Here is a 229140-nt window from a genome sequence, read left to right on the forward strand (position 1 = left end):
TGGTCTGCAGGACACCGGGATAAAACCCGATGAGCCCAGGCCTTTATGGACTTTGTCTGAACCATCACCTCTCCTCTCCCTCGGCAGGACCTGATCATAGTGCAATGGACTAGAGGAGTGCACTAAGGCCCAGACGGAAAAGGATGACCACAACAGATAAGGTTCTCAGATACAAAAATTACCATTTTTGGGAAGGATGGGATACTATAACATCATCAAGCCCCAAATAAACAATAAACAAGGGGTTCGTTTTACTATAAAACACCTTATTTGCCAGTTTTAATTGAATAATATTGTCCTTCCTGTTATCTTTGTTATCTTTCTTCCCTATTGACAGTGTAAAAATGGTGTCCAGTGGCAACCCAAGGCACAGCAGCTTATTGCCATAAGGTTCATCTAAAAAGACTAACGATAAACGTAGTTGACTTACTTGCCGTTTAATATTATTATTTTATTATTAATTATATTATTAATAATATATATTTTTTTACCTAAAACTGATACAATGGCGCTATAGGCCACTAAAAAATGGAATATCTCTCTTATCCTTTGATCATCCTTAACTACCACAGAGCAATATTACATTATATTTCTTTCATGGTTGGTCTTTTATATTTATGTCGCACTCGCAAACCTAGAATAAAAAACTGATATCCCTACAGAACTCCCATGATGTACAGTATATAGGCCTAACATATTCCAAGCCACAGCGATCAAAGAAAATCAGAACTGGACTACCTTAAATATTCACTCTGCTTGGCTCCTCTTAATGACACGCCAGTTGTGCAATGGCTTCCAGCTCATTGCTGTTCCCTGCTGGCATGTACTTCTTTGCCAAGTGCTGTCAATATGACAATCCTTTCTAGGAAACAGACTTGTGATCTGCTTAAAGAGTGTTGCTGACACTTGGATGGGGGGTTGTTAAATGGGGCATGTATACTTCTGCTGTGCCTATGATCATTTAAACTGCCAGTAAAAGCAATGGTTTATTGAACATGGAGTTTTTTAAGAATATTTATATTAAACAAAGAATGAGGATTGCATAATGGTATTATTTCTGAATAACACAGCATGGTGTGATAGTTTTAGCATATAAATGTCAAGTGGAGAAGCAGGCTTGCAGTGAGCATTCAATGACAATGAGTATCCTGGTGTGGTCCTGTCCCAAAATATACAGAACCTTTAATATGTGTGTAAATGTTGCACTTACAGTGGCTTTGTTTTATCTTTTTCATCTGTATAGTCAATCACAGAGAAACAAGGTCAAGCCAAAGTATCACCTATTAAAAAGGGAAATGTTGGGCACAAGGGTGGATGAGTGGAAGCATCTGTTTGGGGTCTCTATGATTACTTTACCCATTTATAAATTTGCATCTGGGCAGTAACCCATAGTCAGTGACTGACTTTTTCAGCCAGCTGCAGGTTGAACAATAAAAGCAAACATTTGATTGGCTGCTATGGAATATTGCCCAGAGTTTTGTAAACGTGCCCCCCTTGTATGATTTTTATTGCCTGCTGCAGTTCTTATTCCAATTCCAACCATGGTAATATCTACATATCTGTTCTTCCCCTGTCTGCAAGGGGTTTTCGTCCCCTCTAAAATAATATCAGTAGATTTATTGGCTACTTATTAAATTGATCATTGTGTGCGTGTGCATGATTGGTACCTTATAGTGTAGGTTCAAGCTATGGAATGAAGAATATCTTTAAAGGCACCATGTAAATGTCTCAGTGCTATATTAATACAGGCTAAAAAAAATAAATATATATGACAGCCACACTGAGTAGATGAGAATAAAATCTGTATTCCCACAGAAGGGAGGGCTTATTCTTATCCCAGTTGAAATCTGCATGTTTCGGAAAGGAGATGTGCAGATTTTTTTTTACATAGCTTTCTCTCTTTCTGGTTGTACTGTTGCCTGTTGGGAGTCAAACAGAAATAGCACCTCCACAAATAATGATAAAGGCGCAAAAAAGCCTTCTTTATTAATACGCCCTACTTGGCATAGTTTTCATATGTATATTATAGATATCAGTCACACACAGTAAGCATGAATTGCAGTTCTTGTCTTTTTTATTATTAGTGGTAGCTTGACATTTTGCAAAGTAGGTTGGCCTGCAGTGTTTCATAGTAGTTGAGTAGCTACATTATGTTGTGGCTAATGCAACTAGAAAAGATTAGGGTATACCCAGAAGGTCATCTGAAGGGGTAAGAGTGCTGAGGCATCATACTTACATTTAGCTGGTCATGTGATACGTGGGATAAGGGTTCCATATGGCGACTGCCTGGACATAGCTGTGGTTTAGAGGCACTTATGTGCTTAGGTAAATCAATTAGCTTTGTCAATAACATGATGCTTTTTCCGCTAAACAGAGTTTGTACATGTATGATCTCAGTTGAGCATGGGATCATGGGACAATCAAGGAAGGAGATCTTGCCATATATTCCACATTTAAAACTGATTTATTCTCTTTTTTAGCACTCCTGAAAATTTAGCAATACTGGTTTCTGGTTATATTATTATAGACTGCACCAGTTCGCCATAGGCCATTCCCTACCTCCTATATCAAATCTAATTGCTGCTCAAAGTGCATTTAGGGATTCAAACCTATCATAATCTGGTTAGAGGGATGGAAGACTTAAATTATGAGGGTAGACTGTTGAGGTTGGGGTTGTTTTCTCTGGAAAAAAGGTGCTTGCGAGGGGACATGATTACACTTTACAAGTACATTAGAGGACATTATAGACAAATAGCAGGGAACCTTTTTAATCCATAAAGTGGATCACTGTACCAGAGGCCACCCCTTTAGACTAGAAGAAAAGAACTTTCATTTGAAGCAACGTAGGGGGTTCTTCACATTGAGGACAGTGAGGTTGTGGAATGCACTGCCGGGTGATGTTGTGATGGCTGATTCAGTTAATGCCTTTAAGAATGGCTTGGATGATTTATTGGACAGACATAATATCAAAGGCTATTGTGATACTAAACTCTATAGTTAGTATAGATAGGTGTATATAGAATTTATGTGAAAGTATGGAGGAGTGTGTGTATGGATGCTGGGTTTTCATTTGGAGGAGTTGAACTTTATGGACTTTCGGAGGGATGTAATTAAAGTCGCAAAGCGCAAAACAATTTGCGCTGATAAGACTAAAAAGCCACATCTCGCAATGTAATATTGTTCTTTAAACTGTTATTGCATTGCGAATTGTAATTGTGCACTCTTAAGAAGTGCTTGAAGGTGTTGTAATCTTTAGGAGCAAACCTAGCGAACTATAAAATTCGCAAACAGTCTTCCACTGTCGGAAGTGGTCGCTAAACAGTTTCCGTGTTTGCAAAAGCTATATTAAATCCACGCAAAGCAAAATTTGTTCGCGCAAAGGCATAACTTTTCGCATTGCGAATAGTTTTTCCGTTAGCGACTTATATTACATTCCCCCTTTGTCTTTTTTCAACCCGATTTAACTATGTAACTATGTAACTAACTATGTAACTATAACGTCAAACACAATTTTTTAGCAGATCATTTGAAATTATGAATCCAGCTGAATCTCAAAATATAAGATGAACACATAAAGGAGCTGTGCATATAATAGGAAATGTGCTCAAAAGCATCTACCTGTTTCCTACAATATAAGTGTTTTCATTTCAGCCTGCTTGAAGGTATGTGCGATTTTGCTGTGCTCGTGTATATATACAGCAAATAGTAACCCCCAGCACCAATCAGCGGAAATTATTTACTGCACAGCTGATTGGCTGCTATGGGTTACTAGACCAGGGCAAATTGTGATCATTCGATCTAAACAATAAAGTCTGTGCCTTTGATGATGATAATATCAATGCAGGTATAGTATTAATAGAAACGAGACAGAGACATTATACGAAATATATCTTTTTTAATACACATGCCTTGGCTCTTTCTGTAACAAATCAGATAGTCTGGCTCACGAGTGAAGGCGACAAAACAAATAACGACATTATACAGATACTATTAGACGTTGCATAATAATGTATTGATGTCTATAAAACAGCATCTCTGAGATTTACTCCAGTGCATATCATTAAGGTATGTCTTTAACAAGAAGTGGTAAAAACATTTTCTACAGAAGGACATACAAACACAAACTTTTGATCTACAGTAAATGAGTTGAATTATTTCCATGAACCTGCCTTCCATACATGGCAACAAATGTCCCTGTCTTTGTATATTGCTCATTAACTCCAACAGGACTGGCACTCCCACATCTCCGTCCCCAACATCAAAGGGATTATTTATGAATTCAGCTACAAGTGCTCCTATTGACATTGTGGAACCCTGGAGCTATTGACAAGCTGAACATGGCAGTAATTCCAGGGTTCAACAGCAGTGCAGTCAGTAGGCACCAAGCTATGTCATTTTAACTCCTGGTACTGGAAGTGCTACTACATGCACATGCAATTGGGTTCATTTTCCTGCACTGGACATTGCCCCAGGTGTCACTCCCTATGTGGAATTTTGGTGAAAATGCTGAATTATGGGTAAAAAACATGATGATTTCTGTTTTCACACTGCACGTGCAGCTGTAAATGACCCTTCAGTTCTTCTATCTATGCTTAGAGCTTATTGACGTAAAAAACTATTGCTACACAATGAAATGGTTATAAATATTAAATATTGTAGTTATTTTTAAGCATATAAAAAAGTACTTAATTACTGTAAGATAGCTCTTAAACCTATCTTTTGTGAACCCAAAAGCCTCAGCAGAATAATATGTAGCGGCAAATGAACTATTCTGTAACTGTATACCCATCTGCTAAAGAATGCCTATAAGCAGGTTGCCCACTCGCATAGTATCTCAAGACTCTGGTGAACACACCTATATCAACTATGACTTTAAGCATCCTCCTTACACCAAGCGATCTGGCTCTGGATCTCCAGAGAGATATTTAGGTGTTTTGTATTCATCTCAAGCAACGGCTGAGCCTATGCTGAATGGCAATGGCCACGTATTCAGTGCATATGTAGGAGGAGGCGTTTATAACTGTGATAGATTATTGTTCTTTCCATCGTCATCCTCTTCTTTGGTCTGGACCACAGTCAGGCTTTCTCGGTTATCATTAAGATCCTGTCTACTCCTGAAAAATAACCCAAATATAATTTATTTTCTTGAATCAAGACAATCCATTGATAATTCTTTACAGGTGTATACATAAAAAAATAAAGGGATCACATAAAGAAGCTGGACAACTTATTTAACTTCATGATATTACAATGAAATATTCAATACATTATTTTCAGTAATAATGACTAATATGTTTCTGGTATGAAACAAATCTGAAAACAAAGCACTTTAATTATAGGAAAAAAGGGCCAGAATAATTTATTCAGGGGTGAATTTCAATGTTCTCTCACTGTAGGCACACTCAGTGATGGCACTCCTTTATTATGGGGTTGGTGCTTGCAGTTAAGAGAAATTGTATTGCTCATACGTCAAGCCAATACCTATGTTCCCTCTAAACTGTGCGCTTCTGTGTAACAAATTGTGGTGTGCACAATGAATTTTATGTGAAAACACAAAAGTTTGCATTTATTCTAACCTGAGCCCACAGTTTTTAAAAATGTGCATACAAGTTCAAAATGTGCGCACAAAATAATATTTTTGTGCAGATAGCCGATAAGGAATTAGAGGGAATATTGGCCAATAGCAGATGTTTTCTCCATGGTGCACCACTGATTTTGTTGTAAATTTCTAACAGTGGTTAGGATTAGCAGTTAAGCAATTAGTGGAGTCGTATGGAAGTGGCAACCCAAAGTGGTTTCAAGTCAAAATTCAGCGACAGAGATAAACCGCCACTTAAGGTGGTACATGGGGAGATTTAGTCACCTGAGATAAATCTTTGCTACTGCTGGTGACTAATCTCCCTAAATGCCTTCCCGCTGGCAAGAATGTGAATTGCTGGTGGGATGGCATAAGCATCACTTTGGTTTTCTGAAGTCGCCCGAAGTTGCCTCATAACGAATCTTGGGCAACTTCGGAAAACCGAAGCAATGCTTATACCATCCCGTCGGTAATTCACATTCTTGCCAGAGGGAAGGCATTTAATGGATATTAGTCACCCGCAGTAGCAAAGATTTATCGCAGGTGACTAAATCTCCCTGTGTGCCACCACCCTTCACAGTATATAAGATAATTACAACCACAAAATGACTAAAGAACTGCCTATTTTATCCTGTGTCCTAACCCTGAACAAATCCTTTATTTATAGGAGGATCTAAAAGATAATAAGGCTTGTTTACAAGCAGAAAAATGCAAACCACCATTCTTTTGCACTTTGCACACTGCCTCCCTGCCCAACTGAATAGTTGCAGGTATTTAGAGGCCTGCATTCAGCAGTAATATATTCATAAGGGGGAGGCAAAAAGGTAGTAAGGACAGGACTGGCATGCACCCACCAACGCTGCAATCTGCCTCTTGCACCATTTTTCTTACTGTTTCCCTCTTAGTACTCTTGCACTTCTGCCCTGGGTCTTGATAAATGACCCCAAATGTGTACTGAGAGTTTCCTATTGCATTTCTTAAAGAACTGCAGACCATTATCGGGCTAGAAACAGTACACAATGTGTTTAGCATGGAAACAGAGAAATAACTATAGATATATTTAAACAAGGTCACCAATTTACTAACAAAAGTCCTAAATTGCACCAGTACAGTTACCAATAGCAACCGTTTTGAACGGTCTTCTACAAATTATTAAAGAAAAGCACACGTCTGATTGCAGCAATTATTTTGGTAAATCAGATACCACAATTTTTAATGCCTATCATTATCTCAGACTAAGAGAAATAAGGGTACATAAAAACTGGCAGACAGACAGGTTAACTTGCACTGCAATCCTGTTTTGAATATGACTTGAAAGTACAACATTGAAAATTCCATTGACACATCATATATGCAGGGATGCTTCTGCCACGAGGTAACCATCCATACCATATATTTATCCCTGTCTGTTTAAGTATTATGGATAGCACTTCATGAATAATGCCTGGTATGCAGGCAGAGACACAGGCTCACTTACTTAAATGGGAAAAATTTGTTCTAAAGCAACAGACAACCAATCAGCAGATAGCTTTTCAGCTACTGCAGGTTGAGTAAATAATGCAAATATATGATTGGTTCCCAAGGGTTACCCAGGGGGATGCATGTCATCCCTATATGTATTTGCCCTGTAGCTGTGAAAAGAGGAACAGTCAGAGATGTAGCAATTCACCTGTACATGTAGGGTATAGATTCATTTAATTTCTTTTATTTATTAGTTCTTTGAGATATAAAGAGACTTACTGGATTTATCTTCAAACAATAAAATCACATTGTTTAACCGTTGGGAATTTCAAATCACTGAGAAGAGTTTAAATCACGTTGTTGGACAGGGAAGATCATTAATACCTGCTTCTCCACCTACCAATTTTCTCCTAGCACAATCACTTGCTCCTGCAATCAGTCTGGGACTGAGAGATTCACAGCAGGGGAATAATGGTAAGGTTGAAGGACACCGCAAATAAGTTATAGCATATCAGATGTATCAAAAACGATAAGAAAATAATGATAATAATAAAGAATTTTTTGTAGAACAGATTAATAAGATTGCACACGGTGCATTTTTTTTTTATTTTGCAAGAAGTTCCTCTTTCATATTATAGAGTGTGGTCGAGTTCACCAAACTTACTTTTCTCTATTAAAAACAATGAAGTCTCTCTCCACGGAGTCCAAGTGTTTCTGCAAATTGCCATTCTTCAGCAATGGATATCATGTAACAGGGAGGCAAAAGGAATGAACAAAGGGTAAACGTTAGAAAGGACAGAACAAAAATACTTTAAAAGCTCAAAAAAATCAATAACGTCAGCGTTACTCTCAATGTGCCCTTTATATATTTGATTTATTTAGGTAATATAGCTTGCACATATTGTCTTTAAGATTTGTGCATACAGTGGATACAGTTTTTACATTCACATATATTTCTTTAAATAGGGCAACTATTCTGAACAACTAACTCACTTTGCATGACTTATATCTAATATCATCATTGCCAGGCCATATTGTCAGCAAAAATGATTTATGAGCCTTTGTAAACATAGATGGATAGACACGTGGATATATACGAGTAGCATGCACCACAACTTGTGTGCAATTTACCAATACAGATGATGAACATTTGATCTCAGTTGCATTTTGCTGGCATCAGTGCGTGTGCGGATTGGCTCGTGTCCATCACAGCATTAGTGTTTGATTGATTAGGTGCAAACTGTATGCACGTGACGCATCTGAAAGATATTGTATGCAACCTATGTTACCTTGATAAATCAAATATATAAAGGGTACAATGAGCGTAACACTGACGTTAACACAAAGGGATCCCTTGAAGCAGCACTTGATAGACTGGATAAAGACATACTATTTAATAAATATGATACAAAATATGCAGCCAGAAATAGGAACCCAAATAAAAGTCTATAGATCATATCATATTTCTGGCAACAAAAGGTATACAACTTAGACGTGCTACTTGTTCCAGCAAGGATAGGGGTTAACTGCATGTTGTGTCTCTGCACCAATCCAGTGCCATCACAGATACATTTAGGGGCCGATTCATCAAGAGTCGAATATCGAGGGTTAATTAACCCTCGATATTCGACTAGGAACTAAAATCCTTCGACTTCGAATATCGAAGTCGAAGGATTTAGCGCAGATAGTACGATCGTACGATCGAAGGATTATTCCTTCGATCGAACGATTAAATCCTTCTAATCGAACGATTCGAAGGATTTAAATCCAACGATCGAAGGAATATCCTTCGATCAAAAAAACTTAGGAAAGCCTATGGGGACCTTCACCATAGGCTAACATTGACTTCGGTAGCTTTTAGCTGCCGAACTAGGGGGTCGAATTTTTTTTTAAAGAGACAGTACTTCGACTATCGAATGGTCGAATAGTCGAACGATTTTTAGTTCGAATCCTTCGATAGTCGTAGTCGAAGGTCGAAGTAGCCCATTCGATGGTCGAAGTAGCCCAAAAAAACTTCGAAATTCGAAGCTTTTTACCTTCGAATCCTTCACTCGAAGTTAATGAATCGGCCCCTTGGTGTTGGTGGTTTTGGGTGTCTGAAGATCATCTGCAAATTTTAGTTGGAGCTTTACCGAAATAGTGTTTCGATTGTTGGCTTGTCTGATCCTGTGTTTTGGATATCAGTGGCGGTTTTTCCACGGAAAGCAGTGGTGGTCAAAACTCCCTTTCGTGTGGCTGCCCTTTAAATGAATGGCAGGCAGCAAGGGCAGTTTTCTCCTCTTTATCAGTTCAGTGGAATTCTGCCGGAGAGCTGTTATCTTGTTACCTGTCCAGGCTGAACTGACAAAGCTCTGGCCACATCCGCTGCTGGGGAGTGGGGGTACTGATATCAATTTACAAGGCAGCGGCAAAGAAAGAGTGCAGCATGTTCAAAGCACAATTCAGAGACTTTGAAAACCCTGGGAACATGCTGAAATGGCCTAACCGATGTCTAGATTTTAAAGTTCAACATAAAGAAATTCATTTGCCGTTTAAAAAAAAATTGATTTCAGGATCCCTTATCTGGAAACCCGTTATCCAGAAAACTCCAAATTACAGAATTGCCATGTCCCATAGACTCCATGTTATCCAAATAGTCAAAATTTTTAAAAATGATTTCCTTTTTCTCTGTAATAATAAAACAGTACCTTCTTCTTAATCCCAACATGGGGGCAAATTCACTAACCGGCGAAAATTCACCAGCACTGGCTTCGCACACATCGCAACACTTCGCCATGCGTAAATTCGCCTGGACAACGAAAATTCACGAAGATCCGAAGTTGCACACAGGGTACCGAACGCAGCGAAATGACGCTCAGCAATTCGAAGTTACGCTAGCGTTGGCTAATTAGCATACGGCGTGCAGTTAAAGTACAATGGCCGTATATGCTGCAGCAAATACATTACACTACACAAGGCCAGGGAACCTTAATAAAATTATATAGAGTTGTTATAATGCCCTACACATGTGCCCATTGTATAGTTTAGGTGCCATATGTTAGCAAATGTAGGGGGGAAGGAGGGTACCTCAAAAAAATCTTTACAATCTTTACAATCTTTTTCAGTCTATCACCCTTTAAATAGGAAAAAACGCCAGCGTTTTTTGGGACTTAGAAAAATGTTCAACTTGTTTTTGAGGAACTCCTATCTACTCTATTGCACTTCGCCTGGTCTGAGGTGGCGAAGGCAAGTCTGGCGATAGAGGTGACAGTCAGTAAATTGAAAAACATAGTGAATTTGCGTAGTAAATCTCTTTTCGCCAGAACGAAAATTCGCCTGGCGTTAGAGTGCGAAGTTGCGCCAGAGCCTATCTCATTGGCGAAAATACACCAGCGAATTTACACCAGCTACAGTTAGCCACTTCGCCCTTTAGTAAATTTCCCCCTAAGAGATAATTAATCCTTAATGGAAGCAAAACCAGCCTATTGGGTTTATTTAATGTTTACATGACTTAATGTATGAAGATCCACATTACTAAAACATCTTTAAACATGTAGGCTGGAGGAGACATACAACCCCAGATCATTTAAAAAATTGGGGAAACACGTGTAACCTTAAAATAGAGGTAATTCTATAGCCAGATAAGTCGTATTCTCCAGGCAGTGAAATCATGAAAAGAAACTAAGACCCACCCATGGTTAAAGCTAGGGTAAAATGAGCTGTTTTTTTAGTAACCTGCTAACCAAAGTAAATTACCTGTGTAGCGACTATAACCAATTAAAAAATAAAAACCCCAAGATGAATGTTGTTTGAAAGGATTGTGTGTAAATTTTCCAGGTTGGAATTGCTGGCATCTACCAATAAAGTATAGCTGCCCTTGCATCTGCTGGAGAAATAACTGCGCTCAGGCTTTGTTCAGCAATACTAACCTGAGAAACTGCAATGGATCAATTCATGCTGAATGCTTATAATGTAATTAATGCTTAGTTACAGCACAACCTAAAAAAAACACTTATGTTAAGTGAGCTAGAAATCTATCGCTTGGGATTTTACATTTTGTCAGCCGTTTGTAGTTTTCATTAATCAAAATGAAATGCCTTACAAGCTAGCGAGGAACTCGGCATGTGCCATTTACAGTTTCTTAAAGCTTTCATGGCAAACTATAATAACAAACTGGGTATAATTCAAATGACTGGCAAACTATTACTGCTTCAGTAATTATGAATTTCAGAACTTAAGCGAACATTATAATGGGCAGATTTATCAAGGGTTGAATTGAAAATTTGAATTTTTAAATTTAATTTTGAGTTTATTGTAGTGTAATTCGACTAGGAAATAGTCCAAATTCGAAATTTAAAAAAAAATGAAATTCGAATTTTGAAATTTAAGAATTCCCTTTAAGAATTCAAATTCGACTAATCGCCATCCAAAACCTGCCGAATTTGTGTTTTAGGCTATGGGGGACATCCTACATTAAATTTGGAGTAGTTTGGTGGATTTTTGAAAAAACTTGATCCTATTCACCCGTTTTTTTTTTAAAAATAGATTTTTTTAAATAAATTTCAATTGGTCATTTTTTTTACGAATTTCGAGTTTATGGAAGTTCCCGGGAGCTTTAGAAACTCGCATATACTCAAAATTTGACCCTTGATAATCTGCCCCTAAATGTGTACTGATCAATAACCTGTTGCTAGTTGTCTTTCAGTATTTTCTCACGCATAAGCACTATATTCTATCTGAATGGGATGCAGAATCATGGATCAGTAGATAGTGATAGTATCACTTAAATCAGCAATTAAATATAGTTATCACTTCTTCATCAATGCCTTTGATTTAAAATAAAAAGTTATATTTCTGAAATTTTTTTATTTACAACACAGAGAACGGCCTCATGTTTCAATGCATCAAAGGATTAGCTTTACCTACAAAACTTCCGTAATAAGGGAGAGTCAGCTTCAGGCCAATAATATAGACACTGGGAGGCACATTCACATTAAAGGTCTAAATTCAAGTTCATATGAGTTTTTAAAAACTCCCATAAACTCCCATGAACTCGAAATTCTACCAATCGCAATTTAACAAAAAAAACCTAAACTTTCAATAGAAATTTGAAGGCTGTAAACAACTCCAAATTGATCCCAGGACGCCTTCCATTGACTAAACCAGCCATTCGGCAGGTTTTAAGTGGTGAATTTTCGAATTCGAGTTCTTAAGGGCCAGTGTATGATAAATCTCAAATCGAATTTGAATTTTTAAAAAAACTTGATTGAATTTTAACAACTCCCTAGTTGAATTTGACAGTTTTGCCCATAAAAAAAACGTAAAAATTCTAATTCGAAAAGTCAAATTCAAATTCAAAATTCGAATTTTCACTTCGACCCTTGATAAATCTGCCCCTAAGGGTCAGATTTCTCAAAATGTGAATTTAAAGCATAATAATTTAATACTTAACCATGTTCTATTCATTCCTATAGTATTTTTAGAACCGTATTGATCAAATAAGTTTCTAATTTTCACCCATTGATAAAAACAATCCCATTGGAATGAATAGAATGTGAGCGAGTTTTTATTTATTAAGGTCTAAACTCACATTTTGAGAAATCTGCCTGTTACGTTCTATCACATCCCAAAATCTGCAAGCAAAGGAGCGTAAATGGCCAGAAGGAGAATATAAACATTTAACATTTAACATATACAAAAACCTGCTTAGAAACAAGGGGAAACAGGGTGCTCGTTTGGATAAATGAAACCTCAGTTTATCATAGTCCTGCATCCTTACTTCTTATATCCTGTACTCAGGACTGTGCTAGTCAGCAACCTAACTGGCCAAGTAATCAATTATCAGTTAACTCAGTTAATCAGCTTGATATGGCAGTGACTTTATACTGAATGTTCCCGATCATCCCCAGCTCTTTACTGTGCACTGCACAGGGGTAAACATTGTCCTGGTTTGGCGGAGGACTCATGAGTGGTCAGTACTTGGTCAGCGGTTATGGGGAATTTTGGGTAACTCAAGTGTCGGGCAAAGATTTAAAGAGACATTTTGAGACGTTCACATTGACAACTTTGTAATCCATCTGATGTTTGTCAATGGAAAGTTTTTATATGAATTAACAAAATATAAAATAATAGTGCATTTAATTATTTTATCCTTATGTATAAAAACAAACTCTAGAGAAAACTAGAATGTCTTTGTTCAATTTCCTACCAGAGTTGCGTTAGACTTCCCAGTGTCCTTGACTCTCTTTGCCAGCCTCTTCTTTTTCTTGTGAAGAGGTTTCGATTCCAGTATCATTTCTTCAAGTTCAAATGTTGGATCACAGTTTAGTCGGCCTTTCTGTTTGGAGAAGCACAGAAAACAGACGTCGCTGGACTCAAGAAGGTGGACAGTGGAGAGCGGGGTAAAAGCAAAGGTTGTTTCAGGTTCCTTTTTAAATAGGCAGCCATATTATTAACATGTATTTATATAGCGCCAACATATTGCGTAGCACTGCATCCATTTTACATGTACAAAGTGCAGTGGAAGAAGGTGACATTTTAACTTCTGATATGTAACTAACCATTTTGGCAAGATTATATATTTTTTTTTCATTTGGTTCCTCAGAAAACCGGCATCTGGTTACAGATGCTAGGGTGGGTAAGGATTTGTGCATGGTTCTCTTTTCAAAGGAGGAGGATTATCAAGTTCATGCATCGAATTTAAAGGAAATATATTATTCTGTATTGCTATTAGTCTTCTGTATTGGTATGAGTGCCCTTGGCTTCTTTTTGGATATAATATTTAGTGGTTCTGACTTTGGGCAGCAAATGACTTCAATGAGATTTGTTGCATCGCTTACCGTTGGTATAAATTCTGGCAAGAGCTTTTTCTGCAGCACAGCATCCCAGTTTACATCTGATAAATAAGGGAAGTCTTGGATATGTTTTAGGTTGGAAAACCGATCCTCTGGGTTTCTATCTAACAGCTGTAACACAAAAGCAAAACTGAAAATGTCTGTTTTGCCAATAACCAATATAATTGTCATAGAAGAACAGATGAATGTAAATAGTTTATATGATATTAATAAGAGCATATTTAAACTACTAGTAAGTAAATATTGTACTTCTACCTCAATATAAAGGTGAGCGTACACTCAATAAGGAGAGGCAAGAGTGGAAAACACACAAAAACAGGGGTTTGTTCCCAGCTCAAATAAACTACATACAAAAAAAGGGGAAAAAATAGATACATGAGCTACACCATCCTCCCTTAGTTGAATATAAACAAGAAGGGACCAACAAAAGTCAACTACAAATATACTATGATCAATATAAGAAATGAATAATCCATATGTGCTAATTTGGTAGTTTAATATTGAAGCTGCAAGAAATCAGAACACAAAATTAACGTAAAATCCCTCTTGTTTACATGGAAAGCAGTGATGAAGAACTCCTATCCCCCTGCATTTACTGTGTTAGACATAGTAATTAAGAAGGAATGTATTATGTAGCGAGACTGACTTGGAAATTGGGCTTGAAAGATTGGAGCCCATCCCCCAATGGCTAGAGCATACCCCCTCTTCCAGATGCAGAACAATGTACTTAATCCTCACTGACTGGCCTGGACAGGAATTCCATAGGAAAAAATGGTATAAGAAAATAAACCTGCTTTTAACATAATTGTCTGTTTTGTTATTTGCATTGCCATTTAGCAATGCACCCTAGTGTAGTCAAAGGCATTGATGCGACCACCACTACCTCATTGCGAATTATGACACAAATGTAGATGGGAGCTGTAAACATCTAATGCTCCCCAGGTAATTGTACTAAATGATCTGTTTTATGACCATGTGAATTACACCATCTATTGTCAATCTGAGAAGAAAATAACTGGAGAATGGAAAGCAGGGAATAATGACTAAAGGTCTGAAGAAAAGCATAATGTGATGAAAAATACTACATGTTTTATTAACAGCCGTTGTTATGGGGTAACAACGGAATCACTATTCATGTAAGAAAATGTGACTTGTATTTCAGCAAAGGTTTCACTATTCCTATATAGTCACTTTGGGTGTCTGTTCATGGCAAGTCTGAATTCAGGGCTCTGAACTAGCTATATACAGTGAAACCAGTACAGGGGCCCTTGAGGATTAGGTTAATGACATACACAGTTTATTCTCTACGGGTTTAGATCCACCTGCCACCACAGTGTACATTGAAGTATATGACAGGCAGAATAGCTGGGTATCGGAGCTTCTCCTCTACACGTGCCAGACCTTCCTATATCTTCAGGGTAGTCCTCTTCCCATGCATGCAGGGCAACAGGATCCAGATGAAATTTACCCTAATCAAATCCAATCATGTGATTTCATTATAAGTTTAAACTGCATGCTCCTTTGAGGCAGGGACTGTCAATGAAGAACAATGTCTATTGCTACCTAATTGAAGGATGATGATGATAATAATAATAATAATAATAGTTATTATTATTAGAGATGCACCTAATCCAGGATTTGGCCTTTTTCAGCAGGATTCGGCCGAATCCTTCTGCCCAGCCGAACAGAATCTGAATCCTAATCTGTATATGCAAATTAGGGACGGGGAGGGAAATTGCATGACTTTTTGTCACAAAATCTTTCGAGTAGGATTTGGGGGTTTGGCCGCATCCAAAATTGTGGATTCGGTGCATCCCTAATTATTATTATCTTTCTTTCTTATTAACAATATTGGCATCAAGTAGGTAAAACACTGGCCTGGTGCTGACCCTCACTTCATACTGTGGTTGGTTACTGTGGAATGCAATAGTATTCTGTAAAATAATGACCTACTTTGTGTAGTAAGGAAACAATTTCTTCAGACCAGGCAGGGGGATATGTCACAGTGGCTGTATGAAACACGTGGACAATGTCTGTTGGAGCCGTGCTTGAATGAATATGAAAAGGTCTCTGGAAATGCAAGAACAATACATTTTAGTAGTTTTCTTCAATCATTTTTCTCATCATACATTTTTCCAACATTCCTGGAATGTCAAGGAACTCCAAGTATGTGTGTGTGAGTCCCTCATCTGGGAAACTTCTGCTATTGTTATGCTACGGGGGAGCTGACATACTGAATTGTAAGACTTGGCTGTGAAACATCAATTAGATCATAGTAGCTAGAGAAGTTGCAAAATTAAAGATAATATAGAATGGTGAAATCAGAACAGGGAGTGTTGGAGATACTGTACACCCTATAAACACATATTTATAAGCCACTTGACATGTAGTCCATCTGTAATGGTGCATATAATTTAGATTTTGAACCACAGTCTGTAGCTTAAGAATAGTAATATGTGCGTCTCTGGTACCTTTATGCACAATCTGGTAATAGAAAATCAGTATCAGTGCAATGGATTCTGTAACTTACTCTGCCACGAAGAAGTTCATAGGCAGTGACACCTAATGACCACCAGTCTACAGCAAAAGAATAGCAAATTTGTCCTCTGGGGTAGAACATCTCTGGAGCTGCAACAAGAAAATATATGTCAAGGTAAGTATATGTCTTAGTGTCTTCTCACCTCAGATGCTGGAGCAATGAAAACTTTCTTCCATGTGGCAGGGACCTTTACCCCATTTTTAAACATGAGTTCAATGAATATGGTTTGTGCTGAACATCCTTTTTGCCTATTGTTTTAATTACAAAATATCTGGGCAGCAAATTGGCAAATGAGGTTCAATGTTGATAAATGCAAGGTTATGCACTTGGGTAATAACATAATAACATTTTGGAAATGAGAGTTATACACTAAATGGCAGTGTGTTGGGTGAATCAATTGAGAAGCATTTGGGTATTTTTGTGGATAACAAGCTGTTTAACTCTAGGCAGAGTCACTCAATGGCTACTAAAGAAAATAAATGTCTTGCTTAAAACAGGACATAAATTTGAGGGATGAAAACATAATTTTTCCTCTTTATAGGTCCCTGTTAAGGCCACACCGTAAATATGCCGTGCAGTTTTGGGCTCCAGTACTATTAGTGAGATAAGAGTGTGCAGAGACCTGCAACTAAACTAGTAAAGGGGATGGAAGATTTAAAGTATGTGGGTAAAAACTGTCAAGGTTTGGTTTGTGAGGGGTCATGATTACACTTTACAAGTACATTACAGTACATTGCAAGTATATTAGAGGACATTATGGAAAGATAGTGGAGGATCTTTTTTCCCATAGAAAAGATCAATGAACCAGAGGCCACCCCTTTAGACTAGAGGAACAGAACTTCCATTTGAAACAGTGTAGGGGGTTCTTCACAGTGAGGACAGTGAGGTTGTGCAATGGTCTGCTGGGTGATGTTATGATAGCAGATTCTATTAATTTTTGTAAGAGTAATGTGGAAGATCAACAACATTTCATGAAATTACCCAGAAAAGGAGAGAGAGTTTTAGTGTCAAATTGCTGGGAATCAACTGACTATGTTTTACATCTTCGATGACCCACTCCTTTGATATTTCCAACATCCAGATTTCATTTGTTAACAAGGTAGAGCTCATAGATTATGGTAATCTCTTTGTTTACCCAGCCATAGATCACAATTCAGGTGGAACAATTGATTCCCAAACTGCACCAACCATATTAAAACATGCAAAAATACTATTGTTTAACCTCTGGTCCCTGACACCCTCCAGGCTTAAAAGGAATTATACTGAATACAAGCAAAGCTGGAGAACGTGATCTGACGAAGGCACCCCACTACTCATATGGTGGGATTCCCTCAAATATAAAATGTTCCCTTTAAACTCCTTGATCACTCTACCTCCTTCTGCTCTCCCTGTGTTTCCTCCAACAACTATTCTAGCCCACCTCAAAAGTGTTAAAAAGATGGATAAAACACAAACGCATTTATCCCTGTAACAAGTTTTGCAGTGTGTACAAGTTGTTCCATTTTAGAACTCCATTAAAAATAAAAGTTCTACAATAGGGATAACTTACTGACCATTCCTTGTCTTCATTTTCATGGTCCAAGGAATTAAACATACTTTTTTTTATTGCAGTTTAACTGAATTTATTTTAACAATAAGTCAATGTGTCACAAAGCCTGGGATGCTTCAAGAGCAAATAACAGCTTAAGAACACAGTGCTCCTATGCTCTGTGTTCTTAAGATGACTATTTATGAGTATTTATGATTTATATAAAATTTCATCCTGTGCTGTAAGATATTTGAAATCCATGTTTTACTGGATGCAGTTACAGAATTCCCTGTGGCCAGCAGTAACTCCATAAATCCTAATGCATAGTGACTGATATATATATATATATATATATATATATATATATATATATACGTATATATATATACGTATATAATATATATATAGATAATTATAGATTTTTGTCAATTCAGATGAAGGATTCTGTGTGAGACCAAAACACTGTGTAATTCTCTCTTTTTTCCTGCATGTACATTTTTGTTTGGCATCCTAGGAGGGCTGTCCATATATGCAGAAAACACTGAATTATACAAAGTTCTAAAATATAGAAAAGTACATCTACTGTCGAAATACAAGTAGGATTTATAAAAACAAGGCCTGTTAAGGATTATTTTAATTTTTCTATTATATTATAAAATACATACTATTGTAATATAATAATATGATATATAATTTTATTATATTATTAGTTTTTGTGTAATTATTGGCAGCCCACCCCCCTTTTCCCGTAAATTCTTTATTTTCAATTTAAGGAATTGCTGTTAATAAAGAAATCGGGAAAAACTTAACACAAATAAGAACATGCAGCTGTAAACTTCTGAGTGGGTATGGTATTTCTTCCAATATAGCATAATGAGATAAAATAAAAGCTATGTTTCCCCCCAAGAGTGATTATATGAGCACGATCATGAACAAAAACAAGAAGAACAAGAGATGAAGGTGGTAGGAATCAGAGATATGTCATTTACAAGAATGATGTACTGAAATGGTCCACTACAATAAAATGAGATGGCTGAAATGAAGAGGTCTCAGAATATCCATTGGCATGCAAGGTTTAACTAAATTAAGTAACTTCACATTAGAAATTAAGTTAGCAGTATGTCTCTATATTGCCTGGGCCCAATAAAACTTGTTGACCAATCAGTATTTGACAAAGATCGGTTCAGGTCCTTTTACCATTTTCCAGTAAAACTGGAAAGTCATTTATGTTTAAGGTCTTGCAAATTAAGATAAATCTGGGAGATTATATGATCTGGTGATAGAAATTTTTATTTGCCAGGATGGATTGGAAACAGTGCAATTACAGTCACCCAGTTGTATTTCTCTTCCTGTAGTTTTTACAGAAGTAGATTTCCCTGATGCCAGGCCACATGACCTGAAACGTGTAGGATTAGAAGTTGCTACAGGAATTCACCCAGGGAGCAGGAATAAACTGGCCATGCAACCCCCTGATTGCTTGCTGATAATATCAGTGATTACCGTGATTCCCCTACCCAACAGACCCAAAGGAATGTAGGAGCTGAAAAGTACGGGTTCACAGAGGAGGAGAAAAACCTTACATATTGGCTATATTACTAGGACTCAGGATGAATGCTGATAAGTATGCTAATTACGGGGGTTATTTATGAAAGGTTGAGTTGTTTTTTCCACTAAATATGTTTTATTGTGAGTAGTATTTTAATGAATAAAAAAATGTTAAATGTCTTTATAATCTGCACTATTGGCGCTCGCCATTTGTTTTTTTTGTCTACTATCGATTTAATATCTGGGGGCCTAGTGCCTCAGAAGGGCTGAGCTGCCAGATGCCTTTAAAGGAACGCCAGGTTTTTAATACAGAGATGGCGCTGGAAACGTGTGTATCTTTCACCACAGTATAAATCTGAGATGTTGGTTATATGCAGCTGGTCCGCAATCTGAATTATTAATTAATAAGACATCATGTTATATCCTATTTTCTAGCCAATCTATCAGTGTAATTGATAATGTAATCCATCACTGCCTGTCCTATATCTGTTATATTATATGCTTTGGTGGTATCACATTAAGTACTTCTTCACTGTACATGCAGATACATTTCTAAATAATTTCTGTAACACGATAACTGAAGCGTATTATTTGGTGAACAAGGATCCTCCTGTCCCCTGTGTTTACTTCCTCTTCCTCTTTTTGTAAAACAAATGCACAATAAAAAAAAATATACGGGGGGATGTCATTAAAGTCGCAAAGAGCAAAATAATTTGCACCAATAAGAATAAAAATCCACATCTCTCAATGAAATATTGTTCCTTAAACGGTTATTGCATTGCGAATTGTAATTGCGCATTGTGAATGTTAATTGCACATTCTTAAGAAGTGCTTGAAGGTGTCGTAATCTTTTGGAGCAAACATAACGAGTACGACCTTTTTTAGTAGGAACTTTTATTACATTTACTGCGCAAACCATAAAATTCGCAAACAATCTTCCACTGTCGGAAGTGGTTGGACAGTTTCCGGGTTCGCAAAAGCTATATTGAATTCGCGCAAAGCAGAATTTTTTCACGCAAAGGCATAACTTTTTGCATTGCGAATAGTTTTTCCGTTACCGATTTTTATTACATTCCCCCGATAGAATTCAAATGGATCCCTAAACAAAGTTTTTTCCTCCTTTTAAAGGGGAACTATTGTGAAAATGAATATTTATATCAGCATCAGTATACTGAAATAAGAAACTTTCTAAATACATTCACTGAAAAATTCAGTACTATTTCTGAAATAATCAAGTTTATCCTCACTATCCCTAAACCAGCATCTATTTCTCTTCATTCTCTCATCATGCAGGAGCTGGGTGTCAGTTAATCATTGACAGTTAGGGGGTTATTTATCAAGGTCCGAATTTATCTCAATATCGGCTGCTACAAACTCTGATCTAACCAACTCAGGTTTTTAACGCTTATTTATTATTACATTTTCCCGAAAATTACCTTGCGGGAAAAGCTCAGATTTTCACGATTTTCTCATGAATTTTGCCTGAAATCTCGAATTTTTCGGAGTTTTCATCCGAAAGCTCCAAAAACATTGTGAAATTTCCCGAAACCCCCAACACAACCAATCAACGGGACTGTTTTCATTGACTTTTATGCAACCTCGACAGGTTTGAGATGCCGTGTTTTTATATTCGGGCTTTTTAGCCCTCCGGGTTTGATAAATTCCGAAAAATTCGAGATTTTTTTAAAAGCCTATTATAACACAAAAAATCACGAATTTTTCGGATTTCTGAGAATTTCAGGTATTCGGAGCTTAATAAATAACCCCTTTAGATCCAATATATCTAAAGGGGGGCTCCTTTTGCCTAGAAGATGTATTAGAGCTCACTCTATTAAAATCACCAGAAATCCTGTCTCTCTACATGCAGAATTTGTGCATACGGCAGTTGTTTCGTTAGATTTTGTTTGTACTGGAATCAGTTATTTGAGTGAGCTCTAATACATCTGCTAGGAAAGGAAGCCCCCCCTATAAGATATATTTGGATCTAATTCTCAATGAATATCTGACATCCAACTGCTGAATGAAGACAGAATGAAGAGAAACAGATGCTGAGAGAGGGATAGCGAAGATAAACTTGATTATTTCAGATACAATGCAGACTATTTTTGTATTTAGAAAGTTTCTTATTTCAGAATGATAGAACTTATATTACATTTTGATTTTCGTGATAGTTCCCCTTTACTGTAAGTTTTAGTTATAAGGCTGAACAACACATTTTACTCAGAGAGGCAAGAGAGCAATTACACTTGCTTGATCTGTGCTTATTTACCATGCATGTTAGTGAAGGGAATGTAACAACACCTGCTGGAAACATACGTCAGACTAATTACATGGTAAACATGCTTACTGCTAATTGTTTTGACACTAAATTAAACTTGCTAAATACTAGCTAAAAATGACTGGGTCCCAAATTCCATTCACGCTCTAATAAATATGCATGTTTTGTTCCTCGCATAAATGTTGGAATCCTATTTAACATCAATAACAATTACTGGAAGGCACGTTATATTTGAGCTATTTAATAGACCTGAAAAATTGTCTCATCAGCAGATTATGGTAGAGCAGTATGTGAAGCAAAATGCAAGACGGCAGTAAAGTAGTACTTAGTGATTTTTATGTTAGACTTGGTAGTTCACCTCCACTGACATTGACTTTACACAGGCATTTCTAACTTCCAACCTCCCCATATATCTAACTTTCAAAATATGACTCTACGGGTCTACAAAGTCTAAAAGTCTGATTTTATACTAAAAAACAAAGCCTGAAAACTTTGCATTTCACAATATTATGTTTGTGATCTTACTAGACAAATGTAATTGTCTTTTATGAGGAGGTGAGCAGAAACCTAGACATTATGTGGCAGTGGATGCGATCTACTTTTTCAAAAGCATTATATATAGTGATATAGTATCACAAAGAAGGCTAATTATTCAATTAAGGATTATCATACATCAACATCATAATAGCTGTACTTAGAAAATTAATTGGCTGAACGTAGATTAGAAAAAGTAGTGGTAAAAACATTTTTAATGGGACCAGCATTATTAGTGGAGTACCACAGGGGTCTGTCCTTGTCCCTTTGCTTATATATATTTATTTATTTATGCATGTGAGTGTATAGATAGGTGTCACACACACACACACACACACTCTCTCTCTCTCTCTCTCTCCAGTGGCGTAACTACCGAGGGAGGGAGCAGGGGGTGCGATTGGGCCAGGGCCCGCACCCCCTCAGGGCCCCCCCGGCAGCTCATGCGCCACGATTCCCGGGCGGTTCCGGGTGTACGGAGGGGGGCGGGCGCGTCCTGCACCAGGGCCCGCCCCCCTCTAGTTACGTCTCTCTCTCTCTCTCTCTCTCTCTCTCTCTCTCTCTCTCTCTCTCTCTCTGGGGGTCATTTATAGATGCTGAACATAGATTTTTTTTCTTTTTTATACCCAAATTAAATCAATATAATAACTGCCAAATTAAATTATACAGCTTATCCTTTCTATAAAATAAATCAGGTAGATTGTATGGATTGAGTTTCACAACCAGATCTTGTATGGTCTGTATTGAACCACACCAATCACGCCACGCTGGTTAAACAGCATAAGAAATTTTACCTGAAATAGGAGGGAGTAACTCTATGTATAAAAAATTGTTTATGTATAATTAGTGTTTGCTACTTCCAGGAAAACTTAGTAGATGTAAAGTGGTTAAAGCTATTATCTAATGAAAGAAAGTCACCCATGTCTGTACATTAATTACATTAGCCTTAATGTGCAATTGTTTCCAGTTTCCAGATTACAGAAAGTGAATTATATGCCACATTGATATCCACTTGCAGCAAATCTATTGTTTGAATTTGGTTAAAAAGTACTTTTACAGCAATCTTAATGTACAGTATAAGCAACAAAAAATTATATCCAATTAAAATGGAAGCTATTTTAATCTAGTATTAAAATTAGATAGTAAATATAATTACTGTTATTATGTACTCCCAGTAAGGTTGTCAATTCAAGGCCCAAGGCCACAATGGGTTATAACAAGGAATGAAACAAGGAATCTTGCCTTGTAAACCCAGAATTTAGTCACTTAGCCAGAAACTTAATTCCTAAAGGTGAAGTCACACAAGTTACTAGTAGCAGCTACTTGTCATGGCTACTAAACACCAGAAAATACCCTGCCATGGATAATACTGAGACTTGTCTCTGCTAAAACACACATAGGGACAAATTTACTAAAGGGCGAAGTGGCTAACGCTAGCGAAAATTCGCCAGTGTGATGTAATTTAGTTACTTCGCCGATTTACTAACGGGTGCTGGTGTAAATTCACTAGCGGTGGACCTACTCTAGTGCTACTTCGCACCCTTATGCCAGTCGATGTTGCACTATAGCGAAGGGACATAACTACGCTAATTCACCAACTTTAAGGTTTTACTGAATGTTACCTCTTTCTCCAGAATTGCCTTCAGCACCTCAAACCAGGCGAAGTGCAATAGAGTAGATATTTTTTCTATATCACAAAAAACGCTGGTGTCTTTTACTTTTTCAAGGGTGATAGGCTGAAAAAGATCGTACATTTTTTTGGGGGTACCCCCTTCCCCCTTACATTTCCTAACATATGGCACCTAAACTATACAGTAGGCACATGTATAGGGCAAAATAACAACTCTATTTTATTTAATGAAGCTTTCCCAGGCTTGTGTAGTGTAATGTATTTGCTGCTACATATATGTCCATTGTACTTTAACTTGGCGCCGTATGCAAATTAGGTATCGCTAGCATAACTTTGCTTTGCTTGACGAATTAACGGTAGCGCAACTTCGCTACCTTTCACTTCCCTGTGCGCAACTTCGGATTTTAGTGAACTAGCGGCTAGTGATGGGCGAATTTGCGCCATTTAGATTAAAAATTAGCAAAATTAACGAAACGTCGCTGGCGTCTCGTTTTTGATGCCGGCGACAATTTTTTTTTACGCCTGCGAACTTTCACCAGCGAATTTTCACGCCCATTTCGCAAATGTATTCGTCTGCAGCGAATCGCTCAAATTTGCCGCAAATTCACGCCTGACGAATTCGCCCATCACTATTAGCGACGCCCTAGCGAAACATCGCCTGACAAAGTAGGGCAAAGCCAACGCTGGCACAACTTCGAAGGTAAGTAAATTTGCCCCATAGAGACAATAATCAGTAAATTTTCATCATTGTCTATATTTGTAGCTGCTACTAGTAGCTTTGTGTGTCTTCACCTTTAACCACTGACCCACTCCTCCACCGGGATGCTGGACCAGTACTTTTGCTAAACCTGCCTAACCATAAACTGCTTTTTACTCTTCTTTAACCTCAGCACCTTTACTTTTCTAAAATGCCTGTGTTATTTCTACTCTGTAACCCTGAGCCATTTGTTCTCTCGAAAGAATCCATTTTATATACTTCACTGAACTTTTAGTTTTAGCCTCTGAGGCACTTCTTCACCTAAACTACTGAGCCTTTTGTTCTCTATTCTCACTACTTAGCACTACTTCTTTCCTTCCCATTAATCCCTGAGCCATTCCTTTTTCACAGCGACTCAGACATTTGTTCTCCTTAATCAATAAGCCACTCAAGTCTCACTCAAGCTTCGCTACGAGATGCGTGCTACCCATTATCTGTTATAATGACTATTTCAGATGCTTTCTATTATGATTCTATTCTTTTGCATATTAACTATCCTAGCTGCTTTTAAGACTGCAGCACTGTTCCAGCTAACTGATGCCTCCCATGAGAGCTTGCCAAGTACAGACACCACACAAATTGTTTAAGGTACTGAGCTGGCAACAGCATATTTGATTTGTAGGTACTGCTTTGGCTCTGTAATGAGGATGATGCCATAAATGAAGTTCCGATGCATTTTGGAAATGACTTCATGATTAAAAAGCCTTCAACATCAATAAGGAGTTTGACAATGTTACGACTGTTTAAAATTAGTTGAGGCTTTTAGATCTAATTAAGATGAGAAACAAAAGCCAAAAGTTCAACTGTAAAATTGGTCCTACCTTTGTAAATGATACATTATTTGTCCTCTATTCATTTTACAATTACAAGGTAGCTAAGAGCATATTTAAAGAAATCCAAGATCCAGTACCTACCCATGTAAGGCTTTGTTCCAGCCACCGTGGTTATTATTGTTCCTTTACTGACCAAAGAAGCGATATTGAAATCTGTGATATGTACATGTCCTACATAAAAAGAGAAAACATGAGATAAATGCCAATCCCAGGTTTCTTCAGACCTTTAAACAAATATATAACAATAAGATTAAAATAATAGTATATTTTTATTTAAAAAAAAAGATCAAAAAAGTCAAATATAAAAACATCATATATATGACCGCTATGGATTTTTCCTGCTGCTTGGTGATGTTGTTAAATCACGAGTAAAGAGAATAACAGCTTGACAAACATTTTTGGGTTTAAAACATTTTACAAAGGTTTTCAATGTCAAGGAAAATGTGATACACTGGGTAGTGCTAATATGTTGGGCATTAGCCACTGTATAACATTTCTAACTTTTCCCCTGGACCTGGTGCTCCTGTTTGGAAAAAATTACACCAACAAAGGAAACATTCTTACTTAGTGCCGTGTCACCATCTTTTCAGTATTTCGCATTGCTCCCTGATGGCTTCCTTTCTATTTCTTTTTATATGACAGGGGTCTGTTCCTTTTTATACATTTCTGTATAAGGCAGACAAGGTATATTTTTGTTGCAGACTCAGCCTGTGTATTAAGGTGGAAATATTTTTCTTGGGTAATGGAGGTTCCAAAGGCATAAGAACTCGGTCAGTGATTGCAACAGCGTGATTAGAGTAATAAAAGTACCCGAGCCCCATGGCAACATTTTTAAGGGCCTTTAAACCTTCCAGAAGATGACTTAATTTGAACTCTTGAAATTGTACATAATTTAAGGCTCCACAGGGTCCCCTAGCAGCCTCAGAGTTTGCTTTACTATTGTTAGGCTCAAAGTATGGCATCAATGAGCCAGGCAACACATATAATATGGGGTCTTGTTAAGTCCCGACTGTACTAACTGAACCTAGAATTACGATTGACATGCTACACTTTAAGGGCGATTTGTTAATTGCAGTCCAGGGTACAAAGTGCAAAAAACAGCAATATTTTGTATTACTTTTTTTAATTCCTGCATTCAGCATTGCTCTATTATGTTCCCATACATATGTGCCCACTCCTGCCTTCTACTAGTCACCTAACTTGTCTGTCATTGAGATTTGCTCATTAGGGAGCACAGAAACGCACCACCAAACGCAAGAGTTATTTGACTGAGCGCTAAGGGGTCCAATTTGACATTTAGGGGCACATTTACTAAGCTCGAGTGAAGGATTTGAATATAAAAAACTTTGAATTCCGAAGTTTTATTGGGGGGTTCTTCGACCATCGAATAGGCTACTTCGATCTTCGACTTTGAATCGAACGATTCGAACTAAAAATCGTTTGACTATTCGATAGTCGAAGTACTGTCTCTTTTAAAAAAACTTCTACTACATACTTTGCCACTTTAAACCTACCGAGCACCAATGTTAGCTTATGAGGACCTTCCCCATAAGTTTTGCAAGCTATTTCTGATCGAAGGAAAATCGTTCGATCGATGGATTAAAATCCTTCGATTCGAAGGATTTAATCATTCGATTCGAAGGATTTTTCCTTTGATTGATCGAAGTATTTGCGGTAAATCCTTCGATATTCGAAGTCTAAGGATTTTACTTCGATGGTCAAATATCGAGGGTTAATTAACCCTCGATATTCGACCCTTAGTAACTGTGCCCCTTAAAATATGAACTAATAAGATCAGAAGATGAGGAGCTGCTTTCAACAACTTCGAAGGCCCGGATCATTACTGTTACGGGACTATTGAACCTTTGGGCTGCTACAGGAGGTTCAGTACATATAATAAAGCAATTCTAGCCATAGATGTTTTAAAACTTTAGTTCTCATTTAACTGGTTATTACATAATGACAATGCTTGCTTTGTGTTTTGGAGACCAGATAATTTTTTAGAAGACCAAAACAACTTTCTGTGTACTTTGCAAGGTTTTTAGTCAATATTAGCCCATTCCACAAACCATTCCTTGGTGTAACATTGTCTCTGATGTCTTTGTTTTTCGTTTTGACTTCAACACTATTTTGCTTTCCATCTTTTCTTGCATCGTTGTATTGAGAACAGAATTGAAAACCATTCTTTGCCACTAAAGCACGATGAATGCTATCCTCATCCCTGCTGTGCTATTTCAAAAAAAAATGTTGTGCCTTTTCTTCTTCTGCATTATATAAGATGCCAATTGTGTGCAAACCAGAAAAAAAAAAAGACTAAAGTGGCAAGATTCTTTGTATACAGTAAGGCTCTTTATATAAATAAGTCATAATAATGATTATGGCCTCCATGTATATTTCAAATCGACTGCTTTTCATAATCTCACACAGCATTTACATACAGCAATAAAACAGATTCCTTCTGTGAGTTGCCCCAGGGTCCATATAAATAGACAATAATATGAAAAGAGTATGCCAATAAAAAAAAGAATTCATATTTTAGCATGGTGTAGCAGGAAATGGATGTCAGTTAATGTTTCATGTTTTTAGGCCTGAATAAAGCTCCAGACTACTTTTGTTCTGACATCCCCCTAAACTTTTGTAGTGACCCTGCCTCCCACTTTCATAAAATAAATCAACACAAATCATTTGTAACCACAGCATCACCACCCTCCCCAAAAAAGTTTAAAAGAATACATTAAACATAAGGAGATAACAGCAACAGAGCTCATTTACATAAATCATTATTACACCTACTCCCAAAATACTAATGCTGTGTGACATCAACAAAAATGTTTGCTCCATCTGTACATATTATAAATTGACTGGTCTATCAGTTTCTCTTATTTGCATACATTTGAATGGGTTTATGTTTTATGGTGTCTCATGGATAGTCTATTTGTTTCCACTTGGGTGTTGTCATCAGGTATATTATACTGCCAGGAACTGACATGAACCCCTTTTATACAGAAGCATGGTGCATTAAGGATGGACAGAACAAAAATCCCTCTCTGTTAGAGCCAATTTATTTTGCTAAGGAAATTTCGAGAAACAGATGCTTCATCACGTGCATCAAACAGCCAACGAGTGAAATTAATACTCACTAAAACTATAATTGAATGGCTTACCATAGCCAAGAAATGTGATATCAAATACTATAAATAGGACAGGCTGACCACGTCATTTTATGCATAATTGCAAAAATCTTAATTTTCTAAGAAAATTACATTTGCAACACATTCTTTCCAAAGAAATATTTTCTGTCCATGGTCCAGTGTGACAAGGTTACATTTACCACTGAGCAGTCCATCTTCTTCTTACCGGAACTTACATAGTAATACAAAGTTATTACAGTTTGATATATTGAATAAAGAAGGGAAAATATATCTAGTCATTACTATAAGAAACCAGGTAAAATAAATGGTGATTACATATACTAGGGCCCCTTTACATGACTGCTGGAACCCAACGGCTCAATCACAATTGAAAACCTTGCATACGTTTTCTAACTCACTCTGGGGTTTGGGCATGATTATTTTGCTAACATTAGTTTTTTCCAGAAGTGGCTTTTGTAAAAAGAAAAAACGCTTTGGCACATAAAAGCTGTAATTTGGAGATTTATTGTACTTTGAATAAACTCACAATTTAAAAAACTCGAATGAATAAAATTGTGCAAATATTTGAATTTATAAGTGTACAAGTTAAAAAAAAACACACCCAAAAAAATTTAATTGCATAGTATACAGTTTTTCTAGGACAGCTCCATGACCTTATAAACTTTTAGATGCCAAAGTTTTACATTCAAGTTGCTTTAGCTTAATAAAGTTATAATTCAAGCATTAGCACTAAAAACCTTAAATTGTGGTAAAAACCCAAATTCTAATGTTCATAAATCAGCCCCTTGGAGTAAATGGTGCACTAAAGATAAAACAGTTATTGCTCTTATTTCTAATGCCATTGCTTACTTCCCAAATAGGTTAACTTCTTAGCATTCTGCCTTGCATTGAGAGGGTTCTGGGTTTGATTCTGAGCACAATCTTCATGGAGACACATATTTCATTGTTTGTCATAGGTTTCTACCCAGGTGGAAATATGCCCAGCGTTGATAAATGAGTCCCATATTCTTGCTGTACTTGCATTTACTCTGGCTTTCTTCAAACTTTACTGGTTAAATAACTGTTTACTGCATGTGTGTTTCTGTGGTAAGAAATTAGATAGCTAGATACAGTGGGGTGCGCTCTTATGTAAATTAATTCACACTTCCCATAGAAAATGTTGATTTTTTTTTATAAATAACATACTAAATTAGATAAAGAGTCTATACTTCTCTAGAAGCGACCTACAATTAAAAATAACTCTACATTTAATGATTTACCATAAGCAAATATCAGATACTAAGATAGACCTTTACAAATGCTGTAAATTCTACTTGTGCAGAACATTTATTATTAGTTATTATCAGTTGGTAGATTCGGTTTAGAATGTACAACAAGAACATAGGAAAAGTCATTGTATTTATGGCACTCATCTGTTGAGCACATAATTTTACAGGGAACCTAAACCTAAAAAAGGCTAAGACATTTAGGGGTCTCTTTATCATGCTGTGTAAAAAAGTGGAGTGAAGCATTACCGGTGATGTTGCCCAGAGCAACCAATCAGCAAATAGATTTCAACAGTTACAAAACAAAAGCAAAGATCTGATTGGTTACTAAAGAGCAACATCACTGGTAATGTTTCACTCCACTTTTTAAACAGCATGATAAAGAGACCCTTTAGATGGATGACCTTAGAATAGCAGTTGGTTTAAAATCACTGTAAAATAAGACACTTCATCTCTGCTAAGTTATTGCACCTCTAAAATGTTACTGCCGTGGACTCTTAACTGTTTTTTTTTTTTGCATTTAATGTATAACATGACAAAACAAGTCAATATGTTGCTATATAAACTTATATATAAACCATACCTTATATTTTAGATCACAATAGAGCTCATTTAACAGTGCTGGCCAAATCTGTCCCATAGTACCCAATCAGCAATTAGCTTTCATCTGTCTACAGCAGGGGTCCCCAACCTTTTTTACTCGTGAGCCACATTTAAATGTAAAAAAGAGTTGGGGAGCAACATAAGCATAAAAAAAGTCCACGGGGATGTCAAATAAGGGCTGTTATTGTCTGTTTGATAGACCCTAAATGGACTGGTAGCCCACAGGAGACTCTCTTTGGCAGGACACCTGCTTTTTATGCAACCAAACAAGCCTGGAATTCAAAAATAAGCACCTGCTTTGAGGCCACTGGGAGCAACATCCAAGGGGTTGGAGAGCAACATGTTGCTCGCGAGCTACTGGTTGGGGACCACTGGTCTACAGCATGTAGAATAATGAAGGAAAATCACTGACTGTTGCTATGGCTTCCTGCACCAGACCAAATTTTTTTCTGTATTGTTCAACTGGGAACCTCCCAGGACAGAAGTTCCATGGTGGGAGAAGCACTGAGCAGCTGGAAAGCTCATGAAATATGGGGCACTTAGGATAACAAACTATGGTTTCCCTTAGGATAACAAACTATCTTTGGTTGCTGGAGGTTGCCCCAGAACCAGCACAGCATACCTCCCAACCATCCCATTTTGAGCAGACAGTCCTGCTTTTGATAGCTAAACCTGCAGTCCTGGATATGTACTGATATATCCCGAGTTTCTCTTTGACCTGCTGCACTGAACAGCCAGAAAAAGATACAATGTTTCTAACTTAATTGCTTGGCAGAGAGCCCAGAATAGATATTTAACATACTTTTGTAACAGTTTTAGATAAGATAAGAACTTACACAATTTAAAGGGCAAGTCACCTTCATTAGCAAAACTGTAATAACACATAAAAACCACAGAAATGTGTTCAAACTTTTATAACCTGCCAAATGTTGTAAAATGGACATGGTAATTAGGGAGTGTGGTTATAAAAATGGGCGTGGAAACAAAAAAAATTTCACTGCGCGGGAAATCTTTCTGTCCCTTTTTCTGTTTCCAACATGTTGGGAGTTATGGCACAGGATTTGTAGGACTGATGGAATACCATTATTTGACTTATATATTTACTAAATGTGAGATAATAAAATGTCATAATTCATAGGTTCCCAAGAGGAATACCCTTACTGAAGATACAACTGCAGCAATATCTGGTAACCTGCAGATTCCTTACTGCTGGATAGGTCAACTAGAACCTTTTAGCACTGGCATTAGTGTCAGGATAATATCAATGAGGATTCCTTGTAATACATGATGGATAAAAGCGAATTCTTTTTTGCATTACAAGCTGTACTAACTAGGTGCAAAATCACAAAGCCACCATTACTCCCTTATGAGAAGGTAGACTGGAATAACTTTCCTTCAGTTCATCTGTCAGGATCAGGCATAGGAATGGTGATAGCCAGGCCAGATCTTGTCTATTGTGGTTAAGTGACACATGCAAAGAGAACATCCTACCTTTATATTATATGCTAATTTTGATGATAACATTTCTAAGCATTGTCTTGCGGTGAACTGGTGTTCTTTCACAAAATGACTTATACTGCTGAAAATCCCATCTGATTCTGAGCATCTCCATTTATAAATATTTAATACTATGGAACTGACAAGCAGAAGAAAGCGCAAGAGGAAGCAACTGGTTCTTGAAAAACATAGTTGCTGTCACAATCTATCTATCACAACCCTGAAGGTTACACATTTGTTTGTTCCCTTCCTTGCTCTGACACTAGACTGCTAGCAAGATTTACTTGTTCAAATCCCAACTGACAGAACCTGTCTCTGACTATAAGCATGGTGGTTTTCTTGACATGCACAAAGGGTGCAGGGGACCATCAAGCTTTTGTAGTCAGTCTGACCCACTGGAATAGAAACATATTGTGCAGCTTCTGAAAAATGAGCAAGAGGAGGTTGTGTTCCAGGGTGGCCTCCTTTAAAAAAAACTATCCTGATAATAGAGATAGATGATAGATGGATGGATGGATGGATGGATGGATGGATGGAAAGATAGATGATAGATAGATAGAGAGAGAGAGATATAAAGAGAGAGAGAGAGAGAGAGAGAGAGATAGATAGATAGATAGATAGATAGATGATAGATAGATAGATAGATAGATAGATAGATAGATAGATAGATAGATAGATAGATAGACAGACAGCTGTACCAAAAAGAGATCTGCAAAGCTCATGTTTATGTGATCGAAACCTGTATGCTTACCAAATTGGCCTACAGAGGGATGATTATTCCCTACATCTTCCCTTATCTCTGAATATTTGCCCTTTGTATTTGCTGCCTTATGTTCCATATATACTGTAAATACCAGAATTTTGGGATTTGGTTTAATTGCGGTAATTAGGTTGGGCAGTAATTGGGCTTATTGTGACAGTTCTGGGCCCAGCTCCATTGTTTACATCACTGCTCTGGCCTCTGGTATCATCATTAGGCTGGATGCAGGTAAAAAAAAAAAAAGGCCCCAGGACCCTGGAGTCAGATGGGTGAGGATTGCGAACATGTTTGAAATGTTATGACCCACAATATGATTAATATTAACAAGTGTTAACTATCTCTACCCCTTCTCTTTCTTTCTTGCATTATCCTTCTTTCAGACACCTTTCATTCTATTTCTCTTCTTCACTATCTTTTCCCATTCACATTTGTTTTGCCTCTTCTTTTACTGTCCCTAAATTGCTATTCATCCTGGATTAATCTCTTTGCCTTCCCACAAGTGGTAGCTTGACAAAAGCTGCAGGGAGGAGTCCAAAAGTCAGATCTTTCTTGACCCACTTGGCTCTCAATGTATTCAGTCAATCATAGTCCTTTTGGTTCTCGCTCCAATAGTAGCAAGTAATCAGCAGTGAGAAGGAGGCCAAAAGAGAGTTTGTGATTGGATGAGTGTTACCTCCTCTGTATAATGTTCACTTTTAGATGGTCAGATTAGGCAGATACCTTCAATACTTAGATACGTAACATATATTATATACACTGCATACAGAAAATGAATCATCTTACCTTGCTCGTCAAGTAAAACATTGTCCGGTTTGATGTCCCTATAAGACAAAATTGAGTAAAGCATTAATCCTTTTCTAATGATGTACTAAGATAAATGTATTGCTCAGGAATAGGGATGTAGCGAACCGCCGTTTTGGTGTTCGCGAACGCCGTTCGCGAACACCGGCAAAAAATGCGAACGGTTCGCGAACCGTTCGCGAGCTTCGAACACCCGCAAAATCGTTCGATTCGAACGTTCGAAGGATTTTTCGTTCGATTCGAACGTTTGAAGGATTTTCATCGTTCGATCGAAGGATTTTCATTCGAATCGAACGGTCGAGGGATTTTAATCGTTCGAACGAATGGAAATCGTTCGAACGAATGGAAATCGTTCGATTTTAGCGGTCGAATGGTCGCAAACTCAAATTGCGAACGTTCCCAAACGTTCGCGAACATTAGGCGGACGCGAACGGTCGAAGTTCGCGCGAACAAGTTCGCAGGCGAACTGTTCGCTACATCCCTACTCAGGAAAACAACACATGGTTATATTTAAAAAAATATATATTTAGTGTATCTCAGAGATACACAAGAGCTGCTCATTTGAGAAACTGATGGCACAGTTAAGCAAGCCACTGAATTATAACCAATGGCATTACATGTTTCCATACATTTAAAAAATAGCTCAAATGTAAAAGCTCCAATTCCTCTTGGATACCAGCTAAAGAATTCATTGGCAAGTGATGTAATTGAATGCATCATTCTGTTGAAAACTATTAAAAGCAAACAGGTTGATATTGTTTATCAAACAGAAAAGACACTGAACAATTTCATATTTTTGTTTCACATTTTACAACGATCATTCCCTCTAAGAGAATAGGCCACATTGTTTGCTCATCAGACTGGAGCAACATGATCTGCTTTCTAGGCTCTGTTTCACCTGAATAGCCTCACAAAACATTAGCTGGTATAAATAGGCCAATTACACTACTTTGCTACTAATGACTTGATCCTTTGGAACCTTAGCTGTAACAAAATACTAGTCACAGGGAGGCACAGAGAGAATGAGATGCTAACCTGTAGAGCAGTAACACCTTCACAGCCAGGACGGCTGATTTCGGTGGACACATTGAATGAGTTTCTTTAGTGAAATTCTAAAGTAGAAACATTTGCTCAAGGTCTATTAACCCACGCTAACCAATCAGATGCTTGCTTTCAGACTAGATCAGTAATTGCTACATGCTGATTGATGGCTGATTGATTAGCTACAATGTAAGTATATATGACTATGACCCAGTCTGCATTGGCTTAGGCTAGGGCCAGACGGGGCAGAAATCAGCCTGCAGTTAGCATTTCATTTTTTTTAAAGTACAAATATCTTTTTTTTCTCATGTGTGGAAAAAATATTACTATCTTATTGATTTATTGATGGTGTCATTACTGGAAGTTTGACGCAAGGCACACTATATCCGTGAGAAATGGCTGCTTGTACTTCAGATGGGTGTAATGTTAGTAAATGCACATAATAATGAAAACATCTGATTGGTTCTCTGGGTAATGCAGGGTATAGACCTATCTATTTGACCAATAACAATGTGGTATTCCTTATTACTGAAGAGCTCAAATGTTTGGCAATGCAGAGTGTGTTTTTAAAAAGAACTGCACATATTACAGGGTGTATACATCAAACCTATAGATTACATTCAACACACAAATGATAGTCCCATACAATTGCATGTTTTATAATATCTCATTTGCCTCCAAATTCCGCAGCTAACCAACAGGTCAGGTAGTTTGTCATGCCTCAGATATGTTTGGTAACATTTGAGTTTTCAGAAAACATAATTCTAATTCGAACGTTGATAAATCACCACTTCTCAACCATGAGGATCAGTGTGGTTGGATCTGAAAGCCTAAATATTCTTTTTGTTTTATACATATTTCATAGCTAGATTAATTACTACATACACTGAGTGAGCTTTTCATATCTAAAAATGAGACCCCTGCCCACATGACTTTGGATTTATTTTAACAATCCTATTGAAATTTTGCAAATTCATTAAAATTAAACAGCAAACAGTATGACATCAGCAACATGTAGATATATAGGCAAATATCTATATATGCAGATATATTGCACATAAAAATATACATATATATTCTGAACTTGATTATATATCAAAGTTCGAATGTTAGACTTTTTATACCTCGAATGAACTTGTTTCTACGAGTTCAAGTTGCAAAACCCGAAAACTCTAATTAAAAAATGGGAAAAAAACAAAGGGCTCTTACTCACTTGCGTTCTGACCTGCGCTCCCCTGCGTTCCGTTTTTTGGCGTTCAGCCGCAGGGGAGCGCAGGAATAGACGCATGTCATTATTTCAAATGGGGCTGTACTCACTCATTCGCGTGTAGGTGCTGAACGCAGGTTGAGACGCAACATGCTGCATTTTTCCTGCGTTCGGCGCCTACACGCGCCTGAGTGAGTACAGCCCCATTTGAAATAATGACATGCGTCTATTCCTGCGCTCCCTGCGGCTGAACGCCAAAAAACGGAACGCAGGGGAGCGTAGGTCAGAACGCAAGTGAGTAAGAGCCCTAAATCGCACAAATTTTCAAGTATTTTGGCAAAACCCTCCGTAAAAAATTCATACATCATAAAGGCTATTAACATCTTCAAATGGTTCAAGGGACCTCTGCCATTGACTCCTACATGACCTTGACAGGTTTTAGATGGTGTATTTTTGGATTCAAGCTATTTCCAGGGTCAGGGTATAATAAATCTTGAAAAACTCGAGTTTTTTTTAATCCAAAAATGAGATTTGACCAAAAAAAAAAAAACACAACTTGAACCTTACTAAATAACCTCCTTAGTGTCTCAACCCCTAACAGTGATTATTTTACCCAGTCCAGCTTTTCTAAGACTATACATATAAAAAAAATACAAAAATTTAAAAACACACTGCTAATCAAATGCCTAGAAATCATCTTTAGAATAGCAACATTACCATTTGCAACTGAGTAAAACATATTTTAAAAAAATCTCTTCAAGTTCGTAACTTAAAAAATAATGGCAGCTGAAATTTCTCAGGCTTTACAAGCTCACTTTGATTCTGTTATTTACCCAAGATACAAAATGTAGTGTAGTAATGAAGGGATCAAGTTAACCACCTCCTCGGTTTTACAGCTGTTCCCAGGCAACAAATAATGGATGAGTGTGTGTTACACACAGATTGCACAGCGGAGAACTGCTGGGGGTTTGGCTGGCAGTATTATATATCAAAGGGGTAGAACTGGAATTTCTTATGTGAGAATTGAAAGTTTAGATGTAATGAAGAAGAACTATATTAAACATTTCAAGACCTACAACCATCTCTGCATATAATTACTGATGCACTCATAGGACCTTTGTTCACCTCACCAGCTCAGTCTTTTTTTTTTTAATCTGGATGTTTTATAGTAAGCACAGAATTCATGGAGTGATGGGACAAAAGTAAAAACAACTTAGTAGAATCTGTTATTGGGGGGGGGGGGCTCAAACAGGAGAAAGGCTCACAGAATAACTTGTAGCCTGAGATAAGTCAACATGATGAAATATCTTTGGCAAGTGAACATCTTTAATGGTCTATAATTATGTCTTTGCCCAGGGGGTATGAAACAAGCACAAAGAGTGACTAGGCTGATGGGGAATCAAATATCCTTTCAGAACAGCTGTACTTTTCTCCGAAGCCACAAGAGGAATCCAGGCAGCATGTTTACATAAATGTAAATTGCACATTATAGCAGAGATAAAGAACCACGGGAACACACTCCATCAGCCTCTGCAATATGTATCATGTACTGAATATAGCCATGCACGTTCTATTATCCATGGTATACATTAAATACTTGCTTTAAAGGGTTTTTCTTAAATCAGAAACCAGATAATTGTGTTATTTATTTATATACAGGTGTGGGATCTGTTATCCGGAAACCCGTTATCCAGAAAGCTCCAAATTACGGAAAGGCCGTCTCCCATTGACTCTATTTTATCCAAATAATTAATTTTTCCCATTTTCTCTGTAAGGATAAAACAGTACCATGTACTTGATCCAAACTAATCATTAAAACCAGCCTATTGGGTTTATTTAATGTTTACATGATTTTCAGACTTAAGGTATGAAAATCAAAATTACGAAAAGATCTGTTCCCCGGAAAACCCCAGGTCCCGAGCATTCTGGAAAACAGATTCCTTATCTGTATTTTTTTCTATTAACTAAATTATTCAGCTGACAAGTTATTTTTGCACTTAATGGCTTGTGACATACTTTGGGAAAAGTAATTCCAGCCAGAACTTCATAATTTAAAACATTTGTACAAATTGCAATCAAAATGAATAGACGCAGTGACATCTGAGACAGTTTTGTAGTTAAATCAGAGTGCATATGTCCAGGCATTTCACAACAGGAGATAAAATATTTAATGATCCTGACAGAGCTTTGCAGACACGTAAATTAGTCCCTGGTAGAATTGGACATCTTTTTGCTCTACGGAGAAGCGCAAGGGTAGAGTGGTGGAATCACCTTACTTTGAAGAATAATTGTCTGTTTGAGAGTAATATATGCTAATATGTCATTATTTCACAAAGACAGAGCTTACATGCTGTATATACTGAAGAATTCAGGTCCCTCTTCAAACAGGTTTTTTTTAACCTGGATTCATTTTAATGCAGTGCACGTTTCAAGGCAACTTTTGTGCACCGCCTTTATATAAAAAAATATGGATCTATTTCTTACACCTTCCTCATTTGTGTTCCTTTTGTGTAGTCAGCTGTCAGAGCGAACCTAGATCGTGTAAGAACTAGGAGCACTCTTGTGCATTTAACTGCGTTACACAATGCCCTCCCAGTGGTGTAATTAGATGTTACTGGGCCCAACAGAAAAATAATTTTAGGGCCCCCAACATCTCAAGAGGTTCACCTGTCTTACCAATATATGCTGAAATTGCTCATTAGGGCTTCATGGGGCCCCTTATACCTCCTGACCCCCTGCAGCCACAGGGTCTGCTTCTTCTGTAGTTACGCCCCTGTGCCCTCCCTTTTATACAAAACAGGGATTGTTTGTCCATATATTTAAACTGGCCAACTAAGCCAAAATCATCCCTGGTGTGGCCAGTCCTACACTCCCTTTGATCTAATTCATTAGGAATTCCACTATTATTTTACCTGCAACTTCCTTTCCAAGGTTAAAAATCCAAAATGGTTTTCCTTTTTATTGGCCACTGCTGGGATTTTTTGTACTAGTTAAAAGAAAACTGAGGGTCAGTACAATATGAGGTGTGCTTATTCTCATTTTTTAAGATTGAATAGTTGGTTAACAACAGTTTGTACAGGTAAATAATACGCAACACATTTGATATAAGAAAACGGTTATTTATAGATGTAAAAAATTATTTTTTTAATGATTGGATGTGAAATGTAGTAAATAATGCTAATTTACACAAACAGGAGTCAGGGTTAGCCTGAGGGACACCGTGAAAAAACCCAGTGTGCCCCGGCCCTCATGGGCCCCTGCCGGTCCAGACTTGCTGCGCATTCGTGCATGCGAGCGCCGGAGAGAGAGAGTCTGGAGGTTTGAAGGGGCCCCTGGGGACTGCCAGGAGGGCCCTTCATTTTGCAGCCCCCGTGTGCCCCCAAGGCTTCAGTCCAACCCTGACAGGAGTTATCACATGGCTCTTAATTTTTGTAGATTGATACTTATAAGATTATGTATTATAACGCTTGTCCTCCTTGTGAGTACTTTGTACAACACTGTATATAGTTGTATTGCAATGCAAATTTTTTCTTGGAATTATTTGCTTTCTTCTTCTTCTTCTGACTCTTTCCATCTTACAAATGGAGGCCAACGACCCCATCTAAAAAAGCAAATGCTCTGTAATGCTACAAATGTAACATAGTAATTTACAATGTTACTATGTTACATTTGTAGCAATACAGAGCATTTGCTTTTTTAGATGGGGTCGCTGGCCTCCATTTGTAAGCTGGAAAGAGTCAGAAGAAGAAAGCAAATAATTCAAAAACTATTACGAAGAAGAAAACGAAGTCCAATTAAAAAGTTGTTTAGAATTAGCCATTCTATAACATAATAAAAGTTAACTTAAAGGTGAACCACCTCTTTAAGTGAACATAATCTTAGGTGGCCTAAACAGTAGATTTAATATTTTCAAACGGCGTAAACAAAACTTCCCTCTTCAGCCCTGCAAACCATGATGTTACAGGTATGGAATCCGTTATCCGGAAACCCAGTATCCAGAAAACTGTGAATTACGGGAAAGCCATTGCCCATATACTTAATTTTATCCAAATTTTGAAAGATTATTTTCTTTTTCTCCGTAGTAATAGAACAGTACCTTGTACTTAATTCAATCTAAGATATAATTACTCCTTACTGGAAAAATCACCTGCCTGTTGGGTTTATTTAATGTTTAAATGATTTTCTATTAGCAAAATAAAATTAAGGAAAGATCCATTATCCAGAAAACCCCAAGTCCCGGGCATTTTGGATAACCGGTCCCATAAAAGTATAAACTTGATGCCCTGTATAGACGGTACGCATTTTTCTATAAAACCAATAAACACAATAATATGCGTTTGCTTATAATTCAGTTTTACATGGCTATAACATAGCAATCAAGCAGATGCAATTATAACAGAATCTCCATCATCTCCACAGCCTGAGACTGACATGAAGTTTTTTCTACAGAGCAACAATTAAAATCACTCAAATTAGCCGCCTAATGGCTACCACAAGCCAATCAAGTCAATGAGAGCGACACAACAATTATCTATTAATACACTGAAGAGTTAAGTACATTGTGAGTGGGAAATTATATACCCTGAAAGTATTACGCTCTTCTGCTTAAATAAGCACTTCTGTTTGATAACGGCAATTATTTCTCAGTGATATGAATGCCTACACGACTGATCTACTGAAGTGAAATGTTTGATTTGCAATATTACATCGTATTGCTTGTAATGCACAGGGTGTTGTCAATATGTATTGACATTCCCTTATATAAAGTAAATGCTGCCAATTAATTAAAGTAAATATTTTAGCTCTGCGTCATTGTCTAGTCTTTCCCACTGGCAGCACTTGGGGATGAAGCAGGGCACAAACCTTTGCAGGATTATACACATAAATATTCACATTTCATTGCTCTGTCTGTACTGCCGGCTGTGGGGTTACTAGTGAATGAATCATGCAAGACAGATGAGGAAATATCCAAATAATTTCATGAACTGAACAAATAAAACTTTGATGAATGGGACTTTTGTGTTTAGCTATCAAACTATGAATGGTGGACACAAAACCACTCCAAGCACTGATACTAATACATTATCCATGACTATGCTTACCATTAACGTTCCCTTATTATATTATATGCACATGATTCCACCATATCATTGGACTCTCATCATATTTTAATAGAAAAACAGTCATTCATTACTCAGAAAACTTTATAAAATATTGTAAACTGGATACTTTTTCTTTAGATTCTTTCTGAAATTGTATGTATCAAGAGGAATATTGATAGCCGCTGCCAAATGCTACTGTGATTAAACCAGACAATAAATATTATCAAGAGATTTCTATTAAGCATGTATACAGATCTGGGATTGGTTCAGCCTTTACCATGCCCATGATGTATTACAAACGAAGCATGACCCCTGATTAAAGTATTTTACAAGTTATACTTTAGTAAGTATCCCCTTTTAAAGGGTAATATTTGACAAACAAATCACTCACCTGTGAATGATACTTTTGCTCTGAAGGTAGTCAAGGGCTAAAGCCAGTTCGCAGATGTAAAGCTTTACAGAGGCTTCAGTAAATCGTATATTTTGCTGTAGATGATATCGTAAGTCCCCACCAAGTAGGAGGTCCACAACCATAAACATATCCTCTTCATCTTGAAATGAATACCTGAATGTGAGTTATAAATAATGAATACATTTGAAATATAATTGAAAAACCTAACTAACCAGCAGCTACTCCAGATAGCCATGATCATAACAAATGATTGTTTAAGGTTGGTGATCCAAATGACAGAAAGACCTTTTACTAAGAAACCCCAAGGTTCCAAGCATTCTGGATAATAGATCCCATACCTGTATCATTTTGTTATATGTTACAATTGTTCATGCCACAGCGGGTAAACAATTTTAGGTGGAATAAAGCCAAAGGGAATTTAAAAATGTAAAAAAAAGATTCACATGCTTGGGAAAATATGAAATTGTTACTCAAACCTACGAGGAAAGAGGAAATTTCAATGTAATTTACTCTTATTTGCTCTGAACAGATGTGGAGTAATTCATTCTACTTATTTTAGTAGTACACTTATGAGATCTGTAATCCAGAGAGCTCTCAATGGAAAGCCATCTCCTATAGACTCCATTTTAAGAAAATTATTCTAATTTTTTGTTATGATTTGCCTTTTCTCTGTAATAATAAAACAGTACCTTGTTCTTGATCCAAACTAGGGATGCACAGAATCCAGGATTCGGTTCGGTATTCTGCCTTTTTCAGCAGGATTCGGATTCGGCCGAATCCTTCTGCCCGGCCGAACCCTATTCTTAATTTGCATATGCAAATTACAGACGGGGAGGGAAATTGAGTGACTTTTTGACACAAAACAAGGAAGTTTTTTTCCCCTTCCCACCCCTAATTTGCAATGCAAATTAGGATTCTGATTCGGTTCGGTATCCGGCCGAATCTTTCGGGAAGGATTCGGGGGTTTGGCCGAATCTAAAATAGTGGATTCGGTGCATCCCTAATCCAAACTAAGATATAATTAATCCTTATTGGAAGCAAAACCAGCATATTGGGTTTATTTAATGTTTACATGATTTTTTAGTAGACATTGGGGCCCATTTAATAAACCTCGATTTTTCTGGTCAAGGTTTTTAGAGGGAAAACTCAGATTTTTCATGGGAAAAAAGTTTGATTTTTAGAGATTTATCATACCTCAAAAATTGCTAAAAATCTGAAAATACGCCATCTCAAACCTGTTGAGGTCATGTAAAAGTCAATGTGTTCCTGAAGTTGTTTCTTGACATTGTGATCTGTGCTGGATAATCCAGAAAATACAGGGTTTAGTGTAAAAATCAGAAAAAGCCGTGTTTTTGCTGTGAAAACTTGATGAAATCGAGTTTTCAGTGCGTCAGTCGTACAATATGAATTGACTTTTGTCATGATGTTTTGTTGCTCTGAGTTTTTTGAGAAAAATTTTGATAAACGAATGCAATTCATGGAAGGGAGTTTGGTCGTCTTTGTTTTCATAAAAAAATGTAATTAATTTGAGTTTTAGTAAATAAGCCTATGGTGATTCAGATTTTGAATGATATAGAGCTTTCATGGAGTTCCTTTCATAGTTATATAGTTGTTATATAGTTAAGTCTATCGAGTTCAATTTATCCAAACAAATCCCAGTGCATATACTGTATATATATATAACATACTGTATATAAATATATATATAACATATACAGTATAAACTATATTTACGAATATCTATACTAATATAGATACAGTATATCTATACTATACTATACTATTGTCCGAGTCATCAGTCCATACAATAGGTAGCAATAAATGGGTACTGAGAGTTCTCAATAATTCACATCCGTTTGGAAACTGCAAGTAAAAGACTTTGATGGCGTCAAGAAAACATGGAACTGAGAATGTGAAACGATTTAAAATTTTGAAGTATGCATATAAACCCCCACCCCTCATTGTCTCCAACATATACTAGCCCACTATAATTTGTCCCATGTCTGTAAGCAATACATTAATTTTTAACATTGTTGTAGCTATCATTTCTTTGGACATGTAAAACAAGTGCCAACAATACTGTGTATGGGAACAACTCTCTAAACATGGTCACTCACTGCTCACCATACATCATCCTAATGAGGAGTAGGGATGCACCAAATCCAGGATTCGGTTCAGGATTCAGCCTTTTTCAGCAGGATTCGGATTCGGGCGAATCCTTCTGCCCAGCCGAACCGAATCCTAATTTGCATATGCCTATTAGCGGCAAGGTTGGAAATTGCGTGACTTTCTGTCAGAAAACAAGGAAGTAAATAATGTTTTCCCCTTCCTACCCCTAATTTGCATATGCAAATTAGGGTTCGGTTCGGTATTCGGCCGAATCTTTCGCAAATGAGGAGTTCTGCTTAGTGATGGGAGAATTTGCAAAATAGCGCCTCGTTTTTGACAACGGCGTCCGTTTTTTTGCCAAAAATGCGCCGGCGTCTGTTTTTTAGTCCATTTTTTTTTGAAGTCGGCAAATTTTGCCAGCGAATTTTCGCGCCCGTTTCACAAATTTATTCACGAATTCACGCCTGGCGAATAAATTCACCCATCACTAGTTCTGCTTATAAAATGTAAAAAACGTAAAAAAGTACTCACAGATAAACTACTGTATGTAACTATGTTACTATGTTAGTTCAGCCTTTACGAAATTCATTCTGAAAATTCTGATGAGCCCTGATGGTGCCTGGGAACAGTCAAAATATATTGACTACTAGTCTATACATTTCTATTATCCTCTGCATGACTGCAAGACAACCCTTCTTCTAGCGTTCAACAAGTGTCTTATATCCAGAACACTCTGTAACTATTTGTGATGTAAAAGGAATATTGTCAATAGTTATTGCTTATCTCCCAGCCCCACTTAACTTCTAAACGCTTTCATTACAGGTTCTTAGAAAGGGGGATTCATACGACAGTACAGTGAGTAGCAAAGAAAAAGTTCAGATCATGAGAAATGATTAAATACACATTTCCTGTTAATGATGCACTTTCCTCCAGAAAACTGAAGAGATTCTGTTTTGGAAAACACATCACAGCAAAATGATCCAAGCACATAAGAATCAGTTCATCAAACTTCTTGGCGCAAACCTTATCAACAAATGTTCCTTCTAAAATGTGGCTAATGTTTTGGATGGGGGCTGGTACAATGCATCCTTAGAACACTAAGGGGCAGATTTATGAAGTGTCGAAGTGAAGATTCGAAGTAAAAAAATTTGAATTTCAAGCTATTTTTGTGTACTTTGACTAGGGAATAGTCCAAATTAGATTCAAATTTGAAAAAAAAAAATTTGAATATCGTGTGCTGTCTCTTTAAAACTTAGACTTCAACAATTTGCCATCTAAAACCCGCCGAATTGCTGTTCTGGCCTATGGGGGGGGACCTCCTAGAACCTATATGGAGTCAATTGGTAGACTTTAAAAATTAAAGGTTTTTTTTGAAAATACGTTGAATCAAATTGAATCAAATTCGATCTTACTTCGATTCGAACGATCGAATACAGCCACAAAAAAAAACACTTTTTAAATACATTTCGGTTGGTCTTTTTTTATTCGAAGTTCGAAGTTATGCAAACTCAAAATTGCTCCCATTACTTCGAAATTCGACCCTTGATAAATCTGTCCCCTAAAAGTTGTCGTTATTTAATATTTCTTTTTTTAAGAGTCTTATTCACAAAAAACTAATATATATATAAAATAAGTAGGGATGTAGCGAACTGCCGATTTGGTGTTCGCGAACGCCGTTCGCGAACACCGGCAAAAATGCGAACGTTCGCGGACAGTTTGCGAACTTCGAACACCCGCTAAAATCGTTCGATTCGAACGATCGAAGGATTTTAAGCGTTCGATCGAAGGATTTTCATTCGAATCGAACGATCGAAGCCATTCGATCAAATGCTTTTCATTCGATCGAATGCTTACAATCGTTCGAACGAATGGAAATCGTTCGATTTTTAGCGGTCGAAGGAATTCGAATGGTCGAATGGTCGAATGGTCGAACGACTTGTATTCGAATCGAACGCGAACTCAAAATGCGAACGTTCCCAAACGTTCGCGAACATTCGGCGGACGCGAACGGTCGAAGTTCGTGCGAACTAGTTCGCGGGCGAACAGTTCGCTACATCCCTAAAAATAAGTTTATGTTGAAATGTGTACATTGTCATTTAGATGTCACTTGTGTCTGGGATCTATGTGAAAATGTTCTATGCAAATGGTTTCTGAAAATCTATATTACATCTTTTATTGTTAGTACTGCACAAGAGGAAGCAACATTCCAGACATGAATCCTAATCTTAAAGGTACAGCACTGCCCAATGACCTTTCTCAAGGGAAAACCCTGAACCCTTCCTCTGCCAAAGACCAGAACACTTGTCAAGGCAACGTATAGTCAAGCATAAACAAACTTTGTGTAGTTACATAAACTTCATATAAGTAAAATCACAACTATGTGCATAAACCTAATGTGTAACCTCAGCTCAGCACAAGTTTAGTAAGAACTAAAACCATTGTATTCTACGGAGCTTACATCTTATCCACAATGTAATCGTGTGCCCTTTTTCCCTATTTAAACTTGAATGGCTGCAATATGTGATTTTCTGTCTGAATATGAGCATAATAGGCAAATAATCCCTTTTGCTTAGCATTTGTATAAGGCATATGGATATATAAAGCACCCATTCTCTACATAAAAGTTATACAATTTCCCTTATTTTATTTTTCTTATTTTCCTTTCACACATTTAACAAACAGGTTCTGCTGGAATGATGAATGAAAGTGATTCATTATCTACTGTTACAGATAGACTAAGTCATGTTAATGTAGAAATGCTCTGCTGGGAATGCTAGGTGTGAAATTCAGTGGGTTATTAAGAGAAATGAATAAAATCAGCATCACTGAGGGACAGAAGGAACAATAGTACATCTCTCTGCTGTGTTTTGAAAATCCTAATTTAACTCAGCTCAACCCAGGCCCTAATATGAAAAAAATGCATAGGAATTTTTATAGTTAAAGGACAAGGAAACCCCTCCATTACAAAATGTAACAAAATCTTTTGCCACAACGATCCCCCCTGTGAAGCTAGGATAACCCCAGGAACGTTATTCATGCTTGTGTTGATCCCAGATTCTTTTTACTTTTGAATGTGGCTCATGGATAAAAAAGCCAGTTGGGTCTCTGCAAACTGTTTGTGTATATATAACGTACACCAATTGCTCAGATCCAGATAGCTTTTGTCTGAGCTGCTGGAGAAAGCATGGACACAAGACATTATATATCAGTGCATAAAGTGTCTTTGTAATGCACCCTTTCAGTACAATATAATTCATTCAGTGGGGGGGGGAGTTCCTTGCCCTTCTTCGGCTGCTGCAAAATTAGCATGCATGGATTTTATGTGCCAAAAGAGCTCCCAAGAGTATGCAGAAAAACAGATCTTCTATCCCAACCTACCAAACTGCAACGCTTCGCTAAACTTGGCGGTTTTTATGAAATTTCTTAAGTTTTAAAAATGTTCTAACATCTTATCTACCACATATCCTTATGTACCAAGATCAAACATCCTCAAAATGAATACCACAGGTCTAAGGAGCAGTTTAATTTCCAATGTACGTATGGTTTCCCAAGTACATGGCATATAAAGGCTCCACAATTAAATTGCAAACTGGAGAACTGCTAAATAAAATGCTAAAAAACACAAAAGAACGAAAACCAATTAACTTGTCTCAGAATAACACTCTCTACGTCATACTAAAAGTAAATTTGAAGGTGAACAACCCCCTTTAAAGACATTTCTCTAAATGCATGTTATAAATTGGCTCTTCTATTAAAACCTACACAAAAATAAGCTTCATAAAACTTGGGATATCTGCCAGAACATATGTAAAGTATACATAATAATATCCTTATATGACCATCATAATTTTTAACCCTATTCAACTACCCAACACTATAAAGTACTTTAGATGGAAACATTCCCGTGTTTTTGTAAAGGAGCTACCCTATTAATTAAGAAGCATGCTAATTTTTTTATTGCACTTAAAAAATCTATAAAAAAGGGAAAAACAAAAAGAAAAAAAAAAGCAAAACATCAGGTACTAAATCTAACAGATGGCATTTTGCATTTAAAATGTAGATTATCATAGATTAGATTATTCGCATTATTGATTTCATTATGAGCTACTGTTTCTTAGAATAAAGCAGAAGGTCATTTCCCCAGAAAGGAACATAAAGTGAGTCCATTAGGATCTACATGCTACCTTGCATCCCAGCATTATGAATGGGGCTTCCAGAGCATTAATCCTGCATCCCTAATTGACGATTGCAAGATACTGGCACCCTCTGAGAAAGAAGCTGTCAGTTTGGTTGAATAAAACATTGGATCAGTACGAGGGAAATCTTAAACTTTTAATCAATTTGCAGCTCCATTTAATTTCAGCTGTTTGCCAGTTCTTCCATATCTTTATTAAATGGCACGAGAATGCTGAAGATCCATGGGCAGACTTTACGGTGGCACTTTGCCACAGTTGGCATTTAGAACACTGTTCAAATATACTTTTCTTAGATTTCTTGTGTGCTTTGCTACATAATTAGTGTTTAAAATGTGGTGTCAAGATGCCTGGTGTTATTTGATTCAAGTAGTTGGGCTTTGCAAACACTTATTGTCTAAAAACAAACAGTATGTTGCAACAGATTCCCACTGAACACACAGGGAGGCAGCAGAGGCAATAGGACAAAATTATATTTTTTGCATGATAAATGCAGCAGGCAAATTATGGCAAGGTTAGAACGCCGGGTTAAAAATAAGCAGACATCCACAGTTGCGCCAGCATTCAATTATATATCAGTGCAAGGGGGGAGGGGTGTCCACCACATTTAAAGCAATTATCCTATATACAAAAGAGGACTTATCCCCCTATCCCGTTGCACTGTAGAAAATTAGACACAATGTGTTACAGTAAAAAGCAATATTTAATTTAAATATTGCTTTTTACTGTAACACATTGTGTCTAATTTTCTACAGTGCAACGGGATAGGGGGATAAGTCCTCTTTTGTATATAGGAAAATTATGGCAAGGCCTAAAGATTGAAACCAAAACACACCATTCATTGGAGTTGCCTATACAGATTGTAATTCAACGCAATTTTGTTTAAGCCATATATTTTTATTGTTGTTTATACAAACTGTCAAACTTTTTAAAGAGGAAGTAAAGTCTAAAATAGAATAAGGCTAGAAATGCTGTATTTTGTATACTAATCATAAACAGGAACTTACTGCACCACAAGCCTAATCAAACAAATGATTTATGCTTTCAAAGTTGGCCACAGGGGGTCACCATCTTGTAACTTTGTTCTACATCTTTGTAAGACCAAGACTGTGCACATGCTCAGTGTGGTCTGGGCTGCTTAGGGATCATCATAAATGATCAAAACAGCACAAGTCAAATAATATCTGTCAGAAGCCGATACAGCAAGATTGATTAATAATCAGAATATAGAGACTGTATTGGGTCCTGTGTTGTCATGTAATCTAATGTGGATTTTATAGTTTTTGTATTGTTTAATACAAACTTTCTCCAACTCTGCAGAACCAGTGGCTGCAGCAAAATAATCCTCCAAATAGAATCCCAGTTTATCTGTTTAAATCTGGCTCCATGATTTTTGTCCCTGCAGCTGGAGTTGGAAAGAGTAAAGGGGATGTAAAGGCAAAAATAAAATCCAATACAAATCTATGCACAGTCGCCGACTTCTCTACAGGGAAACAAACAAAGCTGCTTGAGTTCTGTATGGCTGGGAAGTAAGGTGAGGGCTCCCCCTGCTGTTCATAAGTATGATTGTTTCCCTGCAGAGCAGTTAGCGACCGTCTGACAAATCCTATCCACAGCAGTAAATGAAGGGGGTATTTCACTGTATACAGTCAGTTTTCTTATAAAAACGGTACACATTTTTTAATTTAAGTATATTATAGATAGTTTCTTTTTCATTAAAGAAAGTAAAAATGGGATTTTATTTTTGACTTTAGAATCCCCTTTAAGGGCTTTTCCAGAATTTTTATTTTAGAGGGCTTTTCATAATATTAGTATCTGGTTCTGGAAACACTTTACTAATACATATAACATTTTATTTTCAAAATCTGCAGCTGCCAAGTATTTTTATGGTAAATCATATAATTTTATGACAATGTCAGAGACCAAGGAACATAAAAAAAGTTCCAGATTTAAAGGCAGTTTTACATTCACTTCCTGGCATCATAATAAATCATGGGATCTATTGGGATCCATGGTTTTCCAGATAAGGGTTATTTCTGTTATTTGCAGCAGCACATCTCAAGACTTCTAAAAAACCACAGACACTTGAAAAAACTTGGATTGTTTTGCTATATGTATTGATTTATGTTAGTTTAGCTAACATCATGTACAAGATACTGATTTCGAATGAACCATTTCAGGTGCACCTGGTACAAGAGGAGACATCATGGACAGTTTTTGCCTATCAAAGGCCCAGTTTAGGACTATAATATTTTAGTAGAGAAGACACCCCATGTGCCTGTGTCTTACAGCTTAATTAGGAAATGACTACCTATTTTAGGTGATTCTAATAACATTTAAGAGAAGCAGTGACACATTTTGGAGCCTGCTGTGCGCCTTCAAAATGAAAGTTTGGTGTAGGATTTACTTATATTTCATTTACGTTGCATGCACTATTCAACTGCAATTTATTTTTTGCTGATACTGAAAAAAACATTTCATAAATATCCCTCACAGCCCTTTTCCCCTTGTTTTTACAGGTTCAGCAATCGTCGGTTTCAGAACCACAGCTTGTGCTGTGAACATACCATGAGCTTGCTGGCTTTCATATTTTTCTGTTGAGCAACTCTAAAACCATAGCGCGTGAAATAATTATTCCCTCCTTGCACACTGACTCACCATAGGTTCACTAGGAATGGATGTTCCAGACCTTGCATGATCTGCAGTTCTTTAAAGACATTTCGAACCTCGTTGCGTTCCACACATTTCTGTTTGTTCATATATTTCATGGCATACATCTTCTTTGTATCATTTTTCTGAACAATGCAGACCTGAAAGTAGAACAGACTTATTGAAAATAAAGCCATTTAGCTTTTTAGCTTTCTTTGCTGCCTACCTACAAAAGGAAAGCATGAAAAAATAAAGAATTAAGTGCTTAAATAGAATTCTATAGAAAATGGCATTCCAATATATTGGGGCTTTCTGGATAATGGACTTTCATTTAATAGATAGTATGATTAATGAATTGACATTATTAATGGTACTACAACTGTAAGAGCTCAAACAGGATCATTTTGCCACAAGCAGACACAAATAAGCTTCTATTTGTACCTTTAACATCCATCACTTAAGAGGGTGTTGCAAAATGACTGGTTGCGCCAGCCAGAAAGGTGAGTAGATTTGTCCCTAATTTTTAAAATGATGAAGTAAAGTACTGTTCATAACCTTCATAACCATACCCTTCCAAAAGGAATGTCACCTGATGCCTGGAGAAGTTATCAGCATTCTATAGATCACAATGAACTTGTAAATTGCTATACTTAGGGACAGATTTACTAAGGTTCGAGTGAATTTTCGAAGTACAAAAAATTTGAATTTTGAAGTAAATTTTAATACTTCGACCATCGAATAGGATACTACGACTTCGGATTTACTTCGACTTCAATTCGAAGTAAAAATCGTTTGAATATTTGACCATTCGATAATCGAAGTACTGTCTCTTTAAAAAAAACTTCGACTTCAATATTTCGCCAACTTAAACCTGCCGAAGTGTTATGTTAGCCTATGTTTTTATATTCAAAGGAAAATCGTTCGAATCGTACGATTTGAAGTACGATCGGAGTACGATCTTCGAATTCGAATGTCTGAGGATTCTATTCGATGGTCGAATGTTGAAGTATTTTGCACTTCGCAATTCGACCCTTGATAAATCTGCCCCTTAGTGGTATTAATATGAGAATAGCACCCAAGTAGGAGAAATAGAGTCAATTGCGAGTAGAAAATAAGCATTAAATACGTGCCTTAAAGGACTTCCATTGAATAATGGATTTAGAAGGCTGCATACACAATATTATTAGTGCATACACACTATTATTTAAACTAAAAAAATTGTATTGGTTGAAAAAGAACATCTTGAATGTGAGAATTAAATCCCTTTAATTGATGCATATGTGGCCAGTCACTATCCCTTCAAAACAAAAGTAATTCCCCACATCTGAAACCTACAATGCAAGCAATAACACATGGGATAAATACACATTTTACACTATAGATTCCTCGCTAGCAGCGCCGGCCATTCAACGGAAGGAATACCATTGTTTAATATCATTCGGCTTTATTAGTACACACAGTGCGGAGTTACAATTTCAGTGGGTGTGCTGTGCAAACCTACGCGTTTCGTGTCTAGGTAAACGACACTTCCTCAGGGTTACAATTACATCACGTGTCTCAGTGTTTAAATGGGATCAAATAAGGTCAAAGTGCATATCATTTCGAGACTAAAAGTGCAATAGTGCAATTAATTAATAATAATGTGTACATTCATGAAAATACATCAAGATGCGTAAAATCTATTGTTAAAGTGCAAGTGCTTATATTGTATATAGTAAATAAAATGATTTGATTTGTGTTCACAATTTATGAATTATATAAAAAAGTTAAAAAAAATTTTTTGTTAATTTTACATGAATTCCCATATAATTGTTCATAATCAAAGTTATATATACATACAGTGAATTTAATATCAATAAACATGTCTATCTGTCTTATCTATTTAATTTGTTTACATTATTATTTTTCCGCATCTTAAAGATAATCAATTTGATAAAATAAAGATGTTGAAATGAAAACACCCATCATGCAAATTTTGTGTTGTTATTTCTTAACACGTTCAAGTAGTGATGTTGTAAAATAAATATAATTTATATAATATAATATTATTGAGGTGAGCTCCGCCATAACCGCTTCTCTAATTGTTTTTATTTTAAATACACATTTTACCCCAACAATTTACAAAGACACAATACTGTGAGTCTTATGTTTGAGAGCAGCCTATATACATATTTTTAGTTCTTCCCCAAAAACTTACAACCACTGGTTCCTGAAATTCTGCCTTGCTGAGCATAATGGCATCTTGATGGGATATTTATGGGATTATATTGGTTACATCAGGTATTGTATATGGTACACTATATTCTGGGCAGTTATATATAAAGGTACGTGATCCGTTATATGGAAACCCATTATCCAGACAGCTCTGGATTACAGGAAGGCCATCTCCCATTTTAATCAAAGAATTCCTTAATTTCTCTGTAATAATAAAACAGTACCTTGTACTTGATTCTAAGAGATCCTAAAATATAATTAAAGAATTCCTTAATTTCCTTTATTCTCTGTAATAATAAAACAGTACCCTGATCTTAAGATATAATTAATCCTTAATGGAAGCAAAACCAGCCTATTGGGTTTGATTAAAGTTTTAAATTATATTTTAGTAGACATAAGATATGGAAATCCAAATTACGGAAAGACACCCAGAACCCCAGGTCTCAAGCCTTCTGAATAACATGTTCCATGTTGAAGTTCTAAAGTTTTTTGATCACACTGAACACATATATTTCTATCTATAGCCAAATCAAACGGGCACTCACCTTTCCAAAGCTGCCTTTTCCAATTGCTCGCAGAATTTCAAAATGATTAAAATTGACTGTAAGAAAATCACAAGGAAAATATTAGTGACATGTATATACAGTAATCGAAAATGGTTTATTAAAAAGTTACTTTTAAATAAAATCTCATGTCTGAACCTATTTACCATCCCCGCATCACTCAGTGATTTAATAATATTGATGCAGTAGTACAGCAGCAAATTACAAGCAAAGGGAGTAAAACCAGTGATAGAAAATGAAATGGACATTTTAAACTAGGTTTCTCATACATTACGAAAATCTGTGTTTTAAGGCTTATTTACTAAAATCTGGTGCTGCCTAAAAAGTAGTGAATGGGAGAGGGCAATTCCAACGTGCCCTCCCTCCCGAAAAAGTGTTTATTAACCCTGAAACATTGACTCTTTCGTTGAAACACATACAACTAACATTTTTTTCTGCTTATGACAACAGACTATTAATAACGTGTTGATTTCCCGTCTCGCACTGCCTGTGTTTTTGATTTACATAGAAACAAATGGATTTTATTTACTTGCTGAAGACCAGTGTCATACACTGCAGTCTGCTGGTAAAATACAGATGCACAAAGCGTAAATAGCAGCTTAATAAAATAGCCATTGAATATCTGCCAGCATTTGGGAAGTGAGAAAGAAGATTGTACCGGAGCCATGATATTCAATTTTTTCGCCCATGACATTCAATTTTTTCGCCTATGACACCCTATCTAAATTATTGTGATGGAACTCACCGATGGTAATTTAGAGTAATGGGGAATTAAAGCATTAAAATACAGACAGATGAATATCAATTCTAATGCTACCCCTACTCACTTCAGTTCAATGACAATTCATTTCTACACACTGCATTTTGGGTGCCCTGAATTACAGTTTAAACTTTTTTAAAACATTGACAAAAGAAAATAGCTGAGGCCGCAAATAACAGCGCTATTCTGTGCTTATTTCTGAGGTCACACTGCCTTGTTAGAGCAGAAAGATACATTAATTTGTGTTGGAAAATAAAAGGAAAGAATCCTAGGCATAGATCTATGCACCAATCTGTGCCTATCCGGCTAATTTTCAATACATATATTCATAATGCTTATTGGTCTTATGGGGATTTCTTTTTCTTGCTTCTCAGTTTATAAATTAGTTTTACTAAAATAAAGGCAGTATTGATCTTAGCAGTCAGCTATCAATAGGCGCAACTATGGTATTTGACTTAGAGGCAATAGTTGTTGGTCAGGGGAAGATTTACATAGGAATTATGATTGCTCCTGATGGACATGCTCTGATCTGATGAATCTCTTGTGCCTCCTAAAGATTCTTCCCAAGGGAGTTTGCTACATAGAGAGTTAACCATATGCTGTCCTTCTGTCTGTTCTGCATGACAAGTTTGACGACTAATCTAAAAAAAGGATCTAAAATGATAAAACTGACAAGCATTTTTTCAGTTGCATATACAATGTAGCACAACTATACATCATACTTTCCCCTATGAAATTTATTTTTTGCAGGAGTCATTGTGCTCTTTTGTATCTGAAAAGGTTTGTGTACAGAAACAAGTCACCTTTATAGGGCACAAGAAATGTAAAAAGCAAATACAGGTATGGGATCTGTTTTCAGGAATCCCATTATTCAAATTATGGGATGGCCATTTCCCATAGACTCCATTTTATCCAAATAATCCACATTTTTTAAGAATGATTTCCTTTCTCTGTAACTATAAAACAGTACATTGTACTTGATCCATACCTGTAATAACTAGTGAAACATGACAGAAGAGGGTATAAGTAAAATGTTTTGCTACAGCTGCTTTACCCACAGAACAAATGTTAGATATAACCCTTTTAGTCAGCAGAGCCCTTGCCAAAGTATTACTGGAAAGGGTGATGCAGCTAAATTGTGACTCTGTACTGTGCCAGGGGAAACTCCTGGATTAACTGGACACCAGTGGTTCTTAACCATGAGCAATCATTTCATTGAACATTTAAATAGAGAATACAAGGTACATCCTTTGTACAATAATAAGTGAATCAGTGAGATTTATCCACTCTAGTGGAAACCTCTTAGGGATATATAATAGCCTAAGTTTCAATACAGCTGTGGTCCCTACACTAGTTGGTGGTTGCTCCTTGGTGGAGCACCAAACTGCACTTCCTAGCTAATGCAACTCTCCCAGGGTGTTATTACAAGTGCTATCCTATTACTTACTTCACCTCATTCATGGGGTCCCCATCCCATAAGGTGTTGATTACCTTAAGTACAAATAGTTCTGCTGTACTGAAGCCTTCCTCCACCCCAGGCCCTCTAGCACATCCAACCTCTGACTAAAGATTGTATTGAAATAGGCAGAAGCATGTGTTCCCCGCCCTGTATACACTTAGGAAAAAGAGCCACACTACATCTGGGCAGATGGGAAGTATTTCTCTCCCCCCGACCAGAGGTTACTTTTGACATATCCTACACAAGTAATGCCCAAACAAAGCAACTGCCATAGAACTTTCAACCTGCTATTGAGTCACTAATCATTCAGGTTTTGTTTTAATATAAAAGATGAGCTACACACAAACATGCTGCGTGTCCATTATTCCCCTGATAATTCATCTACTGATGGATGCCTGCAAAAGCCAATCCACTTGTCCATTTTATTTTATAAACATAATCCCACTATAAGGTTTACAGTTCCCTATATATATATATATATATATAATTAATAGTGTTCTGTTCTATATTGTGTTGTGCTTCCGAAACAATTATGGTGAAGGCAGTGTCACCAAGTTAAGGTTCTTCAGCAATTAAATCACTTAGGAAAATTACTCCCTGGGGGCACAGCAGAAAAGCAAGGCACTTATGTAGCACAGTTGATTGGCTGACTGCTTTTCACATACTGATTATTTGTATCCCAGGAGCTTATCTCCCAGAATACCAACTGCCTACTTCCAAAAATGACCATCTTCTTTCTCCCATTGCCTGATTCAAAAGATACAAAGCTCCCCAACTGGTTCCTGGTAGAAGAAAAGAGGAGGGGAATCTGCCAATTGTTTCTGTAAGCCTATTGCATCTGGAGTAGGAGAAACTCCAATCAATCAAATCAACACCTATAATTCATCAAACCCCAAGCCAATCAATAATTCGATATTAAAAGGTAATTTAGTAATGGAAGACCATATGAGGCCCTTGTTTCCGAGAGACCCCAAGTTATAGGAACTTCCTGATTAAGCAGAAACCCAGGGGAGGGAGTCCTGATCATTTATTTCTTCATTGCTCCACTCTTCTACTCTACTCTGGTGACAACAAGAGAGCTCTCTTCTGTTTCATTTGGCTCTTTAAAAAAAGCATGGATGTACATATGCAGTGCACAGACATATTAGCTATAGGCATTGCCAATTAATTAATAAGCACTCTTACATCGTGATATGTGCTACAATGAAAAAATCCTGGGCCAGCAGCAAATATTAATTACTTGCATAAATAAAGTTTATTAGAACTGGATGTTTCCGTTGCAAAGAGAAAGAAAGCAGAGCATTAAATAACATATCACCACTAATTAATGTGACCCTAACTCTGGCAGACATCAGTCTGACAGTTGCAGATATTACTTAGCTAATTCTCCTTTCACTGGGGCTTTACTTCCAATCAATTAAACAGAGGAATGGGACAGCATCTCACCACACAGTCCATAGCTGCACGTAGAGTAGAGAAATAACAGATCCAAAGTGACAAGTAGTGACATGTTTTTATTTTACACTTCTTCCAGGTCATTGCTAACTTATTTTAACAGAAAAGGATTGCTGTGTTTGGCAGCAAACATATGCTTGCTTTTTTAGGGTTATGTCTATTGTGTTCAGTAGTTCTCTCAAAAATATCTTGTTATGGCAATCAGGGGGCAATCACACAACAGAATAACAATTTAACAATGCATCATTATGCAGAATAATAAATTTACCCAGCAGGAAACTAATAAGGAACTTTCTAATAATAGAAATATAAAAGCTCAACCACATCATTCTTAAGTGCAAATAAAAGTCAATTATAAGGTTATTTGCCCATTTGAAGTTTTTGTTTTTTTAAATACGTAATAGCCAGAAACCCCAGATCCCAAGATAATGGATCGTATACCTGTAAGACATTGGCCATGAAGTATGTTCAACACATGTCCTATTCATTGAACTCATGTTGAAAAAAAGGGGATGACTGCTCTGATCCATTTATCGGTGTCCCTAAAATGCTCTGAGCACACCCCATTTCTAACAAACTATACCCATTTGCTTTGTTAAATCCAGACCCAATCATAAAGACAATGAAGTGACATGATGGACTTTATTCAAGATAAATAAGCTCCTAGAGAAAAAGCATCACAACATTATATTGAAGTTTGATAGAGAGTTAATTACCATGCACTAGAATAAATAATGAACTGCAGCAATGCTTATATTATTATACAAGTGCCATATTAGCACTGGAAAGATCACTGCCAAGAGCTGAAGTTATAGTAAGAGACTTGTTTCACATGATCAAGGTCAAGGACAAAATACTAAAAAAAAAATGTAATTTCTCCTTACTGCAAAATCAAGGCATGACGGAAATTAATCAGTGCCAATGAGGAAGAGGCCTGCATGGGATGTAATTAAAGGGAAAAATTCCATTTCAAGTCACTGCAATTTTCTGTCTCTATTCATAAGGCGACCTGTCTCTGCTTTGCATAAGGAAAACCTGCTGCCCAAAAGCATTGTATTTGTTGCTATGCTAGGCTCTATTTATTCATCTGCAATCTGTGTTGCAGCCTGGCATTACACAATTCATTAAGGGTGCTATTCACTAAAATCCCAATGTATCTCATTTCATTTTTTTTTATTAAACAAAGCAGTAACTTTTTTGTTCAGCAGCTCTCCAGAATGGTATTTCAGCAGCTATCTGGTTACTAGGGTCTTGTTTTTCCCAGCAACCAGGCAGTGGGTCATACCACTGGAATACATATACAGTAAGCGGGGGGCTGAGTAGGAAGATAATTAATAAAAAGTAACAATAACAATATAATTGTAGCCTCACAGAGAAATAGTTTTTTGCCTGCTGGGGACCCCTACTGGAAAAAGGTAGAAGAGGAATGCAAGTGACTCAAAGAATAAAATCTATAAAGACCAATTGCAAAGCAGATAGGAATAGGACATTCTATAACATACTAAAATCACAGCACATTCACATTGTACAGCCCTCCCAGGCACACAGCTGCAAATGATCAGGAGAATACAGTTCTGAAAGCATTTTTGGAAAGTCATAAAGGTCGAAACCCCTACATTAAAAACACTTTAGACTTTAAAAAAGATAAGCACACTGACTAGTCAATGGCATGAAAATATATGTCAGGATCATCCATGGAGGAATACGTATATATTAGCAGCAAACTGCTTACCATGGCAATAAAACATAATGCTGAATGATTGGTTCCCTAAAAGACTGCTGTTGCCCTCCTCAACTCTAATGATCAGAAGCCTCACTAACAACTCTGATTAAACACATCAGATTTCAAGAACCACAAAATGCTCCTTGTGCTTCCATCAGAATGTGCTTATTAGAAATATACAATGCACTCAGAAAGCACTGCAGAGGGTACCCATTCCGATTAGAAGAAAGGAGGTTCCGTTGAACTGTTCGGAAGGGGTTTTCTACAGTGAGAGCTGTGAATATGTGGAATTCTCTCCCTTGAATCAGTTGTACAGGCTGATACATTAGATAGCTTTAAGAAGGGGTTGAATGGCTTTTTGAGAAAGACAAATACAAGAGTTCCTCTGCACTCAACCCATTATCAATATATTTAAGACATTGAGACATTTTGTGCATACAGCTACTTCCCGGGTAGAGCCAGTTGATCCCACTGGTGGCTAATAAAAGGGCAACCATGTTTGGGAGTTTTTCTTTGAAAGAAACAAGTAAGTTGCAGGTAAAACTTAGTCCCTGTGTAAAATGTATAATGATGCAATAGAATTCTTAATGAATCAGATGAAAATTAAGCGTAGGACTGGCCAGATATGGGATGACTTTGATGTAGTTGGCCATCTTAAATATATTGCAATATATGGACAAACAATCCCTGTTTTGTTTAAAGGGTAAGGCATTTTTCAGTAGCAGTATGCACAAAATGTCTCTGTCTTAAATATATTGATAATGGGTTAAGTGCAGAGGACTCCTGTATTTGTCTATATGTATTTTGTGGTCACAGCCTCATTGCACCCCCGCCTAATGGTTTTAAAAATTAGTGGTGAGCACAACTTTCCCTTGTGTATATATATATATATAATACACAAAAGCCGTGAATATCCTGTAAATTATATCCTTATAAATGGTGAGTTCTGATGTCATCAGTTATAAACGGTGAGTTCCGATGTCATTTCTGTCACATGACTCACTGAAATTTGTGTATTATAATAAATAAAGTACCCCCAGTTGCAAAATATGAGGATATTAGAAGTTACCTCGGAGTTCCATGACCTGTATAAAAACACATGTTTTTATATGGTCATGAAACTCCTCGGTAACTTATAATATCCTTATATTTTACAAAAGGGGGTACTTAATTCACTATATATATATATATATATATATATATATATATATATACCAATTATTGTACAAAAACCGCACTCTCAAAGGTGTAGAAAAAGCAAATATTTATTTCGACGTTTCGGCTTCTGTACTGAAGCCTTTCTCAATATATATATATATATGTCTTTTTTCAACCTAATTTACTATGATACTATGTTACAGAGGCTGACGCTAGGTCACAAGTATTAACCAATATAACCCAGTCTAGTAGTATAAAAAGCCCATAACTAAGCCCAAACTAAGCAAAAACAACTATTAAAGTACTAAAAATATTTTAAAGAAATGAATGCAAATGTTCACATAATTTTGATTTAGGTTCTTGATGATGTTTGATGCAAATCTGACTCAACTGCCACTGAGACTATTGATTCAACTGGGTTCTGTTATCAAGAAAACCCTTATCCAAGAATTATGGGAAGGCCACATTTTTAAAAATATTTTCCTTTTTCTTTCTACATTGTACTTAATGGTAACTAAGCTGCATTAATCCACATTGGTGGCAAAACAGTCCTATTGGGTTTATTTAATTTTCTAGTATAATTAAGGCATGGAGATTCGAATTACAGAAAGACCCCTTTTCTGGAAAAAAGAATTCTGGATAACAGGTCTCATACCTGTACAATGACTGTAGTAAGGACTGTACTATCGATAGATACTAAATAGCAATAGTAACAAACCTCCATATGTAACTACGAAGCTTGAACCGATCATTTATTTACTTAGATGATTTCCTGGATTCTTATTAATTAGGGATGCTAACAAAGCAATTTAATGTAAGTCTGCATACAACTACAGTTGACCAAAACTCCATATATTTTTTTTTTCTTTGCATGAATGTTAAATATTGCATACAGAAATGCTTTCTTATGACTGAATCTTTTTTGTGATAAGAGCCACAGGCAAAGATGCCAGTCTAGCATTTTATAAGGTATTATGAAAGTCTGGGCTTGTCCATACTAGTAGTGCAATCACAACTGTGAAGGTTACCGTCCTTCATTAATGCTTCCCCGGGTTTGCAGTTCACCATATCATTGTGTTTGTACAGTATGTAGGGTATCAAAAAAAGCGTGAACACAGCTTGTAGCTGAATATGTGTAATTTCAATAGGTGTAAGTCAAATTTATACATTGTGTAATGCTAAGAGAACAGCAAGCCTTTACTGTCTCAATGAAAAGCAAGAATGGGAAATAGAAGAGGAAAAGGGCAGCACTGGACTGAACAATGCGGCTGCTGTCCCACAACAACCAAAAAATTAAAACTTTGACATCTGTAGTTATTGTGTCTATATCAATCTCAATGCTGAATGATGCCCAATCTGCACACGAAGGTGCCAAGATCTGTAAGCCTTAACTGACTGATCATTTTGATAACAGGAAATCCATTGTTGTTAAGATTAAAATAAACGTCCATTATTAGACTGGATGAGTATATTTATAAAGGGAGAGACATTAAAGGGTGGTTCACCTTTGGATTAACTTTTAATATGTTATAGAATGGGTTATTCTAAGCAGCTTTTCAATTGGTCTTCATTTTTTTTTTAATTATTTGCCGCCTTCTGCCTTTTTCCAGCTTTAAAATTTACTAATTTAAACTAATGCTATGTATTTTTATTGCTACTTGTAATTACTAATCTTTCTAGTCATATTCCAGTCTCTTATTCAAATCAGTGCATAATTACTAGGGTACTTTGGACCTTAGCAATCAGATTGACGAAATTGCAAACTGCAGAGCTGCTAAATAAAAGGCTAAATAACTCAAAAATAAAAAGAAATAAGAAACAAAAATAAATAAAAAAATTATAATTTTTTTTTTTTTTTTTTTAAATTATAAAAAATAAAAAACATTTGCAAATTGTCTCAGAATATCACTACATCATACTAAAAGTTAACTTAAAGTTGAACAACCCATTTAAGGTATATTGTGAGCAGATTGGATAAAAGGAATGCTCGCAGGGTACATACATTATATTGCAATTTAATTTTTGTCTACATAAACTTTGGGTGGTATAACACAGCCTTTGCCTATCATTTTATTTTATTAAGGAGTGAATATTGTATTTGTTTAACCAGATTATCAACATTTCCTTTATCTAAGTAGAGAGTTCTTTCCATCTCTTCAAGTTATATTTCAGGAGGAGGAGGTACTCTGATTTCATACAACTGTTTTTAACTGCAACACAGGAAGAGAAGGTAGAGAAATAACAACTGTGACAGAACAGAAATAGGGACTTAAACAGAATAATAACAAGGAACAAGTGCTTTCCCAAGGGTGTCAGGCCCAGCCTAACCTATAATGAAACTGAAATTAAATGCTCCTGCTGCGGTGCAGAATTGTACTGATTAAGCTGCAAACGCAATGCCGTTTTTTTTCTCTCCTTTTATTTAGGAAAGGATTGTGATTTTATTTTTTGGTCGCCAGAAACTGAAGAAGCACACTATAAAACCAAGGAAGGAAATCATTAAGGGGCACATTTACTTAGCTCGAGTGAAGGATTAGAATAAAAAATACTTCGAATTTCGAAGTATTTTTTTGGCTCCTTCGACCATCAAATTGGCTACTTCGACCTTCGACTACGGCTTTGACTACGAATCGAACGTTTCGAACTAAAAATCTTTAGACTATTCGATAATCCAAGTACTGTCTCTTTAAAAAAAACTTCGACCACCTACTTCACCACCTAAAACCTACCGAGCACCAATGTTAGCCTATGGCTAAGGTCCCCATAGGCTTTCCTATCAATTTGGGATCGAAGGAAAATCGTTCGATCGATGGATTAAAATCCTTTTTCCTTCGATCGTACGAACAAAGGAAAAGCGGTAAATCATTCGACTTCGATATTCGAAGTCGAAGGATTTTACTTCGACGCTCGAATATCGAGGTTTAATTAACCCTCGATATTCGACCAATAGTAAATGTGCCCCTAAATGTCAGATGGTTTTTAGCATAGTGTTGCCACCTTCTATTATAATAAAGTGGATTTTGAGCGATCTGTTTGCTTTTTCTTGGGGACCAAAAGATGATATTTCACAATGCTGAGATGTTCCGGTGGAGTCCATGTCACATGCATATTTTTGCTATAATTGTAACTTGGCAAATGAAAGGAAGTCTGTGCAGTCACCAGTATTAATGAACCCGGTGGAACGGTCTCACTGCTAGGAGTTTTATTATTGATTAATGTAATGGGTGCAGGTTTGGACAGAGCTGTGTGTTACTTGGGTGGCTTTTATTTCAGTTAGCTTGTCACTGGAAGGTTTGGGGATACACTTTTTATAGCTCATCTTTCACACTTTCATGGCAGATCACACTTGTTACATTATAATTCACAGTGTCAGTTCTGAGTTTCTTTATATTTCAGGTTTTGAATGTTTAGCTTTATTGGCATCCGGGGATCCAAAATCTGTAGAGTTTAGCCGCAAAAACTGGTAGCCTACAATGTTGGTCAGCCTCTCAATGCTCTGGTGCATCACCAATGAGTGGTGTGTCTAGTTATTGGTGGTGGGAAGAGGGGCAACTCCAGCTCCCAAGTTGGTCCTTTACAGCAATGAAGGATAAGTAGAGTTACTATTACCTATGGATATGACATGCTCATGTATGATCAGTTTAGTGTTTGAAGCATGCTTTGACAACTTTGTAGGATATTGCAATTTTCCTCTGTTTAATACAATTTCCTCCAGCACTCCATAAACATTAAAGCTGGTTAATTGCCTCCTTGACCCTAGTGGCTATGTGAGTTGTTAAATGTGATAGGATTCTTAGTGGGAATGTAATTAAAAGCGGCACAGGTTATTTAAAATGGCTGCTTTGCAAATGTTTAGCACTGATCGCAATGATATATCAGTGGCTGGCAAATATCACACTGTGCAGTCTCACTAAGCAAAGGTTTAGGGGCACATTTACGAAGGGTCGAATATCGAGGGTTAATAAACCCTCGAATTCAACCCTCGAAGTAAAATCCTTCAAATTCGAATATTGAATTCGAAGGATTTTAGCGCAAATCCTACGATCGAATAAAAATCGTTCGATCAAACGATAAAATCCTTCGAATCGAACGATTCGAACAATTTTAAGCGATCGATCGAAGGATTTTTCTTCGATCAAAAAAAGCTTAGAAAACTGAGGGGAAAGGTCCCCATAGGCTAACATTGTACCTCGGTAGGTTTAAACTGCTGAAGTATGTAGTCAAAGTTTTTTTTAAAGAGACAGTACTTCGACTATCGAATGGTTGAATAGTCGAACGATTTTTAGTTTGAATCGTTTGAATCGAAGTCGAAGGTCATAGTAGTCTATTCGATGGCCGAAGTACCCAAAAAAATACTTTGAAATTCGAAGTTTTTTTCATTCAAATCCTTCACTCGAGCTTAGTAAATGTGCCCCTTAGTGTAAACACCTGCTCTGGAGTTTTGTTAAATATCTTGTGGCAAAAAAAGTTTTGCAATTGTGAAATTTTATTACATCTGCTGCGAAAAACTATTTGTTCTCAAACTTTGTGATGAAGTCGTTGAGGTCTTTAATCAGTCAAAAAGGAACGCAAACATGGTCCTTAATGTTCTCAGTCGTCTTTGTGCAGGTTTTTTGCACTAGTGAAACATATTACATCCCCCCTTTAGACTGTAAGCTCCACTTGGGCAGGGACTAACATGAATTAAATTAATTAATAATAAATAAAGAGTTGCGTACCATGCCAGCAGTACTAAAGAATAAACATAATAAACAAACAGAGTATTTCTGCAGGTATGGGATCTCTTATCTGTACACCTGTTAACCAGAAAGCTTTGGATTATGGGAAGACTATCTCCCATGGGGGCAGATTCACTAAAGGGCGAATCATGTTTTGATGATTTACGATTATCAGAACAGCAAAAGAAAAATTGCAGTTCTTGAATTATCCTTCATGGCTGATAATCATTGATCCATCAGGGATTGGTTAAAATGCCCTCTGACTGGTCATATATATTCGTCTCCTGCCCCAGAAACAATAGTTTTACTTTACATTTACAAATAAGATAATTGCCTATCCTTGTTTTTACTTAGACTTTGCATTATTTTTTTTCTACATATAGTGGCAGTTTTATTAACATCTGAATACACGTTTTTACTTTGGTTTGAGGGTTTTTTTTGTAGTGACAAAAAAAGGCAGAATTCATATATATTCCACCAGAAATGGTGCTGTAAAATTCATATGTAAAGCTGGCCGCACCGTTCTATTTTACTCAGAATACCTGCATTTCTTCCATGTGTTGTGTCACTATACTTCCATTGTTGCACTCCCATGAATGGTTCCGGACAAGAATATGCACAGTGGTATAATCCCAAATACGGGATACATAACAAATTCCCTCTAGATGTATATATCTTTGTTCTATCCTTGTATTCATTAAGCAATACCTGTATTCATTGAAAAAATTGTTCAGAGTAGGAAATGATTGTGTTCAGAATGGAAGCACCATGCAAGTGTGAGACAGATATTTCTGACTTGGCTTTCTTGGGTAAAATTAGCAACAGCCTCTGAAACTACAGATTAGCATTAGTTATGTTGATTAGTGCTTAGGCAGATTTTGTAATCAATCTGTCATGCAATCAGTACATTAATATAGATGCTGATTTGCTACAATGAAACTGACAATTTAATGGGACGCAAAGCTCCCTGACAGGTTTCAAATTTAAAGGTACAATAACCTTTCAGTTATCTTCTCTTTTTTTAAAAAAAAACAAAAAACCAAGGATAAATTACTTTATAGCAATCAACAACAAATTGCAGTCAGGGGCGTTTCTGTCTCCTTCAATGCCGCCCCCCAGCGCTTATCTTTCCTTTGGTGAAAGGGGGTCAGAGGAGCACATAACTAGTGGAGAGAGCGCAATTGCACACTAGAAGAGACGAGTTTCAAATTTGAAAATCAAGAAATTTGTCTCTTTAAGCAGAGGCTTTTTGCTGCCCCTGCTAACCTGCGGGGTGCTGCCATCTGAGGCAAGTATGTATCTTTCACAAAAAGACATAAGTAAAAGAGGAGCAGTAATAGAAGGTACAGGTATGGGACCTGTTATCCAGGATGCTCAGGACCTGGGGCTTTCCGGATAACAGATCTTTCCTTAATTTGGATCTTCATACCTTAAGTCTACTAGAAAATCATGTACACATTAAATAAACCCAATAGGCTGGTTTTGCTTCCAATAAGGATTTTTTTTATATCTTAGTTTGGATCAAGTAGAAAGTACTGGTTTATTAATACAGAGAATAAGGAATTTAAAAAAAAAATGGATTAGTTGGATTAAATGGAGTCTATGCGAGACAGATTTACCATAATTCTGAGTTTTATGGATAACAGGTTTCCAGATATCGGACCCCATACCCGTACTCCTAGTTTAGTGTTAAAAGGACTACTATAAACACAACAATAGAAGGTAGAGCTAGGTAAAAGTGCCTATTGACTCATTGGGACCCTGGAGCTACTGAACATGACAGTAATTCCAGGGTTCCCAGAGTGGGTTGTGTCAATAGGAGCAGCAGACCTGTGCCAAAGGAATCACACGCAAACATCATTTTAATCAGGCCCGGATTTGTGGAGAGGTCACCAAGACCTGGGCCTAGGGAGGCAGGATTTTAGGGGGTGGCATGCTGCCCAACCACATCCACATTGGTTCATAAAAACTGGTGATGCGCAGGAGATAAGATAGTTTTTAAAATTTCCTACACGACAATTCCCATTGCTCTGGTCTCGATGATGAAAATTAGATATAAAATAAAAAGGGAGGGGACAGGGCGATGAACAATAGTGGGCCTAGGGGCAACTGCTATGTAAATCTGCTCCCTGATTTGCCATAGTAAATCAGTTTTAACTGACAACGACCCTTCAGCCAGTAGGATGCTGTGTTGCTCCCAGTGGCAAAACACAGATGGGCTCACATACATGTGATGGTGTGCAGTGCAGATGCCAGTAACAGCCAATCAGATATTTGCTTTCATTTTCTAAGTTGTAGTAAACAATTCAAAAACTAATTGTTAGTTAATAGGAGAGCAGTAACATCACTACTAGTGGGTTCTGGTGAAAGAGTTTCAGCTACTTTTATCTCTTCTAACCATGGCCAGGGCTGGATTTACACAGCGGGCACCCCTATGCTAGAGGTCGTTCATTGCCCCCATCCACTCTCTTTTATTTGCTTAAATTTTCACCATCGGGACCGGAGCAATGGGGATTGGCGCACGGGAGATTTAAAAAACTATTGTATCACCTGCTCATTCCCAATATTTCTGAACCAATGTGGGCATGGTTGGGCTGCATGCCACCCCCTAAAATCCTGCCGCCCTAGGCCCAGGCCTTGGTGGCCTTTCTACAAATCCGGGCCTAACCATGGCTGAGAAATACCTTGGGCCATGCACCTACAGACATGGCATTGTGCTGTGTTGAAAAGTCCAGGTTAATTAGGATGGAAAGGCATCATTTCTGAGTTGAAGATATTTTATACACTCATATATATTATAAGGCGGTGTATAAAGATTTCTCATGCACCGTCCGTGACCACTGCAAGTCTTCAATTCTGCCTGTCTTTCACCCTTAAAATATATATATCTTATATCTATTAGAGCTATTCGTGCAAAAATACCATCCAAACAAATGTGCCTTTCTCAGAAGTTCAGCAAGATGTCTAGGTGCATAAAGCAGTCAAATGTATATAATTACAGCCCCTAATGATTACGATTGAGTCAACAGCCACTGTCCATCAGCACCGAGCAGAAACAAGATATTCTACGTTATACAATGCTCCAGCACAAATGCCACTGTTTCAATCAGCAGAAAGCCACTGAGAGCAGTAATAAAATGAATTGTATTATCTTTTGTGTACTTGTTAATAATACTGCATGTTTTGTTTAGAGGCTTGTTGTGAAATGCATAAACCAACATACACCTAAAGTCGTTATAAGCCCCACAAGAAATGGTTCTTTAGAAACTGGCAATGATTACTGTTCTTATTTAATTAAATTCAGATTTTTTTTATTTTAGTAGTTGCAGTGCAAGGATCATTAACTTTCTCTGCACTAATTCCAGCCCAGTGCAATGTCAAGAGTTATGATCAGGATGTCCTAGCCTTTGCAGGAAGGATCTTATAGATCTGTCGCAGTATTACCTTGTAGCCCCTTTTAGTAAAGAGCTCGGCGGCACTCCATTCTCCTACACAAAGCCTCCAGTTTCATGCACCCCCCCAGTTTCATGCATCCCTGGCACCATGGAGGGCGGCTCACACTGTGCCAGTAGAAGTGAGGTGTTCTTCGTGCCTTGTGGCAGAATTTCCATCAAGTATGGGGATTGACCTCATTAGTGTAGGACTATTGCTTGCCTTAGGTGCTAGCTCAACACACACAGAAACAAAACATAAACTGCACACCTTACATCTAAAAATTACATAAATTAAGGGTTAAAGAAAATAGACCATAACCCTGATATGTCCTACATCAAAGCTTTTTGTGCTTAGATACAGCATTAAACACCTGAAACCCAGACCATTTCTGTAAAAATAATTTTAGATTCTGCAATTTGTGACTGCCCTAAACTGGAACAGCTGGGAGTATGACTTTCTGCTTTGCCTTTTGTTTGGTCTGGCTGAGTTGGCAGCCATTGAGAGCCTCCGAAGTAATCACATGTAACAATTCATACTCATTAACCTGTCACAGGGAATGGTTATTTATATATAATACACAAAAGCCATGAATATCCAGTAAAAATATTTAAATGAAAAAAAAAAAATATCCTGTAAATTTTATCCTTATAAACGATGCTTAGTGATGTCATCGGTTATAATTGCAGCTTAGTGATGTCATTTCAGTCACATGACTTACTGAAACTTGTGTATTATAATAAATAAAGTACCCCCTGTTGCAAAATATGAGGATATTAGAAGTCACCTCCATGACCTGTATAAAAACACTCCTTGGTAACTTGGTAATATGCTTATATTTTACAAGAGGGGGTACTTTATACATTATATTAATGAACTTGTGAGTCCCTCATGATTAAACGTTTCATGTCAAAATAGTATAAACTTAGATATGAAATACCCACTATCTAATCTCTTGTTTAATTTTCTATATGTATGCCCCTATGGGGTAATACAGGTATGGGAGCCGTTATCCGGAAACCCGATATCCAGAATGCGCCGAATTATGGGCCATCTCCCACAGACTCCATTTTATCATAATAATCCACATTTTTTGAAAATGATTTCCCTTTTCTCTGTAATAATAAAACAGTTCAAGTAAAGATCAAGTACAACCTTGTACTTGATCCAAATTAAGTTATTATTAATCCTTATTGGAGACAAAACAAGCCTATTGGGTTTGTTTAATGTTTAGATGATTTTCTAGTAGACTTAAGGTATGAAGATCCAAAAAATTACGGAAATATCCATTATCCGGAAAAGCCCAGGTCCCAAGCATTCTGGATAACAGGTCACATACCTGTATAACAACAGGTGCAAAGTTTCTGCTATTTACTGGTTTGCGTCTGACTGCGTGCTAAGGGTCACCAGATAGGTAAAACTATGGAATGCCAATACTAATGTTAATTGCAAAAGTGCCAGAACTCTTCTAAATTATATGGGTGGGTATATGTTCCCATTATAACACTGGCATGCCTAGGATAATGACTTCCATAGTTCAGTAGCCCAGCTCCCAAGAAATGCAGAAAACTTTTGACCTCACCCTAATTAAGGATACATAACATTTTATATTTGGTTAGTATACTAAAACTTGCAGCTCATTCAGAACTTCTAGCTCACAGTGGGGCTCATTTATCAACACTGGGCAAATTTGCCCCTGGGCAGTTACCTATAGCAACCAATCAGTGATTAGCTTTTTGAAACCAGCTGCAAGCAGAACAATGAATGCAGCAATTTGATTGGTTACCATGGGTTACTGCCCATGGCCAAATTAGCCCAGTGTTGAGAAATGACCCCCAGTGAGTTCTGTGCTGTGCCTACACCACATTACAATGGACTACATAGCAGAGATATTTTGTGTATAAGCTTATTGAACTCAATAAAATGAGGGCTCTGCCACTGCTGGGAAATGATTAGCTTTGGTAGGTCCCTCTGTCCTGTTGGACATTGTGAAACTGCCCCTTTTTCCGAAGTATTAAATGTATTTATTTATATAACAGAGATTACAGTATACTACCTAAAATGCCAGTCATCCACAGTATCTTACTATGGTGTAGAATCCGAGCATATTTCTTTCTCTAGCAAAAACAGGACATACTTTCAGTAACATTCAGCCTGATGGCAATCATAAGACACCAGTTTTTCTAAATGAAGTTTAATGTGCCAACTATGAATCAGCAAAAATGCAAAGGCATTTAATCACATTAAGTGGTAATTGGGGGAAGTCAAGCTGAGGATGCAGCAGTCAAATGATTTATAATAAATGGAACAAATTTGGGAAATAAATGGCAGTGATTTCTAGGCTGGCATTTATATTACTGGCGTTGTGTTTGCTATAAAAATGTAAAGGAATGGATGAAACAGAGATCTGTATAAACTTTTAAAGAGTATGGGTCACACAACATTTCCAGTCCATAGTAACAATTGCATATTGAAGGACATGCTGATAAAAGTCTGCTTATTAACTTTTACCAAGAAGCAATGCCCATAAAATGTAAGGTTTTGACCCCATGGGCGCTCTAATGGGGGATATTCTTTACCATTGCTTTCTACTTTTGCTACTTAATTATAGTTTGAAAGACCATAGGAGCCCACTTACAAAATTATTTCCCAAGATTTTTGGCCACACACCTGATCTTCAATTAGAACATACTAATTTGCACTGATATGCTCTTGTACATATGTCCCAATCCTTCATGCAGGGTAGCATGGCATTGCTGATAATATATAGTAATAAGAATTGATTCATATAAAATTTATTAACAGGTATGGTATCTGTAATGGAGAATGTTCGGGACCTGGGTTTTTCCAGATAAGGGATCTTTCTGTAATTTGGATACCTTTAGTCTACTAGAAAATCATGTAAACATTACATAAACCCAATAGGCTGGTTTTGCTTCCAATAAGGATTAATTATACCTTAGTTTGGATCAAGTACAAGGTACTGTTTTATTATCATAGAGAAAAAGGAAATCATTTTTAAAAGTTTGGATTATTTGGATAAAATGCAGAGATGGGATAATGGGTTTCCGGATAACGGATACCATACCTGTATCTGTCTACTTTTAAGAAATAGTGATTTATTACAAATTTGTAAATGCCATTGTAAGCGAAAACAGTGTCTGTCTGTTTGTATTCTCTGCACTCTTGCAGGGGAATGTAATAAAAGTCGCAAAGAGCAAAACAATTCGCACCAATAAGACTAAAAATCCACATCTCGCAATGTAATATTGTTCCTTAAACTGTTACTGCATTGCGAATTTTAATTGCGCATTGCGAATTTTAATTGAGCATTGCGAATTTTAATTGCGCACTCATAAGAAGTGCTTGAATGTGTCATAATCTTTTGGAGCAAACATAACGACTTTTTCAGTAAGAAGTTTTATTACATTGACTGCGCATTGGCGCAAACTATGAAATTCGCAAACGGTCTTTCACTGTCGGAAGTGGTCGCTAAACAGTTTCCGGGCTCGCAAAAGCTATATTAAATTCGCACAAAGCAAAATTTGTTCGCGCAAAGGCATAACTTTTCGCATTGCGAATAGTTTTTCCATTAGCGACTTTTATTACATTCCCCCGTTAGTCTCTTGGTTATGACTCCTGCAGCTGATTATAAAACCTGGAGGAGATCCCACTGTTACATTGTTTTAATACTCAAACCTAGAGACGAACAAGGGATAAATATATACTGCATTTACAAAAACATTACTACTGGACATTTTCAATTAAAGTATATTGGAAAGTTGCTTAGAACGGGTCAGAAAATAAGAAAAGGAGCCTTGACTGGGTAAAGAAGGAAAAGGCTGTAATGGATCAGGTGGTGGTACAGCTTAGAAATGTGGAGGCAGAATAAAGTTGTAGGGAGTTTAGACCAGAAGCTGCAGGCAATAATGAGTTCTAAAAATAGGAAGTTTCCTTTTGTTCTTCCAGATTTTTGTGTTTGAAGGGCTGCTTACAAGGGGGTCAGGTGTAAATCCTCTGGGCAAAAACCAGAAGGGTGCTGATGGTGTTTAGTGGTTTCCTTGGGCTCTTGTTAAAGGGATTCTGTCATGATTTTATGGTATCGTTTTTATGCCTAAATGACACTGTTTACACTGCAGTCTGCAAATAATTCACTCTACCATATAAAATGTAATTGCTAATCTAACAAGTGTATTTTTTAGTTGTAATATTGGTGTGTAGGCAGTCATCTCAGCACCCCATACCCCCCTTAAACTAATGGGGCCCTATACTTTTAAAAATGGGCGTTGGTTGGACAATTCCTCTCCCTTAAAAGCCGCATACTGGCGGGGGAGGATAGATCCCTTTCACTGAAACCAAGGTTCAACAGACACTGATTACACTGAATGCTACTATGCAGTAAGACTTTTTATACTATGGCCGAAAGGCAAACAAGTTAGGGACCGCCATGTGGGGTTTACCATGACGTGGTATGGTGGCTTTTCAACTTTATGATCATAACTTTGTAACTAAAAACCCCTGTTTTGTAAACTTACTTTTGAGACAGGGGACCAGGGAATGTGCATTAAAACTAGCACTTCCATTATACTTAAATATACTATTACTTAGCCTTTAGCGTGCTTCCACACCCCTATTTTGTACATTTTGCCTGGTCATGTGCTTTCAGAAAGAGCCAGCACTTTAGTATGGGACTGCTTTCCGGCAGGCTGTTGTTCCTCCTACTGATGTAGCTGATGTAACTAATGTAACGGAATGGGGTCACAGTGGGACATGGGTTTTTACTACTGAGTGCTGTTCTTATATGTACCAAGGAGCTGTTATCTGGTTACCATCACATTGTTGTGATTTTGGGCTGCTGGGGGGGAGGAAGAAGGTTGATATCACTCCAAATTGTCACATGACTGGGGGCACCTGCGAAACTGACAATATGTATAGCCCCATGTCAGATTTTAAAAATAAATATATAAAAATCACTTTTGAGAAACAGATTTCAGTACAGAAGTCTGCTGGAGCAGCACTATTAACCAATGCATTTTGAAAAAAAAAACATGTTTTCCCTTTAAGTTGCTGTATTAGGTGACTTGCATGGTATTTGTGTTGACTGGCAGACATTCTTAGTAAAATCCCAGTCTTGTACAAAATCCTGTTTTTTTAATATCGATTTTACTAAAGAACCTGATTTTTATCTTGGTAACAATCTTGCTAAATACATACCATCCCAACAGTGTGGTGCATCAGCACTCGTCATTTTTATTTTTGGCAGTAAAATTCTAAGACCAACATACATTTGGCTTCCCAGCATTGAGATACTAAATTCTGTTAATGCGTAATGTGCTACTGTTCCAAACGAACATTGCTTTAGATCACCCAGAATCTATGGCTTTTGTGCAGCTAAAATTGAATAAAAAGTACGGAATGAGGTTTCAGTGGAACATTCTGTACTGCTATTTCGTTCATTAAAGTATGCAATTAAATCTAAGTTCATTGGAATATAATTATATTTGTAGTGCTTTAAATGTCCCGAGGTCTTGTTTGAACCAAGTAATAAACATGTTGATGTAGGAAACTTGAGCTCATCGAGTTCCTGCATACGTAATTGGAATAAATGCCTGTTTTTAACAACAGCATTTGTTTGTTGTTTGTAGGGTGCAGATCAAAGCACTGATACATTCTATATTTGTCTAAAGATCACACAATGCTGATGATCACCGAGAACTTTGTATAGCAACAGTTGCTTTCTTCATTAATTGGAACCTTTATTTAGCTATGTTATTAGCAGTTACAGTCAACTTTATAGACTTAAGGCCCCCATACATGGGCAGATATAAGATATAAATGGCAGCTTATTGGGCAGTGTATGGGGTCTTCTGAAGGGTTTCCCCAATCGATAGCTGGTCAAAAGTCAGCCAGATGTCGAAAGGGCAGGGTTAAAAATCCTGTTGGATAGAGGACCACATTGGTTTGTTGATGCTCTCCTTATTTGTACGGCCTGTATGCTCATCGTTGTAATCTGATTGTTGGGTTCTAGGGCCCATGATCAGATCAGTCTGATATCGCCCACCTCGGGGAGAGATCCACTTGTTTGTTGATGTCCCCAAACGAGCGGATCTCTACATGTATGGCCACCTTTACCCATCAACAAATACCAATATGTATACATATGCCTCCAATATATAAACCATAATTTCTATACAATATTCACTAATGTGCAAGGCCTATACTTGAAATGACAAAATTCATGACAAATTCAAAACCATGGTGGAATGAAAAATTATAATGTGACAAATTTCTCACCCACACAAAAAAGAACTTTGAGAAAATGATGTTAATATTTCAACACCACTATCTTAAAGATGGCTGACCTGCTTATTTGTTCCAGTATTAATGGACAGTATGAGGGATGTAATAAGTTATGAAAAGGAAAAAAATGCAAGAGTAAAATACATTTTGCAATGTATGCCCGGAGGCTTCTGCCACAAGGATTCTTGGCCCCACCCAAGCCAAGATCCCCTTATGGGACCTGTGCAGTAGCTGAGGCCGCAATTTGGGCTGGGGGCACGATTGGGTGGCAGCATAGGTGGGTGCAGGTCTGGGCCGCGGGGGCTGACCCTGCTGCCTGCTTCAAAGGGAAGCTATAACATTTGCAATCTTTCTTTGAATGTGGATGAGGTTGCTACATAGTTTTCATTTTCACAAAAGCTGTGTTAAATGTGTGCAAAGGTATAACTGTTCATCAGTTTTCACATGGAGAATATTTTTCCGATAATGACTTTTATTAAATTTTCATCATTTATAGATATTGTTAAAAAAAACACATTGTGCTACAAAATTAAACACAGCAAAGGTAAATTCCTGGAAAATGACATTGCTAAAAATGTTCACAACATCATTCATATTGGTTCCTTCTGAATCCTTATTACCCCCTTCTACATTAAAGGGATACTGTCATGGGAAAAAATTTTTTTTTCAAAATGAATCAGTTAATAGTGCTGCTCCAGCAGAATTCTGCACTGAAATCCATTTCTCAAAAGAGCAAACAGATTTTTTTATATTCAATTTTGAAATCTGACATGGGACTAGACATTTTGTCAATTTCCCAGCTGCCCCAAGTCATATGACTTGTGCTCTGATAAACTTCAACCACACTTTACTGCTGTACTGCAAGTTGGAGTGATATCTAGGGATGTAGCGAACTGTTCTGCGGCGAACTTGTTCGCGCGAACATCGGCTGTTCGCGTCCGCCGCAAGTTCGCGAACATCGCGCGACGTTCGCCAATAGGCGTTCGCGTCAAAATCGTTCGACCATTCGATCGCTAAAATCGACCGATTTTCGTTCGATTCGAACGAAAATCGTTCGATCGAACGAGTAAAAATCCTACGATCGTTCGAATCGAACGATTTTCGGATGTTCGAAGTTCGCGAACAGTTCGCGAACTGTTCGCATTTTTTGCCGGTGTTCGCGAACGGCGTTCGCGAACACATACTCGGCGGTTCGCTACATCCCTAGTGATATCACCCCCTCCCTTTCCCCCCCAGCAGCCAAACAAAAGAACAATGGGAAGGTAACCAGATAACAGCTCCCTAACACAAGATAACAGCTGCCTGGTAGATCTAAGAACAACACTCAATAGTAAAAACCCATGTCCCACTGAGACACATTCAGTTACATTGAGAAGGAAAAACAGCAGCCTGCCAGAAAGCAGTTCTCTCCTAAAGTGCAGGCACAAGTCACATGACCATGATAAGTTATGAAAAGAAAAAGTAGCACTATTAACTGATGCGTTTTGAAAAAAATATGTTTTCCGATGACAGTATCCCTTTAACTACAATACCTTGGTGTATATTATCCCAACAGACTTCTTAAAATCAGAATCAGATCTGATTTTCAAGTGTTTTTTTTATGGTAAACTAAAAAATACAGTTTTTTTTAACATTCTCTAACCAGTGCAAAATATTCAAGTTCACTTTTTTTTTTTTTACATGATGCCCTGATTCATTAAACATTGCCGAAAAAAATCCCTTCTGATCACCAGTGATCAAATTGTCAGGAAATTACATTACATCATTCTTTCCTAGTATTTGTTCTGGATAAAAGATGGGAAAGAGAATTTGCAGGACGTTTGTGTAGCTTTGATTTGTGATAGATATGAAAAGGAAATGAGAAAAGAAATAATTTTTTAGCCAAATCTCATGAATCTGTTCCTTAGTGTTACTTTAATTGAACACCTTTCTGCAGATACACCAATAACAACACCTGGATTTATGGAAACATGGTAGTTAATCCCATTGTTCCGACCTTGTACCTCAACACATTAATTTGGGCTCCAGTCTAGAAGAAAGAATAAGGACAGTGCAAATATTGCTCAGTAAGCCAACAGATGAGATTGCTGTCAATGAATGTCATCTTATCCTCATCAATTTAAGGTTTAGAGGAGAATTATGGAAAATAAACAAGCAAATATAGCAGTCATGCTCACCCAACCCTTAAAAATTCATTAAAATGCTTCATAGATCGGTGAATTTTTATCTTTTTTATGTGCTTCAAGGTACTGTACTTAACAAAACTGTGCTAATATCTCACAAACTCTTGCAACAGGAAAATATCTTAAATATCAAGAATGATAAGTTATTGAAGTATCTTGTAAACACTCCAAGCTCCATTTCTTCCTTGTGACACCAGTAAATTCCACACATTCCCCTGCCACAACACAATTCCATGTACATGGAATAGAATTCTACTCAAATCTCTGGCAATGTTGTCTGAGTACACAATGCTTAGCCCATTCTTTAAGACACAACGCTCTGTGACACAAATTTGAAGAAAAGAAATTCACAAATTCATTTGGGAGAATGGGCAGTTTGGTCAAAGATTTAAATCTAAGAGGTAATGCTCAATGAACTATGGAGTGCAACCTGCAGTACCTGCTCATTATACACAGACATAAAAAAAACAATCGCATGGTCCTTCAGCTGAATCTGATAGAGACACAGGGCTCAAGCAACATGCAGCCAAAAAAATTGAGAAAGGGAACACTGAGCAAGAGGAGCTTGAAAATGCTTGGATTCAAATAAATATCTTAAGGACTTGATAGCATTCTAGTTTTTGTATTGATTTGTAATGCTATTATCAGCACATTCTAAAACAATGAAGTTGGGAAGCAAATCTCTCATGATCATCAAGCAGCTTTCATAAAGCCTGATATCAATGGATCATCCCAATATTTGTATTTCTTCCCATTTATGTGTCACATCTACCACTCATGTAGAGAAACATACACCATTACATTGAGCTAGTTAAAGCTAATATTGTGGCCTCCTTACCTTCTTCATTTTCATCACACACAGGGGTTTTACTTGAATTGTTGGCTCCCATTGCTGAAACTGCCAAGTTCTGTGTTCTGCAGTTACATTCTCCGAAGATTCATAGATCCGATGATCAGTTTGTATCCATTTGGCAAAGATACCCGTTGTTGGCAGCTTCCATTCTAAGTGAAAAAGAGAGTATTTTCTGTAACATTTTTAGCCAACATGCAGTAATTGTTGCAGCTCTACAACTTCATCTCTTGTTTGATATTACACAACAGCCGTCTAGTAAGAAAATGTTAGCAAAAATGATTATTTATTGTAGGGAAATAGTAATTATGAGTTGTGCCATCCCATTCTAACTTGGCCAATGTCTGCTCCTTTATGTGAATAAATTGAGTATCGTGTTCAGGTACCAATGAGGATGTCATAAGACCCACTCACTGCAAGTCCACTGTCTCTTGAATGGTACTTGAGTGTAGTTTTAATTCACAAGGAAAAACACAATACCACCATGAATATAATGGTCACAGGGGATAAATGATTCATACCGAGCTGTAAAAATTACAGATCATTTCCAGCTCCAAATAGGAAAAAATGGTCTAAATCCTTAATCTTAAAATAAGTACAATACCCATTTACTAAGGGTCGAAGTAAATTCGAAGTGAATTTTCGAATTCAAAAACTTCGAATTTCTAAGTAATTTTTGGGTATTTCGACCATCGCATAGGCCAAAATTCCATTTGAATTGAAAAAACTTAGAATATTCGACCATTCGAAAATCAAAGTACTTTCTCTTTAAAAAACTTCGGATTCGACACTTCGCCACCTTAAACCTGCTGAATTGCTATATTAACCTATGAGGGACCTCCTAGAACCTAGAGCCAATATTTGGGTAAGCTTTTAGAAGTCAAAGGTTTTTTTTTTTTGAAAATCGTTTGAATCGTTCGATTCGAACGATATTAATTAGATCGAAAATAGCTAAATCCAAACAAAAAAAACTTAGACTATCGAATTTTTTCAATTGGGGGTTTAGAAGTTTTAGCACTTCGAAATTCGACCCTTAGTAAATGTGCCCCTTAAACCCTTTAAAAACACTACTGATGCACATTAAACTGTCAGTCAGTATTTAAATGTATGTTGCAGCAGGAATGTGGGAGAATTCTGTATGTTGTTAGAGAGCAAATATAATGAGCCCCTCGACAAGCATTAAAGGGATATGTCTAATTGAAAATAACTAATTGTGCTTCTGTAGACAATATACAATGTTGAGCCGAGCAATGTTGTTAAGAATAACCTATGATTTGTCTGAAAGATATAGCCAGGGAAGTTTCATGCACTGTAATTGCCTTAAGGGCAGAGACATGCTGCGATTTGGGGAGATTAGTCGCCCAGTGACAAATCTCCTCTTCTTCGGGGTGAATAATCTCCCCAAACTGCCTCCCCTGCCACCCCGCCTGGAAATCGCCAGCGGGATGGCACTCTCGGAGTGCTTCATTTTCCTCGTGAGGTAACTTCGGGCGACTTTGGAAAATGAAGCGCTAGAGACTACAGGGGACATCAGAGCACAGAGGAAAGAAGGTTTTGAAATCAGCAGAGGGTTCATTTTTTTCGCCATGTCAAACATATTTCTCCAGTATATAAACCTAATCCCATTTTTGAGTCAGGGCCCAACGATCGGATCCTAACGAATAGTAGTGGGCGGTCAGATCGCAGGACCGCATTAACGAATAGATGCGGCCGCGATCCGACAGAAAATACAGGGCAGACAAATGATATTCACATTGGCTTTGGGAGCCGTCCACAGTTACACCTGTTGTGCCCAACGTACTTCTTCTGCAAAGCTCATTTTCTAGAAAAAGGTTTCTGAGCAGGAAACCTTGAGAACTCTGCTGAGTAAGTGTTCAGCTGGCGTCTTTACTCAGTATGCTTGGTGGTAGTGGGGCAGTTAACAGCAGGTAGTAGGTAAGCACAATGTCAGTGTGTAGCCCACAGCTAATCATCCTCTAGGCTCAATTAAGTGTTCCCTGAGTTGATGAACTACATGTGGCTAGCCCCTTACACATGAAATACAAGGCCAAATTTGAGACCCAACGACTACCAGTGGCAGTTTACGTATGTATCACTATAGTGTGTATTTGGGGGCTGCAGTATATGGTGTAGATCTTAGGGTACTGGGCCACAAAAATGTCATTTGCCGTAACGGCAACATACAATGTAAATGTCAACCTGTAATAAAGGAATTTAGAGATGAACAAAATTAGGTTTGATTTATAAATGTATTGGTTTTGGCAGAATATTTAGTATATATATATATATAAAGAAGTTTCTTCTTCAAATAATTTCACATTTAGATTTATCCTTTGTTTTCATTTTCCTGTATCTCCGTCTCTCGGTGCAAACTGCATCCTGCAAATTAAAAGCCACCCTTGTATAAGTGAGCAATCATATCCGTTTTGTGCTCACAGCTCGAGGTGTTTTTTTTTAATATTTCATGGTATGTGTCATTTCCTGGTTATCCTATGCTTATCTGATACCCTTCCGATGGTCCTTTTTACACCATGTTATCAAGAGGATTCTTCTCCCACTATTTTCTCACTTCCTATTGATTTCCCTTCACAGCAAAACAATACCGTTTCTCGCCAAGGGAGCTTTATCTCCTCGCACTTATTTCATTTTGCTATAGAATTAACACCGGCAAATGAGAAACGCCAAAGGGAAATCATTTCCTAAAGATATTAAATTAGATTATTTTCATAACTGTCATTTTTTACCACTCGTTTTCCACAGTGCACAAAGCTTGCACGAATTACTAGCATTACATAGGGTCATAAAGTTTGGATTGCACATGTAAAGAGAAGGCCTTGCAGATACTAAGCCTAGAAGCCTTCAACACTGGGAACAAGTGTTATAGGATACCTTCATATATGAACCTGATCATTTGCTGTGTGCTGGCACTCTTTAGCACAATGCTCCTGTCTTATAATAATGCGCCACAATTATCAAGGCACAGCATGTAGTTCTAGAGCAGGGATCCCCAACCTTTTTTACCCATGAGCAACATTCGGATGTAAAAAGGGTTGAAGAGCAACACAAGTATGAAAATAGTCACTTGGGGTGCCAAATAAGTGCTGTGGAGAGCCACTATGTGAATTATCAGCCTACAAGAGGTTCTGTTTGGCAACATACCTGGTTTTTATGCAACCAAAACTTGCATCCAAGCCAGGAAATTGAAAATAAGAATCTGATTTGAGGCCACTGGGAGCAACATCCAAGGGGTTGGTGAGCAACATGTTGCTCAGGAGCCACTGGTTGGGGATCACTGTTCTAGAGCAACCTATTCCATAATAATTAATACAACATTTGAAGAACCACCTAGAATGGCTGCAGTTTATTCTGCTGAATGCAAATGGCATTAGAAAGCCAGGGCGACAGGGTTGAAGTAACAAAACTCATCATCACCATCTTGAAAATAATTTTTGTCTAATGTGCTGGCATTTTATAAAGTAAATATAACACAATTATTGTAAATTTAAATCTTTAAGCATCTGAAACATCTTTGTATAGAGAAGCAATAAAGAAATCCCAATACACAGGCTGCTCTTTCATTCATGCCCTGTATTATTAATAATGATTTTCTGAAGAATAACGTCAGAACCCATTGAATCCAGCCTTTGTCCCAGCAAATGTTGCAGAACTTACTAGAACTGCTGTTTCAATTCTGTTGCATTCGCTGCTCCGCTGTGTGTTTGTCCTGCTACTGACACTTTATAAAAGTTCTGAAAGCTGCCGGCACTAATGCACTATGCCTCTGCAATCAGGTGCAATGAGCAGAATGGCAATAAAAGTGCAATACAGTGCAGCAAGGGGTGAGTCGAAGAATTAATGAACGGAAAACCATAGAAGACACTAACTTCTCACTGACACAGGATAACAGGCGGTGATCATATAATTACCTTGCTCCTGGCTGACAAGAGGGAGGATGAAGACGGCAGAAGCTGAGGCTGATATGTGTTTAGGATGAATCCTCACTCCTCAGATAAGTGCAAGGCAGATAGCAGCTGGGGAAGATGCTGAAGGAGGTAAGAAAGAGATACTGGCTGACAGTCAGAGAGGGTGGTCCTTCTAATCAGCAGTATAAACAAGTTCAGTACAAAGGGATGTCCCTGGGAAGTTTCCTCTATATAAACAAAAGCTGGCAGAGGCTTTTGGGGACCCCTAGTGGCCACATGGGGTAAATAATGAAGATAATGAAAAATAATGTTTTCCTCCCTGCTATAGGCAGTTGTGGAATATGTTCTATTATCCAGAATGTTAAGGAAATTTTAAAAAATATTTATACATAAAAAAATATAATTGCATATGGATTTACACCACTTAGTTATCATAATGTACAAGGAACTATTACACAGAAAAAAAACCCCAAATGGCTGAGTTGTTTTTTTAAATAAAACTATTGGAAATGTTGATGTATTTCAGAATAATGTTTTCTGTATAATAGGTCCTGTGCTTGTACTTAATTTCCTGGGCACCTGTGACCCACACAAACCAACTGCCCACTAGGAATTTTCCCGGGCAGGTCAGTCTGGTCCTGGGACAGACAGAATCCTATAGCATTTGCACGTTATGCTGTATTGATTTGGGCAGTTTTAACATAAATCCTCTTAGGTTTGTTTATTCTCTCTTTTTAAACTGCCAGAGAATGAATTACCTGTGGGAAATCAATGTTGTTTGTGTAGGTCTGAAAAGCTAGCATCCAGAATAATAACAGCTAAAGCAAGAATGCGGGATGAACCTCCAGCTTTAAATACAGTCGGGGAACTCATAGCACAGCATGGGAGAGAAAAGGGAGGAAAATCGCTCAGCTGGGATACTTCCATACAGTTCCATAAAGAAGTCTTATGTTCTTGAAACATAAGAAATGTAAACATTCTTTACTTTAACAAAGAATGTCACAAAAATAAATGATAAGATATTGCATCATTGCTCAATAAAAAACAAAAGGTCAGTGAAATGTAAAGGTCACCAAGACCTGTTAATATTCCCTTATTTTATAAGGTTGCCAAGAGAGAGAGAGAGCCTGTCTAGCTTCTCAGCTGGTGATGCCATTGCAACCAGTATTTGTCATGTTATCAGTCAGCCCGCCTTTCATTTTGGTTAATCAAGTGATGTGTGACTGTATTTGATCAGCAAAATCTCTTGGCAGAAGGACACACATCATACTGGTCAGAAACTAGAATAAAAGTTTGGCTTGTATTATATATGGGCAGTGCAAGGGCCAAGCATCACCTGCAAGTCATATACTTTGTGCAATTGAAGTAAATGCATTTTTATAAACAGAGAAACACATGCCACTGAAATATAATTCCTAACATAGCATTGCCAGCATCCTATCTTCTGAATAACATCACTAGCTACATTTGGTTTGCTAGCTCTGTTGGTCACAATCGGCCGTGGTAGGTCCACAGTGTGGTAATCCACAAACTGCTGAATAAAAAGCTAAATGACTCAAAACCCACAAATAATAAAAAATGAAAGCCAACTTCAAATTGTTTTAGGATATCAATGTCTTTGTCATACTAAAAGTTAATTTAAAGGTGAACAACCCCTTGAAGCATCCAGTCTTACAGAGGTGAAGGCATTCTAATAACAGGTTCCCCTCATCCCTACGGCTTGTGAGAGTGGGTCTTATAGGTGGATTTGTCAATATTTCTTTACAATTGAGATGGGTGTTTGCGTGAGTGCGCCCACTGTGCGAGGTTGTTGCGCGCGAAAATAGAGTTGACAGTAACTTAAATTCACAATTTGCGAAACTGTTTTGTGAATATTTTCTCTGCCACCAAAGTTGTGGCGTAATTCAAACGCAGAGTGTGCTTATAAAATTCTCAATTTGCATTTTTTTGCCATATTTAAAAAGCTCCTATAGACATTCACGATGTGAAAAAAAAAATTACAATTCTGTTTGCACACTCTTATTCAGATTTATAAATGTAACATGCGCAGGGCAAATATATTGACTTTACAAACCAATCTGCCCTGCGTGAAGTTTATAAATGAGCCCCTGTGTGTGTTATAAATAAAATTTCCCACTTCTTTAAAATATGAGGATGCTACCCTAGAGTTTCATAACTTTACAGAACTCAGTGACTTTATCATTATAAATAGGTTACAATAGGGGTTATAGAATTCTCTATTTAATACATAACCATGAATATCTTGTAAAATATTTCTTTATAAATGGTGCTTAGTGATGTCATTAGTTCTGCTTGGTGCTTAGTGATGTAATTTGTGTCTTGTGACTAACATTTGTGCATTATTATTACTAGAAAAATAATGCATGCCCTGTTGTAAAATAGGAGGGAAGTTAAAGTCACTTTGAAGTTCAATGACCTGTATAAAATAACTCAGCCTTCATCCTTGTGCTGTTATGTGGTCATGGAATTCCTCTGTGACTTTTTATACCATTACAGAACTTAAAGGGGAAAACTGAAAAAATTTAAAAAGAGTCAGATTTCTCCATCGGTTGAATACTATAAAAATAGAAGGTTTTTTTTGGTGTTGAGAAAATCTGGTCTGTAATTTTAGTTCACTAATCTAAAATGTGTAAAGTTTCCGCTAGGCATTATAGAAAACCCCTGCAATATACATGTTCCCAATAATTTCTCCTCATGGATGCTGTATTTGCTATGTATATGCTGACCCCTTGTGAGTATTGCACTTAACTGCAGTTTTCTCCACACCCCGTAGGACCAGTTTGTTTAGAACAGGAGTGCCCATACATTACTAATGTGAGGTTTACTTTTAGTGATATTGCCCCATTACGATCTACATCCATAAAAGCATTGTTAGCATTCTGTTCCATAGAAAATATTTCTTAAATATTATATTGATTTATGAGAGAATTTATATTTCTATATTTACCAAACAATTATTTCTTATAACCTTAAAGGAGAAGGAAAGCTATGGAGGCATTTTACTGCCAATAGATTAGCTGCAACAGTGCAAGCTAGAATGCTATATTTATTCTGTGAAATGTTTTACCATACAACATAAAAAGCTCTAGAAGCTCTCTCTGCTTGTTTAGGATAGCAGCTGCAGTATTAGCTTGGCGTGGCATCACTTCCTGTCTGAGTCTCTCCCTGCTTACTTAAAGCTCTGTGCTCAGATTACAGCAGTGAAGTGAGGGGGGGGGGCAGAAAAGCAAACTGAGCATGCTCACGCCCGGGGCAAGGAGGTTTAAGCTGAAGGCAGGAAGTCTGATACAGAAGCCCATGTGTACACAATAGAAGGAAAGAAATGCTGTGTTTCTTTTGACAGAGGACTCAGAGCAGCATTACTTTGGGGGTTTACTGGTATATTTAGGTGGACCTTTCTGATAAGGCTTACTTAGTTTTAACCTTTCCTTCTCCTTTAACATAAATATCTTAAATAAAGTATGAAACAGGAGGGTGGTTTAGACAAGCTGTTTGTTGACAGTGTCTTGAGATCTACTGATCACCAGCTAAAGGTCAACTGGTAGATCCAGATCTACCTTTTGGGCACCCCTGGTTTAGAACTATAAAATAACTCTGCCTAGTTCTCAAGCTTTGACACAGGACTTTGCAAACTACAGTCACTAAGAATCTATGAATTAAACATTGTTCTCTTTGGAGTACCAGGGGTGGCACAACGTATCGAACAAGACAGTGGTGTGGGGTTCTAATGAAAAGTACCCCAGGCTGGTGCATTTCCTAGAGAAGAGAAGTGCCACTCCTATGTTCCCATGGAACCATTTAGAATCAATCGGGGGATACCACCTTCCCAGAGTAAATTTGGCTTCATCAAACACAGCTTTTCTAGCACCGAATAATTAAACACAAATAAAGACTTTTTTTAATTACTTTACATTTTTTATTTTTTACATTTTTTTCCAAAAGTTTAATGTCCCTGTCCCTTTCCCTGTGGTGTTTCAGTCTGTCAGCTCAGTAATTTAATTAGGTGCAGATTCTGAACTGTTACAGTTTTACAACATTTTTCAGCAGCATCTCTGGAGTATTAGCAACTATTGTATCAATTCTAACAGCTGCCTGTAATGAAACCCAGGGATTCTGCTCTGCAGGGACAAAGATAAGAAATGTATCAAATAAATGTATCAATTCAGAGCAGTTTACAGGGTCGGCGACCCCCCTCCCAGAGCTGCTTTAGAAGGTGAAAAATGACACAGAAAATATAAAGTAATTGCAACAACTTTTTATTTCTGCTGAACAATCTGAAACCAATGGAACTGAAAAAAGTGTTGGAATGTGAACAACCCCTTTAAAGTTTAATAAAAGCAGATAGGATGTCAAAATTGTGCAACCACTGTATATCAACATGGCTGATAAAAAACAAAATATTTGTCATATACAATTTGAAATCGGTTTAATAAAGGGGATCAGCCCCTTTAGAATCATATTAAGACAATACATAATGTCTTCCTTTGAGTGCACTGCCGCATGTGAGGTTAATAAACTTTGGAAAGATAATGCTGATAAAAAGTAACATATCACTTTACAAATAGAAAGAATTCTGCCTAATAATAATAACCCCATTACCGTTATGAAGCTATATAAAGATAGGCCCACGGTGGTAATGGATAAAGCAAAACAGAGGAATCATAGAGACATTATGAAAACACTCCAATAGATTAAACCACTATGACAAAAGGGGGTGTTTGCCTTCCAACACTTTCTTCAGTTCAGTTGGTTTCATATAGTTCACCATAAATAAAGACTTTTTTCCAAATACTTTCTATTTTCTATATGTGACAATTTTTCTAATATTTAAGTTTCATTTTTCACTTTCTCATGTTTTTCCGAAGCCGCTCTGAGAGGGGGGTCACCGACTCTGTAACTGTTCTAAGTGATACAGTAGCTGATACATTTCTTATGAATAATAAGACAAAATACAAAGTAGCTATAACAATACATACAGAAACCTTGTTTTAGAGCCTACTGTTTGACCATTTTTGCATGTTTTTCAAGTGGACCTATCTAATCTGTCATGTTTGAAAACTAAAACTGCTCTATGTCAGTGCAACATGCACTGGAGGACGAGGAAGATAAAGAGGAACTGCAGTGCTTGCTGTAGTTGCGATCATTCAGGCTGAATGGAGATGACTAGATGTGCATGGTTGCTGGTATGATATCTCTCTGTTTGGACCCATGGATTGTGTATGTAGAGCAGGGGTCCCCAACCTTTTTAACGCGTGAGCCACATTCAAATATAAAAAGAGTTGGGGAGCAACACAAGCATGGAAAAGTCCCTTGGGTTGCCAAAATAAGGGCTGTGATTGGCTATTTGGTAGCCCCTATGTGGACTGGCAGCCTACAAGAGGCTTTACTTGGCACTATACTTGGTTTTTATGCAATTAAAACTTCCAAGCCTGGAATTCAAAAATAAGCACCTGCTTTGAGAACACTGAGAGCAACATCCAAGGGGTTGGAGAGCAACATGTTGCTCACAAGCTACTGGTTGGGGATCACTGATGTAGAGAATCAGCCTCCTTAAGACAACTAGGACAGTAGTTCCTATATAAGGGATATTTGCATAAATTTTGATATTTTGTATTAGTCACTGGAATAAACTACTAGATTAAACTACAGGTATGGGACCTGTTATTCAGAATGCTCGGGACCTGGGGTTTATGGATCTCCATACCTTAAGGCATTCAAATATTAACTAAACCCAATAGTATTGTTTTCTTTCAATAAGAATTAATTATATCTTAGCTTGGATCAAGTAGAAAGTAAAGCGTCTATGGGGGAAATTTACTAAAGGGCGAAGTGGCTAACGCTCGTGTGACGTCATTTTGGCATTTCGCCGATTTGCTAACGGTCGCTGGTGTAATTTTGCCAAGGAGATAGACTCTGGAGCAGCTTTGCACTCTAATGCCAGGCGAATTTTATTTTACTGACCGTTACATCTTTCGCCAGACTAGCCTTTGCCACCTCAGACCAGGCGAAGTGCAATAGAGTAGATAGGACTTCCTCAAAAAAAAAGTTGACATTTTTTTCATGTCCCAAAAAACGCTGGCATCTTTTCCTTTTGACAGGGTAATAGGCTGAAAAAGATCGATTTTTTTTGGGGTACCCTCCTTCCCCCCTACATTTGTTAACATATGGCATCTAAACTAAACTGTGGGCACATGTGTAGGGCAATATAATATAATAATATTTGCTGCAGCATATACGCCCATTGTACTTTAACTGCACGCCGTATGCAAATTAGCCAACGCTAGCGTAACTTCGAACTGCTGAGCGTATTTTCGCTAGCGCAACTTCGCCAGCATTCATTACCCTGTGCGCAACTTCAGATCTTCGTGAATTAGCATTGTCCAGGGGAATTTACGCCTGGCGAAGTGTTGCGATGTCGCAGTTTTAATTTTTTATTTCTGTTTTGCTTAGCCTTAGCCTAACGGTACAATTAATCATCGCATTTAGCAGCAAGATCCTATTGTAGACTTTTAAATGACCATGATTTACTGTGATTTTATATGTTTGTATAAAATAATTGTTGCACCTTAGCCTTATATTGTTTGCAGACAAGGGTATTCCAAGGCAAGTTCAAGTCTTTGTCTAACATGCTGCAGTCAGTGCATTTTATTTGCACATGCAGTGAGATGCAAATAAAACCCTCACTGTGAATAGCGGCAAATGCATGATACGCTGAAGGACTTGGTTAGTGCCCCTCTAGCTCACCTTTAAAATGGGAACAATTGCTATTATAAACAAAGCAAATGCTGTTTGTCAGAGGTGCCGTGTAAATCCCTGAATCTTTCTGATATCAGCCACTTAGAGCAGGTGAGTGTGTCAGTGACTCACATTATTGGCATGTCGATTGGAGCTGCAATTAAATAAATAAACAACTGCAACAAATACACAACTGCAAGAAGAAATAAAATGTGTAAAAATGTTATATTCAGTATTCAGCACAGTCGCATGAATTACATAACGGAGTTGCCTCCCCTTCAGTTCCAAATATGAGATGGGTAGGATTATATGTTCAGTTTAGATGAAACATAGCAAGAAAAAACACTGTATTTTAAAATAAATACATGTATGAAAACAGGAGGTTGTATATGCCCATTGACTTTAATACATTTGGACAAAATAGGTGCACGTATAAAAATGGTGTCAGGTGTTGAAATTGTCGCACGTCAAAATTATTTTGCGCCCCTTGACTTGATGCGTTTAACAAAATTGTTCTCCGTTTTGTGAACTTTGCGGGAAATTCAAACGTTTTTTGGCGAATCGAAACGGGACAAATTCGCCCATCACTATAAATGTGTTATACATTGTAAATTACCCCTAAAGTCTACACTCCTAACATTCTGCCATATCTGCTGGGTCTGCTTCCCCTGCTGATACGTCTTTCCCTTTAATTGTGTAGAGGCAAAACAGTCCCACATGAAATATTAAGCAACAGCATCACAACACTTTAAACTTACTTGCCTCTTTTCTCAATGTGCAGAAGTCGGTTACATATTGTTCCTGGATTCTTGCTTAGATAAAATCCAGCCCAGCGAGTTCTGTCAGTCTCTGAGAATGAGGAAGACATTTTTTGCATTATTTCTGACAGGTCTTATGAATTGCACTGACTTTTGTGATCATTGGCAGTCTGACAATGGCCGCTACAAGAAAACTCAGCATCCAGCAGGCGACAACGCAGTTCAGGTAGGTACCTGTAAGACTTCTCTAAGCTATATACTGTAAATAAACGTTTATTTATCAGCGATTGTGACCACTACATAGCAGCATAAAAGTGCAAGGAGGCACAAAATGTGAAAAAAGGTATGAAACCAATGCAGAGCAATCCAGCTCTTACAAAAGTGTAAACTGATTTTCCTTACTCGGCACCATCTGTTTTTTCATTAAGTGCATTTGTTCTCAGTTGTTGGGTTTAGAATTTGCATGTAATATAACTGAAGTATTGTTTCCCTGGGTGTGTTAGGGTACATTTAAAGTACAGGACGATACTGTGAAAAAACAAATCCTTTCAGCCCAGTAATAACTCGAATCAGGAACTGCCAATGTGCAAGCAGTATGCTTCTCAGTTATTTTATATTACAGTGGCACTAAGCAAAGATGTGTATATACCAAGTACAGAAAAAATATCCAGAGGGCCTAAAAAAATGAAATGCAATTGTGTTTCCCTAGGGGGAGCTCTTCTGGGTTGTGTCTTGTGGATGAAACATACCAAATGAGTTGACTTTAGTTGTTAGAACTGAATCTGCTCTTCCAGAAATGGTTTAAGTGCAGGAAGGCTTAACAAGAGAATGGGCACAGTATTTATAGGAAAAATTGTCAAAATGTCTAGCCCCATGTCAGATTTCAAATTTGAATATAAAAAAATCTGTTTGCTCTTTTGAGAAATGGATTTCAGTGCAGAATTCTGCTGGAACAGCACTATTAACTGATGCGTTTTGAATTTTTTTTTTTCCCCATGACAGTATCCCTTTAAGGTAACTGAAGGTGTCTCAGTGGTACTTGGCTTTTACTATTGAGTGTTATTCTTAGATCTACCAGGCAGCTGTTATCTTGTGTTAGGGAGCTGTTATCTGGTTACCTTCCCATTGTTCTGTTGTTAGACTGATGGGGGGGTTGATATCACTCCAACTTGCAGTACAGCAGTAAAGAATCACTGAAGTTTATCAGAGCACAAGTCACATGACTGGGGGCAGCTGGGAAACTGACAATATGTCTAGCCCCATGTCAGATTTCAAAATTGAATATAAAAAAAATCTGGTTGCTCTTTTGAAAAATGGATTTCAGTGCAGAATTCTGCTGGAGCAGCACTATTAACTGATGTGTTTTGGAAAAAAAACGTTTTCCCATGACAGTATCCCTTTAAGATGCTGACATGACAGTCAGTGTGCAAACATCTACAAAATGAGCTGGAAGAAAGGATTAGATTGTGAGATTACCCTAGAGCTGATTTAATATTGTAATTGGTATTATTTATCATGCTAGTGGAATTTAAATGCATATTTAAACTGGGTGTATGCAGCAGAATTAGCATGGCTCTGCTAACCTTATAATGACTAGTACATAACAAATAGAAATAGCAGCCTCAAATAGAAGCATTGTTTGATTCCGTATACACAATAGATTTGTAAATGACAGACATATATATTTATTTATAACTTAATGTGCTTATCTTTTTTTGTAGGGACGCACCAAATCCAGGATTCAGTTTGGGATTCAGCAGGATACGGATTTGGGCAAATCCAAGTGCCTGGCTGAACCAAAAGTGAATCCTTAATGGGGTGGTTCACATTTCAACTAACTTTTAGCAAGTTTCAGAATAGCCCATTCTAAGCAACTTTTCATTTTTTCTTCATTATTTATTTTTTATAGTTTTTTAATAATTTGCCTCTTTCCAGCTTTCAAATGGGGGTCACTGACACCACCTAAAAAACAAATGCTCTGTAAGGCTACAGATTTATTGTTATTTGTGCTTTTTTTTTTTTATCTGGTGTGCGGAGCTTCATCCTATCTTCTGCTTTTTTTTTTTACTCATCTTTCTATTCAGGCCCTCTCCTGAACCAGATTGGTAATATTGCAAACTAGAGAGCTGCTGAATAATAATCTTAATAACTCAAAATAATAAAAAATGAAAACCAATTGCAAATTACTAACTAAAAGTTTGGTGAAAGGTGACCCACCCCTTTAAAATCCCGTGACTCTTACACACAAACAAGGAAATTGAGATTTTTTTCTGTTCTTTTCAACCCTTCCTTGTTCTAATTTGCATATTTTTTTATATTTGGACAAATCCTTCAGGACTAATGCAAGATTCAGACCAAACCCCAAATAGTAGATTAGGTGCAGCCCTACTGTTTAAAATGACTTTGTGTATTTCTTTTCTGCTGTTGCATTTACAAATGTACCTGTTTTATGTCAAAGACAATCACTTCAACTGAAAGACAGCACCTACAATATGATATATTGCTTCAGAGTATCAGGCACACAGTACAGGTTCTGCTGGATTTACTAATATAGGCTTATGATGCATTCTCGCCTACAAGTTGACTATGGGGATCCATTAATACTGCAAGTGTAGTGAGCAAAGTGTAATTTCTAGTGCAAACAGCATGTTTTTCCCCAATATCCAGCATTTTCCTTATAATTAAAACAGTGTTGTGCTCACCAGGTAGTTTTGCACCTGATGCAATTATGGCCAGTGCATAGAAATTAACACAATTGCGCTTGCACTTTGTCTCAAATCAGACACAATTGCGTCAAATATTTTAAAAGTCACTTTGGTGTCATTGCTGGTGCTCAGGGTGCAAGTACAACCTATTGTTTAGACACAAAAATATTATTTAGACACAACAACATCATTGATGCACGGCCCTGAGGGAAAACTGGAGCTACTGTCTGGTCAGGAGGAGGCGGTAGCTCCAACGTCAATAGATGCAACTATGGAACTGACCAAGCAATTGTACAGAAGTGCAAGTACCTTCAATGCAAGTACTTTAATGAATGAGTTTTTACATACAGCTGCTTGCGGGGGAAATTTGTGCAAATGCAACTGCTCTTGTAGTCTTAAATTCCCCTTCAAATGTCTGTATTGCCTGCCCTGCACTCTCCATAGTCATCTCCCAGATGTGCTGCTGCATTGCAGACTAGTGATGGGCGAATAAATTCGGCAGGCACGAATTTGCGGCAAATTCCCGTGTTTCGCTGCCGGCGAATAAATTTGCGAATCTCTCGTGAAAATTTGCCAGTGAAAATTAGCCTGCGGCAATTACCGTTTTTCACAATTTTTTCGTGAAAACGTTTGAAATGCTCTATTTTTTCGTGAAAAGGTTTGAATTGCTCGATTTTGCGTGAAAACGTCCAAATTTCACTAATTGTTCGTGAAAACATCAGAATTTCAAGACTTTTTCGTGAACTTTATGCTTTCAAAATTTTTCGTGAATTTTTCGCCATTTCACGAATTTTGCAGGAAATTCGCGCATTTTTCGGCAAAGCGAAACGGGAGAGATTCGCCCATCATTATTGCAGACTGTTAGCAACTCTCTGTAACTCTCTGTAAAACTGCCCCATTGTGCCCTTTTTATCTTTAAAGCAGGTGTCCCAAACTTAATTACAAATGCACAAATATTCACCAGTGAACATCCTGCTTACCAGCTTTATATTCTCACATTTCTATTATGTAACGCCCAGGAATTAATGTGCACATATTTGCTTTCTAATATTACACATTAGACTTCCATGAGCAGGAGTGAAGAACATGGAACTAGATTTACCAGTTAAATATAAGTAGCCAGGCAATTCCTGTGACACACCAAACCTCCTTTCCTATTCATTGTTGTAAACTGCTTTCCATAACATTATCAGTTGCACCATTTATGATGATAACTAATCAAAAGAGGTTGCCTTTTCATTTGATAATCATTGAAGTGGGTATAATTTATATGGCTTATAAAATGCTTAAGAAATGGAAACATATTGTTACATAACATTTTGGGATCTCTCTTAAGGCTTTTCCTTGTAATGTGGTTCCTTGACTTTCCAGTGTCTATAAAATGTCAGCTTTTGTTTCACATATGGTAATACAGCATCGGACTACTTGGACATCTCCCTGTTGTAAAGGGACTATAACACAAGAGGAGGATTGTGAGGGCATAAGGAAGCTTGTGGTCAAACAATTGAGGGAGAATGTAGTCTTAAAAGTGGTTATACAGTATAATGGCCTGTTCTTAGCAGCTTTTCATTTGGTCTTCAAATTTAAATTTTTTATAGTTTCTAAATTATTTGCCTTCTTATTTTGACTCTTTCCAGCTTTCAAATGGGGCTCCCCCAGCCCCCTCAGTCAAAAAAACTATTGCTCTGTGAGACTACAATATTTTTATCATTACTTTTTTTTTACTTATCTATTCAGACCCTCTCCTATTCAACTTCCAATCTCTTGCTCAAACCACTGCTTGGTCGCTCGGTAATTTGGACCCTAGAAACCAGATGAATGCTGAAATTCCAAACCAGAGAGCAGCTGAATAAAAAGCTTAATAATTAAAACCACAAATAATAAAAAATTAAGACCAATTGCAAATTGTCTCAGAATATCAACCTCAATTTACCAAAACCAGGACCAGATCCTATTCGCTGAGAAAAACTTTTCTCATGAAAACCTCATTGAAGTCAATGGTAAGATCTGGAACTGAATAAGTAGAAGTTTTTCTCTGCAAATAGATTCTAGCCAGTAGTTTATAAAACGAATGAGCCCTTAATGGTGTTGCATTATCAAACAGAGCAAATGAACATGCACATAAGCCCTTGAATATATCACTAAACAATTAACTGGCTGAACATGACAGATTGGTGTTTAAGTATTTATGACTTCTGTGTGACTTTTGTCCCCTTATTTGGCATAACTCCTAAACAGGGTTTTTAAATGTAGGCGTTGTGAGCTGGGGCACAACTATAGAGGAAGCAGACCCTACACGCGCCTGTGTGAGTACAGCCCCATTGGAAAAAATGTAATGCGTCTATTCCTGCGCTCCCCTGCGGCTGAATGCAGAAAAACGGAACGCAGGGGAGCGCAGGTAAAAACGCTCGTCTGTAAGAGCCCTAAAAGTTAATTTAACCCCCTTAATGGTTATCAAAGTATTTGAGAAAATGTAATGCAATGGTTACAGAATTTCTTGTGAAATTTATGAGGTTTATTACAAACATGTTATTGTGGCGTTTACCCTGTAATTAGTAGCCATTAACGCTTGGAAGTAACTTTCAGTGGTGAACCTTTCCCTGTTATTAAAGGAAATGCTGACAAGTCTCATTATAGGCCAAAGGAATAAACAACTAACAATACTGGGCTTGGCTTGGGGGCATATTCTCCACCAATAACAGGTGGATTTCAGGCCAAATGTAATTGTATATGGCAAAACAATCTGGTTCATTTAAAGTGATAATTTCAAAAATGTTACATTTTTATTTTCCATGTGTCTTAAATAACAAAAGATCAGTGTTGCTGGACTTTCATAAGCTTGTTTAAAGGTGAATTTTTGTCTTTGTTATGTGTTTTATTTTCATAAACTTACTTATCCCCTCCTAAAACCCGTGTTTAATTATGACCTTCTTCTTGTAGTTTGGCCTAGTGCTTACAAGTTATTGGAGGTATATATTATGCCCCCAGGCAAAAGGGCAAGACCTATTGTCTAATTGGGCAAGACCTATTGTCTAATTGTCTAACAAATTCACCCCCCCCACACTGTGAGTCCTAAAGTACAATTTGTTTGCCTAAAACTCAAAACAAATACAGTGTACAGGTATGGAATCCATTATCTGGAAACCTGTTATGCAGTAAGGTCTGAATTATTTCTTGTAAGACTTCATTTTCAATGAATGACTGGGAATTTAGATTATCCCAATTTAGATTGATCCCAATCTAACTACTCCTTATTGAGGCAAACAGTCCTATTGGGTTTATTTAATTTTTACATTTTTTTTTTTTTTTAGTAAACAATGTTTAGAGATCCAAATTACAGGAAAAAAAACCCAGGTTCCAATCATTCTGGATAACAGGTCCCATACCTGTATAACTATATTGAGCATAGGTTTCCCCTCAACTAAGCAAATTGGTCTTTTGGTATATACTATCATGTTTAAATTTTGGATGACAGTTTTGTAGCAATCATTGACATAAAGCCAACCAATGTGTTGTTTATTAATAGGGGCGTAACTTCAGAGGCCCCCTCTGCACATAATCACGGGTAACCCATGTTTCCCCGTGATAAACTTGAATAAGGGTCTCCAAAAAGTATCATAGTCATTCACCACATAGCAGGACAAACCAAAAAATTAAATGTGTGTCCACAGCCTTAAGCTGGCCATAGAAGCAAAGATCCAATTGTACGAATCGAGCATTCGTACGATTTTCGGACCGTGTGTGGAGAGTCCCGACATTTTTCGTCCCATGTAGATCGGACAGGTTAAAAGATTTCTGTCGGCTGCTGATAATATTTCTGCATGTATTGTCGATCGTACGATTTTCAGTGTGAGACTGTCACTGTCAGACATAACTTTCGTACGATTGCTGTCAGGGGCAGAACATCATCTGATCTGTTCTTTTACTACTTTATTTGATCAGAATGGTTAGTGGCAGGTCGGGAGATGGGGAAGTCCGATCGGATCTTTGCATCTATGACCAGCTTTACGTGTTTCATGTTACAAGCACTTAGTCATAGATTCCCCCATTGCATATACCAGGAGTGTCCATACTTTACTAATGCGAGGTGTACTTTTAGGGATGCTGTCCCATTAGAATCTACATCCATAAAAGCATTATCATTCTGTTCTGTGGAAAATGTTACTTAATATTGTATTGATTTGAGAGAATTTATATTGCTATACTTAACACTAACTATTTAACTATTATGTAACCTTAACATAATTATCTGAATAAAAATTCAGACAAGCTGTTTGGTGACACAGTGTCTTGAAATCTACTGATCACCAGCTAAAGGTCTACTGGTAGATACCAATCTATCTTTTGGGCACCCCTGGCATATACCTTTAGCTCTCCTGCTCAGGATCCTGCACCGTGTATACCCACCAGGCCCCCCTGTACCCATGAGTCCCCCTTTCCCCCACGGCTGCGGGGTCTGTTTTCTCTGTAGTTACACCACTGGTTAGTAATAGCGACACTACTTTTATGTTTCATATAAATGTGATTTATTCACTCAACTGAAAACTAGATCCAGCCCTTTCTGAGCATTTGTTCATGCCAGTAATGCAAAACTTGTTTTTTAATTGAAATCCTATAGTTTTAATTCATAAAGGGATTATAATGTCAATTTGTAAGGCTTATAATATATATATATATATATATATATATATATATATATATATATATATATATATATATATATATATATATATATATATATATATATATGTTTGTGTGTGTGTGCCAGTTCTCTTGCTGCCATATCTCCTCTCTCTTCCAGTAGGCCAGGATTCTAGTTTTGCTGTTAACAGGCTTCTGATTGCAGATCTCACGTTGCATAGTAGCTCCCACCCCTCCCTCCTCATTGTAGGAATGGCAGTCCCACAGAATCCGTGTCACTCCCAGCTCCAGCTTGCAGGGAGTGCTGTCACTTGCAGAGCGTTGCTGTGTCATCGGGTGTATCATTAACCTTCCAGGGCAGCTGAAGTGAATAAAAATTAATCATAACAGGCACCATTAGGAAACCCAGGCACATACAGGTAAGGACTCTAACAAACTGGCACGTCCAAATAATAACCTGAATGTAAAGCAGTGATGTTTATATCTGCCACCTGCTACTATAGTGCGATGGTGTTTTCTGCCACTGGCACAGGAGATTGTAAACAGATTTAGCAGAACTCAGGATCTTATTTCTGCCTATTCATCTTCATGGGAAACTGACTGTGTTGTTGGTATCAGAAAGGGCTTGTGTTACTGTGGGGAGGTGTGAACAAAAGGAACTCATATGTTTGGTTACATGCACTAAGCTGTCATCATTTCCTGATTAAAATCATTTGGTATTCTAATATGGCGTCACAGCAATAATCCTAACGCTATATTGTCATCTGGGAGTGAATGGCCAGAGAAGTTGGTGCTGCGTAGCCTGAAAATCCTCTAAAATCATTGGGGCTTCTGTGGGAGATCTGATGGCTCGCTACTCACAATGCAGAAACTTTGCTTTGCAACCACGTAACACATATTTACCTTTTTATTTTTGCACAGTGAAAGAAAAGCAACTTTCTAATATACATTCATGATATGTTTTTCAGTAGCCTTATAGTTATTTGAAAACGTAATTGTTATTCAGATCTGTTTGCGCGTCTCCTAAAACAATTAGCAGAAGGCAGGTGATTAACAAGCCTGGAGGAGGAGCAGCCTCTGCTACATTGTTATTAGCAGGTCTGGAGGAAGACTGGCCTTTGCTACATTGTTATTAGCAGGTCTGGAGGAAGACTGGCCTTTGCTACATTGTTATTAGCAGGTCTGGAGGAAGACTGGCCTTTGCTACATTGTTATTAGCAGGTCTGGAGGAAGACTGGCCTTTGCTACATTGTTATTAGCAGGTCTGGAGGAAGACTGGCCTCTGCTACATTGTTATTAGCAGGTCTGGAGGAAGACTGGCCTCTGCTACATTGTTATTAGCAGGTCTGGAGGAAGACTGGCCTCTGCTACATTGTTATTAGCAGGTCTGGAGGAAGACTGGCCTTTGCTACATTGTTATTAGCAGGTCTGGAGGAAGACTGGCCTTTGCTACATTGTTATTAGCAGGTCTGGAGGAAGACTGGCCTCTGCTACATTGTTTCAAGAGTATAAACACAAGTAATTAACAAAGACAAGTTGCAGTGGCATTTTGTAATGTTGTTCCAGAGTTATCACACACATACTAATAACTTTTAAACCATTGGAATGTTTCATGAAGGTATATTGGAAAGTTGCTCAGAATTACATTTTTTTTTCCATGATGCAAACCTTCTATCCCAAAACAGTTTTTGGGTGAAGGACCCCTTTAATGATTTTTTGCCCCTCCTTCCCAGGCTTTTCTTTATGTCTGGCACCCTCTGCTATGAGCGAAATCATGTGTGTCTCTGGTTTTCCAATATTACTCCATTTCTGTAGGGCTGCACTAGGTGGGGCAGTAAGCAGAAGAGTTGCATGTTGAATGTGTTGAGTTGAATGTTGCAGCTAGCTATTGTACACGAAAATGCATACAACACCCCTATGCATAGTCAAAAAAAAGTTGGTTTTAGTTGCTAGATGCAAATAAAGATGCAATTATTATTATTATTATTATTATTAACATGTATTTAACATGTATTAACATGTCACATGACTTATTTTACTAGCTGACAGCAGAGCTGTAAAAAGGGCTTTTAAACCCAAATATAATATTTTGCAGTATGAGAGAAAATGTAAATCTCAGCATTTTTTGTTTTCTTGTAATTCCTATAATTGCTGTTTTGTTGTTATTCTCTGCACTGCTGGTTCTGAGAACATGTACCATTGGAACAATGCATTCCCACAACATCTTGCAGGTGATTAACAGGCCTATAAATAATTATCGCAGTGTGCAAGTTATTGTGGGGAATGGAGCCTTGCCTGGAGGAACTACTCCTACTTCCTCCCAACATCCCCAACTTGAAAATCAGGCTATTTCAGGTAACAGCTCTGACTGAGCCCAGTTATACCAACCCTGTCCATTATACCCAATCCCCCTGAATTCTGCACAGGCTCCTGTTGTTTCTTTGAGCATGATGATTGTATTGCTTATTGAGTTATTATATAACTAGGTATGTTTAGTTATTTTTAATGGAATGCCATCAGTCCTTAATTTAGCTTTAACAACTACACATCATTTGGAGCCCATTTGGACTGACATAATCCATGTCCTGAAGTTGTCCTTTGTTTTACCACTTCTCTTCACCAAAACAGGGCTATCAGATTGGGTGACACTGGGCAACATATTTTTCTGCTTGTTCCTAATGCCTAGACGTCTGCTTTGACCCAGTGGTAGAGAAGAAACAGAAGACACAAACCCTGTCTTGTTTAATGAACTTCCATGGGCACAATGTATCATTATTAGACATATCTTATTTGAGAAGAATAATGCTGCAGATGCACCGTAGGAAGACAGTGGTACAAGTCACCCACAGATACAATGAATATTCATGTTATATGTGGCAGCCAAGGTATAAGGATTATAATAACAGCTTAACAAGGCAGTTTCCTATTTCACATTTTCTGTCTGTACATTGCAATTAAGGAGGATTTGTAATTACATTTGTTAATGCCAACAAGGAACATGTAGAATGATATACTCTTATCTATAAAAGTTTGTCCTCACCCTAGAGATTCCTTTCTGAAATAATGAACTATAAAACCAAATAAGAGGTACTTGGATTTATTGTTCCTTTATATTGTCATTATTGGTAAAAAAAGTATTTTTTTCTTAATTTACTGTTGGAAGAAAAGGTGCCCCCCAATTCATTTATTTTCAAAATAAAACACCAACAATTTCCAACACAAACAATTGAAATAGTTGTGCACCCTGTTGGTACATGTGCTTCTCTTCAGTGGTATATGTGGATTAGAATCGCCATATCACAGAGTATCTTGCTTCAATTCACTGCACTGAGCCTGTTTTTGAATCCTGACACATGATCTAATAGTTTAATATCATATCCATTTGTAAAACAAGTCACTAAATGTGAATACTCACTATACAATACAGTCAAAGGAATTCCATGTGGTACATGGACACCATTATTATATACAGAAAATTGACTCTTTCTCCCTGGGTCAAGTTTTTAAATCACATATTTTTTTGTATTATTTAGCACTTTTACTATTATTTAATGTATCCCAATGCAGTAACCAATAGCAGCCAGTCAGAAATTAGGTTGGAACAGAATAATGCAAGCTGGGCAACTAAAATGTCAAATAGCTGCCTACAGGCTGCTAACCCAAGGGCCCCCACAGCCCTCTAGGCCCCCGCAAAATTCTCACCCAACGCCAGCCCCTTCCCCCTGCACACACCTTATACTTAACTTTTGCCATGATTTGGGGGGGGGGGGAGTTTAGCGGAGAGCGCTGCAGAAGCCAAGTGGGGATCAGGTCTGGGTTGCCAGAGCCCATGAGAGCCAGGGCCCATTGGGTTTTTTCCTGGTGTCCCTCTAGCCCAGTCCAACTTGGCCTACAGGCCTTTTTTCCCACTCACACCTTATACATACTTGTCGCAATTGGGGGAGGGCAGTAGGGAGCAATGGCAGATGGGGATCAGATCTGGGTCAGCAGGGCCCATGAAAGTCAGGGCCCACCGGGTTTTTTCCCGTTGTCCTGACGGCCCAGTTTGACCATGGCTGCCTAATTGTTTAATAGGGGTTACTGGATTACCTTTAAGAGGCAGTAATAAAAAATATTTTCCTGTTTTGGCTTTTAGTAAATTATAGGAGATTATAGGAAGGCACCAGTCCTGCTTGAGTATTGTAAAATGTGAATGGCACTTTCATTATGCTTTGTTTATCTCTGGAACTGTAGCTGGAATTTCTTGCAGAATGGCATTTCTTAGTTTATTGTAGGGACATACTGTTAAAGTAAAGAATGCGAGGAGGCAAACACCTGATTTGAGATAACAGCAGTTCATACCATTGGTATAATGGATCTGCTGTCCCTTCATGCAAGAACCTTCCCTTTCTGCCTAATATAATTTTCCCTGGTGCATCTCTTCCTTCCTCTAAAGGGCTCTCACCATTTCCTATGAATAATCTGTGGACTGGGTTTTTCCCCTTGCACTGCAACCTTTCCACATACCTGCACATACTAGTTGGGCTACTGATGCACTAGTGGGGCTACTGATGCACTGAAGCTTCTAGGTTGCACCATAAAATCTATAGAACCAAGATAGCGTCAGATATTGCTTCAGGTCTAGTAACCCACAGTTACCAACCAGATATTTGCCATCAAAGTGAAAACCAATATTTATATATTCTGATGGGTTGCTATGTGTAACGGGCCCGAAGGCACAGTAATAGTGTAGACCAAAGAGGAGACCAGACCAGGTTCGAGGTACAAGAGGGTTTATCCAAAGAATCGTCAAAATACAGGCAAATAGGTCAGACCAGGCAGAAGACAAGCAGAATCGAAGAACAGGCAGGAATCGGTACACAAGAATCAAATATAGATAATCACACCCAGGAACTCTGTAGCAGGAACCTATAGTTGGGCAAGGACTGGAAGGGGAAGTAGGTTTAAATAGTCTCTGGGTTGGCGCCAAATTTTGACGCGCTTGCGTCAGACGCAGACGCCAGCGTCCTCACGCTGACGTCTTGACGCCGGCGCCCGATTCTGACGCCGGCGTCCGTTCCGTCGCCGACGACCAATCCGGGAGTGGGAAGAAGGTGAGGTCATAGAGCTGTGCCCAGCAGGAGCCATATGGTGAGGCAGGTGGTCGCCATCTTGGACGCCATCTTGGACGCCATCTTGACGACCTGAGGTAGATTCCATTACAGTACCCCCCTCCTTAGGGGGGGCCTCAGGACCACCGAGTCTAGGGGAGAGAGGGAATAGTTTATGGAATCTACGAACCAAGATGGGCGCATGGACATCTGAGCTCCTGACCCAGGAGCACTCCTCGGGACCGAATCCCTTCCACTCGATGAGATATTGAAGAGTGCCCCTGGAAAAACGAGAGTCCAAGATCCTCTTCACCTCGAATTCCTGGTGATCGTCGACCAGGACTGGAGTTGGGGAAGAAGAAGAAGAAGAAAAGGACACAGCAGGCTTAAGGAGAGAGACATGGAAGGCATTCGGGATCCGCATCTCTGGAGGGAGTTGAAGACGAACCGCCACCGGATTGATGATTTCAATGACAGGAAAGGGACCGATGAATCTGGGACCAAGCTTTGGGGTAGGAATCTTCAGGCGGATGTTACGGGTGGAAAGCCAAACTTTGTCACTAGGAGCATAGGGTGGAGCGGAAACCCTCTTCTTGTCGGCAAACCTCTTCTGGACCAGGGAGCTCTTCTGCAGATTAGAGGCAACAGCAGCCCAAATAGCCATCATGTGGGCAGCCTGATCGTTGGCAGCAGGAACATTAGTGAGGAGAAGATCCTGAGGGAACGCCAAAGGATTCTGACCGTAGACACAGAAGAAAGGGGACTGATGCGAGGAAGAATGCAAAGCATTGTTATGGGCGAACTCAGCCCAGGGAAGGAGATCCGACCAGTCGTCTTGGCACAGGGAAACATGGCAGCGAAGAAACTGTTCCAAAGCCTGGTTTACTCTCTCAGCAGCTCCATTGGACTGTGGGTGATAGGCAGAAGAAAATTGCAAAGAAATGTTGAGAGCTTTGCACAAGGATCTCCAGAATCTAGACACGAATTGTGAGCCACGGTCAGAGACGATCTCGGCAGGAAACCCATGGAGACGAAAAATATGTTGGATGAAAAGCTTGGAAAGTTCAGGAGCAGAGGGAAGTTTGTGGAGGGGAATGAAATGAGCCATTTTGCTGAACCTGTCAACGACAACCCAGATGACAGTGTGACCGGAGGAGACAGGCAGATCCACAATAAAATCCATGGCAAGATGAGTCCAAGGACGAGATGGAATGGGTAATGGAAGAAGGAGTCCTTTGGGAGGAGAATGTCCAGACTTGGAAATGGCACAGATGGTACAAGAAGAAACAAAATCTTTAACATCCTTTCTCATGGATGGCCACCACACCAGGCGAGAAAGGAGTTCGGTAGTCTTCTCCACTCCGGGATGACCGGCCTGTTTGGAACTGTGAGCCTGGGATAGGATAGACTGGCGACAATCAGGAGGGACAAAGGCAACCCCTAGAGGAATATTGTCAGGATCAGAAGCTTGAGCGGAAAGGATTTGCGAAGCCAAGGAGGGAAATAGGGCAGCGACGATCTTGGAGGAAGGCACAATGGGTTCAGGATCTTCGGAGCAGGGAATTTCAGGAACAAAACTTCTTGACAAAACATCAGCCTTTCTATTTCTAGAGCCAGGACGAAAGGTGATGACGAAGTTAAAACGGGAGAAGAACAGTGACCATCTGGCTTGTCGAGGATTCAAACGTTTGAGGGACTGGATAAATTCAAGGTTCTTATGGTCTGTAAAGATGGTCACGGGAATGGAGGATCCCTCCAATAAATGTCTCCACTCTTCCAGGGCGAGTTTCACTGCCAATAACTCACGATTCCCCACATCGTAGTTCTGCTCGGAGGAGGAAAATTTCTTAGAAAAGAATGCACAGGGATGTAGCTTCCCATCCAAGGATGATCTCTGTGACAAGACAGCTCCAACTCCCACATCTGAGGCATCGACTTCGAGGAAGAAGGGAAGAAGAAGTTCGGGGTGTCTGAGAATAGGTGCAGAAGAAAAGGCAGTTTTCAAGGCTTCAAAGGCTTCCAAGGCTAGAGGAGGCCAGTGCTGTGGTTTACCCCCTTTGCGGATAAGGGCCAGGATAGGAGAGATCTTGGAAGAGAAACCTTTAATAAATTGTCTGTAATAGTTGGCAAAGCCAATAAACCTTTGGATAGCCTTGACACTTGTGGGGAGGGGCCAATCAAGAATTGCTGAAACCTTGGCTGGATCCATCTTGAAACCCTGCTGGGAGATGATGTACCCAAGAAAAGGGATGGAAGACACTTCAAACGAACACTTTTCCAATTTAGCGAAGAGATTATTCTTTCTTAGGCGAAGAAGAACTTCCTTCACTTGGGAGCGATGCTCGAGGAGATTTTTGGAAAAGATAAGAATGTCATCCAGATAGACGACGACACTTTGCCCCAACAGGTCTCTGAATATATCATTTACAAACTCCTGGAAGACCGTGGGGGCATTACATAGTCCAAACGGCATGACTAGATATTCATAATGCCCGTCTCGGGTATTGAAGGCGGTCTTCCATTCGTCCCCTTCACGAACTCTAATGAGGTTATAGGCACCCCGAAGATCCAGCTTAGTGAAGATCTTGGCCCCTCTTAACTGATCGAAGAGTTCGGATATTAGGGGGAGAGGGTAACGGTTTTTAATGGTGATTTTGTTTAACCCCCTATAGTCGATGCATGGTCGCAGACCTCCGTCCTTCTTTTCGACAAAGAAAAATCCAGCACCAGCAGGGGAAGAAGAAGGGCGGATGAAGCCTCTTTGGAGATTTTCCTGAATGTAGGTCTTCATGGCAGCCGTCTCAGAGGGGGAAAGAGGATAGGTGCGACCCCGGGGAGGCATGGAACCAGGAAGAAGTTCGACCGGACAGTCATAGGGTCGATGAGGAGGAAGGGTCTCTGCAGAGCCCTTATTGAAGACATCAGCAAAATCTTGATAGACGAATGGAAGGGACAACTTGGAAGAAACAGAAGAAACCTTGATAAGGGGTACAGCAGGCAAACAGTTCCGTTGGCAATAGGGGCTCCAGCGGGAGACTTGAGAGGAGGACCAGTCAATGACTGGATTATGGGTGCACAACCAGGGAAGTCCCAAAACGAGTGGAGTTGAAGGGCAATCGATGAGTAGGAAGGCCAATCTCTCCAGATGCATGGTGCCCACTCTAAGAGAAAGTTCAGCGGTGGTTTGAGAAATAATGGCCGAAGACAGAGGGCGGTCATCAATAGCCAACACCCGCAGAGGAGAGGCCAAGGGTTGTAGGGGAACCGCATGACGAGCAGCAAAAACTCTGTCCATGAAATTTCCGGCAGCACCAGAGTCCAGGAAAGCTTGCACTGGGATCTTCTGGGAACCGAATTGGATCTGTGCTGGAAGAAGGAAGCGTTGAGTAGAGGGTTGGGGAGAATGACAAACACCACCCAGATAGGTCTCCCCAAACCTACCTAGGTGCTGGCGTTTCCCGGCTTCACAGGACACTCATGGGCGAAGTGCGATTTGCCCCCACAATACAGGCATAGGCCGGCAGCCCTTCTCCGTAGCTTCTCCTGTTCGGAAAGACGAGCCCGTCCGATCTGCATGGGTTCCTCAGTAGATGGAGCAGAGGAAGCAGAAACCGCAGGAGTAGGAGAGGAAAAAGCAGAAGCCGGATTGAAGAGTAGGGGTCTCTGGAAGCGAGGAGCCAGGGTGGATTGGAACCGGGGATACTTCTTCGAACGCTCTCTGTCGAGCTCGAGTTGAAATTCCCTCTGCCGGGTGTAAACCTTTATAGCCAACACCACCAGATCCTCCCACCGAGAAGGAATTTCCCGGGAGACCAAGTCGTTTTTGATCCGCATGGCTAGGCCGTTGTAGAAGGCGGCATGGTACCCATCATTGTTCCAGGTGGTCTCCGCAACTAGGGTGCGGAACTCAATAGCGTACTCTGGAACAGAGCGAGTGCCTTGCTGGATCTGGAACAGACGAGCAGAGGATGCCATAGCTCGACCAGGGGCATCAAAGACGACCCGAAGTTCACGGATGAAGGCACTGGCGTTGTCAATCAAAGGGTCCCCCTTCTCCCACAGAGGTGATGCCCACTCCAAAGCCTTCCCCTGCAGGCGAGTAATCATGTACCCCACTTTAGCTCGTTCGGATACAAACTGACCTGGCAGCAGGGCGAACTGGATCTCGCACTGGTTGATGAAACCTCTGCATGCATCAGGATCGCCGCTGAAGAGGGGAGGCGCAGGAATGCGAGGTTCCGAAGGCTGAAGTGGGCTTGCAGGAACGGCCACAGGGACCGGGGCCACATGTGACAATGCCGACAGTTTGTCCAGGATAGCTTCAAGAGCCTGAGCGAAGTGTGACTGCTGGGCTTCGTATGACTGCATGCGGGAAGCCAGACCGCGGATAGCGCCACCGACATCAGGTGGAGCTGGAGTCTCCTCCGAAGGGTCCATGGCCCAACTATACTGTAACGGGCCCGAAGGCACAGTAATAGTGTAGACCAAAGAGGAGACCAGACCAGGTTCGAGGTACAAGAGGGTTTATCCAAAGAATCGTCAAAATACAGGCAAATAGGTCAGACCAGGCAGAAGACAAGCAGAATCGAAGAACAGGCAGGAATCGGTACACAAGAATCAAATATAGATAATCACACCCAGGAACTCTGTAGCAGGAACCTATAGTTGGGCAAGGACTGGAAGGGGAAGTAGGTTTAAATAGTCTCTGGGTTGGCGCCAAATTTTGACGCGCTTGCGTCAGACGCAGACGCCAGCGTCCTCACGCTGACGTCTTGACGCCGGCGCCCGATTCTGACGCCGGCGTCCGTTCCGTCGCCGACGACCAATCCGGGAGTGGGAAGAAGGTGAGGTCATAGAGCTGTGCCCAGCAGGAGCCATATGGTGAGGCAGGTGGTCGCCATCTTGGACGCCATCTTGGACGCCATCTTGACGACCTGAGGTAGATTCCATTACACTATGTTTACTAGACCCAGGTCAGACAGTGCCAGTTATTACTTACTTTAATAAAACTTTTAAAGACGTAAGAAAAACCTAGATTTTTTATGCTCCTTGTTAACCGTGCATCTCAAGATATTTTAGTGATTAGTATAGATAAGTAAAATTGAAGCCAAATATATAAACAGATAGTAACAATGTGTCTTTGTTGTGCTCAGGCATATTCATTAGCATACACTCTAGATATAAACGGAGAGCATCAGACTCATCCTATTTATTTCTTCTGTGCAGTCAAACAATCGTCCCTTGTTTGGCTGTTGTGGTGCGCTGCCTAAAAGTCACAAGCTCCTTCATTTGTGGGTGAGAAGGCAGAATTGCAGCTGGAGCTCAACAGAAAAGGAAGATATCAATATATCCAATTGTTTCGCACAGAAAACTCCCCTACTACAGTACCAGCTATCAGACGCATCAAAATAACATTCTTGCACTCACTTAAAGGGAAAATAATGCCCATTTAAAAATGCTTTCTACTCCTAGTTTTAACTGCCGTGTGTTTTTAGGTTAGGTGTGATCAGCCATCTATTATCTACCTTATAAACAAAGCCCAACCCTTTTGTTCAATAGAACTTAAAAATATGCTTTCTGGAAATTAAGTCAATGTTATATGTAAATGAAGTTCAACACAAAGTTTTCATTTCCTGGTTTTACTTACCAGAACACTTGATACTAGTATTTATGCTATGGAAATATTACAAAGGGTAGGTAAAAGGGAGACCTTGCTCAACAGAGAGCGTTATCTGCATAGTTTCCTAAGCACAATTACAATTGTTGTGGGCTGTCCTCCATCTGTTGTATTCAATTAATGGGGTTGTTCACTTTTTTCAATTCAGTTGGTTTCAGTTAGATCACCAGAAATAAAGACTTTTTCCCAATTATTTTCTATTTTCTATTTGTGACTGTTTTTCTAAGTGTAACGTTTAATTTTTCACCTTCTAAAGCAGCATGGAGGGGGGTTGACGACTCTTTAACTGTTCTAAATTGATACATTTAGTTGATACATTCTGTTCCTCAAGTCTGAAGAGGTCTGAAGAGGTGGCTTCTTGCTCTTTGTACTTTTGATATGCAGGTCCCTTATAGGCACCCGGAACTAAGGGTAGATAGAAGAGGCATGTGACTAGGGTGCAATGGTGGGGTTATTAGGCCTACCCCTAGTCTGGTCTCCTGTCCCCCCCTTGCCACTCTGTGTGATCTTTCTCCATGATGTCATTTGTTTGTTAGCTCATGTATAGAGATGGCCAAATTTGGTGTATTTCGCTCAGCCGAAAAATTCACGAAACTGAGAGTTTTCACGGCGGTTTCGCAAATTTATTTGCCGACGGCGAATCCCGGGAATTAGCCACAAATTTGCGCCTGGTGAAAAAATTTGGCCCATCATTACTCATGTGAGGGAGGGGGCCTGGCTAGCTTGGCCCACTTCTGAGCATCGGACCTAAATACAGCCTGTTACTACTGTTTGTAAGTGAAAAAAGTTCCACCACTATCTGTCTTCAATGACCAATGAGAAACATATACCCAACAAATCAGTACCGGTGGTGCACTGACCATTAGTTACCTGGTTAGTATATTCAGCGTTATGTGAGTATACATTTCTAACTTTTAATGTGATTAATGGATGATTTGAATTATAGCAGGTGCTGTGCCATTCTGAATGTATGGACTTTACCTCAACAAGTTCACATAAAATTCACTGAAATTCACATAGTTAACAATCAATCATTTCAGACCAAGGTCTATAACATACTCATCACAATAGAATTTTAGTTCTGTGGCACTGTAACATGTTTATTTATCTCTCTGCTTTTTTTCTTTCATGGATTTACAGGCCTTTTGGTAAAGAAACCTCCTCCACAAAAGATCTGCACCCTTCTACAAACCCTGCGACATCTAATGTAAAGCCCAGCATCCTCAGGCTGCAAAAACAATTATCTTTAAGTAACTTCTACATTGATGTCGCACATCAGGGAAGTCATGCTGGGAAGGCGGAGGAGTCTCACATGAGAATGGATAGCAGGACATTCTGTAAAAATTCAGTTCTTCATAATGGAGCTAATGAGAATTTGCATCCATCGTTGGGCAACTTACCAGCTGGGTAAGTCATATCAACAACATGGATACCCTTTGCTTTTAGGGTTTCATAAGAGCTGTACAGTACAAAGAAGATTAGTGGAGCCATTGTGCTGACCATTAATGAGTCCTGAAACCAAAAGCGCCTCCTTCTGTGTTTCTCCTTCTGGGATCCGCTTTCAGCTTTTGAAAGGAAATCACAACAGCAAAAATCAAATAGTACTAAACTCATAATAACACAATAGATTTTACTGTGTGGTACAATACCTCCCTTCATATCCCTCCCAACAGGGTGCAAACACGATAAACTGCAGAGTAGTATAATTACATAAGCATCTGCACACAGAACTAGGGCTTCAGAAGAATATAATCACAGTGCAGTAATATAAACACACATTGTAGCAATGGTCAGCTAGAAATGGTAAATAATTTGACATTACTTGAAAATATGGTGCCATAAAATATATTTCAACAGCACCGAATGTATATGAGAAAACTTACAAGCACACATGTGAATAAATGTGGGAGGCTGGTGCTTATAGCAACAATAAACCCTCAAAAGCGTGTCATTAACAAGAGAATGGTGTGAAAATAAACCATAAATACAGAAAGCAGTTGGTTTCCATTAAAGTGAATTTTTTTTGGCCTTGACAGGGAATACTGCACTTATCTAAAGACATGTTCTTGTTTTCTGCTCCTTGCCATTCATTGTCATTTTTTTTGGTATGGCATAGACTGAGAGTGATATTCTGATTAAATCTTTTATTGGCTTTCATTTTTTTATTATTTGTGTTTGAGTTGTTTAGAGTTGAATTGTTGTTTGAGTTATTTAGATTTTATATTCAGCAGCTCTCCGCTTTGCAATTTTAGCAATCTGGTTGCTATTGCCCAAGTTACCCTAGCAGCCATGCATCGATTTGAGTAAAAAAACTGGGATATGCTTAGGAGAGAAGAAATGACACAGAAGCAATATGCAAATGCTCTATAAGCTATTATAGAGCTTTTGTTTTTTTTAGATGGGGTCACTGCCCCCCATGTGTCAGTTGGATAGAGTCAGAACAAGAAGGCAAATAATTAAAAATGAGAAAAATGAGAAAAAATGAAGGCCAATAAAAAGGTGCTTAGACTTAGCCATCCTATACTAAAAGTTGACTTAAAGGTGAACCACCCCTTTAAAAAGTAACAAACACTTCCCAAATGGACCCCCCTCAGAATTAGTGACATTAGTAGTACCGTGGCCCAGTGGTTTGCATTTTTGTTTTGCAAGTGTTTAGTGTCCTCAGCATGATTTCAAACGTTTGCAAGCAGTTTGAAGTGGTAATTTACTATATACTACATTTGACTATCCAACACTTGTCATTTGTTCATTTGATAACTGCTAATTACACAGGTTAAATCATTTTCATCTAACAAACATGTATTTTCCAACAACCTGTACTCCTGATGCTCTACAGTGCATCAAATACTTTTCATATGTTTACAGGTCTTCAACTCAGAATGAAAATTCCACCACAAATATTAATCTAACGTCCACCCAAGAGAGTTCTCACAGCCATATACAAGATGATGCGGAACACATTTATGAAACACTCCCATTCTATGCCATGACTGACTGTACTGATGGAATCTATGAGGATCCAGATTCACTGAGAGACGAAGAAACCCCACCACCAGATTACAAATACCCAATGCAAGTAAACCAAAACTATCACACCATTTGGATAAGATAAATTGTGAATAATCAAAAACCAAAAGAAGAGAAAGTATGACCCTTGTTTTTTGGTTGTATTTATATTACATCCAACGGAAGGTGCTACCCTTGTGTGTATAAAATTTTGAATAATGTACTCCTATTGTCAAATAGAAGGGTATTATAAGTCACCAAGGCTAGGTGCTTTTATAGAGGTCAAGGACTTCTAATATCCTCATATTTTACAAAAGGGGGTATATTATTTATTATTATAATACATAGTTATGTAATGTGACAGAATTTACAAAACGAAGCAATGACTATAACTGATGACATCACCAAGCACCTTTTATAGGTATATAATTTGCAGGATATTCATGGTTCTCTTATATTATTACATAATAATTCCTTCTCATAAACTGGCTATTTGGACCATTATTTAAGGTAACTAAATACAATCACTTGGGGGTGCCTAACATTTGGCATCCCAAGTACAAAAATACTTTCCTTTTCCTTTAATGGGTTTGAGTACATTTCTCAGAGTTCGCTATTTCACTATTTGCATAATGTAACTTGTTATGCCATATTATAGCAACAAATGACCAGTTCCTTGTTAAAACTTTTGATTTGTTTCTATTAAAATTGTCATTTATTTGTTCACCTACCTCTCAACTGTTCTGTGTATCAATGGACAGTCGTTATTTGTGCATGCAAAAAGCGTCTTGGTTTATTGGAAAAAAGTCAGATTTAGGGATAGATTGTTGGCATAGCATGGCATAACTGAAGTATATTGGTAGGACTGGGGTGTGGCCAAACTCATACAAACGGAGCAAATGTAAAGGACACTGTGTAGTTTATATGGGCACTTTTTACTTTAACAGAATGTGAACAATAAGTACTTAAATAATAGATCCAAAACTGTCTTTTGCTTAATGTAACGTTAATTCACTGAAAGATGTGAATTATTACAAGAATATTCAAAAAAGTTTTGCTTCTAAAAAAGAAAAAAAGGATTTGCACATCATTCACCAATAAGTTGCCTATTTCTTTTTAGTATTGCTTGAAAAGCTGCCAGCTCTCTTTTCCAGTAACCTGTGTACATAGACTTGTGGTGACTCCTGTTCAAGATGCAAATCCCTGCTGTGATCAAAATGCGGTGTGTGTGGCACAGCCCTTTAATGTGTATTTGCAGGTATGGGATCTGTAATCTGGAAACCTGTGATCCAGAAATCTTGGAATTACGGGAATGCCATCTCCCATAGACTCCGTTTTAATCAAAGTATTCACATTTTTAAAGATGATTTATTTTTCCTCTGTAATAATAAAACAGTTCCTTGTACTTTGTCCAAACTAAGATATAATTAAGCCGTATTGGGAGCAAAACCAGCCTACTGGGTCTTTTTAATGTTTACATGGTTTTCTAGTAGACTTAAGGTATGAGGATCCAAATTACAGAAAGATACATTATCCAGAAACCCCCAAGTCCAGAGCATTCTGGATACCAGGTCCCATACCTGTATTATACTACATAAAACAGTCCTACTTTGTAGACAATTACAAGGAATTTTCTTACTTCTGTCTATTTCTTTCTGTTATTTTATCAATAGCTCATTCCCCAAAGGAAACAACACTGCAAATATAGCACTTATTGCATCTGAGGATTCCAATATCATTTATGATGATGCCGAGGGCCTAGGCACAACCATGCTGCCTGAAGTGGATGAACTTATACAATCTGAGGAACACTATGTTGAACAGTTAAACTATTTAACTTCTACCATTCGGCCAAAACTTGAGAAGGTGAGTAAACGAAATAGATGTGCGCAGACTATACTGTATTATAGTTGTTCAGTCTTTAACTGTGTTCCCAGTGTTGTGGAAAGGGCATGCTGAAAAAAATTGTGATGGGCTCATAAATGCCTCGACCCTTACTGCAAGGAAATGTAGATAGTTGATTAATCTGTTTTTACACAGGGCAGTTACTTTACTCCATGTCCCTTTTTGGTGCAACACTGGATCATAACAAAGTCACAGTTGCTTAAAAGGATACTGTCATGGGAAAAACATTTTTTTTCAAAATTAATCAGTTAATAGTGCTGCTCCAGCAGAATTCTGCACTGAAATCCATTTCTCAAAAGAGCAAACAGATTTTTTTATATTCAATTTCGAAATCTGACATGGGGTTAGACATTTTGTCAATTTCCCAGCTGCCCCAAGTCATGTGACTTGTGCTCTGATAAACTTCAATCACTCTTTACTGCTGTACTGCAAGTTGGAGTGATATCACCTCTCCCTTTTCCCCCCAGCAGCCAAACAAAAGAACAATGGGAAGTTAACCAGATAACAGCTCCCTAACACAAGATAACAGCTGCCTGGTAGATCTAAGAACAACACTCAATAGTAAAAACCCATGTCTCACTGAGACACATTCAGTTACATTGAGAAGGAAAAACAGCAGCCTGCCAGAAAGCATTTCTCTCCTAAAGTGCAGGCACAAGTCACATGACCAGGGGCAGCTGGGAAATTGACAAAATGTCTAGCCCCATGTCAGATTTCAAAATTGAATATAAAAAAATCTGTTTGCTCTTTTGAGAAATGGATTTCAGTGCAGAATTCTGCTGTAGCAGCACTATTAACTGATGCGTTTTGAAAAAAAACATGTTTTCCGATGACAGGATCCCTTTAAAGAGTAAAATAATTTCCAATCAATGTGCAATGACAAATTAGCAATCACTGACACTCCCTGGAACTCTCATCCACTCCCTCTGGTTCCCTATGAGTGTGTACCAAACAGTTTAGGTACCTGTGCATTGGATGATTTCGTTTTAACAGCAATGGTGTCTACAATGTGTGATTCTTATAGCAAGCTAATGGAAGTATATAATGAAATGTCTTTCTCTGCCGGAGCAGAGATATTGGCAATTATCTCACTAAGGAAGCAGAAAGAGATAGTAATCAGTAATATGTTTTTTGTTGCTGCTTCACCTTCAGAAATGTCCCTTGAGATCTTAATGATATTTCAGCAATGGATTAATCAAAGACATTACAATGACATCCAGTCTAGTGAACTGTGACTATTGTGCTGCATTCCAGATAAATGGAGTTGACGTGAGGACTCTTTTTTGCAACGTGGATGAGATTCTTCAGGTGGCTAAATTGTTCCTGGCAGACTTAAAAAATATGGAGTGCAATGGGCAGTACCATCTGAAGCAAATTGGTACGTATTACAGGGCAATGTTGTTTGTTTTTCAATTCTGATCATGAAAAAAAAAATATCTTTTTATTACATTGCATTTGCCATCAGGTCTGCTGAGTTCCGCCATTATGGAGTCCTAGGTAAATCATGTTCATGAACTTCTCCCAAAAGTAATTTTATAAAGAAGTGTAGAAATCATTATATGCTTTCAAGACTTCTGCCCCTTTCTATTGCTAAAAGTGGAAGGAACTGCTTTTTTTCTAAAGCTGAATTCTTGTCCTTTTTGCTACCCCAGATCTCATTTTTAAAAACTAAATAAGCACTATGACATAATCTCACAAGTTACTTTTAAGTGGTGGCAAAATTACTTGGGACACCTTGAATATCACATTTTAAACCTAATTGTAGTCATTGTGTGCTCCACGGAGCATTACTAAAAGCCAACGAAAATACAAGGTCAATTTTAGTTTCTCTGCCTCCTTTAGAGTTAAATGGCAGTTCCTACCACTGGTGTTTTTTACCCGATTTCCACCTGAGCACATACACTAAATTAGAGTAGCCTAAGGCTAGTGTACATGGAATGAAATACAGACATACAGAGACAACAGGTTGTGAGAAATGCATTCATAGGGGTTGGTTTTCAAAGCAGAATTGATACCAGTTGATTCAGAAGGAGCAAGTAGTTGGTGGGGATTAGTAAGGTTATCATTGAAATGTACAGTACCTGAGCTTTAATGCAAAACTGAAAATAGTAGGCTTGATACTTGAACAGAAGTTAGAATTGACACAGTAAAATAAAGCAAGTTGCAGTGGTAGCCCAGTGGTATAGAGAGCCCAGTGGGACTCAGCAATCTCAGTATATACTGGTAAAGCAGGTAAACTTCTGGAAGATTTGATGGGTTACACCATTGAGTGTGTATGCATAAAAACATATTTTTCTGTATTTTACAGTATGATATCCTACTTGATATGCTCTTTGCTCGTACCCCTAAAAAATCGGACCAAAAGATGTGTTTATGTGCTTTTAGGAGAACTGTTCCTGAATTTCAGCACAGACATGCAGAATACATACAGCACATACTGCTGGGAATATCAACGATCCCTCTCTCTTCTGGAGCAATACAAGGAGAGTGAAATATACCTGCACATTAAAGAGCTCCTGCATTCTGGATTGTGAGTTACATAGAAATGTAAAATCTGAATCCCAATAAGCAATAGGGTGGTTTGCAAAGGTGGTTTACAGAAAGCCCTGATCAAAAGTATCACCAGAGGGAAAACGGGCAACAAACACTTGGAAAATATGTATTTACTAAATCCGGCCTTTCTTAAAAGGGTTGATCACCTTTGAGTTAACTTTTAGTATGATGTAGAGAGTGATATTCTGAGACAATTTGCAATTGGATTTCATTTTTTTTTTATTATTATTATTTGTGGATTTTGAGCTATTTAGCTTTTTATTCAGCAGTTCTCTATCTTGCAATTTGAGGTATCTGGAAGGGTTGCAAAAGTAGCAATAACCATAAATGTGTGGCTTTACAGAGCATTTTGTTTTTAGATGGGGTCCATGACTAGGGATGTCGCGGACTGTTCGCCGGCGAACTTGTTCGCGCGAACATCGGCTGTTCGCGTCCGCCGCAAGTTCGCGAACGTCGCGCGACGTTCGCCATTTTGGGTTCGCCTTACCTGACGCTTTTTTTTGACCTCTCACCCCAGACCAGCAGATACATGGCAGCCAATCAGGAAGCTCTCCCTCCTGGACCACCCCCACACCCCCTGGACCACTCCCCTTCCATATATAAACTGAAGCCCTGCAGCGTTTTTTCATTCTGCCTGTGTGTGCTTGGAAGAGCTAGTGTAGGGAGAGAGCTGCTAGTGATTTCACTGATTTGAGGGACAGTTGATAGTAAGTTTGCTGGCTAGTAATCTACTTGATACTGCTCTGTATTGGAGGGACAGAAGTCTGCAGGGATTTGAGGGACATTTTAGGGTAGCTTTGCTGGCTAGTAATCTACCTTCTACTGCAGTGCTCTGTATGTAGCTGCCTGCTGTGGGCACTGATCTCTTCTGATCTCATCTGCTGACTGCTGTAATAACCCAATAGTCCTTGTAAGGACTGCTTTTATTTTCTTTTTTGTTGTTTTACTTTGCTACTTTAACAGCCAAGTGCTATTAGTCTAGCAGTGTTGGGGAGTGGGACTGGTGTGCTACTGTGCTGCTCCTAGTAGTTCAGCAGCACCAACCCGAGAATATTTTTTTTTTTTAATATACATATAATTTTTTTTTTATTTTACTTATCTTACTGTTCTTTAAGGTGTCCAGTGCTGTTTGCTGTTCTTCATAGTAGTGCACCAATAGTAGTGCACTTGCAGGCATTATTTGCCCAGTGGCCATCTAGCTGTGTGAGCTTGTTCACATTCTGTCTAAATATCAATAATAATACCGTCTCCAGAAACACCACCTGAGTGACGTTTTTCAAGCAGCAATAATATATTCCGTATCCACCACTGCTGTAGTGTATACGTTGACCTTGTAGGCATTATTTGCCCAGTGTGTTCTTCATTTTCAAACCACTGCCACTTAGCTGTGTGAGCTTTTTCACATTCTGTCTAAATATCAATAATAATACCGTCTCCAAAAACACCACCTGAGTGACGTTTTTCAAGCAGCAATAATATATTCCGTATCCACCACTGCTGTAGTGTATACGTTGACCTTGTAGGCATTATTTGCCCAGTGTGTTCTTCATTTTCAAACCCTTGCCACTTAGCTGTGTGAGCTTGTTCACATTCTGTCTAAATATCAATAATAATACCGTCTCCAGAAACACCACCTGAGTGACGTTTTTCAAGCAGCAATAATATATTCCGTATCCACCACTGCTGTAGTGTATACGTTGACCTTGTAGGCATTATTTGCCCAGTGTGTTCTTCATTTTCAAACCACTGCCACTTAGCTGTGTGAGCTTTTTCACATTCTGTCTAAATATCAATAATAATACCGTCTCCAGAAACACCACCTGAGTGACGTTTTTCAAGCAGCAATAATATATTCCATATCCACCACTGCTGTAGTGTATATGTTGACCTTGTAGGCATTATTTGCCCAGTGTATTCTTCATTTTCAAACCACTGCCACTTAGCTGTGTGAGCTTGTTCACATTCTGTCTAAATATCAATAATAATACCGTCTCCAGAAACACCACCTGAGTGACGTTTTTCAAGCAGCAATAATATATTCCGTATCCACCACTGCTGTAGTGTATACGTTGACCTTGTAGGCATTATTTGCCCAGTGTGTTCTTCATTTTCAAACCACTGCCACTTAGCTGTGTGAGCTTGTTCACATTCTGTCTAAATATCAATAATAATACCGTCTCCAGAAACACCACCTGAGTGACGTTTTTCAAGCAGCAATAATATATTCCGTATCCACCACTGCTGTAGTGTATACGTTGACCTTGTAGGCATTATTTGCCCAGTGTGTTCTTCATTTTCAAACCACTGCCACTTAGCTGTGTGAGCTTGTTCACATTCTGTCTAAATATCAATAATAATACCGTCTCCAGAAACACCACCTGAGTGACGTTTTTCAAGCAGCAATAATATATTCCGTATCCACCACTGCTGTAGTGTATACGTTGACCTTGTAGGCATTATTTGCCCAGTGTGTTCTTCATTTTCAAACCACTGCCACTTAGCTGTGTGAGCTTGTTCACATTCTGTCTAAATATCAATAATAATACCGTCTCCAGAAACACCACCTGAGTGACGTTTTTCAAGCAGCAATAATATATTCTGTATCCACCACTGCTGTAGTGTATACGTTGACCTTGTAGGCATTATTTGCCCAGTGTGTTCTTCATTTTCAAACCACTGCCATCTAGCTGTGTGAGCTTGTTCACATTCTGTCTAAATATCAATAATAATACCGTCTCCAGAAACACCACCCGAGTGACGTTTTTCAGGCAGCAATAATATATTCCGTATCCACTAGAGATGTCGCGAACTGTTCGCCGGCGAACTTGTTCGCGCGAACATCGGGTGTTCGCGCTCGCCGGAAGTTCGCGAACGTCGCGCGACGTTCGCCATTTTGGGTTCGCCATTGTTGGCGCTTTTTTTTGCCCTCTCACCCCAGACCAGCAGGTACATGGCAGCCAATCAGGAAGCTCTCCCCTGGACCACTCCCCTTCCCTATAAAAACCGAAGCCCTGCAGCGTTTTTTCACTCTGCCTGTGTGTGCTGAAGAGATAGTGTAGGGAGAGAGCTGCTGCCTGTTAGTGATTTCAGGGACAGTTGAAAGTTTGCTGGCTAGTAATCGTTTTGATACTGCTCTGTTATTGGAGGGACAGAAGTCTGCAGGGGTTTGAGGGACATTTAAGCTTAGGTAGCTTTGCTGGCTAGTAATCTACCTTCTACTGCAGTGCTCTGTATGTAGCTGCAGTGGGCAGCTGTCCTGCTTCTGATCTCATCTGCTGACTGCTGCAATAACAGTAGTCCTTGTAAGGACTGCTTTTATTTATTTTTTTGTTGTTTTACTACTACTACTACTACTACTACTATAAGAGCCCAGTGCTATTAGTCTAGCAGTGTTGGGGAGTGGGACTGGTGTGCTAATCTGCTGCTCCTAGTAGTTCAGCAGCACCAACTTTAATTTTTTTTTTTTAACATTCATTTTTTTTTTATTTTACTTTTTTTTATTTTACTACCGCTGTAGTAGTGTATAAGTTGACCTTTTAGGCATTATTTGCCCTGTAGGCATTATTTGCACACTGTTTTCTTCAACCCGCCATCGAGCTGTGTGACCTTGTTCACATTCTGTCTAAATATCCATAATATTACCGTCTCCAGAAAAAACACCGGAGTCACTTTTTTCAAGCAGCCATAATATATTTTACGTAATCCGTATCCACCGCTGTAGTAGTGTATACGTTGGCCTTGTAGGCATTATTTGCACACTGTTTTCTTCAACCCGCCATCGAGCTGTGTGACCTTGTTCACATTCTGTCTAAATATCCATAATATTACCGTCTCCAGAAAAAACACCGGAGTCACTTTTTTCAAGCAGCCATAATATATTTTACGTAATCCGTATCCACCGCTGTAGTAGTGTATACGTTGGCCTTGTAGGCATTATTTGCACACTGTTTTCTTCAACCCGCCATCGAGCTGTGTGACCTTGTTCACATTCTGTCTAAATATCCATAATATTACCGTCTCCAGAAAAAACACCGGAGTCACTTTTTTCAAGCAGCATTCATATATTTTACGTAATCCGTATCCACCGCTGTAGTAGTGTATACGTTGGCCTTGTAGGCATTATTTGCACACTGTTTTCTTCAACCCGCCATCGAGCTGTGTGACCTTGTTCACATTCTGTCTAAATATCCATAATATTACCGTCTCCAGAAAAAACACCGGAGTCACTTTTTTCAAGCAGCATTCATATATTTTACGTAATCCGTATCCACCGCTGTAGTAGTGTATACGTTGGCCTTGTAGGCATTATTTGCACACTGTTTTCTTCAACCCGCCATCGAGCTGTGTGACCTTGTTCACATTCTGTCTAAATATCCATAATATTACCGTCTCCAGAAAAAACACCGGAGTCACTTTTTTCAAGCAGCATTCATATATTTTACGTAATCCGTATCCACCGCTGTAGTAGTGTATACGTTGGCCTTGTAGGCATTATTTGCACACTGTTTTCTTCAACCCGCCATCGAGCTGTGTGACCTTGTTCACATTCTGTCTAAATATCCATAATATTACCGTCTCCAGAAAAAACACCGGAGTCACTTTTTTCAAGCAGCATTCATATATTTTACGTAATCCGTATCCACCGCTGTAGTAGTGTATACGTTGACCTTGTAGGCATTATTTGCACACTGTTTTCTTCAACCCGCCATCGAGCTGTGTGAGCTTGTTCACATTTTGTCTAAATATTGATAATATTATCGTCTCTAGAAAAACCACTTGAGTTACTTTTTTTCAAGCAGCATTCATATATTTTACGTAATCCGTATCCACCGCTGTAGTAGTGTATACGTTGGCCTTGTAGGCATTATTTGCACACTGTTTTCTTCAACCCGCCATCGAGCTGTGTGAGCTTGTTCACATTTTGTCTAAATATTGATAATATTATCGTCTCTAGAAAAACCACTTGAGTTACTTTTTTTCAAGCAGCATTCATATATTTTACGTAATCCGTATCCACCGCTGTAGTAGTGTATACGTTGACCTTGTAGGCATTATTTGCACACTGTTTTCTTCAACCCGCCATCGAGCTGTGTGAGCTTGTTCACATTTTGTCTAAATATTGATAATATTATCGTCTCTAGAAAAACCACTTGAGTTACTTTTTTTCAAGCAGCATTCATATATTTTATGTAATCCGTATCCACCGCTGTAGTAGTGTATACGTTGACCTTGTAGGCATTATTTGCACACTGTTTTCTTCAACCCGCCATCGAGCTGTGTGAGCTTGTTCACATTTTGTCTAAATATTGATAATATTATCGTCTCTAGAAAAACCACTTGAGTTACTTTTTTTCAAGCAGCATTCATATATTTTACGTAATCCGTATCCACCGCTGTAGTAGTGTATACGTTGACCTTGTAGGCATTATTTGCACAGTGTTTTCTTCAACCCGCCATCTAGCTGTGTGTATTATCGTTTCCAGAAAAACCAACTGAGTTTTTGTTGTTGTTGTTGTTTTTTTAAAAATAATGCCAGGCAAAGGCAGGCCGCCACGCAGAGGCCGTGCTAGGGGCCGTGCTGCTATGCAATCCTGTGGCCCTAGCAAATTGCCTAGTTTTAAAAAGCCAATGACCCTGAACTCCCAAAATGCTGAAGAGGTAGTTGACTGGCTTACACAGCACACCCCATCCTCTACCGTTTCTAACTTTACCACAACATCCTCCTCATCCTCCACTGCTATGGCCACCCCACGTAACACTTCCTCCACCACCGGTGCCCCTTCTTCACTGGGGTCAGAGGAGTTATTTTCCAATGAGTTTCTTGAACTGAGTAATGCGCAACCATTATTGCCAGAAGAAGATGAAGGAGATGAGGACCTTACACCAGATTTAATTCTGGCAGAGAACACGATAGAGATGGACATAATGAGTGATGAGGAGGAGGTCCCCGCTGCTGCTTCCTTCTGTGATGTGTCAGAAGAAATTGATGCATCTGAGGAGAATGATGATGAGGAGATTGATGTTTTGTGGGTGCCTAGTAGAAGAGAGCAAGAGGAGGGTAGTTCAGATGGAGAGACGGAGAGTCAGAGAGGCAGTAGGAGAATAAGACTTAGAAGAAGCAGGGAGGACAGCCCGCAGGGATCAGTAGGGCAACAACATGTATCGGCACCTGTGTTCAGCCGGCCAACGCACCCGCCATTGCCGCCAATACCGCCAACTCCGCCAACTTCTACTGTTACCGCCAGATCGCACACTTCCAAAAAGTCAGCAGTGTGGGATTTTTTTAATGTGTGTGCCTCTGACAAAAGCATTGTAATTTGCAATGAGTGCAGTCAGAAACTGAGCCTTGGTAAGCCCAACAGCCACATAGGTACAACTTCTATGCGAAGGCACATGAGCGGCAAGCACAAAGCACTTTGGGAGCAACACCTCAAAGGCAACAGGCAAACTAAAAGCCACACTCCTTCTGGTCCAGCATCTTACTGCTCTACCTCTGCTCTCCTTGACCCGTCTGAACCACCCTCCACTCCGCCTTCCACCTTGACCACCTGTTCCCATTCCCAGTCATCTGCCACCAGCCAAGTTTCTGTGAAGGCCATGTTTGAGCGTAAGAAGCCAATGTCTGACTGTCACCCCCTTGCCCGGCGTCTGACAGCTGGCTTGTCTGCACTCTTAGCCCGCCAGCTTTTACCATACCAGCTGGTGGACTCTGAGGCCTTCCGCAAATTTGTAGCAATTGGGACACCGCAGTGGAAGGTACCCAGCCGCAATTTTTTTTCTAAAAAGGGAATACCACACCTGTACCAACATGTGCAGAGCCAAGTTACCGCATCTCTGTCACTTAGTGTTGGGCCAAAGGTCCATATGACTACTGACGCATGGTCCTCCAAGCATGGTCAGGGCAGGTATGTCACCTACACTGCCCACTGGGTGAACTTGGTAATGGCTGGGAAGCAGGGAATGGGTAGCTCAACAACAACAGTGGAGTTGGTGTCACCGCCACGGATTGCACGCGGTTCTGCCACCACCTCTACTCCTCCATCGCTCTCTACCTCGTCTTCTTCTTCTTCTTACTCTGCTGCTGGGTCCTCCTTCTCCTCCTCCACACCTGTGCACCCCCAGCTCCCCCTAGGCTATTCGACGTGCCAGGTACGCCGTTGTCACGCTGTCTTGGGGATGACGTGCCTGGAAAGCAAAAACCATACCGGATCTGTACTCCTGTCATCTCTGCAGTCACAGGCCGATCGGTGGCTGACCCCACACCAACTGCAGATCGGAAAAGTGGTGTGTGACAATGGAAGCAATCTGTTGGCAGCGTTGAGACTAGGCAATTTAACACATGTGCCCTGCATGGCACATGTGTTAAATTTAATAGTCCAACGTTTTGTCTCCAAGTACCCAGGATTCCAGGACGTTCTCACCCAGTCCAGAAAGGTGTCGGCCCATTTCAGGCGTTCCTACACAGCCATGGCACGCCTTGCTGACATTCAGCAGCGCTACAACATGCCAGTCAGGCATTTGATTTCTGACAGCCAGACTCGCTGGAATTCAACGCTCCTTATGTTGGAACGTCTGCTGCAACAACAAAGGGCCGTCAACGAGTACCTTTTTGAACTGGGTGGTAGGACTGGATCTGCACAGCTGGGGATTTTTTTCCCCCGTTACTGGGTGCTTATGCGCGATGCCTGCAGGCTCATGCGACCTTTTGAAGAGGTGACAAATATGGTCAGTCGCACCGAAGGCACCATCAGCGACCTAATACCCTTCGCTTTATTCCTGGAGCGTGCCGTGCGACGAGTGACAGATGAGGCTGTAGACCAGCGTGACGAGGAGCAGGAAGCGCACGATTTCTGGTCGGAATCACCAGAACGAACCCAGGCACCTGCTGCAACGCAGGGAGAGGTGTCAGAAGTGGAGTCAGAGGAGGAAGGTGGCTTTGTGGAGGAGGAGGACCAACAGGAGCAGGCTTCCCAGGGGGCTGGTGGTGACCTTTTGGGGACCCCTGGTCTTGTACGTGGCTGGGGGGAGGAGACCGTGGATGATGCAGTCCTTGATAACGAGGAAGCGGAGATGGATACCTCTGCATCCAACCTTGTGAGAATGGGGTCTTTCATGCTGTCATGCCTGTTGAAGGACCCCCGTATCAAGAGGCTTAAGGAGAAGGACCTGTACTGGGTCACGACTCTACTAGACCCTCGGTACAAGCATAAAGTGGCAGAAATGTTACCAACATACCACAAGTCTGAAAGGATGCTGCATTTACAAACCAGCCTGCAAAACATGTTGTACAATGCTTTTAAGGGTGATGTCACTTCAGGAACTCATCAACATTCCAGGGGCAGAGGTGCCAGTAATCCTGCCACGAGCGCACCTGCAAGGACAAAGCACTTTGGCCACTCTGTAACGTCAGACATGCAAATGTTTTTCAGCCCAAGGCAGCGGCAGAACCCTTCGGGATCCACCCTCAAAGAACGCCTCGACCGGCAGGTAGCGGACTACCTGGCATTAACTGCAGATATCGACACTCTGAGGAGCGATGAACCCCTGGACTACTGGGTGCGCAGGCTTGATCTGTGGCCAGAGCTGTCACAATTTGCCATGAACCTCTTGTCTTGCCCCGCCTCAAGTGTCCTCTCAGAAAGGACCTTCAGTGCAGCAGGAGGGATTGTAACTGAGAAGAGAACTCGCCTAGGTCACAAAAGTGTGGATTACCTGACCTTTATTAAAATGAATGAGGGGTGGATCTCGGAGGGTTACTGCACGCCGGAAGACTTGTTCTGAGTTTCTGATTCTGACTCCCCATGCAGCTGTCCTTCTCTGCACGCCTCATGACTCCACATACAGCTGTCCTTTAGCGTCCTCCTCCCTCCACCACCGTTACAAACTAGGGTGCAAACCCTATTGGTTTAATTTGAATCCAGGTAAATCCTGAGTTTTTCTGGCCTCTGTGCTTCAGTGGCTGCGACCAAAAAAAACAGAATATTTTCAGCATTTATATGGCATATTTTTTCTGGCCTCTGTGCTTCAGTGGCTGCGACCAAAAAAACCAGAATATTTTCAGCATTTATATGGCATATTTTTCCTGGCCTCTGTGCTTCAGTGGCTGCGACCAAAAAAATTGAATATTTTCAGCATTTATATGGCATATTTTTTCTGGCCTCTGTGCTTCAGTGGCTGCGACTAAAAAAAACAGAATATTTTCAGCATTTATATGGCATATTTTTCCTGGCATCTGTGCTTCAGTGGCTGCGACCAAAAAAATTGAATATTTTCAGCATTTATATGGCATATTTTTTCTGGCCTCTGTGCTTCAGTGGCTGCGACTAAAAAAAATGAATATTTTCAGCATTTATATGGCATATTTTTTCTGGCCTCTGTGCTTCAGTGGCTGCGACCAAAAAAACAGAATATTTTCAGCATTTATATGGCATATTTTTCCTGGCCTCTGTGCTTCAGTGGCTGCGACCAAAAAATTGAATATTTTCAGCATTTATATGGCATATTTTTTCTGGCCTCTGTGCTTCAGTGGCTGCGACTAAAAAAAACAGAATATTTTCAGCATTTATATGGCATATTTTTCCTGGCCTCTGTGCTTCAGTGGCTGCGACCAAAAAAATTGAATATTTTCAGCATTTATATGGCATATTTTTTCTGGCCTCTGTGCTTCAGTGGCTGCGACAAAAATAAATGAATATTTTCAGCATTTATATGGCATATTTTTTCTGGCCTCTGTGCTTCAGTGGCTGTGACAAAAAAATGAATATTTTCAGCATTTATATGGCATATTTTTTCTGGCCTCTGTGCTTCAGTGGCTGCGACTAAAAAAACAGAATATTTTCAGCATTTATATGGCATATTTTTTCTGGCCTCTGTGCTGCAGTGGCTGCGACCAAAAAAAAACAGAATATTTTAAGCATTTATATGGCATATTTTTTCTGGCCTCTGTGCTTCAGTGGCTGCGACCAAAAAAATTGAATATTTTCAGCATTTATATGGCATATTTTTTCTGGCCTCTGTGCTTCAGTGTCTGCGACAAAATTTTTTTATATTGTTAGCATTTATATGGCATATTTTTCCTGGCCTCTGTGCTGCAGTGGCTGCGACCAAAAAAAAATTAATATTGTTTGCATTTATATGGCATATTTTTTCTGGCCTCTGTGCTGCAGTGGCTGCGACAAAAAAAAATTAATATTGTTTGCATTTATATGGCATATTTTTTCTGGCCTCTGTGCTGCAGTGGCTGCCACAAAAAAAAATTAATATTTTCAGCATTTATATGGCATATTGTTTCTGGACTTCTGGTTCAGTGGCTGCGACAAAAAAAACATAATTTTTCAGGAAAGTACACATGCCTAATTTTTCAGGGTTCTGCAACAGTGGCAAAATCGCATCTTTTATGGTCACCGCAGGTGATCAATAAAGTAGACCAAAACTGGGCCCACACTGCAGAATCAGTGTTTTTTGGTTCGCTTCACTGTACATTGAATTACCTCTGCCTGACCGTGCACGTGCGCACAAGCATGGTGACTGCTAAACACACCACTACAGAAATATTGCCACCAACAGGACGAACATCCTGGAGGTGACAAGCAACTAGTAATTAACAACTATTATTTGCTCACTTGACGGTATCATTCATTAAAGCTCTTTGCGTCTTTTTGCGTTGCAGTAAGCACCGCGTTTCGTCTTTGCGTGTGAACAGGCTGTAACTTTTACACGACTTGATTGGCATGTAGACGCCGGACGTTTTAAAGCATTTTATTACACAGGTTTAGAAATGTAGTGTGATTTCTGCCCTTTACAGCACAAAACGCAGCCTGTGTCAACAATGGATTTTTTAGAAACATTTTTGCCCTTGATCCCCCTCTGGCATGGCACAGGTCGTTGCACCCTTTAAACAACTTTAAAATCATTTTTCTGGCCAGAAATGTCTTTTCTAGCTTTTAAAATTCGCCTTCCCATTGAAGTCTATGGGGTTCGCGACGTTCGCGAACCGTTCGCATTTTTGACGCAAGTTCGCGAATATGTTCGCGAACTTTTTTTCCGACGTTCGCTACATCCCTATCCATGACCCCCATTTCAAAGATGGAAAGAGTCTGAAGAAGAAGTCAAATAATTAAAAACTATATATATAAAAAAATAATGAAGATTGAAATGTTGCTTAGAATTGGCCTTTTTATAACACTAAGGGGCAGATTTACCTAGGGTCGAATATCGAGGGTTAATTAACCCTCGATATTCGACTGGCGAATTGAAATCCTTCGACTTCGAAAATTTTAGGAAGCCTATGGGGACCTTCCCCATAGGCTAACATTGGCCTCAGTAGGTTTTAGGTGGCGAACTAGGGGTTGAAGTTTTTTTTAAAGAGACTAAAGAGACTATCGAATGGTCGAATAGTCATACGATTTTTACTTCGAATCGTTTGATTCGAAGTCGAAAATCGTAGTCGAAGTAGCCTATTCGATGGTGGAAGTAGCCATATTCGACCATTTCGAAATTCGAAGCATTTTTTCTTCTAATCCTTCACTCGAGCTAAGTAAATGGGCCCCTAAAAGTTATTCACCCCTTTAAATAGGAAAAAAAATCACAATAGTGACAAATGACTTATTTACACCTTCACAGAGCATCTATTGATTAGCAAGAAGGACACTTAGTTAATTTAGTTAATTTATCTGCTGTATCTGCTGAACTGCACTAATGGCTCCCCTAATGGCTCCCCTCCAGCACTTTCTATATATGTAGTGAAATCTGCAAATTGTCTGAAATTCCAATGTCTACTGTGTCCCACAGGCAGAAAAAATATGGCATCTGCTTTGCCTCTGGGGCTTATTTACCAAAAGGAGATGTAGAACTCATCATAGTTCAGTAGAGACTCTCCATTTACATTCACCCATAAAGAACTATAAAAAACCTATATTAGTGACTAGAAAGAGAAAAGAACTTTACTGCTGACAGACAGTGGTGGGATCCAGTTTGATAGTTCTGCCGCTTTCTCTGCTCTCCATGACAATAGAGACAGGTGGATTTCATTGTGCAGCACAGACATGGATGTGTGCATTCCTACATTAACAGACACTGCTATTTTTTGTACAAACGACGAGAACTACAATGCTAAACTTCCCCAGAGAGACTGCGAAATTTCTGCTGTATGGCTATGGATATTTAATCCCTATCTACAGTTGTACTTCTGTTATTGTCCTAAACAAATTCTGCATGTATGCACACAGGTCTAAGCCCAAATGTAGCGACATCAGCTTCATCCTGGTCATGCCTGTGCAGCGCATCACAAAGTACCCCCTGTTACTGCTGAGCATCCTGAAGAACTGTCCCCCAAATGGCGAGGAACATGTCGCCATACAGAATGCATATTCTGCAATGCAGGAGGTGAATCAAAACATCAATGAATACAAGAGATGCAAGGAAGCTGGTGAGATCTGGGGGTGCCTTTTAAGAAGAAGCACTAGTATAATGTCAACTTTTGCTTTTTTGATTACTTACTTGCCTGCTTTTAAACTGAACAGTTTGGTTTTAGAAAGTAGTTCCAAACTTTTGAAATGTGAACCCACTAAAATATATGGAAATGTATTAATGCACAGTAGGTTCTCCTATGCACTTCTAGGGGCAATAAAGTATTAAGATTCTTATATTATAGAGGGGGTTAAGTGGATTTATATGCAATTGCAATAAGAGTATGGCTAATGAGCAAGGGAAACAATAGGTCAGTGCTGTGAACAGGAACAATGCATTTAATTCTTATCTTATGAATGCCCAGACAACACGCAGTAATCATGGATTATAGATATACAGGTACGGAGCCTGTTATTAAGAATACTCAGGACTTGGGGTTTTCCGGATAAGGCATCTTTCAGGAATTTGGATTTCCATACCTTAAGTCTACTAAAAAATAATTTACACATTAATTAAACCCAGTAGGAGTGTTTTGCATCCAATTGGGCTTTATTATATCTTAGTTGGGATCAAGTACAAGGTACCGTTTAATAATTACAGAAAAAAAGGAAATCACTTTTAAAAAGTTGAATTATTTGATTATAATGTAGTCTATGGGAAATGGCCTTTCCGTAATTCTGAGCTTTCTGGATAATGGGTTTCTGGATAACGGATCCAACACCTGTAACTAGTAAAAAAACGATAGCTTTTGCGAGGAAAAGAAACTGGGGGTGATAATTTTTTAAAATAGACTGGCTTTGGGTACTTTCTCCAGACTGCACTGCTGCCATGATTTCCCCTGCTACTGGGTGTCCCTTACACTGCCTTGGGTGGGGCACATTAGTACGGTACGGTATAGTAGTTCTTTGAAGAACACTATACTGTGCATGCACCCAGCTAAAAATAAAGGGATATCTGGAAGTGCTCTGCAGGCAAGTATTGGTGTGATGCACATTATTTTGAGTCTACAAAAACTTTATGCTAAGAGACTATCCTGCTTTAATCTATCTAAAAAAATGCACATAAATGCACATTTTGACTTGAAGGAAATGAGCAAGTGGGTTATAGATATAGCTAGAAGATATAGCTAGAAATATTTTTATTTTTGGGGTATAGTTAGAGAGAGGATTTTAGCAAGCACAGGTCACTCTTGGATGTATTGAGTATTTATGATCATTATCTGTAAATGATCATTATATGTGCATGTCACTTACAATATATTAAGTATTATAGATCATTGTTAGAAATGGTCATTAGTATAAGATGCACATGCCAATAAATATTTGTAGAAGATTAATGGTAAACGATGATAAACACAAGGCACCTGTCACCTTGGATATATTGAGTATAGATTACAGTTTTAGGAAATACCTATAGTTCCCTGGAGGGAGACAGTGGTAAATAGAGGCTATTTTTTCTTTTGGCAAAATTTTTAGAATACTGTATACCATTTTTTATATTATAATATTATAATATTACTGATAAGCACTCTATTTATGTATTTATTGAGTTGTCTTTTAACTATATATTGTTTTTATTATTCTGCACCTCGGGGCAGCTTAGGTGGAATGAGATTTCAATACACTGTAATAAGTATATTGACAATAAAGTTTCTTGGATTCTTGGAAGTTGAATGCACCCCAGATAGTACCTACATAACGGGCCACTTTCATAGACATGTGTATATACTTAAACACTGTCAGTAGATGGCACCATTGGGCTTCCAGTTCATCAGAATAGAATGGATATGACTCTTACACTCTGGCTTCCCTATGCAGATGAATGCATAAAAAACCTCTGCAGGGGAACGCAAGAATAAGCCCCCACATATAAGAGCAATTTATCTGTATATATTAATTTTGTCACAAATACAATGTTAAATATCAGATGTGTTTGTCATTTTGTCTATCTATCTATCTATCTATCTATCTATCTATCTATCTATCATCTATCTATCTATGAAACAGTCTGCTCGTTGTTTGTTTGTGTAGGAAGCAAATATCACCGCTTGAAACAGCAAACTCTGATGGAAAAAGTCTCATCCCTAAGCACCGGTACCATCTCCAAAAAATATAAACGCCTGAGCCACAGAATCATGTATGAGGCAGGCATCATTCCAAAGGTAAGCACAGACAGTAACAGAACTCTTACCATGGACTCTTACAGGAAAGCAGGATAGAGTCCTGCAGCGGGTCGGGTACCCGCGGGTTACCCGCAAAAACCTGCAGTACCCTGCAGGTTGCGGGTAGAAGTTTTGGGTGCAGGTAAAGATACAGGCCGTTGGTTCTGCAGGTTTGCGGGTCATGGGTCGGGCCACGGGTCTTCTCAATAGCGATATTTACTCCTTTTTTCTGGTCATGTCTGCTTTCGATGACGTTACTTCCAGTTTACAATGACAGCACTTCCTGTTTTACTCCTTTTTTTCTGATCACGTTTACTTCCGATGATGTCACTTCTGGTTTACAATGACAGCACTTCCTGATTCTTGATGGTCAGCGGGTCGCGGGTCGCGGGTTGCGGTTAAGGTACTTGCGGGTCGGGTAGCGGTTCCAAGCGGGTAAGAATGCAGGTTGCGGGTCCGGGTTGCGGATTAAAGGTTGCAGGTACTGGTTGGGTACAGGTCCCAAAAAATGGACCCACGCAGGATGGTTGTTTTTAAAGGGGATCGTCACATAAAATTAGTTTCTGCAAATTGAAAAAAAATCCAGTTCTAAGCAATCTTCCAATTCACTTTCATTAAACATTTTAAATTGTCAGATTGTGTTACTAATCGTGTTACCATTGTAAAACAAAGATTATCTGTTTCCCTTCAAACACTAGTTTTTGATGAGTGTTGAGTATTGCATTTTTCTACCAGGGACCTTTCCTGTAATTTGGATCTTCATACAATTAGTTTACCTAAAATTAAAAATTAAATAAACCAATAAACTGGCCCTCGTGGTCCCTGCCAACCCAAACCCGCTCCCTATATTTAACTCTTTCCACTATGCCTGACCTCCTTCTCTAACCCCAGGCAGGGCGAGGGAAGAGAAGAGGTACAGGGGAGGCCGCAGGGGGGTTGCAGCTAGGGCAGGGGCCCGGAGGGAACTTTGCGACTGGGGCGGGGGGGGCCAAAGGACGATATGCCGCGGGGCCCAGGGGGGGGGGTGTGTGGAGGCCCTGGAGGTCTGACACTGTACAAGGTGCTATTTTATTATTACAGAGAAAAATTATTTTTAAAAATCTGCATTATTGTTTTAAAAGAGCAGGGTGGAGATATGGCATTACTCAAAATAAAACAAGTGGTGGCATAGGACACAGTGGGGGTTTATCAATGAGCCCTAGTATGATTCAATGCAAACCGACACCATTGTAAAATTAAAAAAATCGACCAGTGTTAACAAAAACGCAGCTTTATCATATTAGCCTGTATATTCTATTTTTAGGGGTACTTTCTAGGTTTGTTTGTGTAGATTTCTCTAGGATAGAGATGGGATGAGTGCAGTGATACATTATCTTTCAGCACTATTGGATTAAACGCTATAAGAAAAGAGTCCTGGGTTACCTTTGTCTTTGTGTTTTCAGAGAGAAGACAAAGAATTCGATGGTTTGGTAGAACATTTTCAAATTCTTGAATCGGCTGTTAAAACACTGAAGCATAATTTTGCCAGCTATGTGAAAAATCTTGAGGTAAGGCTGCCAAATGAGTTCAACTGAATTGATACTAATATGATTTATTTTTTTTATTTGTTTTTGCAAACAAAATAATGATTGGAATGCACAATCCACTGAATATGTTTCATACACTTGTGTTGTATTTTTCATTCATAAATTTCATGCTTTCCATTCCTGTGATCCACTCTGACATGTAATGGAGTTACATGAAGTTTGTATGTTCACCTTGTGTCAGCAAAGGTTTACTCTGGGTACCCCAGTTTCTTCCCACACTCCAAAAACACACAGGCAGGTTAATTGGCTCCTGATTAATTTGACTATAGTGTGTGTGAATGTGATAGGGACGTTAGATTTTAATCTCCAATAGGGCAAGGACTGATGTAAATAATGTATAATCTCTGCAAAGCAAAAATATCTCAGCTGTAGTGATGGGCGAATTTGGGGTGTTTCGTTTCCCGGCTAAATATTTGATGCTGCCGAGTTTTCGCTGGCGAATTTTCGCTGCGGTTACGCGAATTTATTCGCCAGAGGCGAATCGCGGGAATTCACCACAAATTCGCGCCTGTCGAATAAATTCGCCCATCACTACTCAGCTGAATTGTGTCAGCACTATATAAATACCAGGAATTAAAAAAATTATAAACATCTGTCTTAATATACAGTTTGTAAATCATTGTACAAGCAAATTAAACATGTTTTGGACTTGATTGTATTGCCCTATATGTAATACCTTGTTATTTTGGTTGCTCTCAGGAATTCAGTGCCGTTCAGCTTGATTTCTATTCTTTGGAGGTCCCAGACTTTTCAGTCTTTGAACTTCAGAATTTTTCCCAGAAATTGTTCCCAGAATATGTAAGTGATTGACTCATTTTTTTTTGTATATCATTTATAACTATAGTGTTTGGTTTTAAAATGCATCACTGTAATGACAAAAATGTTGTGTACATCTCACAGAACAGAAGACTGGACCTACTTGTCTGGCAGCCTCTTATCAAGTTATTACAATGCCTTAAAGGTCCCAAGAACCTTATCCGGAAGCGTATGGACAAGCTACTTGACTATGAGAATCTGGAAAGCAAATTACAAGAGACAGGGGGCAAAATGACATACGAAGAAGAGGACATCAAGAATGCTTACTTCGGATTCCATTCAAGGCTGCTCTCTGAACTGCCTCAGTGCATTGCCTTCTCCTACCAGTTGCTTTTTCAGCTCTTACGATCTTTCATTGGTCTTCAGAAAGAACTGGCACAAGAAGGATGGCGAGCAGCGGAATCTTTAGCTTCTCAGGTGAATCTGTCAAGACGAAGGGGCCGATTTACTAACAATCAAATTTCTATTTTTTCTGCGAGTCTCCAAAAATTTGTGGTTTTCCTGGTGTAAAAACCATGAAAACCTATACTACAAAACTTCGAGGGGTAAAAGCTGTTGAGGTCCTTTACAAGTGACTTGGAGCTGTGCTGATCCTATTGGACCATTTTCAATCAATTCTTACTTTTTAATGTTTTCCGGGTTATTTTCTGAAAAACTCAAATTTTTAGAGTTTTAGAGGTATTCATATTTTCTTCAGATCATTCAGCAATTTTATCAATTTGTACTTTTTTTATTCGGATCTTTTAATAAATCTCATGACATTTGTGTTTTTAGAGAGTGAGAGTGAGTTTAGTCGTGGTTTCAAAAACCTCTTATTTTACTTTTAATAAATAGGCCTCCACCTGTTTGCTGTATTAGAAATGATACAATGCTTCTGACTTTGCATTTAAATTGATTTTAGGCAAAACAGACTACTACAAATTAAACTTTGTGTTACCCTGGAGGAAAACAAATGTCAATAATTATTACTGAAAGAACTTAACATTTCCCCATATAAACAAGGAAATGTGTCAAAAAAGAGACAATAAACACTGTATAAACAAACTCCACCCTTCCCTAAAATCTGCAAAGCTAAGGGCTGAGACACATGTTCAGATTTGGGGAGATTAGTCGCTTAGCGACAAATCTCCACTTCTTCAGGGCCACTAATCTCCCCGAATTGCCTCCAGCCAGCTAGAATGTAAATCACCGGCGGGATGCCACTCGGAGCAATTCGTTTTCAGAAGTTGCTCAAAGTTGCGGGCAATTTCGGAAATGGATCAATTCGAGAGCCATCCCGCCGGCGATTTACATTCTAGCCGGCGGGAAGGCAGTTCGGGGAGATAAGTCGCCCTGAAGAAGAAGAGATTTGTCGATTGGCGACTAATCTCCCCGAATCGAATCTCCCCGAGTGTGTGTCTCTGCTCTAAAGAGGAGCTTGTAATTTGATTCACTAGCTACTTCTCAAACAGTGTTTCAGAAAACCAGGAAGTGACACAGGTATTAAAAAGTGCAACTGGTTGTAACTTCTTGTTTAGTGCAAGAAATGACACTAATGACAACAGTGTATGGAATGCAGCACACCAGGCTATAATGTAATAGATATATAATGTGCTTTCCTTTATTACAGACCCCAGACTGCAAGCTTCCAGAGGTGGACTTCAGGAAACAGGCAGAGGACATGATCAGTAACTCTCTTGCCCAGTTAACTGAACTCACCAAAAAATTTGAGCAGCAGATGCCTTCTCCTGAAGTACAGGTGGGTTTATTATTAAAACTTTCTTTCCCATCTCAGTTGAACTCATCTGTCCTTTATATTTTTTTATAGTCACCATGCAGGGATCAACATGACCTGTAGGTAACTTTTAGGAGCAGATTTATCAAAATGTGCTTAATACATAAAAACTCACCCATGTTCTATTCATACCTATGGGATTTTTGGAATTGTATTTATCAATGTGTGAAAGTTAGAACTCACCATTTGATAAATATGGTTCTGAAAATCCCAAAGGAATGAATAGAACGTGAGTAAGATTTTATTTATTAGGATCTAAATGCACATTTTGATAAATCTGCCCCTTAGGGGGTTATTAATTATGCTCCAAATATCCGAAATTCGAAGAATTCGTAGTTTCCGGACTAAAAAAAAAACTACAAATTTTTCGGAATTTATTAAAGCCCGATGGTCTTAAAAGTCAGACTCTGAAAATCCATTACCTCAAAGCTCTCAAGGTCTTGTATAAGGCAAACGGGAAGATCCCAGTGTCTGTGATGTTGTCCAATAATTTCGGGAATTTTGGACCAAAATGTCCGAAAATTCAGAAAAATTCATAATATTTGCAGAAAAGTGCGAAAAATGTGTACTTTTCAGGCAAAGCTACGAAGTTATCAGATTTTTGCCCGACCCAATATTTTCGGACTTTTTTAATGATAGATAAGGTCCATTCGGGCAGTCAGAGTTGATCGGATTTTTATGTTAGAAATACTTAGAAAAATCGGACCTTGATAAATAACCCCCTTAATGTATATATTTTGAAGAGATGGTAAAAGATAATTCGTCACCCATAACTAGGGATGTAGCGAACCGCCGAGTATGTGTTTGCGAATGCCGTTCGCGAACACCGGCAAAAAATGCGAACAGTTTGCGAACTTCGAACATCCGAAAATCGTTCGATTCGAAGGATTTTAATCGTTCGATCGAACGATTTTCGTTCGAATCGAACGATCGAAGCCATTCGATCGAATGATTTCATTCAATCCAATGGCTTCGATCGTTCGATTCGAACGAAAATCGTTCGATTTTAGCGATCGAATGGTCGAACGATTTTGACGCGAACGCCTATTGGCGAACGTCGCGCGACGTTCGCGAACTTGCGGCGGACGCAAACAGCCGATGTTCGCGCGAACAAGTTCGCCGCAGAACAGTTCGCTACATCCCTACCCATAACTACTGTACTTCTCGCAATGATATTTTGTGTGGTTAGTGGGAAACATCATTTGTTCTATTTGTAGGATCACGATCCTGCCATTGTTCTGCAAGTGCAGAAGTTGATAAAACGTCACGGCCACCAGAAGGAGATCTATCAGGTGATGAGCAATATTAATGGTAGTCGGGATATGGATCTTACTCTGCATCGTTTCGAAGTTGTAGCCGTGCTGCAGAAATCTGATACTAAAGGGAACACATATAGATGGCTGGTGGACACAGCCGGAGGTAAAGTACATTCACCACAGCAAGACAATTATTAAAAGTCATGTAGCTAAAGTTGCTTTATCCTATCACGTACAAACACTCATTTTTTTTATTGCTTCTACTCTATTCATAAAGGAAAATCTGTTTATAAATATTTATTTCTATAGAGGGCCATTTTCTACAACACTACAATGAATATTAGCAAACTCCAGTGCTATGGGACTTGTTTTGCCCTTTTCTCTTTTTTTTTTTTTAAAAGAGAGGATTAAATCAGTATATGTTACTGTATATTCCATTTGCATCTATCTGGCAGGCACAAGAGGATTTGTAACCTGTAACAAACTTCAGCCCTACCAATCATTGCACACTCCAAAGCCGTCCCAGAACTTTCTTTACCCAAATGAAACAGTGGAAAAAAGGCGCCATTCACTTAATCCACTAGAGCGCCCACAATCCATCTACTCTGAATCCCAGAATATGACTCCAGTTTTCCAGGTAGGTGGAATCATGTTCAGTAAATGATTAAAAAATAGGGGAAACAATGTGACGTCTTAATCTGTGCTCTCTCTCTCTTCGGTCTAATTATATGAGTTCAATGGCCTCTTTAAAGTAAACATGAGATCTACATTATTATTTTTTTTTAGTTTATGGTATTTACATTGTGCTGTGTTGTAAAATGAACTTAAGTTTATAATCGTCATCTAATCTCAGGTTTATAATTCTTTTAATCATTTATTCAATGGTGAGGACACTCATGAGTTTGGTCCCTAGCAGTCTGCCTACTACTATTCACCTACCTTTGCATAGCAGTAATGGGAATAAACATTGTTCTGCACACTTCTGAGCATCTTAACAATGCAGCTTCCAAAGATAATTGGACTATTGAACTCCTTCAAACCCTATGCTCAATGAAAGAGAATAAGAGACTCAAGAGTGGGACACAGTATATCTGTGGATTATAATGGACTAGTAGAGTGAATGTGATAGATTTTAGACTGTAACCTCCATAAGGGCAGAGACTGATGTATAATCCCTGCGTGTCATACAACTAGACCAGTGATCCCCAACCAGTAGCTCGTGAGCAACATGTTGCTCTCCAACCCCTTGGATGTTGCTCTCAGTGGCCTCAAAGCAGGTGATTATTTTTTAATTCCAGACTTGGTGGCAAGTTTTGGTTGCATAAAAACCAGGTGTACTGTCAAATAGAGCCTCCTGTAGATGAAGAGTCCACATAGGGGCTACCAATAGCCAATCACAGCCCTTATTTGGCACCGCCCAGGAACGGTTTCCCTGCTTGTGTTGCTCCCCAACTCTTTTTAAATCTGAATGTTGCTCATGGGTGAAAAAGGTTGGGGATCCCTGAACTAGACTATGATACTACTAATAAGGTAGTTGCATGCCTTGAAATTTTGGTAAAACACTCAACTTGACAAGGCCCAATTTGTTTTAAAATGTAAAAATAGAGCCTGCCCTGGTTCACCAGAGAAATTATACTTCTCTTTATTCACTGTATGGTTTGAAGGCATAGTTTAAAACTTAAAAAAAAATCTGATAAGTCGGATATATAGTATCAAGATACAAGTCTTGATATTTATTATATTTATCCATATATTTTGATGGGGTTGCTATTGAGCCACACTGACTGTGTATGTTTCTTTACTTTTTTGTGTGCAGCGCTATGACATTGTTGTAACATTATTGCATACACATTGTTGTGCAGGTATGGGATCAGTTATCCGGAAAACCCGTTATACAGAAACTCCGAATTACGGAAAGGCCATCTCCTATAGACTCCATTATAATCAAATAATACCAGTTTTTAAAAGTGATTTCCTTTTTCTCTATACTAATAAAACCATACCTGGTAATCGATCCACAGTAATATATAATTAATTATTATTGGAAGCAAAGACAGACTAATGGGTTTATTTAATGTTTACATGATTAACTAGTAGACGTAAGGTATGAAGATCGAAATTATGGAAAAATCCATTATCCCGGAAAACCCCAGGTCCCGAACATTCTGGATAACAGATCCCATACCTGTACATATTTTTAGCTGCTTTAATGTCGGCTATTAGTTGCTATTAACTTTATACCCGGGGAACTTTTGGAATGATTTCTATGAATACGTGGAGGCTAAGGCCATTACATTGATCTCTTCTCTACCTTTCGGAACTAATAAAATTTGGTTGTTGCAGATCATCGCAGGATATGGATTCACTGCCCGCAGTGATTATGAGGCCAGTTTAATAGCAGGAGAACCTGTAACTGTACTGGAACCTCATGACAAGAAGGGAAGCACAGAGTGGAGCCTTGTGGAGGTTCGGGGACAGCGGGGCTACGTGCCATCTAGCTATCTTTTGAGGGTGCCTGTGCAGAATACTTATGGCTTTGTTGTGCCAACATTAAAATAAGCTCTTCCAGTTTATAAAGTGCAAGATTTCATGAAAATATAGGGAACTTAGTGCTAGATTCCTGGACTCCATGCATGTTATTATAATTATCTGTACAGCAGGATCATCTACTAATGGCAAGTCTGCCAAGTACACACAGGGTGGCAGCTCGATATAACAACTGTATTTTGTACTGTGACTGAAACTGTAAGCAATGCAAACCCTCAATGCCATAAATCATACTATTTTGAAATATAATCACTGGATGTTCTGTGTAGCCAATGTTAATTATCCCTACGCCCCAAGTCCTGATCCTCACACTGGATAAGGGACAACGTTTACTGCAACATGGGTGTGATATGGGGGTGGATTGAGAGCATTTCCAGATGGAACTGGGCATGATCTGGTTAGAATGGGGTTTTACGTTAGCATTTACTTTAGCATATATAAAGCATCCCCAAGGAGGTCATGGTTTGTCACTTTTTTATATTATATTAATATGGATAAAGCCTGACTGTATCTGTTAACATAATGCTGACATGGTTGTGCAGAGACAGCAAGGAATATTAATCTAGCTGACTGCTCTGCCCAACACACACTAATTCTATTCATTTAAACTATATATTGTAAATAAGCTAACTTACTGGCAGCCAATAAACATCATTTTTATTGACGCTAAAATGCCTTTTGATGTGGTTGAAGAATGTATTTTTTTTAAAAATCTGCAATTATAAACTGTGAAGCTGTTATTCTGCCATAAAAGGCGCATCTTACCATAGCTTGTAGCAAGTACTGGAGTGCTCAACGTAGAGGAAACTTTATGAAAGTAGTGGAGAATCAGCAGCTCACTGGATTAGCGGTTTGGATGTTGAAAGTGCTTTATTGGCTCACAGTGGCATATAGACATAGTTTGGTGCCTCACTGGGCCCTTTGTCAAGTGCATCCTTATCTACCATAGCTTGAACATTTTCAAATCTTATCTTGCTGACTCTTTACCATCTAGTAAAGTAACTCTGGGCCGTTATAGCAGAAGCACTTTTATTAGGACCTGTTGCTTTGTTGCACAGTAATTCTTTCTCTGGATGTCCCATAATTGCTGAACATGATCTTTTATAAACAAAGGAATGAATTCACATTAAAGAATTGTCAGATCCTAGCACAAGAGTGTAAATATATTTTGTGATATTAACATTATCCCATTGTAACATGCAAAAAAAAGGTTGATTTCTGCTGGGGTGGGCGTCCGGGTGGGCATCCTACACCTGAGCTGGCTGTTGTGTGTTTATGCCACTGGGTACAGCATTCAAAGAGTTAAAGTGTTAAGAGGGGAGGGGGGAAACACGTAATAGAACCTCCTGGCTGTTTGTTAATATCTGACAATTGTTCTAAAATTAAATGTGCAAACAATTAAGTTGAATGAATTATCTGTAATTATTTGCTTTCAGATATACAGATGACTGATGCTGCTGTTATAATGACAATAAACACTCCTCATGATGACTCACACCTACTACTGGCTGTATTGCATTGGCTTTACATGGCAGGGACTGGACTGATGTGAATAATGTTTAATCTCTGTAAAGCGCTGTGGAATATGTTGGTGCTATATAAATAAAGGAATAATAATTAGCTCATACGCAGGGAGGAGGAAGAAAGGTGTTAAAAGCAGAGGAAGTGTAGATATCAGGATATATTTGTATTGCCATGGTACCTTGATTACTTGGGGTTAGTTGACATTACTGATATAAATGTCAGATATAAAATGGTAAACAAATAAACAAAGGAGGCAAAAATGAGAAAGAAAGAAAAGAAACACAAGAATAATATAATGTTTACATAGAAGAATTATCACTGAGCCTTTCACAAAATCCACATAATACATTGATTGATGGGTGTTCGGGAATGGAACAAATCACACACAGGCAGATGACTGTTCATATGGATGATGGATGATTGAATTATAAGAATGACACAAATGATACAAAAGTATCTCCAGACACTGCACTAGTGCTAAGAGGTTGCAGCCACCAAATAGAAGGATAAGATCCAGGTTACCCACAACATAAAGTAGATAGAGTGGTACAAACCCATAGTCATACGTATACCATCACATTTATTTTCTAAAAGCGTGGTATTGTATAATGAGAATATGAAAGAATTTCTGGTCAAAAGTTTCTCCACAAATATATGTCTCAGTTCATATTGGACAATGAATAAATAGCATGAGGTATGAAACGCAATAAAGTGAAAATTCATGGGGGTTTGTGTGTTTTTAATATATTGATATAAATAAACTCAGTATTTTATAGTGATTGTTGAGATGTGGGATAGTGTTTAGATTGATTTGTGAAGCCTGTTGGGTCTGAGGGCCTCCTCCTGTGCTTATGGTCTATTTACAAGACAAAATGATCAAGCATTTAGTTACCTAGTACATATTAGGTGCTCCACAAACTTCCTCTTACATGTTAGATGTTAGCAAGTAGCACTATCCACAAGGGGGCACCACGGCAAAGCACAAGCAGCAATTTGGCAATTGATCCAGCTTACAAAACAGGAGAAGAGCAACAGCCTCCTGCAGAGAACAGGTTAAGCAGTACACAGCATCCTGCAGTAAATGTTTTGAAAGGAAACTGAGCCTGTGATGTGTATGTTTTTGTGGCGCAGGGCAAGCCTTTTGAAAAGCAAAGGGGTTTGTGAAGACCCATCCAATAGGTTGAAGGAAAAATCGATGTGAGCTCATTTATTCTCCAGGATGAGAGCCGCTGTTTATGGAGCTCTGTTGCACTTGAGTATTGATCAGGACAAAAGCAATCTTGCAGAGGGATCACTTCTCAGGGCCAGAGCTGAAGAGACAACAAGAACTGTGGACAGTATGACAGAAAGCGAGAGCATTACATTATCTTTGGATCACTCATTAATATATGTCTGGAGGGTTACAATAGTAAATCATGATGGACTGTCCATCTAGACTTTAGTTGATCACCCTGTGGCCCTCCATCTGTTTTCTTTTCCCCCCACCCCAGCATACATGAACTCCAATGCAAACTGGGAGTTGTGGTCCAATAACAGCTGATTGGACAGCTCTATCAATTCGTAGAATAGTAATGCAGGTATAAACTGAACAAATTGGTCAATCGATTTGTCCATTTTTACCTGACAGTTGCTCTGGGGAACCCTCCTGCAGGCAGTTTCATCAGGTGACAGCACAATGCAATTACAATTCTTTTTGGCCTGTCTAGACACAAAATGCAGAATGAATGTGTGAGGGTCATGCGCTAACTCCCTCCTTCTACACGTGAGATCATTCTGGCAAGATGAGCAGAAATATGAATATTTGTAAAAATAAGAGCTGCACTGATTTGTTACAATTAGTGTCTTGACAACCAAAAGTCTTGTCCATGCTCTTAACAGCTAGACTGCTGCAACTTCCTGTTATCAGGCTTTCCTTTGTACAAGTTCTCCCCACTACAGTCAATACGTTTTTCTGATTTATCTGCCATATCAGACCCTTCTCTTCTAAAGTATATTCATATCACTCCCCAACCAGGTTCCTCTGTCGATTGCCGTTCATATCAAAATATAGCCTAAGTCCAACTTTTGTTACCCTCCCTATTTTCTTCTTTTCTTATTACCTTCTCCCATGCTTACCTCCAGGACTTCACCAGAGAATCATCCCCGCTGGTCTTAAACCCTCTTCCTTGCTCCCTTAGACTCTTTTTACTTACCTTCAAAGTAATACCATAAAAGGACCACGGCATCTGAAATGCACCTTTATGCACTATTTAAATTTACACTGAAAACAAGTACAATAGTTTGTCTCTTCAGAGTCAGACTGGGCCGGCCCAGACCCGGTCCCCAACAAGAACTGGAGGGGCTTCCCTCTCTCCTCTCATCCTGGCCCCAAATGTTTAAAAAGTACACTGGGGGAAGGGTGGAGGAGCTTACGACTTGGACAGAGAGGTCTGTGACTGGGGCAGGGTCCAAAACTGGGTGGGGTAGACACCCCAGTCTAGCATTGCATTGCAAGTCGTCTGGGGTCTGGCCTTGCCCTGCATAGGGTTGCCACCTGGCCGGTATTTTACTGGCCTGGCCGGTAAAAACGATGGTTGATCCAAAAGTTATTAATAGGGAAAAAAGGTAAATATATAGGAAGGCCGGCAATCCTAGCTCTGCACCATGATCAGTAACTGCCCCCCCCCTCCACACACACACACAGCCAGCTTCAAAGGGCCTGGAAGGTCACTGCTTGTATTTCAGATTTATGCCTGTAAACTAACACCGCCATAAATCAGAGACACAAGGTTTAGAGGATAGTTTCGGTTACAATTGTGTAGTCAGTGTTTTCTCTTTGATTGGCTTGTAGGAACCTCTCCACCCAAACTGGTTGAGAACAAGATGCACCTAATTGCAAGCAAAGATGCTAGGGAATGCTGGAACTACTGGCAAGTTTCCATAGTGGGTTGCATTAACTCCCCTCTAAAACCTTATGGACCAACTTCCATGTGATTCACAAAAGTGGACACTTATTTAAATATTGGTGTCTGTAATTTGGGGGAAAAATGACAATTCACACTGACATATTGCACATTGTACTGTACTGTAATAAATGATTCCTAGTTTGTCTATCACGTGCCTTAACTACTGGGTGGCACCTCCACAAACCTGTATTTCATGCATCATTTGTGCCCCAGCAGCCACATTGAAAGGTTTCATGGACAGGACTCTCTGTCCTCATGTCTTGATTTATTCTTGCCCCGTTCATATATAATTGTTTCTGTCTGTCCTGCTTTTATGTTTCCCCAATACACTGTACAGTGTCCACTGCTGCAGAATGTGTTTTTCTTCATGAATAAACTTCTCCCCCATTATAGGGTTGATCTGGTCAGTTACATTAGCTCAGTAGTATACATTTTAGCCATAAAGTTAGCAGGCTGTTAGTGTGAGCTGCAGGAAAGTGATGCTTGGTACTAACAGAACATACCAGAGGCGGGGCAAGGTTAAAATCTGACCTTATTGGAGGTCAGTGCCCTAAATGTAATTTACTCACCTCCCTCCCTTGCCTCTAAGCACCTGCTCAGTGCACAGAAGGTCATCCAAGCGGCAGCTCAGAAGTGGGCCAGAAAACCCTGAGTATTTCGGTGTGCCATATGGTACTAAGTGAAATAGAAATACGGCATGTCACTGGTACAGGTCAGTCTGTAGGAGCCCTGCAATCGAATACTTGTAAATAATAGGATAATAGGTTCCCCTGCAGATCCCATGAAGCAGTGTTAGATCTAAGAGGACAGCAGCAGCATGTTAATGCCTTTCAGAACTGGTCTGTATGAAATGGATATACATAGATATGGATATACATGGGAGTTAGTTATTTACTCTCATGGAATGAGCAATGTCAAAACAGAATGGGCAATCAGTGTTTGTTGCTGTTGCAGAAACAGATCTCAAAATGCACCACTCTTTATTCCATGTACATGTATCAGAATGCATGCATCACTGCTTGTTCCATGTACAGGTATGGGACCTGTTATCCAGAATGCTCGGGACCTGAGTTTTTCCTGATAACAGCTCTTTCCGTAATTTGGATCTTCATACCTCAAGTCTACTACAAAATCATTTAAACATTAAATAAACCCAATCGGCTGGTTTTGCTTCCAATAAGGTTTAAATATATGTTAAATACAATATACTGTTTTATTATTACAGAGAAAAAAGGAAATTATTTTTAAAAAATTTGGATTATTTGGACAGAATGGAATCTATGGGAGGCTTCCTGTAATTCTGAGCTTTTTGGATAGTGGATCCCATATCTGTATCAGAATGTTACTTGTAGTGCAGAAAGGCCACACATCCCAAGGTACATTGTGAACTCTATAGTCCTGAGGGCAGCAGATTAAGGGCACATTAAGTTTTATTTATAACTCTCTAATGGAAGAAGAAGACATTTTCGGGGGAATGTAATAAAAGTCGATAACAGAACAGCTAAAATCATAATGGTAAATTTGTTTGAACATGCAACATGCGGCATCCCACCTGCGCTTGGCGCTTACATGCGTCTATGAGAGTACAGCCCCTTCACAATAATTGAGTGTTTCTACTCCTGCGCTCCCCTGAAAAGAAGAAAGCACAACGCAGGAAAAACCGCTTGTATGTAAGAGCCCTTAATACGCAAAAAAGCAAGTTTATTGAGTCAATAAACTAAATGCTATGTAGGCTGTAACTGCAGTGTATCATTTAAAGGCTGTTGATTCCTTGCCAACTTCATGTCATCAGCAGACATCACTTTCTATTGACTTGGGACATAGACCTGTAGCACGTGAAGCAGATAAAAGTAGTCGATTTTTAACCACCAGAATTTTGACACTGTCAAATGTATTTTTTTGTGCAAGAGTTTAACTTAATACTAATAATAATTAAGATCAATTGTGATCAATTATGGGAATTAAGGGGACGTTTTTCAAATGGACTTTTTTTAATGCCTCTCCTTTCTGTATGTCTTCCCTTATAGGGGTGGTTCACTTTTAAGTTAACTTTTAGTATGTTATGGAATGGCCAATTCTAAGCCACTTTTCAATTGGTCTTCATTATTTTTTTTTATATTGTTTTTTTTATTACTTGAGAGAGTCTTCTTACTCTCTCTGGCTTTCAAGTGGGGGTCACTTACCCCATCTAAATATCAAATGCTCTGACAGGTTACAAATATATTGTTACTGCTACTTTTTATTACTCATCTTTTTATTCAGGCCCCCTCCTATTCATATTCCAGTCTCTCATTTAAAGCAATGCATGGTTGCTAGGATAATTTGGACCCTAGCAACCAGATAGCTGAAAATGCAAACTAGAGAGTTGCTGAATAAAAAGCTAAATAATGTAATAGCCACAAATAATAAAAAAATAAAAACCATATTATCTCAGAATATCCCTCTCTATATTCTACTAAAAGCTAATTTAAAGGTGAACAACCCCTCTCAAATGCATAGATAACCAAAATCCCCCAAAAAACACAGGAGTTATCTTCTATTCCCCATGGAAACTTTGGTACAAGGAGCAAAGAGCAGCTTCAGGTGGTGCACCGAGCCCTATTCTTACCTGCGGTAAAGACTGGGCCCTGTTGTAGACTGCAACCCTTGCAACTCCCTTACTTGCGTGTCTAAATGATACACAATTTAGGGGACGAGTAGGGAGCATAAGGGGGACCCTTCCCCCTCCCCAGTTATTGCTGTATTCTAGGGGTGCGGGGCAGCAAAAAAGTTATGGCAGAATGCAATGTGCAAATTGCAAAGATAAGACCGACTGCAACATTTGTTTTTGCACATTCTACATTATAAAAGAACCCAGCAGTCCTCAAGCATCAGGTAAATCATCATCAACATTAATATGTAATGCTATGAGATAATGTATTTCTTTTCAAAAGTTAAAAATTTCAATTACATAACTAATCTATCAATAAGGGAGTTAAAATACAAAATTATATACTATGATTGCACAGGGTATTGCCTGTTTTATCATCTCTAATACAACTGGATTGAACAGAGAGAGAACAGTATGTCCCAAGTTTAGTTTTCATGGAACTCTGACTGTATAGTACATGACACAGCAACTTTTTTTTACAAGCCCTTGAGTTAAAATGATCATATTCTACATTATAGATTTTAGTGTTCACCTTTACCTTTGCATTCTTATGTTATTATGGCGGATTAAGCAATTCATAAGTCACTATGACAAAGGGAATTTTATTTTCAACCCCTTGAGCTAAAATACATATTTTAAGTGTAGTCAAAGGTGTTCAGACATACACTGGGATTCTCACAGCAAACTGACGAATTACAAAACATGTGCGGTGGAAAAAAATTGTAGTTTAGTGGAATAAAGTAAGTAAACATCAGTTGTGTGTCCAGGCCCAATGTGCAGAGGGAACCCTGGCAGGTAGAACCTCCCCAAGGCAGGTTTTCATTTTCAGTTTCCCTGATGTTGTCTACTTTGTACCTTGCATGAAATTCACTAGAAAAACAACATATTGGCACTGGGTGTAAGGTTCTGTGGCTCTGCAAATAGTTTTAAATGCATGCAATTAAAGGGGTTGTTCACCTTCAAGTTAACTTATGGTATGCTATAGAATGGCTAATTCGAAGCAACTTTTCAATTGACCTTTTTTATAGTGTTTTCATTATTTGCCTTCTTCTTGTGACTCTTTCCAGCTTCCAAATGGTGGTCACTGACAATTCTTAAAAACAAATGCCATGTAAGGCTACAAATCTACTGTTCTTGCTACTTTTTCTTACTCATCTTTCTATTCGGGCCCTCTCCTATTCCTATTCCAGTCTCTTATTCAAATCAGTGCACGATTGCTAGGGTATTTGGACCATAACAACTAAATTGCAAACTGGAGAGCTGCTGAATTACAGGCTAAATAACTCAAAAGCCACAAATAATGAAAAAAAAAAATCCAATTGCAAATTATCTTAGAATATCACTCCCTACAGGAAACTAAGGGGCAGATTTATCAAGGGTCAAATAAAAAATTCGACTTTCGAGCTTTTTTTGTGTACTTCGATTAGGGAATAGTCCAAATTCAATTCAAATTTGAAAATAATTGCTTTTTTAGCCTATGGGGGACCTCCTAGATTCCTAGAACCTATATAAACCTATATAACTGGCTAAAAGATAGACTGCAAAGAGTGGTGGTAAATGGAACTTTTTCAAATTGGACCAGTGTTGTTAGTAGTGATGGGCGAATTTATTCGCCAGGCGCGAATTCGCGGCGAATTTGCGCGATTCGCCGCCAGCGAATAAATTCGCGAAACTCCCGCGAAAATTCGCGGAAAAACGGACGCCGGCGTCAAAAACGGGCGCCGGCGTCAAAAACGAGACGCCGGCGCCGTTTAGCGAATTTTTCGCCGTTTCGCGAATTTCGCGCGAAATTCGCGAATTTTTCGGCGAAGCGAAACGGCGCAAATTCGCCCATCACTAGTTGTTAGTGGAGTACCGCAGGGCTCTGTACTAGGTTCCTTGCTTTTCAACTTGTTTATTATTGACCTGGAGGTGGGCATTGAAAGTACTATTTCTATTTTTGCATATGATACTAAATTGTGCAGAACTATAGGTTCCATGCAGGATGCTGCCACTTTGCAGAGTGATTTGTCTAAACTGGAAAACTGGGCAGCAAACTGGAAAATGAGGTTCAATGTTGATAAATGCAAGGTTATGCGGCCACTAAAGCAAATAAAGTTCTGTCTTGCATAAAAAAGGGCATTAACTCAAGAGATGAAAGGAATTATGCCTCTTTATAGGTCCCTGGTAAGGCCTCATCTGGAGTATGCAGTGCAGTTTTGGACTCCAGTCCTTAAGAGGGATATAAATGAGCTGGAGAGAGTGCAGAGACGTGCAACGAAATTGGTTAGAGGGACGGAAGACTTAAATTATGAGGGTAGACTGTCAAGGTTGGGGTTGTTTTCTCTGGAAAAAAGGCGCTTGCGAGGGGACATGATTACACTTTACAAGTACATTAGAGGACATTATAGACAAATAGCAGGGGACCTTTTTACCCATAAAATGGATCACCGTACCAGAGGCCACCTCTTTACACTAGAAGAAAATAACTTTTATTTGAAGCAACGTAGGGGGTTCTTCACAGTCAGGACAGTGAGGTTGTGGAATGCACTGCCGGGTTATGTTGTGATGGCTAATTCAGTTAATGCCTTTAAGAATGGCTTGGATGATTTTTTGGACAGACAGAATATCAAAGGCTATTGTGATACTAAACTCTATAGTTAGTATAGATAGGGGTATATAGAATTTAATTAAAAGTAGGGAGGGGTGTGTGTATGGATGCTGGGTTTTCATTTGGAGGGGTTGAACTTGATGGACTTTGTATTTTTTCAACCCAATTTAACTATGTAACTATGTAACTATATGGAGCCAATTGATGACCTCTGGATAAATCTGGCAAGTTTATGATTTTATAACATTCTTTATCGTTTCACCCAAGCATGAGACCTGTTTGCCCACACAAGCTGAGGTTTACAGAGGAACGTGCATTTATATTGCAGGAAACGTGATGTGCGAATCAAAATTACTCTCTGTAAAAGAAAATCTCATCTGTAATATCAAATGGATTCCATCAAAGTACATGAATTTCTACTTGCCTAGGAATGCAGGCACTTTACTTTTCATACTGTGGCATTGGTTTCTTTGTTTAGGTTTATGCTGCATTAGTGGCTTCTCAAGCATTAAAAAAGGTTATAAAACATATTTCAGACTTGAGCTCTTTCCCAGCAATCTTAGGATATTGCAGGAAGAATAACCATCATTTTAATTTGTTTTGCTGCATGTGTTCTAATCATTGGGATCATTTCAGCCTAGCTACTTATTTACAATGCCAATTATGAAACAAACAAACCTGCTTATCCAACGAGCTGGTTTAATTGCACCACGTCAAGTGAAATGATAATTCTTCAAAGCAGTAATGTCTTAATTAAAGGTTTGGCAATTTATAAAGCCTTTGGCTATTGGCAGGCGCGTTAGAATAAATGGCATTAAGTGGTGTGGCTTTAAGGTCACATGCGAGGCCATGATTATTATATAGCCATTCATTAACAGAACTAATGTTTTAGAGACATTCTGGTTCATTGTGGTTTTTTATTTTATGACTATGCACATATATACTATTCATACTGCCAGAAGCATAGCAAAATTGGAAAGAAAAGAATACAGGTATGGGACCTGTTATCCAGAATGCTCAGGACCTGGGTTTTTCAGGATAAGGGATCTTTCCATAATTTAATAATCTCCATACTTTATTTATGTTTAAAAATATTTTAAACATCATATAAACCCAATAGGTTTGTTTTGCAAACAAACAATCAACCAGTAGTGATGGGCGAATTTGCGCCGTTTCGCTTCGCCGGAGAATTTGCGAATTTCATTTTTTGACGCCGGCAAAAAATTTTTTTGATGCCGGCTAATTTTTTCAGGCGAATTTTCGCGGGCGTTTTGCGAATTTATTCGCTGGCCACGAATCGCGCAAATTTGCGCCTGGCGAATAAATTCGCCCATCACTATCAGCCAGCACTCACCAAGTTTTTCCTTTACAAATCAACCAGGTGCACTTCAAACGGTGTCCACTTCAACTGACTTTAAGAATCCAAAAATGCAGCAGACAGCACCATTCAGAAATTTATTTAAAAAGCCTTAATTTGTTACTTCATGGCTTTATAGTCTGGACAGATACAACGTTTCAAGGCTGAAAGGTTGTATCTATATTTTTAGGTTTGTTTTGCATCCAATAAGGAGGATGTGTATGCTTGTTGGAATCAAGTTTCTGTTTTATAAAAATTCGAGTTAATTGATTATAACGGAGTCTATAATCAATTTGTAGTTTTCTGGATAATGGGTTTCCAGATATCGGATCCCATACCTGTAGCTGCAAGAATATATTAAAGAGCTAATTGAGATCACTCCCATTCACTGGTTCCCCTTATAATACCGATCTCCTCCCTTAATTAATCTAAATTTTAAAAATTATTTCCTTTTTCTCTGTAATAATAAAACAGTAGCTTGTACTTGATCCCAACTAAGATATAATTAATCCTTATTGGAAGCAAAACCAGCCTATTGGGTTAATTTAATGCTTACATGGTTTCCTTTAAGTTATAAATATCCAAATTATAGAAAGATCCTTTATCCAGAAAACCCCAGGTCTCAAAAATTATGAATAATTATACCTTATTAGGCGGTAAGGAGGCCCTGACCAAATGTTGGACCATGAAGTGGGACTAAAAATATTCTGACAATTATTGGTATAAGGAATCTTAATGTAACCCTGTTTCGACTAGGGAACAGCTGGCCGATGATTTTAGGAGTGGGTACGGGTCCGTTATCTGGAAACCTGTTATACAGAAAGATCCAAATTACGGAAGGCCACCTCCGATAACTCGATTTTATCCAAATATTTCCTTTTCCCTCTGTAATAATAAAACAGTACCTTGTACTTGGTCCAAACTAAGATATAATTAATCCTTATTGGAAGCAAAATCAGCCTATTTATTAAATGTTTACATGATGTTGTAGTAATTAAGGTATGAAGATCTAAATAACGGAAAGATACGTTATTGAGAAAAACCCAGAGCATCCTGGATAACAGGTCCCATAACTGTTCTTTTTTTTTAACAGCTATGCGTGGCATGCAGACATTTGTGCATATCTCACAATGCTGCAATGATAATAATGGGAATAAAGACAAACACTTTATGTGGCACTGCAGAGATATGGGCATATCATGTGTAGCTGCTGTTGCTGGAGAGTGTTGCAAGTACATACAGTTATTTTGTACTGTGTTTAAACTCTTTTGCCTCCGACTGATGACATACTGTGCAAGAACTGGGACAAAGTTCATCTATGTGCCCGAACTGATGTTACTGGCAGGCTGCCCTGACACGTCTGTGAGCCCTATACACACATCTAACCTGATAAGTCACTGGGCTGGGTGTAATCACTATCTGCATTTCTATTGCTCAGCCACTATGATACGTCCTATTTCAAAGGCCTGGCACTTATAAGGCACTATCTACCATGAGACTAAAGTCTAGAAGCAAAGGCAAGAATTACACAACCAACTGGCAGTCAGGCGTTGGCTCATGCCTTTTCTTTTTTCCTTGACACAAATGCCACTCTTTTACACTCTCTGAGGTTGGGTTAAAGAGACTGATTCATACGTTTCAAAGTGGATTTTCTAATATATTTGTCATTATAACATTATTCCAGAACTACAACAGAAAACAGTTCATTTATTATGAGTCAAAAGAGCTCATGTACAAATGCATTTACAAATGGCAGTACGAATGCCAAACTGGTTCATCAGCAGATGAAGAAGGAGTAACATTTCCACCTGACTTCATACTCTTATGGTTATTCAGCCTATAGACACAATTGATCAGAAGAATAGGAACAATTTGGCCCCTGGGCTGTACTGTCAGATAACATATAGGGGTATATTCGTCAAAGAGTGAAGTTAGAGATGGCCGCAGTCTGCTAGAGGGAAATTCCGCCACTCTACATTTATTTCTATGGGATTTCAAAAAAGGCGTATTTATCAAAGGGTGAATTTTCAATTTCACCCTTTGTTAAATACGCCTTTAAAAATCCCATAGAAATGAATAGAGAGAGAGGCGGTATTTCAATCTAGCAGACTGTAGTGATCTCTAACTTCACTCTTTGATAAATATACCCCATAGTGTCTGCCAGTGTATGGTGCATTTAAATTGAGATGTGAAGGGGCACAGGCATTGTCTGCATCTGGTAATATATAACAGCAAGGGAGATGTTTGGTTATTAATCAATTAATACCACCTGTTAATTCATTTCTAGATTAGTAGCACACCTTTGCTTACAATACTCCCTGAGTGCTTTATAAATGATCCAAATACAGATTTAGCACAGGGAAAGGGAGCAAGCAACTTCAGTGCACACAAAAAAATATGGCTAATTGGCTTGACAACTGGTCAACCCCACTGGCCAATACAGGGAATGATCTAGTCAGTCACCAGTTGCCTGAATATAGACAAATACAAGAGTCCTCTGCACTCCATTATCAATAGATTTTAGACATTGAGACATTTTGTGCATACTGCTACTGAAAATGCCTTACCCTTTAAACAAAACAGGGATTGTTTGTCCATATATTGCAATATATTTAAGCTGGCCAACTACATCAAAGTCATCCCATATCTGGCCAGTCCTACGCTCAATTTTCATCTGATTCATTAAGAATTATATTGCATTTATTATACATTTTACACACGGAATTAAGTTTTACCTGCAACTTACTTGCTGCTTTCAAAGTAAAACTCCCAAACTTGGCTGCCCTTTTATTAGACACCAGTGGGATCACCTGACCATAGCTGGGAAGGATGGGAGCTACAACATGGAGCTGGTCACTGCTCCTGTATAACCATAACAAACAAGGGAACGTTGCCTGAATGACCACATGGGTGGTAAAAAATATTCGGCTGAAAAATGTAAATGCTCTGATCATCAGCTTGAATGGAGCTACCAGAATGCTCAAATGCACCCTGTTTCTAATCATCTCCTTGAGCCCAACTTTTTGACCGCTCTATGTACATCGGTGATCCTCGACCAATGGCTCGGGAGCAATATTTTGCCCACCAACCCATTGGATGTTGTTCCAGGTGGCATCAAACAGGTACATATTTTTGAATTCCGGGCTTGAAGGCAAGTTTTAATTGCATAAAAACAGGTCTACTATCAAACAGTCCACATAGAGGCTGCCAATAGCAAAGCACAGCACATAGCTGGTACCCCAAGGACTTTTTAGCATACTTATGTTGCTCTTCAACTTTTTTTACATTTGAATGTGGCTCATGGGTAAAAAAGATTGGGGATCCCTGCTGTACATAGTAGTATGGACCATGCTTGGAGCAGAGTGGCTACTATCATGGATGCAGCTAAAGATAAGAGTACCTGAATTTTTATTTGAGCATTGGTTTCAGAAGGTTAAGACATCTCCATAGAAAGACAATTGTCATCGAATAAACCTTAATAATTTTCTTTAATTATTATGACATGTATCTTTTCTATTAAATTATTATAGAACTGACAATCTGCCTTTCTGCTGTAGGCAATAATTTTATGTACAATCAATGGATGACAATCAAATGGTGTTGCCTCAGTTAACCTACTAAGTCAATCTTGCACATAAGTGATTTATTACTTAAATCCAATAATCGTCTTAGAAACTAGAATGTCTGCTCTTTGTAACCCTAGGTAAAACAGTGTCTTAATCTCTCTAAGGGCAACGGTTTTGTCCCCAGTTTTCAGCTCCATGAGAGGGATCTAAATGCTAAAAATCATTCCCAATGATATTATACTACCCAGTGCAGTTTCACTCAGGTGACTGTTGTTTGGAAATGCATCAGTAAGCATTATAAGTGATAATCATCTGCACTAAACTGCACTGGACATGGGGGTGATATTAACGTGATACATGTGTACCTTACACATGGGTGTTTTAACCTGTGGTCAGTCTCTCCTGCATTCCACCACAGGGGAACACAGCCCATTCTTCTGTACCGCTCTGTAGTCTGTACTCATTCAGGCACATGCAAATGCCAAATGCAGGTAGAATGCATTAAGTTGCCTTCTGCACTTGCATGTACCAGAATAAGATAGATTACACATGGGCATACAGGATTATATTCACATACAGGTATGGGACCTGTTATCTAGAATGTTCAGGATCTGGGGTTTTCCAGATAATGGATCTTTCTGTCATTTGTATCTTCATACCTAGAGTCTACTAGAAAATCATGTAAACATTAAATAAACCCATTAGGCTGGTTTTGCTTCCAATAATGATTAATTATATCTTAGTTTGTATAAAATATAAGGTACTGTTTTATTATTACAGAGAAAAAGAAACTCATTTTTTAACATTTTGATTTGGTGTCTACGGGAGACAGCCTTTCGTTATTTGGAGCTTTTTTGATAATGGGTTTCAGATTATTAGAAATATTGCTTGTTGGGATTTTCATTTCACCCCACTGCCTTGTGTACAAAAAGGTACAGTTACATTGCTATTTCTAGATCTTGTGCTTACCAAGGCCCATTCTCTGGCAAAGCCCTCAGGACATCAAGACTGTAAGGAGGAGCTGGACTTTTCCATCCATAGCAGTAACATTGCACTTTCAGCCTGAAGGTCAAACTGGCACTTCATCAAACTACAGGTATGCTCTATAGAACTGTACACAGAAATCAGGGTCATGTAGTTTGCCAATACTCAGCCTCGATGTACAAATGGAATAACTGCAAGAGAAAACAGTGGAGGATGGAAATCATACTGTGTTATATACAAGGAATTTAAAGATTTAGGCCTCAATGAGTTCTAAGCCTATTTGTGAATTGTTTTGATTAAAATGTAACAGTTACACAATTATTTTTTTAATGTTGAAAATTTTTATTTGCCTGATTTACCACCGTAGGCAATGTACAAAAGATCAAACAATAAACTTTTATTATTACCCACAATAAAGCCTTTTCCCAAAATTCCAGATAATTTGATGAACAGCGAATTGTTATGAAATTATGTGCACACGCATAGTACACTCCATGCTATTACACAGGCACAAATCTTGAATCTCATGAATTTTGCACTGAATAATAAATTCTACAGTGAAATGTGGTCCTTTTCTATTTTTATTATAGCATTGCAAAGTACTGAAGTTCAGAATTATTTTTAAACGAGACAATAGCACTCATTTATGACCTGTAACTGCAGCTGCATTGGCACAAAAATAATAATTTTGTTGCTACTTATTAAGAGTGCTTGTGTTTTTACGCATAGTTGCTGTGTCCATTTTGCCTCGTGTTTTTAGGCCACCTTTTCTGGAAAGAAATACTGGCCTTCCTATATATTTATCTTTTTCCCTATTAATTACATTGGGAACAATGGGCATTTTTACTGGCCAGGCCGGTAAAATAGGTGGCAACCCTACCTGTTTTGCATTTTGTGAAAGTGTGCCTACTAACATTTAGAACCCCGGAGCTACTACTACTCCAAAGGTTGTGGTGGGGTTCCACATCGTCCTGTGTCAATAGACACAATGTATTTAAAGGGATTCTGTCATGATTTTTATGATGTAGTTTAATTTCTAAATTACATTGTTTACACTGCAAATAATTCACTCTATAATATAAAATTTAATTCCAGCAAGTGTATTTTTTTTATTTTTAATATTGGTGTGTAGGCAGCCATCTCAGGTCATTTTGCCTGGTCATATACTTTCAGAAAGAGCCAGCACTTTAGGATGGAACTGCTTTCTGGCAGGCTGTTGTTTATCCTACTCAATGTAACTGAATGTGTCAGTGGGACTTGGCTTTTACTATTGCGTGCTATTCTTAGATCTACCAGGGAGCTGTTACCTTGTGTTAGGGACCTGCTATCTCATTACCTTCCCATTGTTCTTTTGTTTGGCTGCTGGGGGGGGGGGAAGGGAGAGGGGTGATATCACTCCAACTTGCAGTACAGCAGTAAAGAGTGACTGGAGTTTATCAGAGCACAAGTCACATGACTGGGGGCAGCTGGGAAACTGACAATATGTCTAGCCCCATGTCAGATTTAAAAATAAAATTAAATATAAAAAAATCTCTTTGCTCTTTAGAGAAATGGATTTCAGTGCTGAATTCTGCTGGAGCAGCACTATTAAGGGTGGTTGCAGACGTGGCGATTGTGGGGAGATTAGTCGCCCAGAGACAAATCTCTTTTTCTTCGGGCAACTAATCTCAGACTAATTCGGAAAACAAAGTGATCCGAGTGCCATCCTGCCGGCGATTTACATTCTAGCCAGCAGGAAGGCTTTTGGGTAGATTAGTCGCCCGAAGAAGAAGAGATTTGTCACTGGGTGACTAATCTCCCCACAATCGCCACATCTGCCACTACCCTAACTGATACGTTTTTTAAAAAAAAATCCCATGATATTATCCCTTTAAAGAATTGTGCCCAGATATCATTTTGCAATTGATTCCAGATTGCAGCCAAACAAAAGGGCAATTGCTCTTGCACGTTAATGTTTGGATGCAATTGTGCCAGATGAATCTTCCCCTTGTGGCTCCAATCACAATAGAAAAAAACACTGCATTATGGGTAACAACTTGCTGAACGGCCTAAATTATACTTTGCAAAATGCAACTGCGCTCGTAACCCTTTCATTTACAGTTTAGTGCAGTTTTCCTGCTAATATAATAGATTTTGATTTAATATAATCTTGCCTAGCCGGTCAATCAGAATGACATCAACTCAAAACCATTCATTCAAATTTAGTCTAATTTAATCATATAAATCGTTTCCATAAAAAAATATCCAGATTCCAGACTTGTTATGGATCAATAATAATTGATGTATATATATATATATATATATATATATATATATATATATATATATATATATATATATATATATATATATATACAGGGGCGTAACTATAGAGGAAGCAGACCCTGCGCCTGCAGGGAGGCCCAGGAGGTATAGGGGCCCCATGAGGCCCTAATTCATATACAGTTTCAATAAATATTGGTAAAACAAGTCAACTGCTAAAAATTTTGGGGGCCTGAAAAATAATTTGCTGTGGGGCCCAGTAATATCTAGTTACGCCACTGTATATATATATATATATATATATATATATATATATATATATAGTCAAATACAAGGGCAAAAGGGCCCTCTGTACTCAACCCTTTACCAATATATTTAAGACATAGACATTATGTGCATACTGCTACAAAAAAATGCCTTACCCTTTAAACAAAACAGGGATTGTTTGTCTATATATTGCAATATATTTAAGCTGGCCAACTACGTGAAAGTCATCCCATATCTGGCCAGTCCTATGCTCCATTTCATCTGATTCATTAAGAATTCTATTGCTTCATTATACATTTTACAAAAGGACTATATATATATATATATATATATATATATATATATATATACTGTATATAATAATAATATATATATATGTATATATATGTGTGTATATATATATATATATATATATATATATATATATATATATATATATATATATATATATATATATACAATTATAGGACCTGTTATCCAGAATGCTCAGGACCTGGGTTTTTCGGATAACAGATCTTTCCATAATTTGGATCTTCATACTTCACGTCTAGAAACAAACCAGGTAAACATTAAATAAACCCAATAGGCTGGTTTTGTTTCCAATAAGGATTAATTATATCTTAGTTTGGATCAAGTACAAGGTGCTGTTTTATTATTATGGGGAAACGGAAATCATTCTTAAAAATTTGGATTATTTGTATAGATTGAAGTCAGTGGGTGATATATATAATTCATAGAAGAACCAGCACTCCAGTTCTGTGATTCAATTTGCTTTATCTTTATTTTACTTCATGCTGCATTGAATCACAGAACTGGAGAGATGGTTCTTCTACGCATTATACATCTATTAACGTGCACCCAGGAAGAAAACAGTTAGGTTTTTTTTTTTACTAAAACTCAACCTTTCCTCATAATTTCAATAAAACAAGCTTGACCAAACTTCCATCCACGATTTAACCTTATGTATAAATAAAATAACTCGATAAATTTGGTTCGAGAAAAATGTTAAATGTTATCAGAGGGTAACAAAGTAATGGCTAAGTAATGATAAGCCTGGTTGTTCCTGCTGCCCAAATTACACATCCTGCAGATTCATGACTCCTGGTTATAGTCTTTTTCACCCACATACGGGTAAAAGGTTCTCCATAAAACATATCATATCATGTGTTCCACAACCAATAATTTATTTAGTAATTTGTCCATGCTGCCTTTCCTATGAGGGAAAAACAGACAACTCTCAGAATGAGAATGGATGGACACTGCTCGACAATAAACACTTTCTGGAATTAGGACATAGACTCCATACCTTTAAATACACTACTATTGACCATATACCCCACTGAAACATGGAGGTGACAGTGCCAAGTTATTATTGCAGAAAGAGAAGTTTTTTGGATGAAAAAAAAAACACACTGGCCCCATATGATCTGATTGAGCATTGTTCTTTTTTATGCTTTCTGAATCAGAGTGGGAGTATCCTTGTTATAATTATAGTTGGCAACAAGGTTTCTTTTCTGTGGATTTTTATTACAATGTATCCTGTTATCTTGCTTTGTTTTTAAAGATAACACTCATGTTTCACCCGTGGTGGCAAGATTCCCCTTTGCAGTATTAATGGGTGGAATGTTTGATGTCACAATTTGGGTGGATGCCGCACACTGATTGGTGAGTGCTATTTAAGATGTGTATATACAGTATATGTGGTTTTTATTGGGAAATGGTGTCTTGAGAAAGGTCCTAGATGTGGAATAAAAAGGGCGGTCTGTTTTCCTTTTAATTATGATAAATAAAAGTTGTTTTTTAAGAAATATTCCCTGGTGTGCATCTGTATTTATATATTTTTATCATTAGCCAAGATAGCACCTGGGTTCAACTTTTTTCTTTTAAAATATAAGGATATTATAAGTTACCGAGGAGTTTCATGACCATATAAAAACACGAGGCCGAAACTCCGAGGTAACTTTTAATATCCTCATATTTTGCAACTGGGGGTACTTTATTTATTATAATACACAAGTTTCAGTGAGTCATGTGACAGAAATGACATCAGAACTCACCGTTTATAACTGATGACATCAGAACTCACCGTTTATAAGGATATAATTTACAGGATATTCATGGCTTTTGTGTATTATATATAATATTTGCTCTTTTATATAATCCAATACTTGCTGGTAGGGCTGGGGTGTATTATCTCTTCTCTGTGTTGTTGATATGTTTCTGCATACATTGCTTGCAGCTTGTTACTGATTTTAATTTGACATTCCATCATGAAAATCACTGATAAAATTAGGCTCCCACCATTTGCCATGAGTGTTATCAGCACTCAGTGTGATGTGTCACAGTATGAGTGTCATTTATAAAGCCCCTTGATAACTCCAACACTGGATCCCAGCTGCAGTGGGCAGGACTGGAGGGCTGTACTGGGAATGCCATAGTGAGTGACAGCAGCAGGTCCCTGGATTCATGGTACGGACCCCTTGATCTCCTGCCAGGCTTGGTGGAATGTAGGTCACAGGTCATGTAAGCATAAGCTGTCCTTGTAGCTCTTGTCTCATGGACATGATGTGCAGCTGCCCTTGGTTTATGAGACAGAAGGGATTGCCTGCACATGGCAGATATACAAAAGGAGGCAATAAACCTTATGTTATTCATAGATCTATTTAAAGGAAAATTTTCAGCAACATACACTACGATTGGCCTCTTTCACATGGTAAGATAAACTTATGTGGTGCCTTGAACAACTGCAAGCCTGGTTTTTGTCCAGACCAACCTGAAACCCGCACTTCATATGGCACTTACCCATACAGGATTCTCCAGGTGGACCATATGTTCTCCTGCTGAGGCGCTGCTTTAGGCCTATGATAAATGCTCTGTTTTAATAATTATCAAGGCAGTAGATATGACAAAAAAAGTAGGAATCCCAACAGGTGGCTGTTGGGTATTATTCTATGATTGTTTTAGCAGTTATGTATTATACTTAAAGAACTTAGCATTGATATGAATTTCTTGTGTTTGTCACCACACATAATAACTGCATTTATCATAAATGCAAAAGTACATGTGGACTTTACTCCCACTGATCCCTTCAGGCTTCCAGGCCATGCAACCTGTGTACTGAGTAGTAAAGTGGAAGGGAAAATGTCAATCACCATAAAAATATCTGTGCATCCACCTATGTGTGTCTGTCTGTTCTGGGTACCCTACAACTCCCAAGAGATTTAGAAATGTATAGTAAGTAAATCCAGTGGTAATTCAAAAACAGACTTTTCCCTTTATTTTTCCCACTATATCGGGGGTCCCAACCTTTTGTACCCATTAGACACATTCAAATATAAACAGAGTTGGGAAACAACACAAACATGAAACATGTTCCTGGTGGTGCCAAATAAAGGCTGAGTTAGGCTTTGGTAGCCTCTATGTGGTCTGACAGCCTACAGGAGTCCCTATTTGGCAGTCCACCTGGTTTTTATGCAACCAAAACTTGCCTTCAAAAATAAGCACCTGCTTTGAGGCCACTGGGAGCAACATCCAATGGGTTGATGAGCAACATGTTACTCACAAGCCACTGGTTGGGGATCACCACTCTATATACTGAAAAAAGATAGCTAAAGGTGGGTACTGATGAGCTCCCACCTACACCAGTACCCCCCCCCCCCATAGATGTGATTAGAATCCTCATATGACTGATGAGGTATTCCATGCAAACCTTGAGCCTGAACACACCTTAATTTCCAGAATACCTGCTGTTTTTCCATACAAATGAAGAACTGTTTTATAAATGTGCTGTTGTTTAAAAAAATATTTTGTTTTATGTATTTTGATGTAAACATATCCCTGTGGCAGCAAGAAAACAATGCCAGACAGAAATGGCTTGGGTGCTCATAATGTTAATTCCAGCTTGGAAGGGATTAATCGGATCCCCTCTTAGCGTATTATGATCTGCAGCCGTGCCCCCAGTTAATTCCAGCCATGGACTTCCAACAAAGGTAATAGCATATTTATGCTGTTTTTTTAAAAAAGAGGGTTAGGAGATTCGTTTCTTTATTTAATTAACATGATACAGATATCCAGTATTGGGCCAGTATTCTGGAAGCAGTAGTAAACACCATGATAGACACATGGGCTAATGGAACTAATGTCCATAGACAAATATCTCTACAGGAAGAGTCAAAGGTCCCATCCTGTTTTGCAGTGGGATTTGTCCGCTTGCCTTACAGTATAACACGTGCTCGGAAACACTGATGTTCATTTGGCATTTTATTGCTCTCAGTGTCTGCTGATAATATCCAGGGAACAGAAAGATTCCATGCAAGCACAGCCCTGGACTTGCTCGGGCAAATATTGCATTCAGTTATATCATTTACTTTTGACTGTTAACGTCATAGTCTGTCCTCCTACATTCTGAGTTCAGAGAGATTTGTCGTTTTCGCCAAGCAACCATAGCTCTGTATGGGCAAGCCCAATGAGCCATGAGGGGACATTCTTTGTGAAAATACATCACAGAGATGAAAAGTATTAAGTGAACGATAAATTATTAATCTGGATGAGCACATAGATACACAGAACCAATAAAATGGTATGGGGGTAATGAAATAGAAGGTCCTTAATACTAAAAAAGAGAGAGAGAGCTTAATGGATATTTAAATCTAAAGTGCTATTATCCTGTATTTGTAAAAATGGTGTGTTTGCTTCTAAAATTGCAATATGATTTCTATAAATTAGCGACTATATGACTGTGGGTCTGTAATTCAACTTGCAATAGGATTATAGGGTCAATTATTCCAAACACTGGTCAGTGGCTAATACTTAACAGTATGCACCAGACCTTTTATTACAATACAGTGTACCACCTTGTGTTTGAGAAAATGTTTGAGGCTGTGATAAGGGGCCATCAGCCCTCTAAGAAAGTAAAATGTAACGTCAAGGCTGCCACTGAAATTTGGCAGTAAAGAAATAATATAAGGTGATGTTCTTGTCAGGAAGGAATTTTTCCCCCTCTGAGGCAAATTGGTGAGGCTTCAGATGGGTTTTTTTTTGCCTTCCTCTGGATCAACTGGCAGTTAGGCAGATATAATAAAAAAAAAAAAAAGGTTGAACTTGATGGACGTGTGTCTTTTTTCAACCTTACTTACTATGTTACTACTATGTTACTATGTACAGTGCAGTAAACAAGAAATTATTTTCTAATTCAGGTATTGAATATGTAATAAATATAATACAGGTTTTTAAACATTTCTAGTACATTTTCATTTTTTGTGTGTAGAGAATGGGCTCTAGTCTCTGGCTAGAAGTTGCTTCTTCTACATCTTCCCCAACACGATGTTGTGTGACTTTCCTGCTCCTTTTACTCCTTTATTGCTGAAACTTAATCCCACAACAGACCCATATCTTTCAGATGGTATATTAGCTTCTCTCAGATGGTAGACTATTGCTGAGACGGTTACTAGCTTTGTAGATTCATAGCTACAGTCAGCACAACAGGTGTCCAGTCACAGAGAAGACAGGCACATTATTTCCCACTCACAGATATATGGGGACAATGTTAAATTGTGGGGAAAATCTATCAATCTCATCTAAAATTGCACTTTGCTAGAGAAGGGGTTATTTTTGACTTGCGGGGTAGGTGCAAAGAGCAAAAAAAAGCCACTCTCCACCATGTTTATTGTGCCCCTTACTACTCTTGAACTTCTGCCTTGGGACATAGTAAATAACCTTTAAAAGCTTTCACTGAAATATTTATGTTCAATTGCTCTATTTTGACTAGGAACAGCATGTACTTTAGCTGTACATTTAAGAAGGATTAGCGAATGAATGAACTTAGCTCTAAGAAAAACTACCGCTACTTCTTTTGTTTTGTATGAAACTGTGCACTGGCTCGTCAGGTCAAGCAAACTTTAGTAGTGAGGAAGCTGTTATCCATTGTAATGCTATGCTGATGGATAGTGTGCTTGGGATATAAATAAAGTTACACACGGTGGCATTTTTGGCATCTTAGTCCTTATTTTAGAATGGCAAATGAGAAGGGAATACAGTAGGTATAGCAGATAACTATTAATTTTATTTCTTGTGAAATCACTTACAAGTGAGCATTACAGCTTGATAACACTAAATAATAAACTATATATATATATATTTTTTTCTGATACAGAGTTAATTTTCCGAAGTAGGGGAAAGATTGAAAGTGCACAGCTAACATTGTTTTATGGTTACACCTTGCCCTGCCTCTCTGAGCCTGCTGAAATGATTGCACAAAGTTGCGCTTGAAAACAAACCACACAAAACAATTAAGGGGTGTGCCAGTTCATGAGCAGCACATGGGAATAACCCTGCACCCCATGCATGCTCCCTAATTGATGACATGTAGGTATGAACTCCTTCAGGTAGAGGGCCCATCTGGTGCCTTGCAATTACATTTGGCTCCCCTTACCAAAAGGTGTTCTGTGCTGGAAATGGCACAGTTTTTTTTCACTGATAGAGCTGAAGTACTTCAAAGCTTTATAAAAAGGTACTACTACATCAACAGAAATTATATGTCTGTGCTAAAAAAAAGTAGTCATAACGCTTTTTATATATCTCCTGTTTTTCCCTGTTCAAATAAGCACACACAGCAATTGCGGTCAGGATAATAATATCATTTGAGTGGATGGATTCAATATTTTTTTTATCCCCTTTTCCTCGAAATCATCTGCTGAGCACCGCTGCTGGATTAATATTTAATTTATCCACTATAGTCAGATTATTAACCTACTCAGTACCAGATGTCCCTGCAAGCTTTTTGGGACCCAGATGTATTAATAGTTTTTAATGATTAAGCAAAGTAAAGATACAAAACATCCCTTCTGTCATGTGCTCCAGCCCTTGCCCCATCCAAAGTGCATTTCACAGTACACCATGCATAAAAACTTTTTCTCTGAACTGTGCACTACAACATAGAGGAGGTGATGTAAGAACTGTGGCAAAATGTGGTTGAGGTCCAGTAATCCACAGAAATTAGATGTTTGCTTTTTAATACAAGGATCAGTAAATTTGGAACGCTATGGGTCACTAGAACTGGAGCACTCTTTGCACCTGCCATTAACCAAGAAACACATGAATAGCAAACCTAAAAAGTTTAGCAACAGGAGCCAAAGTTAGTTAGCACAGACAGTACTCAACCAAGTTGTTTAGGGAACCGACAAGGTGCTATATATAATATGTGTTGCAATATGTTGGTGCTCTTGCAATACTTGATGATAATAATAATAATAATAATAATATGCATGCCAAGGATTATTGGTCAAATGTCTGGTCACAGAAGAGAATAACTTTCGGTGATTAGCAGGCTACCCCTATTGCAGAAAAACATCCATAGACTTTTAGAGGTTTGCAATTTTTATCATCTCATAAATTTGACTAGACCCTGCTCTTCTTTAATTCTTTACCTGCAGCTACCGTGCTACACGAGGCACCCTCACACTAGATCCCTATGCAGATGCCTTTCCCTGTCTAGAAGTTTAATGTTTAATGCGCACAATAAGACAGTGTAGAGTGAACGACCAGAAGGGCATTCCATTTATGATGATTTAACCACACCATCCATCAGATACAACACTACACTATAATACTGACTCACTCACATTGCAGATTATCAGTATCTAAGCTATTTCAATTCTCAGTGCTGGAATAGCACAATAAATATGATGGATATTGCATTACAACATCTCACACTGTATATAGTATAACTCATCACATGCAGGACCTTTGGTTTATTTAATTTGAGAACAAATTACATCAGATTTTATTGTTTTACTCTATAAAAAGGATAGAATAAGAAATCCAGATGAAAAAAAAACTTGCGTAAGGCACATTTTTATTTTTAACTCTCACCAGCCAAAAGGGTGAGGGGGCAGGTCCATGACATCAGGGGCAGGGTTGTGATGCAAATGGGGCAGATGCATGATATCATGGGCTACATCCAAGGGGACAAAGTGAGTAGGGTGAGCTAAAGAGGGAGCTGGTAGAGGGGATTGGGCCATGGGAGGACGACAAGTTATTATAAATTAAGTAAATTTGTAAGGTAAGTAAATTGCAAGTAAATTAGTAATATAAGATCCAGCCCTGGCTGGCCTACCCGGCAACTGGGTGACAATTCTACCAATAATGCAGTGTGTTTTTTTCAGAATTCCAGCATCATTGCAGTCACTAGTGAGAGTTGCTCCTGACACAATTAAGTCCAATCACACTTTGATGTGAACTGGATAAAATTGTGCTGATGATGTTCAAAGTCTGGTTGACATTGTTTGTCGTTAGAGTGCCGTGTGCATCCAACTCTTTTGGCACATCTGTGCTGGGCCTATTGATGCAGACTATTGTCTGGGACAATGGTAGAAAAAGGTTGAATTTCATCTATGCCATAAATTTAGTCTATGGGGAAAACAGATTATGCAGATGCTACATCCCTGGGATGAAATTCAAAAAATGCCCTTGTATCTCAAGTACACAAAGGTCTAAACTTGCCCACACAGGCACAAAATAAAGCTTTGGCCTGAAATGCCTATACGATTGGCTGAATAACTTTATCTTAAAGGAGCAGTTCAGTGTCAAAATAACTGGATAAATAGATAGGCTGTGAGAAATAAAAAATGTTTCTAATATAGTTAGTTAGTCTAAAATGTAACGTATAAAGGCTGGAGTGACTGGATGTCCAACATAATAGCCAAAACACTACTTCCTGCTTTGCAGCTCTCTAACTTTGAGTTAGTCAGCGACTTTAAGGGGGGCTACATGGGACATAACTGTTCAGGGAGTTTGCAATTGATCCTTAGCATGCAAATCAGATTGAAAAGCAAACAGCTATGATCAGTGTGGCCCCCATCAAGTCACTGATTGGTTACTGCCTGGCAACCAATCAGTAGAAACCAAGAGAACTGTAAATTGGGAAGTAGTGTTCTGGCTATTATGTTACACATCCAGTCACTCCATTTTACTACATTGAAAACATTTTCTATTTTGCACAGCCTGTCTATTTACCTAGTTTTTATTTTTATACAGAACTGTTTGTTTAAAGGAGGCTTAGGGAAGTGCAATTGCTCTCATTTACTGACAGTAGATAATGCCCCACACAAGCTGAAAGAAGATACTGGTCAGTAAGATTTTCTCACTGTCATTGTTTAATAAAGCAATGAAAGATTTGATCCAATATCACTCTCTATATACGACCAACTTCAGAACTTTTTAATATTCCTAGAAATTACACAATATTATACCTTTTTATACAGGTATGGGACCTGTTAACCAGAATGCTTGGGACCTGGGGTTTTCAGCTTAATGGATCTTTCCGTAATTTGGATCTTCATCCCTTAAGTCTACTAGAAAATCATGTAAACATTAAACTCAATAGGCTGGTCTTGCTTCCAGTAATAGATTAAATCTTAGTTTGGATCAAATACAAGGTACTGTTTTATTATAACAGAGAAAAAAGGAGTCTATAGGAGATAGCCTTTCTGTAATTTGGAGCTTTCTGGATAACGGGTTTCCAGATAACGGGTCCCACATAACCAAATTCCATCCCTTTGAGCATAATTAACAGCAACTTGTCAGCAACACTGAGCAGAATCCTTTTCATGTGCAAGTCCTGGCTGACATCTCATTCCTATGTGTTGGACTCTAACAAGGCCCCAAAGCCTCATTTAAGCATCTATAAGGAGGCAGGTGTACATGTAGAATTTCTTGTACAGATATACTTTTGTTTTATAGGAAGCATCTGCTTTCCAGTGTCATTGTGAACTTGACAAGTGTCATTGTGTCTGCGGGACCAAGCCCCCTGTTTTTTTAGTGAGTGATAAAGTTAAACCCTAGGCTTTGCCAAGAGATTTGCTTAACAATCAACATGTTTTACCATGCACTTAGTGCTGCATTATTGAGCAGATTTGGTTGCCGTTCACTTGTTTTGAGCAGGCAGGAATCCAGAGACAGAGGCTGTTTTATTATTCTCTGTCCTCATGAGGCAACTTCGGACGACTTTGGAAAACCGAAGTTATCTGATTTACATTCTAGCCGGCGGGAAGGCATTTCGGGAAGACTAGTCACCCAAAGAAGAGAAAATTTGTCGCTGGGCGACTAATCTCCCCAAAACGCTACGTGTGCCACCACCCTAAGGGGCCTGTTATTTTTAGGCTACAAGATGTAGGACAAGAAGGCATTTTCCCTTGGCCGCAATTTTCAAAAGGGACACTTTGAAAATTTCAGGGGTTGCAATCCTGCATTCTCATAACCACTGTGTGTAATCCAGTCAATGAGTTATGAGCTAGAGCTTTCTTATTCAATCCATTTGTAAACAAATAGCTTTCCCTGACAATAACCATATAAATCATGCATTGTATATTCAAACAAATTTGCTATACAAATTTGGCCTACAAATAAACACAATCAGAAATAACAGCCAAACCTGTAATTATGGTGGAAAACTCTCTTAAATGTATGCAAATGTTTACTTCAGTTTCCAGCCTTTTTTTTTTACAGGTAAATTTGTAATACCCTTAACAACAAGCCCTTGGCTCGCCCGCAATCCACTTGAAACTTAGCTTTTTTTCACCTTCTGGCCATCACTCGATGTGGCTCCATCCCTTTTACATCACAGCCCATCCCTTTTACATGACGGCCCATCCCTTTTGTTCCCACCCACCGGCCAGTAGAAATTTTATGAAAAGGTGGCAACCCTAGTTGTACATGGAGTAGGCAAAGCCTTTCTTAAAGGGACAGTAAACCCTCTGTTTTCAAATGTGCTGAACATACTTTTTGCTAATTGTTTTTTATTTGAAAATATCTATACTTTTTCATTTCTTGCACTAAACAGGGCAACATTTGAAAATGAAACTAATGAAATATGAAACTACCCACATTCTTCTTCCAGATCCAAAAGAGTAAAGTCAAAATGATGTCACTGCCTCCATAACTACTACATTACTACTAGATGTTTTAACAAAATTACAAAATGTCATGTATGCACCCCAATATATTAAGGAACAAAGTATCAAGTCTATTCTAAACTGGTACATGAATTTTGAATGAAAACCTTTATTTTTACAGCCACAGAAATGCATCCCCAAATGAATATAGTGTTCTTAGTATAATATAAAATAAATTAAATGATATGTGAATTATGAAAAACAGATTTATAATTTTTCTGCTATTACGTTTTTAAGCTACCGTATAAAGAAGCACAGCTGACACACCTTTGGTTGCATTTATGTTGTGTATATACTGTATAAGGTTACACCCTGCTATCGGCTATTTGCATTTGTTTTGTTTTCCAGGTCATTAGCAGTGCAATAGAGAGAGAGAACAAATCTAATTAGGGGCAGATTTATCAAGGGTCGAATTGAAAATTCAACTATCGAATAGGCCAAAATTCAATTTGAATTTGAAAAAAATTGTACTATTCGAATATCGAAATGTATCATGTACTGTCTCTTTAAAACTTCGACGTCGACCATTTGCCATCTGATTCGAACAATTTGAATAAAGCTTATTCACCCGAAGTTAAAAACTTAGATTTTTTCATAAATTTAGATTGCTCTTATTTTATTTGAATTTTCGAAGTTATGGGAGTTCAAAAAAACTCCCATTACTTTGAAATTCGACCCTTGATAAATTTGCCCATTAATGTCTTATCACTGCAGCAGTCCTTAGTAAAGGTAAATGGGCTTTGGTTAAAATATGGGCCTAAAACCAAAAACATTTATTGTAAATTATGCTTTTCAGAAAGATCTATCATCTCTGCAATTATTGTTGTTGCTGTCAGATTTCTTTAATAAAAACCTCCAACTGCTGGGGGCTATGATGCCATCACATGGAATGCCACCCCATAGTGTCCAGCCCATACGGAGACTGGTAGCCATCTCTATGTGATTCATAGTAAGCTCCTGTTATATAACACTACAATCTCTCATGCTAGACAGAGTTACAGTATCAGACTCTTACAAGCAGCATACAAATTGCACAACGGAGGCTATCCCCTGTCAACACTTAATATGTTACAGAAGGAGTTCATTAGAAGTTGACCAGAAAAAAACTTCCTGTGCTCATGTGTTTGAGTCTAGCAAAATGTTCCATAACGTTAATGAGGGTCAAAGGTGACACTCAAATATGATTTATTGGTTTTATTTACTAACTCAACATGGAAAAAGGTTTGAGCATGGAACCCTTGTGCCTGTAGGATTAGTGGTGCTTTGCACATTTTACTGAATTACAAATTCATAGTCTGGTGGGTGATGGCACAATAACCATTGTCAGGCCCAAAGGAGCCCCATACTTAAGGCCTATTATAGGCTCACAATCCCCCTATGCTCCCCAGCACTTCCTATTTTGTGCATCTTAAAGACATCCAACTACCACCCCTTCTAGATGAAGCACTGCATCCAGAGTGAAGACAAACTCTTTGCTCTCCATTTTAGAAGTGCAAAGAGATGTGCATGTCAGGACACAAGATATGAGGCAATATGTAAATCATAACAGGCAGGTTTGTACCAAAAAAGAGCCCAATATTGTTCTTATAATGGTCTACTTTACAGCAGGGCCTACAGCAACATGTAGTGGATTCCCCCTCAATGCTAACTAAAATAAAGGGAAGGTAAAAAATTTACTTTTTCTTTACTCTCAGTGGGAGTTGGGCTGATAGATTGGCCAGGTACAGATAGGGCAGGTTCTTTATTTTGTTTAGTATATAAATAATAGATTTATCAATAACTGCTGTCAACTCCAAGGATGGCACACAGGTCATTCTACTTCAATATATTTACCCAAAACAGAAACAATAGTTCATTAATAGTGCAGGAGTTTTATTAACAACCATAATTCACATTTAAATGTAATAAATAAATGATGATGATAATGATTACAACAATACAGGGTCTACTGAACGATATACTTGGGCTGGGGCTGACTTTTTACTTACCTTACTTAGAGGGAGAAGGACAGGTACTATTTAATTTTGATTTTTGCACAAGTGTCTGCACAGTTGTAAAACTAAGGGTACAGTTACATTTTGGACAGTAAGATATGTGTTTTAGGCAGATCAAGACCTGGTGGCAGCTGAAGTTTATTTAAGAGCTTGTCTTTAAAGGCACAGTGGTAAGAATGCCAACAAATGGGAGGGTAGGTTTCCCTGTAAAAATACATTGATGTACAGCATGATTTTTAAGGCATGAAAGGAGGTGATAAAAGAAGCAATGGCTAAACGTGCAAAGTGCATTTACAAAATGGCAATGAAGGGTGGGAAAAATGTTGGAATGCCTTTTTAGGCCTGCGACAATACTTTAAATTCTGTCTGGAGCTATCAGGTTAAGCCGTGTAGAAAATAGCTGAGAGAACTAGGTCAGAATGAATGGTAAGGGAGGTATATTTGGGAGGTATAGGGAGGTATATTACAGGTTTTTCAATGGACTAGAGCTGTAGCTTTGGGTACTCAACAAAATATTTCTTTAATTGCCATACTATGTGTTGGGCCCTGCAAGTTGGAAATCTCTCTCACAGATGATGAAACTCTGTACTAGCATGAGTAAAATCTGGGGAGAGGAAAGCCAATTGCAAAGACAAGTGGTAAAGTTGTGAAATGGGAATGAGCCTGAAAAAAAAGGTACTCATCCTCTGTTTATATCCAAGATTTTGTTATGGCTACCACTTGGGTAGAAAACAGTGTATACAATATAATTTGCCTATAACTGCCATCTGCAGACGATTTCCTATATATCACTATTATGGGAAGTAACAGAGCATGGCAGTGATCAAACCACACCATGTGAAATTAGCCAAAGAATTCTTATAATACTGTGAATTATAATGGTATTGAATTCAACAGAAGCTAAAACGTGATCCAGATCTGGCAACTACAGGCATTCTGTAAATGTTTTCAAGGTTATAACATGAAGAGGTTAGTTTTACATATGCAAAAAGTCTTAAGGTCAATAGATTAGATGAGAGACAATTATTGATTTTATATTTTGTGTTTAATTACCCAAGAGTCCCTGGAAGCCCCTAGTGAATACCCATTTCCACATACTGAATATGTTACATGTGCTTTAAAGTCAATTACATTTTATTATAAGGTAGAACGTGGTATTCTAACTTCTTAATTTGTATTCTTTGTGGGGTTCGATTTTATTCTTCTCGTGCCACTTCAATTTGGAAATCGAACCAGCAGTTGGTTGTTAAGGCTCCACTGCCGTAGTGGGGCTAAAGAGAGGCAGAATAAATAGAAAATAATTCACACATAGGAGAATAATTCTGTACTTTACTTAAATTTTAAACAGAAAATTGGAAAATAAGAATTAGTATTGCAGTGTGTGTCTAAAAGTTAATTCTACAGTTCCACACAAATTTGCCAGCTCAAAATATGGTGCTAGTTACAAAATCTCAGTCCCCCAATTCTTGATCTTATGATAGTTTTAACCATTTTTGACAGTCAGAAATAATCAAATGGAAGATAACCATCAAGACAATTTATGATTTAAGCTGAGGGGTACCTTGAACTCTAATCAGTACTTAAGACACCCCCAACCTTCATAACAGCCACCCAAAGGTATTATAATATCAGGAGTAGTCAATCATGTTAAGCAGATTGGTTGGTCAATTTTGGATTCTTCTTTTTTCGGGGTTGCACTTTTATATTGTCCCACTGCATTAGAGTAATACCTTGTCTATACAGAATTCCTTTAAGTATGTGGCCTATAAAGGAATGGAACCTGCCTAAAAGATCTGGAATAGTAGCTTGGCACAGATCAATGCTGAAAAGCATCTTAAACAACTCAGTGTAGAGGGGCTGCTCTTAAGTTAGGACATGGTGTCTGGACTGGTAAAGGTATTGAGGCATTGCTAATTTACAGCATAATTAGTACTCATAATATGTCACCAAAGCTGAAACAAAGCGAGAAGGTTTCATAACAGATATTCAGCATAACATAGATAAAAGAACGTATTTCAGTCTCATGTGATACCATGATGACCATAATAGTGTCTACTCACAGAACTCACTGAAGATTTCACATTTTTCACTTTTACATTTGACATGTTTTTACAGAGCCTTCATTTCTGTGATATTGTTTATTGTAGCTGCACCAAAGCATGCCAGTTGGATAGAAAGTGAGATGGCAGCTTGACATGATGGCATTAAAGGGAATGTAAATCTATCTCCAATATAATGTAATTGAAAAATGTGTACTGTTTTTATAGTAAAATTGACTGTATGCAGTGGAATTCCCCCTTCATTATACTTGCTCTGACTGCTGCGGATTGGAAACTTCAGACAGTCTCTAACTGCTCTGCAGGGAACAATCATACTGTACTTTCAAACGGCAATTACTTTCCTGACCATGAGCAGCTTTGTTTGTTTCCCTGTAAAGCAGCTGGCAACTTTGAAGAGATTTGTTTCTGCAGACCCAGTGCAGTCTGCATATTCTCATTATTAATCAGTCTTGCTGTATCGGCTTCTGGCGGATATTATTTGACTTGTGCTATTTTGATAATTTATGACGATCCCTAAGCTTAGCCTCCCAACAGAAGCCCAGACCACACTGAGCAAAGATGTTTAACACAGTTACAAGATGACAGCCCCCTGTGGCCAACTTTGAAAACATAAATCATTTATTTAATTAGGCTTCTGATGCAGTAAGTTCTTGTTTATATTTAGTATACAAAATACAACATTTCTAGCATTATTCTATTTTAGACTTTAGTTCCTCTTTAAAAGGAAACACATAGTAGGACTATGTAAACTTATATATACTATTATATTTGGCCCCTCTTGCCTGCAATTTAATTTTTTTTATAATTGCCACTAATCATTACGCCCTAGTGGATAATTGAACAAACAATGGGCCCTGGTTTAATGACCTATGTAGGTTTCAGTTTTTCAGTTTTTCAGAGGTGCTTTTTTGTTATGAAATGTACAATAACAAGTAGTTATGCCAACCTAGGCCAACCAATGAAAGATAGAGAAACACAGTGTTTGCAGTGCAAGTGACAGAGTGTGCCTGATTCTGTAAGTGCAAGTCTGCTTCACTTATTTATGCAGGGGGTGAAGAGAATCCTCAAGCTACTTTCTGGTCAGGAGGTGGCTCCAGGTTTTCACTGCATCAGTAGGTGCAGCAGCCCCTCATTGTTATTGGAAAGCAGGAAAGACTGAGCAGTGCCAAGCGCAACTAAATGTCAAAATAGGCTTCTCACACTTGTAGTGATATAGTCAGGACTAAAAGTGCACAGAATTGCGAAGGACAAACAGATACTTTCAATATCAATTAGATTTCCAAATAAATAAGGAGTCCTGGTATTTTTGAAATAAATACTTGGCAAGTTGCTTAGACTTACATTTGCTTTCATTACAGTATGCACACTTTTATATTTGATGGCTTTAATACATCCCCATAAGTATCCTTGGTGCCCTTTTACCTCACCTGTATTTTTCAGTTTTTGTGCTTCTTGTATATTTTATGTCTTCTTGTTCTTTCTGTGTTTTCCATTTTAATTTGACTTCTGTTGACTTAATCTCTTTTCCTTTTTTCTGAATGTGTCCTGTCTTCCACTCTTTCACAGACCCCTTTTCCTTGATTCATTCTATATCTTTATAACACTCACTTGCCTGTTTTGTTTTGTTTTTACTCTTCCTGCTTTTCCGTTTAGGTTTTATTATAAGACAACCTCAACTTCGGCAATATCTATCCATCTATGTTAGTCTGCATCGACTTTTTGCCCTCTGTAATCTTTTCCAAAAAACTGAGATGATTTAGTGTGCTATAATCTTTTATTCACCAGCAGCACAGAGACTTGTTAGACGAGCAAAAGCCGTCCCGAGTTTGACCTCAACCTAGACACGACCCTCTTTCAATCTGGCTTTATTCGTAATCTCATTCCTATGCCTTCCCTTCGAATTGGCAGAACTCAGAGCAATGGGAAGAGGAGAGACTGAGAGGAACAGATAGATGCAGTAGAGGAAAAGATTGATAAACAGTCGATATACCGTAGATAAGGCAACAGAAGTGGAGGAGAAGCAGGTTGTGGTTTATAAGACAATAGAGGGCACAAGTGCAAGAGCACTATGGGGCACAAGAGAACGTGCACGTGTGTGTTGCATTACGAATGCATCATAATAAGGGTCATACACACAAGTGTAACAGCACTAAGTGGTGCACAGAAGCACACCCCTTAGGGGCCTATTCATCAATTTTCATTTCACGGTTTTTGTGGTTTTTGAAACCACAACAAAACTGAAAAAAAACCACTAAGAATAAAAAAAGTACAAACAGAAAATTATGTTGAACTAAAAAAACTCCTAGTGAAAAAACCTGGTGGAGTTTTGGCTATACCACAAATTTTTAAAGATTGATTCAAAATTCGATTGTTAATAAATGAGCTCATTAGTTTTCATCTATAGACCCCTTGCGCCATCCTTTTGTGCAGTAATGCTGAAGAGAAATAGATGGAAGTAGCAGCTGACATAGCATTAACTCATCTCATTCTAAGGAGAGTAGGGACCTTATTGGCAACACACACACATATTCACATGCTCACACATGCATACAAATAAAAACACATGGAATACGCTTTAATTATGTGTTGGCTCCATATGGAGAAACACAATGCACTCTTCTGTCGTGGTATTGAATGATGTTCTTGCTCAACATATTCCTTCCTAATTCCATTTAATGCCACAATGCACCATTATAGCCTGCCTCATTAGTATAGACCCATTTGTTCAGTTATGTACATAAGCATTAGAACAGTCATGTACAGTATGCTACATCTGTCAGCAAGTTATAGACAAAGAGAAATCATGGGTGCTGCTGAAGTGACAAAATAGCAGGTGTAGCATAGCAGCAATATTATTCCTGCAGAGCAAGTTACTGTTAGAGACAGCGGCATGAATGAGAGGTAGATTTACCATGGGGCAAATTCATTCAACGGGCGAATTTTCACCAGCAACCGATCGCCACACCCCGCACCACTTTGCCAGGCGCAAATTGTTACAACTACGCTAATTCGCTAAAATGCAAAGTTGCATCTCTAGCGAATTTTCGATAGAGTTACTTTGACTGTGCGAGCATTTCATAGCAAATTTTTGCTAGCGTTTATTAACTAGCACTCTTACGCTAAGGTCAATTTGAAAAGGGCAGGTACCTAATAGTCGTATCGATGTTGTTATTAGTAATGTTGGTGCAAATGCTTGAAGTGGCCACTTTTTAATGCATATGTCCAATGAGTCATAATAAAGACAGAAGAGATCCTCTAATGCCATAGACACGAGCCCACCCTTAAACAAATGCCGCATGCCCCTCACACATAAATCTTTAATAGTTTGGACTTTTGAAGGCAATCCCACTTTAAAAAAAAGTCGCCAGCGTTTTTTACAACTTTAATGCATTTCAGGATATGATTTCACTGACATACGATTGAGGAAGATGTAGCTTTGTTTTATCAGTTCGTCTGGTCAGAGGTGGCGAAGTAAACTCTAGCGAAAGAGGTAACGTTTGGTAAAATTTGCACTTTGCTGAATTTGCAGAGTAACGACCGTCGAAAAGTCGCCTAGCGATAGAGTGCGAACAAATGCTAGTGACTAACGAATTGTCCTCTGTGCCTGTTAGTAAATTGGCGATGTCCCTGTGGGTGGGATTTCTGGCGAATTCGCACTAGCATTAGCTACTTCGCCCTTTAATGAATCTGCCCCCATAGGTTTTCGGTTTGATATTTCATGTATTTTTAAAGAAAGTGTTTTTTGTTCTGGCAGAAACAACAATAGATGAATAAAACCAAAAGAGTCTCCACTCTTCACCGATGAACTGTGGAAACCCCAGGGAACTTTGTAACTGAGCTGACAGTGAAATCTTTCAAATGTCCTATGAACAGCAAAACTGTGACAAGTTTTCAAATCCACTGACTTGTTTTGGTTCTGTACCAGGGATGCGATGCTGCTAAAAGCTTAGCAAAATCGGTGAAACTTTTCAAAAAGGTGTTTCAAGGTGTTGCCTGTGCCAAACTTATTTATAGGGATAGCATGAAATATAGGTAAGTATTGGTGCAATGGACCCTCCTGCCCACAAAACCTCAGTTCTTAGGTTTGAAATCTGATAAAAAGCAAAACAGTCTTTTCCTAAAAGATTTAAATTTTTTCAAAACTGATCCTGAAGTAGTTCTTACTTATCAACCAGTTGGAAAGCTGTTGGGGATAATGTGAAAACAGGTACAACATTCACTCCAGAGCTACTAATGACCGGTCAGGGTGCATTTGTTCATTTACGCTTCAAATCAAACTTATGATTAGTTGCAGTGCAAACGTTGTGAGTGTTTTTAAATTACCCCCTTATTCCCTGGTAAAGTAAATGCTCTTATACAGAACTTGATAGGTTAAGGTAATTTTTTACTCCCTTGCAACTAGTCCAGGCTATTACTTATTTGGATTAAAGTGGACCTGTCACCCAGACACAAAAATCTGTATAATAAAAGTCCTTTTCAAATTAAACATGAAATCCAATTTCATTTTTTTATTAAAGCATTCATAGCTGTTGTAAGCTCATTTAAAAATTTCAGCTGTCAATCAAGTGTTGTCTGCCCCTCCTCTATGCCATGGGCATAGAGGTGGGGCAGACAATTACTTTCACTTTCCATTCAGCACTTCCTAGATGTCACTTCTCTCCCCACATTCCCCCCGTTCTCTTTACCATTTAATTGTGTAGCCAGGGCATGGGGATGGACATCAGGTCCCCCATTCTGGTGCACAAACAAGATTCTGAGATGATGCAAGGCTCACCTTAATAACAGTGTCCATAAAATGGCTGCTGCCTGCTTGCTATCATTTTGAATTCCCAGACTGAAGGAAACAAGATTCAAATAATTTATATAGTGTAATTAAAGTTCATTTTGCTTGACTAATGTGATAAAATAGAATTTTGAATAATTTTTTTGGGTGACGGGTCCCCTTTAAGAAATATATTTGGTTCAAATCTAAAACTAAGAGTTCCTTGTGCGACGTGGAGGTACACAGTACTCGGGGGATGTACTCATTACTAGGGATGAGTGGGCTTTTTTCACCTTTTCCAGTTTTGTGGTAATATTTTTGTTTTCAGCGGCAAAAAAGAAACAACCGGTTTCCATGCAGTTTGTTTCACCAGAAATAAAAGTGGATTTTTTGTGCTGGAAAAAATGCAGAAAAAAAAACAGACATCTTTCTCTGACTCCAATACATGTGAATTTTCCCACTGTTTTGAAAAATTTTCAAAGCAAGATGGGTTATTTTCAGTATTTACTAAATCTGTTTTAAGTGGTCATTAAAAAAACAATTTATCATCAATCTTCAATCTTGCTGAAGGCTGCCTTACTCTGTATCATCAAGAAGTTTCATGGGAAGTCGACTCGTTGAGCAACATGTTACATTTCCGTATAACTAAGTACTTTTGGGTTATGGAGCAAACCTTGCATTTTATGAAATTACTCAATGAATATATTGAAGCATATATGGAAGCAAATGAAAGCTGTTGCTGGGCTTAGATTATGGTGATTATAATTATAAGACAACCTTTGACTGCTTCGGCCATCAGCTCACTTAGCAGTTAAGCGGAAACCAATACAAAGAACTGAGATAGTGGATTGTACTGTGAGCGATGCAGCTGTAATGAGGAGATGACGTGCATGCCGGTCAATTTTCTTGGCTGAACATACAGTAGGCCTCCTGTCTAATAAACTGGATTTCGTAAGGCACCAACTCCCATTTACACACCCCCGGTCCCTGCCCCACCTCTCAGCATTTCACAACCGTCTCTGCCAGCTTTTGTTTTATACAAATAACACATGATCCCTCCCAGCAATGATCCAGTCAGATTTTTCTTTGGAGAGATGTAAAGCTGCATTGCCTAACAAATAATCTCAGGTGAAATCAGATTATTGTTCTGTCCTGGTTTTATCTAGAATTTCTTCTCTCCTCCCCCCCCCATCTCAAACAAAAGACTAGTTCATTATCTCATTGCTAAATCACAGTTAGTGTGGACTCTGTAAACATTCAGATTGATGCTTGTCCTCCATGGCTTCCAATACGTCACCAAGGTCACTAGACATTCTTTATATACCACAGTCAAATGATCAGGGGGTGGATTTGTAACCTAAATCAAATATTACAGATTTGTGCTCTCTCTGTGCACAAAGTGTAGTTCACCTTCATTCAACAGACATGCACAATAGTCTTGTTTAAGTCTAGATAACAAAGGCAGATCTTTTTAAACTTGCAGTCTTTTTTTCTGGTATCATTTAATTATTTTAAAGATTTTTCCTTTCCATATATTTATTTGGTTCTTCAAAACCCTTTATGCATCTAGCACAGTCTACTGACCTGGGTACAAATGTTCTGTGCATGAGCCTAAAGAGGGCAACTGCAGTGTGCAAAGTGCAATTTTGTTTTGTAATTTTTTCCCCCCACAAGTTGCATCTCAAACTGGTTGCAATTCTGCTTGCATTTTTATGGAAATTGGGTGCAAGTTGCACCTTAACTACTATCTACTGTTTAAAGAGTAAATGCTTAAAGGGGTTGTTCCCTTTTGAATTAACTTTTAGTATGATATAGAGCAGGTCTCCAGTGGATAAGGTCTCCATACATTTTTACCCATGAACAACATTTAGATGTAAAAGGAATTGGTGAGCAACACAATCAAGTTCCTGGGATGCCAAATAAGGGCTGTGATTGGCTATTTGGTAGCCTCTATGTGGACTGACAGCCTAAAGGAGACTCTGTTCGGCTGCACATCTGGTTTTCATGCAACCAAAACTTGCCTCAAAAATAAACACCTACTTGGAGGCAACTGGAAGCAATATCCAAGTGGTCAAAGCGCAGCATGTTGCTCATGAACCACTGGTTGGGGATCACTGATGTAGAGAGTGATATAAGAGATAAGAGACTGGAATATGAATAAGAGAGGCCCTGAATAGAAAGATGAGTAATAAAAAGTAGCAATTAAAAACATTTGTAGCCTTACAGAGCATTTGTTTTTAGATGGGGTCAGTTACCCCATCTGAAAGCTGGAAAGAGAGAGAAAGGCAAAGAGAAGAAGAGAAGAAGAAGGCAAATCATTTAAAAAACTATATAAAAAATAATTATAATGAAGACCAATTGAAAGGTTGCTTAGAATTGGCCATTCTTTAACATACTAAAAGTTAACTCATAGGTGAACCACCCCTTCCAGAGCGTGCATTCAAAATGGTGCTGCATCCAATACTGTGGTGCACACCTAATACTCCTGTGGTAATGAGTTCTTATTTTACTATGTGCAATTATGTATCTGAAAAGATTAGGTAGCTGATAAGGCAACTGGCATTTATTCAGACATTTTAGGTGTTATGGCTTTGATTGCAATATGTCTTGTGTAGCCAATAAAGGCTATGAACAAATTATATGGGCTTTTTATTTCATCCTCATTGGTAAGCAATCTGCAAAGTATAGTATTAAGTATATATATATATATTTGTAATATGTCTGTCTGTGCTGTAAAAGTATAGTGCAATATATACCAGCATATCAAATTTCATATTTCTAAAACTAAAATCTGTTTTCATTTACAGGGTGGGCATTGCAGCCATACTGGGCACCTCTGTCAGGTTATGCACCTGTCTGCATGTTTTATGGGGTGGCTTATCCACAGCACACGTGGGTAGAAAATGAGCGGAATAGTTGCGAGTTCTGGGTAAGTGTTGATGTTAGACTTGATAGCAAAACTTGACACTTCTGAATAAAACATATTGCCAGGTTGCTTTGTACAAAAACAAAGGTCAGGCTGCCCTACTCTTATCTTCTTTCCCTTCTAAAGAAGGGTGATTTCAGCTATAGTTCTAAAGCACTGATATTGTTTGGCTAAGCAATGAGAGAAATTACAAAGACCCAACTGGAAATGAATGGGAAAATGATAAGCAGAGGGTATGATTAATGAAAGCAAACAGATGCTAACGTAAGATTATCGAAAAGGCAGCCCAACGCTGTTACCATAAGTAAGATAAATACTTGTGCAGAGTTTAGCTTCCATATTGCCGTCACTTTCAGACTTATTTTGTTTTTTGAAACATTTGCAACCAAAAGTGTTCCAAAGTCTCGTCTTTAATTGCCATATGACAACCTAGCAGGGCACTTTTGGAAACTGCCTTGCAGTAAGAAAAATCATCTGTGGTGACCCACTTGCCAATATCCATGTACCAGAGTTGTCAGTTAGGTTAGAAAATTACATACAGCAGTAGACCATGTCAACCAGTTAATGGTGCATCGGCAGATGAGGAACGCATGAACAAATAGAACAACAGGAAGTAAAGAGAAACGGCTCTTCTCCATCTTCCATGCCTGTAAACTGGTTGACATGGTGCATTAATAGTTGAAATAGGAAGGCAGCCATGCAAGGTGTGGTCCCCTCAAATGCTTTATTGTCCATTTGGCCCATAGGACAGCCTTTACGTTCACTTTTTAGGGCTCTTTAACTCATTATCTATTAGCTATGGACTTACTGAAAACAAGAGTCTGAGACTGGATTTGTTTACGATGCAAGCTGTGAATGTCTGCAGACAGAGCAAATAAGCAAATATATCAATAAAAAATAGCATTTTTTTTCAAGCTAGGACTCCAGTGATGAAGGGAAGCAGTGCTAACTACTACACCATTGTGCTGGCCATTAGAGGGACCCTAGGACCCTGATATATATCTGAAGATAACTATTTGGAGTAAAACTATAAAAAACACTAATGTCTGGGTGTTGTAATAAATGTGCAAATCAGCCAGAAATCTACCTGGCAAGTTAAAATCCTTTTAAAGAAGCACTACATAGGCACATTGATGATTATAATCAGATCAAAACATTGGTTTGGGGAGTCAACCCTGCCTGATTTGGCTCAGCATGTAAGTGGGTAAATCAAACAAACAACCTCTCTAGGTATAATTAGCGTTAAGCTATTTTCTTTTCTAGTATTTATAGCACTGTCACATATCTGCGGTGCTTTACAGAGATTATATATCATTCACTTCAGTTGCTGCCCAGTGGAGCTTACACTCTAAGGTCCATTTTTTTACTGTAAAAAAAAAAATATATAAATATATTCACTAAGGTGTTCATATAACATTCACGTTAGTGTCAGTTTAATATGCCTGTATGTTTTTAGAGTGTGGGAGGACCCAGAGGAAACCCACATAGACGGGGAGACATACAAACTCCTTGCAGCGAGTGCCCAAGCCTGAATCAAACTCAGAGCACCAGCACTGCTGGGCAAAAGTGCTACCCACTGAGCCACCATGCAGCCCCATTACATCTGATATTACCTAGGCAGAGAAGTGCTATAGAAATAATGGAAGTTAGTGTTTCAAAGTGTCATCTGGTTCATGTAAGGACATCGGTAAAATGTGTGTACATCAAGTAAAGTCCCCCATAGACGCAAAGATTTTTCTTTGATGAATGACCGATTTTAGTGCAACCCAACCAACACTTCAAATTATCGTGAGGTGGGAATCAAACTATCGTGCATCTAACAATTTTTCATCCGACATCCGTCAGAAAATTGATCGGCCAGGTTAGAAGATTTACAACTTCACAGTGAAATCGATGTATTGTCCAATTGTTTGCAGGGCCAAGCAGGCAGCTATCCTCAGTTTTCCTTGCTTCAACCAGACAACATCGCTTAAAATGGTGTTTTTAGTTGATGGACAAATTGTACATTTAAACAATCATTTCAAGATAAGCTTGGTCTAACGATAACGAAAAGATCTTTTAAAAATCTTCACATCTATGGTCAGCTTAAGTCTTGTAAACAATGATCTAGTTTACAAAAAGAATGTGTTGTATATTCATCCTTCTCTGATAGCTTAATCTAGGGTGGTGAGGCAGCTTAGAATGTCAACAGTTCAGTTAACAGTATGTCACTTACATAGTTTGGCCATAATTATGCGGATCTTATCAGTTACCCATCAACACTCAGCGCACTGGTTAATAATTGGTTGCTCCTCTTCTGAAAACATTTGCTTTCCTTGAAAGACATACATGTGCAGATAAGGGTAATTGTGGGACAAATTTATCAATGTTTCAGGGAAAGTGAATACAAACAGAAGAAAGCTATATTTATTTTCCTTACTTTGTACAGTAATGAACTGGTATTACTTACACCGTGGTTACTCCTCCATGTAAGAACATATAGTAACACACGTTGATAAAATAAAGCCCCTTATATGCTGAGTTGGTGCCACCTTGCCTCATGGCAGGAACGGCCCTGACTATATGAAAACACTCACTACCTAGAAAATGGTGGCATCAGCCCCAGACCCTCATGGGCCCATGATTGCGTGCCCCTGGAATCATTTTCAGGGTAAGGAGACTGGGTAAAAGTCTAGTGGACCCTGTCGACTCAAACCTGCTCCCTGCCCTGGGCACTTCCACCCCGGCCCAATCTTAGCCACAACAAGATAAATGGTTCATGGGAGAAGTGGAGGGGGGTTGTAGCTGGGGAAAGAGGCAGAGGGGGGTTGCAATTGTGGCAGGGGGGTGTGCGGCTCCTGAGGCAGCAGCTCTGATGGGCCCTGGACCCCCCAGTTCGAAGCTGAGGATGATACACATAGGGTCTCTGGAGATACAGAATTTTTAATAAAGGGTTATTACTTTGACTTTTGCCTTTGTGGAACTCTTCAGTGAGTGAATGCTACTCTTATTGTTGATATTCTACTTCTCACATTGTGTTCCATTACAACTCTCAGTCTTCAGCCCAATATGGCAGCATTTAAAGAAATACTAAGGCAAGACTGAAAAATGTTGTCAGCTCAGGCCTACTTAAATTCCCTGTTATGTTCTTGTTCGGTCCTTTCTTTCCAGGCCACTCTATTCACTGTCAGCTTGCTGCCTTTAGTCTTCATCTCATTCAACAAAATCTATGTTTCATCTGATTTTCTTGGTCTAAAGGTGGCCATAGACTCCAAGATCCGCTCGTTTGGCGACATCGCCAAATGAGCGGATCTTTCCCCGATATGCCATTAACTGCATGGCTATATCGGGGGTAATTCGAACGTTCGGCCGTATGGCTGAACGATCGAATTACGATGCGCCAAGCGGCTCCGACGGGTCGGTCGGGTAAAAATCCAACCTTCCCGATCGATATCGTGGCCAGATATCGATCGGGAAGACCCGTCGGAAGCCCCCATACACGGCCAGATAAGCTGTCAAATCGGTCCAAACGACCAATATCGGCAGCTTTATCTGCCCGTGTATGGCCACCTTAAGAAATGTTGCCATTTGTTAATACTTTAGGTTTATGAGTGTTAGGTTGAGTAATTTTGTTTTGGTGGGAGATGAAACAGACTGCCATTTCCTAAAGCTATTGTAATGATATGAAAGGATATCCTTCTGTGGTGGTGGTGTGGAGTGTGGTCTACGTTAAGATTAAAGAGGAGTACATTCAGCAAGTGCAAATCCAAGCAATGCTGTAGGTTGGGTTGTACCATTTCCCAGTAGGGTAATGTCATGTATGGTATTCCGAAAACCCAGAACTAACGCCAAGGTCATGGATGCAGCTTGTGCTTCTATCTTTAACTGCAGCCTTTTGCTTTGAGGGGAGCCCTCTGCTACTCAGATACTGCCAAGTCTTAGAGTGAGAGAACCAAGGTGAGAGTTCTGGGTAGAGGAGGGAACAGGAAGAGTAGTCGAGGGACATGCCGAGGTCAATACCAATCAGACATTGAAAAATGGAATCAGGAGCCTGGGATGTAGCTGAGGACACAGGCCGGGGTCAAAATCAGGAATGCAATACAAAGTCAGGATCCGAAAGACTGGTCAGTAACAGGCAAAGGTTGGTACAGGCAGCAAACGAGTAGTAGTCAGAGACAGGCAAATTCCATGGACAGCTTATCAGACTTGAATCACACCCAGGAACTATCAGGAAATAGACCTATGTTTTGCAGGAATAATTGTACTTGGCTCCTTCACAGGTATATCATAGGCAAGTATGTATAGCAAATCTTAGTTAGGATAACAGCTTCCTCGGCAACTGTACGGATGCACAATATGTTAGCGCATTATGAATGAATGTCAATAATAATAGTTTCATATTCTACTTGATCTGATATTCAATTGTGGCCTGGAAGTGTTTTCCTCCTAGCTTTTGGTTTATGAGTATAATATCTCTGTCCTTGGTTTATGTCTTTCTATATAAAGCTGTTTATTGTTGCCTGTTCCTTCAGAAAAAAGGGACATAGATAGATATGACTCTGAATAAGCACAGTTTTATTCTGGCATGTGACCTATTTGTTTATTTTCTATTATCTCAAATGTACTTTTCATCCACCACTAATCAGTATAATACACGGTCAGATTAAAGTTGCCGATTAGGCCCCTTCAGACCAATTTAGAATCTTATCTGCCCATGTAAAGGACCCTCAGACGGGCCTACCCAACAATATCTTGCTGAAAATTGACCAGATGTCAATTGGTCAGGTTTGATTTTTCTGTCAGATTGAGGACCACATCTGCATGCCTAGTGGCAATTATAATATGATCACTGGCCAGAGGGCCAAATGCAGACTGGCCCGAAGAGGTGAAAGATCTGCTCATTTGGTGACCTCACCAAATGATTACTGTAAATTTTATAATGTATGGCCAGCTTAAGTGTGAGTGAACAAAAAAAAGTGCAGTTTTTTTCTATTAGGTAGGTGGGTCTCCAAGTACCATACGGTGCATCCTATATTAGTAAACTTTTTAAGTACAGAGAGTGTTGTGTTTGGAATTTGATGCCACTTGATTAAAAATGTCTCACACCTACAGTGGATAAGGAAATCCCAGTCTCCGCCATTTATTTTGCATAATCTTCTAATAACTTCTACTTGTCTAAAACAGTTATGCCGTAGGCCATGTTGTGTCATATTTACAGTAACCAGCATGTTATTTAGAACAATTCACTGGCTGTAGCAGAGAGTATCCACTGTTATTCCTCCACAAAATTCCTCCACCTTTTGCTGTACCACTGACAGGTCAGTTTTGGTGTACACCACTGTCATCAATTTGAGCTGGGACTACTTGTCTTAAGTGGCTATATTTGCCAGTAGGCAACCCCCTGTTTCATTATTTTATTATAAGCACCAATTACATCCTAATTCTCCATGAAAACGCTGCTTTCAAGACATAGTATTAATTGCTTACAGCTATGTACTCTTTCGATCTGTGTATAAAGAATATTACATATATATATAGTACATAATAGTAGCACCAAAAGTAATCTGCCTGCTGAGCTACTGTAAATATTTCTCCAATGGACTTAATATTACATTGATCCCTTGTAATCATAAAAATATTATGGTAAGCTAGGGTTTCCTTTATGAGACCCTTATACCAGTTTATTTCCAGAGTGTTGGAGATGCTTAGACATCAGTTTTATGTACAGTCCTGTACACAGTGATGCCTTTAATTACACACAGATTATAGAGTTCATGCTCTCCGGTCCAGGAGCAAATCCTGGAATTCGTGGGGACAGCTGTAGGGTGAATGGGTGTTGAAATCCTGGCACAAGGAAAACAAATGGAGCCTTTGAAAATTTCCAAGCTCTGTTGCTGTAATAAGCAGATGCTAGCTGGCTCTTGCATTAAAATGATGAAACTCCCCATGCTGTGAAATTTGGGAACATTGTGTCTTGCTGTTCATACAGCATAAAATGACATTTTTGCGTTCAGGAACAGGTTGAGACCTTTTACAGCAGGGAAGTTATAGATGGAATTGTGACGGCTGCTTTGTGGGAGAGCACAATATCTCTGTGGAAGCACTTTTTTTGTTTTATGACTTTCTCTTCCTCTTCTGCAAAGCACGATTTGTCCTGGTTTAACATCCTTTATTATGCTGCAGTTGTTACCATTACAAGGGATGTACACAGTATTATACAAAAAAAAAAAAAAAAAAAAAAACTAGTGTGTTCAAATGTGTCATCAGCTTCTAATTTTTTGAAAACTTTTAACAAGCCCATAATAGCACATTGCAATACAGCAGCAGTTGTACGCAGTTTTGCTCTCCTGAGGTCTTTATCTTTTTTTTTTGGTGTATATAGCTGGGCAAGATGGCGTCACAGCAACTGTTGTAAAGGGTTTATAGGAGGCACGATATTTTCATATGTACAGTATGTGAATATGTAGCCTTACTCTGGCCAGGATTAAAGGAGAAATACATTCTAAACGTGAATATAGCTAGAAATGTTAATATATTGAACTTATTGAACCAGCCTAAAGGTTCAGCATCTCTATCTTAGTAATGATCCAGGACTTCAAAGTTGTAACAGGAGTTTCCCATTTTATGTTTTGTGGGTTCAGTAGTATGTACTAGCTTTGCACATTGTTTGGGGTGATATTGGCCTGTTCTTTTAGGTAGAATATTTCAGAAGAATGAAACATGCTCCTATGCAGTATTTCGCAAGATATGTATATTACGCTGTTTGTACGAATGATTGAATTTCAAGCAATACTTCCACATGTGGCATTGCTCTTGGCTAAGCCAAGAGGCACACAGTGCGTTTTGTCTACTGCTGCCATCCGGCAATAAATATCAGTGCACAAAACACCCCTATTGTCTGTCAGTCACTGCTCATACTATTGAATGTACTATGACCTGTCATCACTCACAGTGCATCCAATAGGGCGCGTTTCATTCAACAGTCTTAAGAGCGGCAACAGGCGGACAGGGGTGTTTTGAAACCGCTGTTCTCTGCTGGAGGGCAGTTGCAGTCAAAATGCCCCATGTGAATTAATTAATTAGAACTGGAAAAAAAGCGGAGAACTTAGACCCCCACAACCCCGTACTATATACAAGAGTAGAAAAAATGTCAGAATCTTGTCTAAATCTTATTTACACTAAACAAAGTAGCCTCATAAAACATATGGGCATATGGATCGTATACCAGTCTCCAGCATAGACATGCAAATATGGTGTCTGTCTTTCTTTATTTGATGGTGCTATTCATTGCAATAGATGTGCACAGTTATACCCTTACCGGATTAAAACACAGGTGTGGGATATGTTAACCAGAAATATCTGAATAACAGTATGGCTGTCTCCCATAGACTCCATTTTCTTTTCCGTATTAATATAGCTGTACCTTTTACTTGATCCAAACTTAATAAATCCTTATTGAAAGCAAAACCAGCCTATTGGGTTTATTTAATGTTTAAATGATTTTCTAGTCAACTTAAGGTATGAAGATCGAATTTACAGAAAGATCTGTAATCAGGCCCGGATTTGTGGCGAGGACACAAAGGCAAGGGCCTAGGGTGGCAAATTCCTAGGGGTGCCCAGCCGCTCTATAAGGAGCACCAGGGACACCCATTTCCCCAGTGCTCTGGTGCACCTGTGCTCACTAGAGCGATGTGGGAGGTGGGTGCCAAGACTGCGCGGCCCAGGGGCTCCCGCTGCTCAAATCCGGTCCTGTCTGTAATCCAGAAACAAACATTTAGTTCACTCCCCTATGTCAGTCTCCCCATGCCCACTTATATTCAAGGTGCCCCTGCTCTACACAAAAAAACACACCCTCTTTTAGCTAAGTTGAAGGTATAGTTTGATACTAGCTTAGAACACTGACTATTTAAACAAGTGACAGGGAAATAAAATGTATAATCGTTGAAACATTCTGGAGATGGTGGTTACACAATACCTGTCGCTTCCCTTCAAATAAAATATTTTTTCAACTGCATTATATCTAACACTGCCCTTCATTTTGTAGCAAGTAAAACATTATTTATTATTATATAACATTGTAATAGTATAAGCAGTATATTACTTTACTGTCTTAATTTTAAAACTTCCCAAGCAGAAGATTAATCTCACATCCTTAATATGACATGTGCATGGGGTGTTAGTGTGACTCCGTGGTCACTGCATTCTGCGTCACCTTCTTGAGGCCATGGTTAAAGGCATATCGTCAGTATGATTTATACATGCCATAAATGGGCAGATCACCATTATTATGTTTAGAACTATGATACAGACATTGATATCATCTAGTTTTAACTAATTCTATTGCTTACCGTATGTTTTTTGAATTATTTAACTTTCTACTCTCCCTCTCTCTGTCTGGATGCCTGTGTCAGTAATGCTGGATATGAGAATTGAGAACTCTAATACTGTATATCCCAAGGTGGGATTTGAATTGCTATTGCAATTTTTATTCGTTTTTTTTTTTAATTCAGACGATTTATTCTCAATCAGTTAAATCAGTGCCTAATTTCTACATTTATTGCTTGGAAGTCAAATAACAAACTGGTGATCTGCAGAATAAAACATTAAATGACCAAGATCCACAAAAATTAAAAACTAGAGATCAAATTTGAATTGCCTCTAAACTAAACACTAAAATATAATTTAGATGAGAACGATCTCTTTAAAAGTGGAGTTAATCTGCACACACAGCCCCGTATATATTAGTGAGTCAGCAACTTGTATTTGCAGCCTTGTTGAATTCTGCAGAAAAGTGGGTCACAGTGCAAGCGCTACAGCTGTCAGACACAATCCCCAGTCATTCATCAGAGTATGCAGAGCAGACCCAGACAGTGAAGTGATTCTGCTCTGATATAAAGCAGCTCAATCCAAAATAGGAAATGAAAGGAAGTACACTGGACATGTAACAACATGAGTGCCATTGAGATACAGATGGTAGCTGTCTGGGGCACCCCAAGGTATCCAAACTCTTACCACTTAGCTCTGTTTTAATACAGATGTTAGCACCCCATTTAGATATTATGGGCATATACATCGAATGATGAACAGACAATTCACCACAAACTCCACAGCCCTAAGCCACCTACTTCACATGAATTGGAGTTACCTTTTGGAGAATTTTGTAGGTAACTGTCTACACTGATACATACCCATAACCCTCATGTCCTGAAAATGATGATGATACATTCATGGGTATTTTCGTATTGGAAGTATCCAAAGGGCAGAGACACACGCTCAAATTCAGCGACAAATATCCTCTTCTTCGGGGCGACTAATCTCCCCAAATTTGAGCATGTGTTTCTGCCCTTAACTCTGGATGCTTCCAATACGAAAATACCCATAAATATATCATCATCATTTCTTCATAGGCATCTTCGGGCGACTTCGGAAAACGAATCGCACCAATTGCTATCCCGTCGGCGATTTACATTCTAGCCGGCAGGACGTAGTTTGAGTATGATTAGTCGCCCTGAAAAAGAGGAGATTTGTTGTTGGGCGACTAATCTCCCTGAATCTGAGCGCATGTCACTGCCCTTAAGAGGTAGTTCTTTTTACTCTCTTACACACAACATTTCCAAAAGCAGGTGATTCTTATTTAAGAACTATACATGCAGAATGAAAATTTACAGGGGTTTCCACATTTTTAGACTTCTTTAGACCTCTAATAGGTCTCTATTGTAGTGATGGGCCGGCGAATAAATTTGCACATTTGCTGCGAAAATTCACCGGCAACGAAAAAATGTTGCAGCTAGCTAGGCCGGCACCAAAAGGATTCGACGCAGGTGCAGTTTCGGACACCAGCGACAATTATGATGCCGCTCATGATTAACGGATGCCCATTGACTTTTAATGTCAAAATTGATGTTTCGCAAATTTTTGGGCATTTTCGCGAATTTCTCAGGAAATTCATGGTGAAACGAAATGGGACAAATTCGCCCATCACTACTCTATTGTCAAAACACTTACCTTGGCATCAGGGACTTATCAGGTCTGTGTTGAGGGTAGGTGTGAAGTAAAAGTCCCAGCAGGCTACTATAGCAACCAGTAAGCTAGGGTTAACAGATTACTTAAAAACTCATGGACACCTCGGATAAAAGTATGTTGCAGGTTTGCACTGGTTGCATTTAAATGGAGTTGCTTACAGTGCAGCCCTGCTAGATCTTCTAGATGTGTCCCTGAGTTTTCAAATGATCTGGTTAAGCTATAGCAAGATGATATCCATCAATATTTTCCTTTATTTATTTCTGGTCTTGAAATGTTTTACCAACATTTGCTTCTTCTAGTATAAGGAATAATGTATTTATTAGCACCTTTTTAAATATTGCAAGCTCTTGACTGAATTTACTTGGGGGTTGATGCAAAAATTCATGTGCAAAGTCCCTTTGCCTTATGACAATTAATTGTTTTTGTACGAAGTTCCACATCCATGAGCTTGCCATGTCTGTTCATATTTGTTGGAAAGCGTCAAGTTGCCCTTCACAGATAAAATGACGGGGGGGGGGCATTTCTTTGGTAGATTAAGCTATATACATCTATAGCACTATTACTGCACTGATGGTAGTGCTTCTGCATGTTTATAGTAAATAACCCCATCCATTGCTGATAATTCTTCATAGCAGGGTAAGGTCCTGACAATGGGGGGCACCCTTACAGTTGTGTCAGCTGCCCTCCAATTTAATGGATGCCTGGTTATAAGCTGCTAAGGAGGTTGCTAACTCAGTATATACTAGTGACATTCCAGCTAAAAAGTCAATTTTACCAAACCCAGTCAACTTCTTATTTTACCCCCTAATGCAAATGATTGCAGACACTCTCTCGGGACGCTATGGGTAAACAGAGGATTTATTTAACAATAACACTTATGGCTTGCTACTTCACAGAGAAGAACTGTGATAAGTGAGAGATACTTACATAGAATGTCTGAAAGGAATGTGCCCTTGTGGAGTGGTGAGTGAATGAGTAGTATTTGCTACTGAAAATAAACATTGGCTGTCTTGTGCAGCTTTGGTGCGTTTAGAGCTCTGGTTTCTCCTGTTAGAGAAGCCCTGAATGAAAATGATACTTGAACCTAGGGAACTAGATCAGTTTAGAAATGCCTGTTTCCAAAATCTTCAGATCAATGTTTGTGGCACCAAATCTAGAACTAAGGGGCAAAGGAGCAGAAGCACCTGCACAGGATAAATAGTTCTGATTGTGCTGATGGTGATGCTGAAGCATGCAGACAGTATAAATACCAAGCAGTTTGAGAATCAAGGCATTTATAAAGAAGGGAAAGAGAAACGGAGAATGTTTAGTCCAGACTTTCAGCTGTGCAGATATGCATTACAGCACATTAAAATGGTTCTAAATGGTAAGACTAGCTCCCTGTCTGTTTCCCATCATTCAGTGTCAGCTGCTCTGTCTTCCACTAACTCTTCCTGAACCAAACAGTTTCACAGATTGCCAGCCATGGCTTAGGTGCCAAAGCTTCTTGGCCCAGCTCTGGATGGGATCACATTTGTAGCAAGGATGTAACATTAAAAAAGGATTATTTTAGTTTACTTCTTTCCTGGCTAAGAAATTTACAGACAACAAATTCACGGAAAGACAGACTTAGTAAAGCAGATGTTCAGCAGTTAGTTCTGGCTCAGAATTCATCTATATATAGGGTTGCCACTTAGCCAGTATTTTACCGGCCTGGCTGGTAAAAATGATGGTTGACCCCAATGTTATTAATAGGGAAAAAAGATAAATATATAGGAAGGCCGGTATTTTTTTCTAGAAAAGGTGGCAACCCTACCTATATATACAGTATTAGAGTGTATCCTTAGGTAGACTATACAAATATCCTTAAATAGTCTAGTTTAGGTCAATAGATCTGCTGCTTGTCTGGCTGAACATAAAGGTATGGGACCTGTTATCCAGAATTCTCTGGACTTTGGGTTTTCCAGATGAGGGGGTCTTTTCGTAATTTGGAACTTCATACCTTAAGTCTACTAAAAATCATTCAAACATTAATTAAACCCAATAGGATTGATTTCTTAACAATAACGATTCATTCAATTTTAGTTGGGATCAAGGAGAATGTTCTGTTACAGAGAAAAATTAAATATGTCTGAAAATTAATTTTAATTATTTGATTAAAAGGAAGTCTATGGGAGACAACCATTCTGGAATTCTGAGCTTTCTGGATAACAGGTTTCCAGATAAACTATCCTATACCTGCAAAAGATTTACAGGTAATTGCATGTCCAGGACGGGTTATGTGTATACCTATATAACATTAGCAGCATTATTGTAACAGAACAACTATTTTAAGATAAAGCACCCCTATTTTCATACAAAGGACCAGATTCAATTCAGTGAGAAAAAGGTTTATCACATGAAGACTCATGGATGAGATTCAATTTGAGATCCATGAGTCTCAATTAAGGAAAACATATCTTACTGTTTTTCAAATGGGAACTCTATTGAAGTCTATGGAAAAAAACTGGAATTGAACTTGGAGAAAAATTTTCACCTCCAATTGAATCTCGTCCATGAGTTTTCACATGCGATAACGTTTCTCACTCAATTGAATCTGACCCAAAATATGTTATTATATGAAAAGGGCTGCACAGTTAAACATGAAAGTGGTTTTCAACCAATCTCCAGATGGAGATTCCATATGGCTCAAAGGTTGTTGTATACTATTTCTGGCCCTTCACAGGAAAGCGTTTGTACTAAAAGGTCAGCCTGTCTGAAACAAGAGGCATCAGGTTGCACCTGATACAGATTCCAAAACAAATGTTGGACCCCTCTTGTTGTAAACAGGATGATAGGGTGATTCTTTAAGTTCACAACTAGTAATCTCCCTAAAACAACTGATATCCCAGTTTCTACAAATCACAGCCAATATCAGTAATGCACCACTAGTTAAAAAAATCAGGGTAGAGAGAGCTCATGAAGGACAGATTGGACCCCTAAGAAGTTTTATAATTATTCTCTTATATTGTACACAAGACCAATATCTCCTAAATAATGTTCTTTCATGACTGGAACCTGATTGCATGGAGTATCCTGAAATAGGCAGTAATCCACTGTGAGCTACGGTAGAAGAAGAAGCCGGGTAACAAGAACTCATGTATAGTGATGGACGAATTTGCGCCGTTTCACTTTGCCGGAAAATTCGCGAATTTCGTGTGAAATTCGCGAAACGGCGAAAAATTCACGACACGGCGCCAGCATCTCGTTTTTGATGCCGGCGCCCGTTTTTGACGCCGGCGCCCGTTTTTTCGACGCCGGCGCCCGTTCTTGGACGCCGGCGAATTTTTGCCGTGAATTTTCGCGGGCGTTTCGCGAATTTATTCGCTGGCGGCGAAACGCGCAAATTCGCCGCGAATACGCGCCTGCCGAATAAATTCGCCCATCACTACTCATGTACAGTATATGGGGTGCCATCATTTATGGATAGCACTGATGTACACCTTGAACCAACATTTATTATAGATATATCAAAACCACAGTAAAGTCTATGCAATTTATACTTTAATATGAAAGCTCACTTTGGCAGGGATTCATTGATCCATTAAAGCACAGTTGTGTGCAACTAAGCAATAAATGAATTTTACTTACATGTATATGTTTATCATGCTGCTAATTTCTGAATAGAGTTTTGGCTATTGGGTTTCCAGTATGTGTTGTGCAAACTTGGCATTGCATAAAAGTCATACATATATCTGTACCTATAAATGGATGCAGGAGATATCTGGCATTCATATCTGGAATAGGTTGTTTCATAACGGATCCCATATCCGAAACTTCTTTTAATAAATTGTGTTTTAAATACACCATATGTATATATGCACTTACTTCTATTGCACTAATATGTTCTACTATCAGAACCATAGAGGGCACAGTTTGTCAGTGCTTTAATGAGCAGAATTTCAGTTTGGAGGACATTTTACGTGAATCTAGAACATCTGAGTTTTTGCCATTTTGATAGATCCTTAATATGGCTTTTGGCTATTGGGTTACCAGACTGCTTTACATGAAAGGTCCACATGTATTTAAACCTATAAATGTTTGAATCTGTGCACTCAGAAGATATGTGGCATTCATATTTGGAATAGTGAATCTTGTGTTACAGTAAACATGTATATGTTTTACTGCACTAAACAGGTGACTTGTGAATTAAACCACAAAACACTAGCTAGGCTAAAAAAGGACCCCGTAAGTATGTATACTTCACGGTTCCCTGCTGAGGCAAATAAAGGCTCTTTTTAAGGGTAACTATCTTGCCCGGGCAACTCTTCTTTCAAACTGAGTTCCCAAACTACCCTAGTAGAAGCAGAATACTGGTACACACAAATACAATTGATTGAACTTCAAACAGTTACTGGTTTTCTGAAAACTGACATCATCTCAAAATGGTTATGTGCAACTTTTTATATCGTGTTTTTGTTGATTTGGCTTTTTCCATTTTCAATACTTTTATGAGACTCTCATGCTTTGCTAGAGGTCTTTATAGTTTAAAAGGGCTATTCACCTTTGAGTTAATATTTATTATGATGTTAAGAGTGATATTCTGAGACAATTTGCAATTGGTTTTCATTTTTTATTATTTGGGGTCTTTGAGTTATTTACAAGCTCACCAGTTTGTGGTTTCAGCAAGGAACCAAGATACCCCGGATATTGGATCTCATACCTGTATCCCAATGTTATTTGAGTTTATTTTTTGTATTCTCCAGTTAAATACAGAACAGTCATTTAATTAAGAAAAAAATGTTGTTTTAAAGCTATATTTGATTTTTAATAATTGTCATGCAGCCAAAGCAGCACACCCACTATCCATAATGCAAAGAGATGAAACACATTGTTGTTTGTGATGACAGTTTGCATAAAGTCACTGAAATTGCTTGTGCACCATGACAACTTTAATCAGCTGTGTGTGAATTGCCATGAACAGTAAATTTCACAATTTTATATAGTTGCCCAGACGTCCAATCCTAATTGGGTCTCTGTAATAAAGGACTTATTAAGATCTAATTCTATACCTTCTAAGTAAACCCACACACACACAACATGTACAGTACTTACATTTCCTTATAATTTCAGTAATAGTCTTCTATGGGAGACAATTAATAATTATTGGTTAAACAGGCACACAATAATTAATTATGGCAATTAAGCTTTGTCAACAGAAATCTATGAATTCGGGGTAGATGTAACAGACAGTTCTCTGCTCCCCAATTTCTAGGCAATATGCCAGCTTCACAGAATTCATTGTTGAAGAATTATTCAGATTTGACAGGCTCTTTTAATTCAGTGGATGTTCATTCTGATTTGAAGGTCAGATTTTTTTTAAATATATATTCATCATTCAGGCCCATTTTTCTCTTTATGTGATCACTTTAAAAAGATCTAATAAAAGTTAAATTTCATACAAAATGTTATCTCATCTAAAAAGGGATGGCACTGAATTAAAATTTTGACCTCGTTGATTGTATTTTAAGTTCCCAAATCAGTAAAACAATATTTTATTTCTTTGGGGTTAGACCATCTTCAAATTTTAGGTCAATATTAAGTCAGATGAACGAACTTTAAAACAATATCATACCCAAAACAATAAATATATATCACTGTTGAGCAATTACTAATGTGAGATCAAGATTAATAAGAATATGGATCTGTGGTTTTAGGTCCTTAAAATGATAATGACACTAAAAAATGACTCAAAATTTAATGTACATAAAGGGGCACATTTACTTTGCTTGAGTGAAGGAATAGAATAAAAAAAACTTCTAATTTTGAATGTTTTTTTGGCTACTTCGACCATCATATTGGCTACCTCGACCTTTGACTACGACTTCGAATAGAACGATTCAAACTAAAAATCATTAGAATATGGGATCATTCGATAGTCGAAGTACTGTCTCTTTAAAAAAAACTTCAACCCCCTACTTTGCCACCTAAAAGCTACCGAGCACCAATGTTAGCCAATGGGTAAGGTCCCCATAGGCTTTCCTATGTTTTTTTGGTTGTAGAAAAATCATTCGATCGATGGATTAAAATCCTTCGAATCGTTCGATCAAACGATTTTTTGTTCTTCGATCTAACTAATTGCGGTAAATCCTTCGACTTTGATATTCCAAGTCGAAGGATTTACATTCGACCATATGTAAATCTGCCCCTTGGTGGCACATTTATTAAAATTCTAATTTATCTGGTCTAGTTTTTAAAGGAGAAAACTCAAATTGTTTGAGGACAAGAAAAACTCGAATTTTAAGAGATTTATTATACCCCAACGCTGCTAAAAATCTGAATCTGAAAATACTCCATCTCAGACCAGTCAAGGTCATATTGAAATCAATGGCAGATGTTCTTGACATCATGGTCTGCGCTGGATAATCTGATAAACTCGAGTTTTCGGAGCATCAATCATACGATACGAATTGACACTCTATTTTGTCTCAACATTTTTTTGCTCCAACTTTTTAAAGAAAAATGAGTAAGTATGAGTTCAATTCGTGGAAGGAAGTTTGGTCCACTTTGAGTTTTAGTAAATAACCCCCTATAAATTGCCCATAGGTCATGTTGATGGTTTTTCATTGACAGGTCTGTTTTTGTAAGTACATGTATGGGACCTGTTATCCAGAATGATCGGGACCTGGGGTTTTCCGGATAATGGATTTTTCCGTAATTTGGATCTTCATGTATTCAGTCTACTAGAAAATCATTTAAACATTAAATAAACCCATTAGGCTGGTTTTGTTTCCAATAAGGATTAATTATATCTTAGTTGGGATCAAGTACAAGCTACTGTTTTATTATTAAAGTGAAAAAGGAAATCATTTTGAAAAATTTGGATTATTTGGATAAAAAGGAGTCTATGGGAGACGGCCTTTCCATAATTCAGAGCTGTCTGGATAACGGGTTTCCGGATAACGGGTCCCATACCTGTAATTGTTTCTTGACTTCCTAAACCTGACTATCCCATCTCAACCTGTCAGAGTTTCTAATGCTAACAGACTACTGCTGCAAAAAGAGTCATTACAGCAAGTCTTTGCTTTGCCTCTCAGTAGTTTGCCTAATATCTCAACAATCGAGCAAGAGTCCAAAATATGTAACGTTAATATATACAGAGATATTCTGTGTAAAATACATTTCAGTTATGACTCATTTGCATTTTTGTAGGACACCATCAATATATTACAGTTTTATTACTGCAGTGGTTAAAAACTCTGCTAAAACAAATTCTGACATTATATATGATTTCTAACTAAAATACAAAAAAAAAACACACAAAAATATAATTATTGTGTTAAAAAAATATTTGCATGTAGTTTTGTCTATGCATAATAATGCTCAGTATCAACTGTGGAACTGACATGGCAGAAGGAATGCAGATGATTGATACCCCAGTTAGAATGACTAACTAGCTGTATTTTACTTGATTTTATATTTAAAAAATTATATTAATTTAAACAAGTGCATTAAATCACAAGTAAGAGTACACCCTATTAGTGCTGCAGCCTACTGGGTGATGCCAAAAGTTAATTAAGCCTCTATGTTTTTTCTCTCCAGCCAGTGCTTCTTTTTGGGAAAACCCATGGAACTTTCTGAAGAGCTGTCTCTCTCCCAGGTCCATTTCCAAAAAATTAGGTTTGCACATTCAAATCTGACATTTTTACTCTACTGTACATTCATAAATTTAAGTTTGATGTGCGCTGGGTTTCGTGCAATACCCTGAAGTTTTCAGAGTTTTCAGGCAAAATCTTAGTTTTCGAACCTATACTGTGAAAGAAAAGAAAATTACACTATTAAAGCTTGAGTACAAAATATGTTATCCTATTATGATTTTAATAAAAAGTGATAACTATGAACTGACATCAATCAATGTCAGCAGGGGGTCATGATCTCAGCTAGTAAAGGATTTCCACAGGCATAGCTGCAGCAGGAACAACCCTGCCATATAGAGAGATAGTATAAGCTATGATTCAGAAGAAAAAATAATATATAGTTTCCCTTTACTGGGGAAAATGTGAAGCTCTAAAATAAATGTTTTTTTTTCTGTTGAGATCTCCAAGAAAAGACAAGGTATGTCTGATTTAATCTTGTTTAATATATGATGAAGGGTCTGAATCTAAAATGGAAATGATCTGAAAGGTTCAGTGTGGGCAGCTAAGAAGAATGGAAAAGTCCATAATTAGGGTTTTGCAAAAAGTAATGTGGGATCATTTACAAACATTGGGGCTATATTGCACAAGTGCAGTGTGTAGTTCTCAACATAAAGCAATTTGTGTCCTTTTTTCTAAGCTGTAGTAGAATGTTCAAAACTAAATGATGACTGGTTGCTTTTGGCAACTGCACTTACACAATTTAGCCTTTATATTCATAAATCATATATTAATCTATGATCAATGTGCTTTTCTTGTGTGTGTCCCAGATACATACCACTCATTGATATCACAAGTCAAAAGTCTCTATCTCCTTTACCTGATAAACATGTATATATGACAATTTTTTGCAAACAAAGTGGAACATGCTATTGTGTTTATATCCAGCTAAACACAACTTTCCATTCCTCTGTTCATGAGTGCACTTCTGGTTTATGTAAACTTTATCACACTGTTTATAGCTGCAATAGGAATGATGGTTCCATAGGGGAGAAAATGAACCTTTCTGTTTGCATTATTACTGTAATCCTTTTTCCTTGGGCGTGTCATTCTCTGAATAGTATTCCTGTGTAAGCTCTGCATCTCTCTCATGTGAGGACTATCTGGCTAGAATTTAATCTTCCAATACATTAAATATAAAAAGAAATTGTATGAGGTGCGTTGTATGGCGTGCACCTTGAATGGAGGTGTTCTCCTGGACATAGTCACTGAAATCACTCTCTAAAGGAGAGGAAATTGCTGGAGTTAAGCAGAACTTGTAGCTTCTTTAGAACAGTCAGAGCAAGCTAGGAAGTATTGGGTGATCCAGGGCACTAGAGAACCCTGAACTTAATGCCTTAATGGCCTTCCTTGCACCCAATTGAGCTGTGTTTTGTACCTTTCCCATAGAATTTTAATTTGGGGAATGGTGAAGAGTCCTGCTGGAACATATCAATAGTATGTGTGCAAATGCTCCCTGTATGGGCCTTACTGGGTCATAATGTTGTGCTCCAGCACTTGCATCCTAACCATTGCTAAAGAAGCCCTAAGGTTTTCAATTGTGTAGACATTTACAGGGGATTGTTTACTGAGTACAGTTCTACCTACAATGTATACAGTTCTACATATAATTTACAAATGTGAAGAAACAATGTAATTCACACTATTTAGTCTGCAGGAACATTTGGCTCCCAATCTTTAGTCAGAATTGTAACTAGTGTATTGCCAAATTATTCCCTCATGCTACAAAATAGCTCAACTTAAAATGATTGTATGTATGCAACTTCAGTTCATGGCAAAGGACTGTATACATAATCATGTGAAAATCCCACATGGAATTTATCAGTACCAGCTGGCTCATAGCTCATCCCTTACTTAGTATGATATCAAGTGGCTGCTCAGTGGTAGTGAAGATAGTTTATGTCAACTGAATGAAACTGAAAGCTCTCAGTAGCCTTTGATTTAAAGGGAAGCTGTACTATGATATCCATACAAAAGACCTTATAACGGAACACGTGCTGCTACTACACATACCGCATTACATCACAAAGCCAGGTAGAAAGGCGCTTAGCTCATATATATATATATATATATATATATATATATATATATACAGTATATTTGTATATGCAAACTGACCTAATAAGTTTCATAATTAAACATGTTTAGAAATATAATGCAATTTTCTGGCTGAATTTTAGTAGATAATGATAAACCAATGAGAAGTCAAAAAGCCTTATAATTATATATTGTATAAATCTGCTTAAAGAGGCCTAACTGTTTGTCACACTGAATGTGTAGGGGGGTCTGAGACTAGAAACAGGCCCACAGGCAGAAGCTGGGTATGAACAACACCCTACTGTGATGTAGGATACTGTTCAAGAATAGAAGTGAAAATCATGGCAGGCAGCAAAACAAAATCAGATGGAGCTCAAGGCAGGCAGAACAACAATTTCAGGTCACCAGGAAGTCTTCTTTACAGAAAGAGGCAATGGCAACAAATCATCAGCCCTATGCACAGTACCAGCTTGGGCATATGAAGGAATTATTCTGTGGAGATCCATACCTCAAAAACTGTCAGGCCAAGTTCTTTATCCTTATCTTTGACCAGCCCTTGAAATTGACAACCCTAAAAGGGCACTAATCTCTATTCAAGCCTACCTAATTAGGACATTTAGCAACCCATACACATTGAGCTAGTGCAATGTGATGACCTCAAGGAGTGGGAAACCAAAATAAGCTGCTGTACTGATAGACTGGTATAATAATAACCCCTATGCATGAGATTCATTATTGTAAAGTTGTCATATACAGCAAAAGTCTGGTTACTCTCAGACACTCAACCAAGTTGGCAGTCTATTGGGTGCAGGGAGCCAAAATAATGACCTCCTTGGCCCATATCTTATCAGGGCTATTTAGATATCTATTGGTAGGAGAGTAAAATTCCTTTGGGTGAAGACCACATCAGACTGTGGACATGGTCTTCATGTGTCAGGTCTGCCCTAATTCATAGTATCATAGTAACATAGTAAGTTTGGTTGAAACCATCAAGTCCAACCTTCCAAGTCCATATATAACCTGCCTAGTGCTAATTTATCCAGAGGAAAGCAAAACCCCCTGCAGAAGTCTCTCCAATTTGCATCAGAGGGGGAAAAGTTCCTTCCTGACTCCAAGATGGCAATCAGACTAGTCCCTGGATCAACTTGTACTATGAGCTATCTTCCATAACCCTGTATTCCCTTATTTGCTTTATATACTGTATATGGCGAGGTATATTTGGCAAGGACCAAACAATAAGATTGCGTTAAACGCTTCGTCACTTGGATGATTAAATCAGGCAAAGATTATTTGGCAAAAAAAATTTGGAAAATGCAGGGATAGAACAGGAGTAGACAATAATAGAGCATAGCCAGGAACTGGGAAGGCAGGACTGCAACCAAGTATAAAAAGGATAAAAATCTTTATTAAATGTGCAAGTCAATAAAAAGCCTTATGTGTTTTGTGCCCTAGGGCAATTAATCATTGGCACAGTCGTTTCAGGTTCCATCTTTACCTTACACAAGTAATGTACCCTTGACAGAATAACCCATGCCATTATTTTATTTCACCATATTAAAAATATATAAAACATAATCGCATAATTGCAGTGTGGGAATACAAATGTATGCAAACCTTTCGGAGTCTGAAAACAGGACTAAATTTAGGCCAGGAATTTTTGGCAAATTACCAAGACTAGATACAGATACATTAATTTTTTCTGTGGAGACAAAAAACTACTACAGGAATCTGTTATCTACTTCACACCTTAGGTCTAATTTGTACCTAGTCTGGACTACTTTGCATAACCCATCTCACTGTAAATCTGTCCCTACTTGTAATACAAATTATGCTTATGTGTTGTTTCTCCTTTTGTCCCTCACAGTTTTTTTGTAAACAAAATGCTGTATATATGTCAGTGCCAACATAGCTTCATTGTAATCAGCTTTGAAGAAGGAACTGCAATGTTCTGAAAGCTTGCTGTGATTATCATCTTAGTTAGCCAATAAAGGTATCACCTGTACACCACTTTTTTATGCTTCATATGAAAAGCTCTTCCCTAGAACTTCAAGTAACTTCCAAAAAGCAGACCTATCAGCAAAAACCATCAACATAACCTATAGATAGCTTTCAATGTACATTAATATTTTAAAGAGCAGCATTTCACTTTCAGTATCACTTTAATCCTTTCTCTCATTCAGGCATTTTGAATAATGTTGTTTCAAATACTTAAAGGGGAAGGAAACCTAGTCGGCGCAAACCCCCCCCCTCCCGTGTGTTGCCCACCCTTCCTCCTCCCCCCTGGCCTACCCGTCCCACTGGGCAAATGCCCCTAACTTGTTATTTACCCTTCTGCGCAGGTCCAGTCCAGGGAGTTCACAGACGACATCTTCTTCCACGCGATCTTCTTCCTGCTTTGACCTCAAGGTGGGCATATCGGGGAGAGATCCGCTCGTTTGGCGACATCGCCAAACGAGCGGATCTCTCCGTGTATGGCCACCTTTACTCAACTGAAAATCTGAAAGAAAGGCGTTTTCATTACACCAGGTAATCTTGGGTTGTTTATCTCCATTAGATGGACAATAAATGATAATTAAAGATGCAAAGGCAAAGGCCTTAAGTTTACTAGTGCAGCAAAAGTATTTCCCTTTCACTCTGTCCAGTCTGCTGTGACCTATGAGCTGGACATCTGAGTCTGACCTAAATATTTTCCAAGAGATGATTACAAGAGACAATGAGAAAATTCCCCCTCGCCAAATGCTAACAACAAGTCCAGCCCTGCGGAAAGAAATGCCAGCTCCATTTCTGCTACATTGGCAAGCCATCAGGTGAAGGCAGGTAGACTTATGGCAGAGCCTAGTGTGAGGTTGCTTAGTAAAGTGATAACACTGTCTTTACTGCTATGGGTAAAATATCAAAAAACAAATAAGGCCTTTATGTTTCTGTCTCTGGCTGTACAGATAAAGGTATATCTGAACTGCATTCCAGAAGCTGCAGAACAAGCAGGGCAAGCATGTGAGTTACTGGTGAGTTAACAGGTGAATGTACTATTTATTTTTCTGATATATAGCTGATTTATACTGTGTGTTTGTATGTAAACATTTATGTATAATATTATTGTAACTCCCAGTCTTGACTGGTTGAGTCCAGGGGATATATTTATCAAAGATTGAAGTTAGAGATCACCACAGTCCGCAGAGTAAAATACCGCCTCTCTCCATTCATTACTATGGGATTTTTAAAGGCCTATTTATCAAAGGGTGAAAGTGAAAGTTCACCCTTTGATAAATATGCCTTTAAAAAACATCCCATACAAATAAATAGAGAGTGGCGGTATTTCTCTCTGCGGACTGTGGTGATCTCTAACTTCACTCTTTGATAAATATACCCCCAGGAATGTACAATATAAAGGCTCCTGTTCATTTCTCTGTTATTTATCATTAACATGTAAAAATGTAAAATTTCTACCACCCTCATGGCCAAGTGTTAAAAACTTTTTACAGGGATTTGGAAGAAGGGATTCACTATTTGCAACATTTAGAAAAGTATAGATATTATCGAATCAAATGTCAATGCATAGATGTGTTCAATAAACTTTTCTTCTACCAGTTAATTAAGGAAAACAATAGAATAATTATTAAGTATGAAAAGAAGTAAAAAAAAAAAAAAAGGAACATTCAGACAAAGCTAAAGCTCAAACAATGTTGAGGACGGTAAATAAGTGTGAACCCTCCAATCTTACTCTCATGGTCCTTAAGGGTGGACACCCTAAAGCTACTAATTGATATAGGTGGGATTGGGGGCTGCCAAGTATTTTAGGAAGCTGTGGTTTAGACCTCTCCATCCGTTTCTATTTAGTTATCCAATATACCGTACCACATGTTCAGGGTTTCATTTATTTTCACATGATGATTAGTGATGAGCGAATTTTTTCACCACACATCAATTCACTGTGAAATCCCACAGTGAATTGATGCCAAGAAAAAACACCCATTCACTTGCTTAAACAATGGTACTGTATATAGGTGGCCCTAAGTCAACATTGGTGAACTGCACCTTAATGGCATATACTCTCAGTATTTGTCCATATAATAAAAGGCAAGTCAACAATTACATTACTCTGGTGGCTGGCCAATTAATCTGCATTTCAAGGTTCCCCTCCAAAATCATTACCTTTGTCATAATGTTTTAGAAGTAAATGAGATTTTGGAGATATCTTGTGCTTTCTGATATGCTAACTAAATGCATACTATACATTTGATACTTGTCCATGTCACCCAGTGGTACAAAGACACATAACTCATTTTCCCTTTCACTGAACATGCTAGGCTTGCCCATGTCTTTAGCAACTACCTGTTTTACTGGATTTAGTGTACATTCTGTCACCTTTCCAGTTCAGGTCCTGTAACTACATGCCTGTTGGCTCACTTACCAACATTGCTATGTAGAATTGGATTTTATTGCATAGATTACTGATATATTGAATTATTTATACAAAAAAAGCAATATTATATGCTCAGCCTTATTGCAACTGTCTTAAACATACATGTCTTTTTGCACTACTCTTTCTGTCTTGCATTGTCTTCTTTTACAATGATCAATCTTGAGCTGAGAAAATGTTGTAAAATCTTTAAATTCTGACCACAACTCAGACTATGGTTGCAGATATTTTACATTAACAGGAGAGAATGTTTTTCAAGCCGGCTGTGAAATCACAGCGATGCCATAACAGTTTTGTCTGGCCACATAAGAAGAGACAGTTGAGAAATTGCAATTCATATTGGCTACATTTATTGTTTTATAGTAATGCCAGCAATCATTTCATAGCAGATTTCCATTTATACCAAGCTCCATACTCAGCATTTTTAGGAACAAATATATTTCACTCATATGTTTTATTATTTTTAACTAAACAATCATCTTTCTCATACTCTATACACTGGCTATGGATTGTGGAAAATAGATATAAATGGTTAAGTTCCAATATTTTTGTACAGTAAGTCACGTTCCAAGTAAACTAATGGGATGAGATACTCTATACATATTACATTATTATATTGTTGCCTTTAGTGTTACGGCACATGGGGTGCTTTTGTGAGGCCCAGACTGGCAATCTGTGAGTTATGGCAAATGCCAGATGGGCTACTGTAGGATGCAATAGACAGTCACTATTTATTAGGCCCGTGGGGGGCTGTTTGGACCTCTGTATACTTGGAATGCCAGGGCCTATTGGGGGGGGGGGCTGTTTGGACCTCTGTATATTCGGAATGCCAGGGCCTATGTAGAATATCAGTTTGGACCTGCTGGATCTGCCTAAAAACCCAGTGGGTAAGCTTCAGCCTATGGGGTATGCAAGCAACCTGACATTTTATGAGTGAAACAGGATTCCCTCTGTTTTGCATACAAATGAGGAAAGAGGCTCTTCAATCGAAATGTGCTGTTATTTTAGCTATTAAATCATAATCACTTCTGGAAGTTCTGATGTACCTTTCGCACTTCTAGTGCTGTAAAGACAATCAAACGTTAATGGGAAATTTAACAATTTAAATACATTCTGGACACACTTCAGCGATTGCAAATGTTGCTGGTTCCCCATCAGTGAGTCTCAGATGTTAATAAACTACTAATAAACCAAACAGTTTAGTCCTTGCCTAGGGGGCTGACTTGTTATTTATCCTTGAGAAATTCTAAGTAAAGGAGAAATAAGTTTTTTTTTTCAGAAACCCTGGAATTAATACCTCAACATACAGGGGAAATCATATTTTCAGCAGACAAGGTGGCTCCAACCGGGCCAGGATGGCTTTGTAATGCAAAGGCAAAGTCACCTTGGACAATGGAGCTGAATAAATAGTAGGTACAAAAGGCAGCAAGCAATGAGTTAATTAAATGGGAGGAAACTGATACCCTCACATTCTTTGAAGATAAGTGACCTGTCACATAATCTGTACTATATTCTATATTAACTCATTCAGGCAGCAAAAGGTTGGCAAGTGAATGCAGGAATAAACCTTTCTATTTATTTTTTTTTATTATTGTTTGTTGTTTATATTGTACAGATAATTGTAGGATAGACATTATGATGTTATTGCTCAGGAAAGCACATAAGGAACTGTCTTTTGGCCCTTTGGACCCCCCTGCAAATATAACACCCCTTGTTTTATACAAAAATATGCTTTTTAGGCACCCAGTGACAGGCATAAAACCCAAATATCCAGAATTGCCCAGGACAGTCCCGGTTTTGACAGCTCAGTCCCATATTTTTATTAAAATGTCCTGTTTCTCTTTGATCTCCTGCAGTAACGCCAAAGGTACAAAGTGTCTGAAACTTAATTAAATAAGAGGCTTTTGACACAGAGCCCAAAATACTCAGCACCTGCACATACTGTAGATACTTTGTAACTATTTAAGATAAGCAAAAATACAATTGTAACTAATTAGATAAACAAATCTCTTGGGGGAACTGAGACTTAAAAGGCAATTTCACCAATTTTTCAATAGCAAAACTGAAATAGCGCATAACATATGACCCTAAACTCCCCAGAAATGTTTTCATACTTTCCATAACCTCCCAAATTTTGTAAAATGGACATGGTATTTGGGGGGTGTGGCCACAAAAATGGGCTGAGTCAAGAAATTGCAATATTTTTCCCTTTTTCTAATGTTGGAAGGTATGGACAGGTGCCTATTACTGTTGTACAATCTTTAGAGCAATGGCACATGTAAAATCATCTGATAGTATAGTTTCCTATACATTAACATTCTTTAGGTTCATTTCTCATAAAAACCACTGGTAAAATCTCCCATCAGTTTATTGCAATGCTAATCTATACGGGGGAAATAACATTATATGTTTGGGATGCTTCAAAACACAGCACTTCAAGTGCCCTAAACAGAGAGCTTCATGGGATTAGTGACATCATCAAATATATTTGAAATTAATATTGGAATCAAGAGTAGCAAATTATACATGTAGATTTAAGGGGTGGGGGCATCAGAATGGCCACTTAAGGGTGGCCAGGGGTGATGCTGTGCATCTGAGCATATACTTTGCTATCTGTTGAAATCTGATTTTTCAGACTAAATTCCAGTAAAGATTCATGAAAATGTTGCCACTGTTCAAAAAAATGGCTGCAAAACTGTATGCGGTAAAAAAAAACTTTGCTCATCCGTACTTTTGTGCTAATTTTTGGTAGAGAAGTGGAAAATACAAGTATGCATTCAGTCAATGGAATTGCCTATTGAATTGCAGATGCAGCACAGAAATATCTTCTAGATAATCCATGGTCTGTAGCAGAACATTATTGCAAATAGGTTACCATCTCGGCCACAATCTAAGATACTTTAGTGCTAACCTGATCTGATAGATGAGTCAGCAAGAGATGTGCTAGCAGAGGGACATATCATATTCAATAACTGACTATTCTGGTGTCGATAACAAAACATCTTCAAGAGACTCGACTTGAAAAAAAAATGACAGCTTCTCAGGCCTTATACAATGTAATATTCTTACTGCATAGTAGAACAAAGGCCAAAAAACACAGAAATGTTTCATGTCATTACATGGTTCTTTCTCAAGTGATACCAAAGTTATTGCACACAAAGGTTATGAAATAAAAAGGCAGAGAGTGTGATAGCTCTAACTGTGACATTGTTACTCCAGCAACTAATACAAATGTGAGCTCTTTGTGACCTTGAAGAGGTTATCTGATACATCAGTGATCCCCAAACTGTAGATCGCTAACAACATTTCGCTCACCAACCCCTTGGATGCTGCTCCCAGTGGCCTCAAAGCAGATGCTTATTTTTGAATTCCTGGTTTTTATGCAAGTTTTGGTTGTATAAAAACCAGATGTACTGCCAAACAGAGTCTCCTGTAGGCGGCCAGTCCACATAGAGGGTACCAAATATCGAATCACAGCCCTGTTTTGTCATCTACAGGAACTTTATCATGCCTATGTTGCTCCCCAACTCTTTTTTGAATTTGAATGTGGCTCACGGGTAAAAAAGGTTGGGGACTCCTGTGATACAAAGACAAATAACACTGCCATCACTATAGCCACCCCGATGCTTCATTTTCTCCTTTACTATAGCAAAGTACAGGCACTGTTAATTATGGGTCAAAGTTTATGAAACCGTAACAAGAGAACTGACTCTTTCCCAAATTGTTATTTCTGCAAGGCATATTGATGTGATCTGTAATTATTGGGGTGCTTTTGATGATTGTTATTTAATCCTGTCTCTATTTTTTATTTTCCTCTGCTTTGTGGCTACAGTAGTGGTTTCTAAACTGGCTGGGGGCGAGCCTTGAGGACAGTTTGGTAAAATATAGAGCCAGCTGTGAAAGAGGTGTTTAAAACCTTGGAGTTAAGACTTATTTTCTGTCTTAGATAGTCCTGGAAATATGGTTCAAATGATGGACCTCATTTGAACAAAAAAAAAGTCTGAAAACCTCTGGTCCAGAGGTGCATTTGATGGTGCATTCATAAAGAAATAAATATAAAGGTTTTTACAAAATTGTAATCTTTTTTAAACATCATCTAATGAAATCGCTTACATAGAAGGCAATGTGCTTCACTACTACAAACACTGGGCAAAATGTAACTATTGAAATAGAAACCAATCAGGTTCTTGCTTTTCTTCAGCCTGACGCTGGCTGAACAAACCTAATCATGTTTTTAAATGAGCCTGAGAATTCACGAGTTGATTGTGGTCCAACCATCAGTGCATGCAGCCTTTCAAGTAGGTGTCATTATTCACTGTTGTCTTTATTTAATACAGCTTCTAATTCTTAGTATCAATATTTCACTTGGCTTTTCTTAAGTGCTGCAATATCTGCCAAAAAAATCTAAATTTTTTATCGGTTTTAAATCTTTACCTAGAAGAGGAATCTTAAGGTTGAACCTTTGTGGTGTTTTGTGTATACATGTGTTAGAGAAAACTTGCTGGATTTGCTGGAATATACAGGGTTTTATTGAAGCCTAGGCGCACATAAAAATGAATAGCAGCTTTTGTGGGCAATGTCAATGAAATACATTTGCATATTTTATTGATTTACTGGTTCACTGGTTCACACAATACAGAGGTATTTTTACACGTTTCAGCAGCTGTCCATCTTTAATCATACTGTTTTATATATTTTTCACCCACAATTCCTATCTCTGAATACTCAATTTAGACAATAAACAACAATATTCTTATTTATGCCCAGCCCATTCAAGGGGCAGTAAGACAGCAGTGAATGAACAAAAACCAAACAATTACAGACTGAAAGATTCGCAATGCAATACATGTCTTAAGCTCTATCACTCACATGCAGCCCTGACATTTAAAATAAGCAGCACAATTCAGTGTTGTTTTTTTCTACAAAATGTTGAAAATCAGTTGTGCAGAAAAAAAGGAGAGGTCCTATCCGAAGGCCTGGGCTCCAAATACTCAAGAGCCCCGGGCCACAAGGCTCTGAAAAGGCACAAAAGATAGAGTGAGCCCGTTATCGCTTACCCCCCGGCACAAAAGGCACAGGGGGCAAGGGTCTTCAGACTCTCCTTTGCCTCATGGCTAGGGAGAGTCCCAGGGTTCCCCCTGTGTACCAATAACCTGGGGCAGAGCCCAAAAGGACAAACTGGGCACCTGCAAAAGACCTATGTTTAATGGACACACATATCAAAACATAAATAAGTGCATAAAAAGGTGCTAAAATAAGTGCTTTAGGGTGCTGTGGTACAGCTCCGGCCAGAGGCTGAACAAAAAAAATTCTTGCTGGCCAAAAGACCGGAGCAAAGAATAAAAGCAAAATAAAAGCCATAAAGAGCATTATGCAATGTGCAAGACCCAGTCATGAGTCAGGCACTCCCTATAGGGGGCACAACACCTCGGGCTTTCATAATGCTGAGGCTCCTGGCCAGAGGTTTAAGGGTAAGGACACACTGGACGATTTGTCACCAACGTTTTAAAAAAGTAAATTGCGGCGACAAGACGATCGTCTTTTTTGAACAGACGATTCACAGCGACTATTGGCACAGAGCGATTTGTATCCCATTACTCTGTGCGGTACGTGCTCCACCCAAACCGGAAACGGTTTGTGCTTCCCGCTGTAACCTGGCGTCTTTACGTTCTTGTGTTCTTGCGTCATTGCGTTCGCATTGTAATTTGAATACAATTGCTGCTACTTATCTGTATGTGTGTGCGTGTCTAGGAGATTTCAGTGCTTTTCTAAGTACATGCTATTTCTGATAAATCGCTCGGAAAAGGGTCTCAGTGCGTTTTGGAGCTACAGGCGATTCACAAACGCGCTGTGGGCACAGGAGCTGGCGTCTTTCATTTGGTTTTGTTCAGAGACAAAACGAGCGATATGTCGCCGTGATTTGCTTTTTAAAAACGTGGGCGACAAATCGTCCAGTGTGTCCTTACCCTAAGAGTTTCTCCATCTCACCACAAGAGGCTTTTCCTGATAAGAACAGATAAACACTTCATCTTAGCCAAAAGGCCATGAACGATCAAGCTATTGGTTTACCAAAAGCTTCAACTTTATTTGCTGATTTTTTTTTAAACGTTCCCAAAACTTAAAACGTAGCTTCCTTTAAATTTACGGAAATCAAAAAACTGAAAAAAACAAAGCCAAATTAATTGACACGTATAAAATCCCCATGCTCCTGGGATTACTGCTGCATATAGAAGATTGCCGCCATGTACTATATTTTATAGGTATTTGGTTTTACAGTGTTAGGATTGTCATGGCATCCCTTTAAAACTGACATCTATAAATCAATCATTCTGCATGGTCGATAAGTAATTACTTTAACTGCATGCCACATGGTTACATAAAAGTCAGTGCAGGCTGTAGCATGTATAAGAACATATTACTAGTCAGCCATCAGCTGGTTTAATTAAAGTTAGCTAAGCAGAACTCCCCTTTAACTGGGCACAGAAAAATGCTGTAGCACAAAAATAATTTAAACGGAGCAAGCACATGTGCTGGTAGGGTACAAATTCAGTGCTTACATTTCAGATGTATAATGTTCTGTGGGTCTTTAGTATCTTCTTATAATATGCACTGTCCACTTTTAATCATCATAGCACAATTCACTGGCATATATTGGACTAAACAAAGTCAAAGGAAATACTTTTACATGGATCTATAGTAATCTTTTATATTTAAATTATTGATAACCACAGGTAATAGATGTTGAATTTCCATATTTGTCTATTTGCTACAATGCTGGCTTGGAATTTCATAGACTTATTTGCATGGTTTATGGAAGAATCATTCATTCTGCAACTGGATCATAAAGCTGTAATGTCTGCTAAGTGTAATGTCATCAAACATGCAGATCTTTTTATTATGCAACCTTAGGGTAAGGTCACACTGGGCGATTTGGGGAGATTTAGTCGCCTTGTCTTTGCGGCCACCAATCTCCCCAAATGCCTTACCTCTGTCTTGCGCCGGCTAAAATGAAAAGTCGCCTGCGGCATGGCACACACGTCACTTTGTATTTCGAAGTCGCCCAAACTTGGATTACATTTGGTCATCATGTAGACTCATGAAAACACAACTTCCACAGGCCAATGTGGTCTTTGAACAAGGGTGTGGTCCAGCCTGCCCAACTGATATCTCAACTAGTTGTGATTAGATATCTTTGTGGAGGCTGCAGTTTTTAGTCTCATACACAAGCCAGTATGCTGCCAACTCAGTAAAGAGTGGCCAGGTCCCAGTGATAGCGGAAAATGAAGAGCCGCATGTGAATTGCCGCAGGCGACTTTCATTTTAGCTGCCAGAGGGCAGGAGGAAGGCAGTTTGGGGAGATTGTCGCCCCCGAAGAAGAGGCGATTTGTCCCTGGGGTGACTGATCTCCCCGAATCTGCTCGTATGGACTGACCCTTATACATAATGTAAATGTGCAGAACGACATGGCCTGCACAATATTTTAAGGCTCTCTCCTCCATTACTAAAATTCTCTCTGCCCTGAGAAAAAATGAGATACTGCTGGCTTGCTTTCAGGCTGAGTATGCAGTGCCTGGTTATTGTGAGTTGTACAGAGTGTAACACTTCATCTTGACTTCTCAAGCATATTACCGGTTCTGGTTTCTGTATGCTGACCATGGCCTGGTTTTTAACTCTGATTCTGATTCATGTTTCGCTCTAGTTTATTCTTTAAAAATGTTTCTGACATATTGTCTGAATTCTCCACCTGGGTCGATGTTCAGATTTACCTGTAGTTGCCTCTTATGTCTAGCCAGCTGCTTGCTTCCTTTGTTGTATAGAAAACATAATTATTAAGCATTTAAATATCTGCCTTGAACCTGTTTCCATATATTTGCTTACCTGTGCTTTTACGCACCTTTTTTATTGCCTACATATGCGGGTCAGCAGGGGCGTTTCTGCCATGAGGCAAGGTGAAAAGCAACTCCTGGCAACTTTAAGGGCCGAATTTTCATATATTAAACTGGAAATATTGGCTTTTCTAGTGCAGAGAGCTCAATTTTGCTCTCTGCGCTAGCGATGCGGCCTCCTCCGGACCCCCGTCGTTGATCTCTAGGTAAGTGTGACGGGCGGCATTCCGAACGCCGCCTCTGGCAGCAGTAAAAGCAGAAACGCTCCTGGGGGTTAGGCAGTAATGTCAGCATAGTGGTGCTATCATAGGGTGGGAAATGGGTGTGTAAGGATAAAAGATTTGGCAAGGTGGAGAAGGGTGCAGAGAAGGTACTGAGTGCTTTACAGTGTATTACAAATTTACCAACAAGTACAAGTGCATTGCGCGTAAATTTGTAATACCAGTCCTGGTGATTTACCAACTATGTTGGTTAAATACCGGCCTAGTGACAACCCTACCCAGAGTGTGGGCTCTGTTAGCCCCCATCTCTGATAGGAGAAGCGCTAATCGAGGTTGGTAATTTTAGCTTAAGCTTCGAAGACACGAAGATTACCGAAGAGAAGAAGATGGTGCCCGTGAGCTCCGCTGCTCTCACTCTGCATTTGCCGTCGCTATTTCTAGAGGGGAAAGAATTCAGGGGTAAGACTATGCAGGGAGGAGGCTGGGAAGGGGCCAATGGGGACTTATCGCAATGGGGGGTTTAGTTCTTCTTTAATGATTCAAAGCTGTAATGCATGGGACGGGGCATGACTTCTAGCATTCTGTATCCTTATTAGTTTATGAAGTGCCAGATCAAGGGTAAAGTATGAGGCATTTCCGACATGCAGTTTTCCGTAGATAATTGAAAGAACTACATTTGTGTCTTAGTAAATTACTGGCACGGGTCTACAAAGACATTGATGTATTTCCCTACATACGTGTAACCAGTTTGTTGTACACTGCCATTATCATAGGAATACAGGGCCACTTTAAAATTCACACACGCACAGATTATAGGAAAATAATTGGATGTAAACAAAAAGCAGCCTCCATGCAAGTCGAGGCTTATTTATATCTGGTGTCAGCTGTGTGAAGGAGCTTACCACTTACCTAGTGATGCTATGTCCCTAACGATCATTAGCTTGGCAGGAGATTAATTCAGTTATCCTCTCTGTGGTAGGTGAAAGGTCATACTTCATAACCTCTCCCTGTCTGCATAAACAGACATACAATCTGCTGATGGGAAGGCAAAAAGTGAGTGATATCCAGACATGGTTCCAAGTATGAGAGACAAGCGACTGTGGTTCATCTTGAGTTCACCTTATGGGATCTACATTCAAACATTTCCATTTGTATGTTATGAAAGATCGTATTGATACACACACAGTTACAAAATTCACATCGTTTTGGAAAAGAACATGCAAGACCTGCAATGTCTTTACTCTCTATACCATTATGTCTGTAATACGATTATTTTCTTCTGTGGAGGAAATTCACTAAAAAAAAATAACAATATTTTAAAGTTTTCTTTATAATATTGTCATTATTTACAAATGATGTACCATGGCGTATTTATTACCCAATAAACAGCACTGAAATGTTGGTAATAAACACATTGTTGCCAGACAAAACATAAACTTCATTGTGGCATAAAAACAAAAGGTCAGATCTGAACAGTACACGATTTCAACTGTAGAAAAGTTTAGGGAAATGTAAATGAATATTGGGCGCTTGAGACTTTAAATAAAAAAGGTAAACCGCAGGAGAAGGTTCTACTGCTTATTTCAGTTGCGTTGACAGATGTATCTTATCAAACAACCTAAATTTCTTGTTGGTTAAAGGATAACTATGTGTTGAATAAAATGTAACCGATTTACAGTATATTCAAAGGAGAAGAGTATTTTAAATTCTAAAATACATATCAGTACACGTTGCCCGTTTACATCTGTTACTTTGAGCCACCATTTTGTGATGTTCTGTGCGTCAATCACTGATCACATGACAGGAACAAAATGCAGTCTCTCAGTGTAGCAGGAAGAAGTTGCTCTGTCCATTTATGGCATATATCTAGCATGTATGTATGCCCTTGGTTTGTGTGTGAGCACAGTGCCTCATACAAGCAGACTTTAATACTTAAAATGATGGTGTTTCAACATGGGACAATCCAAATACAAATGCTAATATTTTTTTTTTTTACAGCAAAGCCTTATGGGGCAAACTTACTAAAGGGCAAAGTGATTAACACTGGCGAAAATTCACCAGCGTAACTACATTTCGGGACTTTGAGGCACTGGCGTAAATTCACTAGCGAAGGAGATAGACTCTAGCGCTACTTCACACTCTAACGCCAACGCAAATTTTCGCTCTGGAGATTGGACGTAACTACGCAAATTCATTAAGATTCGGATTTTAATGAATGTTACCTCTTGCGCCAGGCTTGCCTTCGCCACCTCTAACCAGGCAAAGTGAAATAGAGTAGATAGGAGTTCCTCAAAAAAAATTTGAAAATTCCCAATAATCGCACATATGTAGGGCATTATACCAACTCTATTTTCTTTTATTAAGGTTCCCCCGGGCTTGTGTAGTGTAATGTATTTGCTGCAACATATACGTCCATTGAAATTTAGCTTCCTGTCCGATGCAAATTAGCCAACGCTAGCTCAACTTTGCTTGCCAAATTAACACTAGCGAAACTTCGCCATCGTTTGGCACCCTGGACGCAACTTCACATTTTAGTGAATTAGCGTTGTCCTGGTGAATTTTCGTCTGGCGAAGTGTGACGATATGAGTGAAGCCGTGAATTTCCAGTCTAATATTTTTTTTATTTATTTTGACTTTAGACCAACCAGAAGACAAAATATTTTTAATTTTCACTTAGGAAAATTGGCACCCATATCTGTGAAATAATTTGGAAAAGCCTGAACTGCATTAACAGCTGTTAATTTCTTTAGCAAAGTCTCAACACTATGGGGAAGATATATCAAAACTCAAAATTCAGTACACTTTTATGCCACCATATGGTTGGGGGGATGTTCTGTGGATGGCATGGTGCATATGCCTTGCCAGCTGCATACACACTGCTGACTCTAATGTGTAGCACATGTGGAGAGGGCTACCTGATTTAGATTGTTTGGATAAAATGGAGTCTATGGGAGCCTTTCCGAAATTCTGAGCTTTCTGGATAATGGTCTTCCGGATAAATGATCCCATACCTGTACCTTTAACTCTGTGCTGTTGTTATTTAAAAATAATAATAATAAAAAATTCCAATCTTCTGCAGGATGAATCATGTTTAACAACTATGTGTCATAAACTGGGCACAAATATTATCAAATAGTATGCGTCTTCTTTTCCAACAAAAGTTGGAGGTTGTGCCACAGTTGCAAAAAGGAGCTACATGGTTAGAGCTATGTACAGTACTTGCATAAAAAAATCATACTACAAAGGGTTATAGGACAGCAAAAGAGATTTTATTTTCTGTAACTAGGTCAGTGCTTTTGAAATATTTTAAACACAAAAGACTATGCTTTACTTGTTTTCACTATTCAGCAACTATTTTAACTGCAACATTTCAATTTGCTGATTCTTTAATAGCGAATGAAGAGAATGCCTGATCGGTAAATATTTATATAAAAGTCCAGCACTGAGAGAGGAAATTGTTTTGACAGCTGTGTTTTATTAACAATGTATAAAATGCATTTTTCGATACAATTGTCTGAAGTATTGATACTGTACTGAATCAGTCTGTGTCTGGTCAGCTGATATGTGCATTAGTAAAAAACTGAATTCTTACTTTTGATTTAGAGAGAATGGAAAAATACAATCTGGTCTTTGGTTAGAGAATTCCGATTGATCTTATTTTATAGGAAGCCATGAATCATACATGGCCTCAGTTTGATTATAGAAACTCACCCATTCAGTAATACATTTCAGCCGGTTTGTGTCCCTTAATTTGTAATTTGGGCCTATCATTGAATGTAATAAATTTAAAAACAATAGTATGTCCATTTCTTTGTGCTCTGTTCACCGGTAGATTCTTTTAATAGACCTGAGGACAACCACTGAAAAAGGAGGTTTAATTTTAAGGCTAGTGGTTCACTAGACTTTTTCTCTGATCTGTTTGTCCATGATCCCGGTGCACTTACAGGCATGATATTGGCTCATTATTGCACACATGTAGCAGGTGTCTATGGAGAAATGTTAAAGTGTGTACTTAGAGTAGAAATAGGAGTGGAACTGTGTTTCTATGCAGGTGGAAAAAGTCTAATGTGCCACTGGAAAAAGGTGCAAAAAGGGTTGAGAGCTGTGAAGTTGTGAAATACCCTGCCTGATAGCACAAATCCTGCATGTAGAGAGACATGATGTCTGATGATTTTAATAGAGTGAGCTCTAATACATCTTCTAGGCAAAAGGAGCCCCGCCCCCATTAGACATATTGGGGCAAATTTACTAAAGGGTAAAGTGATTAACGTTAGCAAAAATTCGCCAGCGTGACATCATTTCGTTACTTTGCCGATTTACTAATGGGCACAGGTGTAACTTCGCTAGCGAAGGAGATAGACTCTAGCGGTAATTCGTTCCCTTATGCCTGGCGAAGTTGCAATCTGGCAAAGGGACGTAACTACGCAAATTCACTAAGATGCGGATTTTACTGAACGTTACCTCTTGTGCCAGACTTGCCTTTGCCACCTCAGACCAGGTGAAGTGCAATAGAGTAGATAGGACTTCCTCAAAAAATAGTTGAACATTTTCTAAGTCCCAAAAAACGCTGGCGACTTTTAATTTTTCTGGGTGATAGGCTGCAAAAGATAGTACATTTTTTCTGGGGTAGCCGGCTTCCCCCCTACATTTCCTAACATATGGCACATACTGCCACAGTGGGCTCATGTGTAGGGCTATATAACAACTCTATTTTATTTTATTAAGGTTTCCCAGGCTTGTGTAATGTATTGGCTACAACATATACGTCCATTCCACTTTAACTTCCGTATGCAAATTAGCTAACGCTAGCGCAACTTCGTTTCGCTTGCCGCAGTAACGCTAGCGATACTTCGCCAGTGTTCTGCACCCTTGAGGCAACTTTGGATTTTAGTGAATTAGCGTTGTCCTGGCGAATATACGCCTGGCATAGTGTTGCGATGTGAGCTAAGCTGTAGCTGGCGAATTTTCCGAGGTTAGTGAATTTGCCCCATTGGATCTAACTGTCAATGAATATCCGACACCCAACTGCTGCATGAAGACAGAATGAAGAGAAACAGATGCTGAGAGAGGGATAGTGAAGATAAACTTGATTATTTCACAAACAATGCAGAATGTTTAATTGACTGTAATTAGAAAGTTTCTTATTTTAGTATGATTAAGCTTATATTAAATTTTCATTTTCGTGATAGTTTCCCTTTAAGAGTAAATTGGTGCTTACAATCCACTTAATGTGCCCTTGCCCTTACTACAAAATTGGAATTCAATTGTCACTTAGGGGCCCCTTCATTAAGTTCGAGTGAAGGAATAGAAGAAAAAATACTTCGAATTTCGAAGTGTTTTTTTGGCTACTTCGACCATCGAATGGGCTACTTCGACCTTCGACTACGACTTTGACTTCGAATTGAACCATTCGAACTAAAAATCGTTCGACTATTCGACCATTCGATAGTCGAAGTACTGTCTCTTTAAGAAAAAACTTTGACCCCCTAGTTTGCCACCTAAAAGCTACCGAAGTCAATGTTAGCCTATGGGGAAGGTCCCCATAGGCTTGGCTAACCTTTTTTGGTCGAAGGATAATCGTTCGATCGTTGGATTAAAATCCTTCGAATCATTCGATTCGAAGGATTTAATCCTTCGATCGAACGATTATTCCTTCGATCATTTGCTCAAAGTATTTGCGCAAAATCCTTCGACTTCAATATTAATTAACCCTCGATATTCAACCCTTAATACATCTGCCCCTAAAAGTCAGGAAGGAATTTTCCCGAACTAGCAATTTGGCTTATTGCAGTTGGAGAGAAATGCTGAACTTGATGCATGTGTGTCTTTATTTTGCCTCAGCTACTGAATAGTGAATTATGATATTTGGAAATATTATGATATTTGGCGATATTTTCCCTTCTTTTCTGTCTACTTTTATACCTATATTGTTTTATTTAGCAAAGTAATACAGTATATCTCATGTTATTAAGATGTACAGTTTTATTATATTAAACAACTTGTAACTGTATTATTGGTTACAATATTTCTGTCACCCTTTTTACGCAGTGACCTTATCTGTCATTGTTCGTGTTTGAACATACACTGCACACTTCCTTTGTCCTTGCACATACTTGCTATGTAGGTTTCCCCTGGAAAGGCAGACGATCTGTAGTAAGAATAAAGAGCTTTTTTTTTTTTTATAAAGGTGAGGGAGATGCTTGGAAGAGGCTGACAGCAGGTATATTGGAGACATCTCTATAATAGAATTTAAACCTGGTTGGTTTTCTCCTGTTACAAACTGTGCCATGCATGGCAGCCCTTGCCTGTTAAAACGGAACTTATTTCTATATATGATATTCAAGCTTCTGCGGCTTAGTTCAGACTAAGGGTACATTATATTTTAATGTATATGTAGTAGTTTAATTTGGCTAATCTATTTGTTCCCAGTAAGTGTTCTTTTTATCCAATGTCTAGATTGGTTTCAGGGGAAAAGTCACCTAGAGGGCTAGATGCTGTTGCATAAGAAACAACATCATGTAACTGTTAATCTCGTGAAAACACCACTGCGGTCTATAGAGGTAACAGTTTATGCAAAAGTATCAAACAATGGGGTGAAGTACACAAGTGATAGCTAACCACTCATCCATGAACTTAGCTGGCAGTAGGACCGGCTGTAACTAGAATTATAGCCAGTTCTGCCTGCCTTCTTGAATACAGGAGATCATGACAGATAATCTTCCTGAGACAAGAAGGACTGGATTGCAAAGAAAGTAGGACAATTTTAGATATATAAAAAAACTACTTTAGGCATGAGCCAATGGAGGATACTAGCAGCGTTAATTTTCAGTCCTAACTGGCACATTGATCCAAAATGAAAATAAGTAATTTGTTCAAAATTATCTAAAAGCAGAGAGGTGATCAGCCATTTCTGTAGACAACATTGAGATGAGTGCATTACAACTACAATTAGTAGTAACTGCTGCTTGTAGGTTATAGAAATTGGTTACACTTGGTATGATTTTTGGTGCGTGTATGGTGAGAAATGAACCAACCAATATCGGCAGAAGACTTATTGGTCAGCTTGTCGATCAGGCTGGGTGTAAAATTTTGATTGGGTGACTTTGAAGGCACCTGAACATTGGCCATTGTTAGTGCTGATTCGGCAGATACAGGTAGAATTCTATTGTTTCTACCTGTATATCTGACGATTCAGCTCTACACGTGTGTATTAAAACAAACAATCTTTCTTGGAAAGTTCTTTTCCAGGAGATTGGTCGCTGCAAAGACAAGGCGATTAGTCGCCAGGCGACCAAATCTCCCCAAAACGCCCAGTATGGCCTTACCATTAGGGCCATTCCATTGTTTATGGTCAAATACAACAACAGGCCAGACAACAGACAAGAACTATCTTCTAAAGTCTGATATAGACTATCAGAATAACTGCAGCTCAATCCTCTGGTTTGATTCCTGGTGGAACTCCATGTGGCCCTGGACACGTCACTTAATCTCCTGGTGTTCTAGTATACTCAGTGTGCCTATGCCTTGGCTGCTGAAAAAGTGGGTTGAGCCCCACAGGAGAAAAGCAATATATAAATCATTTCCTTTCCATTTCCTTTTCTCCAACTATTTGCCTTACTGGTCCATGACAGCAGGCAAGACTGAACTCTATTCCCACTGGCAGGCAAGTGTTGCTTGAAAGTTAATTACAGATAAGTTCCAGTGTAAGTGCATACAGTATATGTCAGGGCCCATGGCAGGCCACTGATTTTAGCTTGAGTTTGAAGGATACCCAATAAGTTATTAAAAGCACTGGGAGAAAGTCTTCCATGTGACCCGAGGAAATGAATAGAAAAAGCCAACTAGCTATTAGTTCCATGTCTGCTGATAAGGCTTTCAAATGAATCCACTTCCGTTCTTTAAGTCTGAAAGCCAAAGAGCACAGGTATGTGATAAGAACTATGATGGAGCATTTAGAGTTACAATGTTTGCAATCTCTTAAAACAAGGTTCCATTAATGATTTAACAAGCAATAACCTTGTCTCTCTTTATTTTTTTAGGTTTTATAAAAACTTCCATTATATAGGACACTTCTGAGAAAAACAAAGTGGATTCCTTTGACCTTAAAACATTGATTTTCACACAGCAAATCTGATCCTTCTGCTTTGAACTAGGATTAAGAGATTGGCCTTTCCTCTGGTAAAGGGACTCAGCAGCTTTGAATGCTTGGACAGTGTAATCTATTGCTTTTGTATAGATAAAGAGAAAGAAATATAGATAGACAGCCATGCAAGGTGACAGCTAGCTAGATGCACCCTCATACCATTTTGTGGGTACAGCTTGATAACATTTTATAATTGAAAAAGGTAATAATCACAGGGTCATGGTTGCTCATTCTCTGCTAACAAACTAGAACCCACCCAACCCAGGTGCCGATGTCCATATGTTGGCTTACCTAATGTTAAAACTGCTCATATAGGCCACTGATCTAATTAGATAACAGATATGCAACCCTGCATGCTTTTTAAAAATGATCCCTGCAGGTATCTAAATTCTCTTGACAATTCTGCCTTATAACAAAAGATTGTTCTAGTATTTTTTTATTCTTTTTAAAACAAAAGAAAGCCTTGAAGCCCATCTTGTCTATTTTCCAGGATGCAGAGTCATCATTAAAGCAAATTCTTTAGTGAAATATCAAAATTCAGTTCTAGAATAAAGACAGGGGTGCTGTCAAAACAATTGGGCTTTTGACAAAACAAACTTTGCAGCCTGCACATATATATATATACTTCAATATTTTGCCATGATGGGGTCTTATTTGTCAGATGGACAGGCCTTTAATTTTGGAGTAAATGGAGGCAGATTAAAGCCCAGCAGCTTTGAACCCCCTAGCCTAGATACATGTTTTGCCCTTTGCCATAATGCAAACAAATTAGCTCCCTGATATTTTGGAAAGGTACAATATGACTGGTCAGAGGAGAAGTTTGTGCTTTTGGGGTAACAGATAGTAGACTGAAGCTAAGCACCTCAGTGTTTGCATTTGGAGTACACCGATTGCAGATATCCAACACTTGAAAATCCATAGGTATTCATTTTGTCCTTTGCCTTTGCACTGCTAGTACAGGTAAGGGACCTGTTATCCAAAATGTTCGGGACCTGGGGCTTTCCAGATAATGGATCTTTCCATAATTTGGATCTTCATAGCTTAAGTCTAGTAGTTTAGATCAAGTACAATATACTGTTTTATTATTACAGAGAAAAGGGAAAACATTTTTACAAATCAGACTTATTCGGATAAAATTGCGTCTATGAGGTAAATTTACTAAAGGGCAAAGTGACTAATGCAGGTGAAAATTCACCAACATTATGTCATTTCGGTACTTCACCAATTTACTAACGGTCGCTGGCGTAACTTCTCTAGTGAAGTAGATAGGCTCTAGTGGTACTTTGCTCCCTAACATCTGGCGAATTTGTGCTCTGGCGAATGGACGTAACTACGCAAATTCACTAAGATGCGGATTTTACTGAACGTTAAGAGATAACGTCCAGTAAAATCCACATCTTAGTGAATTTGCGTAGTTACATAGTTACATAGTTACATAGTTAAATTGGGTTGAAAAAAGACAAAGTCCATCAAGTTCAACCCCTCCAAATGAAAACCCAGCATCCCTACACACACCCCTCCCTACTTTTAATTAAAATTCTATATACCCATACCTATATTAACTATAGAGTTTAGTATCACAATAGCCTTTAATATTATGTCTGTCCAAAAAATCATCCAAGCCATTCTTAAAGGCATTAACTGAATCAGCCATCACAACATCACCCGGCAGTGCATTCCACAACCTCACTGTCCTGACTGTGAAGAACCCTCTACGTTGCTTCAAATGAAAGTTCTTTTCTTCTAGTCTAAAGGGGTGGCCTCTGGTACGGTGATCCACTTTATGGGTAAAAAGGTCCCCTGCCAGTTACCTCAGACCAGGCGATGTGCATAGAGGAGATAGGACTTCCTAAAAAAATTGTTGAAAATGTTTCTAAGTCCCAAAAAACGCTAGCGTCTTTTCCTTTTTCAGGGTGATAGGATGAAAAAGAGCGTAAATTTTTTTGGGGTAACCGGTTTCCCCTCTAAATTTCTTAACATATGGCACATAAACTATACTGGCTTCATGTGTAGGGCAATATAACAACTTTATTTTATTAAGGTTTCCTGGGCTTGTGTAGTGTAATGTATTTGCTGCAACATATACGTCCATTCAACTTTAACTTCCCGACGTATGCAAATTAGCCAACACTAGCGCAACTTCGCTTTGTTTGGCGCAGTAACGCTAGTGCAACTTCGCCAGCTTTCAGTGCCCTGGACGCAACTTCGAATTTTAGTGAATTAGCGTTGTCCTGTCGAATCTACGCCTGGTGAAGTGAGGCGCTGTGAACGAAGCCGTCACTGGTGAATTTTCGGAGGTTCGTGAATTTGCCCCTATGGGATATGGCCTTTCTGTAATTCTAAACTTTCTGGATAATGGGTTTCTGGATAACGGATCCCATACCTATAGTTATAGGATAGCATGGAATGACATAATCCTAAAGGTCAGATGGACAGGCATGTTATATTTGCATTAATAGATGGCAGAATTAAGCTCAGTGTCTTTTAAAAAACCCTAGGTCATGTATTCTTAATTGTTTTCTCGGGGGAACAAAATTAATTTTGCAGATTAGCCTGTCAACCCAACAGAACTGGTTTAGAATAAATTATGCACCAGGGGCTTAACTACAGAGAAATCAGACCCTGTGGCTGCAGGGGGCCCAGTAGGTATAGGGGCCCCATGAGGCCCAAATAAAGAGCAATTTCAACATATGTTAGTAAAACAGGACAACCACTGTATGTGTTGGGGGACCTAACAATAATTTGCTGTGGGGCCCAGTAACATCTAGTTACATCTAGTAACATCTGTTATGTACCTTACTAAACTGTTATTAACTATTGTAGCAGAACATTTAACTTTACTAAAGGGAGTCACTTGCCAAATTTGCCCATGGGCAGTAACCCAGGGCAACCAATCAGATTGCTGCATTCATTGTTCTACTTGCAGCTGGTTTCAAAAAGCTATTCACTGATTGGTTGCTATAGGTAACTGCCCATGGGCAATTTTGCCCAGGGTTGATAAATGAGCCCCACTATGATGATTTAAACACTATAAACACTTCAGGAGGGGGGCCAGGATATTAAGGGTTATTTCATGTTGAGCCAAATGTTTTTTTTTTAAACCAAAAGAACCTTTTTGCATTAATTCATATTGTGTCCAAATGCATGAAGAACACACAAACAAATCACAAACTTCTGTCTTTAGCGATACATCTTTTTTCATGAATTTTAAAAATTGAGAATTTCAGGCAATTTCACCTCCATTTTAGAACCACAACTTGTGTTCTTAGCACATGTCCCTACTTTATAAACAGTTTTTGTTGCCTTCTTTCAGTCAGAAGCCTGCCCAATTGTTACTTAATTTGGATTTTCTACTTTTATGAACTTTCTAAAGCCCAGCTATCACCCATCAATCTCTTATTGCCCTCCCTTCCACCTCAAGAAAAACTCTGCTAAAAGTAGACCACAAAGGAACCAAATGCTTCTGTGCCAAAGGGACAGTAGCTCCCTGAGTCTCAGTCAAGCAAGAGGCAGATTTAGTTTCAGTGTGAAGTAAGAATACTATATTAGCTAGGGCAGGCAGTGTTCCCTGTTTGGCTGTTCCACAGGATATAAAATGTAGACGTTGCTTCTAAATGTTTCTCTTTATTGTATAATGTCCTTTACAGTTATTATGCAAGATACCGACATGGCTAAAACTGAAAACATGAAAACACATGGTGGATCTATAAGGGCATAGTATTGTCTGTTTATAAGTAAATTACTAGTGTGTTTCCTAATAAAAATTAGACTTTTTGTCCTGACATTGACTAGGTTCACTGAGAACTGGGGAACTGGACTCACTCCTGACAGGCAAAATAGGTAAGACAGGCAAATGCAAAAGTCCCATCTATTACAAAAGTCTACAATGAAAATACTAATTCTGACTGTCAAGTTTGTTTTACTTTGTAGATATATATATATATTTTTTGGTCAATAATATAGACAACACCAGTGCATACTTAGGTTAGAAGAAGGGAGGGTTAAAGGAGTATTTTTTCAGTGAAAATGTTAAAGATAACTTCTCTCCTAGAAGCAGCTGAACTAGCAAATATAGGAAGAAAATGTCAGGATGCTTTTTACTGATGTTAATAGTAATAGCTGATCCAGGTAATGGTCTTGGAATTTTCACAGATTCAAAGGGTATTTTAACCGCTGAGCTAGGAAATAATTCAGCAAAAGGTTGCTGAACGACACTGTTATATTTATAGGCAGTAGAATTCCATGAGTGAATTGTGGGGGTGCCTTACATTTGGCACCCCCAAGTGCAGGATGACTTTCCTTCTCCTTTAAGAGTAAGAAAAGCAGAGCTTTGAAAGGACTTTTATGTGATTGTGATGAAATTCCTGCTCAGTTGCGTTCATTATGGCAAATTTAATACAATTTCATCTGGCACAGTCAAATTGTGTAAGTTGTAATACCCCCCTGTGACCACAATGACTCTGGACTCCTTATGAAGTTTTTGGAGGACAGTTCTCAGGTCTCCTTTATCACTAGGCTGGCGCAGCAGCCTTATGCATAATTATTCCAGCCCTTTTAAGCTGTAGGCCTCTGATTAAAGAGATGGTTGATTAAGGTGCTGATTGGTCAGCATGCATTAAAATGAAGATAATCAACAACCAGGGAGCTATGTAGAAATCTACTGATTGTTCTTATATCCATTTAAGAATGCAATTTTCCTCACAGCAACTATTTAGCAAGAAATATGCTTAACCACTGGCACTACTTTAAAATGATTTTCTTGTAAAAAAAAAACATTTTAACCAGTCTCAACCATTAACATTTATAGCCATTAGTAAATATACAGTAAAATGCTCAGTGTCTGTAACAAAACAAAGTAGTCAAATGGGTTTTCTCTTGTGCTAAATGCATAGAACTTGTCACTGATACCCATGAAAGGCAATTATAAATTAATAAACAGCTTTCAGCCAGCGCCTATATATAGCAAAGCTGTAGCAGTCTTGTTTTTGGCAATTATTTCATTGTTGCATTCTTGTTGTTATCCTGAGGAATGTTCAATACTTCATAAATCTTTCTCTGTGTAGTAATATATTAACAAGCTTTATATCTTCACTAGGCAGTAAAATTCCATGAGTGAATTGTTCAGTGTTGTTAAGCACTAGCAACGGTTTAATACTGGGAGGCGATTGTGGACAAACCAGTTCTGCTGTGCGTGGCATGAAACCTGACATATGCCAAATGTGCCAAAACAATATGTGTGATCATGGTTTTTTTTCTCTTTGTTATTTTTACACTGAAGAACAAAGGTCCCAGATTTAGGCAGACAAACATTTCATTCAAATCTCAAGTTTCAAACATTAATTAGTAGAGGGTGCACTCCTGGGTTAAAAGACACTGGTAGCTTTATTTTAGAAAGGGTGATGGAGATGTATTGCCAGGTGCAAATTCATGGTCAGTAAAGAAAACCTTCCATTGTTTATGATTCATTTAAGAACATGCATCATCTCTTCATAACATGCCATTTCAACGAATAACTGGCCATTCCACCTGTTGCAATATGTAACACACGGTAGGAGCTACAGTATTTATCAGACAAAATAAATGTGTTTATCATTAGGGAAAAGCTCCCTGAAAATGCATCTATGTCTATATATTGATGTCATGAAGGGAGGCATGTCCGGTAGTTAGTGAAGCCTTTAATTTGAGAAGTCATACGCAATGTAGCTCAGTGCTGAAATGCTTTCAAGTGCGTTGAGTAACCTGAAATGTACATGCTGGAGTTGCCAGAGATGCTGGGTGCAAGGCAAAAGAGCCTGTTCTTCTAAGGAACAAAAATCAATTAAAGAGCAATACTGCAGCACACCCTGTTAATGACAGCAGCTTATCAGATGTCTACTCTACAATGGCTTGACAAAGGGCCACAAACAGAGCCATAGTATTGCCATGTGATGTATGCTTCTGCACTTGAGCTAATAATTTAATATTCCTCTGTGCTGCAACCTTTCCCCAGTCAAAGTGATCAATCGAAATGATCCTATGTGCCAACAGACTTTTCAGATGTTTCCTCTCCATATAATTCTAAACTACGGCTCACTGAATCTGAATGCGACCTTACCTTCTCCATTATTTTACATTAGAATTTTTTCCCACTGTGGTTCCACAGATCTTTCTGAAATACAATTCCCAGTTCCTCCCAACAAGAAGTAAAGTTAGATTTTGCAATCTACCAACATTGGAACGGCTGCCTGCCCCTGCTGCAGACATAACTAGGACAATAATCTTTTAGCATGTTGAAGATTGCAAAAGAAAAGACTATTTGCCTATTATTGAGGTGAAATATGGAATATGGAATATCTATTCTGCCTCCCCCTGACTGTAAAGCCAAACCACCTTTTGTTCTAGGGTAATCAACCATAGTGTGGATTGAACGATGGGCTTGTTTTTTTCCATTTCTTTGTTTTATTTATCTTTCTCTTTAGGCTAAGGCCACACTAGGCGATAGCGCCGCGATTTGACTCGCGGCGACTTTTCGCCGCGACTTTTAAGCCGCAATCGCTGGGGAAACTTTTGCGCTGGCGTCTATGGGGAATCGCGAAAAATCGCCAGCGTAAAAACACACGCGGCGATCTTTTCTCTACTGTCGCTCGAAATTGCCTCGCTAGGCGATTTCGAGCGACAATAGAAAAAAGATCGCCGCGTGTGTTTTTACGCTGGCGATTCCCCATAGACGCCAGCGCAAAAGTTTCCCCAGCGATTGCGGCTTAAAAGTCGCGGCAAAAAGTCGCCGCGAGTCAAATCGCCGCGCTATCGCCTAGTGTGGCCTTAGCCTTAGGCCCTTCAATATTATTTTTCAGACCCTTCCTGCTTAATTCAATTAGTGATCTCAATGAATGGCTAAGGGGTTAAATGACAAAATGGCATGGCACACAATGAAAACATTAAATATTTTCATTAAAAAAAATGAAATACATAAAAAATTATCAATTACAGATTGTCTTAGTATCTACAAGTTAATTCAAGTTAATTCAGAACTTCTCCTTAAATAAATGTTAAAGGAGAAGGAAATACTAAAGGTAAATTCCCTGTGCTATTGCTACAATTCAACTACAGATGCTGATAATATAGTGAATAAAGTACCCCCTCTTGTAAAATATAAGGATATTATAAGTTACCGAGGAGTTTCATGACCATATAAAAACACGAGGCCGAAGGCCGAGTGTTTTTATACAGGTCATGGAACTCCGAGGTAACTTATAATATCCTCATATTTTACAATTGGGGGTACTTTATTTATTATAATACACAAATTTTAGTGAGTCATGTGACAGAAATTACATCACTACTCACCGTTTATAACTGATGACATCACTACTCACCGTTTATAAGGATATAATTTACAGGATATTCATGGCTTTTGTGTATTATACACATATATACACACATTTGTAAGTGCGTCTGCTTCCACTAGCTGATAACTTTGAGTAGTGACATTGTGTGCTCTCATGCATTTTGCATACAAAAACCAGCACAATACCTTCATTTAATTGGTCTGCGTCCCTGGTAGCTGCATTATTTGAATGCCATGCATACGTTTCTCTTTAAAATTTTCTAATCTAATATCTTGTTAGGGAAATGTTTTTGAACAGAGGTCCATATAAGTATGCAGATTGTACACCAGATTTTGGTTCCCAGTATCCATAAAGAATAGAGCATCTTACATTCTAGTACTCAGCCACAGATAAATAATTTACTTTCTAATCATCTGATATTAGAAATCTAGTGGTTAACTTAAAGATGTCGGAATTTTTTATCTTGCAACAAAGCCACAGGAAAAATAGAGATTTTGCCATGCATTATTTAGCTTAGTTGAGCAATCCCATTTCTAAGAAAAAGAATTCAGAAACAGAAGTGAACCTGATTTTCAATCCAGCAGACTGAACTGTTTAGCAATGAATAAATCTGAGCTGCAAGGCTGACAGTAAGACAATGTTGTCTGTTCCATAGAACTTTTAAGTGTGTCTTACTTGAAATAAAGGTAAAATTCTCTGATTGCTTCTAGGATACAAGTTGTGGGTCAGTCATCTCTTGTAAAATATATATATATATATATATTTTTTATTATATATCCTATATAATAAAGTTGAAGTGTCTCTGCGTCCAGTCCCTGTGTCCGTGGGATTGCGCTACTGTGCATGTGCCCCACGGACCTCTAGCGCCCGTTAATTTAACGGGCTTAATGTCTAGTATATATATAATAAACAAAAGTCATGAATATCTTTTAAATTATATACTTATAAATGGTGACTAGTGATGTCATCAGTTATAAACAGTGAGTAGTGATGTCATTTTTGTCACATGACTCACTAAAACTTGTGTATTATAATAAATAAAGTACCCCTTGTTGGAAAATATAAGGATATTAGAAGTAACCTTGGAGTTCCATGACCTGTATAAAAGCATATTTTATATGGTCGTGGAACTCCTCTGTGACTTTATTCACTATATATCGCCTAAAGTGCAGAAAAGTCTTCAAAGTTAATTTTGCCTTTATTTCCTACCTTTGAAATACAACTTACAAACAAATCTGGTTACAATCGCTTACCCTTTTTCTTTTTAGCTTTTACTCTAATTAGTATGTCTTTAAATAAAAGGAAAAAAGAACTTTCTAATGCAAAAATATTCTTAATACCAGACAACAGATTGGCCAGCACTAGTGCAACATGATCTAGACACCATTTTAAATGAGTGTCACGAGTGTAGCTAACGTTGCAAGGTAACAGTTTTTTTTTTAAAACTTTTTTTTTGCAGGGGTCTGGAAGTGCTCCCTGGGATGCTAGTGCTGAAGTCTTAGTCAAGATGATTATGATTGGCTGCAGCAAGCTGAATCATTGAGAGACAACTGTTTTTCTGTCTTAAGGCTAGTAAATATGCTATAGGAGAAAATATGATCTTTACAAATGCCGTGACAAGCATGGCATCCACTATCCACCTGTGTGCAAACTAAAACACAAAAATATGCATGTTCACTCCAAAATCTGCCCCATGACAGGTGGATGCCATGCCTATTAATACTTTTGTATGCGGTTTATCACGTGACACTGGCCTGACTGTCTTGAAAGCATCAAGACTCTGGCCTACTCCAGAAACTCAGCAGGACAACTTTAGCATTGTTGATGTTATTGTAGAATAAAAGATGCAGATATTTACAAAATACACATTTAGAGTGGTATCAGTACAGAACAAAGCAGTCAAACTAATAATAATTTGAACTAAATAAACAAACCAGTCACAACATTCCATATTTTGAATACAAAAGTGAATCAACAGTTGATTTTTTTTTTTTTTGAAAAAATGTTCCTGTGTGTGCCTATTTACCCTGTGTTGGAATGCCCTTTGGCTTTGGAATGCTGACACTATCTGGATCACAAAATATATATACATATATTTTATTTGTACATATAAAATGTTATTCAACTTGACTAATTGTTAATTATATATGCCTTGTAGTAAACATGCTATTTGCCTCCTCGGAACTTCCAAGGGAACTACAATTGTCCCCTTACCTCACATTCAATTTATTTGTATACTGTAAATATATATATATATATATATATATATATATATATATATATATATATATATATATATATATATATATATATATATATACATATATATATATGTGTAAAAAAAAAAAAATATATATATATATATATATATATATATATATATATATATATATATATATATATATATATATAACACTGGATTGGAACGCACGACCACGAGTGTAATAGGAGACCTGGGTGCCAGTCTAAAATATACAAATGTAGTCCAGATGACAGCACTCCAAGGAATTATATCAAAGACAAAAGTTTTCCCTGATGAAAGTCCCAGGAAGGAACTGAAACGTTGGTGTAATAAACCTGCAATTTTCTTCAGGAATAATTTTGTCTTTGATATAATTCCTTGGAGTGCTGTCATCTAGACGAATATATATATATATATATATATATATAAAGATTTTTTTCTTTGAAGTAGAAGTCGTGGTTTTTAGTTGCAGCATGTTTGTTGTTGCTACAGCCATCTTCATATGTTGTCAAAACACCATATGTGATTTTAGATAACACATATAGATAACCGAAAAACAAAACCCTGTCAGAAAAATGTCAGGTATTTTCAAATACAACATCACGCTTTCTAGAAATGTTGCTGACTTTTCAAAAGAGAAGTGCATATCAGGGCTGATTTATCAAACCCAGTGAAAGTGTTATGCAACATTGCTGCCATTTGCCTGTAACACAACAAGATGTTTGCGCCTAGGCCTGGTGCAGTAAAGGAATGGTCTCCTCTCCCATGTACAGTGAAGCCCTGTTAACACCTGCATTTCTGATTCGCCTTGAGCCTCCTGATGACCCTGCTTGCATTTGTAGGAAAGAGTAATCCAAAGGGATGCATGTAGTGCTCACAGCACCCCCATCTGCTGCAACCTTTTTTTTTTATAATTCTTTATTTTTCATGAATTTTTTTAACAATAACAAAAAAAAATGGGTAAAGGAAAGGGGGGGGATAAAAAACAAAAAAACAAACAAAGAAGGGGGGTACAGAACATAAAAGGGAGCATCGATATGGAGAAAAGGATACACAAAAAAAATAAATAAATAAATAAATAAATACATTTTTTTACATCAAAAAAAGTCAATCTGTACATCCTTCCAGAAAATCCTTCTTATTCTGGTTATAAATAAAATAATTTATTCCATACTCTCTTACATCATTAAATCATTTCTAAATTATTCCATAGTTGCCTTTTTGACTCCAAGTGACCCATATTTTATTATATGTCTCCCATCTGCTGCAACCTTTATTGTGGATACCAGTTGCTCATGCTCGCACAACATTCCCTATTAAGTACATATCTTTTTGCCTCTGGAATCTGGTGCAACATAAAATCTGGTTCAGACAGCATATTTATTGTTAAAGAAAACATGCATGAGTGCTTTTTTCACAGATAATATCATTAAGCACATACAATGCACATCAAGCACACACTCCAACCACCAGCCCAGCTGTCTTAGTAGAAACAAAGGAGAGGTGTCCTACTGCATCAGTGCAAGGGATTGGCTTTTAGAACAAATAAAACAAGAATGTGTTTTTAACTTAAAACCTACTTTGTAGGTATGTGCTGACCATAGGCTGCACTGAGATGTCGGTAATGGGTCACTGATATGATATACTTCTCTCGGTAAATAGTTTTGCCGTGCTCATAATATCTCATAAAGA

At 38.4% G+C, this 229140-nt stretch overlaps 2 protein-coding genes across 4 annotated transcripts; one reads left to right on the forward strand and one right to left on the reverse strand.

Annotated features, from left to right (window-relative positions):
* Positions 1–4518: 4518 nt before the first annotated feature.
* On the reverse strand, positions 4519–81265 carry stk32a.L (serine/threonine kinase 32A L homeolog). Its single transcript, XM_018252186.2, has 13 exons — positions 81046–81265; positions 77108–77271; positions 53064–53119; positions 50314–50465; positions 41333–41506; positions 33574–33611; positions 25595–25684; positions 16403–16500; positions 15826–15942; positions 13858–13983; positions 13227–13355; positions 7704–7768; positions 4519–5114 (listed from the first exon to the last, which is right to left on the reverse strand). Exons 2-13 carry the CDS (start codon positions 77157–77159, stop codon positions 5015–5017), a joined length of 1197 nt encoding a protein of 398 aa, XP_018107675.1. The 5' UTR covers positions 77160–77271; positions 81046–81265; the 3' UTR covers positions 4519–5014.
* Positions 81266–88702: 7437 nt separating this feature from the next.
* arhgef37.L (Rho guanine nucleotide exchange factor 37 L homeolog) lies at positions 88703–138182 on the forward strand. Of its 3 annotated transcripts, none has more exons than XM_018252187.1 (15): positions 88703–88782; positions 107810–108076; positions 109535–109741; positions 111349–111541; positions 112835–112958; positions 113966–114110; positions 126361–126560; positions 128572–128702; positions 130145–130249; positions 130988–131086; positions 131189–131521; positions 132714–132842; positions 134096–134297; positions 134590–134771; positions 136478–138182. In XM_018252187.1, exons 1-15 carry the CDS (start codon positions 88733–88735, stop codon positions 136691–136693), a joined length of 2583 nt encoding a protein of 860 aa, XP_018107676.1. In that variant the 5' UTR covers positions 88703–88732; the 3' UTR covers positions 136694–138182. The 3 variants fall into 3 exon arrangements, with proteins under 3 accessions (XP_018107676.1, XP_041442146.1, XP_018107677.1); XM_041586212.1 differs by lacking the exon at positions 88703–88782 and adding an exon at positions 96140–96321; XM_018252188.2 differs by lacking the exon at positions 88703–88782 and adding an exon at positions 107543–107562.
* The last annotated feature ends 90958 nt before the right edge of the window (positions 138183–229140 follow it).

This window comes from Xenopus laevis, chromosome 3L, assembly GCF_017654675.1.
Source record: "Xenopus laevis strain J_2021 chromosome 3L, Xenopus_laevis_v10.1, whole genome shotgun sequence".
NCBI classification, from domain to species: Eukaryota; Metazoa; Chordata; class Amphibia; order Anura; family Pipidae; genus Xenopus; species Xenopus laevis.

What these genes read in the sequence shown, in the direction of transcription:
- stk32a.L (XM_018252186.2), bottom strand. Translation starts at nt 77,159, where the DNA reads ATGGGAGCCAACAATTCAAGTAAAACCCCTGTGTGTGATGAAAATGAA. An exon ending in GGAAGTCTAACGCAACTCTG is followed by an intron (nt 7,769 to 13,226) that starts GTAGGAAATTGA and finishes CCATTGCTGAAG; the next exon opens with AATGGCAATTTGCAGAAACA. An exon ending in ATTGTTTTTAATAGAGAAAA is followed by an intron (nt 5,115 to 7,703) that starts GTAAGTTTGGTG and finishes GTTATTTTTCAG; the next exon opens with GAGTAGACAGGATCTTAATG.
- arhgef37.L (XM_018252187.1), top strand. Translation starts at nt 88,733, where the DNA reads ATGGCCGCTACAAGAAAACTCAGCATCCAGCAGGCGACAACGCAGTTC. An exon ending in CGGAATCTTTAGCTTCTCAG is followed by an intron (nt 131,522 to 132,713) that starts GTGAATCTGTCA and finishes CCTTTATTACAG; the next exon opens with ACCCCAGACTGCAAGCTTCC. An exon ending in ATATGACTCCAGTTTTCCAG is followed by an intron (nt 134,772 to 136,477) that starts GTAGGTGGAATC and finishes TGGTTGTTGCAG; the next exon opens with ATCATCGCAGGATATGGATT.